The 251,797-nt window shown below is 44.0% G+C and overlaps 2 protein-coding genes and 1 non-coding gene across 6 annotated transcripts; 2 read left to right on the forward strand and 1 right to left on the reverse strand.

Moving 5' to 3' along the window:
* Positions 1-17,832: 17,832 nt before the first annotated feature.
* On the reverse strand, positions 17,833-51,637 carry Exd2 (exonuclease 3'-5' domain containing 2). Its single transcript, XM_075947746.1, has 9 exons — positions 51,459-51,637; positions 46,251-46,675; positions 36,001-36,257; positions 32,135-32,261; positions 25,282-25,613; positions 24,084-24,190; positions 23,746-23,881; positions 21,705-22,061; positions 17,833-19,149 (listed from the first exon to the last, which is right to left on the reverse strand). Exons 2-9 carry the CDS (start codon positions 46,647-46,649, stop codon positions 18,933-18,935), a joined length of 1,932 nt encoding a protein of 643 aa, XP_075803861.1. The 5' UTR covers positions 46,650-46,675; positions 51,459-51,637; the 3' UTR covers positions 17,833-18,932.
* Positions 51,638-74,080: 22,443 nt separating this feature from the next.
* Positions 74,081-183,708, forward strand: Dcaf5 (DDB1 and CUL4 associated factor 5). 4 transcript variants are annotated; one of them, XR_012907780.1, is made up of 10 exons: positions 74,081-74,421; positions 105,491-105,634; positions 110,143-110,179; positions 111,054-111,193; positions 112,997-113,126; positions 134,994-135,207; positions 152,320-152,386; positions 171,525-171,652; positions 178,916-181,610; positions 181,649-183,708. XR_012907780.1 is itself a non-coding variant. In XM_075948821.1 (9 exons), exons 1-9 carry the CDS (start codon positions 74,208-74,210, stop codon positions 180,668-180,670), a joined length of 2,829 nt encoding a protein of 942 aa, XP_075804936.1. In that variant the 5' UTR covers positions 74,081-74,207; the 3' UTR covers positions 180,671-183,708. The 4 variants fall into 4 exon arrangements, 2 of the variants coding, with proteins under 2 accessions (XP_075804936.1, XP_075804937.1); XR_012907781.1 differs by having other exon boundaries at positions 74,132-74,242; XM_075948821.1 differs by having other exon boundaries at positions 178,916-183,708.
* LOC142835415 (small Cajal body-specific RNA 3) lies at positions 124,488-124,627 on the forward strand. Its single transcript, XR_012907845.1, has one exon.
* Positions 183,709-251,797: the final 68,089 nt, after the last annotated feature.

Consider the following 251,797-nt stretch of genomic DNA (forward strand, 5'->3'; position numbering starts at 1 on the left):
GTAGGAGTTGGCGCTGGGCCAGGTCAAACTGACATCAGATTAGTGAGGTTCTAATGGCACCAGAGGGACACACAGTGAGGAGGAGGAGTGCCAGCGGTGGTGGCGCACGCCTTTAACCCCAGCACTCAGAAGGCAGAGGCAGGTGGATCTCTGGGAGTTTAAGGCCAGCCTGGTCGACAGAGTGTGTTTCAGGATTCTCAAGGCTACATAGAGGAACTCTCTCAAAAACAAAACAAATGAAAAACCTAGAAAGAGGAGATGGAATCGGGCAGAGTTTCTACTAGTCTCAGAACCTCAGAACTCGCGGGACAAAACTGTTATTACTGACTCCATCCCTAAGAGAAGCCTCTCCACCTCCAGTGCCACCACAGAGGAGCAATGCCTTGTGAGCAACCTCCGTGGGCACTTCCCTGAGCATGGACGTAATGATCTCACTTGACATAAAGGTTGGCTCGTGTCCCCTTCAGCCACGGTTGCCCTGCACAGGCAGGGGACTAGGAGCTGCCGTCTCGGAGGCAGCTTCTAATCTTCCATTTTCAAATCCCAAATGGCTCAGAACAGAGCTGAGCACTCCCCGGGAGTTCCATGCTGGTGTTAGGAGTAGATCCTCGTCTAGCAGAAGCATAGGGTTGAAGTAACCATGAAAGACCTGCATGCTCCTAACAGTCCCTGAACTCTGAAAACCCCAAGAGTAATCCTGCTGCCCCGAGGTGTTTTGAGGTTTTCAGGTGATGCACGGGACCAGGACTCTGTCTGTGCTCTGCAGCGCTCCCACACCCTGAGCTGAGCTAATCATCACATGGGCAGATGAGGAGCCAGCTCTCGGGAGGCCTGCAAGGGCCACATCCAGAGACCAGTGCCAGGCTGTCTATGCCCGGACCTTACCCACCCCAGCCTGTTTCCTCCTGGGTAGAAGGAGGGGTATGAAGAGAGGGGCTCCTCTGCCACGTCTGCAGATCCCTTCCCAGGTTCTAGTACCTTAAGCATCTTCTACCATTTGGCATTCCTCTCAGGCACAGTGCGCCTCTTCTATAGGTATCAAAGCCACTACTCAGAGGGAGCTAAGGAAAATGTCACCAGTTCTGGGTTCACAGAGCCTCCCCAGCACTCTCTGAGTATCTGGGTGGGGACTGGGGAGAGTGGGCAGCAGAGGGGGTTCAGATCAGCATAGGCCCTTGCTACTTGGAGCAGGCCAGGTAAATTCAGAGCTGACTGTTACCTATTAGGAGGTGGCTTGGGTCCATTGTCAGCCTCAGTCTTCTCAACTGTACAGTGAGGGCACTGAGTGCTTGTGCATTGGTGGGGGAGATGGGATGAAATAACACATGAGATAGATAGGGTCACCTCAGGGCTCCAGGGGTCCATCCCTATGGGCATGCTGTGGCTGCCTGGGGGAGTGGAGCCTGAAAAGGCAACCCCTAAAGCCAGCCCAAAGCACATGCAAAAGGGGCTTGCCACCGCTGCCAAAAACAGACCCCAGAACAGCTTCACAGCCACCCCTGACATTAGCAAGGACAGAGTGCCCTGCTTCTCCCAGAGCTTCTGCTAGCTGGAGACAACGGAAGGGAGAAGTATAGAGCAGGATCCCAGCCTCCCTGTGACCATTGCCGTTGAGACCCAGGCCTTCTCCCCACTGCATTAGAAGCCCAGAGGGGTTCTAATGAACTCCTAGAGAGAAACCCTGTTTTAAACCTTCCCTTCTCCCATACCTGTCTGCTCTGAGCAGGGAGGAAGGCTGGAAGCACAAACAGACCAGATGTAAGCACATGACACACAGTGCTGACACCAAGTCTCAGAATCCTATCTATCCCTTGGGAAGGCTTTATCATCCCCCCCAATAGTGAGGAGACCCATGCCTGCAAAGGTCAGCAGCCACCCACTGGAACACTTGTTACCCACTGCCTCTAGCCATGCTCAGCATACCAATTGTTGATGTTGGATGCCCTTTTGTATGCTGTGAATATGTCTTATTATCATTGTTTAATAAAGAAGCTGGGGGTAAAAGCTGATTTGGCCAATAGCCAGGTAGAATAGAGCCAGGTGGGAAATGCAAGCAAAGATAAAGGGAGAAAGAAGGCAGTGTGGGGAGATGCCAGCAGCCACAGGGGAATCAAGATGTGAGGTAACAAGCCACGGGCCTTGTGGCAAAATATAGAATAATAGAAATGGGTTAATTTAAGTTGTAAGAGCTAGCTAATAATAAGTCTAAGCTAATAGGATAAGCCGTTTATAATTACTATTATGCCTTAGAGTGGTTATTTGGGAACTGGTGGGTGGGAGAGGAAACTCCAGTTACAAATTGTAACTAAGAAAAAGGTGAATTCTGAACTTATGGAGACCCCTGCAGATGGGGGAACCCAGCTCTTTGAAAGGCTCTTCCAGTCTTACAAGTCCTCTACCTCCTGTTTGTCCTGAAGCAATGACTTTTACTAGTTTCCACCATTGGAGTGTAAACTTCATGAGAACAGGGTCAATTAGCCTCTTGTGTGCTCTTGCTCCCCCCCCCACCTCGTGTGTGTGTGTGTGTGTGTGTGTGTGTGTGTGTGTGTGTGTGTGTGTAGAGCAGGCTTTCTTTTGGCCCACAACCAGCTCCCAAATCATGACACGGAAGCTTATTAGTTATGAAAGCTACCTTATGCTTCTCCCACTAGCTCTTATAATTTATTTTAACCTATCTCTCTTCATCCATGCTTTGCCTCGGAACTTTTTCCCTTTCTTTCTGTATGTCCTACTTTCACTGCTTCACCTGTGTCTGTCTGTCTGTCTGTCTGGCCTCCTCTTTCTCCCTCATTCTCTCTTCTCTCCTCTTCTCCTCCTATGTATTCTCTCTGCCCACTAGTCCCACCCATCCCTCCTCTGCCTAGCTACTGGCCACTCAGCTTTTTATTAGACCAGTCAGATGCCTCAGGCAGACAAAGTGAAACAACAACACATCTTTACATAATTAAATCAAATGCTGCATAAACAAATGTAACACACCTTTACATGGTTAAAGTAATAATCCACAGCATAAACAAACGTGACAATCTTTGCCTAGTTAAAGTAATATTCCACAATGCGTGTGTACCTGTGGCATGTGCACATACACGCTTGCCTGCACATACTTGAGTGTGCCATGGTGCGCATGTGGAGATCAAAGGACAGCTTTTTGAGAGTGTGTTCCCTCCTACCTGGTTTGAAGCAGGGTCTCAAGGTTTTGCTGCTGAGCTGCACACTCCAGGCCAGATGACCTTGAGCTTCTCCGTCTCTGCCTCCCATCTCTCTGTAGAAGTGCTGGGATTACGTGTCCCACTTTTTGACATGGATTCCAGGTTCCTGAGCTTGTTCAGCAAGTACTTTTACCATCTGAGTTTTCCCCTTGGCCCCTCGTGGATTCCTTTTGTTTATTCTTTTATTTTTCACACGTATTAATTTGGCAGGGGGTGGGCACAGTACATGTCATGGTGCACAAGTGAAAGCTCACTGTGTGAGTTCTAAGATTGGAGATCAGGTTGGTAGGTTCGGTAGCAACTGTCTATACTCACTGAGCCACCTTGCCTCATAGATTCTTACGTGTGTTTATCACCACTTGTTCAGTGCTTATGGGAATGGCACACAAAACATGCTCTTCAAACATTTGTCAATGGGAAAAAAATGGAGCAAGAAAAGGCGTGGATCTCTAATGCATGTACCTCCCTGAGACAAACACTTGAGAGATGAGTACAGAACCAGGGAAAGGGGGTAACTTGTAGGGGCAGGGGCAGGTAGTGAGCCCCCTACCTGTTCCTCTTGGAGCAGCTGGATCTGACCTCTAACCATAGTTAGAGGTTAAACGCTGCTGTCCTAAGATGACGAGATAAGAGAACTTTTAGGGTTCTGAAAATTGATACCGGGCTAGTGGGGTATTGCTATGACAGACCTGACCATGTTGTTTTGGGAAGGTTCTGGAAGAACTCTGGAACTTTGGGCTAGAAAATTCATTGAGTGTTGAGAGCTCAGTTATCTGTGTGATCTTAGAAGATAATGTTGAGAGGAAAGCAGATGATGGAAACCTGGCTTGTGAGTATCAGAGGGAGGCAAAGACTCCATCAGACCATTTGTGTGAAGAATCTGTGGTTCTGGTCAGCAGGAGAAGAATCGGCTGTGATTAACAAGAGACCAGCACCACTAAAATAAAACTTTTGAGCCGGGCAGTGGTGGCGCACACCTTTAATTCCAGCACTCAGGAGGCAGAGACAGGTGGATCTCTCTGAGTTCAAGCTAGTCTAGTCTACAAAGTGCGGTCCAGGACTGGCTCCAGAGCTACTGAGAAGTCCTGTCTTGAGCCACCCCACCCCTACCCCCAGAGAAAGAAAAGTGTTTCCTAAGGGTCAGGACACAGAAACTGGGGTCCAGAGGCTACAAGGTTGCACTTCCTGCTGCAAATTTGGTAGTCACCCTGGTGGTTTTGAAGGCATGAAGGGGTTGTAGAGAGGAGTTGAGGCTTTGCACCATCAAGAGAGCCCAGGAGAAGCTATTGGTGAACGTGAAGCCCAGCTGCATTAGAAGACCCCAGCATTTTGGAGATGCCAAGAACAGCAGCAGCTGTGGAGTTGAGCCACCTGAGCCTAGAAGACGAGCTATATGTGCTGCAGAAGGCAGAGCTGGAGAAGTGACCCAACCCCCTCGGAAGAGCCCAGCAGATTACGAGTGGATCCCAGACATTGGACACCGAGCTATTTACACCACTGGAGTAAGGTTTTGCTTTGTTCAGACTGTGACTGTGCCCTGGTTCTTCCCTCTTGAAGTGAGAAAATATTTAACTTATTTTTTTTTAAATGTGTAGCCCAGGCTGGCCTCGAACTCGTGATCCTCCTGCCTCTGCCTCCTTCAGCAAATCCTACCGGAGTGCACCACCACAACCGGCTATTTTTTTTATTTTATAGGAGTCCACAATTGAGAAACTGAATTTTAAAAAGAGATTTTGGGTTTTAAAAGAGACTTTGGACTTTTACAGAGACCGAATGTTTAAAGTGCTAGAGTGGAACTTTTAAGTGTGTAATGTTTTACACTTGTGATATTTATTAATCTGAGATCTTGGGGATGAACGAAAAAGACAAAAAGTTATGTCTTAAAAAGTATTGTGTGTCAAGTTGACATGGGTCGGTTGTGCTGGTTAATTTTATGTAAAATTGACACAGGCTAGTCATCTGAAAGGAGGGAACTCCAACTGAGACAACGCCTCAGTAAGATCCAAGTGTAGGCAAGCCTGTAGGGTACTTTCCTAATTAGTGATTGACCTGGGTGGACCCAGCCCATTGTGGTCCTCGGACTGGTGGTCCTGGGGTCTATAAGAAAGCAGACTGAGCCGGGTAGTGGTGGCGCACGCCTTTAATCCCAGCACTCGGGAGGCAGAGGCAGGAGGATCTCTGTGAGTTCGAGACCAGCCTGGTCTACAAGAGCTAGTTCCAGGACAGGCTCCAAAACCACAGAGAAACCCTGTCTCGAAAAACCAAAAAAAAAAAAAAGGAAAGCAGACTGAGCAAGCCATGAGGAGCAAGCCAGTAAGCAACACCCCTCCATGGTCTCTGCATCAGCTCTTGCCTCCAGGTTCCTGCCCTGTTTGAGTTCCTGTCCTGACTTCCTTTGATGATGAGCAGTGGTAGGGAAGTGTAAGCCAAATAAACCTTTCCTCCCCATGTTGCTTTGGCCATGGTGTTTCATCGTAGCAATAGTAACCCTAAGACAGGGCCTAACCAGCTAGAGGAGGAATGACCTCCATTCTGGTGGGCAGCTGATGGAACCATGCATTGATTGTGAAATGAGCCAGCTGTTGCATTGGGGCTAAGACTGCTGCAGAGGCGTCGAGCTAATTAGAAAAGTGTCAGATTCCTTTATTAACAGCAAACAATGCATTTTTAAAAGAAAAGCACTAATGAAGCCAGTGGTCAGAAGAACTGGTCCTGTAGACAAAGACCTTCTCAAGGCCCCCAACCTCCCTAACTCTACCACCTTCTCCACTGCCCCCTACAGGGCTGAGTGGCCAAGGTTCTCAAAGGAGACCACATGGCCCACCTGGACACCAGGCCAGGAGCTTTCCTAGTACACTGTGAGTTCCTGGTACGGTGCTGAACGTCTCAATATGTTCTAAATATCTGGGCTTAGTAAGCAAATGAGCGAATAAATGAATGAATAAACGAATAGGGGCGGTCTGGCCATTCACATGCCACCATATTCTGTCTCATAAAAATTTTAAGCAGCCTTCCGAGATAGTGCATCAGTGTTCATTTTCCGGTCGGGTTGGTGTTGCTAGACTCTCCCTTTCTCTCTTGGGTACTCAACCATGCCACGCCCCTCTAGGTACTGAAGAATACAAAAGTGAGTAAAATTTGTTTCTGGCCTTTGAGGGGTCCTAGAATTAACAGCAGAAAAAAAAATACAAGACAACAAGGATCTCTAAAGTGCATCAGGGCACCGCTACCATTCTGAGACAGCAGACTCACCGTGTGTGGGAGCGCTGGGATGGTGGATGTGGGTGAAAGGACAGTGGTGGCAATGCGGTGGGCATGGGACAATCTTCTGTGCCCTAATAAATCTGTACTTGTTCAGAAAAGCCAAAATCTTCTAACGGAGTGAGATGCTCAGACATAGAGTTTCGTGAGCAGCTGCCGACTACTGGTGGAGAAGCACAGCAGCACTGTGACCTTCCCAGCAATGTGTCCAGTCTGCATGAGGGCAGTGACTGGCAAGGGCACAGGAGAAGAGTAGACTCAATGGCTTTGGTCATGGGTTGGGGGTAAGAGAAAGGATTTCAGAACATCATATATTTCCTGCCTGGTGGAGAAGTACTTTGGCTAAGGAATCATGAACTGAAATGAGTCCCCCAGAGGAGGTCTGAGAGGTATGTTCGGTTGAACTTGAGCTCTCTGGGTGCTATCTAGACCTCAGGAAGAACCAGCAATCAGTAGGGTAGAGGTGAATGAGCAGAAGCCCAGGAGGCAAACTCAGCACTGAATGACTATTACATACCCAGCACCCAGGCATGAGGGGAGGCCGAGCACATCACAAGTTAGGGCTTCTGGATCCCTGAATGAAGATGAAGAACTGTCGTTTTTTCCCCCAAGTCTGCCAGATGTCCTGATTGATGGCTCTGGATGCAGGTTCTTAGGAACGCTTATTTCTTTATCAGGGCTCTCATCACCTGGAACAGGAGAATGGGCCCCTAGCCCTAGGGCTTGCAAACTTTGGCTCAGGGTCAAAAAGATCTGGCCTGAGACCAAAGAGAATGCAAGATAAAGAGGTGCACCCTCCAGGTCCTGCATTCCTTTAGCCCAATGGCATCTACAATCAATGCCTCCCCTTTCTTTGTGAAGCTGGGAAGTAGAATCTGTGGTTGGTATATATTTTTGAGCGCTCAGTCCAGTCATGATCACCAAGGTATTCTGAAGTATAATTTCTATCCCCTTACTGGGCACAATAATTGAAAAGGAAGATATGCTATTGCAGGAGGTGTGTAACACAGGCACACACTGCCTAGAAATTCACCATTCACGGAAATTGAGGGGTTTACGGCCATGTTTACAGCTGGACACGTCCTCTCCCACTGAAGCCACTTTCAAGGCCATCAAAAGGCTCATCAATCTGGCTTGGACACTGAAATTGCTCTCAGCGTCGGGAGCTGATGCCATAGCACAAAGACTTTTAGAAGGCATCTTGTCATTTTATCAGTAAATCGCGCGAGTTTCCTCAGTTCCACGGTGGTAAACAGCTGGGGCTTCTGGCATGGAGCTCAGCGGTGGCATTGTCAGGTACCTCTCTTCATGCCTTCTCTTCTCCCTTGGCATCTCTGCCTGTGCCATTCACGGCTGTCCTTTTAGTCCAGATTGGCACTTCTTCCACAACAAGAAAATACCTGCCTCTGCTTCCCACTCCCATGGGCCTCTGCTTGGCCCCTGATCTCAGCCTGGAGTCCAGCAGGACACAGATCTAACACTCCCTTCAGATTGTGACTGCTGACTCAGTCCCCTCCAAGTGCCTGTGTATGTAGCCGTGTGTGTGTGTGTGTGTGTGTGTGTGTGTGTGTGTGTGTGTAGGAATGTATGTGGTCTGTTTTTCAACTAGAATTGGACTTTATACTTTCCCTTAAATTACTGACTTCTTTCCTGTAATTACCAATTTTTAGTGGCACATAATTGTCCACTGGAGAAAAAATTTAAATCTGTATCTAATTATTTGTTTTTCCTTCCATTTATTTGTTTGTTTGTTTGTTTATTTAGGTTTTTCGAGACAGGGTTTCTCTGTAGCTTTGGAGCCTGTCCTGGAACTAGCTCTTGTAGACCAGGCTGGCCTCGAACTCACAGAGATCTGCCTCACTCTGCCTCCCAAGTGCTGGGATTAAAGGCATGCGCCACCAACGCCCAGCACTTGTTTTTCCTTCTATCTCTGAATCATATATCTTTATCGTACAATGGCCACTATCTAAAAATGAAGGGGGCTGTAGCAATAGACCCAGGTTCAAATCCCAGCACCTACAACCATCCATGATATGTATTCAAACATAAAATACATTTTAAAAATCTTTAAAGGAAAGTATTTGTTTTAAGTGCACTTGGAATGCCTTTCTAAGACTAGCATTTTAAGATTTTGTTTACTTAATATTTAAACCATTTCCTGTCCTGGAAAGAATTATTAGTACTAAACTGGAATGTGATTTTTTTTTCTCTCTCTCTCCTCTCTCTTTGCCCTAGCTGTCCTGGAACTAGCTCTTATACACCAGGCTGGCCTCGAACTCATAGAGATCCACCTGCCTCTCCCTCCCCATTGCTGGGATTAAAAGGCATGCACCACCACTATCCAGCCTCCCCCAACATATTTCTTTAAAAAAATATATTTATTTATTTATTATATATACAATATTCTGTCTATGTATATGCCTGCAGGCCAGAAGAGGGCACCAGACCTCATTACAGATGGTTGTGAGCCACCATGTGGTTGCTGGGAATTGAACTCAGGACCTTTGGAAGAGCAGGCAATGCTCTTAACCTCTGAGCCATCTCTCCAGCCCCCTCCCCCAACATCTTAAATGTACACATATATCTGAATGATTTATAACACCTACTTGATCAAGAATCTGGAACCTGGGGCGGGAAGATGGCTCAGTGGTTAAAGTGCTTGCCATGTATTCAAGAGGAGCAGATTTCAGAGTTCTGATCCCACATAAATGCCAGATGGGGTATGACAGCTTGCCTGAAATCCCTGCCTTGGAAGAAGGGGATGGGATCCCTGGAGCAAGCTGACTAGCGAAGTCAGGAGATGAGGTCTGGATTGGAGCAATCCTGCCTCAAAGAACAACTGAGGAAGATTCCCAGTATCAACCTTGGACCTCCACATGCGTGTGCACAGATATGCATGTGAACCTGCATTGTGCGTGTGCCTACACATATGTGAACACACATATATACCAAACACACATATACATGAAAAGAAGGCAAAAATGAGAAAAAATGAACCTGCAATGGTTCAGGTTCTACTGGACTTAGAAAGACGACACTGGAGACAATCCACTCAAGAAATTGAGATGTTCAAGGATGGCTCTGGGGAGGGAACGTGGTAACAGGAACGGCAGCAAGTCTTTCACTGCACATCCTTTTGTGCCTTTTGTTTTGTTTTTTGCCACTATCTCTCTACCTAAAACAATTTTTGTTTGTTTGTTTGAGACAGGGTTTCTCTGTGTAGCTTTGGCTGTCCTAGAACTCAATTCTGTAGACCATGTTGGCCTTGAATTCACAGAGATCCACCTGCTTCTGTGTCCTGAGTGCTGGGATTAAAGGTGTGGGCCACCTCTGGCCGGCAACCTAAAACAATTTTTAAAATGAGACTAAGTTTCTTCTTTCCCTTTCCTCCACTGTAGGCCTTTGCACAGCTCAGTTCCTGGAAAACAGGAGCCCAGCCCCATCACTGCTGGACCACTATTGACCTCCACTCTCCAGCTGGGCTGGCCTGGAGGAGTTCAATGGATACACACTGCTACTGGCCACTTGGGTGCAGGCACTTGGCACAGGGGCTCTGCTGAGGCGCTCCAGCAAGGGGCTGCTTTTCTAGAGCTCCAGCAAGCAGCTGGACCAATCAGCGTCAGCAAAGGAGGAGCACATCCAGTCCACTGTTACCTCTCAAAGGCAGACTGCCCTTTTTTGGTTTGTTTTCTGATGCTGCAACAAGAAGACAGAAGTATAAAAGAAAAGAGATAATAGAGCTAGGGACGAATGGGGAGGAAGCGTCACAAACGGTCCTATTTTTTCCTGGCCTCACCCCATACTGCTTGCCTCCACCTGACAGAGCCAACCTGCTGCATCTCAGGCCACGTCCTATGCCTGTTTCTTCTGCCCCTGGGCCAGCTCCCCATCAGTTCTAATGACCTTGAGCCCTCACCCAGCCTCCTCCTTCTGTCTCTTTCTCTGACTATAGCCTTAGACGGGCACTGGCCATCACTTTTCTGTCCCTTATCTTTCTCTGCCCTACTCTGGTTTCTTTAATTCCTCATATTGCGCTGGCATATGGCCAAGAAACAGCTACCATCACTGAGGTCTGTTTCCCAGTCTGGAGCTGTCACTGGCCCACGGCTGAGACTGCTCAAGGTGAGTAATTCTGCCCTAACTATATCCCTAGCACCAATTTTAACTATAGTGAAAAATGTCAGCTTCCCTCCATGAATTACTTCTGATTAGGAATCTAGGGAACACCTTAAGCTATTTCTATGTCTTGTCAGTGGCCTTCAAGACACGGCCTAGCTTATACTCAATCTGCAGTATCCTGGTAGTGATGGAGAGCTGAAAAAAACCTCCCCTCACTGGTCCCGGGCCTCTTCTGCCTCACCAACTGCACACAAGCCCCAAAGGGCCAAGGCTCTCCCCCAGGAGGCTGTGGGAATGGGGGCAAGAGGACAAAAGGCCATGACAATCAGACAAGCGGCGGCAGATGGAGAGGAGTATGTGGCAGGGCAGACACAGACCACAGTGATGGAAAAAGAGAACACAGAAAAAAACAGCTCCAGGGGAAGACAAAGTGGAGAGCAAAAGCCAATAAAAGTGTAACAAACACTAAAGCCAGACAAGCCTGGGGAGAAGCCATCCAGAGAGGCTGGCCAGCATCAGTGGAGTCAGGTCAAAGAGGAGAGCAGAAGGCTTTGGAGTGGCGCTGGAGGCAAGAGCATTGGCGCAACATAAATCTCTTGGGAAGGGTCACTCACCTTCCAAGCTGCTGTGCTTACTGGCTACAGCAAGCGGAATCTATTTAAAACAGACCAGGCCTTTCGCCTCATTCCATCTCCCTGCCCAGAAAAGGCTGCGGCCAAAGGCAGAGGGAACCAGTCCAGCACGCAGCACAGGCTGAGTGGGAAGCACCCACCCTATCTCCAGTGACCCCTTCTTTCATCCCACTGTCACCCCCTAAGCCACCAGGCCACTCCACTGTTAGCATATTGAGCACGGTCTCAAAGCCTCCAAAACTTTCTCCAAGCTTGTCAGAAGGCAGATGCTGCCCAGATGTGAGGGACATGGTAAGGGTTCACTCAGGGGAGCTGTCCCAGAGGGATGTTTGAGAGGACGGAGGGATTCAGGTGGTTACACAGAGGAGAGCTGGAAACAGCAAGGATAAAATGGCTCAGGAAGCCAAACGGGTCCAGAGGGAAGACAGCAGAGGTGCCACTCCCTTCCCTGGACTGTGTGAGTTTTGGAAGTGTTAACCTGGAGAGCTGACCCCTAGCCACCTGGAAGTGCAAGGGAAAGCTAGGAGGTGGCCATGGAACGCTATACTTGCTTCTTTCCCTCCTGAAGGGGGTGGGAAGAGAGCACTCTCCCCTGGCCTGGCTCTCGGGCCATGAGTGGGAACACTACTCAATGCGACTATGTGAGGTTTACGTGCTTAAACTTTGCTGTACAAATCAAAGTCCTCTTGTCAGAGAAATTGGCTTTTCAAAGTAAGTTTTAGGTCAACCCTATGTTCAAAGAGAAGGATGGCTTGGGAAGGTGAATAGTTATCCCAGCTTGTGTTTGTAAATTTCAAGTCAGGATGTCCGATTTTAAAGGCTGGGAGGAGGATTCTGTCTAGAGATTCACCTGTACCTTGCTTTTAGGTGGCAGCTAAGCACCGCTTAGCAAAAATGCAAGGAGATACTTCAGGAGATACTGCTAAAGAATTCTGAATCTTTAGTGGAAATTTCCAAACATACAGAACAAAGAGGAGCTGGAGAGATGGTTCAGTGGTTAAGAGCATTGACTGTTCTTCCAGAGGTCCTGGGTTTGATTCCCAACACCCCCATATGGTGGCTCACAACCTTTTGAAAGTCCCAGTCCAAGGGTTCGGAAGCTCTCTTCTACCCTCTGCAGATGCCAGGCACACACATGACACACCGACATAAGTGCAGGCTAAACACCCGTACACATACAAAAAAAATTCTAGGTGCACATAACACCTATTTTTTAAAATCAAACTTCATGAAGCTTTGTGTATTCCCTAAATGTGGAGAAATGCCTAGATTCTGAATACCAGATCTTCAGCAGTTCTGACCTGGTTTTACTGCTTTAGAGTAGTTTGCTCAGCCTAGGACATACATAGCCTTCCCATCCCTAAAAGTGTATAACATAAAGACAGCTGAAACTCCAGCCTTCCTGCCCCTTTTTAAAAGCCAGACTAGGGATTGAACCCAGGGTCCCCAGCATGCTAGGCAAGTTCTCTGTCCCTGAGCTATGCTTCCAGTCCTTATTAATATATTTAGATTCTTTTAAGACAGGGTCTTGCTAGTGGCACTTGGCTGGCCTGGAACTTGCTTTGTGGACTAGGATGGCCCTGATTCACATGGATCCTCCTGCCTCAGCCTTCCAAATGCTGGGACTACAGACAAAGGCCATAGCAGGTTTAATTCTAGCTCTTGACAGTTATATGGGCACATACACCTGACAAAATTCATCACGCTGTATTCTTCATATGTATGTTTCTGCTACAGGAGAACTACACTGCACCTCAAAATGGCACTACCAGACCTCAGGTCTGTGTACAGATGAACCCAAACATCATTAGTTTGAGGTGTGCTGGGTGGTTCTGGGAAAGCTGCTGATTTGAGAGAACAATGCTCTTTGGGCTTTTGCAAAACTTGCTCCCTGGAACCCGCCACCACAGCATGTGCTTTTGGTTAAGCATTCCACAGCTGAAACGCAACTCCATGCTGAAATGCCGTGGGGATGAGGCAAAATCTTGGCCAAGGTCAAACTCTGCCGATGGCTGGAGAGGGGGGCGGCAGCCAAGTGCTCTGCACTTGTATAACATTTTACAAAGAATAGCTCACCCCAAGTCATCGTCTGTTCCTTTTCGGAGCCAACTTTGATCCTGCTCATTTTATCCAAGAGCTTGGAGGAAGCCATATGTTCTACAACTCGGGTTTACAGACCTCCAGGGCCAAACACTGCTATCTTGATTTGAGAGACACAGCCAGATGAAGGCTTTCACTGGCTCTATGGAATATAACAGAATATGTTAGCATTTTAGATGCAATAAGAAGAGACCCTCCATAGAAGAGGGCAGGAAAATGCACTTGAGCCTCCTTTTTGGTCAGTTGGTCACTTTTTTTCTGGAACAACAAAATGACTCTACTTTGGTAGAAACTCAAGGCTTGTGTCTTTCTAGGAGATTGTGAAAAGAGTTTCAAAGTGTGAATATTGGTACAAATCTGTGCTGCACAAAGAAAAGCCAACATACTCTTTGGAACTGAATCGAGCACAGGGATGGCTTAGGAAATGTGCTTTCTGCCAGGTCAGAAGGAATGGCATTCACAGAGGACTCTTTACATGGCAATAATGCAAACATCACCTGTCTACACGTCTGTCTAGCTGGTGTCAAAGGATGAGCAAAGGTGAGTAGGACGAAGTCACTGGCAAGCCAGGGTTATAGAAAACCCACAGCCCCCGTGAGCTGCTCACATCTAGGGCTCATGGATGGACAACATGTTAACACCGTGGATGCCTCATGAGTTCTCAACAACAACAACAACAAAATCAGAGACTATTTTTACTTATTGATTTAATGTCTTCCTTTAAAAGTGCCCAGTCTGGCTAGGTATAGTGACACACACCTTTAACCCCAACACTCAGGAGGCAGATCTCTGAGTCTAAGGCCAACCTAATCTGCATAGGGAGTTCCAGGCGAGTCAGTGCCAGTCAGTGAAACCCGCCCTTACCCCAAAGTGGTGGGGTGGACTACAGGATACCTAGACTCAGAGGATGCTCACTTGGCACATTAACCTATATTTCAGCCCTTTTTACTATGTTCACATTTTTTATTATTGTAGTTTTGTTGTGCTGTTTTTTGTTTTAAACTTTCAAAATGTTTATGTGTACCAGTGTTTTATCTACATGTATGTCTGTGTAACACTTGTGGTGCCATCTGTCTCTGGTCCCCAGACACCATGAGGAAGGCAGGTCTTCTCACCATGCCCTCTCTGCCACGATATTCTGCCTCACTGTGGGCCAAAAGCAAGGGTGATATTTAGAGAAAGGCAGAACGCCACCCTCTCAGAAAGAGAGAGGAATTCCAGGATTAATAACAAGGAGAGGGAAAGGAAAGCAGATGCTCTAGGTTGGTCTGGAGGACACAAGATTAACTACCACCCATCAAAATACAGAGTGGCCTTGCAGGCAACATATACACTAGCAAAGCCACAGCCAAGGAAGCATAGACTAAGTTATACAGGAAATCAGATCTTAATTATCTCCAAAACAATGATCCATTTGGTCTACTTGCCCATAGCGTTGAGGGACCACCAATCAGAGATGGCCACAGACAAAGTGAACAAGGAAATATGATCAATGCATTTCCCACCATCTCAAATGACGCCCTGACCTCGGAACAAGTCGCTACTGCATCTCCTTGTAGCACTCCGCAGGGCACTGGTCATATGCCAGCATGCACCATCGCTGTGCTCCAGGACCAGAATGGGTACAAAGTCAAGCATAGCAGAACTTGGCAAATTCCAGAAGAGTAAGCTAGATTACAAAATAAAAGTTTGTTCTTATTATATTTTTTATATATTATTTTATATATAATTGTGTTAGTCGTAACAAGAATCACCCTCTTTCTATCCTCCTTTGCCCATTTCTCAAAAAAAAAAAAAGCAAACTGATTCTGACTTTTTTAAAGGTCTGAAAATGACCACTATATATATTTTGAAAAACAAAAGACCAGGGGTGGGCGAGGATTCATTTCAAATACATCACAAAGAGTAACGTATCACAATTAGTATTATAATAATTAGCAAACTAACAAATCTTTAGGGAGAAAATGTCTCCCCAGTTCCACTTCCCCACTCCTATTTTGGGGAGGGGGGGTCCCTTAACAAAGCATGAGAATGCACAGTGGGTAAAGGCACTTACCATCAAGCCTGTTGACCTGAGTTTGATCCCAGGAAGTCACACGGTGGAAGCAGAGAACCTATTTCTGAAGTTGTCCTTTGACCTCTTATGCATCCACCCTGGCACACATGAACCCATACACATACAAACCCCCATACACAAAAATGTAAAATGCATTTTAATGATACCTAAAAATGAGACCTAATGATGAAAAATAAAGGATAAGTGAATGACTAAACACCCAGAGATAAGGTCAATCAAGAATTCAACCATTAAAGAGGCCAAATAAGAAGCTAAAGCAAAGCGCTCTCTGCCCGCTGGGTTTCTAAGAGCTGAGAATGGGGGATTAAGATGGCTTTATTTCAACAAAACACTTGTCATCTGATCTAGCCGTGACACAGGTAAGAATAAGTACTAACTTACGGCTGCACTCTTAAGTGGCAGCAAATCCCTGAATGTGTGTGCTTCTTTTACTTTAAAATGACAAGTTATTACACATGGATCTATTTTCAAAAAGAATCTGTCCATAACATTATTTTAAAATAAATTTAATTGAAAAAAATTACATTTAAAGAAATTTAAATAAACTATTTCCAAAACACACTGACTACAGAGGTAGAGAGGGAACATGGTAATGAAGAATGGGAGACAAGAGGAAACAGAGAGATAGCCGGGCAGTAGTGGCGCATGTACTCAGGAGGCAGAGGCAGGAGGATCTCTGTGAGTTCAAGGCCAGTCTAATCTACGGAGCAAGTCCCAGGATAGCTAGGGCTCATACACAGAGAAACCCTGTCTCCAACCTCCCCCCCCCAAAAAAAAGATAAATAAAATAAAAAGAAGGAAGAAGCAAAGAAGAGGTCCCAATGGCCAGGGCATGAGGGACCATTACAACTTACAGAACTCAATGTTCAGGACACTTGAATTCCCTTAATGTGCACTCTACTCCTAAGCTGACGCTAATTAGGGCTCACTGCCACAGTGACACCCCCAATCCAGTTTCTAGGGTTCTGTCCTAAAAAAGTGACCAAGGACAGAGTATGAAAGTTCACCTCCATATAACAGGGGCCGTAAGGCTGAAGGAAGGAGAGCTGCCAGAAACATGTCAACATCGATTTTCTTTGGTTTTCTATTGTTTTGTTCTGTTCTGAGACAAGGGCACATGTAACTCAAGTTGGCCTTAAACTCACTATGTAGCTGAGGATAAGCCTAAGCTTCTGCTGTTCCTGCCTCCACTTCCAAATGGCTGGGATTACAGGCATTAGCCAACACAGTTGTGTAGAAATTTAATTTCAAAGATAGAGTAAATTACTTGTGATATCATTCCAGTGATGCATACAAACACACACATATTAATTTTGTTTAAATATTATAGATATACTTTGTTGTGGTGTTGTTTGGGGGGTTGGTTTTTTGAGACAGGGTTTCTTTGTGTAGCCCTGGCTATCCTGGAACTCACTCTGTAAATCAGGCTGGCCTTGCAACTTACAGAGATCCTCCCTGCCTCTGCCTCCCAGTGCTGGGTTCAAAGGTGTGTGTCACCACCACCTGGCTGGATGAAAATTCTTAACCAAATTATCAAAGCTTAGCTCTGCTCTCGACAGAAGAAAGATGGATGACTGTTACTCTTTCTTCAAGTTCTCCTCTAAAGCATGTACTCATTGTGTAGTCAAGGCTAGCCTTAAATTCAACATCCCCCTGCTTCTTCCTCCTGCATACAGAGAGCTACCACTCCTGGCCTCATGTACTTTATATCAGATTTACCCTGAAATTTCTCATTTAAGATGACAACTTTTGCTGGGTGGTGGTGGCTCCCAGCACTCAGGAGGCAGAGACAGGTGGATCTCTGAGTTTCAGGACAGCCAGGGCACAACAGAGAAACAATGGGTAAAGGAGCTGAGCAGAAGGCACAGACTGGCTCTCTGCTCTGTACGCTGCTAGTGTTCTTCACTGGACCTCGCTGGAGACCCCGCTGCAGAACCAGCTCTTACAAAGCTATGGAAGTGACTCAAAAGTTGCTACAAATATGTGAAAACACAAGTCACAAGTTATATTCAGTGACCACGTATAAATGTGTATTTCTCAAGAATGGTTATAAAAACAATACTAGGCACTAGCGCCATCTAGTGGGAAATCTGGCAACTACCGTGACTAAGAAGCAAGCTGTTCTGAGTTCCCTCAGTCAGGCTTTCTGATAATCTGCTAAATTAAACATAGATTCCCCAAAGGAGCTGGTACTGTTTGTTTGTAAGAATGTCTAGTCTTGATTCCAGAAACGCCTGTGAGAGGAAAAGTGGGAAGGTAGAGCAGAGGGCCAAGAGTGCAGCACACATGCGTTTGTGGACTGCAGTGCGAGTGGTATCCATGTGCAAGGTCACACTACTGCCATGAGGCAGGGACTCTGCAGAATAAACAGCAAGTCCCCACAAACTTACTATTTTATAACGTCAGGAAGAAAAGTCGCACATTTACAATCACTGAGCCTTGTGCTGTGAAGTTGTTTTATTTATCAATGACAGATCAGTTATAATCAACTTGGGTACAATTCCAAAATAGAACTCTTGTTGGATTCTGGCCATAAAATTCTGTTCAAGCTTGTTAAGATGTTATAAAATAAGAAAGTTTCCCTAATAGTTTAGAAAAAATACTAATTGCTAATAAATTGATTTCATACTCAAAGTAGTAGTCTGTAACATTTTGAAAGATGAAACATTACCCTTTTTAAATTCCTAATGTTATCAGTTATCTCAGTGTGCCAGGCTCCAGGGGAGGTGAAGTCCTCACACTGTAACCTGGTCAAATGGCTCTGGGAGTGGATTGAGTGCTAAGGATCTCAAATGCAATGGAACGTGAACACTGAAGGGAGTGGGCACTGACTCAGAAGCAAGTCAGGAGATGTGCAACAAGCAGACATCCTGAGGAGGAGAGGGAGGCTGAACGCTGTATCTAAGAAAGGTGTATACTTGTCTGCCCCACCCAGCTGAAAACCCATTTTCAGAAAAGGACTTCCCCTGTGATAGGGAAGAAGCAAGCTGGGCTTTGGTCCTGTATACACAAGCAGGAACATTTTCAAGCATGTAAAATAAACCCAAGTGATACAGTTGGGGTGGACCCCAAACAACTGAATATAGAAAGCAGGAAAGATCAAAACCATGAGGTTGAACTGGGAATATGAGCCTGACTCTGGTTCTTCAACTCCCTGCCCCATAGGATGCAATGCAGTGGACAGGCGAGAGAGGCACAAACATCTTCCCAGGGCCCAACAATTTACTCCAGAGAGCAGTCTTCATTTTCCCTCTTAACAGGAAAAGCAGAGTGGAGAGTGAAAATAAAGGCCAAGCTTCCCTTGCACACAAAAACAGGAGAGAAAGGAGGAGAAAGAATAGACTCCTCAATTAAAATTCCAAACCAAAGACTCCCCTTAAAACTACAGCCTTGCTCCATCAGAAGTACCTGGGGTTAGTGTAGCTTAGCATTCTGAGCCAGCCACCAGGGCTTCCACCAATAACATTAAGCAGGAGGAGGTAATTTTGACCTTGGCTCCAGCTCCCATCTGTCCTGACCTGCAGGAAGCAGCAATCATGACAGCTTGATGGGAATGCCATCCCCATACTTTCGGAGCAGCTTCTGATGGTTATGGTCCACTGACCACTGCTGGGGCAGGTGCTTAGGCTGCATGGAGTCCAGGAAGTGCTGACGCCAGCGGCTCTCCAGCTGCATGAGGGAGCGCAGCCCACCCTCAGTGTGACACTGCACCACCTTCAGTCCATGAGGAATGTAGCTTTCATTGTATATCCTGTCAAAACATGAAGTTGCAGAGGGTCTCAGCTAAACAAGCATTGGGCAGTAGCACTGGCAGATAAGAGAAAAACGAACCCCAAAGGACATAGTGTTTTAATGTTTTTAAATATCTTTTTTCTCACCTCTTAATACTTAGCATATAAGGCACACACTGAAGGCATTTCGGGTTTTGAATTACACTGACAGGAAGGCCTCACATAAGCAACCCGATAGGGAAACCTGGCTGGCGATGGGTGAGGAATATTGATCTTGTATTTGCTGGACCAAGGCTACTCAGGGAATAGCTTACTTCTCTGTAAGGCATTGATGATTTCTTCTAAGCCATACTCAGTATTAAAATAAGGTGTTAAATCAGTCTACATAACCTGGCTTCTCAGAACACTTCCAAACCTGGGTTAAAATTCAAGGTGGTCTACTTCTTTAGTGCTTTCTTCCTCACCAAAAAAACAGACCACATTGGCACGAGTGTTTCAGTCACAGGGAGATGCTCCTCTGGCTGCTTGGCTGTGCCAACGGTGTACTGCAGAAGATGAACCCCTGCCTAGTTCCCAGCTAGACAGGAAATCAGAAAAACTGCTGAAACTATGTGAACAGAGCTTCCCTCCATCTCCTTCAAGGGGGTAAAAACACCTTTCTCAGAAAAGCACCTTGCTCCCAAGCCTCTTTCCTATCAATATTTCTATTTCCAGTCCTTCATCCAAGCCCCCACCAGTTTAGCAACTTGGACTCTCCCAATGTTTGCAGCTGTTTTATTATTTGCCTCATCAGCTTCCCACTTCTTTTTTCTATTTTGCTTGCTTACTTGTTTGTTTGTTTTTTGAGACGAGGTGTCTCTGTGTAGTCCTGGACGCCCTGGAGCTCAATATGTAAACCAGGCTGGCCTTGAACTCACACAGATTCCCCCCACCACCACCACCCTCGGCATCTGAGTACTACAAAGCCCAGCCCCATACATTTTTAATCTGTCTTCAAAACAGCCTGTTCTCAATCTCAATCCATCATCTGACTCAATGACCTGCTTATTAGAAAAGTCTAATAAATCTAATAAGAGTCTTCTTAGAAAAGGCATGGTGGTGCACGTCTTGAATCCCAGGACTTGGGAGGCAAAGGCAGGAATATCTCTTTGAGTTTAAGGCCAGAGTGAGTTCCAGGACACCAGAACAGCCAGAGCTACCCAAAGAAACCCTGTTCTGAGGGGGGCGGGGGACAAAAAACCAAAACGAAACCTCTGAACAATAAAAAATAAATAAACCGGGCAGCAGGGACAGACACCTTTAATCCCAGCACTTGGGAGGCAGAGGTAGTTGGATCTCCAGAACAACCAGGACTGTTACACAGAGAAATCCTGTCTTGAAAAACCAAAATCAAATATGTGTGTGTGTGTGTGTGTTATATGGTATAAGTAAGAAGTCATTAAGTATGTATGAGGAATAAAAGGCAACTGATGTAGTTTCTGAGTGTGGTGAAGCAGGCTTCAGTGAATCTCTAATATTTGTTCAGGAAAATTTTTACAGTATCTCTGAGCTGTGGAAGATCAGTAGGATAAGTGAAATAAATACTTTCTGAATAAAGAAATAAATATTTGCTACTATAAAGTTTTTACATTTTTAATTATTGAAAACAAAATACTGTAGGCAATCAGCCTCATTATCAGTTTTATAGACCTCTAATCCTATAGAAAATAATAATTGCATAGTAACCCACACTGCTTCTTGTTGGAGCCATGTACACGTTCATGCCTCGGGATTAGAAACTTCTTGTTTAGAAACACTAAGTTATGCTGTGCTAATTCAACTATGTACTCATAGGGAAGGAGAGGAGAAGAGAAAGGAAGGAAGAAAAAAAGATTAAACAGGACAGCAGTTTGCTCAAAATTCCATCCAGTGGGTCCAGACACTACATGCAGTAAGAAATTAAGAAATGTGAATGAATGCACTAGCTGAGAATCTCCTGGGTCTAGGTATGAAGTGAGAGACACAAAATCACATATACTCTACTTCATGGCAATTCAGAGATCTCAGGGTATTCACTGGCTATTACTTTCATCTTATGTGCTGACTTTAGATTTACCTCTACAGAAGAATGTGCAAGACCCAACTACACTTGACCTTATAGAGTCAACAACAGATACCTCACAATTGGCAATCTCTCAAAAAAGAGTCAGATCTTATTTAAATGTGTGTGTGTGTGTGTGTGTGTGTGTGTGTGTGTGTGTGTGTGTGTGCACCATGGAACATGAGTGGAGGTCAGAGGACAACTTTTGGGAATTGGTTCCCTCAATCCACATACAGGTCCTAGGGATCCAAGTAAAGCTGTCAGGGTTGGCAGCAAGCACCTTAACCTTCTGAGCCATATCAGCATCTCTCATGAAAAGGAAATTCTCAGATTGTTTGATTCTACCCTATGGTATCTTAAACAAATGGATACTAGATGAATAAGCATGTGGCTAAGCAATGGAACCGTGACGAGCATTTTCATGAAGGCTGCTGTCACCGGGTCATCCCTTATCCTTTCTCTGAACAGAACAATAAGGTGAACAGTAAGCTGTACCTGGTCTTCAGGCTGGCAGCCTTTTGAAGCATCTCCTCCGTAACAACATCTGTGTTATAAAACTTCCTGAGTGTGTGCAGCAGCTCTTCTTTCCGATACGCAGGCAGGCTCTCGGCATTGAGCAGGGCTCTGGCTCCGGAACGCACCTGCCTAAGCTCTAGATCTTCCAGCACGCGTAAGCCGTCCTCTGAGCCAATGGGAGCCTGGAACTCCTTGGCCAGCTGTTGCTTCAGATGGTTGTCATAGTAGTTGGAGATGGCATGACAGGAGGTGCAGAGTAACAGCACATCATGGGAGTTGTGGTCCTTCATCTCAAGGGGGAAATGCTTGCGGTACTCATGTGGGATGATGTTCTTCCTGGAACAAGCCCACCGCAGAGCAGTGCTCATTAGCTTATGCTACAGAGACATACGGAGCCAGCAGGTGAGCCACTCAGAGCCTGACCTGGGCCTGCACATGACGGGGAAGACTTCTTTTTTTTCTTTTTTTTTGGTTTTTCGAGACAGGGTTTTACTGTGGCTTTGGAGCCTGTCCTGGAACTAGCTCTGTAGACCAGGCTGGTCTTAAACTCACAGAGATCCGCCTGCCTCTGCCTCCCGAGTGCTGGGATTAAAGGCGTGCACCACAGGAAGGCAGTACTACCTGTGTCACTCTCAGGCCCACCTGCCTGCCTTATCTATCTCTGCTTTCAGAGTCCTCTCTCCTTGAAGTAAGGACAGACTCCCTGATGTCAGGCTTCAGTGGCAGAGGCTAGTAACAACCACTGCGGTCCTAGAAAGGAGAGTCTAAGAGAAATAAAATATTATCATAACTTTTGATAACTTACAATAACTCTCAAAAAGTCTGGTGGGCTGGGCAAACCAACTTCCTTTATCTGAGAACTCCCTCACTCTGACATTAGTTCCTGGCTCACCAAGATCTGTCATCATTTTCTAAGTAGAATAAAGTTCTCAGGAAAAACTCTCAGTGGCAACAGTTGTCCCCTTTGCAGAGAAAGGAATGAGCAAAGTGAATTACTAAAGGACAGCACGGTGGCACATGCCCTTGACTCCAGCACTTGGAAGGCTAAGTCAGGGGGACAACCACATTCAAGGCTATACAAAAATATTCTGTCTCAGTCAGGAGGCAGAGGCAGCCTTTGAGTTCAAGGCCAGCCTTGTCTGCAGAAGGAATTCGGGGACAGCCAGGGCTACACAGAGAAGTCCTGTCACAGAGAAAGAGAGTGGTGGGGGGGAGAGAAAGAAAGAAAAAGAGAGGGAAATATTTTGTTTCAAAATGAGGAAAAAGTGATGACTGAAATAGATTAAGGTGAAAAAAAGAAACAACAACAACAAAACATACCAGGAATGGTAAGAAGAAGAGAGGGAATGGGGGAGCAAGGAGGGAGGGAAGTTGGAGGAAAGAAAAAGAAGAGAATTACTGCACAGGGGCCACGGAGAAAGCCCAAGCACAGGTACTCGAGCCCAGCAGTCAGCTTCATGCTCATTAGGGAACCCTAATATGAAAGAACAGTCTTGGGAAACTCTATAAACAAAACTAAGGCTCAGAAACTTGAGAGCTTCAGGCAGGGATACAGGGATACTTCAAGGTCTCCCTTAAAGGGACAGAGGTCATTAGAAATGGCCAGGCAGAATGATGAAACTGTTAGGAAAGCTGGGACATTTGTAGAGCTAAGTCTCTCTGTGTGGTGGTTTGAAAGAAAATGGCCCCCAAAGGGATACTACAAAGAGGTAGTACCCTACGAAAGGTGTGGCCTATTGGAGGAAGTGTGTCACTGTGGGGGTGGGCCTTGAGTTAGCCCATGCTCAGGCTACACCCAGTCAGACAGTTCACTTCCAGTTGCCTACAAGGCAAGATTTAGGAGGTTAGGCTACTTCTCCAGCACCATGCCTGCCTGAGCACCACCAAATAGCAACGATGAAAATAATGTACTAAACCTCTGAAAATGTAAGCCACCCCAATTAAATGTTTTCCTTTATAAGACACTGCATGTGATTCCCCAGGCAATTCCATGGGTTAATTAGTCTAACACTATACTCACCGGATGTAGGTATCTGTCTTGCCACATACAACACACAGGTTCTCTTTAATCAACAAGTAATAATCCGCTGGGGATTCAGGTCTTCCTGAGGGTTCAAATTGTAGCCTGACCACAAAAGGTTCTTTACTCACCAGCTCTTAGGAAAAAGAAAACACATCAGTGCTGGGCTGTCCCCACCTCTGCTACCAGGAAGCACTCTTTAACTGTTATTTGTTATGTGCTAGCGGAGAACTCTGGGTTATGACTCCCTAGTCCCACACATCTCCATTCACTCTCTTCCACACTCCACTCACGTCAAGACCCTAGGTATAAATAAATATGGCAGATGAGTCTCATACCTCCAATGCCTTTGTCCAGGTACCACTGAGCTTTTCTCCGGTCACAGGTGCAAAGGGGCTGTCCATCAGGGGCTTGAAGAAAGCAGTTATCATAGAGAGGGGATTTTCTGCAGGGAAAAGAAATCTCGCACTGAAAGCTGTTGGTCACGTTACCCAAGACCTTCCCACACTCACTTCTGAGTGATTCAAACTATTCTCAACACCATAATAAAACATACCACATATAGGAAAACAAACAGGTGGGAAGCCACAGTCAATCCTCAATAGGCAATGGCTAGGGAGCAGAGCTACAAATGAACTCTTAATGCCTCTGGTTTTACACTTATGGACTGAGACACTGGGAAGTAATTTGGGAGTTGTTCACAGAGCTCTGCTGTGAATGAAAACAGGAACAGAGCACCAATAAACTGCCAAATCACTGAATTAAACAGTAAATTAAAACTGTAAAAGTTCAAGATAAAGTAATGAGGGCCATGTGGGTTGATTTCTGGCTCACATGCAACGCTTCCTTCAATTTAATCTTCTAATTCCTAAAGGTGTCATGCTCTAGGGATGCACTTTTGCTCAAAATCACTTACAACTCATCCTCCTCAAGAGGGTCAGTCATACAGGAGATTCTCACTAGCTACAAAATACAGTCGGTGTAGGCTGGAAACATGCTAAATGAACAAGAAACCTGAAGCATTTCTCCTGGTAAGGATGAGGACTTTATATTATTCATGTTCATAGCATTCTTAAACAACAGATAACAATTATATCCCCTTCAACTATTTCATTATCACTGTTTATTCTGGGGAGAGGTGCACACATTGTGCACTAGGAGATTAGTGGACAACTTTGCGAGTTATCTCTCTCCTTCTCATGTGGGTCCTAAAGACTGAACGCAGGTCATTAGGGTGGGCAGCAAGTGTCTATACCTGGCAGCCATATCTATAGCTCTATACCTCTTTTATAGGTAAAGTTTCAGGCCTAAGGTTGCACCAAGGTCAGTGACAAAGCTGAGGTAAATTCTCTTCATTTCTATTTCAATTGACAAAGTAAAAAAAAAAAGTGAAAGAAGGGGAAAGAAAAAATACACAAATGAAGAGAAGTATAGTCCAAACGTCACTAAAATCAGGGAAAGGTCCAGTAACCCTGGAGAGCCTCTGCTGCGGGACTCAGGGTAAAGCTCTTCATCAGCAGGGAACATATGCATTACCTGGCAGAATAGCCCACCCCCAGGGGCTTTCTTTTGTGTTTCCTGGGGTCTCTCCCTTGGTTGTTGCCTGATATTATTCCGTCAGGCTTAGCCTTCCTATTTCTTGGCTTCTGTTGAGATTCCAGTGCTTCCGCATTAATCTCTTCACACAGTCGTCCAAGTCCCTTGCTTCGGAATGGGATGTCTACCATAGCCCTGTATTTTTCCAAGACTTTCCGCCAGCTGATTTGGTCATTGTCTTCCTCCTCATAGGGATTTCTAGAGAAAGGGTATCCAAGAAGATGGAGAAAGAGAGCCACTGAAATCTGTGCATCCCTGGCAGCATAAGTTACCTAAAGAGAAAAGCCAGAGGTCAGCAGGATGTGGAAGACAAATGGAGAGAACCCTCACAGTCAGTCACAAGTGCCTTGGAAACACCACTCAGGGTAGCACTTGCTCAGTCAGTATAAACCCCTCGATTCACCCCCAATTTTCTCTCAGGTATTTTGCCTTTAATCCCAGCACTTGGGAAACTGAGTCAGGAGGACTGCCTCGGGGTTAAGGCTGTGTGAGCTACAATGTGAGGCTCTATCTCTAATACAGAACCAAACAAAACTAAAAGTCTACTATGGCAGTTGAATAGATAGTTCAGTAGGTAAAGTGCTTGCCTTTACATGAAGATATGAGTATGATTCCAGAAATCACATAAAAGCTTGGTATGGTGACATTTGCCTGTAATCCCAGAATTGGAAAAACAGAGATGGACAAATTCCTGGATCTCCTAAACCTGTCTAGGATCAGTGGTATGCCCATCTTTGTCCTTTTTGAGACAGAATCTAGCTATATAGGTTGGAATGGCCTGACGTTAGAGACACTCCTGACTTGAGTTCCCAAAAAGAATATTCGAGATATGTGATATCATGCCTGGCATTTTAAACAGGTGAATTTTATTATACAGAAATTGATCTTAATAAAACCATTTTTCACTTGCCACCACTAAAAAGAAAAAAAAAGCCAAATTTGGTGACACATACCTTTAATCCCAGCAGAGACAAGCAGATCTCTGTCAGTTTGAGACTAGCCTGGTCTACACACATTTCCAGGTCAGCTAGAACTACACAGTAAGACCTTGTCTGAAATATCAGCCAGTGTATCTCTCCAGCCTCATGATTTAAACTATTATTTAAACTTATTATTTTGAGGCAGGAAGAGGTAGTTTCTCGGCCCTGTTGTAAGGATAAGTTGATATGTAATTAATTAATTAATTAATTTTGAGACAGGATTTCTCTGTGTAGTCTTGGCTATCTTGGAACTTGTTCTCTAGACTAGATTGGTCTCTAACTCACAGAGATCCACCTGCTTCTGCCTCCCAAGTGCTGGGATTAAAGCTATCCAGCTTTATTTACTTATTTTTATTTTATTTTATCTTATGAGTATTTGCCCGAATGTGTGTATGTGTGACTGGTGTCTGTGGAGTTACTGCAGCCTAGATTAGAGTTATAGGTGGTTGTGAGTCACTCACTATGTTTAGAGCTGGGAATAGAACCTGGGTCCTCTGGAAGAGCAGCAGTACCCTTAACTACTGAGCCGTCTCTCCATCCCCGATTCTCTGAAATCTTAACCGTTATGCTTACAGTTAGAAAAAACAGCATTGTTAAATATTTTGCTACATTTGTTTATATGTATGTACAACATGTGCCACAGTGTGTGTGTGTGTGTGTGTGTGTGTGTGTGTGTGTGTAGAGGTCAGAGGACAACTTGCCGGAGTCAATTCTCTCCTTCTATCCAATGGATCCCAGGGGTTGAACTAAAGTTTTCAGGCTTAGCAAGCACTGTTATCCACTGAGCCATGTTGCTGTCCCCAGCTAAGAACTATTAACTCTCAAAAAAGAAGAATTATTAACTAACAATAACTTTTAAAAAGTCTCAGTTTCCATAGCAAAGAGAATCATAAAGTTGGCCTCATATATGGTAACAATTAACTTTCCCCACTAACTTTTAATTTTCAAAGTTTTCCAGTCACAGAAAGGCCAAGAGAATATGAGAATTGCTATTCATAACTGTTAGTAAGTGCTTTACTAACATACACTCATTTTTATGTATTTTGAGGCAGGGTCTCACTATGTAACTTGCTATGTAAACCAGTGTGGCCTCAAACTCACAAAGATCAATCTACCTCTGTCTCCTGAGTTCTAGAATTAAAGGTATGTACCATCACAGCTGACTTTTATTCTTTACAATATAAATATCACACTTTTTTGCTAGATGCCTATTAAAGTTAAGTTATCTTTATGAAGATACTTCATCTTCGGCCACTGAGAGGGGATCAGTGGGTACAAGTGCTTGCTGCCCAGCCTAACCACCCAAGTTCAAACCCAAGGACCCACAAGGAAGGAAAGAACTGATTCCCTCAAGTAGTCCTCTGACCTCCACAAGCACACTTTACTATCCAGAAACACACACAATAAATACAAATGTAATTTTAAAAAAAGATATATCACCTCTAAATATGTGAGCATGTATATTGCCTAAGACCAGGAAATTCTCCTGCATAATCCTAACACTAAGAATAACACAAGAATATTAGAGGTATTTAGCTCTACTGTCTCCAATGGTCCTAATGATATTAGTCTTTTATAAATTAAGATTCCTGATTCAGTATCTAATCAACCATCATAAATAGAGCTGAGGTTATAGCTTAGTAGACTGCTTGCCTAGTACACAGAAGGCCCTGGATTCAATTCTCTGTGCCAGAAAAAAATTATAGTAGAATCACACATGTTGACACCACAACCAATAAACTATTTTTTACATGATAGCTTTCATGAGTTATAAGCCATGAGCCATAGAATTTACTCAGGTATCTAGTTCAATTATTTTAGCATCCTGACAGAGCTAAGCAATTATAAACAAGAATCCATTTCAGGACCAATACACAAAGAAACTATTCCTCACTGAAACAACCTATTTTGGATGTTTCATGGAAATGGAAACACATACTTTATAATTTCTCTGGCTGGCTTTTCTCATTTAGTATAATCCATAGTCTCATATTCATTTACATTCATTCTCTCTCTGTTTCCTGAGACAGGTCTCTTTGTAGACCAGCTTGGCCTCAAATTGCAGTGAGCCTCTTGCCTCAGCATCTTGATAGAGACAGGAGACAGACAAACCCCTAAATGAGTCAGACACAGACAAAGAACCTCCAGATGAGAAAGCTTCTCGGCTACTATGACATGGGTGCACAACTCAAAACAATCCCTGACAGACCTCCAAAATCAGGCTTGTTCCCTGGACAATGCACAGCAAGTTAGGTATTCATACTTAGCAAGTTTTCCCTAACTGGTCCCCACTTTTCTTCCCAATTTACAAGCCAACTGAAATTACCTTCTTTGCTTTCAGTTCAGAACAGCAATTCCCTTCTTACACCCCACTCCATGACTACCAAGAGTTTCTTTTGCTTTCATTAAATAAATCCCCTATCTTTTGTTCACTCCTAATTGTCTATGTAGCTCAATCTTCTTGACCTGGAAACAAGAAGCAGACAGGAAAGAAAAATTTCCAACAGTTACAGTTGTGAGCCACCATGCCCAGCTTCAATGTGACATGATACTGTCAATATTTATCCACGTTAAAGCTGGGAAGTTGGCACCTGTCTGAAATGCCAGCACTTGGGAGACCAAAGCAAGAGGATCACAAGTTTATAGCATTCATCCTTTTTATCTGTTGAATATTATACTATTGGTACCTATACCACATTTATTCACTCATCAGCTGATGGATATATCTCATCAGATTTTTTGTTTTGTTTTGTGTTTTTGAGACAGGATTTCTGTAGCCCTTACTGTCCCAGAACTCATTCTGTAGACCAGGTTGGTCTTGAACTCAGGGACCAGCCTGCCTCTGCTAGGATCAAAGGAGTACACCACCACACAGAGATTTTTTTTTTTTTTTTGGTTTTTCGAGACAAGGTTTCTCTGTAGCTTTGGAACCTGTCCCGGAACTAGCTCTTGTAGACCAGGCTGGCCTCGAACTCCCAGAGATCCGCCTGCCTCTGCCTGGGATTAAAGGCGTGCGCCACCACCACCCGGCCTGAGATTTTTTTTTAAATCAGCTTTTATGTCTTTTTTGTTTGGTTTTTGGGTGGTACCAGAAACTAAGTCCAGGCCCTGAGCATGTCATGAAATCCACATGCTTTACTCTTACGTCTCATTTTTTAATATGGATGACAACCAAAGTTCTAAACATCTGGAAAAAAACATGAAAGCCAAGGACCAAAACAAGCATTTATGAGAAAGAATTTTGAGGAAAAGGAGGTGATGCAGGAAATGGAAGAAATCCTCACTACTCTAAGTCGGGATAGTATTTGTGTGAAGATATGTCTCTGTCTTACCTCACCTTCCTAAGGCACCTTCTGATTGGTTTAATAAAAAGCTGGACAGCCAATAGCTAGGCAGGAGAAGATAAGTGGGACTTCTGGGGAAAAAATTTAGAGGTGGAAGAGATTCATCAGCCAGACTCAGAAAAAGCTGGACATACAGTACTAAGGAGAGGTAAACAAGCCACATGGCAAAATGTAGATTAATGTAAATGGGTTAATTAATATAAATGAATCTACTTAGAATAAGCCTAAACTAAGGCCAAGCTTTCATAATTAATAAGAAGTCTCTGTGTCATTATTTGGGAGCTGGTGGTCCAAAGAAAAACCCAATACATTTGCCCCAATACAAAGATATTGCATCCATTAAATAGAAACAAAAAGCTATTTTAATAGTGTGTACTCAGGGCTGAAGAGGTAGGCTATAGGTAAAAGTGTTAGCTGTGCCAGCCTGGCTACCTGAGCTCCAACCTCAGAACCAGATGCAGTAGCATGAATCTAGCACACCTACCCCAAGATGGAGACAGACAAGATAGCACAAGACTCTGTCTCAAAAGGATCAATTTGTGGGATCCAATCATCACCATCAAAAAAAAAAAAAAGGTTCTAAAAACAATAAAGGAGAGTAGGAAATTTTCAAAGAAAATAATCTGAGTATTCTTTCCTGGAAGATAGGAGAATGCATACAGAAAGGGTCCACTAACTCCTACCACCATGAGTGAGTCATCAAGGATTTCAAACAAGAAATGACAAAGAAGAGCTTTCAGAAAGAGCAGTCACACATTCGAATGTTAGCAGTGAGAACACAAGTAGCAGGCCCTTCAGAGTTCTGAAGAAAATGGCTTCTGCCCTAAACTGCTAATAGCTAAACCACTGGCTAAGAGAGGGAAATCACTTATTCTTTCAGACATGCAGGGTAAGAAAAGGAAAAGACATAGGATTTAAACACCGCAGGATCTACTATAGAAGTGAGGTAGAGAAGCCACAAGCTCAGCCTGTGGTGGGCAGTGTGTCTGGAGAGCCAACATTCCTGACCACAACAGGGCAGCAGAGGATTGTAGGAGGACAGCAAAGGGCCACAACAGAAGACCGTAGGGGGACAGCAGTGGGCGGTAGGGACAGAACCACAGGAAACAGGACAAGTGTTCATAGTTACTCAATCCGGGACAGCCAAGAGAGCCACAATTCTGCTAAACAGGCTGGAGTTAATTCAATAGTGTAAAGAACATTAAACAAACAAAAATACAAACATTATATCTTGGGAAAACAAAGTATTGTCCCTGATGAAAAGACTATCTATTTATATTGGGGATATTGGGTATGGAATAAATTCTTGTTTAGGACCCAGGAAGTGAAAGAGCCCTAAGCAATAACTTTTGTATAAGAAGTCAAAACATGGTCGGGCGGTGGTGGTGCTTTAATCCCAGCACTCAGGAGGCAGAGGCAGGTGGATTTCTGTGAGTTCAAGGCCAGGCTGGTCTATAGAGTGAGTTCCAGGATAGCCAAGGCTATGCAGAGAAACCCTGTTTTGAAAATTCAAGAAAAAGCCGGGGCGGTGGTGGCACATGCCTTTAATCCCAGCACTCAGGAGGCAGAAGCAGGCAGGTCTCTGTGAGTTCAAGGCCAACCTGGTCTACAAGAGCTAGTTCCAGAATAGGCTCCAAAGCTACAGAGAAACCCAGTCTCAAAACCAAAAAAAAAAAACAAAACAAAAAAAAAAAAAGAAGAAGAAAGAAAGAAAAGAAAAGAAAAAGAAGTTGTCTGTGGTAGTTTGAATGCAAATGGCCCCCATAATCTCATAGAGAGAGGCATCTTCCTTTGTTGGAGGAAGTATGTCACAGTAGGGGTGGATTTTGAGGTTTCCTATGTTTGGGGTACTGCCCAATGTCTCAGTCAACTTCCTGCTACATGTAAGAAGTAGGACTCTCAGCTACTACTCCAGGACGGTGTCTGCCTGCATGCTGCCATGCTCCCCATCATGATAATAATGGACTGACCCTCTGAAACTGTGAGTCACCCTGACTAAATGTTTTCCTTTATAAAAGAGTTGTCATGGTCATTGTGTCTCTTCACAACAATGAAACCTTAACTAAAACAAAGTCAAAACATACTATGCACAAATAAGAAAGAATGACACATGTATGTAATCTAAAAGTATAATGGTAACTACCAAAAGGAAAATTAAAGTGGTCCCCTCTAAGAAGGAAGAGCAAAAGAAGGAATGGGGTGAGACAGGCAGAGAACTGCTTACTGTTTCTTATGGTGAGAGGTATAGCACTTTAATATTTATGCATTTGTATTTTTACGGAAAAAAAACTATATTTTCTGAAGTGCCCAGCACACTCAAAACTAAAATACAATAGGACTCTTGAGTGTTTTATTTAAGCAGCATGAACATTACTACCTTGAGGATCATCTGACAGTCAGTCTACTTTAAGGCCTCTCTACGTAATGCTCACATTGAAAGTTAGAATCAACTACTCCGATAAAAAGTACCTGGTCTTCAGTAAGATTCTCAGCATCCCAGTTGCTGCAACGAAGTAGAAGGGACTTGTCAAGTGGAAAGTTCAAAACAGTCTCAGCAAGTGACTTCAGGCTAAGCCCATTACAGAGTATATTGCTTCTACAAGAAATAAATAAAAGCATATATAAAAAATGGGCAAATGGCATGAATAGAAAAAATTTTTAAATGACCAATAAACAGAGGACAAATAAGCAAAAGAAATGAAAGAAAGTGGTGATTTGCTATCAGATTCACAATGTTTTTTTTTTTAAACAAGTATATCTAGTATCAATAAATTTGTGAACTGGACATCTTTATGATCATTATAATAACAGTTTAATAGGAAATAACTATCAAAAACTCAAATACAAAAATTCTCTGATGTAGCATTTCCTTTTCTGGTAGTTTAGCCAAAGGACAAAGATTCTTAAGTGGATGGATCCTCACTGCAGCACTATTTGTGGCAAGAATTGTAAACAGACTAAGAGTCCTTCAGTGGTACTCATGCCTTACTTTTTATATATGAATAAATATGACAAAGCTATTGTCATCTAGGAGGTAAAGACATAAAAACCAATAATTGTTTCTGCTCTTCAAAACTTTCAGATTAAAACTGCTGCAGGGGGCTGGAGAAATGGCTCAGAGGTTAAGAGCACTTGCTGGTCTTGCAAAACCCAGATTTGGTTCCCAGCACCTATGCAGCAACTCATAACCATCTGTAACTCCAGTTCCAGGGAATTTAACACCTTTTCTGGCCTCTTCAGAAACGGTACACATGTGGAGTATTATATATACATGCTAGGGAAACACTGAACACATAAACAAATAAATCATTTGTAAAAATTGCTGTGGGCTAACAAAAAGGATTCCATTGTTGATCTTCTAAAATCAGAGACTAACCAAGAGATACATGTAGAATTAAGAAAACATCAGTGGGCCAGTAAGACGGTGCAGGGGTAAAGGCACCTCCCACCAAACCTGACAATTGAGTTTAATCACCAATCCACAAGGTATAAGGAAATAATGGACTCACGTAAGTTGTCCTCTAACCTCCACACGTGTACCTCGGAAGGGAGAGACTCCCTCCCACTCACACACACACAAATAAATACAATTTTAAGTAAATAGAATGAAATTCACATACACAGAAAACACCAAGAGAGCAAGTGTGGTGGGACATGTTTGTAACTCTAGGACTTGAGAAGTGGAGGCAAAAGATCAGGGGCTCAAGATCATCTTCAGTTTCATGGAGGTCCTGACCAGCAGGACTACTTGAGACCTTATTTATTACTTCATTTGAAATGTTTAAATCTTTGGGCATGTATATGTATGGTACATGTTTGTGCACATTCATGTTAATGTAGGTGTACACGTGCCACAGTATGCATTTGGAGGTCAGAGGTAACCTTGAATACCTGTCCTTATCTTCTCTCTGCTGTTCACAACTGTATCTGCCAGGCTAGTTGACTCAGGAGCTTCCTGGGATTCTGTCTCCACCTCTCACATCATACAGGGGCTCTGGGATTTAGATACGCACTACCTCACGGACTTTATGTGGCTCTGGGGATTCAAACTTAGGTCTTCACACTTTCATGGCAAACACTTTTACCCACTAAGTCATCTTCCCAGACCATGAGACCGTATCTTTTTTTTTTTTAAATACATACTTTTAATCCAACATATGGAAAGCAGAGGCAAGAGGATCTCTGTGAGTTTGAGGCCAGGGTGGTCTATAAAATAAGTTCCAAGCAAGTAAGAGCACATAGTTGAGAACCTGTCAAAAAAAAAAAAAGTCCTAATGGACACACCTTTTTTTAAAAAAGCAAAAATTAGGCAAGAGATATAGTTTCAGGTTAGTTCACACAGCACTTTTCTAGCATGGAGCCCTGGGATCAAGTCCCGTCAGCACTAAAAACAACAACAACGTGAAGGACTGCTTGCCTAGCATGCAAAAGGCCCTGGATTCAATCCCTGATAACAAAATGGTAACAATGAAAATCAGTACATGAAAACAGACAGCATGTGACAATGGTCCAGAGTGAGCATCTGGAAATCACAGAGCAGCAGGCTGGCAGGCAAAGGCCCCTGTCGGTGTAACAGCATAGTTCTATCACCACTGTGATGAGGAAGAACCGGAAGCCATCCCTTACCAAATAAGCAGTCAACAGTCACATCTCATTGCCCGAGACCGAGAACACAAAAAGGCCAGGCACACTTGAATAAAATAAACAGCTCTTGGGCTGGAGAGATGACTCAGAGGTTAAGAGCACTGGCTGCTCTTCCAAAGGTCCTGAGTTCAATTCCCAGCAACCACATGGTGGCTCACAACCATCTGTAATGAGGTCTGGTGCCCTCTTCTGGCCTGCAGACATACAGACAGATAGAATATTGTATACATAATAAATAAATATTTTTAAAAAGTTTCATTCTTGTTCTGAAGAAAATACTCAGTAAGTAAAATGCTTACCATGTAACATAAGGACCTGACTTTGATCTCCCAGACCCCATGTAAGGCTGGGTGTGGCAGAATGCACCTGTAATCCTGGTGCCAGTAGGCAGAGAGAGAGGCTTGTTGGCCAGTCAGTCTAGTCAAATCTGTTATCTCTAGACTGAGTGAGAGACTCTGTCTCAAAAAATAAAGTGAAGGCTGGGCAGTGGTGGTACACGCCTTTAATCTCAGCACTCAGGAGGCAAAAGATAGGCATGTAGGACTCTGTGAGTTCTATCTAGTCATGGCTAAAAAATGTGATAAAGAACAATTGAAGAAAACACTCCACAGTGACCTCAGCCTCCACACATGCACACATATATGTGTATCCAAACACACATTCTTATTTCTAACCACAAATTGTATATTATCATTTCATGATAATATTCACCTTTGGCCTAATTCTCTTTTGGGGTGTTTTTGAGACAGGTGCTCATGACCTAGCCCATGCTGGCATCAAACTCATACTCTCCTGCCTCATCTCAGAGAATTCAATGTACTTTCAATTTACATACATTCATTTTAAGTGTCTCCAAATGCACAGAGAGTATAAATGAGGACTGTGGTTTCTGGAGAGATGGCTCAACAGTTAAGAGCATTTGATTCTCTTGCAGAGGACCCAGGTTCAGTTCCCAGCTCCCACATAGTGGCTCACACCCCTCTGAAACTCCACTTCCAGGGGATCTCATGCCTTCTTCAGGCCTCCACAGACACAAACATATAGGCAGGAAAAACACTCATACACATAAAAATATAAATAAAGAAATAAAATTTAAGTAAGTAGATAATGGATGAGGACTATGCATGTACCTGAGGAATTAAGTGTGACCTCGAAAGATGGAATGAAACAGTTTCCATAGAAGAAAAGGCTAAGAAGAGAAGTCTCTCTCTCCAAGTCAAAGGCAAGACTGACCATTATGTGGGCCTAAGGCTGGTTTGCAAATGCAAGTGCTGACCACAAGTCAGGTTTACCACAGGAGTGGTGAAGACTTGGGAAGTTAAACTGAGTACATAAATCAAAAAGGGAACAACTCAGAACTCTGAAGTCGGGTCATTTCTGAAGAAAAGCCACAAATACAGACTCTTATGCTTAGTTTTCTGGATATAAAACAGACTTCACACGGGAAAAAAATAAACTCTAAAGCTCCAACTTAGCCAGTGGGCTACTGGTTCATAACCACTTCTTCACAAGTGATTAGAGGTTTATCAAAAAAGTAATTTTAGCCAACCGAACTTTTCTCAGGCATTGGTATATCTCCTCAAGAGTTCAATATGCATTTTCAAAGCCTTTAGTATCGGTCCCCAGTAACTACAACATGTACAATTTTTGCCCCACCATCACAGGCATCCTGACATGCATACAAACCATACCCCTGCTTCATGGCTAGGTAGCGGAGGTCCAGACACCCCCTTACAATGAGGCCATAATCCTGCAGAAGCTTGTTGGCATCTTCTGAGCATCCCACTCCTACTTTCAAGATGGTGCCATCTGCCAGGATGTCCAAGAGCGTTCTTGGTAGTGTTTTGCCTCCACAGATCAGCCGAGGCAAGCGAAGCAAGGCACAGAAGCCACTCGGGAAAGCCATCTGTAGGAGTGACAAAGGACTAGCTTTGCCTTCCAAAGTCACCTGGGAAAAAACAAAACAGAGCACAGTTCACATCCTTGCACAGCAGCATGACAAAAGGAGACTGACTAAAAAAACCAACCTAAGAAATATGTTCTTAGCTTCCCAAAGGAAGCAGCAGAATGGATTTGAGGTTAAATGCAAGGAGAAGCTGTTCTAACAGATGAGGCCTTATAAAGCAGCAGTCTGAATAAGCGTCACAGGGTCAGCTCCAGTCCATAAATAGTGACCAACTTACTCAGGAGCTCTGGGGCCCACACTGTCAGTCAGAGGAAACATGCTGGGCTCCAAAGGCTAAGAAAAAGGCTAAGGGCAGAGTACTAAATGGCACCACACCTGAGTGCTCTATTGCACATGTCCTCATTTGCCTTAAAAGACAAGTCTCAAAAGGAAGTAGAGGCCAGGCAAGGGGTGCTTGCTTTTAATCCCAGCATGGGATATGGGGTAATCTATGAGTTTGAGGCCAGCCTGATCTGCATATTGAGCTAAACCACCCAAAGCTATATATTGAGAACCTTTTTCAAAAACATAACATAATGCAGAGCACAGCTCTGCCGGCATAATAGATCCTGGTGGGACAAAGTCACAAACGGAGTTTTATCAAAGAAAGAAACAAAGCACACATACTGAACATAAGGAAGGACTACTATATCTTAAGAGAAGAAAATAACTATGCATATTATCTATATACTTACAACAATGTTAAATCTTCTGGGGGTATGACCCCCAAAGAAAAGTCTGAGAAAATGTTGTCTCTAAAAATACATACAGACAACACTTGTTCCTGTTTTCAAGGGTTTGGAAAGAATTCCAAAAGCAATCCACAAAACAGACAAACACCCAATAAATTCCTTCTCACTTTTTAGGAAAAGAAACTTTCAGCCCATAAGTAAAACAGCTTACCAAACATGATGGGATAATGGCAAGTCTGACAGTAACACTCAAGTTTCCCAGTGTCTACAACAGTAATTCTGAAGGGACAGTGATCTTGCCCTCATGGGAAATTTAAGTCTGGTGAAATCTTTGATCATTACAATACAAGAAAGGAGTATGTAGGCATCTAGCAGGCAGGAGGCAGACACTGCTGCGCATCCAACATCACAAGACACCCAACAGTACACATCTCACAACAGCTACTCACAACATAGAACCATCTGCCAATCATGTCAGCAGTGGGGAGGCTGAGGAGCCCTGCCTGCTAGTCATGTGTGAGGCTCACAACACTACCTACAGTTACAGCTGGCACCGTCCTGGCCTAAAGGACTTGGAACCTTTCAGGAAGAGGGGACATATAGACCAAACTCTCACACACAGAAAGTGACATGGTAAAAACAAAGGTATTATCAAACACAGTGTCACAAGTACTGGGAAAAAATATTTCATACTTGAGGCAATCAAGATTACCAAGAGAAAATAGTCAGTATCATCAAGAATTGCTACTAAAAACAAAATGTCTTTGCTCTTAAATTCTACCTTATGGTTCAGCACAGCCATGATTTAACTCACCAAAACCTTAGACTTTCTTCTTAGGCACTGCTTCACCAATTGGAGCTACTCACATATCCTCAGAAGAAAGTTGGTTGCATGTGTGGTGAAACACACCTTTGATCCCAGCACATGGGAGGTATAGGCAGGTGGATCTCTAGGAGTATGAGGACTACGTGATCTACATAGCAAGTTCTAAGTCAACTGGGGCTACATAATGAAAACCTATTGTCTCCCTGTCTGTCTCTCTTTCTCATACACACACCACAAAGAAGAAAATAAATTAAAATAAAATTTTAAAATGATAAAAAATTGTTCTCATATCTGATAGCTTTCTTTTAAAAAAAAAAGATTTATTTACTTGTTATATATACAGTGTTCTGCCTGCATGTATCCCTGCAGGTCATAAAAGGGCACCAGATCTCACTACAGATAGTTGTGAGCCACCATGTGGTTGCTGGGAACTGAACTCAGAACCTCTGGAAGAGCAGTCAGTACTCTTATCTGCTGAGCCATCCCAGCCCCCTCTGTTAGCTTTCTTACTCCTAAACTGAATCTAGACTCAGCGCACCTTCAGAGTTATGGAAAAATCGATTACTTGCAAAGAATCAATAAAATAGTGATGATTATCTTCAATAGCAACAATGGAAATCAGAAGACAATGAAAATGACAAAGTTAAAATTCTACACTCAGAGAAAATTTGTTTTGTTTTGAGACAGGGTTTCTCTGTGTTAAGAGTCCTGGCTGTCCTGGAACTCACTTTGTAGACCAAGCTGGCCTCAAACTCACAGAGATTTGCCTGTGTCTGCCTCCTGAGTGCTGGGATTAAAGGTGTGTGCCACTACCACCTGGCAAGAGGAAATATTTTTACAAGACTGAAAGAAAAAAAGATATTTTCAGAACAGTGGGTATCTTTTTAACAATGAATACTAGAAATAACTTCTAAAAAAATGGCATAAGGCTTAGGCATAGTGTGTATGACTGTCATCCCAATACTCAGGAGGTTGAGGCAAGAGAACTGCTACAAGTTCCAGACCAACCTTAACAATGAAGTACCAGGCTAGTCATGACTATAAACAACATTCTGTCTCAAAAGAGTCAACCAACACAAAAAAGCAAGAATAAGTTTAAGAGTCAGGAATAGACAGATGTGACTCAGTGTTTAAGAGCACTTACTGCTCCTGCACAGACTCAAGCTGTGTTACCAGCACCCAAATGGGACTGCTCACAACTGCCTGTAACTCTAGTTCCAGGGACTCCAATGCCCTCTTCAGGCTGCTGCACCTGCACACACACACATACACATAAAATAATATAAATTTCAGGGCTAGAGGGATGGCTCTCTCAGTGATTAAGAGCACTGACTGCTCTTCCAGAGGTCCTGAGTTCGAGTTCAATTCCCAGCAACCACATGGTACCTACAACCATCTGTAATGGAATCTGAAGCCCACTCTCACAAGCAAGCAGGCAGAGCACTCATACCTAAAAAAATTATGCAAATAAATTAAATTTTAAAAATATATAATATAAATTTATTTTTTTAAAAGAATGAGGAATATATAATCCTAATACTCAGAAGTTGAAATTGGGGATATAGGGTTTTGGGCTTGGATAGACTACCCAGTGAAACCCAGTCTGAAAAACAAAAAACAGTTAATAGGAGCTAGGGAGATGGCACAAGAGGTAAAAATATTAGCCTGTTGTGGGATAATCTTTTTGTACACTGTAAAAATGTGTCTTTGCCAAGGCACCTTCTGATTGGTTTAATAAAAAGCTGAGTGGCCAATAGCCAGGAAGGAGAGACTAGACAGGACTTTCTGGAAGACAGAGGAACTCAGGGTTAGAATTTAGGCTCAAGGGAGATACAGAGGGAGTCAAACACACAGAATGGAGGAGAGGTAAAGAATCACATGGCAGAACACAGATTATTAGAAACAGGTTAATTGTGGGAGCTCACAGAGTGGGTCTGTTCCACCTTGACTGGAGGTCAGAGAGTTCAGGCCTATTCTGGCTCCTTCAAGGCTACTGACAAGAGGTTTGACTTAAGGTGTGGCTACTAACAAAGATATCTTGACCTGGGTGTGGTTACTTGGTGTTTTGGGTATTAAGATGGCCCACAAAGGTGAACCCAGTCCACCTACACCAAAGTTCAGAGTTTAAACCTATTCCTGCTCCTTCAAGGAGATGACAGGAGATTTGACCCAGGGAGTGGCTGCCTACACTATACACGATACTTGGTCTAAGGTATGGTCACTGAATGTCCTGCATAAATAAACAGAATACTTAACTCAGGGTATGTTTCAGGTACTGAAGAGGCAATTGCTCTGTTTATTCTTTGTGTAATGAACACAATCTTTTTCTTTCTTCCCCCCGTTTTTGGATTGGGGTATATAAGCATATGGAAAATAAATGTGGGTGAATTCAGTATTCACTGATTGCCCTCTCAATTCTAGTCTGTGTCTGTCTTTTTCATTCATATCTCCGTTCTGTCTACCTGGCATTTCTAATCCATATGCCCCTACCCTGGAACTTGCAAACCCCGTCGAGGCTGGACCCTGACAGTTAATTTAAGTTATAAGAGCTAGCTGGGAACGAGTCTAAGCTAAAGGCCAAGTTTTCATAATAATAAGTCTCCATGTCATTATTTAGGGGCTGGCAGTCCAAAGAAAATCTGATGAGAAAGCCCAACTACATTTAACATTCAACATGGAGGCCCAGCCCATATATCCAAATGCAGGGGTCTGATAAAGCTATGAAAAGTTCCAGACACGGAGCCCACTGACCATGGCGACAGAGTCAAGGCTCCTTTAATAGGCCCTGCTATGCAGCAGAGCACTTGAATGACAGGCTACCAACAGGAAACCAGTTAGAAAAGTCTGCCACAGGGCAGGTCCAGACACTTCTTTCCAGAGCTGGAGCAGATAGACGGGCTCTAGGCTGGTAGCCCATAGGCATGAGGCTTGGCTCTCTTCAACCCAAAAGGGGCGGAGCCAGCTGCCAGATCCAAGTGTTAAGAGATCCACAGCGGGTAGCATAGCTATTGTCTAGTCATTTAAGGTTTGATTCATGTGGTCAGAGAAATGCTGCAGACACAAAAAAAGTCAGGTCCAGACTAAGAAAATCTCTGAATAAGTACAGTATGCTTGAAAATGTGCTTAGGTGCTAAAGAAAGAAAAGAAAATGGAGCTGGGCAGTGGTGGCACATACCTTTAATCACAGCACTCCGAAGGCAGAGACACGTAGATCTCTGTGGGTTTGAGGCCAGCTTGGTCTACAGAGCGAGTTCCAGGACAGACTCCAAAGCTACAGGAAAGCCTCTCTCAAAACAAACAAACAAAAGAAAGAAAAAAGAAAAAAAAGAAAAGAGAAAAAAAGAAAATGGGTATAGACAGTTATAGAAAAATATTTTGAAAATAATAAAGTCTTTAAAGAAAGAGTAAAGTAATATAAAAGAATAAGCCATGTTAAGAATGAGAAATACACAGGGCATCTGGATCCTGTAGGGTGCTTTGTTGACTTTGATTTTTTTTAAGTGTTAATGTGCAAAAAAACAACAGCTTCTGAGAGAGATATTAGATTGTGGGAAAAAATGCTGAATTAAACAAGTCTATATATTTTAAGGATGTCTTAACTTTATAAAGGAAGTCAGAAAATGTGTTGTGTTGGGGAAGAGACTATGCCTTTGTTTCCACAGGAAATAAAAAGCTACGGGTTTCTTCAAAATTAATAAAGATCAGATCTGACCCTGGCAGACTTCCTGAAAATCTTGACTACAGACATGAAGGTAGAAACCAAGAAAAACTGTAAGACAGGTGACATATAGGCTAATCCCTTTACATGGGAACAGCTTTGAGATCAGATCAGACATAATAAACATTGTTGGTTACAGAGTCCTCATGACTTATTATTACCTGGATGGAGATTTACATTACAGTTTAGTTACACTGTCACACTGCACTTACAAAGTTGATACATGCTCAAACAAAAAACAGAAAATCATCTTTAGCTGACTTGTGCACACCACACATTCCACACTTATGTTAATGCAGATATGTATGCTACCTTTAAAAGTTTGAGTGTTGCCGGGCGATGGTGGCGCACGCCTTTAATCCCAGCACTCGGGAGGCAGAGGCAGGCGGATCTCTGTGAGTTCGAGACCAGCCTGGTCTACAGAGCTAGTTCCAGGACAGGCTCCAAAGCCACAGGGAAACCCTGTCTCGAAAAACCAAAAAAAAAAAAAAAAAAAAGTTTGAGTGTTTTCAGAAAAAAAAAAAAAAAGATAGCAATGAAGACAACTAGCCCAGGTGATCCAGCTGCTCGGAATCCCTCTGTTGCAGTTTCCCCAAAATCTGCATCCAGAACAACTTCAAAGCAGCTAGCTGAGATGGTCCAGTCTCACAGACTACTTCAACCAGGACTTCAGATAAGCTCTGAAATTTCCCATCACATAGAGACTAAACAAAGAATAATACAGCTAGCTCTCCCAGGATTTGACCATTATCCCATTTTCTTAGGGTCCAAAGATGACGTAGTCCCCAGATAATAGGAAGTAATTTTAAGAACACAATGCCCACTTGGGAGGCAGAGGTAGACAGATCTCTTGTGAGTTCGTGGCCAGTCTGATCCAGAGCTAGTTCTAGGATAGCCAAGGCTACATAAAGAGACCTGTCTTGAAAAACCAAAAATCAGCTGTAGGGAGATAAGGCCTACAAGGCCGAGAGATGAGCCAACCTGCAGCCTGCTTGAGAGCCTAACAACAGTTGCTGTCAGAGGTCCTGATCATGCCTAGCCAATGAAGGGTGACCACACAATGTCAATGGATCAGAATGCAGGCTGGGTGCTGAGAGGAAGGTATATAAGGCTCTCCCCACTGCTGAATAAAGGAGTCTGCTGTTTGCCTTTTACCTGACTCCCAGTGTCTGTGTTTTTGTTTTTTTAAATATTTATTTATTGTTCCAGGACAGGCTCCAAATCCACAGAGAAACCCTGTCTCGAAAAACCAAAAAAAAAAAAAATTTATTTATTATGTATACAATATTCTGTGTGTATGCCTGCTGGCCAGAAGAGGGCACCAGACCTCATTACAGATGGTTATGAGCCACCATGTGGTTGCTGGGAATTGAACTCAGGACCTTTGGAAGAGCAGGCAATGCTCTTAACCTCTGAGCCATCTCTCCAGCCCCAGTGTCTGTGTTTTTGACACGTCTTCTCACCCTCTCCCCGAGTGAGCCTTTAGGACCCAGCAACAAACAACAACAACAAAAGGAACATGATGCCCACATTCCCATGACTTGGGGAGGATGGCTTTTAGTCATTCAGTGGGTTACGGATGTTTGTCATCATTTAGGGGGGTTGGTTGCAAGTTGTTACTGATCACATTCATGGAAAAAACTAAGGAGAGGAGGTTAGATTCAGGGATCTCTTTTCAAAAAGAAAATAGGGGGATGTGGGAATAACAGAATAAAAGGGTAGATTATTGAATCTACTTTTAAACTAAAAAACAACTATTAATCTCAAATATTTTACATTGGTATGGATTTTCCTATACTGATACAAATTTAAGGTTGTTTTTGTTATAACATACTATAAAATATTGTGAACCTATTTGGTTCATTTAAAATTGTAATGTAAAGTTCTAGTCTTTGAAAGCTATTACTATAAACTGTTTAGAATAATTAATAAATACAGGTTAATAGTCATCTATAACAACCATACTTGTAGTCATGTTAGGTATGTTTTCAAGGTCAAATAGAGATATATTTTGGATAGAAAGGCAGTCTTCAAACACTTCAAAGACCTACTGAACAAGGCATTTAAGATGTTTTAATAGCATAAGGCTTTTTATTACAGTGAGGTAAGTCTGCTCCTGGCAGCACCAATCTACTTTAGAGAAGATGATGGGCATCAAAGAACCTCCATATAGAGTTTGCTTTGTGTGTGGCAAAGCCAGCCATTGGGGAACTGTCCTTGCTTCCCTTGACTGCTGACAATATGCTCTCCAAATTGGACAAGCAGGACACAAAAGACCAAATTTTGCCAAGACAAGATAGGACAGTTCTTCAAAACTCCTGATTCACATAAAAGTCTGTCAGGTATTCTAGGCCTGTAAGTCAAAGATGGATGTCCCAGGGTTGCAGAAGAACCTTGGGTGACGATCCAGATAGCCAGCTCTCCCTGTCATGTCTATAGTTTTGGAAGTTGTTTGCTCTGCATTTCCTGTTTGTTCAGGTAATATTTTATCCTTCTCAGGTCTCTGATGTAATCAAAGACTAGACAGTTATACTTTTTTTATTACCAAATTCAGAAAAGAAACTTACAAAAGAGGTGTAAAGTATATAAGGTTGCAAGACATAATAGATTAGCTGTTTATCTAAGAAAATGTTTTAAGATCTAAAATGATTTTTTTTTACGTTGGTAATACAAGCTATGATAGAAAGTGGTTTAGGTATAAAACTTTGATAGGATGGATAGACAATAGTTTCTTCAAATTTGCCAAATACAAATGGACTGGACATTGTGAATGTAATTCTTACCTGATAATTGTTCTACTGAATATAGCTTTACTGCGTTAGGGTTAATACCTTTCCTTTTTATTTAGACAAAAAGAGGGAAATGTTGTGAGACAATCTTTTTGTACACAATGAAGGCAAGGTACCTTCTAATTGGTTTAATAAAAGAGCCCTATGGCCGATAGACAGGCAGGAGAGAACAGGCAGGATTGTTGGCTAGAGAGAAGAACTCAGGATTAGAATCTAGGTGCACAGGAGATGTCAGCAAGACATGGAGGGAGTTGGACATACAGAATTGAGGAGAGACAGAACTTACATTAATAGAAAACAGAAATTATAAGAGCTAATTGGGAATAAGTCTAAGCTAAAGGCCAAGCTTTCATAATAAGTCTCCATGTCATTATTTAGGGGCTGGCAGTCCAAAGAAATTCAACGAGAAAGTCCAATTACACATGCAATCTTAACAACCTGAGTTTAATCACTGGAACCCATGGAAAAAGCCAATGCAGTACTACACATCTGCAATCTCAGCACTCCCATAGAGAGATAAGAGGCAGAGCTGGAGAATCACCTGGAAATTCTCAGGGCAATTCTTTTGTTATATTGACTGTTTTCTCTTTATAATCTTGGCCTCAAGTATGAAATATCCCTCCTCCCAGTAGAGTCCTCTGTATGCTGTGCTGGGTTATACCCAGGACTTTACACACTAGACAAATGTTCTACTAACTGAGCTCTAGCCCTAGCTCCTCAGACATTTCTTTGAGGATTGTTTTTCTTGAGTTTGTGTTTTTGTCATTTGCATATGCATATGTGTATGTGTGTGAGTGCATATGTGCCATGGAATACATGTGAAGGTTAGAGTACAACTTTGGGGATATGGAAGGCATGGCCCTGGCCTAAAATACTTAGAATTTTGGCAGGAAGAGAGGACATACAAACCAAGCTCATATACATAGAAAATGACATGGAAAATATCAAAGGTATTTATCAAACACAGAGGACATAGTAGCTCACACACACCCATAAATAATCTTTTTAAAAAGTATTAACAAGCCAGTGGGGTAGTGTACATCTTTGATTCTAGTACTTAGGAGGTAAAGGTAAGAGAAGCAAAAGCTCAAGGTTATTCTCAGTTACACAAGTTCAAGGTCTGATGGGGAAACTATCAACTGATAGTTTTAAGCAAACACATCGAGTTAGAGTGTGGCCACCTAGAGCCCAGGTAGAAAAACCTGGGGATGCAGGTGCGCGCTCTCTCTACTGGATTTTGGAATTTCCATTCTTATAGTGTAAGTTTCCCCTCTTTAACCATTAAAGTATTCCTGTTACTCTTGAGCTAGCCTGGTTACTTATCATACTGACCTAATTCGCGACAATTGGCACCCACCTGTCTCAAAAAACAAACTGAAAACAAAAACTAAAATAGGTAGGTAGTTGAAATGGCAGGTTTTGCTTTTGTTTGTTTGCTTGTTTGAAGACAGGGTCTTAATTTATAACCCAGGATGACCTCAAATTCACAGTACAGCCCAGGATAGCCTCGAACTTGCTGTGGCCCCCCTTCCCTTGGTCTCCCAGGGTACTGAGGTTACAGTCGTGCACCAGCACACCTACCTAGCAGCTGGTATTGAATGAGCACTTGCTGTATATTAAACTGCACTGAAGCCTTTATAGGGATTATCTACTTGATTACTCAGAAGTCACTGGAAGTAGGTGCTCATACATTCCTATTACAAAACACAAACAGATTTGGAAAAGCTAATTATCTTGTCCAGTCTGGAAAATAAGCAGTGAAAGTGAAACTCATGCAGGCCCACCTGACTCCAGAATAACAAATTTAAGGTCACCCCTATCCTGAGAGCATCAGCATCATCTGCTAAGTATACTCACAAGAAAGTCAAGAACAAAGTACTTCTCCTTTCAGCTCATTCTATTCTTGACCATCCATGTCCTGAACTGGGAAAGCTAATGAGATTCTTTTTCAGTCACTGCCTTTTAACTTACCCACTCACAGTCGATACCAAGTACTGGAAAATCTGCCAACTCTCTTCGAAGGAAGGGCTGGATTTGATTCCACTCTGCCTCCTGAGATACTGTCACCACCTCTGCCTGGAGTATCCTCTCTTCCCATGAGGTTCTGGGCATTCTCAGGCCCCCAAAGGGTAGCTGGGCAGCTTCTGGAGGGGGCCACTCCCTCCTACCAAGCACTTGCTGCTGCTGCTGCTGCTGCGGTTGCTGCTGCTGCTGCTGCTGCTGCTGTGGTTGCTGCTGCTGCTGCTGCTGCTGTGCCACTCTGCTTGTCTTTCTCCACCTGCGCTGGATGCCTTTCCACAGTACGAATCCCCCCATGGCCACACCCAGAAGGGTGGTCACTGTCAAAGCCACTAAATTCTGTCTAGACATCTTCAACCTTTCACTAATCCCACAACCTGCAAAACAAATGTCAAAAATATGCTTACATATAAAATACAAACTTAAGTACAAACAAGTTTCCCCCCAAAGTTTAAATCTCTGTACCCACAAACTGAAAAAACTGATACAAATTTTGATACAGAACAGTTAGTATTGTGATTTTTCCATTTTTATACTTTTATTTTTTGAGATAGGGTCTCATGTAGCCCAGACTTACTTAAACTTATATAACTAGGGATGACCTTGAAATCCAGATCCTCCTTTAAGCGCTGAAATTATGAGTGTGTACCACCAGAGCTGGCTCTTCTTTATACTTGTTTATCCCTTTCTATTTCCACCCTTGCTTCCACAAATTCACCTGTGCTCTGCCAATTGCTTTAGACTCTCTTACTTATACAAAATGGAATCAAGAGTAAAGGCTGGCAAGACTGCTCATCGGGTAAAGGCACTTGTTGGCAAGACTGATGACCTAAGTCTAATTCCTCAGACCTACATAGTGAAAGGGGAACTGACTTCCAAAAGTCTTCCCTCTCTCTGTCTCTGACATACACACACAAGAAAGAAAGAAAGAAAGAAAGAAAGAAAGAAAGAAAGAAAGAAAGAAGGGAGGGAGGGAGGGAGGGAGGGAGGGAGGGAGGGAGGGAGGGAGGGAGGGAGGGAGGGAAGGAAGGAAGAAATCCTTAAGGAGAGGACAGATACTCCTTAAGTTTGTAATTATGACAGAAGCAGGGCCAAGTTCATAACATTCTCATTAAAAAGAAAATCCAGAGCCAAGGACTTAAATTAAGACTGGTTCAGAATTGGGGAACTCTGTTAAAGTAGCATCACCATGGAAGCGATATACAGAGTCCATGTGCTTCTAACACAGAAAACATGTAGAGCTTCTGGGGAAGACCAGTGGCTGGAATCAAAATAAAACTCCAACGAAGGACAGGAAAAATAGAAGCTGGGCATGACAGCACACACCTGTTATCCCAGAAATATTAAGAAGGAGACAGAACAGCAAGTTTGAAGCTAGCCTGAGTTACCTACCAAATTCCAGACCAGCTTGATTTATAGAGAGAGATTCTGTCTCAATACATACATACACACACACATACATAGTTGCTAAGGGTGTTGTGGAATATTATTTTAAGATGTGTTATATTTGTTTATGTTGTGAAACATTTGTTTAATGATGCAAAGGTGTGTTGCCTTCTTTTATGTTGCATTTGTTTAACTCTATGAAGCTGTGTTACTTAGCCTGCCTAAAATACCTGATTGGTCTAATAAAGAGCTGACCAATATCTAGGCACGAGAATGGATAGGCAGGGCTTGCAGGCAGAGAGAATAAATAAGAGGAGAAATCTAGGAAGAGAGGATCGATGAGGAGTGAGAAAAAGAAGAGGAAGACATCAGGGGCCAGCCACCCAGCTACACAGCAAGCTACACAGTAAGAAGTAAAGAAAGGTATATAGAATAGAAAAAGATAAAAGCCCTGAGGCAAAAAATAGATGGGATAATTTTGTTTTGTTTTGTTTGGTTGGTTGGTTGGTTGGTTTTTATTTTGAAACAGGGTTTCTCTGTGTAACAGCCCTAGCTGTCCTAGAACTAGCTCTTGTAGACCAGGCTGGCCTTCAATTCACAGAGATCCGCCTAAGAGATTCGCCTACCTCTGCCTCCTGAGTGCTGAAATTAAAGGCATGCACCACCAACGCCCAGCTAGATGGGATAATTTAAGTTAAGAAAATCTGACTAGAAATAAACCAAGCTAAGGCTGGACATTCATAAGAAAGAATACGCCTCTGTGTATTTATTTGGGATCTGGGTGGTGGTCTCCCCAAAAGTATTAAGAGCAAAAAGGAAAAATACCAATTACATAAAGGAGCTGGGATCCCCCAGATTACCTTTCCAAATCCCAAATGACCTAAGGACTCCTCTAAGACCCCATCTTCCACAGGGCACACCATCTCCCAATAGTGCTACACTGGGGTTTACTCTTTCATCACGTGAAACTTTGGGAGAGGCCACATCCAAACTTCAGTAGCTGTTTTCTATAAACATGAATTCAATGTAAACCAAACTTTTTAAAAACCTTTTTTGATAGGCTGGAGAGATGGTTCAGAGGGTAAGAGCACTGGCTGCTCTTCCACAGGTCCCGAGTTCAATTCCCAGCAACCACATGGTGGCTCACAACCATTTGTAATGAAACCTGGTGCCTTCCTTGCCAGCAGTACATTGTATGCTTAATAAATAAATCTTTTATATATATATATATAACCTTCTTTGAAAATAAATTGGCTACCAAGACATCCCCAAAAGACCCAGAAGAGCTGGAGAAAATATATGCAAGCCACATATCTGCTAAAGGCATGCATTTAGAATATAAACTCTTACAACTCAATAATAAAAAGACAAATTAACTAATTAAAAACATGATTAAGACTATGAATAGAGATATGAAAGACAATTGAGCAATGGCCAAATAGGACATAAAAAGCTCCCCAATATCATTAGCCATCAGGAAAAATGCAAATCAAAACCACAATGACTAATGGATCTCAAAAAGGCAGATAATAAAAACTGGCAATATTGTGGAGAAGTGAGAAACTCTCACACTGTCAGTGGGAATGCCAAACGGCACGGCTGCTTTGGAAAACAGCCTGGCGGGTCCTCGACAGTTAAGCATAAAGACACCACAGGCCTCACATTTCCACTACAACCACACAGAAGGGAAATGAACACATGCACAGAAAGTGCAGAGCAGCACTGTCTGTAACAACCCAAAGTGGATAGAAGTCAAAAGCCTCTTAACTGACACACACATAAAACAGCTTACTACAGGTTGAGTTGAGCTATTCTACCAAAAAGGTATGTTGCAGTTCTACCCTCAGAACCTATGCCTATGCCCTTGTTAGGAAATAGGGCCTTTCAACATTATCAAGAGGAAGTCACAGCAGGTGTCGTGCATGCCTTTAATCCCAGCACTTGGGAGGCAAAAGCAGGTAGATTTCTGTGAGTTCCAGGACAGCCAAAGCTGGAGAAACCCTGTCTCAAAAAGATAAAATGAGGTTATACTGGTGTACGGTGGCCCTTAATCTAGTGTGACTGGTATCCTACAGGAAAAAGAAAAAAAAAGACAGAGGGAGACCAAATGTGAGAGACACATGGGAAAGAAGCCAGAAGATGGAGGTGGGCACTAAAGCCATGCAAATCAAAGAAAGTCAAGGATCTTGATCACTAGTAGCTAAAAAGCAAGGAAGGATTCTCATCCTCAGCTTCCCACCATGGAGACAGTAAAATCCTCCTTAATCCTTAATTATGGACCTCTCTTCTCCTGAACTGTAAAACTAATTTCCATTATTTTAAGCCCTCCCGTTTGTGTGCTCTGTTACTGTAGTCTGAGGGTCAGAGAGATGCTCAGTGGTTAAGTGCACTTGTTGCTCTTTCAGATGATCTGAGTTTGACTTCCAGCATCCATAGCAGGTGGTTTACCCCCATAAATCCAACTCCAGGGGATTCAATACCCTCTTCTGGTTTTGCAGGCATGTGGATACAATACATACACACACACACACACACACACATACACACACACACACACACACACACACACACGCACGCACGCACGCACGCACAGAGTGTTTTTATGGGATTCCTGAGTATCCAAACAAGTAGGTCGCTGACTCTTTTGTCTTCTCTTGGTCTTTTTCTTCTGTTTGTCTTGTCCAACTTCGTTTTGATGGTTTCGTTTTATCTTATTTTATCTTGTTATATTATATTATTATCCCTTAGAAGCCTGTTTGTTTTTCAATGAGTGACAGCAAGGGAGTGGATCAGGATGGGAATGGAGGTGGGGAGAAATTGGGAGGGACAGAGGGAGTTGAAACCATAATCAGGATATATTATGTGAGGAAAAGAAAATCTATTTTCAGTTAAATAAGTAAATAGCACTAGCTGCTTCTCCGGAGAACCTAAATTTGGCTCCTAGCACTCCCATCAGGCAGCTCAAACCGTCTGAAACTTCAGCTCCAGAAGATCAACGCTTAAGGCAGAATGCACTCACACAGATACACACAAACAAAAATAAATCTTGACAGGCGTGGTAGAACATGCTTTTAATCCTAGCAGAGGCCAACAGATGAGAGTTCCAGGCTAGCCAGGGCTACACAGCGAAACCCTGTCACCACCCACCCACCACCCACTCCAAAAAGTTAATAAAAACAAGAACAATTTTTGTGTTTCCAAGGAGGTGTTATATAAGGGAATTTGCGTCCAATCATATATCAAAAGCTTATAAAAGCTTGGGCTGTCTGAATTTTAATGAACAGATGTCAATTTTGAATAAATAAGGCTTAAAGTTCTAGTTTGATCTATCCCGCGGAATGCCGGCAAACGGCCCGGCAGCGACGTGCGCCGGCAGGTACCCGGGTGGGGCGCGTCCCCAACGCCGGGAGGAACGGCGGTGGGGGCTGCTTTTTAACTGACTGGGTCAGGAAGCCTCGAAGGGTGGATGGAGGCTCCTGACGAGAAGCCGGGCGGATGGAAAGGGGCGGCCCGGGGAAGGCTTAGGGACCAATGGCGGGGTGAGTCCTCCCCGAACCCGAGGGCTCAACCGCCCACACCGAGTGAAGGAGCAGGAGGCCGCGCCTCAGGGCGGGGAGAGGGGCAGGACCAACAACGCCCTGGGACCTCGGAGCCCAACAGTCGCCCACGCGCAAAGTGCCGCCTCCAGCATCACGAGCCTTTCGCGCCACACTGGAATCCCCTCTCCCGGCACAGGGTCCCAGAGGAGACTTGGCCAACCCGAGTCTCGCTTACCTGCGGCCTCCAGCCTCGCCCGAACACCTGCGGCACCTCACGCTGACAGCCTGGAACCCCCGAGGCGGCCTGGCCGCGCCCACCCGGATGCTTAAATGCCGTAGCCACTTCCGGCCGAGTAGCCGGCCAGGAGGATGTAATCCCCCTCCATGGCGTGTGCCTATGGGCCGCGCCATTTTGTACGGAAGCCTGTAGGGCCGCCGTTTCCGCCCCAGGTTCTCTGTTAGAGGACAGGTTCCAGTTGCAAAGATTTAATTTCTTTAGAAAAGTGGTGCCTTTCTGAGATGGTGCTTTTGTCTTTTGGTTTTGAAGGAAGAAGCCTACTGAATTTTCACGAATTCAATATAAGACGTAATTTTTCTCATTTACCTTGGGTACTGTTTTTCTACTACATTAATTTTCTTATATTCGGGCTGGGAAATAAGAAAGCTGTTTAAGGAATATGCTCTTCATTAAAATTATATATTATCTTATGGCCATTAATAATTTATACCATCTCTTTTTTTTTCTTTAATGTGGTTTGCTTCCATGCATACCTGTCCACCATATGCGTTCCTAAAGAGTCCAGAAGAGGGTGTTGAATCTATCCCCCAGAACTGGAGTTATAGAAGGTTGTGAGCCACTGTGTGGGGGCTGGTAATCCAACCTGGGTCATCTGGAAGAGCAGCCAGTGCTCATAACTGCTAAGCCATCTCTCCTGTCCCATCCCTTATAACCTTGTTTAGAACAACCACAATATTGTCTGTATATGAAGCCATTCTTGTAGGATTGATGGTTTTTTTTTGGGGGGGGGTCTTGTGTACCATACTCTGGCCTCCAATTCTCAATATGTAACCTTGAATTCTTGACCCTCCAGCTTCCACGTCCCAAGTGCTAGTCCAGGCAGGCATGTGCTACCGCACCCTGTTTATGCAGTGGTGGGAATGAAACCCAGGCCATGGTGGTGAATTTGAGGCCAGCCTGAGTTATAGGAGATCATATCTCAAGGAGGAAGAATTGCTTCTATAAACTTTAATGTTTTCTGTCCACTAAAGAAGCTGTGGAGCTAATTGGAAACATGCACACACAAAATGCTAGAAGTGAGAAAGAATATCTTCTTTTGAAGATGGGAATTTTGGAAAAATGTCTATAATAATCTTAGACTTCACAAAGTTCTTAGACTGGTGGTGATACTCTCACCCACCACACAAAGGCACAACTCACTGACCAACCATGGGCTGAATCCGCACTCCTTTTGTTCTTGAGGAAATCACTCAGGGAAGGAGCCGGAGATGTGTGAGTAAGGACACAAGAATATCCAAGGCTCTGCATGAGGTGATGTGACACCTGTCTATAATCCCAGCACTTGGGAGGAGTAGGCGTGTAAGCACTGCAGCTCAGATGGAAGGGATCCTGGCAGTCGGGAGCCAAGGAATACCACAGGTCATAGTAAGCACAGCAGCTTACAGCCCTGCTCCAGGGAATGGTTTTCCTAATGTAACAGCTCTACTCCAGCAGGGGAGGGTTTCCCCGGGGAAGTTCTTCTCGGGTCCTGGAGTGTAACAACTCTGCCAGTGAAATGGTATAGCCCTGCTCCGCTCTGCTCTGCTCTGCTCTGGCAAAAGTTGTTACTTCTCTCCTCCGAAGCTCCTGCTCCATTCCAGGGAAGGAAGGTCTCACCAAACCTCATTCAAGAGTTTTATTGGGAGGAAAGAATCCAGGAAAGTGGCTGCCTCTGCCAGAGTAGAAAAGGCAGCAACAAGGGGCTGGAGAGATGGCTCAGAGGTTAAGAGCACTGACTGTTCTTCCAGAGGTCCTGAGTTCAATTCCCAGCAACCACATAACCATCTGTAATGATATCTGGTGCCCTCTTCTGGCCTACAGGTATATATGGAGGCCAAATGTTGTATATATACTATAAATAAATCTTTTAAAAGAACGAAAATAGAAAAGGCAGCAAAAAACTGAACAAGTGCAGGGCTTATAGGGCCTCTTAGAGGTGGAGTTTTTCCAGGGAGAAGATTTTTAGGGTGGGAATTGGTCAGTTTTCAGTCCCTTGAGCTCAGATAGGTTAGATCTTGGTAGCTTTTCTAAAAACTTCAGGGATTGGTTGGTTTTCTGCTAGTTGGTCAGGGCAGATTTGAGTCTGGTTTCCAGACCAAAGTGTGTTTCTTTCATTGGCCTTTTTTAGCCTTTTGACTTTAATTTCAGGGCCAAGGCATATTTCTTTCACTGGCTTTGATTTTAGGGCCAAAGTGTGTTTCTTTGGCACTGGTTTCAGGGTCAGGGTGTGTTTTTTTGGTTCTGGGTTCAGGGATAAAGTATTTTTTTCACTGACTTGGGTCTCAGAGTCAGGGTGGGTTTCTTTCACTGGTTCTGGTTTCAGGGCCGGTGAGGGTGGGGGTGTGATGATGATACGTCTTTGACTGACCCTTTTACCCGACAAAGAAGACACCTGAAGATCAGCAGTTCAAGGCCATTTGCTGTACTAATAGTGAATTTGAGACCAGTTTGGCCTATTACAGACTTTGTTTTAAAAAGATAAGTAGTGGGGCTAGAGAGATGGCTCAGCCGTTAAGAACACCAGCTGTTCTTCCAAAGGACCTGGTTCAATTCCTAGTACCCACATGGCAGCTCACAACTGTCTGTAACTCCAGTTCCAGGGGATCCCATGGCCTTTCTGATCTCCTTGAGCACCAGATATACATGTGGTTCACAGACATACATGAAGACAAACAACTATATGCATAATGTAATAAATAAAAGGAAAATATTTTTTGAAAAAAGGGAAGGAGGTAGAAAGCGTAAGAAAGGAAGGAAGACAGACTCAGCGAAGAATCAGCAAGTCTAAACTTCTTGGGAGGAGAGTGTGTCTATAGAAGAGAGATATTAGGGAAAAGAGAAAAGTTTAAGGTGTTTGGTCTGCCAGAGACAAAGTTCAGTAAAGTCTCAGTCATTCTGTACTGATTTTGTCCCAGTGGAATCTTTGGAGGAGTTTAAATAGATACAGAATTCTGAATCCAGCTTTGCAAGAAAACAATACAAGGCCATTTCTAGATCTGCTGGAGCTATAGGGTGAAGAGAAGACAGATGACATGTAAGTCACAGAAGAAACACACAGCAAGGGACTCAGCTGAAGGTGCTTGATTGAAGCAGGGTGTCAGGTTACAAGTCAGCTGCCTGTAATAAGCAGGAAGACCAGGATTCAGCCATCCTCGGGTATATGTGAGAGACCCTGTCTAAAGCGCGCACACACATACACACACACACAGATAGAGAGGGAGGATAAGGAAGAGGAAGAAGGGAGGAAGGGAGGGAGGGAGAAAGGGAGAAGGGAAAACCACGCACAATTCCATTTCTTTCTGAAACAATTGTTAACGCTCCTTAAAGGACAAGCGGGGTACATACCCATAATCCCAGCCCTGGGGAGGCTGAAGCAGGAGTTTTAAAAAGAGCTACTCTGGTTTATATATCAAGTTCCAGACCAGCCAGTACGACCCTATCCCAACCATGCCCCACAAAGTGCATTAAACACATAAAGCTTCAAGGTAGGGGTCTGGAGAGATGACTCAGTAGTTAGGAGCATTTGTTACTCCTACAGAGGATCCTGGTTCAATTTTTAGCATTCACATGGGAGTTCATAAACATGAAACTCTAGTGCCAACAATCTTTTCTGACCAGCAAGCTCCAGCCCGGTGAATTTCTTGTCTCAGCCACACCCAGTGTAGGCCAGTGATGGATATTTGAATTCAAGTCTTCCCGTTTTCAAGTCAAGTACTCTTTACCCCCGAGACACCTCTTCAGCCCAGGGGTCATTGTCAAGGGGAAGCTGCAGCTAAACGAGTACTTAAAAGTAGAAAACTCCTCTTCCCCTCCCTCCATTTATCGGGTTCTATGGGACCTATACTTTTCTTTGTGCTGTTGAAAAGTTATGAAGCCTTACGGGTTACTGGAAAACTGAGGTAAATACAAATAGTTATTTTCAGACAGTCAAATAAGTTCCAATGATGTTCCTCTCCCCACTGTGCAATAGACCAGTTTTGTACCAACAAAGGAAATTGATTTCCTATCTGGGGCTGTAGTGGCCCAGTAGAATCCTTGCTTCCCTCAAATGATGCCCTAGCTGCAATCACCATGGTGCCAAAAGGAAGTGGGGGATTGATGGGGGAGGGGAAAGGAAATGAAAAGGGAAGACGAGGAAAACTTATTTCAGCAATGCTGAATGGTTTATATATTTGTCTGGCCTATGCATGTTCCTTTGAACTCACTGTAACATTATCTCCGGGTTCTCTCGTTCATTAGTGAGTTAAATAAAAATCGTTGAGCCATATTCATCTCATGTATGCATGAGAGTCATGATTTTACCCTTTAAAATTTCTTCTCTCTTTAATAAGAACAATTTAAATATTCACTTTTGGTAGAGTTTATTTATTTTCTAACTACAAGTAGGACTTTTTATTTATCACTCTAAAAATCTGAATTTTAGGGCTGGAGAGATGACTCAGTGGTTGCTCCTCCAGCACCCACACTCATGTGCACATACCCACACACACATATATATAAAACTTAAAAATAAATCTTTTAAAAATAATAAATATCAAAATCTGAATTTTAAACAGATTCTTGGACTAGTGTTACAGCTCATTTAACTTCAGCACCTGGGACTGGAGAGCTAACTCAGTGGCTGAGAGCCCTGGCTGTTCTGCAGATGGTCCAGATTCACTGCCCAGCACCCACGCTCCTCTCAGATCTCCTAACTCCAGCTTCTGGGATTTCAACGCCCTCTTCTGCCCCCTGCTGGTACAGCATGCATGCGCATATGTGCTTGCGGACAGAACACTCAGACACATAAGATGAAAATAAATAAACCTTAGAAATACCTGAAGCTTTAGCACCATCCCATCACCGGCAGCTTTTCCAGAACTACCTGGAGTTTTCTCCATTCAAACCTGAGCATCTTTCGCAATTACTGTCTAGTAACAACAGTGAGGACACATCTGGCAAACCTCTTCTGTCTTCCCCAGTGCTGTCCTCAGGCAGTTCATTAGCTACTTCTCTGAAGTCGTTTGCGCCCCTGGGATCATGATTTCCATCATCTTCTGGATCTGGCAGATCTGCTGTTGCTGGAGGGGGTCTCAAGTATACGGCGTTGTTTGTTTTTAGTTAAAAGCAACACATAACAGATGAAGTAAAAAAACGTCAATTGTCTTGACATCCACAAGAGAGTCAATTATGGGCTGCTAATTTCTGATCATGGAATACATTTTGCCTAGGCAGCACATTTAAGATTCATGCCACCGAAGCCAATCAGATGGTTTGTGTCCTGAACATGCTCAGGAATTAGCTCTAATTTTCTTTTTCTATTTCTAAAAAAGTTTTATTTGGCCAGGCAGTAGTGGCCCACATCTTTAGTCCCAGCATTCATGAGGCAGAGGCAGGCACATCTCTGAGTTCCAGGCCAGTCTACAAGAGCAAGTTCCAGGATGGCCAGGGTTACACAGAGAAACTTTGTCTTGAGAAAAACAAACAAACAAAAAAAGAGTTGTTTTTGTATATGGGTGTTTTTTTCTGCATTTATATCTGCACACCAAAAAAGGGCATCCAATAGTTGTGAGCCACTATGTGGGTGCTGAGAATTGAACTCAGGACTTTGGAAGAGCAGCCAGTGCTCTTAACTGCTGAACCATCTCTCCAGGTCCAGCTTGAATTTTCTAAGTGCAGCTTCACTATTCCGTACCTCCGGGAGGCTTACCCCAAACACACAATCTCTGAAGCCATCAGATTGAATTTTGGTGTTTTTCATCCTTGGGATTAGTGTTTTGTTCTTTCTTTTTCTTCAGTATTTCTAATATCAAACACAGCCGGCACTTTCATAGCACGCCAGTCTTTCTGGGGTTGAGGAACCTTACTTAAGAGTACACATTCTAAGGCTGTTAGTGGCATAAAACAGATAGATCAATGTAAAAGAATTGAGGACTCAGAAAAAAAGTAACAAAGCTCACACTAAGACACACACACAAACACCCACCCACACATACAAAGAGAGCTCACTATCATTTGGGTCAAGAATGCCTCCTAAAAAGCCCATTTATTGAATGTTCCATCCTCAACCTGGTGCCAAGGTAGAACCTGCAAGAGGTGGGGTCATCCTTCTGAAAGGGATATCGAGAATTCCACCTCTTCCACCCTCCATTCTGAGCTGTAAAACAGACTTATTAGGACACACGTTCTCTGTCATGAGCGACCACCTCACAAAGACACAAAGGCAGTGGATACGGTAGCCTGAGATTCTGTTACCATAAATTAAAAGAGACTTTTCTGTTTATTTTTATTTTGTTTTATTTTATTTATTTATTTATTTTTGGTTTTTCGAGACAGGGTTTCTCTGTGGCTTTGGAGCCTGTCCCAGAACTAGCTCTGTAGACCAGGCTGGTCTCGAACTCACAGAGATCCGCCTGCCTCTGCCTCCCGAGTGCTGGGATTAAAGGTGTGCGGCACCATCGCCTGGCCTTCTGTTTATTTTTAATATGAAAATCACTTTATTGTAATGAAATCACAAATGTAAATGTCACACAACCAGACAAACAGAGCCATTTAAATAAACACTTGCCCTGACCTGAACTCAGTGAATGTCTATAAAGTTCTAAAGGCCGCTCTAAAGCCAAGGAACTTCACTTAGGGTTTTACACTTTCCCTGTCAATTACACGTCTGTGAACTTATCCAACACACACACACACACTTACAGAGAGAGAGAGAGAGAGAGAGACAGAGAGAGAGACAGAGAGAGAGAGAGAGACAGAGAGAGACAGAGAGACAGAGAGAGAGAGACAGAGACAAAGAGACAGAGAGAGAAAGAGAGACAGAGAGAGAGGACAGAGTTAAAGCTAGAAACAATTAGGTTTACATTCTCTTTCACAACTCCCGTCTTTTACCTGCATTGTCCTTCATCACCTAATGGTAGCCCTCCTGGCTCTCTTTTCCAAATCCTGTGTTAGCACACATTAGTTTACACACACATAATATAATGTTAGTTTACACATATAGGTATACATTATAAGCTAAGATTCACACATGAAAGAGAACATGTGCTTTTTCTCCTTTTGGAGATGAGGGGACCTCACTTTAAAAGTACACATTCGGGCTGGAGAGATGGCTCAGCAGTTAAGAGCATTGCCTGCTCTTCCAAAGGTCCTGAGTTCAATTCCCTGCAACCACATGGTGGCTCACAGCCATCTGTAATGAGGTCTGGTGTCCTCTTCTGACCTGCAGGCATACACACAGACAGAATATTGTATACATAATAAATAAATAAATATTTAAAAAAAAGTACACATTCTAAGCCTGGTATAGAACAAGTAGACCAATGTAATAGAATTGAGAACTCAGAATTAAACTGACAAAGCTCCAATGATCTAGTTTTTAACAAAGGAGGCAAAAACATGCAATTGGAAAAGGATAGCTCTATTCAACAAACAATACTGGTGAAACTGGATCTCCACCTGAAAAATAATGAAATTAAATTAATATCTCTTACCTTGTATAAAAGTCAACTTGAAATGAATAAAAAACCTTAATTAAAAACCTAAAATGTTACAGGAAGGTGGTGGCACACACCTTTAAACCCAGCACTCAGGAGGCAGAGGCAGGCAGATTTCGGTAATTTCAAGGCCAGCCTGGTCTACGAAGTGAGTTCCAGGGCAGCCAGGACTGTTACATAGAGAAATCCTGTCTCAAACAAAACAAAACAAAAAACAAAAACAAACTAAAACAAAACCAAAAAACCCTGAAATGTTGAAGGTTCTAAATGAAAGTGGGAATACACTTCAAGACATGGGGGCAGGCAAGAACCTTTTGAACAGAACTCCAACAGCAGAGGAACTAGCCCCAAGTATCAGCAGGGGGACTATCTGAATATAAAGTCTCTTCACAGCAAAGGAAACAGCCCACAGGATAGGAGGACATCTTTACCAGCTAGACCACAGATGAGAGGCTACTACCAAGAATTTATTAAAAAAAAAAACTGTAGAGGGCTGGAGAGATGGCTCAGAGGTTAAGAGCACTGATTGCTCTTCCAGAGGTCCTGAGTTCAATTCCCAGCAACCACATGGTGGCTCACAACCATCTATAATGAGATCTGGTGTCCTCTTCTGGCATACAAACATACATGGAAGGAATGTTGTATACATAATAAATAAATAAATCTTTAAAAAAAACTGTAGAAATTAAATACCAATAAAATAAAACTGCTAAATAACAAATGTGTTAATAAATTAAATGGGTTAAAAAAAACTCACTACCAGTCAGTGGTGGTACATGTAATAGATGAATTTAAAATGCTGCAGGATCTCCAGTGGCTGCAGCGGCAGAAACGCTGCAGGTCTCCTAGCATTGGCAGTGGGCAGCAGGTCCTGAAAGCAGCCAGTTCCAGGCAGGGATGGTGCAGTTTCCTGAGTGACTGCATCAGGCCATGATGAGACTCGGGCAGATGGGCACACCAAGAGACCATGCCGCAGGTCTCCCAAGGCAGCTGGTCCTGGGCAGGGAACCATGTGGTGGGTGAGAAATAGACAGATTAGGCACACCACGCAGAGTGAGGTTGGATATTTATTCAGTGGGCAGTGGGTTATGGAGGGAAAAAGAAGGGGAGAAGAGGAGAGGGGAGAGAGAGAGAGAGAAAGGGAGAGAGAAAGGGAGAGACAGAGCTCCCTCTTAGAGATGGAGACAGAAAAGGAAGAGTCAGGTTGAAAGCAGGAAGGAAGATCTGCCTGCCTCAGTGGATAGGGGAGGGAGTGGTCAAGCTTGTCTCTTAAAGAGACAGGACAGACCATTACATTCCCATCTCTTTTTTTTTTTTATAATAAAAAGGCAGGAGGTTAGGAACTACAGGTTAAAGGAATTGGGGCAGCAGATTCTCAAAACTTCTTCCTGCTTATCTGTGGGCATCGTCTTTGGGGGGAAGCTGAGAAAGCTGGGTGCTGGTCACATCCTGGTGTAGCTGGTCTGTTTGTTCCTGTCTGGCATTTGTGGTATGGGAATGTCTGATGTCTTTTACACCTGTTTAAGGTATTGGCAGAACAGAGGACAAAGTTAAGTTTAGGGGAAAAAATTTAGGACCAAGGAATTGACAGGGGTGTATCTGAACTGTTTAAGGAGGATCCTTCAATTCGGCTCCCTAGAACTCACAAGAATTCTTTGGGTTTGTGGAAACAGAAGTTTTAGACATATACACTGTATAAACAGCAGCATATTTATGTCAGACATTTTTGCACAATGAAAAGTATTTTTAAGACTATGGAAGGCAGCATGAGAGAGAAATTTGATAAACTATATCTGTCGTCACACCTTTATAACTACACAAAGAACCCTGTCTTGAAAAAAAAAACCAACAAAACAAAAAAAAAAGAGCAGTAATGTGTTCTTAACCACTGAGCCGTTTCTCCAACCTTCACCTATTTCTTGATTTCTTACAATTAGTACCTCTTTTCTTTATGTTCCCTTTTTAGTTCTCCTCTGTTGTATCTTCAGCAACTCTTTCTCTCTGTACTGGGATTAAACCCAGGGCCTTGCAGCCACTAGTAAGCACTCTACCACTGGGGTGTAACCACAACCCTGTATTCTAAATTGAGATTTCAAGTCGACTTACTCATAACTGTGGGGGTCTCTGCAAGTCTACTGTTGCCAGGGAAATGACCAGGGTGAGGTAAAAAGGAAAACTTGGTTGAGTGTGCCTGGCCTTGATCAAACTTCTAGAGTCTAAAACCAGGTGCTTTATTTTAGACATATTTTAAGATGTATTCACTTTTAATTTTTTATGTGTATCGATGTTTTGCCTGTATGTATATCTGTGTAAGGATGCCAGATTTCCTGGAACTAGAGTTACAAACAGTTGTGAGCTGCCATGTGGGTGCTGGGAATTGAACCCAGGTTCTCTGGAAGAGCAGCCAGTGCTCTCAACTACTGGGCATCTCCCCAGCCCTCTATTTTAGACATATTTAAGTATAGTATAATTTTGGAAAAAAGTTTTCTGGTAACAACCATCCCAATCTCATGTGCACAATAAAACTTAAGGTGTGACTACTCTTTTTGCAAAGTACATGTGACCATGAAGATGGGTTCTACAGCTTTAAGGACCTAGGATCTGATCAAGATATCATAGAGGCCAGCAGGCTATAGAGTACATGTGACATCTCTCCTAAGGAGGGGGTCTATTGACTGTAAAACAAAGCTGAATATAAAGGTGTGGTGTTTTTAACTAAGTCTCTATCATTAACTAAATCTCTATCTATTTTATCAATAAAGACTCAAGAGCCAGATGCTGGTATGAAAACCTGCTAGCTAATGAGGCAGAGAAAGCACCCCAGATGCTTCTTCCTCCACCATCACAGAAAGAGAGCCTTCTCCTACAGTCTGAAACAAATTCCTCCAACCGATGACCCTTCCTTCTACTTCCTATTACATCCTGTTTTTTTTTCTTGTTAACTGGTTGTTTACTCTACCTCTTGATCTATGTTGATTTTATTTAACCATATTTACAATATTCAAGCAGAAAGTTGTGAGATTAAAGGTGTGCACTATGGCTGAGCCACACCACAGCTAACTGAAACAGGTTATTTTCAGTAAATAATACAATCTCAGGGTTCACAGTGTGATCAAATATCCGGAAACAGTCTAGGGAGGAAGAGTCTGAGATAAACATTCTGGGGGATTTGGGTAAGGGTTAGCTCTGTAGATAGCAAAGCTCACCAGGTTATTAACAACATCCACTCGCAGCTTCCGGGTGAGAAAACAGGTATCCATTTTTTCCATTAAGGGAATAATCCTGTATGATTAACTTTCCTGGTTTCTCATGCCTTCTATACACTCCCTTACACTCAAATGAGGTATTGAGTAACTTATCAATAGGAAATGTACTAGACTAGCATCACAGACAACTGCTTACCTTTAGTCAACTGTGTTGTTTATAAAAACTGTGTTGTTTATAAAAACAAGTAATTTGGAGCAACATTTGATTTTTAATAATAGTTTCTACAACTGTAGGTTGGAGGTGGCTTCATTTAAACACACTGAAGAGTTGAAGAAATGAAACATTCATGTGATTAAGCATTCAGTTTATGTCAAAGAAAACAAAAACTTTTATGAAAGGCCTAAGAGAAACTCTGATTTTTTACTCTATAATTTTTTGTGAAAACTCAAACACAAAATTTACTTATGCAATTATCAGAATAGAAAAGTTAACTTCACAGTCATGCTAAATCTCTTTAGTGAAAAATAGGGCACTTATAGGTGGAGTTTCTCTGTGTTCCAGCAGCCAGTCCTAAATAACTACACAGACACTTAAAATTTTATAAATGTTCAGCTGATAGCTCAGGCTTATTACTAATTGTTTTTTTTTTGAGACAGGGGTGTTTTTTTTTGGTTTTTCGAGACAAACCTCTACAGAGGGTTTCTCTGTAGCTTTGGAGCCTGTCTTGGAACTAGCTATTGTACACCAGGCTGGCCTCAAACTCACCAAAATCTGCCTCCCTCTGCCTTCCGAGTGCTAGGATTAAAGGCATATGTGCCATCACCACCCAGCTCACTTTACACCTCTTTTGTGAGTTTCTTTTCTGAATTTGGTAACAAAGATAACTATAACTATATAGTCTTCAACTCCATCAGAGACACAAGAATAATATAATATTACCTAAGTAAACAGGAAGTGCACAACAAACAACTTCCAAAACTAGAGAAATAATAGAAACAGCTGACTGCCTGGACAGTCATCCAAGGTTCCTCTGAAATATTGGACCATCTATCTTTGGCCTATGGGCCTAGAATATCTGACAGAATTTTCTGTAAAGCAAGAATTTTGAAGGAGTGTTATGCCATGCCTTGTCTTGGCAAAGTTTGGCAGTTGCTTTCTTTTGCATCCTGCTGGTCCAGTTTGGATAGTATACTCTCACCAAATGAGACAAGGGCAGTTTTTTTCCCCCAAATGGCTAGCTTTTGCCATAAAGAAAACAAACTACATATAAAGGTTCTTTGATATCCATCATCTTCTTTTGAAGTAAATTGGTGCTGTCAGGAGCAGATGTGTCTCACTATCATGAGAAGCCTTAGATTGCTAAACAAATTAAATGTCATATTCTGTAGGTCTTTGAAGTGTTTGAAGATCATCTAAATATTTCTGCTTAATCTTGAAAATATACCTAATATGATTACAAGTTTGATTACTATACATGACTATTAACCTATTTCTTTTTTTAAATTTATTTATTTATTAAAGATTTCGGTCTCTTCCCCGCCACCGCCTCCCATTTCCCTCCCCCTCCCCCAGTTAGGTCCCCCCCTCATCAGCCCGAAGAGCAACCAGGGTTCCCTGCCCTGTGGGAAGTCCAAGGAACCCCCACCTCCATCCAGGTCTAGTAAGTTGAGCATCCAAACTGCCTAGGCTCCCACAAAGCCAGTATGTGCAGTAGGATCAGAAACCCATTGCCATTGTTCTTGAGTTCTCAGTAGTCCTCATTGTCTGCTATATTCAGAGAGTCCAGTTTTATCCCAGGCTTTTTCAGCCCCAGGCCAGCTGGCCTTGGTAAGTTCCCAATAGAACATCCCCATTGTCTCAGTGTGTGGGTGCACCCCTTGCAGTCCTGAGTTCCTTGCTCGTGCTCTCTCTCCATCTGCTCCTGATTTGGACCTTGAGATTTCTGTCCGGTGCTCCAATGTGGGTCTCTGTCTCTGTCTCTGTCTCCTTTCATCGCCTGATGAAGGTTAATATTCAGGAGGATGCCTATATGTTTGTCTTTGGATTCACCTTCTTATTTAGCTTCTCTAGGATAGCGAATTATAAGCTCAATGTCCTTTATTTATGGCTAGAAACCAAATATGAGTGAGTACATCCCATGTTCCTCTTTTTATTATTAACCTATTTCTTAATTATACATTACAGTTTTTAAAAAGCTGCATAAGCACAATACCCAAAAAAGTAGAAACATATATACAGTATAACAAAACTAACTTTACAATTGTATCAATAAATCAAAATCCATACCAATGTAAAATATTTTATATTAATAGTTGCTTTTTGGATTAAAATGAATTCAATAATCTACCCTTTTTTCTTGTCATTTTTATATCATATTCCCCCTTTTTTCCTTTAGAAAGAGATTTTTTATTTTTTTGTTATTTTTATTTATTTGTCTCAGCAGTTACCTGCACACACACACACACACACACACACACACACACACACACACTTTAAAAAGAGGAAATCCAACTCCCATATCATAATTAGGATCAATTGCCCCAGTAGCCAAGGATTTTCTCCTTGTTCAGAGCCTGAGAAGCCCAAACTGGCTAGGTAGCATCTCAATTCAAGGGAACTGTTGTGTTTCAAGGCGGCAGAGCCTGTCCTGGAACTAGCTCTTGTAGACCAGGCTGGCCTAGAACTCACAGAGATCCGCCTCCTGAGTATTGGGATTAAGGGCTTGTGCCACTTAATTTTTTAATTTAACTCCTCTGTTTAGCTTTTTTCCTGGTTGTGACTAATAACAACTTGTAACCAACCCCTTTTAAATGATGACAAGTGCACAACGAATCTTTTGGGCATGTGGTGCTGTTTTTCTAGGGTGCTTCCTGTTGTCTAGGGGTACTGGCACCTTTGAGGGATCCTGAGAAAAAATAGGGTAAGTCTTGGCTGAAGTATTTTGCAAGGTTGGACCATCTCAGCAGCCCTGAAGCTGTTTTAGATACAGAACTCTGAAGAAACTGTAGAAGAGGCATTTGGAGATGCTGGATCCTCTGGGTCATCCATTTTCAGTGGTATCTGGTCTCCTTGTTTTGAAAACACATTAACTTCTAAAGTAACATACATTTTTGTGTGACTACAAGTATAGACTGTGTGTTGTACACAAGTTAGCCAAAGATGATTTTTTGTTTTATGTTTGATCAGGTAAAATATGTTTTGTATTTTTTCTAGGTTTATTTATTTCTATCTGTAGTCAAGATTTTCAGAGGGTCTTCCCCAGTCAAACCTGATCCATATCAATCTGAAACGAATCCATTGCCTCTAATTTCCTGTGGGAAATAAAAGCATACTCTTAAAGCAACACACCTTTTGGCTTCTTTTTTGAAGTTGAGATATTTTAGAAATTTATGGGTTGTTTTAATCTAGTACCTTCCACAATCCAATGTGTCTTAGTAGCTATTGCTAGCTCATCAGCTGTCAAAAAATTCAAAGACAACACAGTAGCATATCGGATCCAGACTCTCTGTGTATTTCCTATCTTTCCATGGCTTATTATCTTTTATTACCGTTATGCCCAATTCACGGACTTCCCCCAGAACCAACTAGGAGACCGAGTTCTGTATGTAAAAGCAAAGAGCCTTTATTCTTTTTTTAAAATTTTTTATTGATTTGTATTGAGCTCTACATTTTTTCTCTGCTCCCTTCCCTACCTCTCCCCGCCCCTTCAGCCCTCCTCCAAGGTTCTCTTGCTCCCAATTTACTCAGGAGATCTTGTCTTTTTCTACTTTTCCAAGAGCCCTTATTCTTACACAAGTTTGCAAACTTGGACTCGTCGTGTGTTCAACGTATTGGAGTGATTGGAGAGCCCCAAGCTCAGTTAGGGTTGGGTTTTTATAGTAGCACAGGTGAAGGTGAAGGATTTCTAAGGTTCAGGACCCCTGATTGGCTGACATTTATCTAGGGGTGTCCTGGTGAAGAGCAATGGGTGTGTGCTGGCAGGTGCTTCTATCTACAATGGTTGGAAAGTTAGGAATTTCCTTTGGATGGTCTGTTCCTGGGTGGTGCCAGGTGTTCACTTAAGATAAACTCCCGAGGGCTGGATAGATGGCTCAGTGGTTAAGAGCATTGCCTGCTCTTCCAAAGGTCCTGAGTTCAATTCCCAGCAACCACATGGTGGCTCACAACCATCTGTAATGAGATCTGGTGCCCTCTTCTGGCCTGCAGGCACACACACAGACAGAACATTGTATACATAATAAATAAATAAATATTAAAAAAAAAAGATAAACTCTCGAGACTCAGGCCTCTATTGAGCTTATCATGACTAGGTCCTACAATTACTTTATTCCTTTTTAAGGACCTTCTTATTTTCAAATTTTTAAAATCTATGACTGTATGTATCCTGTTGCTTTTCTTCGAAGTCTATGCATATTTTAAAAACACTGTAACATGTTTAGAGTTTTTTTCCCATCTAGATCTGTCTTTACTGAGTATTTGTATTGTTCTTTGATCACATGAGATGAATCTTAAACTGCTGTGTCAGCCACCAGCACTGCTCAGTTTAGTGAATGGCACTAACACATGGTGGCTGGCTCCGTGCTATAGGCAGCTGCCAGGTGATGTGTCTCTATACTGCGGGCAGCACGAGAGATACAAGACGAGGAAGGCGTGTTTGACTCCATTTTTGTATCTTTAACCTTTTTAAAGCTTTCTCAGGTCTTATCTAGATGTAGGTGCTAGACATTTGGGTGCCATGTGTAGATAGAGTTTCTCTGTGTCCTAGCAGCTGCTCCCAAATAACCACTAGGAGACTTACTATTAATGATAAATGTTTGGCTGATGGCTCAGGCTTGTTACTACCTCTTACATTTTAAATTAACCCATATTTCTTATCTAAGATTGGCTACATGGCTTGGTACCTTTTCTCAGTATGGTAAGTTCATTTCCTTCTCTCTGTGTCTCCTTGCTACTCCCCAGACTCCTCCTCCTTTTTCCCAGAATTCTCTCAGTCTGCTTCTCTCTCCTAACCTTATCCTGCTCAGCAGCCAGCTTCTTTATTAGACCAATCACAATGACATATATCCACACAGTATAAAGGAATCTTCCCCAGGCACTGATTGACAGTGAAGCTTGGAATTAAGGGTATTATTAGGTCAATTCAGAGTTAAGATCCAGTGATGACCAAATCTCTTCACAAACTTCCAGTGCCAATGAAAATGGCTTTTCTCTTCTCACAGAGGCACTGAAACTATCCCCAGCACTGAATGAGGGAAATTCCCAGTTTTATAAAATTCTTAAATTCATGCCAGGCAGTGGCCATACACGCCTTTAATCCTAGTACTCAGGGAGCAGAGGTAGGCAGATCTCTGTGATTGCAAGACTAGCATCATCTACAGAGTAAGTTCCAGGACAGACAGGTCTACCATGCAGAGAAACCCTATCTCAAAAAACAACAAAACAAAAAACATTTAAATTCAAGGTAAAGCATAGGTTACAGTGCATCTGTGGAGAAGCAGCAGGAAGGAGGTAGGACAGGTAGATGAGAGTGGGGAAACATGTTTTATCTGTGGAATTCATTCATTTGTCCCTATGCATCATTGTCCATAATCTGCTGGAATGATGGTAATGGATTAATCCATGAACTGATTGATGCCTATGGCTTCAATGCCAGTGCTAGAGAGAGACAGCACCTTGAATGACTTGGATTCTTATAATAAAATTTATAACTGTCCGGAACATAAATTGTTCCATATATGTTGCTACTTCTCCACAGGCAGAACACAAGGATCTAGGAATTCAGGATTAAAGATGGAAATGAATTGTTTCTAAATAGCCACTTCTAATTCTGAGATGTGCAATTCCATTTCTGCAGCTTTGAGTCCTTCAGCTTTGTAGTTCTTAGTTCCCAACAGGGAAATACTCCTGCCTTGAAACACCACAGTTCCCTTGAATAAGAAATTGAGACGCTACCTAGCCAGTTTGGGCTTGTCAGGCCCTGAACAAGAAGAAAATCCTTGGCCACTGGGGCAATTGATCCTAATTATGATATGGGAATTGGATTTCTTCTTTTTCGTGTGTGTGTGTGTGTGTGTGTGTGTGTGCGCACGCGCGCAGACAACTGCTGAGACAAGATGAGGGCCTTGGATCCCCTGGAGCTAGATGTACAAGTGGTTGTGAGCTGCCCAACAAGGGTGCTAGAAACAGAACTTGGGAGTCTCTGAAGGAACAGCAGGAGTTCTAGTTTGACCTTTCTGATTTCAAGTCCCTGACTATGGATAATATTCTTCTCCAACACAGAAAGGGCCCAAGCCACCTCACCCTCTAATATATTAATCTCACAGTAGAGTGGGAAGGGCACATTCACAGGGTGTATGAGTCATTTGAATGTGAAAGACGTTTCTCTTCTCCATCCATCTCTGTGTGTGAGTTTGTGTATGTGTGTAATTTTGAAGTTTTTTTTTTTAAAGACAGTGTCTCACATAGGTCTTGATCTTCTGATCATCTTCTGTCTGTCTGCCCCTGGGAATGTTCAGATTACAGTAGTTTTTAAATCTAAAAAAAATAATAATTCAGCTTTGCTATTCACTACATAGATGAACCTTCTTATCCCTATTTTGTCTGAATGGTTTTGAGCCATTTTGGTGTCTTGTCATAACAGTTTTCTTTTTTTTGTTGTTTTTTTAAAGGTTTATTTATTTATTATGTATACAGTGTTCTGCCTACACGCCAGAAGAAGGCACCAGAACCCACTATATATGGTTGTGAGTCAATATGTGGTTGTTGGGAACTGAACTCAGGACCTCTGAAAGTTAGTGCTCTTAACCTCTGAGATGGCTCTCCAGCCAGAGACATAATGTTGTTTTGTTTTTATTTTTCGAGACAGGGCTTCTCTGTAGTTTTGGCACCTGTTCTGGAACTAGCTCTTGTAGACGAGGCAGGCTTCGAACTCACAGAGATTAGCCTGCCTTTGCCTCCTGAGTGCTGGGATGAAAGGTGTGCGCCACCACTGCCCCACGACATAACAGTTTTATAGCAACAATGGAACCTGGTGCTCCCTGAGTAGTATTTTTGGGGTACCAAGAAGTGGTGTTACCTTTTGTAGGAATATAAATCTTACATAGTAGGATTTTTCTTTCTTTCGTAGAAGATTTTATTTTTTAACTATGTGTGTTTGTATGTGGGTACGTAGGTGCACATGATGTTAGTGCCCTCAGAGCCCAGAAGAGGGGGCAGGATTTACAGAAGGTTGAGGACCATTCAATAGAGGTTCTGTGAACAGAACTTGAGTCCTCTGCAAGAACCGTGTGTGCTCTTAACCTCTGAGCCACCTCTTTAGCTCCCTCCCTTCCGCCCCAGCAAGATCTTTACAATAACAATGGTTCTTAACCTGTGAGTCCTGACCCATTTGGGAGTTGCATGCCAGATATGTATATTCCAATTCACAACAGCAGCAAAATGACAGTTATGAAATAGGAATGCAATGAAATAACATTATGGTTGGGGGTCATGGCAACATGAGGCACTGCATTAAAGGGTGGCAGCATGGAGGAAGGTTGAGAACCCCTGCTCTACAGTCATCTACAAGAAGGGATTGGTTTCACCCAGGGATATGTGGGTGTCTCTTGTCAGGGTGTTAAGACAGTTGTCAGAATCGATAAATAACTCATGCTTTCACAAAAAGTCAAGCATTAGCAGTCAGCTGGCTTTGTCAATGATAATAAGGCGGCTGTTAGTTGTGCACTACTTTGCAGATACTAAGAAACAATATTTTTAAATTCTGTTCCAATGTAGGCTTGGCGTTTTGACAAGTGAGAAAACAACTGCTTTTCAAAAGCTGTTCCAAAGGATATTTTGAAAAATGATATTCAGAAGTATTTCCATTATGGTATGTTTTCTGTTTTATTTTTTTATTTTTTAAAAAAAATGCTAGGGTCTCTGTGTGGTCCTGGCTGGTCTGAAATTGACTATGCAGAGTCCACTGGCCCTGAGCTTGTGGCAATCTTCCTCTCTCAGCTTCTGTAGCTCTGGGATTATAGTTGAAGTCATTTTTCTTTTCGATAAGTGTGTCATCAGCCATGTTGACTCACATCTGTAATCCTGCAATCTATGACACTTCGAGGTCAGCCTGGGTTTCACAGTGACACTCTGTCTCAAGACAAAACCCCAAACTCAAAACAATATATATACCATTATTTTTAAAAGCTCACATACACCTGCATGAAAATAGCCTCATGTAGCCTTGGGGAACAGTAATCTTTCAACGACTCCATTTAGAGCTGAGCTGTGGCTTTGCATGCTTGAGGCCTTAGGGTGAATCTCCAGCACCAGAGCAGGATACGGTGGCTTACTCAGTACTCTCCAAAGATCAGTGTGTCAAAGGCTTTGAGGTTGTAGAAACACTGAGAAGTGGGCCCTAAGGAAGGTACAGTGGCTACTTTCTTTTGCCCCAGTCAGGGTATCTCTGCATAGCCCTCATGTCCTGGAACTTTCTCTGTAGACCAGGCTGACCTCGAACTCAGATCTGTTTCTACCTCCTCAGTCCTGGGATTAAAGGTATGCACCATTATGTCCTGGTGACTAAATATGCATTCCTGAACGATTTAAAAAATTGTTTACATAACACGGGTGTGGGGGTGGGGTGCACATGCATACCGGTGGAGGTCAGAGGACAATTTAGTGGAGTCAGTTTCTCCTTTCAACTTTATGTGGCTTTGAGGTTTGAACTCCAGTTGTCAAGCTTTCAACCATCAGGAATCGAGTGCCTTACCCACTGCAACAGCTCACCAGCCCAGCATTTTACAGATTTATTTTTTAAGATTTATTTTTAGCCAGGCACAGTGTTGCACACCTTTAATCCCAAAATTCAGGAGGCAGAGGCAGAGGCAGACAGATCTCTGAATTCAAGGCCAGCCTGGTTGGTCTACAGAGTGAGTTCCAGGATAGCCAGGCCTACACAGAAAAACCCTGTCTCAAAAGCAACAACAAAGAGATTTATTTTTATGTCACATGTAGAAGTGCTTTGTCTGCATGCATTGCCCATACACCACATGTTGCATTACCCGTGGAAGCCAGAAGAGGGCCCTCAAGTTCCTTGAAACTGGAGTTACGGCTGGTTGCCAGCAGCCATGTGGGTGTTGAGAATTGGTCATGGGTCCTCTGCAAGAGCAGCCAGTGCTCTGAACTGCTGAGCCATCTCTCCAGCTCCCAACATTCTTAATATAGGCAAATAACATGGTGCTTCACCTCCTGATGTCAATTATTATAGATAGAGTTAACTTGGCAAATAAAAATTATAGCTTACCCCAGTGAGTTTGAATTTTGAACGAACAATGATTGATTACTTAAAAAGTGTATTGCCAATAGTTCATGGGCATACTAACACTAAAACCCAACTCACCTGAAAATCGTACTGAACTGAATGAATGCCTTTTATTTTCTCTGGCAACCCTATTTATAGAGATGGGAATAATCCAGAGAAGCTGAGGGTATAGTTCAGGGTGGAGCGCTTGCCTAGCATGCACTGAATCCTAGATTCAATAAAATCTCCCCAGAAGAGCAGTAGGCTGTTAAGACTGGGTGGTCCTACAGCATTGCTCTAGTTGGTCACTGAATAGTTAAGAGAACTTTCCAGCAAAGCCCTAGAACTGAGCTAGCTTGTGACCAGATCCTGAATTATTTTTAGGTTGAGGTTTTTCCAGGGACTGGGGGAAAAGAGTCATATTTAAAGTAGCGGATTAGAGTATGTACTTAAGAGGGGAAAGAAGGTGTACCTTACATATTGATGGGGTAAAGGCTACTTCAGACACATCATCATGATGCCTCTCTCCCCTACCCTAAGCAAAAAATGGCAGGAAAGAATGACGGTTATTAATTCAAAGGAGCCAAAAGGCCCTTTTTAAATGTGCAATTGAGTATGCCAAGCAAAGGAACTGAGATGGGAAATAACTTTGCAATGAATGGATAGAACTTTGCTATTGTTCTGAGTTAGTCTCCTCGAACAGCCCAGGCTGACCTTGAACTCCTGATTCTCCTACCTCCACTTCCCAAATCCTTGGATTACGTCCACACACCGCTGTGTGCACAGGGTAAAACCGTTTTTGTTTTTCGAAGCAGGGTTTCTCTGTGTAGCCTTAGCTGCCCTGTAGACCAGGTTGACCTTGAACTCAGAGAGATCTGCTGCCTCTGCTTCCTAAGCACTGAGAAAGCCAAGTGTCACGACAGTCCAGCAGGATAAAACTTTTAAAAACAAAGCATCACGTGGTGCACGCCTGGTCTACAAGAGCTATTCCAGGGCAGTCTCCAAAGCTACACAGAGAAACCCTGTCTTGAAAAACCATTAAAAAAGAAGCATCACATATTTTCCTAAAGGAGCATATTCCATTAGAGGTCTCATTTTTTAATTTGGTGACTTTTTAGTCAGTTTAGAATGTTATAATACGGCCGGGCGGTGGTGATGCACGCCTTTAATCCCAGCACTAGGGAGGCTGAGGCAGGCGGATCTCTGTGAGTTCGAGACCAGCCTGGTCTACAAGAGCTAGCTCCAGGACAGGCTCCAAAACCACAGAGAAACCCTGTCTTAAAAAAAAAAAAGAATGTTATAATACGGACTTTCAAATGAACTATTTGCAAAAACACATTATTTTGCTTAGGTGAACTTCTTCCATGTCCATCCCATCTTTATCTTAAGAATTTCTTTAGTACATTTTTCATCAATGGTTATATTCAACCACTCCTGTGCCATCTCTGGTCCAGAGGATGTAATTTCTGCTAAATAGAAAGGGCAAAACCAACACCTGCCTATTTCAGGAATTAATTACCACTAATGACAGAGGATAGTTTCTTGGAAAAGCACTGCATTGAAAAGGAGACTTTCAGCTGTACCTGGTAAAATTCCAGTGCATTTACCCGGTTTCCTTACTGAGGTCATCTTGGGGACTCCTGCACTACGGAAAGGCAGCTCCTTCTGGCCCCGTATTGTGGCTGCTGGCTAACAGCTGTGCATCCTCAGAACTCCACACTCAAGATCTTTGGCCTCACCACTACCAATGAAATAAGATACAGCTATGTTCCTATAATGTTTCTTGTGGCTTGCAAATGCATCTGGAACCAATGGACAGAGGACTTTCTCAATTTAATTTTGGCAATTTTCTTTTCACTTTCTTCGGGGGTGGTGGTGGAGGGGATTGTTAGTGCTAGAGGTTGAACCCAGGTCTTGAAGCAGGCTAAAAGCATGTGCTCTCTACACAGGACAGACTCAGTCCCTTTTAACCCCTTTCTCTTTTCACCTCCGTATACCAAGTGTCCTATAAGACTGAACAATTCTGCCTTTTTTTTTTAACCGCTGGGCTGGGGGTGGGGGAGGTAAATTAGAGAACTGAATTGGGGACTAGAGGGGTAGCGATAAATTTTTGGAGGGGGGCAGGTGCACTGACAAAAAAAACCCAGAGAACCTTCTTCCAGACGTCCAGTTCAATCCCGGGTTCCGGCGCCCCAAGAGGCGGCGAGCAGCGCTGGGCGAGCCGCTGCCCCTCTGGGGGAGGAAGCAGGGGGGGAGCCCGCAGGCCGGCTGCCACTCTGATTGTTACGCGTGTCCAACTTCACAGAGTGCGGCGCGCCGGGGTGCACCCCGGGGCCGCCGTCCAGCGCCAACCGCGGTTCGGTTCGGGCAAGCGGCCGCGGCAAGCCTCCGCCCGCAGTCTCCCGGCAGCCGTCCGCGGGGGAGGGGCAGCTGGCGCCCGCGTTCTCCGGCCCAGCGGCCGGCGGAAGGGCCCCGCACCGCGGAAGCGCGACCGCAGCTGGGGATCAGCTGCTGGAGGAGGCGGAGAGGCGGAGCCTCGGGGGGAAGGGGAGGGAGGGAGGGACGCGACCGTGAGGAAGCCGCGAACGCCGCCGACCGTCTGCACACCTCGCTCCGTCTGCCATGGCTGGTTAAAGAAGCCACGGGCTCGCCGCGCGCTCGGGGAGGGACGGGGAGGGGAGCGGCGGCCGGGCGTGCGGCCGAGGGAGGGGCGGCGGCGCGAGCGGCGGCGGCGGCGGTTCCAGCATGAAGAGGAGAGCTGGCCTGGGGGGCAGCATGAGGTCAGTGGTGGGCTTCTTGTCCCAGCGGGGCTTGCATGGGGACCCCCTGCTCACTCAGGACTTTCAGAGGAGACGCCTGCGGGGCTGCAGAAACCTCTACAAGAAGGACCTCCTCGGCCACTTCGGCTGTGTCAATGCCATTGAATTCTCCAACAATGGAGGCCAGTGGCTGGTCTCAGGTAAATCAACCCCCTTCCTTCCCCTCCCTGCGCCTCCCGGTCCCCTTGCCAGCTGCCCCTCGCCTTTCCCCGCCACCCTCCTGCTGCCCCGAGTCCCCACCCCCGCCCTTCTCAACCCCTCTCCAGCGGTGGGAAGATTTGGTGTGAAATTAATACCATTGCAGGGGGAAGGGAGGGAGTGGGGGGGAGGGAGTGGAAGGAGAGGATGTCTCCTATAAAAAAAAAAAAAGAAGACCAAAATGGTTGACAGGTCCTTAATGCGCTTTATCCCAAGTGCAAAGTGGTCCCTCCAGATGCCGGCCCCGCAAGTGCGGGTCGGGGAGGGGGGCGAGGTTACGGCTTGACTAAGTTGGATGGCAAACTCTTCCTCGGCGTAGTTTAAAAGGTGCGGGGGGCACGGGGTGGGGGCTCGCAGAGGGGAGAGGCCGAGGCGCGCCGGAGGCCAAGGGGAAGCTCGAGCCCGGGTCCTCAGTGTCTTGGAAGAAAAAGGGGGCCTCGGAGCCGGAGGCCGGTGGTGACAGGGAGGGACCCCGAGGGGCCAGCGGGGTCGCGGCGGGTGGTGACGGGCAGGCAGCTGAGAGGCGTCCCCTCCCCCGGGCTCTCGGAAGGGCCCAGTCCCGGCTCCCTTCACGCTGTGATAGCCTCTTCCGCGTCTTGTTTTTATTATGGTTCCGAGAGTAGCGAGGGGAGGGGACACCACCAGCCTGAACTTGGCTGTGCTGCTCCAGAGGCAGGGGTTCGGGACGACCCCAGAGGGACTTGCTGGCGGGAGGCGGGCCCCGGCACCCCCTTCGGCCCGCGGCTCCTGTGGCGGGGTTGTTCTCCCTCCACCCCTCTCCGGTTTAGCTGGGCCTACTTGCCTCCAGCCCCCCTCCCCCCGCTGGGGTGGGGAAAGTGGTGCAATCGAGGCCGGGGCTCCGGCCGGGCGGTGTAGGCCTTACTCTCCTGGGGCTCCTAGCGACAGGCAGCTGAATCGATAGCCTATTGCTCCCGGGGAGGCCCGGCCCGAGCGGCCGCGGTGGCGGCGCCTGCGTACGCCGCGGTCTGGGTCGCCGGCCGCCGCCCGCTCCTCCCTGGGGTCGCGGCCCCGAGCGAGGGCGGGTGGGGTTGGGCTCTCGCCGGGGAAGGGGCGGCTCCCAGAACCCCAACTGTGTTGCGGAGGGCCTAGACCAGAACGGGCGTTCCCGCTCGCCTCCTTCCTCCGCTCCTTTTCTACCTCGGGAGGGTTGCGGGGGGGAGGCCATCGCTAGACGTGGCGCCTAACTTCACCCAGGTGGATCCCCGAATGGCTTTCCAATTTGCCTCAGTGGACCAGCTCTCCAGAAACTTCAGCGATTAAGGCAAAGCATCTGTCTTTGCAAGTAATAGGCGGAAGTGACACCATGAGTATGGTCCAGTTAGTGGGTAGCAGAGATAAGAGGTCTGTGACTGTTTCACGGTAAACCGGGGATTTCTCCAGAATTGAGCCCTCCTTTCACACCAGATCATGTTCTCCTTGTATAGAGTTTGGACCCTAGATGGCACCCCACTCCACACCCAAGAAACCTGATATACCACTTCAAGGCAGACCCTGCATTAAAAAGCTTCCTTGCACACAGTACACCGTAGGATTTTTTAAAAATAAATTTCAAGTACAAAAAATGGAGAAAGACCCCCTTCTTTAAAGGCTGTTTCTGTGGTAGTAATACAACTCTCTCCTGAGACTAATGTATTAACGACCAAGGCTCCTAGACAGTTAGTTTACCTAAGGAATGAGGGACTCAGGATACTCTTACAAATGAGCTAATTAATCCTAACCGATCACACATAGCCCCAGTTTAACACACTTTAAATATAAATTTGAAATATGATTATACATACCATTAAGTTATCCTAGTCAAAGTTGGCACATTTTACATTTGTTTTTTTGTTTAGTGTTTTGGGACAGGGATTCAATCTGTAAAGCAGGCTGGCTTCAAACTCAGCTCTGCTTGCCTCTGCCTTCTGAGTACTGGGATTAAAGGTGTGCTTAACCACTGTCCTGTGTATTTTACACTTAAATCTTAGCCAAAAGGCAGAGAAATAGAGAAATAATAGTTAATGCATTTTAGAAAGCACCAGTCGGGTCACTGAGCAGTGTGTACTTCCAGCATTATTTTGTGATCCTTACCTTGAGCATCTTTGTTTTCGTTTTGGAGACTGGGTCTTGCTATGTATCCCATGCCTTTCTCTATATCCTCTATATTGTAGTTGAATCCCATTATCTCTAGTATTTTAAATTTTTGTTTGAGAGTGAGTCTATGTAGTTCAGGAGGGTCTGAACTCCACAACACCACCTAGGATGACTTTGAATTCCTAAACCTGCTACCTTTACCTCCCAGGTGGTGAGCTTATATTGCTTTATTTTTTTTAATCTTTAGGAGGCAGGGTCTCACACTTCTCCCAGGTTATTGTGGAACTCACACTGAAGTTCTGACTGGCCCCAGGTGCCTCAGCCTCCAGAGTGCTGGGATTGTAGGTGTGAGCCATATGCCAGGCTCTTCCCTTCAGTATATACTGTAGAAAAGGACGGCTTTTCTGCATAGGGGCAGGCTCTGGTTATAGGTATTGGATTCCTTTTCTAGTCCTGAGTTCATTGCTATCCATCCATCAGTACTTCCTGGGTTCCAGCCCACCTGCCCTCCCCAACACTCTTCCTATCCCTGTTCTTCCTGTTTTGTGTGCACACGTGTGTTTGTGTTTTAATCTACTCCTGCCCTTGCTCTTAGTCCTTCCAGCAGTCAGTTTGACTCAGATTTCTTCCCAGAGCACAAAGTTTTGTTAAAAGCAATTCACCTTCCGTTATTTGTACACAGTTCGTGTTAACACAGAGTTCTTCCTGCTTGCTTTCGACAAGAAAGCCCCCTTGGGGATTCATAATAACACCGTAACTTTTTAAAGCTAATTAAAAAATGTTTTCCCTTGAGAGGTCCCTCAGTGATCTTCTCATGTTTAAATCTATTTGAAGTGCTATATTTTCATGCTTTTTTCCTTTGCTTTATTAATACAAAGGTCTTATAGCCCAGGCTAGTATAGAACTCAGTATGTAGCTGAGGATGACTCAGTGAACTACTTGGTCCTCTTGCTTCCTCCTCACAGGTGCTGAGATTACAAGCATGAGAACCCCTCCCCTTTGTATTTTTTTCCCACCCATCGCTGTCCCTTATTAACAATTATCACCTGAGAGGGTAATCACACACTAGTGCAAGACGAGTGCGTCTATTCCCAGTCACAGTAGTATAGCGGAATAGCAGACGCTAGGCTTGTTATTAAAGTTGTTTGGTGTGTTTTGTTGTTTTTGTGTCTTGTTTGGGTTGCTGAAAGCCCCTGGAGAATGGCACTACCTCTGTCAGACTGCCTCCAGTTGCTTTCATTTGCTAATAGTTGGGGCAGGCCCACATTTATTTCAACAATAAATATACAGGATTTGATAGAATTAATAAGACCCAGGACAAAAATATCTGTGTAATTCCTGTGACCATATAAAGTGTTATTGTTTAAGGATACATCCTGTCCTATCAGCTGTCTTCCAGGGTACAGTGAGGCTTGCAGGTAGTAAATGTAGTGGCGAGGAAATCAGGACAAAAAATGGTGTTCTGTTATGACGGCAAGGGAGAGAAAGTTTGATGTTTTGAATTATTTGACACTTTATTTTTTTATCTTTAAAATTCTTATTTGTCTTATGTATATAGTTGGTTTGTCTGCATTTGTCTATGTGCTGTATCTATGTCTAGTGCCTTCAGAGCTCATTGGATTGGAGTTACTGATGGTTGTGAGCCACCATGTGGTACTGGAAATTGAACCCAGATCCCCTGGAAGAGCAGCCAGTGCTCTTAACTCATGAGACATCTCTCCAGTCTTATTTGACACTTTTAGGTTGGGAAAACTGGCTATGGTGACTCACACTTGAAATTCTATCTGCTTGGGAGGTTAAAGCAGAAGACTGGAAGTGACCAGTGTGGGTGTAATTTAGCAAGAGCCAGTATTTAAAAAATGCTTAGTTTGTTCCTCTATAGAGTTTTCAAGGCTCTCTGTTCAGTTCGCACAGTCTGGGATATGCATATCCTTGAACTTCTGGTCCTCCTCTCTCCATCTCCCCAGTGCTAGGATTACAGATGTGTGCTTCAACCATGACTGGTCTTAAGGAAAATTAGGATATTTTCATCAAAAAAGTTACTTTTGTTATTTATTATTGACCAAACAAAACAAGCAAACAAACAAAAAACTAGTATCGCTGTGACACCTACCATGGAAACAAGTGTGGTATTGTGGAATGATATGTTTAAAATCATTGCTAGGCTGCTTAAACCTTAGTTAGGTTACCAAGCCTCTCTGTAGTTTTCCTGGTCTGTACAATGGGAATACACTACCTGAAGGGTTATTGTGAGATTTACATTAAGTAAAGTATATGTTGGGGGCTGAACAGAATATAGACATCTCATAATAAAAGCTGTTGGTGCTTATGTGGTGTTGCCCATAGTTGATGATAGACCTGTGCGAGTTGGGCAGACAGAATAGTTATGTGACTTTTTGTTGTTGCCACGCTGAGTACTCCAGGCAAGTGCTCTCCCACTGAGCCATATCCTTAGCCTTTAGTAGATTTTTTTGTTTTCTGAGACAAGGTCTTATCATGTAGCCTTGGCTGACCTTGAACTCACTAGGTCTGGCTGTCCTTTAGCTCTGGATCCATTCCCATCTGCCTCCTGAGTACCACCATGCCTGTCAGCCCTTAAGTATTTTTGAGATATCTCACTCTCAGGCTGGTCTTAAACTCTGTATTTTTGTGTTGGCTCAAAGTGCTGGGATTGTAAGTGTGACTAGTTTTATGACTTTGTGAAATAAAGAGGCAATGTGATATGGAAAATACCTGGGAGAGGGTGACATATGATTTGATGTTAGCAGTCTTAACAGTCACAGATTATGTGAATTTAGGTAAATTCCTTCATTTTTCATAAAATAAGGGTAATAGATTGCTCCAAGTACAGGATAGGTGGTAGGGAAAGGTCAGTGAAATTACTGTGCACAAAAGTGCTGAGGCTACGGATGTAGTTTAGTTAACACACGGCTTGCCTAGCAGGCACATAGCCCTGGGCTCCATCACCAGTACCACGTAAACCTGGCGCTGGATAAAGCTGTCAGGGTGGCTCTTGCTTGTAATCCTAGTACTTGAGAAGTAGAGGCAGGAGGGTCAGAAATTCAAGGTCATCCTTGACTACTGACTAGACTGAGGCCAGACTAGGTTCGCGTTTCCAAAATCTAAAGCAAGCCTGTAGAAGGGCACACAATAAAAACAGGAGAACACTGAAGGCAGTGAAGAATGTACATCGTGGAGCTGGGAATGTAGTGCAGTGGGAAACCACTTGCCGAGCAGGCATGAGACCCCAAATTCAAGCCTCACAACTCCAGATAAATAAACTACCCCAAAGTGCTCCTCCATAGCTAAAAGGTTAAATCCAGGATATCCCCTCTGTATATATAGTACTCTAAGCTTATTAATATCTTTAGCATTGCTTGCAAGAAACTTTCATTTCTTGAATAATAATAATACAATATATATTATATATGTATGAAACTAATAAAGCACAAAGAGCTTGTACAGCTGCTTTTTTGTTGTTGTTTTGTTTTTCAAGATAGGGTTTATCTGTGGCTTTGGAGCCTATCCTGGAACTCACTCTGTAGACCAGACTGGCCTCGAACTCACAGATATTCCTGCCTCTGCCTCCCGAGAGCTGGGATTAAAGGTGTGTGCCGCCACCACCCAGCTAAACTAGACTTTTAGGTTTACACAGCTGGAGTGATGGCTTGGTGGTTAAAAGCACTGAGTGCTCTAGGAGAGATTCCTTTACTTAATCTATTGCATTTACATGGACCTCCAGCATGGATGATAGGAATCCATAGTGATGAAGAGAGGCTGAGATTCTTCACTCTTGCTAACTTAGTTGCCTTTGACAAGTCCTTTGTCCTCTGTGTCTCTCTCCTCATTCGGGTCACGAGGTCAGCAGTGTCTCACAGGTTATGAAGACTGAATGAGTTGACACAAGGGACTTCATCCTGGCTCTTGTCTAGAGTTCCTCTTGCTGCTACAGTTGCTGTGTCATTTGAACCTCACAAATGAACAGAAATAAAGATGTGCTCAAGTAGGGTCAAGCTCTCTAAGTGGGTCACTTGCCAGTGTAGTCTATCTGTAGTTTCATTGCCCTGAACATAGTTGTTTTTATTTAATTGGTGCCCCATAAGGGGACGTTTTGCAGGGTAGAGCTAGGCATTCTCTCCTGCTGAGTTTCCAGTGTTAAAGCTGAGCGTGCCAGAAGAGGGCACCAGATCTGATTATGGATGGCTTTTAGCCACCATGTGGTTGCTGGAAATTGAATTCATGACCTCTGGAAGAAGAGTCAATGCTCCGGCCCCATAATTTGTACTTTCAAAGTTACTTTGTGAGAGCATGTGCATATCTGTCTGCTCTCTCTCTCTCTCTCTCTCTCTCTCTCTCTCTCTCTCTCTCTCTCTCTCTCTCTCTCGTACATGTGTGTGCATGTGTGTGTACGTGTGTACGCACACACGTAGGAATAATTCTTCCAAAATATGTGTCAGGGTCAGAGGGCAATTTTTGTAGACTTGGTTCTCTATTTCCTCCTCTATGGTTTCCAGGGATTGAACTCAGGTCTTCAGGTTGTGCAGCAAAGTACATTTACACACTGAGCCATCTCCATAGCCCACTTTGTTACTTATTGCTATAACAGACTCTGTGTTGCACAAGTTCTAATTGATCTTAATAATAAAAACCCGGAGCCAGATATTGGGGGGCAAATGTTGAAAGATCTGAGAGAGAAAGGAACAAGCCACGCTCTTACCTTGCTAACTCCTCAGCCCAAAAGGGCCGAACTACTGTATCCTCCCACCTTAAATTCCTCTCTCCGCCCATTCATAACACTTCATGTCAATCTGTACAGACCTCCAGATCTCTATGGTTAACTAGTGGCTAGCTCTGCCCTCTGATCTTGAGGCAAACTTTATATTTCCCCCTTTTTTGTCTAAAATAAAGATTATAAGAAAAACTATATACAATAAGTATAATAGCTATATACAGTATATGCAGGCAATAAATACATCAACAATGTCTAGTCCTTTAGCAATTGACAAATTCAGGAAAAATACTCCATATCCATCTATCTTGATGAGTCCAAAAGGTTGTACCTAATTTACTTTCTATTTTAACTTGCATTACCAAAACTATCTTTTAATGTCTCTCCACCATACACACACACATCTTTAGTGAATTTCTTTTTGAATCTGGTAACAAGGAAAACTATAACTATAAAGTCTTCAACTCCTTCAGAGATCCAAGAGGGTAATAATATTACCTGAGTAAGCAGGAAGTTCAAGCGACTCCCCAAAAATGTGAGATGTAACAAACAGCTGGCTGCCTGGACAGTCCCCCAAGATTCCTCTGCAACGCTAGAGCGATCCAGTTAGTTGTATTTATAAACTAAAATCTCTTGCTTTTGGGATGTTTGTTGTTAACTTCTCCCTCAAAAATTATTGCAAGCTCTTTGCCAATAATTTGTCAATTTCATCATTAGTAAAAGATACTATAATTTCTGCTGGGTCTATATTTGCTAATTGATGAAGTCTCAGTTTTCCCTTAGAATCAACTCAGAGACTTTTTCCATATAAGATTTTATGTTTTTACTCTATTTAGATGGTGAAAAGATCCATTCTAAGATAGTTTCTTTCCTCTGCTTTAATATTCCTGTAGGAGAATGCTTAGAGGGTAAAATAACCAAAATGTAATCAACCTTTGGATCCACACAATCCACATGTGCATTCTGTAATTTCTTTTCCATCAAAGCCAATTCTTTCTCAGCTTCAGCTGATAATTCTCTTGGACTATTTAAGTCCTTTCCACCATCTAAGGTTTTGAACAAATTACTCAGTTCATCAGGTTTTACCTCAATAGTGGGCTGTAGATAGGAATTACTCCTAGTATCTTTGAAAGTCGTTAAGAGTCTGTAATTGATCTCACCTAATTTACACCTTTTGGGGTCTAATTTTTGTAGACCTATTTTATATCCTAAATACTTAATAGAATCTCTTTTAGACATAAAGCAAAGAAAAACAGCCTACAGTTCATAACTCCAGAGAACGTAGGCAACAAAAAGGACCTTAAGAGAGACATACATGGATCTAATCTACATGGGAAGTAGAAAAAGACAAGATATCCTGAGTAAATTGGAAGTGTGGGTATCATGGGAGAGGTAGAAAAGGAGGAGGGAGGAAGGGAAAGAAACAGAGAAAAATATAGGTCAATAAAAATAATAAAACAATAAAAAATAAACTGAAAGAAAATCAAAAAATTAATAGAATCTCTTCTTTGTGGTTTTTTTCAGGAGAAATTTATAATCCCAACAAGACAAAATTTTCTTTTTCAAACATTTGTTATAAAGTAACTACATTTGAATCAGCTAGTAAAAGGTTGTCCATGTAAGCTAAACTATAGTTTGAGGAAATTACTACATATCATTTCTTATGGCTGATGTAGAAAATATTGTCACAGAGTGGGGGCTATTTAACCTGTGGGAGAACCTTCTATTGATATCTCTTAACAGGCTGAGAATTATTATAAGTAGGCACTGTGAAGGTGAATTTTTCTGTCTTTATCTTATAAAGGTATAGTGTAGAAAGTGTCTTAAATCAGTAACTTTAACAGGTCAACCTTTAGGCGATAGAGAAGGGCAAAGAAATTCCAGGTTGTAGAGAGCCCATTGGCTGAATCACCTTTTTAACAGCACTTAGATCTGTTACCATTCTCCAATTTCCAGATTTCTTTTTAATAATAAATACAGGAAAATTCCAAGGGCTGGTTGATTCTTCAATATGCTGAGCATTTAGCTGCTTCTATACCAGCTGTTCTAAAGCCTGCAGTTGCTCTGTTGTTAAAGGCCATTGCTTACTTATTCAGGTTTGTCTGTCAACCATTTTACAGGTAGTGCTGTTGGTGCTATTGAAACAGCAGCAGCTGTTGTGCCCTGTTCTTGTACAACCTGAATGGTTGGTGACTGTTCTTTATAATATCTTGTAATATTTTCCCCAGAAATATTTGTTAATTTATGGTTATTTTCTAAGATTTGTGGAATGTTAATCTGAGTATTCCATTGCTGTAACAAATCATGTCCCCATAAATTTATTGCTATGTTAGCCACATATGGCTTTAATTTTCCTCTGTCCCTTTGGCCCTATACATTTGATCCATCTCACACTCTATTTTATCTGAGATAATGTTTCAGTCCCTAAAAGCTGAACATTTACCTCCTAAAGAGGAGGTCATTTAACTTTTTTTTCTTTTTGCATCTTTCTCTTTTTTTTGACTTTTTAAATTGATTTTTATTGAGCTCTACATTTTTCTCTGCTTCCCTCCCTACCTCTCCCCTCCCCCTTTCAATCCTTCCCCAAACTCCCCATGCTCCCAATTTACTCAGAACATCTTTGTCTTTTTCTACTTTCTACTTCCTGTGTAGATTAGATCTATGTAAGTCTCTCTTGGTGTCCTCATTGTTGTCTAAGTTCTCTGGGATTGTGGTTTGTAGGCTGGTTTTCTTTACTTTATGTTTAAAAACCACCTATGAGTGAGTACATGTGATAATTGTCTTTCTGTGTCTGGGTTACCTCACTCAAAATAATGTTTTCTAGCTCCATTCATTTTCCTGCAAAATTTAAGATGTCATTATTTTTTTCTATATGTAGTACTCCATTGTGTAAATGTCTCACATTTTCCTTATCCATTCTTCGGTCAAGGGGCATTTAGGTTGTTTCCAGGTTCTGGCTATGACAAATGGCCATTTAACTCTTGCACAACCTTGGGAATATCTATCATTTGGCAGTTGTTCCTGTAAAGATGACTAAATAAATTAAAGTTGGTTGTTTGAAAACCTTAGGCTGGTCCTCTCTAACCTTATAATGCAATTCGTTTTTTTTTTAAAGTTATAAACTGATTGGCCTAGTAGCTCAAACTTCTTATTAATGCTTCTAACTTATATTAACCCATTATTCTTGTCTGTGCTAGCCATGTGGCTCGGTACCTTATTCAGTGAGGCAGTCACATTTTGCTTCTTCTGTGGTGGGATCACAGTTGTGTCCTCTTCCCAGAATTCTCCTGTTCTTATTGACTTGCCTCAAATTCTTGTCTGGTTGTCCTGCCTATACTTCCTACCTGGCTACTGGCCAATCAGCATTTATTTAAAATATAATTCGCAGAATATAGACCACTGTTCCACACTACTCACCCCCCCCCTCTTTTTTTTTTAAACAAAGGAAAATATCCATAGTTTTTTGGTATGTGGGCAAAGTTTTCCAGGCTACTTCCTGCTGGTTGGGGGTACTGATAATCTTATGGGGACCTAAAGAAAATTTAGAATTATGATCAAGTCCTGAATAGAGTATCCTGTGAGTCTTGATCGTCTCAGGCAGCAGTCTTGAATCTGTTCTGGATGTAGAACTCAGACATTTGGGCCATCTGTTCCAACCACAGATTTCTCAGGTGGTCTTTCTTGATCAAACCTGATTTTTTTAAAAACATAGAATGAATCCATAGTGTCTCATTTTCTGTGGAAACAAAAGCAAAACCTCTTCTCCAAAGTAGCATATCTTTTGACTTAATTTTGAAGTCAAGGTATTTTCAAAATACCTATCTTAGATTAATTCAGCAGCATTTATAAACAAATGTATTTTTGCATCTGTTGCTCCTTCCTCAGCATTCAAACAATTCAAAGAGAACGTAATAACATATAGTATTCAGACTCTCTGTATTTTTCATCTTTATGTGGCATTATTTTAAACTCTATTACTTTTATTTTTACTTTTTGGCTTTTTGAGACACAGTTTCTGTGTATCTGGTCACTCTGTAGACCAGGCTGTCCTTGAACTCACAGAGATTTGCTTGTCTCTGCCTCCCAAGTGCTGGGATTAAAGGTGTATGCCACCACACTTTGAACTCGCAGAGGTCTGTCTGCCTTTGTCTCCCTAGTGTTGGGATTAAAGATGTGTACCACCATACCCAACTACTATCTTTCTTTCTTTTCTATTTTAAGGACTTTAACCTTTTTCTTTTCTCTCTCAAACCTTTATTTTTTTTATTTTCGAGACAGGGTTTCTCTGTAGTTTTTGGTGCCTGTCCTGGAACTAGCTCTTGTAGATCAGGCTGGCCTCGAACTCATAGAGATCCACCTGCCTCTCTCTCCCGAGTGCTGGGATTAAAGGTGTGTGCCACCACCACCTGGCTATCTCTCAAACCTTTTTAACACATTGTAAACCATTAAGAGGTTTTCTTCATCTTTGAATCTCTCTTTACTATGTATCATTCTTTTTCTGACCACATGAGTTTTTAATTTGCTAGGCAATAAGGCTAGGATTAAAGCCGTGGCTTTGACGGCTGGATCTAGCCCATTCCCTAGCTTTCTGAGATTCCAGCCTCATAGCAGAGGTACCATGTTTATTGCCACAACTTTATCCTGTCTCAAGGTCTCTGCCAGCAAGCAAGCTGCAGCAGTGTGCTCACAAACCACACTCAAATGCTCTGTAGCTGGACCTCCTGCCTGAAAGAGTCAGAGTTTGCGCTGTCAGGACGGCCCAGAAAGCTGGCATTTTAAAATGGTGCAGCTTTTTTCCTGCTATGGGTGAAAACCAAAAAGCATCCAGTCAGCTTTTCATCAACACCATTTAAATGTTTTGTGGCAGGGCCTCAAAAGGGCTGGCTGCAAAGTTTTTGCAGCTAAAGCTGAGTCAGGAAGCCTCTCTTTAATGAGATGCATTTGCCTCTAGCAAACGAGCTCACCTGAGAAAATGCTGCTATTAAGAAGCCATGCAACTCTATTCGTTTTTTATCTAGAATTACTTCCCAAACTCTGTCAGACTTTATGTGGATGCAGGTGTATACACGCTGGGCACCATTTGTTGTCTGAAGTTTTTGTCCTGCCCGGTTCCAGCAATAGTTAAGTCCCAAACAAATCACACAGAGGTCTACATTAGTTATAAACTGATTGGCCTAGTAGCTCAGACTTCTTATTAATGCTTATAACTTATAATAACCCATTATTCTTGTCTATGCTAGCCACGTGGCTTGGTACCTTATTCAGTGAAACAGTCACATCTTGCTTCTTCTGTGGTGGGGTCACAACTGCACAATAAGTTTTTCTAAGGCCTGTATCGTGGCACTCAAATCAACATCATTTTTAGAGATAAATGAATTATTAAACCAACAATAAATACTATCAAAATGATAATTAGCATGTCAATCCCAATTAAATTGATTATCCCTTCATTTAATTGTTTCAGTTTTAAACCATCCATTGTGTGATCATAGAGACCTAACTTTCTCCATCATAGTAGTTTTTCCATTTTTTAATATGGGGAAAAAAAACCTCTCCTTTTTAAAAAAAAAAAAACTTAATCCCTCCTGTAAGAATTCCTAATTGTCTCATCAAATCTGCTCACAGTGGAGCGTGAGGCTGCCGCTGCATAGTACCTGTGAGCTGAGAACACAGGAAGCAATCTGGCTGAGGACACTGCAGCTGCTAGCTTACAGCCGTGAGCTCAGAGTGTGTGGCAGTTACAGCAACAGTAGATGCCTGAGTGGGTGTCAAGGCAGCCACCTAGTGTGACAGCAGCTCGACGAAGGGGTTCAGGAGAGAGGGAGTCTGCTGTCCGGAAAACTCACATGGGATTGTACAGAAACAGCACTTGTGGCCGGAGTTGTTTGAAGGCAGAGCCAGCCAACCGGTCTAGGGTGGTAACTCCTGTGGTGTTTGGAACCCAGGTACTTCTGGAGTTTGGGTGGCAACTGGAGACTGTTGTAGAGGGGCTACAACAGGAAAATACCAAACTCTCAGATGCTTAAAGAAAACCTAGCTGTCAGTGTGGTGACTCCCGCGGGAGCCCCCACATGTGCCAGTAGCTTCAAAGCCACAGGCATGTGGCTTTTTCATGAATTTGTGTCATAAGTTTGGGTGTCAATTGTTGCACAAGGTCTCGTTGGTCTTAATAATAAAAACCCAGAGCCAAATACCAGGGCAAATGCTGAAAGATATGAGAAAGGAGTAAGCCACAGCCAGCTCTTACCTTGCTAACTCCTCACAACTGAAAAGGGCCAAACTACTGTCTCCTCCCACTTTATATTCCTCTCTCTGCTCATCCCAGCCATGTCATTTCATGTGTGTCTGTATAGACCTCCAGACCTCTATGGTAACTAGCGGCTAGCTGTGTCCTCTGATCTTCAGGCAAGCTTTATTAGGGCACAAACAAGATATCACCACAGCTCTGACAAGAACTGAAATGTGGATATTTGGCAGCTTTGGTTTAGTCTCAAGAGTACTGCAGGTGAGTAGTGACTAGTGGGGTCTGTATTGAGTTGATCTTAGAATTGTTCAAAAATAAAAAGCTTTATGGTGTTTATTTTTCCTTTGCAAAGAGTTTTTTTTTAAAGATTTATTTATTTATTGTGTATACAGTATTCTGCCTACATTCATGCTTGCAGGCCAGAAGAGGACACCAGATCTCATTACAGATGGTTGTAAGCCACCATGTGGTTGCTGAGAATTGAACTCAGAACTTTTAGATGAGCAGGCAGTGCTCTTAACCACTGAGCCATCTCTCCAGCCCTGCAAAGAGTTTTGTAAAAATATAGGCAGGTACAAAAACGAAATCATACACTACTCAGAAGGTGTGCATGGAGCATCTGATATAATCAGAAAAACTTATAGAACTCAAGTTATAGAAGAGTTGGGACTGGAAAGACCAATGGCTTGTGGTCTGGAAATACTTACATTTGCAACAGCTACTACCTTAAATACCCTTCCATGGATCCTTGCTACTTAACCACTGAAAAAACTGTTTGCAGTGTCTAGCTCTGTTCTAATTGCTTTTGTTCTTTTGACTGTCAACGATTCTATACTTGTATGATCCAATAAGACATTCACAATAGTTACCTGAATGTGACAGTTATAAGATAATCCTCCCATCCATTTATTTGTATTTTGTTTTGAGACAGAGTATCACTTTGTAGCCTAGGCTGGTCTTGAACTCACAAATAGCCAGTTGCTTTTGCCTTGAGTCCTGGGACTAAAGCTGTATGTGCATATGTGAATGTGCGCACTTAGGAGTCATGGCATGCATGTGGAAGTCAGAGAACAGCTCTTAGAAGTCATTTCTTTCCTATCACCTTGAAGGATCTGGGGACTGAGCTCAGGTCATCAGGTCTTTGTGCAAGTGTTTCTACTTGCTGGACCATCTTGCTCACACTCACTTAGTTCTTTGTGTGTTGGGGGTGGAAGCATATGTCTCATGCATGCTAGGCAAGCATTCCTTCATTGAGCCCTACCTCCAGCTTCCATTTATAGGAAGTTTAATTTAAAGAAAAAGTAATTCTGGGGGCTGGCTGGCAAGATGGCCCAGTGGTTAATAGCACTGACTGCTCCTTCAGAGGACTGGAGTTCAGTTCCTCGCACCCATATCAGGCAGCTTCCAACTGCCCATAACTTCACTTCAGGGGGAATCTGACATTCCCTCTGCCAGCTCCTGCACAAATGTGGCATACAAATGCATAAACACACTTAAATAAGAATAAGGGGAAAAAAGGAAAAGTAATTTTTCTTACCTTGGATGACTATTGTTAATATCTGGAACATATTTTTAACCTGTTTGTTATCTGTATGTACTTTTTTCTTTCTTTTTTTCTCACTGGAGTCTCATATAGCCCTGGCTAGTCTCAGACTATACTTATAGCTAAGGTTGCTCCTGATCCTCCTGTCTCCATTTCCTGAGTGCTGAGAGAGGATCGTGTAGTGATTTGAATGAGAATAGTTCCCATAGGCTCGTCATATATTTGAATACTTGGTTCCCAGTTAGTAGAACTGTTTGGGAACAATGAGACACCTCCTTTTTGGAAGAGATATGTCACTGGGGTAGGCCTTGAGGTTTCAGTGATTTTCAGTCTTCTCTCTGCCTTGTGGTTGTGGATTAAGAGGTGAACTCTCCTGTTGCTTTGCTCTGCCATCATGGACTTGAGCTCTCTGAAACTGTAAGACAGATTAAATGCTTTCTTTTATAAATTGCCCTGGTTATGGTGTTTTATCAAAGCAGTGGAAAATAACTTAAGTCATTGTGCTTACAGGTGGGCAGCACCGTGCCTAGTAAACCCTTCATTTGGGGGCAGGGTCTCATTATGTAGCCAAGGCTGGTCTCTGTTCTTTCATGTCAGCCTCCCTGGTGCGCATCTATAGGTGTGTGCCACCATGCCAGCTCTATTTTTAAGGTTTTATTTATTTATTTAATTTTAGATGCAGTTTTATGAAGCTTAGGCTGGCCTTGAGTTCACTATCTAGCCTAGAGCAGGGTCTTGAATTCCTGATCTTCTGTTTCTATTTCTGAGTATTGGGATTATAGGTATATATCACCATACCCAGATTATGTGTATGTTTTAAAAATAAAATTGGGATGAGGTCATCTTTAGCGTTTAGTCACATTTTCTAATTAAAGTGAATATTTTCTTCGTGTGTTATTGACTATTCTGGAGAACATTTTCCTTTTAACTTAGCACTGTTGCCATTGGACTGAATATGGTTTTGTTAAAGTGGGCTATTCTGTGCACTCTAACAGCCTTTACTCAGTATATCCCTTTGGTAACTGTAGTTCTCAGTTATAACAATGAAAAAATGTCTGTAGATTTGTCCAGTGCCTATGGGAGACAAGAATCACTTGGGTTTAAAAAAAAAAATTGCCGTAAAACAAAATTCTCAAACTTTTGATCTCAAGACTTTTTTTAAACATTGAAATCATTGAAAATCTCAGAAAAACTAGTTTATCCCCTTTATGATTTATTGCATTAGAAATAAAAATATGAGAAAGCTTAAATACTCACTTAAAACAATAATAAATGTGTAAGTGGGGGAGAGAGTGTGTGTGTTTGTTTCTATTTCTGTTTATTTATATTGGAGATAAGGTCTTAGTGTATAACTTAGACCAGTCCCAAATGTAGTTTCTAGTTCCATGGGCTGGTCTTGAACTCAGGGTTGTCCCACTTAGCCTCTTGAGTGCCTTGCCATTACCTGATCTTAAAGATAATTTTGCTTTGTTTTGTCTTTTTTTAAAAAAAATTTTTAAAAATTTATTTTATGCATATGAGCACTCTATCTGCATGTACGTCCTACATGCCAGAAGAGGGCATCAGATCCCACTATAAATGGTTGTGAGCCACCACATGGTTGTTGGGAATTGAACTCAGGACTTCTGGTAGAGAGGCCAATGCTATTAACCTCTGAGCTATCTCTCCAGACCATGTTCTCCCTTTTGAGACAAGTTTCTCTGTGTAGTCCTGGCTGTCCTGGAACTCTCTCTGTAGACCTGGCTGGCCTAAACTCAGAAATCCACCTGTTTCTGCCTCCCAAATGCTGGGACTAAAGGTGTGTGTTACCACACACAGGTCTCTCTCCCTCTCCCTCCCCCTCTCTCTCTCTCCTCCCTCCCTTCCTTCCTTCCTTCCTTCCTTCCTTCCTTCCTTCCTTCCTTATTTCTTTTTTTCTTTGTCAGACTCTCAGGTTTCTCAATCTGGCCTTGAAATCACTTTGTATCCTAGGATGACCTTAAACTTTTGATCTCCTGCTTCTACCTCCTGAGTGTTGGCATTGCAGAGACGTGTCCCATGCCATGGTTAATCTGGGAACTACATCTACGGCTTGATGTACCAGTTGAGCCACACTTTGTAAACAGAGACCGAAAAATCACACAGAAACTGTATTAATTATGACATTGTTTGGCCGATGGCTCAGGCATATTCCTAGCTAGCTCTTACATGTTAAATTAATCCATTTCTGTTTACCTATGAGGCTGTGGTTTACTGTAGGTAATGTTCTGGCATCTTTCTCCTTCAGTGACTACATAGTGTCTCTGACTCACTCTATATATCTCTGTTCAGATTTCCCACCTGTCTTTACTCTGCTAAGCCACTGGCCTAAACAGCTTTATTCATCATCCAATAAAAGCAATATATATACAGAAAGACATCCCACATCATTTAAACTTTCAAACATACTATTTATTTATTTATTTATTTATTTATTTATTTATTTATTTATTGTGTGTGTGTGTGTGTGTGTGTGTGTGTGTGTGTGTGTGTGTGCAGAATGTTAGAGTACAATTTATAGGACCTGATTCTTCCCTCCCATGGTCAGGTTTAGCAGTTGGTGCCTTTACCAACTGAGCCATTTCACTAGCCCCTTAAGCTAAAAAACGTTAAATCACTTTGTTAGTATTGCCACAAGTTTCATCAAAAATACATGAATAACTGTTGAATTCCCTGGCAGATACAAGTTTTTGGAAATTCTTTTTACTTTAGAAGTTGAATTTTATCATAGGAGATATACTGCTAATTATTTTCCTTGAGATCACAGGCCACAGGCTTATCTTGTTCATTTTTGAGAAAATATTGCTAAATCCCTGAGTCTTAAACTATAATTAGTCTGTTTTAGTAAAAGTTAGTAAAAATGGAAAAGATATCTAGCTCAGCTTATGATGAGCAAATCATTGTTCTTCTGTGAGCTTATGTTTTATTGAGTACTTTGAGTTTCATCATACGGTGTTAGGGAGTATTCTGTGGTTGAAATTTGTTTTAATTACTGTTTTATCAAGGACATGCTAAATATAGATGACATTTTTAGTTTTGTTTTCCTACAAGTGATTAGCAGTTATGAATATACTAATGAGGGGCCTGAGAGATGACTCTGGTCAAGAGCACTTCCTGTTCTTTCAGAGGACCAGGGATTTGTTCCTAGCACCGCTTACTGACTTACTGCCATCTATAGCTCTAGTTCCAAGGGAACTGACATGTATCTTCTGACCTGAAGACACCAGGCCACACACACATACACCTTCAGGCAAAAGACTCATCCACATAAAGTAAACAAGCATAAAATATTATAAAGAATATGCTGACCAGCACAACTTGTGTGATTGCTCTAATCGGCACTAAGCCATCATTAGTTTTGGAATATCAGTACAATGTCAACACACCTAAAAAAATGACTGATGAGATGACCCAGTGGCTAAAGGGGCTCACTATACAAACCTGATACCTGCAGTTTGATCCCTGGAACCCACAGTGGGTAGAAAAAACCCTAATCCCAAAAGCTTTCCTCTGGCCTTGTGGTGGTTTGAACTAGGATGCCTTCGTAGGCTCATATATGGTTAAATGCTTGGTGCCTGTTGATGGATGGTGTAAAAAGGATTCGGAGGATTTGTTGAAAGAGGTGTGCCAATAGGAGTGAGCTTTGAGGTGTCAAACGCCTACACCTGCTCTCAGCTACTGATTCAGCTCCACACCTATCTGTCTGCCTCCATGATCCCCACCATGATGCTCATAAACTCACCATGTGAAACTGTAGCCAGCTCCAAATTAAATGATTTCTTTTATAAGTTACTTTGGTCATGGTGTCTCTTCACAGCAATAGAACAGTAACTAAGACAGAAGATGTTGCCAGGGAGTGGTCCCTGTTGCTGTGACAGGCCTGACCGCATTGCTTGCTGGTGGAATGTAGGCTTTGGTTTAGGAAAGTGGTTGAACGCCCTAAATGTTGGGATTAAAGAGTCACCCTTGTATGAGCATGGAGGACAGTAGTCCTGAGAGCAGTGTGGACCAGGAAGACCCAGCTAAAGATTTCATAGCAGAATAATATTAGCAGCTATGCTGGAGACTGTTCCTGTGATGTTTTGGCCAAGAATATGGCTGCTTTTTGCCTTTGTCCTATAAATCTACCAGATGTTAAGTTGAAGACTTTTGGACTAACGCCATTGGCAGAGATTTCAAGACAACCTAGTATGCATTGTGCCATGTGGTTATTAAAAATCACTCTTGTACATATTGCAATGGAAAGGAACAAGTGGGGCAAAAAATTCTGAATGTACAGTCTAGGAGAAAAAGCGCCAGAAAGTGTAATGTTGGAGCCAAGTCCTGTGTTCAAGGAAATGAGAAGTTTAAAGAAAGGCCTATTAACTAAATGAAATAAAGAGAGTAGTGCCCTCAGGGCAAGACCCAACCCAACTAAGCTTCCAAGTTGTGAAATGCCTAAGGAATCATGTCCAAAAGCAAAGGAAAGTTATGAACAAAGGAAAGCACCAACAAAAATCTATGCTAATTATTTCATGTAGGGGGCCAGATTCCATATCAAGCAAGCCGTAGAACTTGGCATCCTCGACTAAGGTAGTTCTGGCTTTAAAGCCAAGAATGCTGGAGTTAAGGAGTTGTGGAATCTTCCTCCAAAGTCCAGGAAAGCTGCTGAGACCAAATTTGTGGTAGGGGTATCCCTACATGGAGGCCCAGAGAGACCATTGAGTGAAGCTGTGAAAGTGAAGCCTGGGTTTCCTTGGAGACCCCAAGATGTTGAAGATGCCAGAGCCATGAGGTACCTGCCAGGGAGAGCTGCAGACACGGAGTGGAACCAGACCAAAAGAGAGAAGTATGTAAACAAAGCTGAAAGGAGTGGGAGATTTGAAGAACTGGCTAATAAGCCCTTTGACATCAGAAATAGAGTTACAGGATTTAGAGTTTGACTTGGTAGGTTTCAGTCTTGTTTTGGTCCTTTATTTCCTCCTTCGCCCTCTTTCCTTCCTTGTGGAATGGTAATGCATAATCAGTGCCACTGTTTGTTAGAAGTATGTACTTTACTTTTTGATTTTTCTCAGGGGTTATAGAAGGGAATTTCACATTATTTATTGGTGATATTAATAGTGCAAATTTCAAACCAAGCTGTACTTCCATTTTTTTTTTCTTGACAGAGTCTCAATTTGTAACCCCCAACTGGCCAGCAACACAGTATTGTAGATCAGGCTGGCCTTGAACTCAAGAGATCCAACTGTCTCTGCCTCTGGTGTGCTGGGATTAAAGACATGCACTACACTCTAGTCTTGAGTTCCACTTTTGGGGAACAAAAGGGTCCTTGTTTTAAGATAGTTGCATCGTTAATTCTATCATAACCTTTATAGGGTCACCATTGTTCTTTTTCAGGGCTTCCATAGCCTTAACATTTAACACACCTACTTCTGACTTGACCAGTTCTGTTTTTATTTTCCACAACAACCTCTTTCTCTTTTTGTGCAGTTGGAGTCTTATTTTCTTGAATGTTTGAAATACCTTCACCTTGTGTTTTAGCAGTTGTCATCTGTGTGTGTGCTGAGATAAATCTTTAATATTGGCTTCCCGAAAAACTGTATAGGTATCTGAAGCTGGGCTCCTGTGGCTTTGTGATGACAAGAGGCTATTCTTAGATTTCTGCGTAATGCTTCTTGTAATCCTTGGAATCTGCCGAAGACCCAGCTGGGACATAGCCTTTTGTTCATCGCTGACTGGTTCAGTCATTGACTTGGGCTGCCGCCACCACCTGGGCGTGTGTGTGTGTGTGTGTGTGTGTGTGTGTGTGTGTGTGTGTGTGTGTGTGTGTGTGTAGCAGGTGTGATGTAGCCCTCGAGCTCTGCTACTGATGACTGTTGGATTCTGTGCAGACCCTGTTTCAGCCTGAGGCTGTGGCAACTGTAGCAGAGGTGGTTTCTGTGGATTCACTAAGTATTTTGTGTAGAGAACATGGATCCAAGATGGCAGCAGAAAGAGTAATACCTTAGCTGATGCTTTTTTTTTTAATTTTCATTTTTTAATGCTATGGATAGGGCTCAGGTCCTCCTTCTGGCAAGCATTCTACTGATAGGACCATCTCCCTAGCCTTTCAAAGTTTATTCCCTTAAAAACAGTGTTTAAAAGGATTTTTTCCCCCCAAAGACAGGATTTCTCTGTGTAGCAGTCATGGCTGTCCTGGAACTCACTTTGTAGACCAGGCTGTACTCAAATTCACAGAGATCACCTGCCTCTGCCTCCTAAGTGCTGGGATTAAAGGCGTGCACCACCACTGCCACCACATACACACACGCACACGCACAACTTAAAAGGAAATCTTATATTACTATAATGTCTGTGGGTTTTGTTAGGTAGTCTTTTTTTTTTAATAACATCTGAAAACTACAAAATTAATTTCTCCACTGCCTAGAATCATCCAGTGGTGTTTAGAAAGAGCAGAAACATGTTGGACTTCAATTCCCCTCTTCCTCTAATTGGTGGTAGCTTAACCTCTTTTGTATCAGTTTCTTTATGGGTAAAATGGGGCCACTGGAGAAAATGATCTCCCAGCTACCTTTCCAACCCTGTCCTGTGACTGGTGTAAGGAGACTACTTTAAAATGAGAATAACTTTGCTCTCTTACCTAGTTGGGGGTATGAAATAAAATTAGATAAAAAGGTTTATCTTTCAAAAGAAAAGTACTAGCAGGGCACTAGCAGAAGTTAGTACCTGTAGATGCTATTCCACCTCCGACTTAGTCTGTAGCTTAGGAATGCCTTGAAGTTTTTATCTTCCTGCCTCAGCCTCCAGAGTAGTTTTAATTACAGGACTGCTGCAAGGCCTGATTCTGCTTCTGGCAGCTTCTGCAGTAAGGTGCAGAGTCCATATGTAACCTTTATCTCTTCAGACCTTCCAGTGCTTGGCATTTGATTTTCCTTATCCATACTCTCCCTTTAAGACATGAACTCCAGCTTTGTGCCTTGGCAGATCACCCAACCTTGCTTACCCATTGGCAGAACGCAGCCATCATTGAGCCTACAAATGCTTGAGCAGGTGGTGTAGCTCAGCTAGTAGAGTGTTTGCCTAACGTTCGGGAACCCTGGTTCCTAGCACCACACAATACCTGATAGTGTCTTGTCTGCTGCCTGTAATGGAAGCAAGAGGATCAGGAGTTCAAGGTCTTTTTAGCTACATGGAAATTTGGGGGCCAAGCTGAATCCCATAAGACTGTCTTTAAAAAGTACTCAACCTGGCCATTTAATCTGGTCGGTTTCAGTAACTCTTCATTGCCTGCTCCCTACTCAATAGGCTGGATTGGTGTAGAGTAAGGAGCATTTTCTGGAGCCAGATTACCTGGGTACAGATCATTATTTTTTTCAAGGGTCACCTGTAGACCAGGTTGGTCTTGCATTCCTGATCCTCCTGCCTCTACTTGCTTGGAGCTAGGATTACAGGACCTGGCATGTGCCACCACACCCAACTAATATTCTTTTTAATTATTTTTTTAAGTTGAGAATCTCACATCATGCACCCATATTGCAATCACGTTCCCAGTCTTCCCATGTTTACCCCCTTATGACCCTCCCCTTTCACCAAAAAAGACAAATCCATTTTGTGTTATCCATATATTCACTGGAGAATGACCTAATTCCTAGTGGCCAGTCCCCAAGGGAGGATGGATGAGTCTTTCTCTGTCTGCATCTGTGTTGTAAGCCATGAGCTGAGGAGAGCCATGCAGTGGCTGGAACTAAGCATGACTAGTTCTCCTGCATCCACTGCCTTGCTTCTGTGTGGTTGCCACATTGCAGTTGCCAGTGAGGGGTGGGACCAGCTCTCCCTATGCTCACAGACAGTAACGTGGCTTCAGGTATCAGCCCTGCCCATGCAGATGTCCATGTGGTAACATGGGCCACATACATCAACAAGGCCCTTGGCTGTATCAGGAGCACTGTCCGACTCATGCCCCTCTGTGGCTACACAGACCGCAAACCTCAGCTGGTCTCAGGTGGTTACACGTGCCACTCAAATCAACATGGCTCCCCGAGGCAGCAAAACCTGAGGATATCACAAAGGCATTGGGCAGTGCACAGGCTGCATGTGTCCATATGAACCTCAGGCTTCAAAGTAGCCTGGACCACAGACAACAACACAACCTCCTGTGGTGTCTTGGACCATGGTGGTCCTTTGAGGAGGTCCAATCCAGAAAGTGAACCTTTCCTCATCTCAGGCCTACACTTTTGCTCAGATCCAGGGCCATCTCGAGGCTGCCTGGGCGGCAGGTTTCAGGGATTGAGTCTGTACATCATCCTGCTAACCCCTTCTGGTCAATGACAGCATGTGGACCTCAGCCCTCTCATCTGTCACCACCATCATGTCTCCAGTTCCTCCTGTCTCCCTAGTGCATTCCTACTTTGTTTTGGTTTTAGTTTTTCAGGACCGGGTTTCTTGGGCACTTCTGGTATTTTTGTTTTTAAAATGAGTCTGTGATTCATAGTCTGATATTTTCTAAAAACATTTGAAAGACAAGGATAAATTCATGGATGATAGTTATTATCATTATTATTGAGACAGAGTCTCTCTATATAGTCCTTGGCTGTTCAAGAGCTCACTATGTAGACCAGGCTGGCCTCAAACTCTTGAAATCCACCTCCCTCTGCCTCTCAAGTGCTGGGATTAAAGGCATGCACTACCATGCCTGGCTTGGTTTAAAATTGTGTGTATATGGTGCTTATGCATGTGTATATGTACACCTGCATACAATACCCACAGAGACCAAAAGACAGTGTCATAGCCCCTAGAGTTATATAAGGTTGTGAGCCACCTGAAGTAGTTGCTGGAAACCTAACCTAGGTTCTCTGGAAGAGAGGCCAGTGCTTTTAACTACTGAGCCATCACTCCAGCCCTCATTTTGGCTTTTTGAAACAGGGTGTTACTCTGTACTGAAGTTGGCTTGGTACTCAGTATTCATATCCCAAACTGGCCTCAAACTCATGGTACTCCTCCTACCTCAGCCTCCTGAATGTTGGGAATACATCATTATTGAACAATGGTTTTAACCAGACTAGTTGCTGGGTGTTTAAATGATTTTCAGTCTTGCTTCCTCAAACATTGCCCAGAGTCTCGGGAAACTCCCACAGTCTTGCCCTGTGCTCCTGTAATTTTTTGAGGAAACTCAAAGCAAATTGTTTCCTTCTGTGCTCAGCTGTTCTGGACTGTAAAGTAAGAATGCCAGCCGACTGCTTTTGTAATAGCGTGGTATAGGTTTGCATAGTTTGCTGATTAGTGCTCAGGACCCTCTGGGAAAGGGAGCTCGTCTGTAACTTCAGAACTTCTGTATTGTTGTTGTTGTTTACTATATTATTATGTAATGATTTTAGTGCAAAGGGAAATGAACCCAAATGTTCAGCAGCTGCGCGTTCTTCCAGTTCTCAGAGAAGCTGAAGTTAAGCCCTGTCTGAGGAAACCCGGCCTTCATTACAGCTTTGCTCGGGGGTAGAGGACTTTGTGGCATGTGGAGGCCCAGGGGCGGATCCCTAGTGCCACCCTGAGTCTGCTTGTCCTTTGTGTGGCACTAAAGGCCTCGCCTTCTGTGAGGGACCTTTGTGTTTCCTCAGGCACTCACAGACGACCCTGAGTGGAGTGATGAGGAGACGAAGAAAGGGCAGACACCCATGTGGGACAGTTGGGATCCAGTGGGCTGTGCTCACTCTTGTGGAGCAATGCCAGCCTTGCAGGAGAAGAGTGTAAGCACAGCACTGCTGGAGCACAGTGGGGAGTTGTTAGCTAGTCTGGGTAGAGGTTCTCTGCAGGGGAGCAGTCATCCAGGAAAAAGCTACAGTTGCTAAGACTTTTGTTTAATTATTTTTATGTATATGAGCATGTTGCTTGCATGCATGTCTGCGTACCACCTACATGCTTGTCAGCATTAGCAATGGACCAGAAAAAAGACAAAGGCTTTGCCATTCCTCTGAGCCTCCCTGGGGAAACACTGGGATCTTTCACATGGCGGTGTCCACGTCAGACAGTCCACATTCACTCAGTACTTTGTCTACTCGGTCCACATTCTCTCCTGCTTTCCTTGGCTCCCCATACTAAGCCTAGTTTTACTAAGGCTGAATCTATAAAGCAGCCACATGCCAGGCTCATGATACCGTAAGTGATCATATATTTTACTTGGATGGTTTTGTTGTTGTTGTTTTCCAGACATTCTTTCTACCTTTAAATTTGACTAGATGGGGCTGGAGAGATGGCTCAGTGGTTAAGAGCACTGGCTGCTCTTCCAGAGGTTCTGAGTTCAATTCCCAGCAACTACATGGTAGCTCACAACTATCTATAATGGGATCTGATGCCCTCTTGTGACATAAAGGTATGCATACAGATAGAGTGCTCATACACATTAAATAAATAAATAAATAAATAATCTTTTACATTTGACTGATGAGGAAGCTGGAGAGATTATGCAAGCACATAAGTACCAGAGTTCAGATTCCCCAGTATCCACAGAAAGCCAGTTCTGGAAACATTTGTAGTAACCCCAGTGCTGTAGGTAGAGAGTTTCAGAGGGACAGAGAGAGATCCTGGGAGCTTGCAGCTAAAACAGAGCTGCTGGTTCAATGAGAGACCATGCCTTTTTTTAAAAAAAAAAAAAGAGAGAGAGAGAGAGAATGAGAGAGAGGAAAGGTTGAGTGCTGTAGAGGAAGACACCTGATGACCTCAGACCCCAACACATTCATACATGTGTAAGCAAGCATATTCTCACGTGAGTGAACACATAACCCATACACACAAAAGTTTAAAAAATAGATAAAATCTAGTGAAGGGTAAGGATGTAGCTTTTAGTGGTAGAGCGCTTGGCCTAGTATGTGGGAGGCTCTGGGTTCAGTCCCCAGCACCACACACATAAAGGTGTTGGGACTGAAGAAGAAATAAAATTGGCTAGGTAAAGGGGCTGTGGTGATATTCATCCATCATCCCAGCAAGGGGATAGGAGTTGATGGCCAGCCCTGGCTACATGAAAGCCCCTCTAAAAACAAAGCAGTAGGATTTGATGAGGGAGTCGGGCAGGAGAGTGCTAGCGTAGGCAGGACTGCTCTGACTCAGTGCTGCTTCAGTGCAGGCCTCAGTTTCTTTGCCACTTGTGGTTCAAAGTGTGGTCTCTGCATGGGATTCCTAACACCTTGCCTAAGGAAGAAGAAGGGGGTGAGGTGGAAAGTGTGGGTGAGGGGTGGGACTTCCCAGCTCTGCCACTGTGATCTACCTCAGTGACTTCCATGGAGTTTGCTGCCAATCATCATGCTCAGTGTTAAGGTCACTGCTGCTAACCCCAGGCACTCGACAGGCAGCCATGCATCCCAGCAACTCAGTACTTGGTACAATGAACTCTTCCTGCAGATGCCCACAGTGGTTAATGATGATGCTGTTCGGATGGTGACACAGCCCAGACTTTTAAGTACAAAGGTGACACACTTTGTTTTCAACTTAACAATTTTTTTTCTTTTAAAATATTGTAAACATATATTGTGTGTGTGAGTGCCATAGCATAGGTGTGGAAGACAATTTTCAGTAGTCCTTGTGGGTCCCCAGGATTGAACTCAGGTTTGGAGCCCAGAGTCTTCCTGCTGAACCGTCTCACACTTCCTGAATGCTCTTGTGTGTGTGTGTGTGTGTGTGTGTGTGTGTGTGTGTGTGTGTCTGTCTGTCTGTCTGTCTGTCTGTCTGTGTGTTTGTGGCCTGTTTGTTTATTTTGAGAAAGGGACTCTCTTTGTAGCCTTGCCTAGCCTGGAATTAAGTGTGTAGCACAGACTGGCCTCGAACTTCCATAGGTGCTCACCCCTGCCTCCTAAGTGCTGGGGCTAAAGTTTAAAGTTATGTGCCACCACTCCCTGCCTGTCTCTTCCCACCCCCACATGCTCTAATTTGATTCCTGGCCAATGTTTTTTTTAATCGGTAAGAAGGTTAGTAAGAGGTGTCGTCCATTGCTATATTTCTTTGCCATAAATATTCTAGCCCACTGCATGAGTCCTTGTTTTCCTTTTCTATTGTGAAGTTTAAAAAGCCCAGAATATTTTATTTTAGAAGTGTGTGTGTGTGTGTTTACGTGTACATGTATGTAGAGGGCATAAGCAGGTGTCAGATCGCTTTAGTTAGAATTAGAGGCATTTGTCAGCCGTCTAGTGTGGGTGCTGGGACTAGAACTAAAGTCATCTTTAAGAGCAGTCTTAGCCTCCGAGCCATCTTTCTCACCTTATCTTTAGGAATTTTTTTTCTTCAATACAGGGTTTCTTCATGTAGCCCTTGATGTCTGGAGACCAGGCTGGTCTCAAACTCAGAGATCCACCTGCCTCTGCCTCCCGAGTGCTGGAATTAAAGGCATGTGCCACCACTGCCCGGCTCCAGCAGAAGTTTTTAATAATACAAAAAAGTAGAATAATGTAGTATTCCCAGCTACAATTTTCTGCATTTTCTTTAAAAAAAATATTTTTAAAAAAATCCAGGCATATGCCTTATCACCTCTTGGTATAATATATTTCTTACTGATAAAGACTTTTTGAAAAAAATATAACCGCAGCACCATTATTCCTATAAGGCATAATAATTCCTTATTTAAATATGAGGAACTATATATACCAATCAGATTTGACAAAACGTTGATAACTTGTTAGATTTACTTTTAATCACATTTGTTTGTTTTTCTTTTATTGAAAAGAGATTCTTTTCTCATACAATATATCCTGATTATAGTTTTCCCTCCCTCTGCTCCTCCCATTTCCTTCCCTCCCCCTCCCCCTTCTGTTTCTCATTTAAAAAGAACAGGCTTCTAAGAGATAACAACTAAACATGATAAAATATAATATAATGCAGCAAAAACTATCATATGAAAGTTGGACACATCAGCTCTGTAGAAGGAAAAGAGTCCAAGGGCAGGCACAAGAGTCAGAGACCCAATCATTCTCACAGTAATCTACACGCAGAAGATGGGTGCAGACCCATGCAGGCCCTGTGCTTGCAGCTTCAGTCTCTACGAGCACATATGCTCTTTACTTAGATGATTTGAAGGAAGTTGTTCCTGTGTCCTCCATTTCTTCTGATTCTTAAAATCTGTGAGGGATTCCCTGAGCTTTGAGGGAAGGAATTTGATGGAGACTTCCTATTTAGAAACACTCTCTGCATACTGTCTGGCTGTGGGTCTCTGCATCTGTTCCTATATGCTGCTGGAAGAAGACTCTCCGATGAGTGGATAAAGCACGTATCTATGAGTATAGCAGAATATCAGTAGGAGTCATTTTATTGATACTTGGTTTGTTTTGCCCTAGGTCTCTGGGATAGCTAATCTACATACATACATACATACATACATACAGTAGTACCTGATTATTTTCATTTTCCTGGTAATGGGTTGCCTATTTTCCCTTTACTAATTTTTTTTGATGAAGTATTTGTCATTCTAAAGTCAGATTGATTTTTTTTTATTCTTTTAAGTGAGAGTTTATTTAGATTCAAAGTTCATGGAAGGGAAGCCAAGAGTGCAGGAGCTTGTATCTGTCATATGACATTCGCAGCCAGGAGAGCAGTGAATGTGTTCCGTGCCCACTTCAGATACTCAGATTATTTCTCATCCGCTGGTTCTAGGGATCCCTTACAATTTGAGTAATTTATCAGATATGTCTGTAATTTTTTTCTTCTCTGTGACTTGTTTTGTTCTCTTAACAATTTTGTTCTTTTCCATTTTTACCATATTGAAAAGAAGCATCCCAAATACAGCCTAAGAGTTATAGTGGGCACTGTAACAACTTCCGTAAAGTCACCTATGCATGGCTGTGAGGTACATGCAAAAATGTGCATGTGTAATTACGTTCAGGGTTTACTTTAAAAAAGATTTTTATTTTAATTTTGTGTATGTATATGCCTTCGTACACGAGTACATTGCCACGGGAGGCCACAGGAGGGTGGTGGACCTTACAGGCGATCCTGAGCCACCTGATGTGAGTGCTGAGCCCTGAACCCTGTTTCTCTGTAAGAGCAGTTCCTGCTCTTAATTGCTTGGCCTTCTCTCCATCCCTAGCACTTTTTTTTGAAACTGATATTTTTATTTGTATTTTTAATTTTCTATTTAATTTATTATTTTTTATATATATCTTATTTTTATTATTTCTTTTTTAGTTTTTCTTTGGTGGGGAAACTACAAGGGTAAGGAGCAGATGAGGAGGAACTGGGAGATTGGTGAGATTGGGGTACATAATGTGAAATTCCCAAAGAATCAATAAAGAAAAAGAATAAAAAATCTACATCCTTTTCTCCAGCCATTACTTACAGAAGTTGTCCTAAGTAAGGGTGACTAAGGTATCAGCCACCAGCCTTTCCCTTGTCCTTCCATGTCCCTTCACCCAATAACTAAGTACTGAAAACTTAGCTCTGTCAGAGATGGGTCATACTGAGCTGAACTCATTCTGTAGACCCCATCCCTAGCGCTTTTGCTTCACTCAAAACTGCCAAAACTCCTGCTATTGTGTAACTTTAAAATAGAAATGACACGGGGGCTGGAGAGATGGCTCAGAGGTTAAGAGCACTGGCTGTTCTTCCAGAGGACCTGAGTTCAATTCCCAGCAACCACAGGGTGGCTCACAACCATCTGTAATGGGATTTGATGCCCTCTTCTGGTCTGCAGGTGTTCATACAGAGCACTCATACATAAAATAGAAGTAAATAAATGAATTTAAAAAAAGAAATGACACAAATGGGTAATGAGTCACATACCTTTACACCCAGTTTTTACCCTTAGCTAAGACCTTTGGATATCTTTGCATTGGCATAACGCTCTGTGGCATGACCTTTTATAGGTATGCTTTAAGTGGTGCTAAGTACATAATTAACACGGTGTAGCTTCACTAGCTCAGCTATTCCATTCATTGTAGATTTTAATCTCTCCATCTATACGAGATTAAAGAGGTTCAGAGATATGATTTGCTTTTCTTGTAACTTAATTGGGGGGGGGGCGTGGTGAAGTTGTTATAAAAGTCAAACAGGAAGTGTGGGAGATATGGCATTGCAGTTGTGAGCATTGGGTTCTCTTCCAGAGGATTCAAATTCAGTTCTCATAACCCATGTCAGGCAGTTCACAACTGTGTTACTCCAGTTCCAGGGGATCCAACACTTCTAGCTTCTGTAGGAAGCTGCACTCCTGTGCACATAACTACATGCAGATATATAAGCACCTACACATACTTAAAAAACTCAAATAGGGTGCTGGAGAGATGACTCAGTGGTTAAGAGCACTGGCTGCTCTTCCAGAGGTCCTGAGTTCAATTCCCAGCAACAACCATTCGTAATGAGATCTGGTGCCCTCTTCTGACCTTATAGGCATCATGCAGGCAGAACAGTGTTTACATAATAAATATAATCTTTTTAAAAAAAATCAAATAGGAATGGGTATAATAAATAGTTTAGTGGTGAACACTTGAGACTTGATATTACACAGGGCTTTGTGTTCAGGCTCCAGTACACATAACAGTTTGTGTGTGTGTGTACATTTGTGTATATACCTAGTGAGAAATGTAATCTAAACTTCTCTTGTTTCCTAGCAGTAATCTTTGCTAATAGTTTGTTCCTCCTTCTACACACTTGTTAACACATCTACAAGTATATAGAACAAGTATATTCGCATTCTCTAGGAGCTAGCTTATACAGTATGGCATTGCTTTTGCAATTCAGACACTGAGAATTGCACAGAGGTAAGAGTCGGGCTCCCATGAAAACTAGGTTACATCAACCTCCTATTAGGACCAAGCAGGCCCTTAGTTGTCTGTATACTATCCTATAGTCGCTAAGTCCACTTCATAGATTGCTTTGTAAACTTTTATGCTAGAAATGCTATAAGAGTTTTTTGGTTGCAAAGCTGTAGAAACCAGCTCAGGTTCTATTGGCTATTCCCCTCTCCCTTCCCAAAAGACTTTACTAGAAAGATTCCAGGTAATAAACAAATATTTAAACACTAGATTTCTAGAAAGACAAGAGGAACAAAAGGTATTGGGTAGGGAGTGTGTTCTCAATGTCAGTGCTTATTCATAATTTCTGTATTATCTGTTTGAGTCAAAACTTGGAAAAGGATAGGAATATAGTGGTAGAGCACTTGCCTAGTGTGCACAAGGCTCTGGGTTCTCTCTCTATCACCACTAAAATAAAGCAGTCAATCAGACAGCAAAAATAAAACTCAAACAATTCCTGGGAGAATATGGGCAGTTTAGAGTTCATGTACCTCACAGATAAGAATTTTGGATTTGTGTGCCTTCTCAGAATCTTCTATAGTGGGGAGGCGTAGATTCAGAAAGGATGGGAGTTGAGGTGGCAAATTCAAGTGTTAGCCTTGCAATATCAGTGGTTTTAACCCTAGATTCTTGGTCCTTGCTAAAGGAGGAGATGATCGCCGAGTTCTGCTGTGGCACATGGAACAAGCTATCCATTCCAGGGTCAGTCCCATACAGCTGAAGGGAGAGCACCATTCCAACATTTTCTGCCTGGCTTTCAACAGTGGCAACACCAAAGTCTTCTCTGGAGGTAAGAAGAGAGACTCTACCTTGGGAAATTAGTTGAAATAATGGTCAGATAACATATTTTTCTTCCTAAATCTTACTGAGTTGTAGAATTACTGCCTTTCCATAGTTGGTTTGAACATGTGAATTAAGGTTCCATCCTCCTTCTCCCTGCCCTCCATCCCTCCTTCCCTCCCTTCCTTGGTCCTTTCTTCGGCAGAACAGTCTTCATACAGAATACAGGAAGAAATAACCTTAAGTATATGATTCACTGATTCGTGCTTTATGTTCTGTTTTATCTCTTCTGGGATTTTACTTTTTGTTGCTTCTATATTTATTTATTTTTAATTATTGCACATGTAGGTATGTGTACTCCTTCCATTTTTCACATAGCTTCCGGAAATCGAACTTGTGTTACCAGGCTTGTGCTTCATGCAAGCTTTTCTTTTTCTTTTTTCTTTTTTCTTCTGCATAGCCCTGATTGTCCTGGAACTCACTCTGTAGACAAGGTTGGCCTCAAACTCACAAAGATCTCTTGAGTGCTGGCATTAAAGGCATGTGCCACCACTGCCCGACCTTCTTTTACCTCTTGACCCATCTTTCCAGCTATAAATTTTCATCTAAAAAAAGATTTGACCATGATTTTGTTTTGTGAGACAAGGTCTGAGAAAGCCGAGGCTGAGCGTGACATTGTACTCTCAGACCGTGCCTGTCTCCTGGGTGATGGGATTATAGGCACTTCCTGCCTTCCTTGCTTTCTCTGTGCTGTTGCTGTTGGTTGGTGACAAAAAGTCTCAAATAGCTCAGGTTGACCTTGAACTTCTACTTCATGGGACTGTAGGTCAGTAACATTAGGCTTAATTAAAAAAAAAAAAGCTTTTTTTTTTTTATTGCATTTACTTATTTGAGGAGCATGCCACAGCAAGTGTGTGGAGGTCAGAGGACACTTTGCTAAAGTTGTTCTCTTCTTCCACCATATGGGAATCAAAAACTGGCTCAGCAGGCTTAATTTATATTTATTTTTTAATTTATATTTATTATATATGTATTATTTTATTATTATATAAGATTATATTTTATTTATATATAATTATATATTTAAAAAAAATACATACTCTTTGTGTGTGTGATTCTGCATGGGTGTACGTGCATGTGTAGAGGCCAAAGGAGAACGTAGGCTCCTTCAAAGCGGAAGCTGTGAGTGTTTGGGGGATGCTTAGCTTGTAATGCAAGTTGCTGGGATTTGAGCTTCAGTTCTCATGACTGTATAACAAGCGCTCTTAACCACCAAGCTATCATTTTATCCCTCACTATTTCATTTTTAAAGATACTTATGGTTGCGACTCAGTTTGATGTCCTGACCTATAAATGATTCTTGTTTGAAAGGTAGTTGTTAGGGTACAGTTGGAGTGACTGATAGACAACTTGGTGATGGCTGTCTGACTACAGAATTTCTAGCCCTGACCTCTTCGTTAACAGCAGATTTTCCTGCTGGATATCTTCCATGTTTCATAAGCATTTTAAATGCACTCAGCTGGTAGACCACTTACCTGCCTAGGATATACAAGATTGTAAGTCACCCTCAGCATGGCCAAAATAAGGGGTGGAGGGACAACAACTTTAAAAATCACAGTAAAAGAAACTGCCGAACACGTACTTTCAACTTGTCAGAAATGCCATTTTGTATAAGGTTCATCTGTTGCATTGATTGATTTTGTTTTGTGGTAAGTAGCCCAAGCTGGCTTTAAGCATATGAGAATCTCTGCCTTAGCCTGCTGAGTACCAGAAATCTAGGCATATGCCACCATTCCTGGTTGCGGGTTCATCTTAATAGTGGCCTTGAATTCACTGTGTAGACAGGGTGGCCTTGAACTCCTGTCCTTCAAATCCCGCCTTCTCAATTCTGGGACTACAGTTGAGCACTATGCTTAACTCACCTTCCCAATGATCTTGAATTTATCCTCCAGCCTGCCTTTTTGGGTTTCTTTTTGTTCTTGTTTTCATGTTTTGTTTTGTTTTTAGCCCGTCAGATCTCTCATTCTTCAAGTAATTGCTTACACAAGTTTTCATTCATTTCTGTGTTTAGAATGACTTCTTAATTTATTGTGTGTGCACAGTATGTGAGGGCACATTGTGTGTACAGAGGTAAAAGGGCAACTTTGTGAAGTTGCTCTTGCCCTTGTACCTTTATGTGCGTCCAGGGATCAACCACACAGGTCACCATACTTGTGTGGCAGATCTGTTGCCCCAGCCATCTCTCCCTGGCCATAAATTTTCATTAAAAAATATTTGATGCATGCCTTTCATCCAAGTACTCAGGATGCAGAGGCAGGTAGATCTTTGAATTTGAGAACAGCCTGGTTTTCAGAGCAAGTTCCAGGACAGCCCAGGCTAAACAGAAAAACCCTGTCTTCAAAACAAACCAAAATTGGCTGTGTTTTCCTTTGACTCTCTAATACTCACAGGATAAGGTCTGACCCAGCTGACCTGTCCAGCCTCGTTCCCCTTGCCGACTATACTATTTGGTGTCTTGGGTCACACATTGGGCTGCTTTATTTGACCCTGTTTCTCCCCACCTTTTAAAATTTCCTGAGGCAGGGTCTCACTATAGCCCAAGCTGACCTAGCCTGGCTTACCACTCACTGAGTAGCCCAGACTGGCCTTGGACGTAAGGAAGTCTTCCTGCCCCTGCTTCCTCAGTAATGGGTTTGTAAGTCTGAGCCACACATCCAGTTTATCCTTAAACTAGAAGGAGTTTAGAGTTGCCTGAATGTCTTTGATTTCTGATTCTCCCGTATGCTTTCTCTCTGAACATGGAAGGGGATAATTGTCCCTAAAACTAAAAGTCCCATCTCCCCATAGCTCACCCTCCTCCTCCTACTAGTTTATGTAACTGGACACAGTTCTTTCCTTTTTTTTTCTTTTCTTTCTTTGATTTTTTTTTTTTTTGAGGCAGAGGGTTGGTTTTTTGAGACAAGGCTTCACTATGTAACTCTGGCTGTCTTAGAACACACTTTGTAGACACAGAGATCTGTCTGCCTCTGCCTCCTGAGTGCTGGGATTAAAAAGGTGCACACCACCACCACCCAGCCAGACTCTATTTTTTTGGTCTGGGGGAGGGGTTTGAAGCAGGCTTTCTCTATAGCTTTGGAGCCTGTCCTGGAACTAGTGCTTGTACTTGTAGACCAGGCTGGCCTTGAACTCCGAGGGATCTGCCTGAGCCTCCCGAGTGCTGGGATTAAAGGTGTGCACCACTGCCTGGCAAGACTTTGAATTCGTAAAGGACTGGACAGAATCTTATTCTCTTGTCCCTAGTGACCCACTATTTTGGGCACTTGGAAGTTATTAGTGTGAGTTTACTTATGTCATTAGTATGTACCCACTGGAGAATTTATAGCCAGCACTTTGAAAGTTGAGATGACTTAGACCACATCCTTACTGCTATTTTTGCTGTCTATTTTAGATGGCTTTGGGCTGTGCATCTGAGAGTGGGATATGTCTTTCGTCCTACACAAGGTTGCTTTAATTGTTTTTGGCTTTATAAACTATTTGAAGACATATCATGAATAGTGTTTTAGATTTTTAGAATAAGAATATAGAGAGCATTGTGGAAGAAAGCTCTACCATCACTTAGGATCACAGTCACCAGATTTTAATGCTATGAAGGATTAGGTAGAAACAACAAACATTTATTGGAGGCCTATCAAGTTCAGCCTGATTCTGAGTGCTTTTATAGTCTCATATCCTTGTAATAGCCCAGTAAAGTAGGTGGTTATATTATCCCTGTGTTCTTGTGGACTGCAGAAGCCTAGAGTTGTTAAGAGATTGTATTCTAAGTTTTAGCAGCTGATGGTTGCTTTGCCCCGGGGTGGGTGGTTTAGTGTGGATGAGTGAAATGATTGTCCACTCTTCCTGAATGGCTAATGGTTTATTTTGGTCTGATCCCCTGAATAATGTATTCTAAAAAAGTTACCAGGTTTTACTTGCTTTTTTAAACAAACAAAACAAAAACTCGGTAAAGACCGTTCTGCCCTTAATGGTTTTTTAGAGAAAACATGTGACTTGTGAGGCAGTTTCTCACTTATCCTAGGCGCCCTGAGCCTCCTCATTCTCCCCCCACCCCCCATGTGTTGGGATTACAAGCAGGTATACTATACCTGACCTCCTAAATGGTCTTGATATTTTTTCTAACTTAACATTCCTATTTTGTATTATTTTGTATTTTGAGTGTGTTGATACTTTGTGTGTTTGTGCGTGCATGCATGCATGAGAGAGAAAGAGTAAGCGCATGCATGCGTGCACATATGTGCACCAGCTCAATACACATGCCATGGCACATATGTAGGACGACTTTCAGGAGTTAGTTTTTCTCCTTCAGCCATGGGTTCTAGGGAATCAAACTTAGGAAATAAGTTTTCAAGACAAGAGCTTCCACCTGCTGATGCCGTTCATTAAAACTTTAAAATCCCACATTGTCATGTGGAAGGGACCACGTTGCAGGAATTATGAAATATCTGTCTTTTTCCTTTGTAGGAAATGATGAGCAAGTTATCCTCCATGATGTTGAAAGGTAAATAGATTATTGGTGTGATAATGACTGACCATTTTTTAGATGAACAGAGGCAAATATCTCCTTAGACGTGGATTTTAGTTTTTGAAGAAAATATGGAACCAATATTAGTTTTCTGAAAAAAGAAAATGATTTCTACAATAGTTTGAGGAAATTTCATATTTAAAAAAAGAAAAAGATTTGCAGAGTTGGCATATAAGTACAAGAGATAAGAGGGAAAGATTTTTCTCCTTTATGATATTTATTTATTTGATATTTATTACTTATACACAATAAAAATCAAATGTTGATAGTAGTTAGTATTTATTGAGTTCTTACTATCATGTTCCAGGCCCTGTTAAGGGATTTTTCTGCATTGACACATTTAACCATCACATTCATTTGTGAGGGATACTGCTGTGATATCCATGACAGGAGGGCGCAGAGGCCCAGAGATAGGCACTGGGTTCTGGCTAGCTCAGAGCTGTGCTGTTTATCACCATGCAAGTCTGCTGAGAGCTCTCTACCTCTGCTGTTACCAGGTCTGGCTGCCTTTAAACCTCCCCTCTGTGTTGGGAAATCTTGTACCACTTTCACCTCTCCATACAAGTAGATGAGTTTGTAACAAATAGAAACATGAGCTATGCTTAGTATGAAAATTATGAAATTTATAAAGGTAATAATACCTTTAAATGTATACATAGATATTTTATGGACATACTTTATACATTTTTTTTTCATTTGAGCTTTGAACTAATTAGCTAATTCAATATCTTGTTGGTTTACTCTGGGAATGAGAGAAACTGAATCCTAGCTAGGTACCTTAGGGCTGGGAGTCTGCGCCTTGTCTGTGTGTGTGTGTTTGTGTCAATTGCTTCTCTGTTCTGTTTCTCAGCAGTGAGACCCTGGATGTGTTTGCTCATGAAGATGCAGTGTATGGCTTGTCAGTGAGCCCAGTGAATGACAACATTTTTGCCAGCTCTTCAGATGATGGCCGGGTTCTCATTTGGGACATCAGGGAGTCTCCCCATGGAGGTAGGCCACTGTGTAAGGAGTTGTTGGGTTATGCTCAACAGTGTAATAGCAAGTTAATCAGTGTGTGAGTTACAGCTAAGGAAAAGAAATCTGAGACTCTGATAGGTAGCCCAGGTATGTGACACTGGAGGGCCCATCTTGCCCCAGGTAGTCAGAAGTAGACCACATTTACCAAACATTCTACAGCTGCCTGTGACTGTACAGACCCTGCCTCTTGGCACTCAGTGGTCCCAGAATATGTGATGCTTCATTGTGGGGGTAGCTGCCAAAGACTCCTCTTGTGTGGTGCTGGTCCACACTTTGTAGATTGTTTGCAGAGAAGAGGGACACTGTGTACTTCTTGTTTCAAGACCACACAGACCCTCACCTTAATTCCATGTGGGTAAGTGTTGGCAAGTGCACTCTGTCTCTAGGACAGCGAACTCCTCCTCCACTTTACAGTTACTGACTGAAGGACTTGTTTTATAGACTCTGAGGTTCTTCAGGAAATGTATCTTCTTAGCTTATTTCCTGCAGAGGGATTTCTCTTACTGTTTCTTCTAATTCTACCACCCTGCCCACTTTTGTCCTTAGTTTGATTCAGTAATGAACCCACAGTGTCTGTCTTACCTTCTCTGGCAGGCAGGACCAAGGTCTGTATTTGCTCATATATCAGACCTTTACAGGTTCAGGATGACAAAGAAGCCTGTCCTTGGTGAGCAAAGCTGGTCATAACAGACAGTATCTGTTACTGCATTTCTGTGTGCTTGTACGTACACTAATCCCTTTTCTGCATGCTCTATTCCTGAGGTGGCTGAGTACTTCCCCTGCCCAAGGCCCTGAACATGACTTATTTGGAAACCATAGATAATGTTTGTCTTTGTTTGATTGTAATACATCTTAGAGGAGTATGTTATTCCATGTAGCAAGGTGATTCTTTCCTCACCAGGAACTGTAATTTATGCAAAGAGTCCAGAGTTCCAGGTCAAGTTGATTAGGAATTGACTGGATTCAAAGGCAGCTCAAGTGTTAAACTTTAAAACAAAAACGTATTGTGGGTATATAAATCAGGCTGGCTTTGACCTCACAATTCTTCTCCCTCAGTTACAGAAAAGGCGCACTAAGCTTTTTTTTTCCCCCCTTGAGGCAGGGTTTTTCCTGTCTAACAGCTGCCTGTTCTAGAACTAGCTTTGTAGACCAGGAACTCATAGACATCCCCCTGCCTCTGCCTCCCAGGTGCTGGAATTAAAGGTATGTGCCACCATCGCCTGGCTCAGGCTTTTTTTGGATACCGGGAGTCAAACACAGTTCTGTCCATTTAGGGAGCATTGTGAACCAGAAGGGGAACTGCACTGTTACTTTGCTTTGTCTCAATCTTTTACTGTTTCACTTTGTCTTCATTAAATCTATTTGTTTATAAAACTTTCAATTTTATAAATATTAAAGGTATAATAACTTTGCCAGGAGTTGTGAAATTTTCTAGCAGAATTCATCTTTCCTTTTGTAAACAGCACACTTTTTCCTTTGAAACACTAGGGTCTGAGTATTACAGTTTAAAGTGTAAACAGCACACTTTTTCCTTTGAAACACTAGGGTCTGAGTATTACAGTTTAAAGTGTAAACAGCACACTTTTTCCTTTGAAACACTAGGGTCTGAGTATTACAGTTTAAAGTTTGGCTATGTGCATTTAATTGGTATTGGAGGCTTAGGGAGATGTGGAGGTGCTCGTGAGGTGTTCACTACACAGGAGTGGCACCATCTTTCATTGACTCCTGCTCAACTGCCTGCCCTCATAGAGTGGTGTCTCGTTTCTGTCTTCACAGAGCCCTTCTGCCTGGCTAATTATCCATCAGCCTTTCACAGTGTCATGTTTAACCCCGTGGAGCCCAGGTTATTGGCCACAGCCAATTCAAAGGAAGGCGTGGGACTATGGGACATTAGAAAACCTCAGAGGTAAGCCCCAGTTGAAGAAGTACTTCAGCCTTTGCCTTCCTCATTTCTCAGGGAGTGGAATCAGCCAGCAAGTGTTGCAAGAACTTGTGGTAGCAGCTAAGCTCAATTGAGGATCTTTTTATTTTTTATTTTTTTTCTTTCTATTTTTTTCTGTCTTGATTTTCAAGACAGGTTTTTTTTTTTGTTTTTTTTTTTTCTCCACGTTACCCTAGTTGTCCTGAAAAACTCTACGTAGATCAGGTTGGCCTCGAACTTACAGAGATCCATTTGCCTCTGCCTGGGGTTAAAGGTATGGGCATCTCTCTTAACCTGTCCTGCTTTTATAAAGTCAACAGCAGATGAGAGATCCACTCTTCTTCTTGTGGAGTCAGAAGTTGTGGTCTGAACCCTAGACAGAGTAGTTACAGAGCAATTGTATGAAGGGGTAAACACCTCCCTTTAGTGCTTCCGGACTTGCACAGGAGCTCTTCTGGGTGCGGGTGGAGTTTCCATGTTCATTGACACAGAGCTAGGTAGGTTTTTTTTAACTTTTTTTTTCTTTTAAGATTTAAGATTCATTTATTATGTATGCAGTGTTCTGCCTGCACACCAGAAGAGAGCATCAGATCTCATTATAGATGGATGTGAGCCACTGTGTGGTTCCTGGGAATTGGACTCATGACCTTTGGAAAACCAGCTTCTTTTTAAGATGGCTCTTAACCCCTGAGCCATCGCTCCAGCCCCTGAACTAGAGTTTCTTAATTTCAGGCCACAGGGTGTCCCTCAGTACGCTTTAGTAGAACTGTAAACTCCTAAAATTATATGGAAATTCTATGTTATCTATTCATGTGATGTAGTTTTTGAGAAGGAAATTGGTTCGCCTTTTTCATTCCCTTAACAGGACTAGAGATAACAACAAAAAGTTAATGGCTGATACCATGGGGCTTTGGGGAGCTAGCTTGTTTCTTCTGTTTTTTATATTAAAAAAAAGTACATTGGCCCAGTCCTAACTTGATCATCTAAAGTGCTAACTGGGGAATGTCAGGAATTATTAAAAGTGGTAGGGATATAAGATGTAGGATGTTCTTTCATGTTCCTTAAGTCCTGTGATGGAGGCAGGGCCTTTTGGCACTTGTACATAGTCTTTAAGTTATACAGGTATTATAGGTCAATAGTTGTTCATGTTTGTTGTACATACACAGTCAGATCAGTTAGGTTCTTTAGACACATAGAAATTGTATTCTGTTTAGAAGGTAATCTTCAACCATTTCAAGGATCTATAGATTATGGCAATTAAATAACCTAGGGTTCTGCTGTCATGAGACACAATTGCTCCTGACAGCACTAATCTACTCCCGAGAGAATGTTGAGCACCAAAGACACTCCACTCAGAGTTTGTTTTCTTGGCACAATTGGCCTTTGGGCAAGGAACTGCCCATACCTCAACCACTGACAAAGTACATAGTATCCAGAGATGGATAAGCAGGACACAAGGAAAAAGAACTGTCAAATTTTGCCAAGACAAGGTAAGACAGTTCTGAAAAGTTTACTGCCTCTAAAAATGGTCTGTCAGTTATGCTAGGCCTTCCTTAGACAAAGTTGGTTGCTTCAGCATTGCTAATGAGACTTTAGGTAATTGCTCAGGTAGCTAATTGTCTCTGTCATATATTGCTCTCTTTGGAAGCACTTGATTGTACTTTCTGCCTGCTCAAGTAATATCTCCCTTCTCAGGCCTTCGATGGGGTTGAAGATTAGATAGTTATAGTTACTGTCCTCTTATGATCTAGCCAAGCCATTTCCTATACAAGACTAGACTCCTTAGGATAGAATGTTTATTAAAACATTTAGCATACATTCCTTGCTTAATATTGTTTATGCTGGTTGTAATTCTAATCTTATACTTGATATTTGTTCCTAGTGTATATAGTTTTGTATTGGGTTTCGAACTCTCTTACTTAAACACTAGGGGGAGGTGCTGCGGGAACACATTCTGTCTCTTCAGCCAATAGCCTTTAAGATACCAGCCCACTTGGGTGTGATCTCTTATACTATTTATGCCTATGTAAAGTGTGTGTCCGGCCTCTTTTCCAGCTGGGGGATTTGGTTGCTGTTCCCTGTTCCAACAGATGATTGTGATCTGTGAGTCTACCCCTAAATAAATAACCCTCTATTATTTTCAATTCTGAGCTAGTGTGGGATTTTTTTTAAGCGTCCGTCTTCTTATAAAAGGCAGTTAATGTCTCCGGAGATCCTATGTGTAGGTAATTGCTCACTCCGTGAAGCAATGTTGCAGAGTGCCATAAAGAATAAGCAAGGTTCTCCTTATTTAATGAACCCTCAGTGAAGCAGGCAGTTAAGTACAGAAGATTATCTTCCTTGATTTCCAGTACCGACTGATTCTCTTCACAGAGCAGTTCAGGGAGTTGGAACTACTGTAGTGGAGGAGTGTCCCTCATATTGAGCAGGGTTCCCTGAGGCTCCACGTGGCTGAGGAGATTGCTTTTGCACTCTCCATCACACAGTCCCTCACCCCTCCTGCTTTTCTAGTGCACAATAGTGGCAGACCCTTCATGTGCCTTTGTGCTATGTGCCTAAGGAGGGCACTGTCCAAAAAGAAGACAGGCTCTTTAGGTTCTTAGGTTTAGTTAGTTCTGTCATCGCATGGTGTTTCTGAACAATGGTTCTAGCTCATCCGTGCTACAAAAGGCAGAATATGAATTGCCTATGCCTGCCTCTTCCCAGCCTACTTTCTGCTCCACTTAGAGTTGCAATGACTAGCTATTGCAGAAGTTGATTTTCTTTACCATGTAGGTCCAGATGATCAAACTCAGGTTGACAGGCCTGGTGGCATGCCTTTAACCACTGAACCACCTGGAGGTAGGGTGTGGTATTTTAAGTTTCCCTCTTTCTCTTTCCTTCCCTCCTTCCTTTCTTTGTTTTTGGTTTGTTTTTTGAGACTGCATTTCATATAGCCCCTCCCTGTGTGCTCCTGAATCTCTTTGCCTCTACTTCTGAAGCACTAGGATTGGTGTGCACCATCAGTTTCTGTTCTCTTTTTCCCTCTTTCTTTCCCTTCCTTCCTTCCTTCCTTCCTTCCTTCCTTCCTTCCTTCCTTCCTTCCTTCCTTCCTTTCTTTTGGTTTTTTGAGACAGAGTTTCCCTGTGTAACAGTCCTAGCTGTCCTGGAACTAGCTCTTGTAGACCAGGCTGGCCTCGAACTCACAGAGATTCACCTGCTTCTGCCTCCTAAGTGCTGGGATTAAAGGTGTGCACCACCACCATCTGGACTCCCTTTTCTTTCATTGGGAGCTTGCTTACTGTAAAGCCAGGATGCCGAACTTAAGAAAAGATGCTATTACTACTACTACTACTACTACTACTACTACTACTACTCCTTTTCCTATTGCTGTTATTGCAGGGAGTGTATGTATACCATGGCATGTGCATGGGGGGGGGGGTAGGACAACTGTCAGGAGTCAGTCTGTCTTTCTGCCTTGGGATCTGGGGATTGAACAGGACATCAAGCTTGCATTGTAAGAGTTTTTACCTCTTGCCTCCTTGAGCTTTGAACTTTGATTTTTTTGTCTTTACCTCAGAGTGATTACAAATGTGTGTCACCATGCCTAAGGAAGGTGTTTTTGATTTTTAAAAAAAAATCAAATTTCTACCATTACCACCAAAGGCTACAGTGACTTTGAAACTACTAACTGTAATAGTGGCTGTGTGTTTCTCCAGACCTGTGTCAGCAAGTTGATGCTAGTCTTCTGGAGGAAAATGATATTTATTGTTTTTATTTCTTTAGTTATGGCTGGAATTTTGTGTTTTCTCTTATAACCTATAGTTTTTTTTAAAGCCCATATTAAAGAAAATCATCTAATAAGGCCAGTGGCAGTCTAGCCTGATCCTGTTTTTGGCATCAATGGAGCACAGTCCCATGGGAACAAGGTCTTTGCCTTGCTATTTCAACCCTTCTAATGTTGTACAAGGCTTTGTTGGTGCCAGGTAAAGGGGCATGGCGTACTCTGAGAGGCCTTCTTAATTTCACATACCCTGAAATTAGGGATTCAATTACAGCTCTTCTCTGTTTGAATTCCCTTAGTACAAGTTGGTGTAAAGGAGAGGGAGGGAGGCTGTCAGTCTTTTTCTTATAGGATAAATTATGCTGAGTTGCAGTTGATAATTTGTTTCTTGAATACAACTCCCTAGAAACCCCAGCCCAGATCTTCGGATAGTTTGGAGTCCCTCAGGAGGACAAGCTTTAAGCAGGATAGAGCTATTTCAGAGATATTTATAGAAAGAAGTTTTAGGAGTCTTGTAAACCCCTTATAATTGCTAATAAAATTATATGTAGTAGTCTTAGAGAGTAAATGAACTATTTTTTTTCTCTAGCACAAAAAGATTTTACTTGGTGTTGTGGCACACACCTTTAATCTCAACACTTGGGAGTCAGAGGCAGGTGGATCTCTGAGTTGGAGGCCTGTGGTGTTCCAGGCCAGCCAGGGCTATATAATGAGACCCTGGTTTTGTTTGTGTGTTTTTTGTTGTTGTTGTTGTTTTAAAGAAAGAAAAAGAAAGCTTTTATTGAGATCTCAGCCCAGAAAGGACAAGTTGTTTACCCTTAGGAGTCTAGGTTTGGTCTGCTGTGGTTCTGTACTAGGTCTTTATTGTAAATTATTTCCTGTGGGTGAATTCAGGATCTACTCTGACTGGCTGGCTATTGGACTCCTAGAGATAGTCTCCATAAGAGCCATGAGGATTCCCTCCTGAATATCTGTCCTTCTTAGCCCAGCGTATGGATATTAAGTTGTTGAGTTTTTGTTTTGTTTTGTTTTTTTGCCTTCTCCTAAACCAGACTGCTCTACTTTAACCTGAAGCATCTGTCCTTCTTAGCCCAGCGTATGGATATTAAGTTGTTGAGTTTTTGTTTTGTTTTTTTGCCTTCTCCTAAACCAGACTGCTCTACTTTAACCTGAAGCCTGTAGGTGTATGGGCACAGTCATTCTGTTCCACCACTGCCCTGAAATAAACCCATGAGAGGGCTGGTTGGCAGGATAAAATGTTAGTGGTAGACAGGACTTGAGTTAGCATCTGGTCCAACCTAAGAGAACCTAAGGGGGGCCGGGCGGTGATGGCTCACGCCTTTAATTCCACCACTCGGGAGGCAGAGGCAGGTGAATCTCTGTGAGTTCGAGGCCAGCCTGGTCTACAGAGCTAGTTCTAGGACAGGCTCCAAAGCTACAGAAAAAAAATCCTGTCTCGAAAAACAAAAACAAAAAATTGAGGGGGGGGAGAGAACCTAAGAGGAGAGAGAGAGAGAGAGAGAGAGAGAGAGAGAGAGAGAGAGAGAGAGAGAGAGGGGAGGGGAGGGGAGGGGAGGGGAGGGGAGGGGAGGGAAGGGGAGGGGAGGGGGGGAGGAGGGGAGGGGAGGGGAGGGGAGGTGGGGAGGGGAGGGGAGGGGAGGGGAGGGGAGAGGAGAGGAGGGGAGAGGAGAGGAGAGGAGAGGAGAACCTAAGAGAAGAGGCCACAGAGCTTGAGTGCTGCCAATGCACTCAGTCTGGAGCCTTCAGACTGAGTGTAGATCTAGGCCAGTGCTTCTCAACCTGTGGGTCCAAGACCTCCAAAAGACCGTTAGAAAACAGATAATTACATTACGATTCATAACGGTGGCAAAATTACAGTTATGAAGTAGCAATGAAAATAATTTTATGGTTGGGGGTCACCACAGACAGTATACCTTAGGAGCCATGTGACCCTGAGCTGACCTCCGTCACCTTTCATTACCAGGGATAGTGACAGTTATGTGAGTTGTTGGCCCCTCTCTCTCCCTCTCCCCTTCCCCCACCCCCACTTCCACCCCGGGATTTCTGTGTAGCCCTGGCTGTCTTGAACTACTTTGTAGACCAGGCTGGCCTCAAAGTCACAGAGATCCACCTGCCTCTGTCTCTGAGTGCTAGGGTCAAAGGCAGGCACCATCTTCCAGCTGTGTAATTACCATCTTCTTATAAGATAGGTTCTTTTTGTTTTCTGGGTTTTTTTTTTGTTTTTTTTTTTTTGGTTTTTGGTTTTGATTTGGTTATTTGTTTGGTTTCTTGAGATAGCGTTTCTTTGTGCAGTGCTGGCTGTCCTCAAATTTGCTCTGAATACCAGTCTGGCCTCAAATTTATAGAGATTCACTCTGCCTCCTGAGTGCTGGGATTAAAGTGTGTGCTACTGCTGCCACTACCTGGCTTGTTTTCTGTGGTTATTGTTTTCAGACAGGGTTGTACAGTCCAGGCAGGCCTCAACTTTGCTACCTCTCTGAGGATGACCTTGAACTCCTAGGTCTGCCTTCGTCTCTTTACAGGCTTGTGCCACCACTTGTGACTATAGTCTAAGTTTGGTTTTATGTTTGTTTTTGGTATTATCCATATATATATATATATACACACACGAATGTTTTATATATGTATATATGCACATATGTGCTTCTCTTTAAAAAAAGTCAAAATATTTTATATATCATTGAACCTTTCTGTACTAAGAGCCAAAACTGAGTTAAAGGTTCTTCTTTAAACTTCTTGGTGTAGTCAGGGTCCCACCACTTCTTCTTCTTCTTTTTTTTTTTTAAGATCTATTTATTAGAATCAAGGAAGACCGCAGTCTCATTCAGAGGTTGCATTTGTTGGGAGAAGCTTCATGCACTTTGGCCAAAAGTCCCAGGCCCTGTGCTTTTTGCCTTTTCTAGAAAAGGCAAAGCCATCTTAATTCTCTTTTTGTTAAATATTATCTAGAATTCTATTGCCTTTTACAATTTTATTAGTCTGGAATTCAGCTTTCATGTTATAAGTTCAAGGCTCAGCCTCTCATACACACACAGACAAACTTGGCTCTGTCTTTAGGATTTTTACCCTCTGACTGGGCCCATGGCTGCATGCTCCATTTCTTTTGTATTTTCCCTTATTTTTGTGAGCCCTCCAACAAATTATCTTCCTTCTGCCACACAAAAGATCTATTTATTTATTTGTTAATTTATTTTCTTTTATGTGTATGGATGTTTTGCCTGCATGTATGTCTGTGCACTATGTGTGTGCAATGCCTGCAGAAGAGGGCATCAAATCCACTGGAACTGTAGTTAAATACAATTGTTAGCTGCCTTGTAGGTGCTGAGAATAGAACCCAGGTCCTCTAGAAGAACAAGCAAAGCTCTTAACCACTGAGCCCAGTTCCACCACTTCTTGAAGGCTTAATATTAATCTTAAATCCTCAGATTACTTGCCTGATCCTAAATTGGAAAGTTCAGCTTTAGGCGTTTGGGCAGTGATGACTGGACCTTAGGGAGGGGAAACTTGTGTAATTGACTAAAGGAGAGAACTTCACACCTACGAGTATATTTTACACAGTCAAACAAGATGTCGTTGGTTCCATTTTGATATTTCTGACCTGTTTCCAGAACCTCCCGCCTTTGTCGGTGCCAACATCTCACTTACGTCATGCATACTGTTGCAGCAGCCTCGGGCTAGTTTCAGAACTGCGGTCCTCTGCTGTCTAGAGAATGGAGAGAGAGAGCAAAGCTTCCTCATGCTCTGCCTGTGGTAGTGGTCTCCTCACCCACCATCTCTTCCCTTCAGTCTTTTTAGATTCTGTCAGGAACTGTGGGTTTTATGCCAAGTAGCTTTGACAAGGATAATGAGAAAGTGGTTCTTTCTCATCTCACTTAATAATAAAACTAGGCAAACCAGGAATTCCTTTTAAGATTTACCTTAGTAGATGATATTTTAGGCATTGTATAAATGACCTGTGAAAAAATGAGCAGTGAAAAAGTACAGATTCCTACTTGTGAGTTAGTTTTTGTCAGACTGACACAAAGCTAGACTTAGCTGGGAAGAAGGCATCTCAGTTACAGAACCTCCTCCATCAGACTGGCATGTGAGCAGTTTTCTTGGTTGTTGGTAGATGTGGAAGGTCCCAGCCTGCTGGGGTGTAGAACCCTGTGCAGGGAAGAGGTGTAAGAAGGGGATTCTGAAACAACTCAGTAAGCAGCAGCCCTGGTTTCCTTGTGGATGGGTCTGTGAGCCAAGTAAACCCTCTCCTCCCCAGGCTGCTTTCGCCCGTGTTGTATCACAGCAGCAGGAGCAAGCATGGCCACCACTGTCAGAGAAAATTGCCCGGAGGACCTGGTTTGGCTCTTGGGATGTCTGCTCTTTGAGACCTGTGCCAATCCTACTTCAATAGAGACCGAAATAAATGCATCTCCTTGCCTTCTGGGCCAGCCGAGAAATGTCTGTCATACTGCATTTGAAGGTTCCTCATATAAAATGTTAAAACCTGGTATCCAACATCAAAACCTTTGGTATTTGCTTCAACTTGAAAGAATGAGACTCTCCTGATCCCTCTTTCCTTATCAAAGTAGACAAAGTATTTGAAACAGGGTCTTACTATGTTGCTCTGGCTGTCCTGGAATTCACAATATTGACCAGAGAGCTGCCTGCCTCTGCTTCTGCTTCCCAGGTGCTGGAATTAAAGGCGTGTACCACTTTGTTCAACCAAGTGGATAGATTTCTTAAATAAGCAGTTGGACACTCTGGCCCCTCGGGCTCTTGAGTCCACATACACATCTACATACTCACACTTGCATATTTAATTCTTTTCAGAAGTACTTCAAAAGCAATGTTCCTAAAAGAAAATGTTACTAAGGTGTTGGGGACCAGCCCCAGCAAAAAAAAAACAACAAAACAAAAACATTTCTTACCTGCGTAGAGGTGTGGGAAAAATAAAGACACAATTCACAGAAATCAGGAGGGAGTTTCAGGGATTATTCAAATCCCCAAATCACCCATGTTTATTTTTCAAACAGCTTTTATATCAACATAAACTGAGGGGGAAGGTAACTTCCCCCTCATTAGCATTCTGTTTCCTTGGTAGTGGGGAATGACTTAAGTCATGGCTTACCTATGTCCATTTGGTCAAGTAGGTTGAAAACACCTCTCCCCCAAATGACCTCATAGTTATAATGGAAGGAGCAGAATTACATTAGCATGTCCTGGCACCTGTTGGGATTGCTTTACTTCAAAAGAGCCAGGCGATCCCCTCCTGTGTGGAAGGTGCAAATTATGCCTCTAAGTCGCTCAGATTCTCTGACCACCAGACAGTGTGGAATATGGGCCTGCATATTTCGGCCCCTACACTTTTGTTTTGTTTTGTTTGTTTGTGTTCAAGACGGTCTTACTGTGTAGCTTTTGTTTTCAAGACTGGGTCTCACTGTGCTCTGACTGTTCTGGAACTCACTATGTAGCCTCGAACTTACAGAGATCCACCAACCTCTGTCTCCCAAGCGTGGGATCAAAAGTGTACACCACTGTGCCTAGCTTGACACATGCTCTTGATTCTAGCATTTGAGAAGCAAAGACAGGTGGATCTCAGAGTTTGAGGCCAGTCTGGTCACAGAGTGATTTCCAGGATAGCCAGAGCTACACAGAGAAAGCCTGTTAAACAAAGACAGCATTACATCTGTGAAAAGGTAGATAGGTACTATATGTGTAAGGTATATATTGACTAAGAATTCATATATAGACTGTATAAAGAACTATGAATCTGTAAAAAATAGAAGTTCATTTTTAAGTAATTATACTTTTTATTATTTTTTGAGTGCATATGGGTATTTTGCCTACATTCTGTAATGTATTTTGCTTGTATTCTGTAAGCAGTGTGTGTGTGTGTGTGTGTGTCTAGTGCCCAAGAGGGTCAGAAGGACTCCCTGAAACTGGAGTTACAGACATGTGGGTGCTGGGAATCTAAGCCAGGTCCTCTGGAAGGGCAGATAGTACTCTTAACAACTGAGCCATCTCTCCAAGTTCCATTCTTTAAAATCAGCAGAAATGCTTTATCAAATAAGATAATCAAACAGACAATAAGCATTTGAAAGTTTAAGGTTTCTGTCTCACAACTGCAACCTAGTACTTGAGAGCTTGAGAGATAGAACAAGAGGATCAGGAGTTAAAGATCATCTTCACCTGAATGGCAGGTTCACGGCCAGCCTGAGTTAATGAGACTATTTAAAAGGAAGGAAGAAAAGTTAAAGTTAAATCTTTGCAGCTCCCTTACTTACAAGGTAACTGAAAAATGCTCAGAATGATTACAGTGGGAAAAGATTGATAGTGTTGGCAAAGCTGTTAAAGTTAGGATGCTATCATAATTTGGACAGATCTGAATAGGTACAACTGTCAGAGAAAACTTTGTAAATGTCTGCTGAGGCTAAACATAGGACCCAGCAACCTTACTCTTAGCTCTACCTAAGGGATATGATTATTATGTGTCTCCGCTGAAGATAAATACAAGAGTATTCCCAGCTGCTTTATCCATAGTAGCCAAAAGTTGGAACAAGCTGAAATATCCACTGAAGGAAAGTGATAAGCAAAGTGTATGGTAGCCATATAAAAAAATGGACAAACCATGAAAGGAACAGACTGTTGATCCACACACTGATGTGGATGAGCCTCATGGTTATAATCTTGAGTGAAAGAAGACAAGTCAGCCACAAAGGAGCCTGTCCCCTATGATTCCATTTGTGTGGTGTTTACAGACAGGCAGATTATAGGTGTCAGAGTAGTGGTTACTCTAGGGTAGGATTTTTTTTTAATTTTTTTCCTTTATTTTATTTAAAGAAAAAGTATCTTTTATTTACATATCAATCCCAGTTCCTACTCTCTCCCCTCCTCCCATTCCCTCCATCTTACCCTCCATCCCACTCCCATCCACATTGCTTTGAGGAAGGACCAAGCCCCTCCCTCTGACTATATCGACACCGAGCAAGGTATCCCTCCAAAGAGAAAGGATTCTAAAAAACCAGTACATGCAGTGGGGATAAATCCTTGCCCCACAGCCAGTGACCCTGCAGTCTACCCAGCCATACAACTGTCACCCATACTCTGAGGACCTAGTTTGGTCCTATGCTGATTTCTTCTCTATCTGACCAGAATTGGTGAGGTCCCATTAGCTCAGGTAAGCTGTTTCAGTGGATAGGCATCCTCATTGTGGTCTTGACCTCTTTGATCCCACTCTTCAGTTGGACTTTGGGTCCTCAGCCTCTGCTTTCATCGGTTACTGGATGAAGGTTCTATAGTGACATTTAAGATCGATATCAATCTGACTATCTGGGATCTAGGGTAGGATATTGAGTCTAAAGTCACCTCTTGATCTGGCTGTGGTTCATTGGTGTATGTATACTTAGGAAATAATGCATTTAGCATTATTAATGCATAGTACTATGTTATATTAATTGTCATGTATAGGTGTATGGTACAGAGGATCAAACCCCAGGGCTTCACACTCAATAAACATTCTACCCATGAGGTACATTCCTATCTTACGTTGTATTGTAAAATAAGTTTGACAAAAATGAATCCAAAATGGAAGCTGCAAAACCAAGCATGTAGACAAAGGAGAAAATGTCTTTTGTCTGCAGAAAGCAGTGGTCCTACATGAACATGGAGGTCTCTGTCTGACTTAGAAGAGCTGGCTAAGTCTGATCGTTCACCTCCATACAGCTCTTTAAACCGTCACTCTTAAATATTGTTTGTTTTCTTTATATTTTGTTCAGTATCTGCTTATTAAATGTACTTATATTATAAGAGCAAACAAAAAGGAAACCAAGTGAAGTTACTCCTCCAAAATGAAAAGAAAAGGAAAATTAATGAAAGGCTCCTTTTGCTTTTGCTTCTATGGTATTTACCTTATTCCCTGTGAGTCTAGTGCTTTTAACAACCTCATTAACTCTGTAGAGAGAGATCTGACTTGAAGGGACAGAGAGAACAGAATCAGATGACATGGTAGGAAACTGCAGCAGAAAACCAGGAGTGTTATCAGATCAGAGGCACCTCCACCCTTGCCTGTCCCTCTCTTCCCTATCCCTTCTCTCTTCCTTTTTTGTATTTTCTTTGTATTTTGAGACAAGGTCTCACTGTGGAGCCTGAATTAGCCTTAATTTTTGGCAGTCCTCCTGATGCATCGGTCTTCCAAGTGCTAGGGTTACAAGCGTGAGCCACCGTACCTGGCTGGGCTTTCCTGCTCTCCCACTCACCTTTACCATACAAGTGTTCCACCCTGCTTTCTCCCCCAGCACTATATTCCATCCTTTGCTTTCTTACAGTCTTTTTCTGGGTGAAATCCTAGAGTCCTGTCTTTACCCATCTTCTGATTACGCCTGGAAGCTCTCGATTACAAGACCCTTTCTTCATCTCACAGCCACTCCCTTCTTTCTATCAGTGCTGCCCGCACTGGCTCTTGGCCTGTTGTGTTTAGTGCAGATCCTTAAACATCATTTTTTGCCATTCTCTTATACCTTGCGTGGGTTATCTTTGTTCATATAAACATGCCCAGAACCTATATTGTGTAGGATGCTATAAAATATAAATATTTTTGAATGAATAATCTATTTCACAAGATAAACAAACGCTGCCTAAGAGCAGTTTGCCCTTCTCAGTGCAGTCTGTATTCCACATACAAACACAGGATAATTTGTCCTTTTTTCTTTTGTAAAAATTTTGTCTTCTAGGTATGTTTATTTGTCTGCATGTGTGTCATATACATACCTAGTGCCTGTAGAGACCATAAATGGGCATCAGATCCCTGGAACTGGAGTGTGTGTGGATTCTGGAAATCAAACTCGGGTCCTCCGTAAAAGCAGCCAGTGCTCTTACCCACTGAGCCATCTCTGCAACCCTGGAGAGGGATTTCTTTATTCACAGTCTCTGTAGAGCATGTAAGGCCTGCTACATTCATGTTGCATGAGCCAGTCACTTCTTTTGCTGCCGTTGGTTACTAAGTGACTGTTATCTTCAGTGAAACCAGTTTCTATCTTTGCTGTCCTTTCCAGGGTGCAAGGATTGCTTCCCAGAAAGAGGCACATTAGCTTGCTCCATAGTTCTTGTGCTTTTCTGTGAACTTGAAAGAACAGGACCATGTTCTAGTCATCCTTAATCTCTAGTGTGTAGCATTGAATGGATGCATCCCTAGTTTGTTTTCAATGTTTTTTGTTTTTGTTTTTGTTTTTTTTTTTAGGGATGGGGTGGGATCAGAATTAGTCTAATCGTCTGTCTCAGCCTCTCCAGCCTAGCAGTCTGTATGTTCAAAGTGTAATAACAGGAACCAGAGCTCTGTATCTAAGGACTAAGTCCTCAGGGCGGGTGCAAACATTCTTGTTGGGCTTTGACTGTTACTGGCAGGGGACAGAAGACCAGGTATTCTAATAAAATTGCTTTCTAGCTTTAGGTCACAAGGTGGCGCTGTGAAACCAGTTTTGCTCATTGGTTGGATTCCAGGCTCACATGCTCTCCTGACCTCGTGTTAGTCAAACATCAGGATCACCTGGTTACTGGTTAAAGCACTCTTTAATGAAATTTGTTCACAGAGCTTGAATTGTTGGTCTAGAGCAGTGGTTCTCAACCTTCTAATGCTGCCACCCTTCAATACAGTCTATGTTGTAGTGACCTCAACCATAAAATTATTTTCATTGCTATTTCATAACTGTTATTTTGCTACTGTTATGAATTGTAATGTAAACATTTTTAGAGATAGAGGTTTGCCAAAGGGGTGGCGACCCACAGTTTGAGAACCACTGGTCTAGAGAGTCCTGTGAGCTTCTGGTTTTAAGTAAATACTCCATAAGCAATTTTAGCATCTGGCTTTTCTCCAACAGTGGAAGGTGTCTTTGGTTACCTAGAGAGATCCATGTTGAATAGTCTATATAGCAAATTCCAGAACAGGCAGGATTACATAGAGAAATCCTGTCTCAATTTAAAAAAAAATACACATATACGTCTCAAATTTTTAAAAATATATACATACATACATGAACACGCACACACACACACACATTCATATAGTCTGCCATATGGACTAAATATTCCACTTGATTATGCAAAGATATCTGTCAGAAATATAATTAACTCCTTCAGTAAAATTAAATTTCTAGATATTCAAAATATGAACTCAAACTCTTGGTGAATAATGTTCAGGGGATAATAAATTTGTTCAGTCACAGTTGTTCAGGTCTATTTTCCTTGGGGGTGGGGAGGCTCATCCTTGAGGCTAAGGGTCAGACTGTTTTGGAAAAACAAAAGCAGCATCTTGTGGTCAGAAGCTTGATGTTTGAGTCTAGGAACACGAGGCCCGTTTGGGAAGCATAGTGGGGTGAGGGGAGTGTATCATCAGTCGTTCCTGTGGAACAGTAGAGACAGAGGCAAAGGAAGAGAAGAGGAGGAATGAGAGGCTTAATTAAGAGTTTATCGGGTTACTAAACACAATTAAGTGGACATTATACCTATTTCTAGTGTCTTCTAGGATTCTTTGTATTCTATATGTTGAATTATAGAAATTACAAAATATTTCAGGTTCCATATAGGTCATCCTAAAGCAGAAACTCATATGGAGAAATTTCCTCCCTGTGATCTACATGAACCAGCTCTGAGTTAGAATAGTACAGCCTTGACCCAAACATCAGCGTACTGGGGAAATGGGTGCCGTGTGCACTGGAAATCGTGTTGGCATCATCAGGCAGCATCAGATGAGTTACTTAGCCATGGATTTATGGTAATGGATTTCGGACTTTGTGAGGTCTACACTTGGAAGCTTCTTTGGTTCCCCATTGTGGTTTTGAATGAGAATGTTCCCCCTCCCCCATAGACTCATAGATTTGAATGCTTGGTCACCAGGGAGTCGCAATATTTGAAAAGATTACGAGGTGTGGGGGCTGGAGAGATGGCTCAGAGATTAAGAGCATTGCCTACTCTTCCAAAGGTCCTGAGTTCAATTTCTAGCAACCACATGGTGGCTCACAACCATCTGTAATGGGGTCTGGTGCCCTCTTCTGGCCTGCAGACATACACACAGACAGAATACTATATACATAATAAATAAATAAATATTTTTTTTAAAAAAAAGATTACGAGGTGTGGCCTTGTTGGAGGATGGGTCACTGGAGGTGGGCTTTGAAGTTTTCAAAAGCCCAAGCTAGGCTCTCTTTCTTCCTGCTGCCTATGGATCCAGATATAGAACTCTCAACTGCTTCTCCAGTATCCTGGCTGCCTGCAGTGCCTTCATGCTCTCCACCTTGCTCCCTGCCATGATGACAATGGACTAAACCTCTGAACTGTAAGCCAGCCCCAATTAAATGCTTTTTTTATAAGGGTTGCCATGGCCATGATGTCTCTTCACAATAGAGCACTAAGATACTTAATACTGAGCTAGATATGATATTTCTAATCACTTTTCTTATTTCTTCCAAGACCTTGGCCAAGTATTTTTATCCTGCTAGAGCAATGAAGAGGTCCAGCTGAGTGTTTTCTTAACAACTAGCAAACTAAGTACAGAAGTCTACAGTAGTCTGGGCTATTAGGGTCTGGTCCGCTTCACATCCTGCCTTAAGTCTAAGGTCTTTTGCACACTGACCCTTATATCACCTCCTACTGTGATCTTGTTGCATTGTATAGCAAGTCACTGGCTGAAAATATTTTAGAAATAACCTTTTATTCTTCCTTTAGGGATGTTTTTACTTGACTCATTCTAACGTGTTGGCCAGTGCTTCCAGGTGCCACTCACATTTGGGTGTGCAGCAGCAGCCAGTTGTTGAACAGTAAAGACAGTGGCAGCTTTGTTTTGATCTGGGCAGTGGAGATGTACCCCTTTAATCCTAGCACTGATGGGGAGGGGCAGACGCAGACAAATTTCTGTGAGTTTGAGGCCAGCCTGGTCTACACAGTGAGTTTCACGACACCCAGGGCTATAGAGAGAGACTTTGTTTTGAGAGAGAGAGAGAGAGAGAGAGAGAGAGAGAGAGAATGGATTTCTGAGAGCAAGTCAGAACAGAGGCATTCTTATAATGGTGGTGCATACCTTGAATTCCAGCACTCCAATAGGCAGAGGCAGGTGTATCTATGTAACTGGAGGTTTCTCTTCCCCCTGCCAATTCACAAATAACCACTCTGAGGTTTGATATTAATTACAAACTGTTTGGCCTATTAGCTCAGGTGTTATTAACCTGTTCTTAGAATTTTAATTAACTAATTTCTGTTGTATATTTTGCACGAGGCTTGTGGTTACCTCACATCTCCTCTGGTGGCTGCTACTGTCTGCTTGACTCCACCTTCTTTTCCCTGTCCTTTTGCTTGGATTTCCCACCTAGCTATAAACTGCCCTGCCAAAGCAGCTTCTTTATTAATAAATAAAGCACATTCACAGCATGCAGAAGGAAATCCCACATCATATCTACGTGAATTCAACACCAGCCTGGTCTACAAAGTGAGTTCCAGAACAGCCAGGGCTACACAGAGAAAATCCTGTGTCAAAAAATAAAAAAAGAAAAGAAAATCACTCAGTCCTCATAGAGCAATGAAAATTTTCTTTTTCGGGAAATATGCTAAGGATGGAGGCTAGAGTAGAAATGGACATTGCAGGTATTGTTGGTGGAGTGGTACTGTGGTGTCAAAAAGAATTTTCTGGGAAAAGACAGGAGGCTTTAGATTTTTCCATATTGTTTTGTTTGCATTTCATTGAGACTCTGGTCATCTCTCCTCATCTTGCTCACCCTTATTCCAAAATGGAATCATGATTCTGAGAAGTCTGCATTAAAACAAACCCAACATTTGTTTATTTTTTGAGAATTTCATATGTGTATAGGATATATTTTATGTCTTGATCATATTCAGCCCTCCATTTGTCCTCTCTGATTTCCCTCCCACTGTCGAGATGGTTCAGTGGATAAAATCACTTGCCACAAAGCCTGCTGATCTGCGTTCAATCCCCAGGACCCATATAGTACAAGGAGAACCAATTCCACATGCAAGTACCAGTATATATGCGTATACTCAGAAGAAAGAGAAAATTTAATCATAAATATTTAAACGACCATTTGGCAACATACCCATTTAGCAAGCAATAGTAATAATATGTTCCTCCCTAGAGCCTTGGCCTTCCTGGCCATGGTCCTTTGACCAAGTTTACAGTACCAGGGATGGATTCTCTCTTCTGAATGCAGGCCTCAAATTCAGTAGGAGTGTGGTTGGCCACTCCCATAACAGGCCGCTATTGCACAGTGGGCACATCTTGCTTGGAAGAATGGTATTGTAGCATAACCTGCAGGGTCTCCTGCTGGATAAGATACTTGGATGGTTTTTCCACTCCTGTAGCCTGCCCGTCTTTCAGCGCTATGAAAGCTAGCCAGCAAAGAGGGAGCTTCCACTTCCGTTTAAGCTTGATCAGTCTGTGCTGCAACCAAAGTGTAGTCCTCAGCAGTAGGACCTTACATCTAGTTCTGACAGGCAACCAAGAGCAATGATGGTTTAAAAATTTTATCGGGGGCAGTAGTGGCACACACTTTAATCCCAGCACTTGGGAGGCAGATGCAAGTGGATCTCTGTGAGTTCAAGACCAGCCTGATCTACAAAGCAAGTTCCAGGACAACCAGAGCTGTTACACAGAGAAACCCTGTCTTTAAAATTTTTTTTAAATTATTATATTTACATATGTATATGTGTGTGAGTGCACACATGCCACAGTGCAAATGTTGCAGAGGGCAGCTTCTAGAAGTTGATTTTTTCTTCTACCATGTGAGTCTGGGCATGGATATGGAATTGTCAGGTTTGGTGGCGAGTACCTTACCTGCTGAACTATCTCTCTAGCTCTCCGTATAGCTCTTAAAAATGTCCTTGGTTTTAGTTAACTTTCCCCCTCAACACTTCCTTTCCTCTACCCCCTCATCCTCACTAAACTTTCGTACCCGGTAACCATCCCCAATACTCATATCACTTATGTTCTACTACTACTACCCCCACCATGACTACCCCACCCCACTCTGCTGGCCTAGGTCCCTCCTGCCCCTGACCATGAGCCCTTTAGCTTACTGGCCTCTACAGCATTGCAAGTTAAACACACATCTAAAAATTCAAAGCTAGACTGGGCGATGGTGACTCAAGCCTTTAATCCCAGCACTCAAGAGGTAGAGGCAGTCGGATCTTCTTGAGTTTGAGGCCAGCCTGCTCTCCAGAGTGAGTTCTAGGACAGCCTCCAAAACTACACAAAGAAACCCTGTCTCAAGAAACCAAACCAATCAACTAACCAAACAAACAAACAAACAAAAATTCAAAGCTAGGATGTATGTGATAGAGAACATATGGGGGCCTGGGTTACTACACTCAGAATAATATTTTCCAGTTCCATATAGTTTCTTGCAAATTTCATAATTTTGGTTTCTTTCACAGCTGAATAAAATTCCACTGTATATAGGTACAACATTTTTGTTGTCCGTCCAGACTGACTCGGTTTCCCAGTTACTGTGAATAGAGCAGCAGTGAGCATGGATGTGCGCATCTCTCTGTAGTAGAGTCTTTGGGTATGTGCCCAAGAGTGACGTAGCTGGATCATACGGAAACCTACATTTTAAAAAGTTGTAGATCACCTTTAATCCCAGCACTGTAGCGGCAGAGGCAGGCAGATCTCTGTGAGTTCAAGGCCAGCCAGGTCTATATAGTGAGCTTCAGGTCAGCCAGGACTATGTAAAGAGACTCTGTTTCAAAAAAACAAACAAAATTTTTTTCCAATAAAAAAGTTGTAGATATCCTCCCTCTAGCCCCTACTGTGGTCTTGGCGTATAACCCATGCTAACCTTCACCTTGTGTCTCCTGAATGTTGGAATTCTAGGTGTATGCTGTTATCCCTGGTGTCTGTCTCTCTCTCTCTCTCTCTCTCTCTCTCTCTCTCTCGCTCTCGCTCTCGCTCTCGCTCTCGCTCTCGCTCTGTGTGTGTGTGTGTATTACACTTGGAACTATGAACCATAGAATCTTTTAAACTTTTTTTTATTTAATTTTTAAGAGTGTGTGCAGGAGGGTTGCACTGGAAACCAGCAGAGGGCATTAGGTCCCCTAGAACAGAAGTTACAGGTAGTTAATGAGTCCCCCAGCCTGTGTGGTGGGAACCAAACTCATGTCCTCTGAAAGAGCAGTGCATGCTCTTAACCACTGAGGCAGCACCCTAGCCCTGAGCTGTAGAATCTTGACAATACTGGATCCTGACTATGAAGGAAAGCTGCCTTTAAGCCTTTTCTCCTGGCAAAATAGATGATTCCTTATTCTCTCAGGGAGTGGTCAGCTGCATTCTCCATTTCTGCTGAGAATAGCTGTTTATAAGACTCACTTCCTGGAGTTATTATTCCATCCTTCTGGAAGGAATCTCATTTTGTTCTCTATGAACCAGGTGTTTAGGTGCCCTCTTTGTGTGAAAGAGGAATATTCCTACCCAGAAGTACAGGAAGGAGAAAAGTCACTGGAGCCTCAGACACCTGCACTGTAACCAAATTGCAAATGGCCGGTCAAGGAGCTTGGGTTGGAATGGGATAGACCCACAGGCCAGTGCTGGCCTGACTAGAAGGGACAGAGAAAATTGCTGTTGACTGATGGAAGGGGTTTGGCAGAGGCCCCGGCTTCCTGTCGGGGATTTGAGCTCATGCAAACCTTGCTGTTGAGCGGGTGGGGCTGGCCAAGCTTGTTTCTGGTGAGTCTTGTTTCACCCCCACCCACCCTCAGTTCCACAGATGCTGGTTTATTGCAAGCTCCATGCTGACTGTAGACTGAAAGCCTCTCATTGTTTTTGAGCTCATGTTTAGATAACTGCACATGCCTGTGGTGGCCAGGGCACCCTGAAAAGGAAGTGCCTGGGCTCCAACAGCCCAGCCCTTCTTTCTCTGTATGAGTGAGTGAGTGTAGCTTGTATTCAGGACATTATAAGGCCATTTATGTCTTTGCAGGATTTATTACTTGAGGGATTCTAGGCTTCTCCTCAGTACTTGGAATTTTGGGATGTTTTTTTGTCTTTTCTTCCTTCCATCCATTCTACCCAGAAGGATTACAGGCTATTTTAACCAGGCCTTCTTTCTATACACAGCTGGGATACCACAGCATTCTTCCCCTTGGTGAGAAGATTGCTTTGGGAGGGTGAGGTAGGCATGACTGTGGCGGGGTTAGCAGGTTGTTTTTATGACCATGGTAGGGTTAGCAGCCACCCCTGCACTGATGTTTTCAGGGCAGCTCTTCCTTAGATCATCTTCTTTGTCCTCTTTTTCATCACTCTCCTGTCCCAAAAAGCTTCCACTTGGGTGCTCAGTAAGCCATAGAGCACTTACTGCTTTTGCAGAGGACCCAGGTTAGATTCCCAGCATCCCCTCGGTGGCTCACAGCCATCTGTAACTCCAGTTCAGTGGGGCTGATGCTTTCTTAGGACCTCCATGGGCACCAGGTACACATACTTATTTGCAGGTAAAATATACACAATACATAAAGTAAATTACTATAATTTTTTTAAAAATCTGAATCTGGGCTAGGTATGTGGTTCATTTCCTAGCGTGCATGCAGCGCTAGGTTCAGTCCTCAGCACCACACATGAACGTGCTGTGGTGGCACTCACCCGACAAGTCGGTCAGGACCTGCCGTCAACAGTCGTTTATCATTTAGAAACATAGGGGTTTCCTTTAGGTTTTTTTGTTGTTTGTTTGTTTGTTTTGTTTAATGTACATTGGTGTTTTGCCTGCGTGTATGTCTGTATGAGGTTGTCAGATCCCCTGGAATTGGAGTCACAGACAGCTGTGATTTCCCATGTTGCTGCTGGGGCTTGAACCTGGGTCCTCTGGAAGAGCAGCCAGTGCTCACCAGCCCCCATCTCCTCCCCAACCTGCCAAAAAAAAAAACCCAAACTTGTTTTAACTCCGTGTGTGTGCGAGAGTGACATGTGCCACTGTGTGTGACACATACATGTGCCATTGTGTGTGTGAGAGTGTGATGCACGTGCCATTGTGTGTATGAGTGGCACATGTGCCATTGTGTATGTTCTGCTGAAGCAAGTTCTCCCTCTACCACATGCGTCCTGGAAACTGAGCTCGGGTAGCAGGCATCTTACTGATTCATCTTTTAACAAATTGAAAAGAAAAATAAATACTTCTTATGCTTGTGCAATCATTGAAAATTACCCAGAGGAACACTGATGATTCTTGTGCTTCTAATACAAAAGAGAAATATATTGTTTAAGAATCTATTATTAGCTAATCTCAGTACTCAGGAGACAGAAGCAGGTGGATCTCTGAGTTCAAGACCAGCCTGGACTACAGAGTGAGTTCTAGGATATCCAAGGCTACACAAAGAAACCCTGTCTTGAACCACACACCCTCCAAAAGAAAATCCATTATTGGACAGTTGGGGTGGACATGACTCCCTTCTCTGTTTGGGCATGGTTAAGCAAAATAACTAATGATTTTAATGTGTCCTTTTTTTTAAGATGTGTTAATACTTTTTCTATTAATTTTTTTTATATTTATTTGTGTGTGTGTGTGTGTATGTGTGTGTAAGTCAAAGGATAACTTTCAGGTGTCTGTTATCTTCCCACCATGTGGGCCCCAAGGTCAGAATTGAAGTTCAAAGGCTTGGCAGCAAGTGCCCTTACCTACTGAGCCATTTTGCCTTTGGTAATCTTTTCTTATAAAATTATTCAAAATTTAACTTTGGAGATTTAAAAGGGAGGCTGACATTTTAAATAACTTATTTTAATGTAACCAAGAAGTCATTCTTTTTTTCTTTTTCTTTTTTTCCAAGGAACCATTCTTTTTGTTGTTTTATTTTTTGATACAGGTTTGATACAGCCTCTGAGTGCTGGGATTAATGGCATGTGTCACCACCACTCAGCTTCAAGGAGCCATTCTTAACATAACTACTATATTTTAATAGAAGATACTCTTGAATTTAAATGCCCTTTGTTGAAATTCTGATATAAGCCTTACAGGATAGCCTGGACACATGTAAAGAAGCTAATTCAGTGTGTTTTACAGGCTTTTATCCTATCTGCTTCAGACTTGATCCTTGTGCTTTTTGCCTTCCAGTTCTCTCCTGCGCTATGGTGGCAACCTATCTCTCCAAAGTGCCATGAGTGTGCGATTCAACAGCAATGGGACCCAACTCCTGGCCCTGCGGCGGCGCCTGCCCCCTGTCCTTTATGACATCCACTCCCGCCTGCCAGTGTTCCAGTTTGACAATCAAGGTTACTTCAACTCATGCACTATGAAGAGCTGCTGTTTTGCAGGGGATCGTGACCAGGTGGGTGCCTTGGCCGTCTACATCCCCATGTCTTACTGTATTGCTCTCAGTTTCTCTTTTGTACCACATGAAGTAGAACTGTTGATATATATTTTTTCTTTTTTTTATTTTAAACTTTTTTCATTTTACATATCAACTCCAGTTTCCCCTCTCTCCCCTCCTCCTGCTTCTCCTTCCCACCCTTTCCATTCCACTTCTCAGAGGGGGTAAGGCCTCCTCCCTTGGGGAGACAACAAAGTCTGGCATACCAAGTTGAGGCAGGACCAAGTCCCTCCCCCTTGTATCAGGCTATGGGAATGGGCTCCAAAAAGCCAGTTCATGTACCCAGGATAAGTCCTGGTTCCACTGCCAGCTACCCCCTCTCCAGCAGATCACCCACATTCAGAAGTCCCGTGCAGGTTCCCCAGCTGTTGTCAGTTCAGAGTCTGTGAGCTCCCACTAGCTCTGGTTCAAGATGGCCGAGTTGGGAGAGGTATGGAGAGCGAAAGCAATGAGATATCTTGATATAGGGAGCCATTGTGGGGTTAGGGAGAAACCTGGTGCTGGGGAACTTCCCAGGAATCCACAAGGATTACCCCAGCTAAGACTTCTAGCAGTTGTGGAGAGAATGCCTGAACTGGCCTTCCCCTGTAATCAGATTCGTGACCACCCTAACTGTCATAGCACCTACACCCAGTAACCGATGAAAGCAGACGCAGCCATCCACAGTCACACACAGGGCTGAGCTCCTGGATGGAGTTCATATGAACAAGGGGGGGAGGGTCAAGATTATATAAATATATATTTTTAAATGTATTTTGCATGCATGTACGTCTGTAAGGGTATTGGATTTCATGGAACTAGAATTACAGACAGTTGTGAGCTGCCGTGTGAGTGCTGGGGAATTGAACCTGGGTCCTCTGGAAAAGTAATCAGTGCTCCCAACCGCTGAACCATCTCTTCAGCCCCTGATTCTGATATTTTTGTCTAATAGTGACTGTCTTCATTCAGGATGCCAGGGGTCCAGTCATTCAAGGCACATCCTGTAAACCAAGGCTAGCTACATGATTCTAAGCAACCAGCTCTGCCACATTTGTGGATGGATCTTGAATTTTAAGAGTGTGCCATTCTGAAAGGAAAGGAGCTCGTGGCACAGTAACCTGCCAGTGGAAGGCATTCCCGTAACAAGTGCCGTCCCAGAGCCATGTATCTTGAATGGCTTCTTGAATGGTGTCATTTTCTGAAATGAAAAGGCCTCAGCAGCCTTGTTTGAGAAAGAACCAGCATTCTAATTAGGATTGACCAGTCCTAGCTCTGTGTTCTAGTCTTTTCTGAGTTGCTGGGACTAGAGATACTGATGATTTAATGGAGACAGTTTAGGGGTAGGAGAGATGGCCTAGGGGTTAAGAGGAGTATTTGCTGTTTGCCCAACACCCACATCAGGCAGCTCATAACCACCCAGCTCCAGTGGGTCCTATGCCTTATTCTCACTTCGGAGAGCACCCACACACATGCATCATGCATAAAAACATAAATGGACACATAAATAAGTTTAAAAGTGGCAGTTTAATAATGGACTTGGCACACTTATATCTATCTGAGCCATAGAAATTGTGAAGTAGTTGTCAGTCATCACTTGGACTGGCCTCAGTAATTGAGCTGAGTAAAGACATATAAAGAATCTATTGCTGGTAATTCTTCAGCAATACAGCTTTTTCTTTTCAAGGATAATGAATCTTATTGTTGCCTTACATCCAGATAGGGGGAAAAAGAAATGCTAGTCTCTATTAATGCTGTGGACCCATCAGCTATGTCAAATTTTGACATTAAATTTGACAGAGGCAGTTGGGTGTGGTGGCACACACCGTTACTACCAGTAATCGAGAGGCAGAGGTAGATGAATCTCTGTGGGTTTGAAGTCAGCTGTTTATCTACGTAGTGTGTTCCACACCCACCAGGTCTACACAGTGAGACTGTCCCAAATTAATTAATCAATTAACTAAAGTCTCCCTCATCTCTTAAGAAATATTTGTTTGGCTCCAAAACCACAGAGAAACCCTGTCTCGAAAAACCAAAAAAAAAAAGAAAGAAAGAAAGAAATATTTGTTTGTTTGCTTTTGGAAAGAGGCTTAAAAGAAAGAATTCTTTGAGACTCTCCAAAGACCCTGGTTTTATTTTTTGTTTTTGTTTTTGTTGTTTTGTTTTTCAAGGCAGGGTTTCTCAGTGCAGCCCGGCTGTCCTGGAACTCACTCTGTAGACAAGGCTGGCCTTAGTCAAGCTCACAGAAATCTGCCTGCTTCTGCCTCCCGAGTGCTGGGATTAAAGGCATGCATCACTGCCCCCCTCCTCCACTCCGGCTAAAATAGACACCTTTTTTTAAAAATTTTTTTAGATTTTATTTATTTATTATGTATACAACATTCCTTCCATGTATGCCAGCAGGCCAGAAGAAGGCACCAGATCTCATTATAGATGGCTGTGAGCCACCATGTGATTGCTGGGAATGGAACTCAGGACCTCTGGAGGAGCAATCAGTGCTCTTAATCTCTGAGCCATCTCTCCAGCCCCCTAAAATAGACACCTTTTATAGGTAGAGAATAGATACCCAAATTTAGGGTTTATTCTCAGTTTGAATCCTAGGGCCTACTAATTTAAAATCCTCATTGAGCACCACTAGATGGCCTCAGTTAGATAAGGGTTGTCTCCTAGGGAAGGCTACAGAACCTAAATGATTTTGTTTTTTATTTGCCTGGGGGTATTATAGACTTAAAAAAAATTGCGTGTGTGTGTGTGTGTGTGTGTGTGTGTGTGTGTGTGTGTGAGTATATGGGCACCATTTGCATGTTTGAGCCTACAAAGGCTAGAAGAGGGCTTTGGATTCTCTGGAACTAGAGTTAATGGGTAGGAACCAAACCCCGGTCCTTTGAGAAAAGTAGTAAATGCTCTTGACCACTGAGCCATGTCTCCAGCTCTCCACTTGGTGGTTTTTTTTTTTTTTTTTTTTTTTTTTTTTTTTTTTTTTGAGGTGGGCTTTTATATAGCTCGGACTGGCCTAGAACTCCCCATGTAGCTGAAAAACCTTACACTTGCTAATCCTCGTTCCTCATTTCCTGAGCACATGCTGAGGTTATAGGTGTAAGTCACCAAGCATAATTGATGCTGTTCTTGGGGCTGAACCCAGGCTTCATGCATGCTAGAGAAGTTTCTATGAGCCACACCTTGAGACATAAGTTTTCTCTTGAGTGCAAAGAAAAGTCATGTTCTAGAGATGAAGTGATCAGATTCAGCTTTCTGTTATATAGAATGGCTGATTTGGTTTGTGTTACTGTGGAAATGCCAACTTGGCCTCCTCTTCCCTTTTTCCTTTGTTCATTGTTTTTGTTAATCTTTTTCCATCATCTTTTAACCTATTATGCATGTAATTCTTTTCTCATTGACGAATATGAACATGTAGTAAATGTAATAGCTTCTTACTGCCAAGAAAATAGGCTGAAGGAAAGATGAAATAGGTTAAAAAAAAATGTAGATGTTGCGTTTTCTTCAGACTACATCAGCGTCCGAAGCCTGTCTTTATGGTATCCTTAAAACACCCACATCAAAGGCCTCTGCCGCAATGTAGAGCAGTGTAGAGCATGTAAGACCATGGTCTCAATCTTAGCACTATGAGTATTTGGTCTGATGAGTCTTGGCTATGATGGTTTGTTCTGTGCTTTGTGAGATGGGTAGCAGCATCCCTGGCCTCTCCTCAATGGATGTCAATAATGTCATCCTTATTTGTCTTCCTAAGAGACAAAAAAATGGCCAGACACTGCCGAATGCCCCTTTAAAGGGGAACGTGTTCCCTGATTGGGAAACTATGATCTGGTAGATCGTAAATATTCAGCATGTACAGAGACACTTGGGTGGGTTTGCCAGAGCAGAGCCATGTAAAGTGTTTTCAACGTAAGACTGGGTTTTGCCTTGTAGATTAATATATAGTGATAAAAAGCGTTGAGTGCCTTTTGATTTTTCTCTATTCAGATTTGACATAATTATGACTTTTATTCTAGTGGGAATTTATATAGAGACATTATAGTGTCTTTGATAAATTGCATTGCATTTTGATTACAGTAAATGGTTTTTCTAGCATGAACAGGTTATAAAAGTTATTGACTCTGGCTTTTAATAAGTCTTCAGCCTACTTATATCTCCCTTGCAGATTATCAGAGACGTCTGACCCAGTGGATTAGGAAATAGATTTGTGTTTGATATCTGCTCACTCCTTAGGGACTAAGAACATAGCTAACCCATCACTGTCTTGTCTCCAAGCCCTAGAATGTAGTAAGAGCACAATAAATGCTTGCCAAAGTGACTCTTGAGTACTTTGATCAATATGTGGTATTTAGCGCTCTGGACAGAAAGCTTCAACAACTGTAAATCAGGATTGATAGTCATTTCTCCTGGTCAAATTTTAAAGGCCTTGATTTGAACGAATCCAGTGAAAAGTCGTCAACTAAGCTTATAGTTTTAAGTGTACAAACAGTTTTAAGTGCCAAACAGACTTACTGTCCTAGTCTTGGAACATGTCTCTCAAAGGTGATTCATAGGCTCTGGCTTCCACAGTCAGGGCTTACTCAGCAGCAGCCAGTTCACTGCAATCTGTACAACTGGGAGTTGTTTTTTTTTTTTTCTCTAGTCCAGACAGGATCTTTTTTGCTGTTTTTAAGTTGTTTGGGACAGGGTCTCAATATATTGGCCTCAAACTTGCAATCATGTCTCAGCCTTCTAAGTGGGTAGGATTGTAGGCATTTGCCACTGCATCCATACTTATGTTGACATCATTCCTATGTCTATACTCTGAAAACTCCTACAGCCTGGGGCACTGTGCTGTGCACTCTTCATTTAGTCATAGGCTGGGTAATCATCCCAGGGAGGAATTTGAGAATTTCCATAATAGGAATGGATGAACATGGATGATCCCATCCATCTGAGACAGGCGATTAGTCAGGCCCCATGAATGGATCCAGATATTGTGCCAGAAGGCCTGAACTTATCTTTATTTTTTACCATCCTGGGTTCACTGAGTAGTCCATTTGCCTCAAAATGAAATTAATATTTTGAAAAATTAGACTCATGAAATAAAGTATGAAATGATGCTGAGCCCATTTTGTGTCTTTTAAGTTCTAACCACGGAGCTTTCAGAGATCATTCTGAACCAACTCTTCCCTTTGAGAAAGCTAAGGTTCAGAAAGGTAAGGTGCCCAAATCGCCACATGTGTGCCTACAACTAACATTTGTGCTATGGTTGAGTGAAGTAAGACAAACTGTAAATATTAGTGTCTGGAGTATACATTAAGAAGCAGTGGAAGCTAGCTAAGTGGAAAGCCTATGTTCTGTCAAAGTAGGATAGCATCCACTGTTTGGTCCATCACTGCTATGGCAGCCTGTGTTGCCAAAACAAGGTGATTTTCTTTAGAAACACTGGAGTTGATACCTCATTGTAGTGATAGAGCAAATCTGTGTATTATCTGTGTTCTGATGTGGGCCACCATGAGATCTCTGTGCCATACTCCACAGTAAATTTTATCTCATGTTTGGCTTCATGGTCTGTCTGATTAATGGGTGAATGAAAACATTTCCTAGCTTTATACCTTTTAAAATTAATAAAACAGATGTTTGGTGAACATTTATTATGCTCCAGTAAATGTTATGGTGGGCCAGTTAACATGACCTTGCATGGTTTGAATTTCATTCCAAGCTTTCTATATAGTCTGACTTCCCTGCTTTAGGCTACAAATGCATGGTTTGTTTATCTGTGGTATACTTGAAATATCCAAATTTAATAATATTCACTGCTAGATTAGGTTACAGTAGCATTTAGTTTGCTGGATATCAATAGAAGCAAAACCCTAAGAAAAGAAAAGATATGAGCTTTTTTTTTTTTTGGACACAGTCTCACTATATTGTAGCAGGCTTTCTTTTGGTCACTAACCAACTTCCATATCATGACACGAAGGCTTATGATTAGTTGTGAATGTTTGACCTTATGTTTATCCCACTAGCTCTTATAACGTAATTTAACCTGTTTCTCTTCATCTACATACCGCCTTGGAGCTTTTTATCTTTCATTCTGTATGTCCTACTCCTTGTCTGGCTGACTGGTGGCTGCCTGATTGACTGGCCCTAGGTGTGTCTCTTTCTTTCTCTCTCATTCTCTCTCCTCTCTGTCAAGCCTAGGTTCCTCCTCCTATTTATTCTCTCTACCCAGCAGTCCCACCTATTTCTTTATATTGGCTGTTCAGCTTTTTTTATTAGACCAATCAGATGCCTTCGGCAGGCAAAGCAACACATCTTTACATCGCTAAACAAATGCAGCATAAACAAATGTAACAAGTCTTTACATAGTTAAATAAACTTATCAACACTACGTTGTGACCATGAACTTTTGGCCTAAAATGATCCCCCAGTCTCAGCATCCTCCCTTGAGCAGCACAGGTTATCTATAAGCACAGGCTGACCGCCCCATTTTTGGACTTGATTTTCAGCAAGTACACCTAGTCTTAGGGTCTAGTGAGTGACCTTGCAGCTAAACAGCATCCTCCTCTAGGAGTTGCCTGAGCTCAGAAGTTGTCTCTTCTTCACAAGTCCTTACATTTTGTTGTTTCCTTCCTGAAGCTGGACTGGCTACATTCTGTTCTAAGCTCTGTAGTCCCATGTGTATCCAGGGTTAAAAGAATGTTCGTACTCCACCTGCTGGCTCTGCTGGCGCACACTCAGGCAGAACTTGCCTTTTATCGCTTTCTTTTGAACAGTTCTTTAAATGACACTTGTCCTAGCCTGAGTCCAGCTTTCCTGCTAACAGCTTGGGTACCTGGAAATGGACATGCTGATTATTTAAAAACTTCTTAGTCTCAATTAATGGCTAAGCCAGCTTGTCTCTATCTTGCTGAAAGAGGAATGGGGAATATAGGCAAGTATTCTGAAAAGGCTGAGCAACAGGGGGACAGAGCATTGGGATCTCTTTCTTGTGGATTTGACAGTTGGCAAGGACACCCAAAATCATGGCAATGAAATTGTTTGCCCTCTTCTTCCAAAGAGTTGTCTTTGTACCCCATGAGCCCAACAAAATGACCACAAATTTGTGAACTGACTTCAGACATAACGTCACTGCTCACCCTCTCTCTGTTGGTGTAGTGCGTGTAGGATGGATGGCAAGGATGTCTGTGTAAGAACTCAGCAGACTGGAGACCGCCCTGTAAACTGTAGCTCTACTTTCTATGACTCTGTCCCCCGCTCCTCCCAGCACACACACTCATTTGACCCTACATGTGATATGTTCTTCTTCATAGGACTTTTTCTACAGGAAAATTTAACTCTTAGGTTCCATCCTTTGCTTTGTGTGATTTGGCTAATTTTTTCTACTTCCTTGCTTCCTGTTTTTTCTCTTGTATTTGACTTCACATAGTAACCTCTAGGTAGCATTGGTTTCATCCTCCTTGAAAGTAAGGCCAAGAGTCATTTGTAATGGCTGGCAGTGTAGGACTAACCCAGGATTAAAGTCACTTCCTTTCCTGTGATTGTTGCCTTTTCTCAGTCATGTTGCCTCCTGTGTTGCTAAGATCCAGTGATCTTCATGGGCCAATGAGGAAGAACTGCAGAGCGTATGGTCAATGAATTCCCTGTATGTACTATTTAGGGAGTGAATTTTTAAAGGAATTTTTGTTTTTATGTGTGTGTCCGTGTGCCATAGCACTTCTGTGGAGGACAGCCTCCAAGTGTTGTTTCCTCACCTTCCCTCCTTGTTTGAGATGGGGTCTCCTCTTCTGTGTAAGTGTGAAATGGGAGGCCCCCGTGCCCTTCCTTTTCCTCTAGGGGCATACCCAGAATAGAGGTGACTCTTATGTGGGGTCTGGGCATCTGCAAGCATGGCAAGTGCTTTCCCCCTCTGGACCATCTCCCCAGCCACTTGGGAGTATATTTTTTATTTGTTTTATTGTTTTGTTTTCTTGAGACATGGTCTTACTGTGAGGCTCTGGCAGACCTGGAACTGGATACATAGACTAGGCTGGCCTCGAACTCATGGGGATCCATTTACCTCTATCAGAGACATGTGCAACCATGTTCTGTGAGTGAATATTTTAGAGGATTTTGTTTTAACCAGTTGCAGACCTGTAGTCCTAGCTGCCACAGAGGCTGGGGCAGGAGGATTCTACCATCCCCAAATAAAAAGTTAAAGGAGGGCTAGGAAGGGATGTAGCTCAATGATAGCATGCTTGTCTTTCATATGTGAGGTCTTAAGATTTGACCCTCAGTACCAAGGTGGGGAGGTAGATTGAAGAGAACTTGCTTATTAAATCAGCTGTTTTGAATTCTTTTAAACCTTGGGCCATTTTGAAAATCTGAGAGCCATGAACACTGTCAGAAAGTGCATATTGACGGGCTATAGTGGAACATGCCTTGAATCCCAGCTCTTGACAGAGTACTGACCTCTGAGTTTGAGGCCAACCTGGTCTACAGAGTTCCAGGATAGTCAAGGGTACACAGAACACACACACACTGCCCACCCACCCACCCCCCGCCGCCAAAGTACATATAACCACATAATAATATATGCAGATAATAATAAGGGTTTCCCGGACCTCTGGGATCTGGGTGCTCAGCTATTACCAACCTTGAACAAAGAGGTTCATCCTGCAGTCCATTTGCTGATTCAGTTAAGAACTTAGAAATCAGGGAAAGCCCTCTAGAAGTGGTCTAATTAATAACTGTTTGGCTGAAAAAGAACACACGGTAATCTGGATTTGTTCTTAGGTTAGGAATAAGTGGAATTGCTGCGGTCTGGTAACACGACCTAACAGTTCTCCTTGAAGGAGAACTTAGCTAGGAGTATGGACAGACACTAATGAAGCAGGACAGGTATACTGCTCCTGCTCTGCCTGCCAGTCTCCTTCAACATATGGCTCAGTCAATCAATAGCTTTGCCTCTTTTTCCAGCTTCCTCAAGCTTTGAAGAAAAGGGAGATTCATCTTCTTGAGAATGTTTAGAGCCTGCCTTGAATAATGAATATCGTTGGGCTAGAGTGAGAGAGAGAATCCAGTCCCCGGCTGTCAGAACTGTGGCTAGTGAGGAAGACTGGGTACTGATGCCATTTGACTAATTCTGCTTCTGCCCAAACCTGGATTTCCAAAATAAATTTATACAAATTCTTGTCTTCAAATAAGGCAAGCTTTTTCTGGCTTATAGCAGCAGCTGCTGATCAGACAGTACTCTTTATAAAAGTTTTCTTCCCTACTGATTATTTGAATATTATCAGCTGCTGTTATGGAATATTTCTTTATTAACATATTTTTCCTACTTAGACCTCATAAAGTTTGGTTATTAATAAACCAAAGAATTCCAGGAGTTTAATAGAGCTGAAATGGCAAGTGATCCAAAACAACAAAAATAACATAATTTCACATGTGAAGCTATTATTATCATTATTATTATTATTATTACTATTATTGGTTTTTTGAGACAAGGTTTCTCAGTAGCTGTGAAACCAGTTCTGGAACTCACTCTGTAAACCAGACTGACCTCAATCAAACTCTCAGAGATCCACCTGCCACTGCCTCCTCCTCCCAAGTGCTGGGATTAAAGGTGTGCATCACCACCACCCAGCCCAAACTATTATTCTTAGGGTATGAATATGCATATATGTCCCTCTTTGGGGTGTGAATATGCATATGCACTCATCCCCTGGGTATACATACATGTGTGCTCTCATCCCCTGCGTGTGCATGTGCGTGTGCTCTCATCCCCTGCGTGTGCATGTGAGTGTGCTCTCATCCTCTGTGTGTGCATCTGCGTATGCTCTCATCCTCTGCGTGTGCGTGTGCGTATGCTCTCTCATCCCCTGCGTGTGCATGTGCTCTCATCCCCTGGGTGTGCATGTGCATATGCTCTCATCCCCTGGGTGTGCATGTGCGTATGCTCTCATCCCCTACGTGTGCGTGTGCGTATGCTCTCTCATCCCCTGCGTGTGCATGTGCATGTGCTCTCGTCCTCTGCGTGTGATGGGCTTATGCTCTCATCCTCTGCGTGTGCGTATGCTCTCATCCCCTGGGTGTGCATGTGCGTATGCTCTCATCCCCTGGGTGTGCATGTGCATGTGCTCTCATCCTCTGCGTGTGCATGTGCATATGCTCTCATCCCCTGCGTGTGCATGTGCATGTGCTCTCATCCTCTGCGTGTGATGGGCTTATGCTCTCATCCCCTGCGTGTGCATGTGCATGTGCTCTCGTCCTCTGCGTGTGATGGGCTTATGCTCTCATCCTCTGCGTGTGCGTATGCTCTCATCCCCTGGGTGTGCATGTGCGTATGCTCTCATCCCCTGCGTGTGCATGTGCATGTGCTCTCATCCTCTGCGTGTGATGGGCTTATGCTCTCATCCTCTGCGTGTGCATGTGTGTATGCTCTTGTCCTCTGCATGTACATATGTGTATGTTTTCATTAAGAGCCAATGCAATTCTATTTGTCTTATTACCAACTAAGTCTCTCACTTGCCCATTTCCAGAGAAATTTCCTTTAATGCTTTAGATAATATTTGTGTCAGGTACTAGTATAAATAAATTGTATAATCACATTGTGTAAATTGTATTTACACAAGTAGCGAACCCTTCTCTAGAAATGATCTCTAATGGAGTGTGCCACAAGTTGTGCTATCTTATTTTTTCCCCTGTTAACAAAGGTCAGGGAAACTAAAGAGCTATGTTTAATTAAATAAAAATAGTTATTTCTCTTCTATTATGGATCCTGGCAAAAGAGCCATCTGGTTTTTCTAGCCTAGTCAATACAGTTAATTAGACAGACATGCCATTTACTGGAGAATAATTAATCAATTATTGTGGAAGGAGTCTTTGGAGAGAACTCTAAATTGATCAACACACAATGAGTAGTAATTGATATATTTCCTTCAGTAGATGGTGAGGAATATTGAAAGCTATGCAGACATGCATAACACACACACACACACACATTTTGTGTGTGCTTGTCCATCCATCCATCCATCCATCCATCCATCCATCCATCCATCCATCCATGTAGCTGTCAAGAGAACAACAAGAGATTTTCCTCTTACTAAAAGGCCTGTTGAGACCTTTTTGAGTGTTAACTGGACAGTGTCTAGTGCTTGACTTGTCTCTTGATTTTTTTTTCCTTTGAATTTGGATAGATTATTTTTTGTTGGCAACGATATTTCTAAAATCATATAAAACTTACAGTGTAGCTACTAGTAATTTGTCTGTACTCCAGATAGTACTGTGAAATCATGTTTTCTGTAGTAGGTCTAATTTAGATCTTTATTTGAACTTTAAGTTACTAAATTGTGTGTGTGTGTGCATTTGTCTTGGGTGATTCCTGATTGAGCTTCTAAGATAGTAAAAGTACCTTGCAAATAGAAAGAAATTTCTAGAGAAAGTTGTTATTTAAGAGATAAAGAGGGCACTGGAAGGATGGTGTTTAGTTACTTGTCTGTTGCTGTGCTGAAACACTATAACTAGGGCAACTTCTAAAAGAAATGAATTTGGCTTACAGTTTCGCATGGTTAGGGTTCATAATGGTGTTATGAAAGAACAGCTGAGAGCTCACATCTTGATCCACGGTAGTGATGCGGGGGGTGGGGGGAAACAAGCAAACCCACACGTCCTTCTAAAAGGCCACACCTCTTTGGGTTTTTTTTTAAGGTTTATTTATTATTTATACAGTGCCTACATGTAAGCCTGTATGTGTGAAGAGGGCACCATGTGATTGCTGGGAATTGAACTCAGGATCTCTGGAAGAGCAGGCAGTGCTGTGTAGTATGGAAGTGCGGGCTGCTTTTCATACCGCCCAGTTCCCAGCTGCCCGGCTAGCTTATGCCTGAAATAACCACATAGAGATCTGTATTAATTAAATTGCTGCCTGGCCCATTAGCTCTAGTCTCTTACTGGCTAACTCTCACATCTTGATTCAACCCATTTTCTAATAATCTGTATCTCACCACGAGTTGTGGCTTACTGGGAAAGATTCAGCATGTCTGACCCGGCAGCTTCATGGTGGGCGGCTCTCTGCCTGCCTTCTTCCTCCCAGAATTCTGTTCTGTCTACTCCACCCATCTAAGGGCTGCCCTATCAAAAGGCCAAGGCAGCTTCTTTATTCAACCAATGAAAGCAACACATAGAAAGAAGATCCTCCTATACCAGTGCTGTTAACTGCTGAGCCAGTCCAGGGCCACACTTCTTAGTCCTTTCTAAATAGTTCTACCAGTTGGAGACCAAGTATTCAAGAATATGAGCCTATGGGGACTGTTCTTGTTTAAACCATCACAAATGACTCAATGGTTAAGAGTACTTGTTGCTCTTTCTGAGGACCCAGGTTCGAGTCCCAACACCCATATGGTGGCTCACAACCATCTGCAGCTCCAGTTCAGGGGATTTGATGCATGTACATGGTACACATTTGTACACATAAAATACATTTTTAAATTTTTTTTAAAAGAAAGATGAAAAAGTAGGGGCTGGAGAAATGGCTCAGTGCTTAAAAGCACAGCTTGTTCTTCCTGAAGACCTGAGTTCAATTCCCAGCATCAACATCAGGCAGCTCATAACCACCTGTAACTAACTACAGCTCTAGGGAGACTCCTCTGGCCTCTCCATGTACCTGTACTCACAAATACACATAATTTAAAATTTTTTTTTAATCTAAAAGAGAGAGATGAAGAAATGGGCAAGAGTTGTTAGAGCAAATATTGGGTTTTATCACAGCAAAAGAGTGCTACCCAGTGACTGTTTCTATACATGTTAATGAGTTGACAGAGTATCGGGACAAATAAGCCTGTACCACTGCCTGTGGGGTAATCTTTTTGTCAAGCTGTTTCTGGTGTTCTTCTGATGTGTTGTGAAGGAGTGGTTGTTGGACCTCCTCTGCTTGATCATGGTAGTACTCTCTGTACTGGCAGAGGATTGGGTTAAACTCCACTGTACTCTTAGTGAACATTGAAATGAATCAGCGCATGGCCAGTTGGTGACATAGCTTACCAAGCTTGCCAACCTTTGATCCACATGGTAGAAAGAGAACCAACTCCCAAAAGTTGTCCTCTGAGTTTCACATGTCTTCCATGATACAGGTAGACACATGCACAGCGCGCACACACACTTAAATAAAGAACCAAACATCACTGTGGGAAAATCCCACAGATTACTGTGAAGTTTACAAAGAGGGTTGAGGCAGAAGATCTGATAGTTCTAAGCCTGTCTTGGCTAATAGTGAGATATTGTCTCAAACAGAGGTAGGGAAGGAGGGAGGGAGAGAAACAGCAGATGAAGAGAGGAGGAGGTGAGAAAGAGGCAGAGGATGGTCAAGAGGAAAGGGAGAGGCTAAATAAAGTCAGAAGATCAGGGGTGCAAGGCCAGCCTGGGCTGTATGAGATGCTTTCTTAAAATTTAACCAAACCAAAATAATTTTTAAAAGCCCAATTGAAATTAGGTATCAAGATAAAGGGAGGCTATTAGAGCTGGGAAGATAACTGGGTTGTTAAAGTGCTTGTATGTAAATATGAGGACCCAATTCCAACAACCCCACCCGACCCCCAGCACGCTCTAGAACCCATGTGAAAAACTGGATCATGGTGGCCCAGTCTTCAGTCCCAGCAGTATGGAAAAAGAGATAGCAAGAGAAAGAGAAATTATGCCTGTTTTCACTACTTAAGAATTTGCTTTATTATTTAGTCCAAATGATTATTATAGTTTAGTCCAAATGATTATTATAGTTCATGAATATTAATGAGATTATACACTGTAGCTTTCTCTTGGTAGTGACTGGCATTAGAGCTCTTCTGCCTTTGTTTCTTGTTCAGCTTCCATTGTACCCCAAAGCAGAATGCTCTTAAGAGAGCCCACCAGGACTTGGTGCCTTGAGCAACAACTAACCATTTGCCAGGCTTCAAGCATCCCAGTCCTAGGAGGCAACCCTAGGAAAGGACATTCTTTCTGTAGCAATATTAAATGCCTCCCTGCTCCAGGCCCACTTGAAATAATCTCCTGCACAGCTTTGAAAAAAAGCAGGGCCCAATGACAAAGGCCTGTGAGACGTGTTCAGGGCCAGCGTGGGCAAAGCTAGCAAGACCAGTCTCCAGACAGTGTTTTTAAAAAGCTGGGAAAGGGTTGAGTGGTAGAGTGCACACTCAGCGTGTGTGGAGCCCCAGGTTCACTGGCTACCTAATTCGTTCTGCTTTTTATTTATTTGCTTTGTGACAGGATCTTATTATGTAGCTCAGGCTGATCTGGAACTCTTATGTCTAGGATCTTCCTCATTCAGCTCTTTGCCTCAGAGCCTTCTGAACACTTAGATTACTGGTTTGAGACATTACACACAGTTTGCTAATTTATATTTTGAAATATCCCAGAATTCTCTGCCCTTTTCTGGAATAGTCTTCTCCCAGATATGCACATAATTTGCTCCTTCGTTTCCTTCAGAGCATTGCTCACAATGCCATTTTATCAGAGAGGCTTCTGTGAGCACCGTACATAAAACGGAAACCAGTTACCCCACCACTCCCTAGCTTCTCTACCCAGATGACTCGCTTTTCTTCTAGTGTTTACCCACCCTGGGAACATCATGGATGTGTTTCTTGTTCCTAGCTTTGTTCCCCTTTTCCATGTTATATAAGATGATAGTTCCAAGAGGGTAGGGACAAGGTCTCTCTTGGCCAGTTTTGTATTTCCTTCCCTGGAACAGTGCTCAGCACATAGTAGACACTCAATAAATATTTGTTTAAAGAATAAAAGAATGAACTCATTTTTATTTCAGACTCTCCCAGTTAACAGTATCCCAGGCAGCCAACTGTTAATGTTGGCAGGAGTCCAACAGACAACCACTAAATGACATAAATAATTCCTCAGGGCATCTTGTAATTCTAGTGTTGGTGAGCATTTACTTAGTCTGACTAGATGTCAGTGGGTCGCGACCACTCCCCCCACCCCCAGAAATTATCCCAAGCAGTTCTGTCCTGGTAGATGGCAGAGAGGTTTTAAGGCTATCAGGACTTGCCTTATCCCCAAAAGCATTTAAAGCATTCCAAGCATTTTCTGTGTGTTTGAGGAGTTACCATATTAAAGCTTAACAGGCCTAACTCTGTGGGAGCATTTTCTTCCTTCTAAGGTTGTCTTCTGAGTCAGCGTTCTGTCTGGGTGGTTCCTTTAACATTCCCAGGCTCTGCCCCAGTGAGTACTAAGCAAGTAGCAAAATACCGATGCTTCAGTAAAGTAAGATCTCCAATAAGCAAAGCTTTGCAGTACCTTTTTAGTATGCATTTTTGTTGTTGTTGTTGTTGTTTATTTAGTTTGGGAAAGGAAGAAAGCAGGAATTCAATATCAGGTTTACAGTGTCTTTTAATCAGAACATGGAGCAATGAGATGTTGACTGTGAGTTTTATTCTATGCATATGTATATACATGCATGTAATTCTTAGGTGATTCTGTTCGTGATTCTTTTGTGTTCTGGATCCCCCCTCTGTCTTATAGTAGTTCAGTTTTCAGGTGTAACTCACTCTTTGGAAATGCAGTAAGCAGGAGCAGAGCAGAGAGTGTGAGGGGAGGAAGAGACCTCCATGCCCACCAGCAGTTTGAGTCTGCATGAGGGGGAAGCTGTAAAGCACAATCCTCAGCATCCAGGTTCTTCTGTCAGCACAGGAAGCTGCACTGCTCACGAGCCTGCTCTCCTTAGTCTTCGGTTGATGGCTGAAAGCCTTGGCAAAGAGATGTGGAGCCTGGCAGTCGGCAGTCAGGCAGAAGGTAGCCCAAGGGATAGGGAGCTACACCAGTTGAACCCACAGGCTATAGGAGAACCATCTCTGTGTCTTTGGCCATCATGACTTTCTCTGAAGCTAACCTAGCGCTCACACTGATCTTGTCTCGACTCTTACTATGGTTTTTAAAAAAATCATTTACTAGCCTTCAAAAATCTTGAAGAATGTAAGTGAAAGGCGAAGGTAGGACATTTACAGTGAAGCTATGCTTTCCTCAAGAGTCAGGGCACCGAGGGGAAAGTACTGATTTAGCACCTTCATCTGCTAAATGAGAGGAGAGAGCCAGGTTGGTCGTTCTCCAAGAATGAGTGGTGGAACCCAGATGAGACCCTAATGTTCCTAATCTATCACCTAAGTGGCTGATAAATGACTGTGTAAGCTTGCTTGACTAGGAAACTTAAAGATGACATGTTATACTTGAATTGAAATTTTTCCTTGCAGTTAGGAAGTTGGAATTCAGTAACCCAGTAATTTCACAAGATTAACAGAAAAGATTTACTCACTACATGCTAACCCAGATCAGCTGGTTTGCAAGCTACTCTGTTGCTTACAAAGGCATGTAAAGTGACACCTGGATTCTCAGGGACTTACATTAAATAGGCAGTGTTGTAAAACATGTAGGTTACAAGTTGCTAGGTTCCATTAAGAAAATACAGGCTTGACAGGATCAGTGGGAGCACTAGGCTAGCTTCAAAGAAAGTCATGAGGGCCAAAGATGCACCCAATATGTTTTTATGAGTCTGATTAGTTAGTTAGATCTAGCCATCATGACCCTTTTCAGACTAGGCAATTGGAAATCACTACATAAAAACAATGTCATGTCCTTGGCACTAAGTCATGTCTGGGTTTAGGACAGCTTGCTGCTCTAGGATGTCAGGGGAATACAGTGACATTTAGGATGCTTGACCTCATGTTAATGATCTCTATGAAGATCCTGAGTTTTTTTTTCTCTACCTTGTGATTTGTAAATATTTGTACTAGGCTGTTTGCTTTGTGACTCCTTTAATATATAACAGTTTATATTGTTTTTTAAAAGTGTGTGTGGAGAGAAAGAGAGAGAGAGAGGAGAGACAGAGGGAAACAGTGAAATAGTAACAGGGACACAATGCATATGACCTGTCTTGCCCTCCACTGTAAGATCTAAGGATCAAACTCAGGTTATCAGGCTTACACAGCAATTGCTTTTGCCTGTTTTAAATAAAATTTCTCTTTACAGAATGATGTAGGTATATCACAAGGCTATATAGTATGTGTTGTATTATATATGTAATTGAATAGTTATCTCTCCAGTTATAAAATAGTATATACAGTGTCTCTCTTGTCCCAACAGTATATCCTCTCAGGCTCTGATGACTTCAACCTGTACATGTGGAAGATTCCTGCAGATCCAGAAGCAGGTGAGTCTGTCCCCCTGTGGATGTGCCACTCTGCTTGGCTCTCTCGGACTGTGGTGTGCAGTTCCCTGAGAGAATATATCACAAGAGATAAATATACTTCTTTAAAAAACATTGTTTTAGATTTTTATTTCATTTTACGTGTACAGATGTTTTGCCTGTTATGAATGTATATGTATATGTGTGTCTGGTGTCCCCAAGTATAAAGTCCTTTGGGACTGGAGTTATAGGTGATTATGAGCCACCACGTGGGTGCTGGGAACCCAACCTGGGTCCTTTGCAAAAGGAACAAGTGCTCTTGACTGTTCAGCCTTCTCTCCAATCCCCAATACTTCTTTCTTTGAATATAAACAGTTTATCAGAAAATGTCCAAGGGAATTATTAAAATAAAGATTAGAAGAAGTCAGGTCATTTATTTATACATGGTCAAATCTGGCATAAGTCATGCTTAGATATTTTTTCCTAAGAACCTTCTTTATTTTTTTTTAGAAATTTATTTTACATTTACTTATTGAGTGTGTGTGTGTGTGTCTGTGTGTGCGCGCGCGCACATTCATGAATGCACATTAGCCATGACACACGTGTGGAGGTTAGAGGACAATTTGCCAGAGTCAGTTTTCCTTCCAGCATGTGGGGCCAGGGATTGAACTCAGATTGTCAGTTTGACACCAGGAGGCTGGAGTCTCTACCTTTTCCCCTTAGAGATGGACCGCATCTCTAATCCCAGAACCTTTCTTTCATTCACTCTTTTTCCCCCACTTTGGTTTTTTTGTTTGTTTTGTTTTGTTTTTGTTTTTGCATCAGGATTTCTCTGTGTAGCCCTGGCTATATTCTGAAACTAGCGCTGTAGACCAGGCAGGCCTCGAACTCACAGAGATCCACCTGCCTGTGCCTCCCGAGTGCTGGGGTTAAAGGTGTGTGCCACCACACCCAGATTTTATTCACTCTTTATGGGTGATATTGGAGGTAGTTCCTAGAAATAAGGTTTCACTATATACTCCAGACTAGCCTGAAATTCAGAATCCTCAATCTCCAGATTGCTTAGAGTCTGTATGTGCCACCACACCCTACTTCTAAAAATCCTTCCTTAGACCTTAGGAATTTCCTTTATATCCTGTTTCAAAGAATTTCCTCAGAACACTTAAAATCTTTTATTATTTTAAATTGTGTATGTATGTCTGTGTGTCTGTCTGTCTGACTGTAGGTATGTGCACATGAGTATCAGTACCCCTGGAGACTTGATCCCGTGGAGCTGGGAACATGGGGCTGGGAAATGAGCTCTAGACCTCCTCAAGAATAGGAAGTGTTCTTAACTTCTGAACCATTTCTCCATCACATATCCTGCTTGCTATTTTATGCATGATTGCTTCATTGGTGGTGTTTACTAAAGAAGGGCTTCCTTGATGGTGAGGTGTATTTCTTAAGGTTTGGTACTCTAGGCACCCAGTACTTGCCTAGATGTATTCTGACGAAAGCCTATAGTTTTCCCTAAATTTGGATCTAAGTCATCTTGAGTTTTCAACATAAGCAAATCTTTTTTAAAACAATTTATTTTATGTGCATTGCTGTTTTGCCATGTGTGTCCGCTCCCATGGACGCACATGTCTGGAGTTACAGACAGTTGTGAGCTGCCATGTGGGTGCTGGGAATTGAACCCAAGTCCTCTGGAAGAGCAGTCAGTGCAGCAGGAGTTACCTCAGCCATCTCTCCAGCCGCTCACCTCATTTTTTAATAAGATTTATTCATCTTATTGTATTGTGTTTACCTCCATATTTGTCTGGTCTGTGTACCATATGCATGCTTGATGTACATGGAGGTCAGAAGAGAGGGCATCAGTCTCCTTGGAACTGGAGTTACAGATGATATCAGTGCTGAGAATCAAACCTTGTCCTCTGCAAGAGCAACGAATGTTCTTAACTGTTGAGTGATCTCTCCAGCCCCTCAAACTTCATTTCGAGTTCATTCAATAATGGCATTCTCACCTATTTAATGTTACCTACGGCCATAAAAATGACTTGTTTTTATCTTGAGGACAGCTCAACTCAACCATCTGCTATAGGTGATACATGGGTAGCATCAAACTTGAAAATGGTCATCAGAAAAATAGCAGAGAACTCTGCCAAGTGTATGACAAGAAATATGTCTGGTGCTCAAAAGTTAAGAGACTTTTTTGGCTTTGACTGTTGCTGAATGAATAACACCACTACCAAACCTTTAAAATGGGGGTCAGCCGGGTGGTGGTATTGCTCACTTTTAATCCCAGCTCTTGGTAGTCAGAGACAGCCGGATCTCTGTGAGTTTGAGGCCATCTTGGTCTACAAAGCAAGAACCAGAACAGTCAGCGAAGCTAACAGAGAAACCCTGTCTCAAAAAATTGAAAAATAAAAATAAAATGGGGATCAGGGTAAGGTGAATCCAATTGCTGTGGTCTAATTACCAAAAAAGTTATAAAGCACTTCCCTTCTGGAATGTGGAAGTGCAGAGAAGCAGCTTCACTCTCAGGCGCAACCAGATGTGCAGCTGTCTGCCCAAGTAGGGAGAGCTGGAGTTTCCCACCCTCACAGATCACACATTGATTAGCTGAGAAATAACCTTTGGGTTTAGTTGGATCTTTTACCTGGACTTGCAGTGTTTTTAATTATTAAATCATTTTAACTTTTAAAGTAGAAAGTAAATTACCCTCTCCCCTTTCTGGAACTATTCTCTTCAATCTTTTCACACTTATATAAAGAAAAATGGGAATTAGCAACAGAATGGGAGATTTTGTTTGTGTTTTTTGTTTTGTTTTTGTTTAATTTGGTTTGAGGTATCTTCCAAGTCTTCTGTGTAGTCTGCCAGGGCTATAATACCAGAATAGCACAAACCTGATAGATTAAAAGATAGAAATTTTAAAGCCAGGCATTGTGGTGCATTCCTTTAATCCCAGTATTCAGGAGGCAGAGTTCAAGGCCAGCCTTGTCTGCATAGCGAGTTCCAAAACAGCCAGGGTTATATAAAAAGACCATCTCTCAGGAAAAAAAAAATTCTATAAATTTATTCCCTCATATTTCTGAAAGTTAGAGGGTCAAGGTACCACCAGTAGATTGTGTTTCTCTCTTTGACTTGAAGATGGTCTTCTTTCTCTGTCCCCACTTTTCCCTGCACCCTGATTTCCCTTCCTCTTCTTGCAAGGTAGCTCTCAATTCCCTTTCAGGATGATCTTCAGAGATAGCTTATTTTGTAGTTCCTCAAGAAGTGAGGTTGGTTCTTGCTGCACTGATTTCTCTGTTGAGTTTGTTCTGTCTCTGGGTGTCAGTTAATCCAGTCAGTGGATTCCACAGATGTAGTCAGACTTGGTCAAAGGGGGGAAAAAATCATTGCCTCATTGATTTTAAAGTGTGCTACATGGTGATTGGGAAAGCAGACCCAGGGCCAGGTGCACACCTTTAATCCCAGTACTGGGAGACAGAGGCAGGTGGATCCCTGTGATTTCCAGGTGGACCAGTATTAAATAGTGAGACCTCATCTTAAAAATAAGTAACAGCAAACCAGAAAGTAAAGCAATTTCATATAAGCTGTAGGAGGCCCCAAACCTCACATCCACTTACATTATACTTGAGTTGTCCAGAAGCCCATCATTTCCACACTGGCTATTGCTGGACTCAGTGTCAGGTTTCTCTGTTTGCAAGGGCAGGGCCATGTGGTTTCCCTCAGTAGCTGGTAGTTGTGGGCTTTGCTTTCTCTGTATGCCTCTCCAGCATTACATCATCAGTCACAGAAAGTCAGTTCCTTTAATCATCATCTTGTTCTGCATCAAATGAAAGTACCTTTTGCAGTTATTTTTAGTAATCTTGACTCATTTGGGAATCCAGCCTTGCTGCCATTACTCCAACAGAACCCATCAACATTCTCTAGTCTTCTGTGTGACTTTCCTTTTCTTTCTGGGTAGTCTTCTTCTTTTTCTCTACTTCTGCTATTGTTGTAATTAAATTATTTTTGTTAAAGTCATACATGTATGTAATTTTTCCCTTCTTTTTTTTTCCGAGACAAGGTTTCTCTATAGCTTTGGAGCCTATCCTGGAACTAGCTGTTGTAAGGAGAGGGGCCCGCTTGTTTGTCCCAGCCACCCGGCTAGCTTAGTCCTGAAATAACCACACAAAAATTGTATTAATTAAATCACTGTTTGGCCCATTAGCTCCAGTTTGTTATTGGCTAACTCCCACATCTTTATTTAATCTTTATTTAACCCATTCCTACCAATCTATGTATCACCATGAGGTTGTGGCCTGCCAGAAAAGCTTCAGCATGTCTATCTCCGGCCGCTGATCCCTGGTGTCTCTCTCCTACTCTGCCTTTCTTCCTCCAGGATTCAGTTCTGTCTTCTCCGCCTGCCTAACTAAGTTCTGCCCTATCAGGCCAAAGCAGTTTCTTTATTCATTAACCAATGAAAGCAAACAGAAGTACCTCCTACACCATTTCCTCTTTTCTGTTTAAACAAAAAGGAAAGCTTTAACTTTAACATAGTAAAATTACACATAACAAAACAGGTATCAAATAAGAATTACAGTTACAATACTTACATTTACTTTATCTTTTATCATAACTAAGGAGAACTATAACTATACCTATAAATTCTTCAACTCCATCAAAGACCTCAGAAGGATATAATATTACCTAAATAAACAGGAAGTGCATTGTAAGCAACTTCCAAAATTCTAGAATTGACAGACATCTCACTGACTGTACAATCACCCAAAGTTCTTCTGTACCTTTGGGGCATCCATCTTCAGCCTATAGGCCCATAGTGTCCAGCAGATTTTTTCGTGAAGCAGGAAATTTCAAAGACAGTTCTGCCTATATTGGCAATTTGCCAATCACTTTCTTCTGTATCCTGCAGAATGTCTTGCAGACTCTTTCATGAAGCAGGAACCCTAAAGAATCATTCCATCTTTAGGAAATTTCAGCAGTCATTTCTCTGTGGGTTCTGTGTTTCAAGTTTTTACAGCATACCATGAAGCAGTCCAGACAAGAGAAGTTTCTTGCCCAAATGGCTAACCAACTCCATAAGGAGTCTCTTCAATGCCCATTATCCTCTTGAAGTAGCTTGGTACTGCAAAGAGCAGATGTGTCTCATTGTCATGAAAAGTCCTAAGTTATTAAAACATTTTAAATGCCGTACTCTGAAGATCCCTGAAAGATTTGAAGAATACCTAACTGAAATATATCTTTATATAGCTAGAAAATCTAACTAACAATGACTATAAGTTTGACTATTATAGATGATTACCTGTTAACCTATATTTCTTAATTATACATTATATGGTTTTAAATTATTTATTTATTATGCATACAATATTCTGTATGTATTCTGTCTACATGTATGCCTGCAGGCCAGAAGAGGGCACCAGACCTCATTACAGATGGTTGTGAGCCACCATGTGGTTACTGGGAATTGAACTCAGGACCTCCGACAGAGCAGGCAATGAATGCTCTTAATGGCTGAATCATCTCTCCAGCTCCTATACATTACATTTTTAAATGAGCTACACAATCACAATACCTTAACCAAGATCAGAAATTTATACACATATAACAAAATTGACCTTAAATTTGTATCAATAAACCAAGATCCATACCAATGCAAATTATTCATATGTTTATCATATCCCCCTTTAAATGTAAATAAACAGTTATAAACAATATTTGGGAATATGGGTATAGTACTTTCCATACTTCTTCCTGCTGGTTGGGGGTACTGTTAATTACATCTTTCATGGTGTATATGTGCTAGGTTCATCTCAGTCAACAGTTGGGTGAAGTAATTTTTTGAGGGTGTTCATGGCAACCTTTCAGGGGGGCATGGTCTATCGTACCATATTGGTGTAGAAGCAATCCTCAGGTTCTTATCTTCTGTGAAAACAAAAGAAGAACCTCTTTTCCCAGGCTACATGTCCTTAGACCCAAATTCTGAAGTCAAGATACCTTTACCATATACATGCTGGTTTAGCTTAGCAATCCATAACTCCTTCACAGTCAAAGAAATTCAAAGATAACACAATAATATACAGAATCCAGACTCTGCGAATTTTCCATTTTTACGTGGCTTATTTTTCTTTATTCCTTTTAATCTGATTATCTGTACTCTGTCTCTTTAAAGACTTTACCCTTTTTTTAAAGCATTAACTTTATTTTATGACTCTCTATACTTTTTTTCTTCTCTCTCCCAAGCCTACATACTTTTATCCAACACTATGACCCATTTTGAGGTCTTTTATGTCTGAATATGTCCTATTGTGAATCTGTAATTCTTTATTGTCCAGGATCACTTCTTAAAATGCTAAGCACTTCTTAAAAACTTAAGTTACGCCATTAGTAGGGGTAATATGGTACCACCACCTTTTGCCTACCCAGTCTAAAACTTAAGCTGTGCTTAAGTTTATATTTAAAAATGATAAATATTGTAGTTCCTGCTCGCTCTGCATAGTCCAGCATGGCAGAGCTGCTTGTGCCTCTGAGCTGTGCACACTCCTCCCCACTTTCAGGCACACAGGGAGTCCACATTGCTATCAAGCAAGCTGTTGCACTTTACTCACAAACCCCATCCAAATGCTGTCTCCCACAAGAGCCATTGGTGACACTAGCAGCATAGCCCAGAAAGCCGGCATTTTAAAACCGTCACTTTTTTCCTACTGTGGCTGCTGAGTCAGGATATATTTGTGTGTGTGTGTGTGTGTGTGTGTGTGTGTGTGTGTGTGTGTGTGTGTATTGTCTAGAATTTCTTTTTAAGCCCTCTCAGGTTTTATGCGAAGTTAGTTGACCACACTGGAGTGTCGATTGTTTCAAGGAGAGCCCCCCCCCTCATTCATCCTGGCCACCCTGCTAGCTTAGCCACAAAATAACCACAAGAAATTGTATTGATTAAGTCACTGTTTGGCCCATTAGCTCTAGTTTCTTATTGGCTAACTCCTATGTCTTTATTTAACCCATTTCTACCAATCTATGTATCACCATGAATTCATTGCCTACCAGAAAAGTTTCAGCACGTCTACCTCCAGCTGCAGATCCATGGCGTCTCTCTCCTACTCTGCCTTTCTTCCTCTAGCACTCAGTTCTGTCTTCTCTGCCTGCTTAAGTTCTGCCCTATCAGGCCAAAGCAGTGTCTTTATTCATTAACCAATGAAAGCAAACAGAAGTACCTCCTATACCAACTAGCTCTTGAAGTCTAGGCTGGTCTTGAACTCACAGAGATCCACCTGCCTCTGTCTCCCGAATGCTGGGATTAAAGGCATGCGCCACCACCGCCCAGTAGTGTGTAATTTTTAAATCAGATAATTATTTAAAATTTGAAGACTTCTCTGCTTTGCCTGATAATAGCTTATAGTTTATTTGTTTGTTTAATTTTTTTGTTTTGGGGGGAGCTTGGGTTTTTGTTGTTGTTTTGGAGATTTTGTGAATACAGGGTTTCTCTGTGTAGCCCTGACTGTCTTGGAACTGGCTGTGTAGCCTCGAACTCAGATCTGACTGCCTATAGAGTGGTGAGATTAAGGCATGTGCCACCACACCCATTTTATTTATTTTTAAGACAAGATGTCACTGTGTAGTACTGGATAGCCTAGAACTCGTTATGTATCTTAGTTCTATATGGAAGCTATTTGAGGGACAGTTAAAAAATGACTGTGAAGGCCAGAAAGATGGTTCAGCTGATGGAGATACTTGTGTACAGCCCTAACAGCCTGAGTTCAATCCCTCAAACCCACAAGCTGACAACAGAAGTTAAAGAGTTGTCTTCTGATCTCTCTACCCAGAGTACTATGGCAAGAGTAAGCCACACCCATTCACACACACACACACACACACACACACACACACACACAAGAATTTAGATTTAATATGAATATAAGAGCCATAGATCTCCAGGGCTTTTTTAAACTCCAACTTATGCCCCCAGAGTGGAAACCTTTTCAGACCACTGTCAGTTGACAACTCCTAGGCCTCAGCTAAAGTGGGGTGTGCAGTTCCTGGCAGGTGGGCTCTGGAGAAGTATATGATGATGTAACTTCTCTCTCTGCATGTTCCCAGCCTTCAAACAGATTTCATTAATACTTTGTATTGCCAGGTGGTGGTGGTTCAAGCCTTTAATCCTAGCACTTGAGAAGCAGAGGCATTCAGCACTCTGAATTTGAGGCCAGCCTGATCTACAGAGCTAGTTCCAGGACAGCTAGGACTAAACAGACAAACTCTTGTCTTGAAGAAAAAAGAAAAAGAAAAAAAAAGAAAGAAGTGCTTGACATTTCTTTTGTATACATAATAGCTATACTTTTTAAAGAATATATTTATTATATCTGTGCATAAACATACGTGTACACATCTGCTTTCAAGCACACATGCCCATGTGCCTGGGGCACATGTGGAGGTCAGAGGACAACCTTTGGGAGTTTATTCTCTCCCACCATATGGTTCTTGAGAATTGAACTCAGGTTGGACAACTGAGCAGCAAATCCCTTTGCTCGCTGAGCCATCCTTCTGGTCCTCTTAAGTTTTAATTGCTAGCTATTAATTCATAGTTGTTTTTTTTTAAAAAAAATATCCAGCAAGTTTTAGCAAAGCAAGCCACCTTGAGTTTTTGTTTTGACTGTGTCAATGAGAAATGACCTAATCCATCCGACAGCCTTTCTAAATTAACTGTTTGGTTCTGGACTGTGGACAAGCATGGCTTCCCTCTCTGGTTGTATTTGTTGAATATAAGACACTAAGACGAGCTAGTAAGGGAAGCTGACTAATTATTATGAACCTTAATGGCACAATTACTGCATGACTCTCAATGACAAGCAGTCAACATTAACTGGATGCCTGCTGTGTGCTTCACAGCGAATACCAAATGCTGAGAGTCCTGAGTGAGTCAAAGTCAAGGGCATTTATTTAATGTTATATAAATTCTAAAGAAATTAAATTTTTTAATGCAAATAATTCCGACATAATGATTTGGCTGGTATTCATGTAAGACTTCAGACTGGGCTGAGGAGAGTGTTTCTATTTGTAAGACGTATGCCCTGTAAACTTGTACCTAGCAGGGTTAGGTCACTGTCTTTAGTTGATAGGATTTGTTTCCAAGATCCTCGAAAGTCACAGGAAGGAATAGAACTGAGGGTTTTGCCATGGTAAAGAAAATGCCTGTGTGAGTGTTCACACCTCTCAGATGGGATGGGAAGGCACCTGTTGTGTGTGTGATCCTGAAAATAAGATCAACTGACTGGACGTTACATATGCAGCCAGCAAAGGAGCTTGGGCCCGGAATCCAGTCCTGCCACACTTGAAGAGCTGGGTAAGGCAGGTCTCAAAAACAGGAATTAACTAAGGTCATTTCTTTTGTAAAATGTATCCACTCTTGTTGCCATATTGTAATGATTTAATAACCCTGGAAGCTCTCTGAAAAGTGTGTAGAAGTAGAAGACATGGGCTGCCCTGGATATGGTCTTCAGCACCCATGTGGTAGAAGGAGAGAACCATCCTGCAAGTCTGCAAGCTGTTCTCTGGCAGCCACACGTATGCTGTGATGTGTGCATATCCACACATAGAAGCACACACAGAAATAATTTTTTTTTTAAAGATAGAGTTCTGTGATGTAGCCCTGGCTAATGTAGAACTCACTCTGTAAACTATGCTGGCCTTGAACTCTAAGATCTACCTGCCTCTGCCTCCTGACTGTTAATAATATTAATTAAAAAATATGTTGTACTACTGTTGCTAGGAACATTATGAGCACTGTAGATACAAAGCATTTTCTTTCTAGTAGCTTAGATATGGAAGTGATAGCGTTGGCAAGGTAGTGGGAGAGATGGGTTACTCTTTAAATATTTGTGTTTTCTCTTTCTTCTACCTTGTGTAAGCTTTAAGGTTTTCACAGATAGAGGAGCTTTCCCTGGGATATGACTCTGCTTTAATACCATACTACATATGTTTATTTTTCTTCTCTTTCTCTGCCTCGTGTGTGTATGTCTGTCTCTCTTTTCTCTCTCTCTTTGTGTGTGTTAGAACCTAGAGCTTGTTGCATGCTAGGCAAGTGCCCTACCACTGAGCTATATATTATATATTTCTAGCCCTGACCTTATTATTTATAGACAAAGATGTAATGCAGATGGAATGATAGTCCTGTTTTTAAATTCCTAATCCATTCATCTTATAGTTGGGGACTCTAGGAAAGCACTCTAACCCTTCCAAGCTCTTTCTTCCTATGTGAAATTAAGAATGATGACTTCTTCCTTCTTGGTATTAATATGAGAGAGAGAGTACTCAGTGATTGTTCTTCCTCATTTAAAATGTTTCCTCTCTTTCTGAACACTCCTTTAAAAAAAACAGGATGAAACATTGTCTTTGTATCCTCATGAATGACTGACCCAGTGGTTCTTATGTGAAGACTGCTGGAGTCATGAGTCCTCAAAAGGGTTCCCTTTTTGACAGACTTTTCCTGGATGGAAGGGAAAGCCATGCATTTTCACCATCAAGTCACTTCATCCACCCAAATGCAGTAGGCTAGCAACAACTGTAAGGTGTATTTGTCAGCCTGCATGTATGTGTAGACAGTATCTCTTACTTCTTTCTGTATTTAACTTTACTTTGTGTGTGTTTGCATATACACAAAGTTCAGAGGACAACCTACAGGAATTGGATCCCTCCTTCCACTGTGGATCCCAGGGATCAAACTGCTCATCAGCTTAGGAATTGCCTCTTCCTTCTGAGCGATGTCACTGGCCCTCTTGCTTTTCCTAAACATAATTTGCTCTCAGTGAGTTAAGCTTGGGCATCTGGTTTGTGCCTTCCTTGTAAGTGGAAAAACAGCTGTTTTCAGTTGGTCACACGTAGTTGGTTGCAGACGCATGTGAAGTACATGTGAAGGAAGAGCTCGGTATAATTGTCTCTTTGTATAATTAAACATTGCTGCCCATGGAGTGCTGGAGCTCTGCTGACAGCACTGTTGTCCCCATCTGGCTTCTCTCATCTCTTAAGTGGTTACATGTTCCCCAAGAGACAGCCACTGCTCGCTCTGTCTTGTCAGTATCCTTGATTGTGTTCCTCTGCGATTTGAAACTTAAAGCCTGCAACTGTTGGTTCAGGCCTTTTGAAAATGTCAGGATTTCTAAGACTTCTCTTCTAAGTATGCCAGGAAGACATTATTGCAAAGTTGTTCAGATAGATCATTAAAAGATAAATACTTTTATTTTCTTTTGCAGTGCTGGGGGAGGTTAACCCAGGGCCTTGAATGCACTAAGCAAATGCTCTACTGTGGAGCCACACTCCCAGTCAATAAATACGTTCTTGATATAAGAATCTGTGATGATCCGGGTGGTGGTGGTGCACTTCTTTAATCCCAGCACTTGGAAGGCAGAGACAGGTGGATCTCTGTAAGTTTGAGGCCAACCTGGCCTACAAAGTGAGTTCCAGGACAGAGAAACCCTGTCTCAGAAAACCAAAAGAAAGGAAGGAAGGGATGGGCAATAAGGTGTTATCTGCATGTGCATATACTCAACTTAAACATGATTCTGGTTAGGTATCTTAGGACTGCTGTGGGATATTTGTACACTGTGAGATGTGTCCTTCTCAAGGTGCCTTCTGATTAGTTTAATAAAGAGCTAACTGGCTGATAGCTAGGCCTGAGGGGATACGCGGAATTTCCAGGGAGAGAGAAGAAAAGGAGGAGGAATCTAGGCATGCAGATTTCACCAGAGTCTGAAGAGGTCGGACATATTGTACAGAACGGATGTAACTGAGCTTCATGGCAGAATGTAGATTAATAGAGACAGGTTAAGTTAAAAGAGCTAGCTGGAAAAAAAGTCTAAGCTAAGGCAAGCTTTCATAATAAGTGTCCGGGTTATTATTTGTGGACTGGCAGTCCAAAGATAGTCAAACAGGAAAACTTGCTACACAAAGACATGAGGATTCTAAGGTCCATAAAAAGATAGTTATTAAGAGAAGTATGAATAGACTTCAGGAGCTTGGTAAGATTTTCAAGGAACTGACAGTTTAAAGCATCATGAAGGATATATAGGTGGGAGTTTAACTGATTTTTTGTTGGCTCTTACTGCAGTAAAAATGTTATAAAAGAAACATTCTGCTGGGTGGTGGTGGCACAAGCCTTTAATCCTAGCACTCAGGAGGCAAAGACAATGAGTTTGAGGCCAGCCTGGTCTGCAGAGTGAGTTCCAGGACAGCCAAGGCTACACAGAGAAACCCTATCTCAAAAAAAGAAAAAGAAACATCCAAAATTAGCATCCGGAGCATAGAGGCAAAGAACCATTTAGATAAATCCATATGCTAGGTAATTAAGCCTACAAGTGAAGTTGTTTTTTGTTTTGTTTTTTTTCCCTTATATTCTACAGTCTAATATATTCATGTTTCAATTTGTTAATCAAATATTTATTGAAAACATGCTGCTAGGCAGTGTTCTAGAGACTGGGGAGACAGCAGAGCCAGAGTTCTGCCATCACAGAGTTCACTCTAAGTGAAGGAAATTCAGACAAAGAGCGGTAGGCATGAATAACACCACATGTCTTATTGAATGATGGAAAACAGTGGAGCAGAATAAGACTTGTAGGAATGGCATTGGTGGGCTTGGGGAATCAAGAGATGCATTATTTGATTGGATGTTCAGTAGAGGCTTCATTGAGAAGGTCACATTTGAGTAGAAACCTCAGAAGGTAAGAGAGATAGCCATGTATGAGTCTTGGAGAAGGACATTTGAGGGAGCCTGCAGAAAGGTCTTGGAGCAGGATTGGGCAATGTGCATTTGACACACATGGAAGCTAATGGGTTGAGGCAGAGCAAGGATGTTGAAGGAGTTATACAATGGGTGATGAGGTCCACTGTAAGTGGAATAAAGGAGAATGGTTATTCAGCTGTGTGAATTTATTGAATAACTGAGGAACGATTAAAACATGAAGAGCATGGGCTAGAGAGATGGCTCAGTGGTTTAGAGCACTGGCTGCTCTTCCAGAGGTCCTGAGTTCAATTCCCAGAACACACATGATGGCTCACAACCATCTGTAATGACATCTGTGGCCCTCTTCTGGCCTGCAGACATACATGCAGGCAGAGCACTGTATACATAATAAATAAATAAATCTTGAGTAAAGTAAACAAAAAAAGAAAAAGAACTACCATATATTTAAAAAAAAAAACATGATGAGCAGAGGAACTACCTGATACAACCTATTTTATTTTAAGAGGATTGCTCTGGTTGCTGAGTTGATGGTAGGTAGTAGGAGTGGGGCTGTCAGGAAGAGGAAAATGGGGATACATGCGAGAAGTTAGTGGTGGCTTGAACCAAGGTCCTAACAGTAGATGAGAGGTACATGTAGAAAATAAAACCATTAGGATTTCTTGAATAGAAAATAAAAGATCAAGAATGAATAACCATGGCCAGGCATGGTGGTATATGCCCACAATCTCTGCAGGTTGCTGAGGCAAAAGGAGTCATGGCCAGCCAGACTGTATAGCAAAAGCCTGTGCTGGGAGGAAAGAGGGGGAGGATAAGAAAGAGAGAAGGGGAAAAAAAGAAGGAAAAAGAAAAGAAGGGAAATCAATAGTCTTGGGGGAAACAACACAGGGGAGGTAAGCTGTGTTGAATCACACATGTCAAATAGATTGGGTGGCAAACTGGATTAACCATTGGATTCTTTGGTAAATATCACATGCTCTCATGTGCTAAAGTTTCCTAAGCCCAAGAAGGTCATTTCAGTGGTATTTTTTTTTTTCATATCCCTGTGTCATTTGAATTGCTAGTTACCTGATACTTCTTCTAAAATGTTGAATTGCTAGTTACCTGATACTACTTCTAAAATGTTGTATTACATATTGTGAATTTGCTCGTAACTATGCTTTGCAGATTGTTAAGGTTCTTCTGCGACTGTTTCAAACATTTCCTATACAATAATCTTTCTGCTTGAGTGTAGAATTGCATACTACTAACAGTTCTTCACTGGTTTGCATGACAGTCTGTCAAGCTCATCTTCCATTCCTGACTCTATCTTAGTATCGTGGGTATGTCAGCGTCTAAGTCTGCAGAATCCAACTTCTTTTTCTTTGTGAAGGCCTGTGTATTTGCTTGGAAATACATTATTATTATTATTATTATTATTATTATTATTATTATTATTATTATTATTATTATTATTATTATCTGCCTTAATTATTTTGGTTTGTCATGGCCTCAAGCTCAGAATCTTCCTGCATCAGCCTCTGGGACCTGGGATAACAGGTGTGCACCGTCACACTCAAGCTGCCTTCTTCATTTCCTTGTTGTCCTCCTCCAGTCATCTGGGGTCTGTCCCTTAGTACTGCTTTAATACTTTTGTCCTCCTCATCTTAGTGTTGATTTAATTGGTTTTCCTTCCTCTTCTCACAACAGTGTCTGGTCTGGAAAGGGGGGAAAATGCAAAGATTCCAACAAGAAAATCAGCAATGGTATTTTATTAAGGTTGCATTTTCTATTGGTTTTGGTAGAAAATACAAGTTTTGTGTGTTATGATCACTGAATACTACTTCCCTGCACGATTAATTAGGTGCTACTAGACAAAGGCATCAGCACACCTTGACCACATTACATTAGCTTTTAAGTTGAAAGCATAGTTATTCTCAGTGACTCTGAAGCCAATGACAAGTGAGAGTAACGTCTAACTATCGAGAGGCCTAAGGAAGTAAAGCCCTGACTGGATGTCATGAAAAGAGAGTAAGTACAGAAGAGGACAGAAATTAGGACTTTAATGTTTAGTCCTTGTCTTCTCTGTTGGGAACATTTGGCCCAATTTGGAGGGGAAAACAAAAGCCATTCTGGCCTTTTTCTTTTTCCTTCCTTCTTCCTGGCATTTCTAGGGACTGAATTGGGCAAATGCTCTACAACATAGCTACATCCCCAGCCCTAGCTACCTATATTCTATACAGAGATCACTAAATTGCCTAGAGTGGTCCTGGCTTTGTAATCCAGTGGCTGAGATTCTAGGTTGTTTGGTTATTACAGACAAGGTTTTATTATTTCTGACGGGCCTGGAACTCACCGTGTAGTTCAAACTGTGTCCGTCCTTGAGCCCAAGCCTCCCGAGTGCCATGGACCCCACACACCCACTCCCAGGGCATGTTAGAAAGGCCTTTAGATTCTGAGTCAGTGTTTTCTCTGAGTTACTTGGATCCCAGTGTCCTCTAAGGTAGTGAGAGTACTTGTATTTATGGACTTCTGTGAGAAGATCCACTATTAACCCTCACACACACACACGTATGCACTGTACAATAGTAGAAGTCAGGACAACCTCTGGTGTCACTCTTTCCCTTGCTTGAGACAAGGTGTTTTTGGTTTTGGGGTTGTTTTGGGGTTTTTTTTTTTTTTGCGTTTTTTGTGTTTTTGTTTTTGTTGTTGTTTTGTTTTGTTTTGTTTTGTTTTTTTGGCCATTTTGTATATCAGGTTCTAGAGACCTGAGCTCAGGACTTATATTTGTGAGTAAGCACTTTACCATCTCCCCAGGTCTACTTTGACCTTTAAAAATAAAAATTGTTTATTTTATGTGCATGGGTGTTTTGCATGTGTGTGGTGCCCACAGAGCAAGAAGGTGGCCTTGAATCCTCTAGAACTGGGTGGCTGTGAGCTGCCATGTGCATGCTAGGAACTGAACCCAGGTACTCTACAAGAGTGGCAAGTATTCTTAACCACTGAGCTTCCTCAGTAGTCTCCATCTTTGGCTTTTGAAAGAAACCTACAAACAAGTGCCATCATGTTTGGCAAAGTTAGCGAGAGCAGATGGCCCCAAGAAATGACTGTCCTACGGAACTGTGGAGAAGTAATGGCTCAGAAAGACCCATCCTTTTCCCTGGGCATGTTCATTTGTTTACACAGTTTACTAGCCATTTATGTACTCATTATTAGCAATTAGGTCATAACTCAACAAATCATTTACATACACTGTGCAGTTAATCTGAATTCGGTCATTTGAAACCCAAGAACCAGAATGCAGAGCAGGGCGTCTTAGCTTTTCCCGTTGCAACCCTTCATCTGGGTGTGTCGGCACATGCAATAGGCATACGGCTCCAACAGTAACTTACAATAAATGATAAAAACTGTTTTAAATCGATTATTTGATATCCATACAATTTTAGCATTTAGTATAAAAAAGAAAGCAAATTTGCATCCTCATAAACCTACTGCACTGCTGGAGACTGCTCAGCCCTTGGGCTTGCTGGGCAGTGCCCCACCACTAAGCCACCTCCCCAGTGTGCTTGTCTATTTTTATGTAAGGAATTATTCCATCTTGGCTGAGTTTTTGATACTGCAGACATAGAGCATCTTCAACATTGTCCAGAGCTGATACTTTGATTATGTGATCATCAATGCTGAGCGTGCTGCCTCACATCAGTAGGCAGTACGGAGTGATGGTATATTTAGGGCTGTTGGAAAAATTGTGGAGCATTCTGACATAAATGCAAACAAAACTCATTTTAACAATTTTTTTATGAAACTCAAGTTAGCAACTAAAACAGCAAGGTTTGGAATTGAACATTTTAGCACAACGTAGTCCAAAGATGTGTTATGCTAATTTGACACTTCTGTGCTGAGGAAAGCTCTGTGACTGAGAGCCCATCCACTGCTATGGTTCTGGGAACACGGCCTTGCTTGTCCTAACAAATGGCAGAAATGCTTCCTGTACCTGTTTTACCATCAGAACCTTGGCTCTGTTGGGAAAAAAAAAATCAGATTTGTTGGATTCCAGGTTGGAAAGGAAAGAGAGGGGAAAAAACACAGTAGGACTAAACAAAATATTAACACTAGCTTTAATCCAGTTTCTTTACTACTGACCACCCCAATTTGGGGGTAGGGACAAGAATATGTTTAAAAAGTAGAAATCAGAGTACCATGGCCTATATACTCCTTGACAATCAGCCTTCCTTACAACAGAAGCCATTGCTGGTTAGTTTCAACCTCAGCCTAGAAGTTCCTGGGTAGAGGGCTGCAGGGAGGATTGCTAGATGAGGCTGGCCTGTGGGCATGTCTCTGGAAGATTGTTTTATTTATTCTGAATTTTTTTTTTTGAGACAGGGTCTCACTTTGTAGTCTTGGTGTCCTGCAACTCACTATGTAAATCAAGCTGGCCTTGAACTCATAGAGATCCACTGCCTCTGTCTTGTGAGTGCTGGGGTTAAGGTATGCTCCCACAACCAGAAGATTATTTGGACAGCCTTAATTGATGTGACGTGGGTAGCACCATGTGGGCCCTGGACTGTATATGAATAGACAGCTAGCTGAATACCAAGCATGTCTACATTCCTTCTCCACTCTTGACTATGGATGTGGTATGGCCAGCTGTCTCAGGTCCTGCTCTAAAACGTGCCCCTAGTAATGAACTATAATGTGGAATTGTTAGCCAAAACAAACCCTTTCTTCCCTAAGTTGCATTTTATTGAGATGTTTTATCACAGCAGCAGAAGGAAAGGTTGCTCCTAAGGGACGCTGTGAGCCCTGTGTCTAGATAGCTGCTGACCACCTTAGGTTCCTCTCCCTAGGCCCAAGCCATCTTTGCCTTCTCCCTCCTACGCTCAGATACTTGACCTTGTGACACAATGTGTTAGGCTAACTCTTGCCCACGGAGCACAGTTCAGACACACCTGTATCCCACCAGATCAGCTCCCTTTATCCATGAGGCAAATGAGGAACTTTGCCAGGAGGCCAAATGCAGAAAAATTCCTAGAAAAAGATGACCTAGGGGGGAAGGCACATTGTTCTAGTTATTGTTCCTTCCCTGAGATACTGGGAAACATTTGGAATGAGTGTTGCTCAAAGTATTGCTGGGAGCAGAATGGGGTACATAGAACAGAAACAGTACTTAATAGTCTTTTGTCTCCGTGGTAGAGACACAAAGAAAGTATCCATTGATCAGATAACACTGGCTTGTGTCTGGATGCCTCACTCTGCCTTATTAGCTTTGTGTGTACTCAGCTGTGGGTGACCGCGCAGAAGCAGCTTCGTTCAGAATGTAGTGCAGGTGTTTGGTGTGGTTGTAATTGTGTGTAACTGTAAATGTAATATCACCATTGCCAATCTATATTGAGCCTCTGAGTTTCTCCCAAGTTCATTAACGACAGTATCTTTACTGTGCTAACACATTCCAGGCCCTTCTCATTCTCCAAAGAAGGATGCCTACAAGCTGTTCCTTAAGATATAGCTTTCAAACCTGGCATGGTGGTGACACACACCTTTAACCCCAGCACTCGGGAGGCAGAGGCAGGTGGATCTCTGAGTTTGAGGCCAGCTGATCTACAGAGCAAGTTCCAGGACAGCCAGGACTACACAGAGAAACCCTGTCTCCAAAAAACCAAACCAAACAAACAAAAAGATAAAGCTTTCTATAAGTGAACTGTTGGCTGAACTGTACATGTTGTTTCTAAGGCCTACTCTGTAGTTCAGCGTTTTTTGTTTTTAATTACATTACTTATTTACTTCGGGCAAAGACAACTCCTTCCATGGTTGTGAGGCTCTAGGACTGATCTCAGGTTGAGTCTGGCAGCAAGTGCTTTTACCCATGAAGCTATCTCACTGGTCCTACTTCCAACTCTTAATACTTGCTTATTATGAACGTGATTCAGATTTCCTTTGTCTTCAGTTCTCTTTGCTATCCAAGGACAAAAAAAAAGTGTTCTTTGCATTGTTAACCTCTTTTCCTTCCTCTAATACCATCTTAGTATAAACTGAGAGTTTAACAGATCAAACATGCCTTGTGTATTTAAACCGTCACATGATTCTGGTTTTGTATGTTCCTGGCTTAGCTGCCTAACTTGTCCCAAACTTTCAATCTCATTTTGCTCTATTGCATTTTCTAAAATGATTAGAAAATTTGGATTAGAACTTGGAGACCAAAAACTTGAAGTTTTAAGTGGCTTTGGGTCATTATAGTGGAATTGCTGTGGGTGGTCGTGGGCATTGCTTACAAGCTAAATAAAGGCTCTTGGTAAGAGCACATGTGCTGGGAGGTGTTCCATCCCTCTTTCCATGGCAACTTTATCTGTGAGATTATGCACACTGCTGTCATATAGTTGGTAAAAAAAAATCTCAGCTCCTATTCTGAGTTGTTTATGTGTCATTGCTGGGGCCTGTTTTATCATGTGATTTTGTTAACTTCTGTCTTTCCAGGTGGCATTGGCAGAGTGGTCAATGGAGCCTTCATGGTGCTGAAAGGGCATCGGTCCATTGTTAACCAGGTCCGGTTTAACCCCCACACATACATGATCTGCTCTTCTGGTGTAGAAAAGATTATCAAGGTGAGCACTTTCCCCTTCTGTCCTTTGTAGGGAAATGTTTGTAGTTCATAACTGGAAAAAACTGGAACAATGTATAGAGGGATTTATATCTAAATATATGAGCATTTATCAAAACTCAGTGAGTGCCAAGCATGGTGGTAATGTCTCTAAGCCTGACACTTAGAGCTGAGGTTAGGAGATCTGTCTCCTCTGCCTCCTGAGTGCTGGGATCAAAGGCGTGCGCCACTATGCCCTACTTGTTTGTTTTTTTTTAAGTAATTTTTTAATGACTTCCTTTCAGACCCATTGTAACATGTTTATTAGTAAATCAATGTACTTAATAAATCTGTGTTTTATATGTGTTTATTTTTAATCAGAAATGTACATTTGTTTGGGTATGGTGGCACATGTCTGTAATCAAGTATAAACATTTGATATGTAAAGGCAGGAAGACCAGAAGTTCAAGGGTTATTTTGAGAAGACCAATATACAGTTCTCAGTCTAGATTTGATGGCCGCAAACCAAACTTTCAAGCTCCTGGCCCAATGTCCCCTGACTTCCCTTTGACTTTGAACTATATCTCCAGATCCACCTCTAGAACTAGTCACCAGGCTTTGAAGGGTGGAGTGTATTCTGCACACTGTTTTGCGTGTTGTGCTGTAGTAGCTTCTGATCTTGGCTGGTGAGTTCTGCTCTCCACTCTCATGTGATCTGGAGAACCATCATCTCTCCTATTACCCAGCATGCTCTGTCCCCATCTGGCACAGGTTTAGCCAAGTAGTTGTCAGAATCATGGTTAAGTTGTCTTAGGATGGATTTTAAAAAACAAAATCAAAAACCTGCATGTGGTTTTGATTGAGGCAAATTAAATATGAATACTAACCTTATCTTCTGAACAAACTCGCCTTGGCTAAAGAGTATTTGTGTAGCTACCACAAAGGGAAGCAGCCTAACCTGTTTCCACAGAAAGGGAACCTACTTTGGTCACTCATAGTCTAGGTAGTAGCAACCTTTTTCCATATCTGAGGAAATAAAGGTTGAGGGAAAAATGAGAATTCACACACACACACACACACACACACGCTGCCAGTATTAGGAATTATACCAAGGCTTGGCTTTACCACTGAGCTCTGTCTGTCCCTGGCCTGAAAATGAGAAATTCTTTAGGAACTGTGGTAATATGACTTTTAAATAGGCAGAGGTTATGCTTCCCGCAATAGTTAAAATTCCTTAGTTTTTAAAATGACAAATTAAACCTGAGAAAAATTTCAGAGGAAAAGCAAAAGTGTATTTATGATGATTTAGCATTATTATTGTTTGAGGATATCATGCATGCATATAATGTATTTTGATCAAATCCACTCCCTATTCTCCTGTTCATCCCCTATTCCCCCACCACTATCCCCTCCCAACTCTATGTGCTTTGTGTTTTTTAGCCCACTTAATCCGCTATCGGTGTGTGTATGGGGTTAGGGCCTTCTGGGTGTGTGGAGCCTCCTGTGTTTGCTATCTCTGAAGAAAAGTGAACTCCTTCCAGTGGCCATTAGTTGCTAATAGCACCTCAGCAAGGGGTGGGACTTAGTGACCACCTTCCCTTCCATGTTAGAGGTTCTTTGTGGTTTGAAAATGCCTGTGTGAGCTCATATGTGCAGCTGTCCTGCTGTATCCAGAAAGTGGTTTTGTTGTAGCCAGCCACCGTCTGCAGTGGGAAGAGAGAATGTAGATGCACCATCTGGGATGGAGTACTCTGCAGTCCCTTATGTTTGCAGATGTTGACATTTAAGTTACAGATTACTGTTGGAGTCGTGTGGCTAATGTGTGGAAAGCCAGGCTGGAACCTTACCCACTCCATTCACCGTGCTAGTGGGAAGAGACTGGACGGCTGACTGCACCATCTCAGTTGTCCTTCACTTGGACAGTCACTGAAATAGCCCTGCCCCTCACATTACTTTCCCTTCTCATTTGGCCTATGATTAATAGGTTGGCACTGTAACATGCCCTTTCTAGGCCCGTTGACGTCATTCTCTACAGAGAGCTCTCCACTTAGGCATCTCCTTTAGAAGAGAAATTCCTGTTTGGCATGTGCTCAGATGCTTCTGTGCTGAGTCTCCCCAGATATTGTTTAGTCAACTGAAGTCTTAACTCTAAAGGTCATAGGTTGGAAACTGGCCAAGTTCTCAAGAAAGAGGAGAAAATGTTTGCTCTGTGAGGTTATCCAGACTGAACTGTGGAACTCACTGCTCCCAGGTTCCCATAGGAACGGAGAGACACAGTTGGCCATTTAAAACCTTAAGTGTGCACAGTGAGAGAGAAACACAAGGAGGTTCTCGGCTTCAGTTTCTCACAGATGTTTCCCCATTTGCCGTATGGCTGGAAATAGAATGAAAAGCATTACAGGTTGGGTTTGGTGATGCACACTCAAGAGGCTGAGGCAGGAAGATAGCATGTTCACAGGTCATTCTGAGCTACACAGTGTGGCTTTGTCTCAAAAAAAGAAAAAGAAAAAAGAAACTCAGGAGAGGCAGAGGGGAGAATAAGGTTGAAAGTAAGTGCTAGCCCTTCTCTCTGTTAGGATTACTGCCCTTGCCTGAGCTTCCATTCTCCTGAAAGGCCCCTAATTCGCAGTGTCTGTGTGTCTCCTATTGTAATTGAGGGTGTGGCACACCTTTGTCTTGGGATCTACGGGCCTGACAGTTACTGTTTAATGAAAAGTGACTTTGCTGCTTGCATTGGCTCCAGAAACATCATCCACCATGAAATCTGATTTTCTCTGTCTACTCTCCTCCCTGTCCACATCCTTTACTGCCATCTTTCCTACTTGGAAAAGAGCCCTCTTTGACAGAGCCAGCCTCTTCACACCCAGAAAAGGTCCTCTGTTTGCCTGAATGCCCACACTTATCAAAAGAAGGGGTTTGTTTTATAGCTAAGTGGGGGGGGGCAAATTCTTTTTTTCCCCACTCAAAGCTCTGCTCTATATTATGATATAGCTACTGTGTGCTGTTCATGGTGGGCCCTATGGGAAGCATAAAGATAAGGGTCATACTAGTCCCCCTAGGAATTGATGCACCCAGGGGAGAGAAACAAAGATAAAGGGGTTCCCAAGAAATGGAGACAAAACACTGGAGAGGGGGGATTTTTCTCACTTGGGATAATCTCAATAGAGGTTACTGTTTGCACCATCTTTGCAGCCCTTACAGTTTAAAGACTGAAGACATGAATCCAGTGCCAGGGATCCATACGCTAGAAGGAAAGACCAGCTCCTGCACTGCAGGTTGTCTTCTGACCTCAGTACATGCACTGTGATTCACACTTACACACAAACCTGTGATAAATAAATGGGGGGGGGGGGGGACCAGTGCTCTGTGCCAAGCATTGTGCTTATAAAGAAATGTTCAGAAATAGGAAAGCATATGACTGTTGAAAAAGTGATCTTGGGTAGCCAAAGGCAGAGAACAAGGAGAGGACTAGTACCATTCTGGATGGCCCTAGAAGGTCCTGGCAGCCACATTGCAGTGTCTGCAAGCCCCACAAAACAGATAGGACCTTAATCTATGTACAGGTGATCATGGGTGGTTCAGTAGATGGTCAAATTCAAAGGACTTACACAGAGAAGAGGACTTAGAGCAGCTACTTCAGCACATCCCAGTCACTCAGCTCAAACATTTGGTATTCCATAAGAATTGAATTTTATCCTTTTTTGCAGCAACTTGAAAAAACTGTGCTTGTCAAGAAAACTACTCAGACCTCAAAGAGGCACACCTAACCACACTTAATAAGTAATGGGGTCTCCTCCCCCTCTCAGAGTTGTCATTTATTAAGAGATAGTTGCAGTATAGATTTAAGTACAGTCGCTAAGGTCTAGAGCAGGTGCTTACAATGACCACACACCCAAGATGCAGGTTTCCCAAATAAATCTAGCAAGTTATTTTTCCCGTGATTTGCTTTTTAAAAAATTATATGTATGAGTGTTTTGTCTGCATGTATGTATGTATACCACATGTGCACAGATGCCTGTGGAGTCTGAAGTGCATCAGATGCCCCTGGAATTGGAGTTACAGGTGGTTGTGAGCTGCCACCTGGGTGTTGGGAACTGAATCTGGGTTTCTTTAGAAGAGCAGCCAGTGTTCTTTAACCACTGGGCCATTTCTCCAGCCCCAGCATTGCTTTACTTTTGAATCGTTGACTTTGAGGTAACAAAATGGACAGTTTCATAAATGATTGAAAAGGTTCTGAACCAGGATAATGGGGAGTCGGTGATTCTGATGCCCAGCTAAAGCATTTTGGTCTTAAAGTTTTCTGGTTGTGGGATTTGGCCACCAAATTAAAGAGAAAGCATCACGCTGATTAGTGCTTGACCATAGCTTATGTCATTTCATCACTCAGATCTGTGGTTGAGAAATGGAGGCTTTCCAGGGTAAGACGTTTGCTTAGGACTGTGGGAAATGGTGAGACGTGGGCTTCTGCTGCTCTGTACTGCTCTCAGACACACACTGACTTCTAAGAGGCCGTTTTGTTTCGCTCTGAATCTTAGGACTACGTTAGGGCCCATCTAATTCACTGCTTAGATGAAGGAGCCAAGCCTAGGAGTCCATACTCCAAGTCTTCTTTTGATCCAATCTTGTTCCATTGCCCAAGCTTCAGAAGTACACAGTTCAACTCAGCTTGTCACATTCCAGACCCCAAATAAAACTGACCTTTAATGCTGTGATTTTCATTCCTGAAGAGAAAATGTGGGGGCTGGGAGATCAGAACTTTAAAGCTGGCTTGTCAGAGGGCTTGAGAGATGGCTTAGTGGTTGAGAACACTTGCTATTCTTGCAGAGGACCTGGGTTCAATTTCCAGCACCCACATGGTAGCCCCTGACTGTCTATAACTCCAGTTTCAGGGAATCTAACTACCTCTTTTGGCTCCAAGGCAGACAAAACACCCATATATGTAAAATAAAATTTTAATTGTAAAAAGTGGCTTGTGAAGTAGTTAGACCATTTCTGTTAGCAGAATCTGGAGTTCTATGAAGGAGATTTGTTTTCATATTAGGAAGATAGCAAATAATGTTTTGTCATTTTTAAACTGAGAAAATGAATCACTTGCCCAGAATTAAGAATGAGACCCAACAAGCATCCTAACCTTTTGAACCCTTCAGCTCGCTTCCTAGGACACCGAACTCTGAGTTCTCAGAGATCTGTTGGCAGAGGTGTCCATCTGTATGCAGCTAGAGCCTTGTGCTGCCTGCGTGCTCTCCAGTCATTGCCTGTCACAAAGAATTTGAGTGTCCCTCAGAGAAAGGTCTTTGTTTTCTGCTTCTTACTTTATGCTTATTATATGCTAGCGTTTACTAACCCTGCCTCACCTCTACTGATCCTTTGAGTCACAGTCTCTGGGGTCAGAGTCAGCCTGTTCTGGAGGTGTCTCTTGGGCACACTGCTTCCAAGTTCCTGAGTGGGAGTTTGAAGCTCGAGAGGACAGGACACTTGAGTTGTAGACGGGAACAAGACTAAGGAGAACACATCTGGGCTGGGGAGGCTGAGAAGCAGCTGGCCTGTGAACTGAAAGGAGCCTCTTGTGAACTGGAAATCTTCTAAAGAGACCACCTCTCAGGGATCAGTAGGCCTTGGGACATTTCCGGAGGTGAATTTTTTCTTCCTGAGCTTTGAGGAAACGAATGGAGGAAGTTGGGAGTTCTCTTGAGTAAGATGCTATCTAAAGACAAAACACCAACCTGTCAGGCAAGAAAATGACTGGAATGCCTGCCAAGAGATGCTCTGGCTATGGGCTGGTGTAGCTGAATTGCTCTGCACTGCTCAGGGGACCAGCAGCGTTAGGTTAAGTTAGTTGCTCTTGTTTACAGTGACAACTTCATTACCTTGAACTTGATTTTGCATAACTCAACACAATGGTAAAGCTCAGTTTTTGAGTCAAAAATACCTGAGTTAAAAACTCTAGTTTTACTAGATAGTGGTGGCACACGCCTTTAATCCTAGCATGCAGGAGGCAGAGGCAGGCAGATCTCTGAGTTTGAGGCCAGCCTGATCTACAGAGCCGAGTTCCAGGGTATCTAAAACTGTACAGAGAAACCCTGTCTCAAAAGAACAAAACCAGAAAACAACCTCTAATTTTGCTTCTTTGTAGCTGTGGGTGTAGTCCTGGACAACCTGGTAAGGGATGGGGATGCAGTCACCCCTCCAGGGACAGTGTGCTTTGCCTTTTCTTGCTAAGCAAGCAAACGACACCCTGGTTAAGAGAACCCCGTTTCCCAGGTAACTGATGCTTGCATGTCTGAGAGAGGGAAATGCAGTGGAGGCAGTTGTCTATTCTTATCAAGCCCCAGTGAGTAATTCTCATTGGTTAAAATTAGAATATTACTGTTTGAAAGAAGTGGAACGATGGGCTGAAATCTTTTTAGGGTGTTTACTTTTTAGACAAGGTCTTACAATGTAGCCCTGGCAGGCCTGGAACTTAACTCTATAGACCAGGTTGGCCTTGAATTCACAGAGATCTGTCTGCCTCTGCCTCCCAAGTGCACCACCATGCCTGGCAAGGCATATTTTCAAATCGACTACCTAATATTCAAAGCATCTTCCACCCCTACTTTGAGATTAAGGTTATAATCCTATGTACTGACAGAAAACATAAGAGGAAAGAGACAATATATGGGTATCCTCCACCTAAAGACATCCTTAGGTCTCTGAATACTGTCTAGTTCTATGCTCTAAACAGCTTTTGCCTACTCCTAAAAGCCTCAGTTTTGATATACATTTATTTTATAAGAGTCAGTTTACTAAATAAAGAGCTTTTGTTTTGCGTAGGAGTCAGTGGCTATTTGTTTTGTTTTGTTTTTTTAAATATTTATTTATTTATTTATTATGTATACAATACTCTGTTGGCGTGTATGCCTGAAGGCCAGAAGTGGGCATCAGACCTCATTACAGATGGTTGTGAGCCACCATGTGGTTGCTGGGAATTGAACTCAGGACCTTTGGAAGAGCAGGCAACACTCTTAACCGCTGAGCCATCTCTCCAGCCCCCTGTTTTGTTTTGTTTTGAGACAAATTCTGGCTATGTATCAGTTGATGAGGCCTTGTGATCCCCCTGTCTCAGCCTTCCAAGCGCTAGTATTACAGAAGTGTGCCATTGTACCTGGAAAGAAAATATTTTTAAAGTTGTTTGGGGACTTTAATATGACAGCGTCTGGGAGAAGCTCAGCTTTAGTGGTCTTTATCATGGCCAGCTGTAGAACACTTCCCATTCAATCCTGGTTGCCTTTGTTTTTCATCTTCTGTGTAGATCTGGAGTCCATACAAGCAGCCAGGATGTACAGGAGACCTGGACGGTCGGATTGAAGATGATTCCCGCAGCCTCTACACCCATGAAGAGTATATCAGCCTTGTATTGAACAGCGGAAGTGGTCTGTCCCACGACTATGCTAACCAGTCGGTCCAAGAAGACCCCCGGATGATGGCTTTCTTTGACTCTTTGGTGCGCCGCGAGATCGAGGGCTGGAGCTCTGACTCAGATAGTGACCTCAGCGAGAGCACCATCCTTCAGCTGCATGCAGGGGTCAGTGAGCGCTCGGGCTACACTGACTCAGAGTCCTCAGCCTCACTGCCCCGCTCCCCACCTCCCACAGTAGACGAGTCTGCCGACAATGCCTTCCACCTGGGGCCCCTGCGAGTCACCACCGCAAATGCCGCAGTGTCAACCCCAGCAACGCCGACGTGTGAGGATGCAGCATCTCGCCAGCAGCGCCTATCTGCTCTGCGTCGCTACCAGGACAAGCGCCTCCTGGCCCTGTCCAATGAGTCTGATTCTGAAGAGAATGCCTGTGAGGCTGAACTGGACACAGATCTCTTCCCTCGGCCGAGGTCGCCCAGCCCCGAGGATGGATCCAGCAGCTCCAGCAGCTCCAGTAGCTCGGAGGAAGAAGAGGAACTGAACCAACGCCGAGCCACCACTCGGCAGCGAAATGCCATGCGGAGGCGGCAAAAGACAGCCAGGGAAGAGCGGCCCAACGCTCCAGTCAAGCCCACCAACACCTACATTGGTGAGGACAATTACGACTACCCCCAGATCAAGGTGGATGACCTCTCCTCCTCCCCAAACTCCTCCCCTGAGCGGAGTGCTTCCAATCTGGATATCCAACCAAGCCGGGCCCCACCAACTGCCAATATGGAATCAGTAGAGCGAAAGATTTATAAAGCTTACAAGTGGCTCCGCTACTCCTACATCTCTTACTCGAATAACAAAGATGGAGAAACTTCCTTAGTGACAGAGGAGGCAGATGAAGGGAGAGCAGGAACCAGCCCCAAAGACAACCCAACCCCTTCTTCCAGTAAGGAAGCCTGCCCAACCCAGAGAGACCAGGACCTGCCCCCTGAAGGCTGCAACAAAGATGCTTGTAAAGAAGGGACTTCCACCAGGAATCCCAGCAGTGGTGCAAGCCATGAGCACAGCAGCCATCCTTGGGCAGAGGTGCCAGAGAGCACCTCTCAGGACACTAACAGTAGCAGCCCTCTAGAACACTCTTTTGAAACCAAGAAGCTCAATGGAAAGGCCCTGAGCAAGGCCCTGAGCAGCCGGACTGAGGAGCCACCCTCTCCTGTCCCCAAAGCATCTGGTTCCACTCTGAACAGTGCGTCTGGCAACTGTCCCAGGACCCAGTCTGATGATAGTGAGGAAAGGAGCCTTGAAACCCTATGTGCCAACCACAACAATGGACGCTTGCACCCCCGACCCCCTCACCCCCACAACAATGGGCAGAACTCTGGGGAGCTGGAGACAGTGGTCTACTCTTCCCCAGGACACCCAGACACTGACCATGATAACCCATCCCTGACAGGGACTCTTCTACACAAAGATTGTTGTGGGTCTGAAATGGCCTGTGAGACCCCCAGTGCTGGAATGAGAGAAGACCCCACTGACCCCTCAGCCATGGACAGCAGCAAGGGTGTTCATGACCACAGTGGCCTCAAAAGGCATCGAATTGAATTGGAAGACACAGATTCAGAGAATTCCTCTTCAGAGAAGAAATTAAAAACATGATAAAAACAAAGGGAAAACAAAAGCTACAAAAAGTAGTCTTGCAAAATAATTTTTTCTTGTTTAGTGAACACAGAGGAAAGGAAAAAGTATTAAAGGCACATAAAACCGGGGCCTGAACGTGTCTGCTGCTGCTCCTTCTGTTCACCATTCTCCAGGGGGTTTTCTCTAGTGAGATGTGAGCATAGCATTCCTCTGAGGCTCTGTGACAGTGGTCCTGTCTTGGGACATTTAGCTTGTTGTGTGTATGTACCCACTGGCACATGTGGGCTTGATGTCTTATGAGGCCTTTCTTTCAACTGTCTGTCAGCAAAGCCCTGTGGGTCTGTAGCTTTTGCCATTTCGCCTGTTCATTGTTCACATGACATAGGTGTTCTGGTCTTAAATGAAGAGTGTCCTCTAGATCAGATCGTGCTGCAGTGAGTTGTAGATTTATGCTAGCAGAAAGGAGAGGCCTGCCTTCAGCTCATTGGCTGTGCTGAAGAGGAAAACATGGCTCCTCTTTAAATGCCCCATGTTTTCTCCAGCTAACACATCATTGAGCATTTACTGTGACTCTTGAGTGGAACATTGTTCCTGTTAAGAAGAGGTTAACACTTGAGCTCAGATCCTGATAGTGCCGCTGTTTTCAGAAGGGGCAGAGTTACACTCTGTGCTGTGAGATCCTTACAGCAGCTAGTGAACAACACATTTTAACCATCTAGTGCTGGCTCCTAAGAAGCACTCGAGGCCAGCAGGTGCTAATGGAGTCCAGGCATCCTGAAAGAAGAAAGGACCCCTCAGGAGAGCTTTTTACCCAAACTAATAAACTGACTGGTAGAGGGATACTAATGAGTTGTAGTGAAGAGTGGAATGCGGTACTGTATCCAGTGCCAGTCGGTCAGGCAGAATGTGGTACTGTATCCAGTGCCAGCCCGTCAGTTAGAATGTGGTACTGTATCCAGTGCCAGTTTGTCAAGCAGAATGCGGTACCGTATCCAGTGCCAGTCCGTCAGTCAGAATGTGGTACCGTATCCAGTGCCAGTCCATCAGTCAGAATGTGGTACTGTATCCAGTGCCAGTCCATCAGGCAGAATGTGGTACTGTATCCAGTGCCAATCTGTCAGGCAGAATGTGGTACTGTATTCAGTGCCAGTCCGTCAGGCAGAATGTGGTACTGTATCCAGTGCCAGTCCATGAGGCAGAGCGTGGTACTGTATCTAGTGCCAGTCCATGAGGCAGAGCGTGGTACTGTATCCAGTGCCAGTCCATGAGGCAGAGTGTGGTACTGTATCCAGTGCCAATCTGTCAGGCAGAATTAGCAGGCCTGTCACCCTCCCTCAGGCTTGGAGTTGTCAGAGGCTGTGAGTTCCACCTGAACTTTGCAGAGTAGTTGGCATCTGTTAGGAGGCAGGGAGTGTCGAGAAACAACTCTCTCTGGTCAGTGTCTTGGCTCCCTGAAAACATTTTGTTCTGTTGAAGTAGGTAACAGTGGAGAGAAGAAAATATCAACTTTTCAGTGTATAGTGGTGTTGGTAGTCCCTGAGTTGTCAGTGAAGGGTTGTGAAAGACAGGAAGACCTAAGGCTGCCCAGATGTCCTGCTGGTGTAGATGTTGAAGCAGGAGGAAGAGAGAACAGTGGAACTTTGCATACAAAGGTGCTAGACAACTGGAGCCTGGCTGGAGCTGGCCTAGGGAGGACTTAGCACAAGGCATCTCTGGCCTCACTGGACCTGACCTGCTGGGATGGAGCCGAGAGAAGACCAGCTGCGGAAGCTGAAGGATGGACGACGTTCAGTGCCAGGAGCCAGGGTTCTTATGAAAGGAAGGCGGTTGGTAAGAGCCAGGAGGATAAACCGTTTTGCTGAGCTTTGTGGAAGGAAGATGTGCCTAGTGTCTGGTGATGCGGCTGAGGTATGAGAGCACGGTTTGGGAAGGAGAGGAATGCGTTTGAGTAGTGTGGGGTGCATACAGTCAGCAGCTGGACTCTTCCTGGGTAGTGGGACAGCGATTCTGTAACCAACGTTAGAATTACTTTAGATTTGTAATTAAAATGGTTCTATGATTTATCTTTTGACTATTCATAGATAATTGTAAATTCTGGTTTTATAAGCCCAAGTCATTTTACATTTGCTTTTCCAAAATTATTAAATTGGAATTTTTAATCCTTTATATACAAAAGAGTTATAAGCACTCAGTGTGTGTCTCTCTTCCCCTTAGTCAGCATGCCTTGTTCTTGTATTCCATTTTACCTTAATCTAATCAGATAGATCCACACTCCACATTCTTCCTGGAGGAAAAAGAAAGCAAAATTAGCTATTGATAGTTTCCAAGTGCCAAGGGTGGGCTTTCATGGGGACTCCAAACCATTCAAAAGTCAGAGTTCACTTAGTCCATAGTGTAGACTCCGAGAAAGGTCACCCTTTGAGGGATGCACTCCATCCTTAGGAGGGACTTTCTGCCCCGTAGGGTAGGTTGGGTTGTCAAGAGATGGGTCCTGCAATAACCACCAAAGTAAGAGAAAGAGCGATGCTTCTGTTAGCCATTCCACACTCTTTTCCAGTGATCCTGTGTTGTATGGTCCTGGTACTAGAAGCCTGGATGGGAATCACTTCTAAGATCCCTTTGCTAGGCCCATTGTAGAATCCAGGCCTCCCATGTTGAAAACTTATTCAGTCCCCAAATTGTTCCTTGATGGGTGTTTTTCCTAGCAGGAGAGGGCACTGATCAGGCTAAGAACTCCTGGAAGTGCCTCTTAAGGATTTTTTTTTCCTGCATCCTGTACATAATGTTTTAAGCAGCAGGTCCAGGTACGTGAAACTGTTTCTCTTCCCTTTATTTCCCACCTGGCTTTGTAAATGATTCTCAACCGATAAATGAGTTCATTAAGTCGTTGGCTTGAGGCAAAAGAAGTTTGCAGTTGTGCTGATTTAATAGGAGTCTCGTGTTGTCTGTCAAGGTGCCTTCCTCTGCTGAAGCCTTACCTCCTTAAAGCCCTGCCTCTTCTCACCCAGCAACGCTGACTCTTCTCTGTGTATATGCAAATAAACCTATTAATCACTTCTCCCAGGCTTCCTCCTCTCTTCCTGGGAAGACTCGGTTGCTTAGACACCCTCTTCCTTTATTTCTTTGCTGTTTTAATTTCTGCCCTGTTAGAAACTTGAATTAGAGTCACACTGAAGACTAGAAGACAAAGCTCATGTCTAACAGTGGTCATATCACTTCTAGATATTGGGACAGAGGTCACATCTGACAATAAAAGGAAGGGGGAGGTGCTGTGTCCACTTGGTCAGGACAGTGAGCTCCTGGAACTGACATTTTACACTGTAGTGAGTAGCATGGCCACCCCCTCTGTTTCCTGATGCTTCCAGATAAGGTGATGCTTTTCATGACTTTTTAGGTACATTGCAAACTTGTTTCTTTAAAATGAGAACAGAGTGAAAAACAGTAAACGTGTCATTTTATAAAGCTATAGGAGTCTGTGTTTAGCTGAAACATTCCTGCCAACCAAGATACTTGTCAGAAAAACACTCCAAAGGAAGCCTGTTCTTTCCTTACAGCCTGAGTACAACTGTGGTGCACTGGGGTAGGGGCTGGAGGTGTCACCAAGGTGTGCAGTGACACTCCTGAGTCCTGGACTTGTCCCTAGTGACAGGATAATGGCCTTATTTTTTGTTGGTTGATTTAATGGGGGGGGGGGTAGTTTTGGTGTTGAGTTTTTATTTATTGTGTTTTACTTCAAAAAAAATCAAGGCTGGCAATAGTGATGCACACTCTTAATCCCAGCACTCAGGAGGCAGAGGCAGGCGGATCTCTGAGTTCGAGGCCAGCCTGGTCTACAAGAGCTAGTTCCAGGCAGGCTTTAAAACTTCAGCAAAACCCTGTCTCAAACAAAAACAAAACAACAACAACAAAAAAAAAACAGTCTCATAGTAAAGCCCAGGCTAGTTTCAAACTGTGACATTTCTCCTGCCTCAGCCTCCTGAGTTCTAAGTTTCAAATACAAGCAACCATTCCCTGCTTGTGCTGATTTTAGGACAGGGTTTCACTAGCTAGAGCGCTGGGATTACAGATGGACATACATACACTCCATCGCACCCAGCTCTAGGTCTTCAGCAAGCTGCATGACTCTCTGATGGGGTTATTCCAGTCAGAATGTTTATTTGTCCTTGGGCATCCATACCAGAATGAAATAACATGAGTTTGAATAAACAAAGTAACTTTCATTGTCTTTTAAGATCCTGTGCTTCTGACAGTATAATGAAAATCTGCCCCCTCTGGACTCTAGTTGTATTTCATTGCTAGTTGGTAAGATGCTTCTTGGGATTGAAACTTAGAGGCAGATATGGATCAGGGAATAGGCCTGTGCTGTATGCAAGCAGGAGGAGTCGGTTCCGTTCACAATATGTAGAAGGGTTCTGTGGAATTTATCCTACTGTGAGGAAGAAGGTTATCTAGCATTTCAAATGGCCTAAGTTGGGAAATGACTCCTTTCTGAGCTCATGGGCTATTCCAGCAGAACTTTATCTGCCTGTCACTACTCTACCAAAGCTAGGGAAAGACTCACACTAAGATACCCAAGATGTCTACAAGAGTACTTGGATAGGAGAAAAGTTGTATTGTCTACGGAAGTTGAAATCTGGAGGTTTAGAAGACTTGAAAGACTGCAATGGAAGAAAAGGAACCTTAAGTAGGACCAACAGCTTTCTGGATCCATATAGCTGCTATTCAATACACTAGTTAGGGGAGGAGGCTCAATGGTATAGTACTTGCCTGCTATGCCTCAAACCCTGGACTTGATATCCATGTCTGAAAAATAGAACAAACACCAACCAAAACCCTCAGGGATAATCCCAAATTTATCACCGAAGTCAGTAGAAATATAGAAAAATTCTCCTAGAATCCATAAATACTATGGCAAGAGGAGCGGGGAGAATATGATATCGCATCGTTACACGTGGTGAGTGTGGTGGTGATTGACAGGATTCCACACAGTAGCGTACTTCTGTTTGACTGTTCCAGACTGGCTAGTGACTATTGAAGGCTTGCACCTACCTTTTTGTTTCACCTACCCTTATTAAGATTTATTTTTATTAATTATGTATGTGGGTGTATGCATGTACTTGCAAATGCCCACTAAGGCAGAGGCATCAGATCCCCCTAGAAGCTGAGTTTACAGGTGTTGTGAGCCACCTAATGTGTTAGAAACCAAACTTGGGTCCTCTGCTAGACGCATATTCACTGTAGCTGCCTGAGTCATCTCTCTAACCCCACCTTATCCTCCCAGTGTGTCCCGACATTTGTAGGTGCTCCAAGACCCCACCTGAAATAACTCCAGCCAATTTCCTTTCTTCCTAAGAGACCTGTGAGTGGAAAGAGCACTGAGCTCACACAGGAAGTACATCCTATGTTGGTTCTGAGTGAAGAACATGAGTCAGGCAACTCGCCATACTCCTGGGAACTGTCAGATAGATGCCTCAACCCTGAAATGTGACTCCTCCTATCCCAGAGCCTTGGGCCAGAGGGCTTTCTAGATTCTACTCAAACATTATCAGTTTTTGAGACATCTCTGTAATGCCCACCAGAGCTTCTTGGTGAGCCTGCTCAAGCTCCTCTGTGTGTGAAAGAGAAAGCAAACCAACATAGGCTCTCTTTGTATGTGTGTTTATAGAATAATGTGATGTACAGTAAGACACATACCTGAGAATGACATGATTCAGAGAGAACACAAGAACCTAACTGTCGTTGGCACATCTCCTGTTTTGTTCTTGTGCTAGTTGTCAGGACATTCATGTGCACACCACTGGAAGGCTTTTTGGATAGCGGCCCACTAAGCAATAATGGGTAGTCAACATCCTTAAGAGAAAGAATGACTGTTTATCAGCAAGACTTGGAAACCACAGTAAAAGAGATTGACCCCATTCCTATGGACCAAATGAAACTTGCTTTTGGAGCCTTTGGCACAACCTCCAAGACATCTGAGTTGGGGAGCCAGCCCTAAGAGTGTGAATGTTAAAAGCCAGGCATAGCTAACAGAGACTTCATAGATCTTTGCTCTCGACAAGCTTGCAAAGGTTGGGATAAGGAGTGGCAAGTTTTATTAAGCTAAAATCTTAATGTGATACTGGAGAAGACCTGGGCCATAAGAGAAGAGCTGAGCTGAGCTGGGATAGCAATACTTGCTGCACTTCTGAGGTCAAGTTCTTAGACCAGGTGCTGAGCCAACCCTAAGAGAACGTGGAAAGGGACAGTCATGGAAAAGTGTTGCATGTGCCAAGGAAGAGTTAACCAGTTTTCCATGCAGGGTTGATTGAGGTGTGTGTGTGTGTGTGTGTGTGTGTGTGTGTGTGTGTGTGTGTGTGATCTTAGTATCTCATCCAAGAAGAAGCTAAACCATAAAAAACAACAAAGACGTCTGACTAGACCAAGGAAGGAAAGGTGAAGTTCACTGCCTGCCTCAGTAGTCAAGGAGCTGTATTAGTGATGCAGGGGCATGGTTGTGGTTCTTGGAGAGGGCAGAGAAATGCGAGAGGGGTTTTGCATTGCTGGTGGAAAAGAGGCAATGGAATTACACTTAAATTACACTTTACTTGAATCTTCAATGGTTTCAAGTAAAGCACATCTGCCTGAAGAGAGGCCAGAACACAGAGTACCATGGGGCAGACAAGGCACAGAGGAGTCAGACCAAAAGAAGCACTTTTGAGCCGACACTACAGGAGAGGGGAAAGGGCCCTCCCTCATCAGCCGCTTCTGTTCCTTTATAAAGGTGGAAAGTAAATTCTAGTTTGTGGGGATCACTAAAGCTAGTGTTTCCATCAGAGATCTCAACTGCCTGCTTTCTGAATATGGTTCCTGGGTCCTTGCTTCTGCATGAAGTTCCATTTGGCCCGACTCTTACCAAGTGACTGGCGCTTGATCACAACGTACAGCAATAGTAAAGGATTGCAGACAGGCACATGGAGGCAGGTTGAGTTGGGTGGAGCCTTTGGCAAGAGAAGAGTGGACTGAGTTTGGACCACCCTCGCCCTGCACCCAGGAGTTTGCACCTCTGACTACATTTTCCGCTGTTTGGCCGCAAGAGAAAAAGCCGTCAACATGCCAGGGGACTAGGAAAGAAGGGTAAAAGGAGCTAGAGAATAGGAGCCTGACTGCTTAGGTTTAAAATACAAATGGGTTTAAGAATAAGAAGACCCTTCAAATTCAAGAAAGAGCTTAATAGCTATGTGTAGTGGTGCATGGCTTTAGTCCCAGCACTTTGAAGGCAGAGGCAGATTTCTGACCCAACCTGTACAACAAGTTCCAGGACAGCCGGACTACATAGGATGACCCTGAAGGAAAAGAAAAAGAAAGAAAGAAAGAAAGAAAGAAAGAAAGAAAGAAAGAAAGAAAGAAAGAAAGAAAGAAAGAAAGGAAAGAAAGAAAAGAAAAGAAAAGAAAAGGAAAGGTACCCTGAGGCAAGGAATCACAATCCTCCCAGTCACAAGCCCAACCATTATTATCTTCTTGAATGATGGTGGTTCTCCTTAAGCTAACTGGGATACACAGTTGTAGCTCATGTCTCTCTATGGTTTAGGGGTTGGTTTGTTTGTTTTGTGGTACAAAGGGTTGAACCCACTCAAGTTGGTTGGCACAAAAGGTGGACAGTTGGTCTCAACTCTTCCTGATTCCACTCATGATTTTCTGTGGGAGCAAGAGTTGGCTGGCACAAAGGTCAGTACCCGATCAACATTCCCCACACTAGAGCCTGCCATGGAGAGACCTAATGGAAACAGCACAGATCGAGTCCCTACTGCTGCAGTGGGATGATGCTTGTGTTCCTCAGAAGGTTGGTTAAGTCTAGTCAGCATCGACTGACTCTCCGCCTGGCTTCAGGTCCAGTAGGCAAACATTTCATAAGACCAGGAGATAAATTCCTCCTGAACACTGCACTTACACCTCTCTACCCTCCAGATACACGTGAAAGGAATCCAGAGGAAGGTAAGTTCTTGGATTCTACTTGGAATAAAGGAAGGGCCGATGCTTGTGACACAGTGGCAAGTGTGACTCTAGGCTCTTCCAGGTCTACATAATGAGACCCTGTCTCAAATAATACCATCCATCCCACACACACAAAGCCAGTAGGGCAGTGATGGTGCACAACTTTAATTCTCCAACACTTGGGAAGCAGAGGTAGGCAGATCTCCAAGTTCGAGATCAGCCTGGTCTACAGAGTGAATTACAGGACAGCAAGGACTACCCAGAGAAATCCTGTCTCTAAACAAAACAGAAGCTACACTACATTTTTGTTTATAATAACCAGCTCATCTGTCCTTGTTGGAATTGTCATCATTACCATTAACGAGTTATAGATCATAGAATTTCCTGTAGGCCTGGGTCCAGGCATTGGCCAACAGAAGGGGATCAAGTCTCTACTCAGGCTCTAGGCTTCCCAACTTCAAAGTCTAGAAGATCTAGATTCTAGAAGGCAATGCCAAACTCCACACAACCTCTCTACATGATAGCTTGACTGCCATGGGTCATACAATCCTTAGTAAGTGGAATAGCCAGTCCAGAAAGGGGCATTCGTAGCTCTCTGGTTATTTGTTTTGACCTCCTCTTTCTCTCAGAACATGCACATCGCCATTCCGTCTCCCTTCCCCCACTCTCCCAGTCCCAACAGTAGCTAGCCAAGGTTATGGAGCAATCAGGTGGAGGGAAAACCTGAGCCAACACACACACACCTTGGGTACCTATAGAGTTACAGGTACATTCTTCCTGTCAGTCCTTATTGGGAATCAAGGCACAGGAGTGGTTGAGCAAGTTTCTCAGACCTCTCCTGCTTTTCAGTTCTGACCCCTCCAGGGAACAAATATCACAGCCCCCACTCAGTGGAATCGCAGGAAGAAGCCGAGAAGGAACTTGATTGCCAGGTCCAGGTCTTGCCCTCCACACCATTCTGCATCACTTCCTGCCCCTTGCTGGGCATTGATTTCCTGCTGTTGCTGCACCTAAGTTCCAGAAGAAAGGGAAGAAGATACTGAAGTAGAAGTTCTGGGGAACTCTCTGAAGCTGCCTTTTCTCAAGCTTCATTCTCAGCACGTATGTAAGCACATATGCAAACGAAGCCCGGTGTTGCAAAACCAGGGTTTCCTTTTCCTAAACACTTCTGAGTAAAGCGAGCCACGGAAGCATCTAGAAAACCAGAAGCTTTGACGGGTGAAATGGCAGCAGCTTGGGGGAGCCCTAGGCACCAGTAGCAGCTACTTTCCATCCTGGCTGCCAGCAGGCCTCCAGTGACATTGCTGGTGACGTGCTGGTACTTACTGACTGCTCATTTAGGGCTGTGGTCTGTCAGGCAGGGTTATTGCTTTCGCTTTAAAAGGAGCCTATTATGAGAAAAGCAAACTCATGAAGCCAAAATGAGGACAAAGCGATTCACATTACATATGAATGATTCTTTGCCAAAAACTTCAGCAGACACCCCACTGCCTCTTCAGAGGCACCATGGGGTGGAGAGATGCACAGCAGCTCTTGAGTGGGATCTTAAAGGAACCCAGATGGTGTGAGCCCATATGGCCCATGTTTGCCCAAATAACCAACACCCCAGACATTCTCAAGAGAATTCACTACATAGGATTTGTATCTCTGGGACGTCATCAGACTTCATAGGTTAAAATTTCCATCAAGCCAGGCAGTGGTGGCACATGCCTTTAATCCCAACACTCAGGAGGCAGAAGCAGGAGGATCTCTGTGAGTTTGAGGCCAGGCTGGTCTGCAAGAGCTAGTTCCAGGACAGCTAAGGCTGTTACACAGAGAAACCGTGTCTCAAAAAACAAACAAACAAAAATTCCCATCGAATCATTTCAACTCTTTCCCCTTTCTTGAGCATCCAGGTGCCAGCAAGGGTCTCCAGAATCACTCCTTCCTAGGACTTCTCTCCCCAGTTACAAACCACAGACATCATGTTATGGGTCATTGCTCCCCAAGAACACAAGCATCTTCTTGGGGGAGTAGTTTCCCTTGAAAACTAAGCCATGGGGTATAAAGAATGGCCCCACTTAAAAGGGCCAGGGAGTTTAAGGGGAATTAGTGAGGCGGGAAGTAGAAAATGGCCCTGAGCCAGCGAGATGGCTCAGCCAGTTGAGGTGCTTCCATACAAGCCTGATATGAGCTCCATCCCTGGAACCCACATAAAGGTGAAGGAGAGAGCCAACTCCATAGAGTTGACCTTTGACCTCAACACATATACTGGGGCACATGTGCCCCTCCTCACCTCTGCACACACAATACAAAATAAAAGATGGAGCTAGCAACTGTCCCTCTGTAGCTGGATGTACCTCATCACGGAGACCCCAAGGTTTGCAGATCTGCCTGCACAGGAAGTGTGTCCTAGCTCCTGTTTCTGGCTGGGAAATCCGTGATAATAGTCCCGTCTTCCTGTGGTCCTAGACTTGTTGCCCACCAGAAGGGGAAAGACTGCTCACAATCCTGAACCTCAAAGGAGGTGACCACACATTCTCTGAGATAGCATTCCACTCCTGGACATGTGTTCTAGGTGTTCCCACCTCGTTGTGAAATACTACTTGGATGTCCACTGCAGCTCTCTGAGCAGTAGCAGACAGCTGGGCCCACAGGTTTTCACCCTCATAGGGGTTAGATATGCGCAATGTGGCAGCAACCCATTCCCAGAGGCTGTGCAGCTGCTGGCAGGAACAACCGGATGTGCTCATGGTGACATGGGTCATCCTGTCAACACAGTGCTAGTGGAAGGAATAACACAGAATAATAGCTATGTATAGCAATGGATATAAATGAAAATTGCTTGTGCAGGGCCAGGCATGGCGGCATGCATTTTTAGTTCTAGCACTCCAGAGGCAGAGGCAGGTTCGTATCTACTGAGTTCAAGGCCAGTCTGGCCTCTATAACAAATTTTAGGCCAACAAAGGGTACATAGTGTGACCCTGTCTTGGAAAAACAAAAGGATGAAGAAAAATGCATGTACACAGAGGGAGAATGCACATTTTCCATGCCATATAAAATAAAGGGCATTTGTACCACACACTAGGACTAAGACCCAAGGGAAGGCAGATGGAGTTGGTCACAGAAAAGGGGACCTCACAACCACACAAAGATGTTGCTAGCAGTGGACGACTCAACTGATGATAACCTGACACAATGGGTTATTATGCAACCAAAAAAAAAGCTCAGAACTGGGTATGGTGTCGCTCCACTAAAATCCTGGTGCTCGTGGGGTAGACGCAGGATTAGGTGTTTAGAGCCAGTCTCAGCTACCTAGTGAGTTCAGGTCCAGCCCGAGCTACATGAGACCACTTCAGAAAGGGGTGGTAAGGAGGGCAGAGGGGAGAAGATTTTAAAAATATGAACCTTTAAAGTGGACTTTAAAAATATGCTAAGTGCCAGAAGTCAGTTGCAGAGACCACGTGCCGTACGATTCTGCAGGTTACCTAAAAGTGACCTGAGGCCAATGGGAGCTGATGCTAGGGGACTAGAATGTACTGTAGCAACAGTGCAGCTGATCAAAGGCACTACAGAATATTGAACTGTGTCCTTTGTATGGTTAGATTTTAGGACACAGAAACTATCTCATAAAAAATGTTTAAAAGGAAAACTGAAAGGGGGAGGAAAAGCACCAGTGAATTGGTTGGCCTTGGCTCCTTCCTCTTTGCGCTTCTGGTTTCAAACAGGAACTGGGTGAGGTTCACCTACCTTGACCCTGCCTAGGGGCCATTGCACCCCAGTAGTGCATAGTTGCCTCTGGCCCTTCAGGCTTGGGAAAACCAGTGGCTAAGAGTCCCTAGAGGGAACTCAGAACCACAGCGGGTCCTGAACACTTCAGAAAAGGGACATCAGTGGTAGCTGGAAGAAGACGTGTGTTTTCTTCTTGCTGGGACCGGTATGGGTCGAGCAATGTTAGAGCTCTCGGTGACTCAGTTTCTTTCTAGGAGGTGGGTGTGAAATCCCAGGAGCAATCTGGATAGGAAATTTAAGAAATACATGGGAAAACTCCTAGCACTGACCTGTCCTCTAGATAGAACCTGCTGGGTGTTTGCTGAATCCCAAACCTAACATGCCTTTCAAACAAGCAGCCAAAAATAGAATACAATCTTGAGTTGAGGGAAGTTGATAGAAGGGTTAAGGTAGAAGTAAATACACAATCTTAGTTGACGTCCTGTGTGCCAGGGAGTGTTGAGTGCCGAGAAACAAAGACGAACAAAACGATTCTGAGTCAGCTGTCCTGGGAACAGGAGACTGGAACCCAGCAGAAGCACAGTGGCCAGCCAGGAAATGAAGCGTCTCACTGACAGTTTCCAGAACTGTCCAGCCCAAAAAACTGTTCATCCTTCTCAATGTACAGACAGAGATAGAGACAAGAAAAATCTCCCACAGATCCCTGACCACCCTTCCTGTGGAAACAGAGTGGGTGTGTCCCATGAGCCAACAGGGTGCAGCTGTGGTCATTGGGAAGCGATGACCGAAGCCAGTCTCCCAGCAGGAGCCTTTGAAGCCTGAATAAATTCTTGGTTCAAAAAGATACTGGTGGTGGCACGTGACAAAAAATGGCTGAGGTGTCCATTGACCTATCAAAGCGAGCCTGGTCACCAGGTTCTCCCTGCATCCCATGGTCCCTACCTGTTACAGGGGATGGAGGGCATATCCCGTCCCCTACCCTAAATGTTTCCAGCCCAGGAACTGGGCTGCCCTACTCCCAGATGCCCTTCCCTATATAATCCAGCCATTTGCTCCGCAGATTCTATGGCTCTCCCATCTACCCTTTACCTTCCTGATCTCTTGGTCTGGCTCTTCCCTCTCCTCTTCCCCCTGGCCTCACGTGGCCTGGCTCGGGGTCATGTGCACGCTGGACTCTCCCAGTGGCCTTTGTCTCTGGCTATGCCCTCCCTTTTGCTTGCAGTGAGCCTTCCCCTCCACCACACCGAGGATGACTCGTGTCCTTTCCTTTTTCTTTCCTTTTCTCATTTACAAATGCCATGAAGGAATGATGGAGCATCATTGCCTGCCAGTACTGCTGAAAAGTTCCAGAAGGTAGTGGCCCATACATTTTGGGGGGCTCTAGTCCTTCCTGTGCAGTTCTCTAGGCTCTGCCCCTACGATTTGCTGGCTTCCTCTGAGCTGTTGAGGTAGCTGTCCCCATCGTTCAGGACAACACACTGCTTTGTTCTGGAGACAAGACAGAAAGACTTTCCGAAGTCCATAGTGGAGTCAGAGGGTGGCTCTGCCTGGACCACTCCAGCCAGGACAAGCCTCCAGCTCCCAAGGCTAGGAGGACAAGGGACAGAACTGATAGGAGATGGTGAGAACCCTCCTGGAGACCATGATTTGCCATCCGGAAGGAAACAAATCGATGCCAAGAGCACAGGCCCTAGGGTTTCCCACGGGGTCATAAATCTTGTTTCCAGGTGAGATTGGTGCCAAAGGCCTCCCAAAGTTCAACATCTGGTTTATGATAAATCCAAGACCAGCTGTCCCCAGTCTCCTCAGTGACAGTGCAGTCAGCTGCCTTGGAAGCAGTAATGTCACCTGAAGGCCTTGACACCACCCCATCACAAGGGAGACTGAGCTAGAGCAGCGACAAGGGGTAGCTACATGATCTCTGTAACCAGCACATGGTAAGAGCAGTACAGGGATGAGCCCATTAATTCCAGAATGGGCCTCAGGGAGCCTGAGGTGGGCTGGTCCCGGCCCCCGTATTTTCAGATTTGTCATTTCCTGAGAGGCTCCGGCTTCCCCTCTGCTCTCACCTCCCGCTTTAGCTATTCCCAGGCTAAAATGGACAAACCAGGACTGATAACTGAGTTAGGGCAGTTTCCTCCCTGGCCCTGCCCTCCTCATAATCTCATTTCCAAGGGATGAGGGATGGCAGTGTCCAGGCTCAGGAAGAAATCTGTTCCCTCATGTCCGCTAGGCTTATTAATTGGAGAGGACTGGCTGAGCTTGTACAGAACCCTATTAGGAACAGATTTCCTCTGGTTCCCACAGACCAACCCTGGAGAATTCTCCAGGCCTCGGTATACAGGGAAACTCAGCTTCCATCAATTTCCATATAAGTGAGTTAACTTTTTCTTCTTAATTTATTTTATGTGTATGGGTGTTTGGCCTGCGTGTTTATCTGTGCGCATGCGCATGCAGTACTGGTGGAAATTGGAAGAGGGCATCGGATCTCCTGGAACTGGAGTTACAGGTGGTTGTGAGCCACCGCGTGGGTGCTGGGAATTAAATCCAGAACCTCTGGAAGGACAGTCAGTGCTCTTACCACTGCACCTTATTCCAGGGTCCTCAAGTCTTTATTAGGATAGTTGCTGCCAGTGACCGAGTGCCTACTGCATCAGACATACTGCCGAGGACCTTAGCATCTCCGCTGGCGTGCTCCGGACTAAGTAGGACGAGACTGTCACTCTTGGCTGAGGGTCCCTTTTGCCACAAGAACCTCCCTCTATTTGAATGGATGTATATCCTTGGGCAGAACTTTGGGCAGCATCTTAGTTAGGGTTTCTATTACCTTGAAGAGACACCATGACCGCAGCTGCTCTTGTAAGGAAAAGCATTTAATTGTGGTGGCTCACTTACAGTTCAGAGGTTCAGTCCATTATCATCATGTCAGGGAGTGTGGAGACATGCAGGCAGACATGGTGCTGGCTACATCTTGATAAGAAGGCAACAGGAAGTGGACTGCATTATCCTGAGCCTAGGCAACCTCAAAGCCCACCCCCACAATGGCAAACTTCCTCCAACAAGGTCAAAACTACTCCAAGACAGTCACACCTCCTAATAGTGCCACTCCCTATAAGCTTATAGGGGGCAGTTACATTCAAACTACCACAGGCAGCTTGTTTGTGGGGGGCTATTTGTCTGATTTTTGAGTCAGTCTCATTGTGTATATCAGGCTGGCCTTGAACTCATGATCCTGCCTTTATCTTTCAAATGCTGATGGCTAGTTCTGTCAACTCTTCAAGGGCAGTTATGTTTCTAGGGAAATATAATGCCCAAGTGTGGAGTGGCTCCCCAGGAGCTGCCTAACACCAAAGTCTACCCTGGTGCCCCAAGCTGTGGCCTACATTAGCTTCCTGGACAGGCCTCTTCTCTCTGAGTGCTTCCAAGGGACAGGCCAGACAGTGCTCAGCCTCTGCTCCTGCCACCTGTTCTCTGAGCCTAGAGTCAGGTCAGAGCCCTGGGTGCTGAGGTGGCACGATCGTCGACTCCCTTCTTCATGCGCTCCAGGGCTCCCTCTCCTGAGCTGGCTGCTGCGCCTCGTCCACCTGGCTGGCTTAGTCAGCACTATGCTGGACCGTGCCTCTCTCTCCATCCAGAGGCCCTCTTCCTCAACCTGTTCGCTCTGTGAGGCCGCCGGATGGATGCTCGGTAGGGTCACTCGTTTAGTTTTGTCTGCTCATGCCGTGAGAATGTGAGAGCTCCGTGAACAGGGCCGTGAATCTCTTTCTCCTTCACAGTCCTGGGAACAGGGAGCATTTAATCCATGCCTGCTGAGTGAACAGATGATGAAAATACTTGTTGCAACATTTTCTCTATGTAGCTTTTATTTGTTTTGGTTTTTTCTTCTACCCAAGAGTTAAATGTATTTCTTCCTGCTTTCTTTCTTTCCTTCTCTTCTTCCTCCTAGCCTCCTCCTTTTTTCTTTTAAAATAGAGCCTCTTATAGCCCAGGCTGGCCTCCAACTCTCTACATAGCAGAGGATAACCTTGAGCTTCTAATCTTCCTGCCTCCACCTCTGGAGTGCTGAGATTACAGGTGTGCACCATTTATGCCTGTTAAAGCTTCATGAATGCCAGGTAAGTACTTTGCCCTAATTTCTATATTATCTTTCTGTACATGAGGGTTCCACATTCTTTAATTGAGCCTATTGAAGACTGAAAAAGCCAGTGCCTCTCCGCTGAACTTTGCGTCATCTTTCCTTGCCTTTATTCCTTGAACAACACAGTATAACAGCTCTATGTAATGTGACCTTGTGTTAGTCTGGTATGGCTAATCATGGCTAACCATAATCTTGATGGGACTTGAGGGATACCTAAGAGATGGGTGAAGTATACTTCACGGTGTGTCTATGAGGGCATTCCCTAAAATGATTAAGCAAAGGAGGTCCTTGCCAGGTGGTGGTGGCACATGCTGTTAATCCCAGCATTCGGGAGGCAGGGGCTGGCAGATCTCTGACTTCAAGCCCAGCCTGGTCTACAGAGCAAGTTCCAGGACAGCCAGAGCTGCACAGAGAAACCCTGCTCAAAAACAAGACAAAGCAAGGAAGACCCATCCTGTGGGGTGCTCCATTGAATAGGGTGGAACAAAAGAGGCGAGCATGTTTCTCCCTGCTTCCTGGCTATGGTGGATGAACTGCTCTGTCCCCCTTGCCCTTCCACCATGATGCTCTCTCTTGGCCCAGGCCCCGGAGCAATGTGGCCAGTTGGCCATGCCGTAACCTCTGAAGCTGGTAGCCAACATGAACCTATCCTTCTTGGGTATTTTGTCGCTGTGGTAAAGGAGACTAATCTATAGCTGTCACACATGATCTAGAGAGTAAAGTATGCAGGAACACATGCATAGATTATATGGAAGAACAGCACCATTGCACAGCTGCAGGTCTGGTGTGCTAGGAAACGTTAGAACAATCCCCGGAGAACACTTAGAAAGAGCTATAAATAGAATTTGGAAAATTATTATTTTGAGCAAACTAAGTGCTGATTTATTAAGGAAACCTGAGAACTCAAGAATGGGAGGGGCTCTGAAGGAGGAATATCTTGAATTATGTTCATGACTAATTCTAATAGGTTGTGCTCAGAACCTATTAATTCTCTGTTTAATTTTTTACTCCGGCTTTCTTTCTACCTAAGCATGATTGTTTTAAAGTTTTATCTAGCCAGGTGAGGCGGTGCACGCCTGTAACTTCAGCACTCAAGAGGCAAGATTGTTGTGAATTCAGGCTAGCCAGGACTACCTAGTGAGAACTCATCGCAAAAACATGAAAGAAAAAGAACAAAAAAGCATGTTCTACCGAAAAAGAAAAGAAAACCCACACAACAATAGGATTTTTAAGGATTTTTGTTGTTTTGGGGGGTGATTTTTTTTTTCTGGTTTTTGAGGCAGGGTTTCTCTGTAGCTTTGAATCCTGTCCTGGAACTAGCTCTTGTAGACCAGGCTGGCCTTGAACTCACAGAGATCCACCTGCCTCTGCCTCCTGAGTGCTGGGATTAAAGGTGCGAGCCACCACCGCCTGGCCAGGATTTTATTTTTTTTTTTAAATACTGTACGGTCACAGCCTTATCAACAGAAGAAAAAATATGGTGTATTCAATGGAGTGTACTGTTTAACATCATAACTGTTTTAGTGGCTCATTCTGGCTCATTCCAAGAGATAAATGAAAACATCCCACCTTAATTGTTATGAATTTCCCCTTTTACATTGATTTACATTTATTATTTATTTCATGGGGAAGGGCACACACACCACACGAAGTACATGGATGTCAGAGGACAGCTGTAGGAGTTAGTCCCCTTTCGGCCATGTAGGTCCTGGGCATCAAACACAGGCTGCAAGGTTTAGCAGCAGGTGCCCGCTGGGCAATCTTACAGCCCCTCCTCTTACATTTGTCTGTTTTGAGGCTGGTCTCACTATGCCGCCCCTGCTGGTCGACCAGGCTAGCCTGGAACTCCTAGAGAAAGGCCTGCATCACCACACCCAGCCTTGCATTTTGAATCGTTTCTGTCATCTGTTATTAACCACTGTTTATTTGATGCACACGGATTTGTGGGTGCTTACGGGCTGCTTTTTATTGAACACTTAAGGTAGAAATAGATCCAGAGCGAGACCCTTCCATTCTCAGACCTGCTGGTGAAAATCTGCTTCCTATTGACGCGTAGACTGAGAACACAGGCGAAACAGCAATGGTCTCGGAACACCGCCAGCCCTCTGCAGGGAGAGGAAAGAAACAAAATGCTACCCCAGCCTGTGCTGGAGGGAACTATATGCCTGAACCCTCCATCGGGGCGCTAGGACTATCGTTCAGCTGTAGAGGGAAAGCAGCCTCCTCAAAGCTTCAGGACACACAGCATAGTTCCCATAGTTCAGGAGACAGAAGATTCGCCCGGACTCCCTGCATTGTGACTCTTCCCACTAAAGTTCCCGCTTCAGCAAAAGGTACGTTTTATTTGCTTGCTGTTTGTTTTGTTTTTCGAGACAGGGCTTCTCTGCGTAGCCCTGGCTGTCCTGGAACTCACTCCGTAGACCAGGACCAGGCTGGCCTTGAAGTCAGAGACCCGCCTAGCTCTGCCTCCCGAGTGCTGGATTTAAAGACGTAAACTGTTTAGGTGGACGCTCCATTTAGGCCCCACCTCTTTCTCTCTCCGGACCTTGCCTTCAGAAAGCCCACCGATTGGCGGTGGCTCCTCCCCCTGAGATGCTCGGGACCACGCCTACAGGGTATTTAAGACCTGGTCCCTGGTCCTGCCACGTGATTTCTCTCCTGCTTTCTCCCTGAGAATCACGGGAGATGCTTTGCTTAGATTAAACCTGGTTTTATTAATTCGGCTGTATTTGGTTTATTGCATAGGCAGAGACACTCACAACCAGGGATTCCAAAAGTACTTCTCAGACACCACCGCCCAGCAAAGCCACATTCCTTACTTTGGGGTTAAAGAACAAGGAGATACTTAGGAGAAAGGATGGGTTTTGTTTTGCTTTTGCGAAACAAAAAAACCCAGTATTTTAATGTTTTTCCTTTCTTGTTTGAGACAGGATCTTGGCTATAAAGCCCTGACTGGGCTGCAATTCCCTATGTAGATCAGCTTGGCCTTGAACTGTGGCAATCTTCCTGCTTCAGTCTCTGAAATGCTCAAAAGGAGTTGCAACCTACGTGCAATTACGTGCACTGATTTTCAGTGCATTCCAGTGGAAATTCCAGTGGCTTTTACATCACACACCTGTGGAACCGTACTCCAACCCCAACACGTCAAACACTCCTGCCACCTCAAGGCACTCCCTGTGTCCTTTCTTGTCCCTACAGGAAACTGTGCGCTGCTCCAATGCCCAGTGCCAGCAGCTCTTCAGCCTTTCTCTGACAATGTGTGCAGAGGCTCCAGATGGCCTGGGACTGGAGTTATAGATGGTTGTGAGCCTGTAAGACTTTAAGACAATTCTAAAGCCATTTTTGAATCCTCTCAGCCTCTGTGCCATAGTGCTTCCCCTCCTCCCCTGGGAACCAAGGACCTAACAGCTACACTCGCACGTACTCAGTTCCTGAACAATTACCCATATACGTATGCTTTGGTTCGGTCCCCGGGGAAACGGGGTCAAAATGACCTCTTACCTCATCTGATCTGGCAACAGCTCTCCAGTCAATTATTGGTAATAGCCCTTTCAAATAAGCCAATCAGAATAGTCAAAGAACAACCCCCCTTGCTTCTGTGGCCCCTTTAAAAGTAGACTGTACCCGCTATTCGGGGTCTCTCGGCTTCCCGAATGCTGGGGGGCCCTGTCATGACAGAATTAATAGAATCCTCATGCTTTTGCATCGGCTGTGGTGTGTGAGATGGTCTCTGGGGGCGACTCCTTCTCGGTGTTTGGACGCTAGGGTCCAACAAGCCACCCTGTGGATGCCGGGAATTGAAGCCAGGTCCTCCGGAAGAGCAGTCAGTGATCTTAACCACTGAGCTGTCTCTCCAGCCCCTATGCCCTTCATTCTTATCCTGAGGGACCCCCACCATGTGTGCAGCGGATGAATTCGGAAGGGCAGATACAAAAGTCTCAATGGCTTCCAGGCACTGCCGAGGATAATGAATAACAGCACCAGCAGAGGTTCCCTGGTGCAAACGCTTAGCACTTTACCAGGCGTGCGTATGCAGCCTGCCCTAAACACTCGCAGTTAAACGATCCTCGGAATGATGGAATAATTGTAATACCCAGTGTACTTGTTGGAACTGTAGGATCTTATCTTTTAAGATTTCACTTGAGATTGTTGAGAATTTCATACACAAGTACTATATTTCTCTCTGTTTTCCCCCTTCTATGTTTCTGTAATGTTTAAGTTGTCAATTATAATAATAATAAATTACTTTTAGGGGAGTGTGTGTGTGTGTGTGTGTAGATTGGACCTAGGGCCTTGCACTGCTAAGCATGTGCTCTGAGTCCTTTAGAATGCTTTAATCAAATTCATCCACTCCCCTGGTTTCACTTGGCTGTGTTTTTCCTGTGCTGGGGATCTGTGCTAGGGCCTTGAACATGCTAGACAGGCGTTGAGCTCCTGGTGTGCACCTGCAGCCCTATTGTCCCAGTCTTTCATGTATGATGACTATGACCCTCCCTATAAACCCACACGACCAGCACAGCCACAGTCTGAGCATCTCCGTCACCCAGAGGGCTGGCTCCCAGACAGATCCCTGTGAGAGTAAGGGCAGCCTGGGCTACAGAGCTACTTTCAGGCCAGCCAGGGCTACATAGAGAGAACCTATCTTGAACCCCTCAGAACCCCTCATTCCCACACTCTTCTCTCTCAGCTACCTGTTTTCAGCTGGTCTTGAACTCACAACCCTCCTGCCTTAGGCTGCTGAGTCTTGAGATTACAGGCATGTGCTTCTTCACTATATCCCTTTCCAGTCTGTTCACCTTTTGTTTCTAATCTGTGCCTTTTGGGCTGTGTGGGATGACAGTAAAATACTGACAAAAGGGGATAGAGAGATGGCTCAGTGGTTAAGAACACTGACTACTCTTCCAGAAGACCTGGGTTCAATTCCCAGCACTCACATGGCAGCTCACAACTGTCTGTAATTCCTGTTCCAGGGGATCTGACACCTGCACACAGACATACATGCAAGGAAAACCACTAATGTACATTAAAAATATATATATATATACATATATATATATATATTGATCCAGGCCAGGTAAAACGCGTTTTTAATCCCAGGACTCAAGAGGCAGGGGCAAGTAGATCTCTGTGAGTTCAAGGCCAGCTTGATCTACAAAACAAGTTACAGGACAGCCATTGCTATTACACAGAGAAACCCGATCTCAAAAACCAAAATATAAAAACTATATATGTGTATGTGTGTGTGCTATGTCTATATGTGTGTGTATGCTATATCTATATATACATATATACCTTTTATTTTGACAAGAAGTGGGGAAGACATATTGTTTTCCCCTTTTCTCGGTCTCCAGGGGGAAGTAATAGGTAGTATGTTGTAGTGAGCCTTTACCAGGTTAGAAAGTCCCCTTCTATAATAGTTTGCTGAGCGACTTTTAAATTTTGTCAAGTCGTCCTTTTATATAGTTCTAATGATAAGGCCATACAGTTTTTAAGACTTGCACTACTGGGTAAGTTCTAATGACTGACCCTCCATGCTGAACCAGGTTTTCCTGCCTCACATCAGCCCGATTCAGTGCTGCCTCATGGCCTCATTTCCCTTTCTCTCCATTGCTGGATTTGATTAGCGAAAATACCGTTGAGTATCCTGTGTCTGTGTTCATTGCAGACTCATTTGTCCTTGTAATCTTATAATCGTCTGATTTGGGTATTCACGTAAGGCTTGGCTTTAAAATGAGCTAACACATGCCACTTCCCATCCGTTTTCTGAAGGACTTTGATCCTATTACTTTCTCAAGTTTAAGTGGAGTTTACTACTGAAGCCAGCTGGACCTGGGACTTCCTTGAGGGAAGAGTATTTTTTTTTAATTGATTTAACTTTTTTTTTTTTTGAGACAGGGTAGCACTGGCTGTCCTGAAGCTTACTCACTCTGTAGACCAGGCTGGCCTCAAACTCACAGAGATCCACCTGCCTCTGCTTCCCGAGTACTGGATTAAAAGTGTGGGCCACCACTGCCTAGCCATTGCTCCCCCGACCTTTTTTTAAACTGAAATAAACTTCACATGACACCAAAGCCATCATTTTAACCATTTGAGAGTTGTTTTTTGTTTGTTTTGCTAGGCTCACAGTGTTGTTACCATTTTCTCATTCCAGAATATTCCCTCCCTCCAGGAGGAATCTCTTTACCTTTCCAGCCCCCAGTTAACCATTCTGCCAATGTGGAAACCACACAGGGTATGGGCTTTTGAGTCTGGTCTACTTCACTTAGCATAGTTATGCAAGGCCCATGTACCGCGCATGGATACCTCATTCCCTTTACTGCTGACTAATAGGCCTTCTGTAACATGATAGTAGATTTCTCCACCAACGCAGTAAGCCATAACAAGCCAAAGTGAAGAAGTAAAAGAACAGGTATATTTGAACAAATCAACTCCCGGGTGAGCCCTCCAGTCCCAGAGATGGGGACAGGATAAATCTCGCAACCGAATTAAAGCAGGGAGCTTATATACCTTGTAGGCTAGGGGTGATGATGTGTTCTCCACAAACTGGGCTTGTGCCCAAGGATGGCCAAAAGCTGACTGCTTAAGATGGAGCTTTGAGTGACAGACAACTTCAGGTAAGGAGCTGCTGCAGCCGCCAAGAATGCAGAACTGGGTTTTTTGGTGCCTTTTCTTTGCTGGAGATTCTGAGAGGATCAAGCAGGAGTGGCTATTATTTCAGTGGGTGACACCCCACATGTTGCTTCTCTGTTCATCATGCACATTTATATATAACTTTTTGTGTGATTTCAGTTCTTTTGGATATAAACCAAGAAGTGGAATAAATTCACTCCTTCTACTGTGTGGGTCCTGGAATTGAACTCAGGTTTCAGGATTTAGTGGCAAGCACTCTTACCCGATGAGCCACCTTGCAGGTTCTTTCCTCTGTTGAGCTGACCACAGCAGATGATAATCACTTGACCACATCTGTATGAATTTCCTTCTGTCTTATTGTTTTGAAATAGGGTCTCCCTGTGCAGCTCTAGCTGTCCTGGGGCTCACTCTGTAGACCAGGCTGGCCTTGAACTCACAGAGATCTGCCTGCCTCTGCCTCCTGAGTGCTGGGATTAAAGGCAGGCACCACCACCTGGCTATATGTGCTTTGTGTATGCAGATGCCTAGTAAAGAGTCAAGAAGAAGATGGTGGAGCCCCTGGAACTGGGTTGCAGGTGCTTAAAGGTGAGCCATCTCTCCATCCAACCCCAAGTATTATTTTTCTTCTCTTCTTCTTCCTCCTTCTCCTCGTCTTTTTGTTATTTTGAGTTATCTTTATATATTCCTGGCTGTCCCAGAACTCACTATGTAGAAAAGGCTGCCTTCAAACTCACAGAGATCTGCCTGCCTCTGCCCCTCCCAAATGCTAGGATTAAAGGTGTGTGCTACCAGGCTAGAGAGATGGTTCAGGGGTTAAGAGCACTTCCTGCTTTTCCAAAGAACCCAGGTTCGATTCCCAGCACCCACATGGCAGTTTACAACTGTTTGTAACTTCTGTTTCAGGGAATCTAACACCTTCACACATACATACTTGCAGACAAAATACTATACAAATAGATAAATTATTTTTTTATATTTATTTATTAATTATACAATGTTCTGTGTGTATACCTGCAGGCCAGAAGAGGGCACCAGACCCCATTACAGATGGTTGTGAGCCACCATGTGGTTGCTGGGAATTGAACTCAGGACCTTTGGAAGAGCAGGCAATGCTCTTAACCTCTGAGCCATCTCTCCAGCCCCAGATAAATTATTTTTTAAAAAGCCGGGCAGTGGTGGTGCATACCTTTAATCCTAGCACTTGGGAGGTAGAGGCAGACAAATCTCTGTGAGTTCAGGCCAGCCTGATCTACAGAGCTAGTCCCAGAACTGCCAGGGCTACACAAAGAACCCTGTCTCAAAAAAATAAAAAATAAACAAAAAAAGTATAATTGGGATATAATAAATTACATTTGTTTAGAATGCACAGTTTGATACTAAGTTCTGACATATGTATCCAGTCTTGGAAATTATCATTGCAATCCAGCTTTGTTTTATTAGTGTTTTATTTGTTTTATTAGTGTTTGTCTGGTACACGTCTTATCCATTGTTTTACTTTAAGCCTACTCAGTTCTACAAAATTTGTTTGTTTGTGTGTGTGTGCATGCGTGAGTGTGCATGTGCCTTTGTCAGTGTATGCACATGTGTGTGGGCACACACGCCTATCTGCTGGTGCAGAGGCCAGGCCAGGACATCAGCCATCCTCTTCTTTGCGCCAGGGTCTCTCCTTGAACCTGGGGTTCGTGCTTTCTCACTAGGTGAAAGCCTGCCACCCTCCTGTCTTTGCATCTTTGGAGCCGGGGTTCCAAGTGTGTGCAGAACACCCAGCAGATTCCCAATCCTCTTCTCTTCATCCTCCCCACTCCCAGCACTGGGATTCCAGGCCTGGGTCACCACACCTGGCTAAAAAAAAAAATTAGTTTTAAAGATCTGGGGAAATAGTAAGTTATATGCAGGCCTGCTGCAGAGGCATTCCTTCAACATGTGTTTCTCTACAGCCTTGGGTCTTTTGCCTTCCTTTTTGGAAAGTATTTCTACCGGGCATGACATTCAAGTTTTTTCCCTTCAACACTCTGAAAAATATCATTCCATTCTCTTTTGGCTCGCATAATTTCCACAAGAAATCTGCTTTAGTTCTTAGGTTTCTTTCTATTATCTCTTTTAAAGATATTTTTGGCTGTTTTTGAAATTTTCTTTTTATTGTTATTTTTGTGATTTTTTTTAAAAATGTGTTCTGGTTCTCCATCACTTCTAGCTCAGTTACACGCATAATTGTCCTCTTGCTAGTGTCCTGCAGGTCTCCTGGTTTCTATCTTAGAGTTTTCTTCCTTTTTTCTTACTGTATTAGTTATTTTGTTGTTGTTGTTATTGCCACTGCTGCAGCAATAAAATGCCTGAAAATAAAGGCAAAGGAAGGAAGGAAGGAAGGAAGGAAGGAAGGAAGGAAGGAAGGAAGGAAGGAAGGAAAGAAGGAAGCGTTTGTGGTCATGGCTGCAGTGTACATCCATCAAGCAAGGGGATGTATACAGTGGCAAGAAGCAGGTGGTCACACTGTGTTCTCAGTCAGGAAGCAAGAGGAGACTGAATTCTAGCACTCAGCTTACTTCTTACTTTTTATTCAGTCTGGAACCACAGTCCACAGAATGGTGCTCCCCGCATCCAGGGTGCACCGTCTCCCCTCAGCTAAGCCTTTCTGGAATCACCCTTACGTCACCCATCATGTCACACACACGACAATTCTACACACAGGCAAGATGACAATGGACATTAACCATCACAACTCCATCCCTTGTCAACGTCACACCCGAATGCATCACTAACTCGCAATGCCCCGTGCCTCGGCTTCTCAAGTCTCAGGTTTATCCCATAATGTAAAATGCATGTAGTCTATCTTTACAAGTTCCCAAAATTTCAACATTCCCAGCACTGTTCAAGACTCCAAAGTCCCATGTCTTAACTGTGGTTCCCTGGGGGTGAGGAGTGGGGAGTCACAGCTCTGCAGTGGTGGCGCACACCTTTAGTCCCAGCACCTGCAGAGGCAGGCAGAGCTCTGAGTTCCAGGCCAGCCTGATCTACACGAGTTCCGGGATAGCCAGGGCTACACAGAGAAAACCTGTCTCAAAAAACAAACAAAAAGTGACATACAATATACAACGACGTACATAGAATAAAGCATCTGTGTAGTGTGATGTTTTAATTCTGAAGATAAAGCTTGTTTTGAATCAGAGGGTGGAACTAGCCACTAGCTGACCAAGGTTAACCATAGAGGTTTTGGAGGACTGAGGAAGCAGTAAGACAGGGCTTAGAGAGGATCCCGGGCTTTTTGGAGGAAGGAACAGAAGAGGTAGGAAGTCACTGGTGACCACTCCCCTGCTTCTCTGATCTTTCAGGCTCTTATCCCAATACCTGACTCCCAATCTATTTTTTGTTTTGTTCTGTTTTTCCAGACAGGGTTTCCCAGTAGCTATGGGGCCAGTCCTGGGACTTGCTCTGTAGACCAGGATGGCCTTGAACTCACAGAGATTCACCTGCCTCTGCTTCTGCCCCCCCAAGTGCTGGGATTAAAGGCATGAGCCACCACCGCCCAGCTGACTCCCAAGTTTTTATTGATAAAGAATAACTAGATAAACGCATCACATCTATATTAGGCAGGGTTCTCTAGAGGAACAAAGCAGATAGGATAGATATAGATATAAATATAAATATAGATATTATGAAGGGGGTCTCACAAGAAATACACAACAGGGACTGGGAAATTCAACAATGGCTTTCTACATGCGTGGAGAGCCTAGTAGCTCTCAGTTCATAATATATGCCTCAGCAGTTCTAATTCATGCTGTAAACCTTAAAGATTCCTTGAGTGTTGTTGACTTCAGTTCATTTTGGAAGACCATAGATGCCGGAGTCTGAAGTCGGCAAAGGACAGCAACAGGGGAGATACACGCACCAGCAAGAAGTGAAGGCCAGCAGGCAAGCAGCACTGCTTTTCCCTTAGACCTCTGCATTTGGGCCACCTTGGGTGCATGTCACTCACTCTGAGCTCAGTCTTCTTCCCTGGGTTAATGTTTTCTGGAACTGTCTTCACAGGCCCACCCAGTGGCATGCCTCTTAGTTGATTTCTGATCCTGTCAAGTTGTTTATCCATTATAAATCAAAATTCCAAAAGTGTAGAACAGGAGGCTGGCAAGGAAAGATTAGACCAAAGCAAGCCTGAAACCCACCATGAAAACACAAGATCCTGGAGCTCCATGTTTGGCATCTGGGCTTGTGATGGAGTCTAGGTTACAAATGACTACCTAAGTCAGTGTTTGACTGCTGTAAAGAGACACCATGACCACAGGCAACTCTTAAAAAGAAAGGCATTTAATTAGGGTTGGCTTAAGGTTCAGGGGGTTATTCCATCACAGTCATTTTGGGGAAACATGGTTGCACTCAGGCAGACAATGTGCTGGAGAGGTAGCTGAGAGATCAGTAGGCAGCAGGAAGAGAAAGACACTGGACCTGGCTTGAGCATCTGAAACCGCAAAGCCCACCTCCAGTGACATACTTACTCCAACAAGGCCACACCTCCTAATATTTCCACTCCCTGGTGACCAACCATTCAAATCTATGAGCCTATGGAGGCCGTTTCTTATTCAAACCACCATGATGACCCTGGACAGCCCTGTCTCACCACCTGCCTTAGTTACTTCCTATTGTGACCCACCGTGACCAAGGCAACTTGAAAAAGAAAGCATTTATCCAGGTATGGTGGTGCATGCCTTTAATCCCAGAACTCTGCAGGTAGAGGCAGGCAAAGATCTGTGAGTTTGAGGCCAGCCTGGTCTACAGAATGAGTTCCAGGACAGCCAGGACTCCTCAGAGATACCCTGTCTTAAAAAACCAACCAACCAACCAACAAACAAACAAACAAAAAACAAGCAATCCGCCACAAAAACAAAAACATTTAATTTGGAGGCTCACGGTTCAAGAGGATTAGAATCTATGACTTTATACCAGGGAGCAAGGCAGCAGGCAGGCATAACGCTGGAGTAGTAGCTGAGAGCTTACAGCTTGAACTAACTACAAGGAAGAGAGAGCTACCTGGGAATGCCATGAGCTTTTGAAACCTTAAAGTCCACCCATCTCTAGTGACAGATCTCCTCCAGCAAGGGCGTACCTCCTCTTCCTTCCCAAACAATTCCACCAACTGGGGACCAACTATCAAACACACAAACCTATGGGGGCCATTCTCTTTCAAACCACCCCATCAGCTCTGCTGCCTGCCCAGCACATGTGACTTGTCTCTTGGGCCAGCTTCACTCTGTGCTTGTAGCTTTGCTTAGCAACAGACATCTGCAAAATCCTGGGTTCTCCATTAAAACTTCACCCTCCCAGCTTCATGCAATGGACTGTGGTGGGAGTGGTGTGTGTGTGTGTGTGTGTGTGTGTGTGTGTGTGTGTGTGTGCGCACGTGCCAGAACTGGATGGGACTTTAATGCAGTAATTCTTTACGCTGTCTGGCCTCAGCTGCTCTCTGGAACCTTGGCACAAGCCTCTACAATCCCCCATTCTTGCCTCTTTCATGCCTATAAAAGCAATACCACATGGATGAAGCAACATCTGTGTGACTCTAAGGACACATTTCTGCAGACGGTGTTTCCATTCAGAGAAGCCTTCAGGGGCATTCTCAGCTTTTAGACTTGTATTGCTATAAGACCCCTCTTGTATTGCTGCTCATGTGCAGAACACGAAGTTTGTCTTTAACAAACAGGGCTGCCTCATCTGCAACTGGAAATCCACTCGTTCCCTCTCCTCACCCAACTGTACGTCTTTCGCATCTTTCTGCTTTGCTTTCCTCCCCTCTCCTCGCTGTGGACTTGGGACGAGGAGCGAGCAGTAACCATGCCACAGCCCGAATGCCGCCTTGTATGGAAATTTCCTCCACCAAGCAAATTCGTCTATTACTTTTAAATTCAGCCTCACTCAGGTTCTCAGGACATGTGTAAAAATGCAGCCAGATGGTTTTCAATATATAAATTTCAGAATGTATCACAAATGACCTCTAGCCTGGTTCTCGATAGAGTCCTCCCTGAAGCCTCACGAGCCCGGCCTCCGCTGTCTGCTTTTCTCTCTGCTGTGTCCACATGGTGTGAATCACATCCAGTGCAAATCTTTTTACTTTTCAGTTTGGGCATTTTGTATCTGAAAGACCAGCGTCAGGAGACTGTTGAGCATGTTTGTAAAGGACCTCTTATGTATTTAATCTCCTAATCCTATCATTTCTGAGTATGTTTTTATGGTCTCATTTCCCCCTCTTTGTTCACCTTTTCCTGCCTTATAATGCAAACTTTTAAATTTGGTTAGAGATAGTGTGAATTTTATATTGTCAAGCGCTGGATTATGTTGTCTCCTTTGCAGCACAAGAGACTCTTTTTCTCGGGCAACTAAATCGCACACAGATAAAATCAATCTCTTCCAGGCTTGACTGCAAGCTCTTCTAGGGATGAACTTGGAGTCTTTATTCTGGGACTCACTCGGATACACCTTACAGACATACACCATGGGGGCATGGCTGTAATTCTAGCACACGGGAGGCTGGGTCATGAGGGTCATGAGCCAGGGCAGCATACCAAGACTGTTAAAATATATGTTATCACTACGGGCTGATTCTAAAATGTATAGAGAAATACAAAGGAAAGCCGAAATCATTGGGGGGGGGGGGCATAGGGCTTACACGAGGCAAACCTAGGCTAATCAGATGACGAGTTGGCAAAAAAATTAATTGAAAATGATATCCACCTAAAAACTAAAATACTAAAGTTTCTAGAAGAAAACATAGAAGGAGATCTGTATGAGTTAGACACAGACAAAGATTTCTGAGGTAGAGCCCAAATACCAATGAGTGCTAACATTCCCCCCACCTCGGAAGTCAGGTCGTGGCCTACCTGTGGCCCCAAGACCTGCAGCACCGGGAGGTTCTAGAGCTCCTTCAGCCGTACTTGAGCTGCGTAAGCTCCTAGGCCCCTCGACATTCTTCACAGTCAGAGAGCGTGGGCGAGGTGGGGGCGAGGGTCTATACCACACAGCCTTTTGCAGAAGTTACCCAACTTTTCCCTCAAACCAGCCATGGTGAAGCATAGCTCTAATCCCAGCATTTGGGAGGTGGAGCCAGGAGGATCAGAAGTTCAAGATCATCTATAACAAGTTCAACATCCTTTAATCCCAGCACTTGGGAGGCAGAGGCAGGGGGATCTCTGTGACTTCTACAGAGCTAGTTCTAGGACAGCCAGGGATACACAATGAAACCCTGTCTTAAAAACAAACAAACAAACAAACAAACAAACAAACAAACCAAAAAAAAAAAAAACAAAACCCAACCCAAACAAACAAACCCAAAAAGAAACAGACAAAACAAGTTCAGCATTAGCCTGGGCTACGTAAGTCTCTGTCTCAAAAAAAAAAAAAAATCTGATAAGTAAAATATGCAACACAATTGTCATCATTGTCATCTTAGCACTCAGAAAAATGAAGCAGAAGGATCATGATGAGTTCAAGTTTAGTTAGGGCTACATAGAAAGACCATGCTCAAATAGCTTGGCACCCCCAAAATGACTGTCCTTTGTGCCTTGAGAGAAGAAAGATTTTTACAAGGTTTATTTATTTGATTTTCTGTGTGTGCCTACCCCTCTGTATGTGCGCCATGAGTACTGAGCTGTCCAAGGAGGCCGGAAGAACTGGCCGTACAGTTTGTGAGCCAGCAATTGCGGGTGTTAGGAATTGAACTTGGGTCCTCTGGAAGAGTGGTGAGTGCTCTTAGCCGCTGAGCCACCTCTCTAGCCCCAAAAGTTTTTTAAAGAATGTCTAGTATATATCTGAACTGACTTTATATGCACTGTGCATGTCCTCTTGTAAGGAGCATTGTGTACTGGTAAGAATAGGTGTGGGGAGGGAAATCGGAATATCCAAGCGTGTGTCTGAATGTGTGAAAGAATTCACCAGCTGAGTGTGTACAGTGCGGGTGTCGTGTGGGATGGAGACCGAGCTGACTACACACTGGTGAATCATAGCAGGAGGGAGCCCTTCCAGCCACGGGCCGGCCGCACACACGGGGACCAAGCAGGGCAGTGCAGAGGCGGGTGTGGAGGGAGAGCCCCTCTTTGTCCATCCCCCCCAATTGTCATCTGCAAGCCTGAAGAGCCTGGGAGACTCTACTTGGCCCAGGGAGCATCTAGTTACAATGCAGCCCCCCTGACAACCGGCAGCAGAGACAAGGAGTGCTTCTGGGAACAGCGGGAGCCAGCGAGCGGGGGCAGTTCCTTTGCTGCTATATTTACAGGTCTGGATTTAGCAAAGGACCTTGAGAAGAGGACTGAGCTGTTTTCAACAACTTTATCCCCCAGGCAACCTTGTGCAGGGAGGTTTTTACAGGAGTTGGGAGATACTAAGTATTGCCTTGCCAGTCGTGCGCGCCAGAGAAGGACCCAGGTTTTTTAGTTCTTCGGTTAAGGTCTTTTTTGACCGTGTTCAAAGAGCATGGCAGGCCGGGCGGTGGTGGCGCACGCCTTTAATCCCAGCACTCGGGAGGCAGAGGCAGGTGGATCTCTGTGAGTTCGAGACCAGCCTGGTCTACAGAGCTAGTTCCAGGACAGGCTCCAAAGCCACAGAGAAACTCTGTCTCGAAAAACAAAAAAAAAAAAAACAAACAAACAAAGAGCATGGCACCCGCAAAGGGACTGCGCTGGTACTACCCGGCTGTGAGACCGGGCAAAGGAGCTCCTGTGGTTTGAACGCAGAATGTTCCCGTGGGCTCATGTATTTGCATACTTGGTTCCCGGCTGTTGTGGGAGGTTGTGGAAACATTGATCTATCAGGCCTAGCTGGCTGACATCAGCCACTGGGAATGGGTCTCTCAGTTCCAGCCTTCATTTCCTGGTTGACAATACAGGAGAAGCAGTACTCACCCCAGCCAGGGCTATAGCCACGGTGTCTTCCCCATCAGGATACACTAGATACCCTCCGAGTCAAAATAAAGCCCTCCACATTTAGGTAGCTTTTATCAGATATTTCGTCACAAGGATGACAAAAATAATTAATACAGGTGCCAATAAATAAACAGTAAAGTTAAAAAATAAAAATAAGAGAGGCGGTGGTGGCGCACGCCTTTAATTTCAGCACTCCGGAGGCAGACGGATATCTGAGTTTGAGGCCAGCCTGGTCTACAGAATGAGTTCCAGGACAGCCAGGGCTACACAGTGAAACCTTGCCTCAAAAAACCATAAACAAACAAACAAAAGTTTTAAGGTTGGTGAACTGGCTCAGCAGATAAAGGCGTTTGCTGCCAAACCTAATGACCCAATTTCAATCCCTGGGCCCTACATGGTAGCAAGAGAGAAATGAGCCCTGCCAGTTGTTCTCTGACCTCCACATGTGTACCATGGCATGTGTTTGCCCACACAAATACACGCATATACACAACATACCTAAATCAATAAAAAAAATTTTAAATGTATTTTTTTTGAGGCAGGGTTTCCTTTATGTAGCCTTGGTTGTCTTGGAAATTGCTACGTAGACACTCAGAGATCTGCCTGCCTCTGCCTCGTGAGTGTGAAGATTAAAGATGAATGCCACCATGGCCAGGAAAAAAAACTAAGTGCAGTGTCCCTTGATATGCTGTGCCCCCATGACTCTGTCCCTGTGGCCTCAGCTAAGTGTGTATGGGCACTGCCATGTCAAACCTGTCTGCCAGGAAGTAGCTGCTCCCACAGTAGCGAAGACCATGGAGGCAGGTGACATTCCACATGTCATTGACTCCGGGAATGGGGAAAGGGGTGACCTTATAGAATTGGCTGCAGCTTGAGGGACTGGGCAGAATCCTAGAAGTGGAGGGATCCCTGGGGTCTCGCAGGAGCAGCTAGAGTACATGGGGACTTAGTGACTCAGGACTGTAGCTACTGACCAAAAGAAATACTTTCAAGAGTGAAACAATCCTGGTGTGTTTCGGCTCCATGTCAGCCTTGCCCAGAGAGACTTGCATCTTTTTCTTTTTTATTTTTTTATTTTCGAGACAGGGTTTCTCTGTAGTTTTTTGGTGCCTGTCCTGGAACTAGCTCTCGTAGACCAGGCTGGCCTCGAACTCACAGAGATCAGCCTGCCTCTGCTTCCCGAGTGCTGGGATTAAAGGCGTGCGCTACCACTGCCCGGCCTTGCATCTTCACTGTTCTTAGAGGTGGATATGAGGACTTTCTTCCCCTGCCCTTCCTCTTCCCCTCCCTCCTTCATCATGCTCAGCATCAAAGGGGTGACCATAGAGAGGAGAAAGATAACATCCAGCTCCCGGTGGGAGCACCTGGCCTCCCTTCCTGGGAGACATCATTCAGGAAGCTAGAAAATCTGTCTGCGTCCCAGGCTGCCATCTTGGTCAATGGGCAGTTGGTTCATGTTCTGGGGAAATTGGATTTCATTTTATGGTTTCCCAGTCTTGTTAATAAAAGAATTCAGAAGCAGACTTGGAAGGATGCTTGAGGACAGCTTTATTAGAGTTTAAGGGAAAAGCAACAGAGCAGGCAGGCTGTAAATCTTGGCAGCTGCCTGGAGGAGGGAGATAGAAAAGAGGAAAGGTCACACTTTCCAAGTTACAGCTCAAGCAGGTAGCTGGCATGTTCAGCAGTGGAGGGCTGCAAGCAGCTGCAGAATCAGGAGGAGGGTGTCTTCAGAAGGGTAGAGTTCCAAAGCATGGGCAGAAATTAAAAAAAAAAAGATAAAGAAAAAAGGGCCAGGCATGGGGGCATAGGCCTTTAATCCCAGCACTCAGGAGGCAGAAACAGGCGGATCCCTGAATTGAAGGCCAGTCTGATCTGCAGGATGAGTCCCAGGATAGCCAGAACCACATAGGGAAACTCCGTTTCAGAAAGCAAAAACAAAACAACAACAAACCAGTAAAGCAGGAGAAGGAGGGAAGTACACTGAGTTGGAACTCATAAGATGCCTAGACTCAGCAGCACTGTAAGGCAAACACTCTGCTAGCAGCTGTGTGAGGGGAGGACTCTGGGAGGTGCGAATGCATTATCTCCTTAAGGGGATAATTATTCCTCTCATCTCCTCAGCAGATCTTCAGTGAGTCGGCTTCTGTGCCTACCACGGTACAAAAGCGTGCATGTGAAGTCACGGAACAACTTAGAGGAGTTGGTGATCTCCTTCTACCCTGGGGTCCAGGGAACTGAACTCAGGCTATCAGTGTCTTCACCCACTGAGTGGTTTTGCCATCTTACTCGGATTGAGTCTCTAGAGAGGAGACAATAGTATGTAGAGTTCTAATCTTTAGGACCAATCAGAGAGTCATGACTCTCTCTTCCCAGGGCCATTCTTGTGATCAGAAGGAAACGGTGTTCAGGAAAACAGGAGGTGGGGACCAAAGCTGACCTTAAGAGAGAGGTTGTCCTTAATGGCCCCCAAGGCGGCTAGTGTCTGCCTAACTACCTAACTCCTGCATTCTAGAATGGATCTACCATACTCACAGGAAGCTCTACCATAGCCCATCCTCAGTAAGTCAAGTAAAAGAGCCTAGTCAGTAGTGAAAAGGAGAAAAAGGAGAAAAAGGGGGAAAGGGAGACTTTTTTTCAATGTGGTTACATTGGGAAAAAAGGACAATAGGAGGCACATGCAACTCCAAGTCTATCTCCAAGATACTGGCATAAGGGTAAGATTTAAATAGATAGGCTGGGCGGTGGTGGCACACACTTTTAATCCCAACACTCGGGAGGCAGAGGCAGGCGGATCTCTGTGAGTTCGAGGCCAACCTGATCTACACGAGCTAGTTTTAGGACAGGTTCCAAAGCTACTGAGAAACCCTGTCTCAAAAAACAAAACAAAACAACAACCAAAAAAAAAAACCCAAAAAACAAAGATTTAAAGGCGAAGGCAAGAAGGCCAGGTATGGTGGCACATGTCTTTAATCCTAGCACTCAGGAGGCAGAGGCAGACAGGTCTCTGCAAGTTTAAGGCCAGCCTGGTCTACTTAGAGAGTTCTAGGACAGCCAGAGATACATAACAGAGATACCTTGTCCTGAAAAAAAAATAGAGAACAAGAGAAGGCAAGTAACATGTGTGACTCAGCAGTCTGGTGGAGATGTGGTCCTCACCCCGTTGTTTCAGCTCAGAGTCTTTTTATAAGGTCACCTGACAAGTTTTAACATCAACCTTCTCTTCAGGAATATGCTCCTGAGAGAATTTGGTTGGGGGGGGTATCTTTTGTTTCAATAGTCTGATAAACAAAGGCGGGGACACAAGGCAGCTGGATACAGAAGGATGCAAAGGGGACCATTTGCTTCTCCTCCATACAGGACAGACCCGAACCATCCATCTTTTTCAGCAACTTTTTACACCCAAGCCCTGGACAGTGAGGTTGTTTTGTTTCTTCTCCTGCAAAGCTGATTGGTTGTTGTGGGTTTTTTTTAAATTATTTTTTTAATTATTTATTTATTGCTGTTGCTGTTGGGTTTTTTTTTTTAAGTTTTTGTTTTGAGACTGATTCTTACTATGTAAATGAGCTTTAAACTCACAGAGATCTGCCTGTCTCTGCCTCCTGAGTTCTGGAATTAAAGATAGCCACCACCACACCTGGCATGGTTGATAGTTTTTTCCAATTTTTTCCCTCTGCCTGGAACATTCTTTCAGATTCCAAACTTTACTGAGGGAGATCAGTTCATCTCCTAGTTGGAGAGAATATTTTCAGTGTTACACAAAGAAACATGAGAAGGGAATATAAGTGACCTGGCAAGGTGAGCTCTTTTTGCTAAAAAGGAGATGTCAGGACCCAAACAGGGTGAGCGAGCACACCAAGGTGGACAGTCCACTTTGCTTTAGTTCTGACGTGGTGACTGTATCTCAGTTCATTGGTGGGGCCTACACCTTGCAACATGACACAGGTTAGGCTAAGTCCTCATCTGTGCAAAGGGGGAAAGTGTACAAGAGTCAAGTCCTGGGAATGTCCAGGTGCTGAGCCAATAGACACATACACGAGTTTCAGGATGGGGCGGGGTATGGAATATTGGCCTTTGGAGGGCTATCCTCTATTAATAGAAAAAAAAAGCTCTTTCTTACATCCTGAATCAAACAGCTGAGGCTGAGTCTTTCAAAGGGCTGAGGTCCTTCATCCAGATCAAATTCCACAGCCCCGGGCTCAGCTTTCCTTCTGTCCGGTTTGGAGCTCTTTCATGATCTTGGGAATCTGGGGTTTTTCCTAGTTTGTTTGAGTTAAACTGTGTGTCTTCAAGTAGTTTCTGTAACATTTCTGTGTGTGTGTGTGTGTGAGAGAGAGAGAGAGAGAGAGATCGCCATCTGGAATGGAAATTTCCAACTATTCAGATAAGATCAGCCGCTCCTCTAAATGGTCAATGAGCCCATCTCTCATCAGAGCACAAATCCCTGACAGATCCATCAATATCACAGATTAAGCATAGACAGTCACCTCCTTTATTTTTTCAAACAAGCATCTGAGTTAGATTAGCATGGATACAACAGAAATTCTGTAGGCCCAGAATAGCAAATTAAAGAAGCAGAGGAAAGAAGTCTATGGTCTCAACCCAGGAAAGAGGACACTTTGAGGAGTATCCACCTTCTGGAAGGGATTGATAACATGGTGGGGATCTCAATAAATCATGTGTGTACGTGTGTGCATGCATGTGTGTGTGTGTGTGTGTGTGTGTGTGTGTGTCTATTTAGCCCTAGGTACTAAACTCAGGGCCTTGTGCATACTAGGCAAACACTGTATCACTGAGACACACCCGCTGTCTTTGGTCTTGCTGAGACAGTCTTGCTATGTAGTCCCATTGGCCTACACTCTGTAGTCCAGGTTTCCTTCAACATGCTGTCATCTTGCTTCCAGCTTCTGAATGCTTGCATTACAGACATGTGCCAACATACTAATACATACGTGTGTGTGGACATGCATGTGTGTGAGGCCAGATGTTAAGGTCGAATGTCTTCCTCAATCATTCTCCACCTTATTTTTTGAGACAGGGTCTCGAGCTAGGCTGGCTAGCCAGCAAGTCCCAGGAACCCACCTGTCTCTGCCCCCTACAGTGCTGGCATCACAGGAACATGCTGCCATGTTTGTTCTACATGAGTGCAGAGGATCCTGACTCAGGTCCTCACACTCATAGCAAAGACTTTACCAGCTAAGCTATTGCCTCAGCCCCACAATAAACATTCTGAACAACTGGACGAAAGCCCTTGTCTAGAGGCTTCGGCACCTAATGTTGAAGGCTGTTAAGAGAGTTCAGTAAGAGAATATCTAATGTCTTGGCACATGGTGGGACTTCAGAAAAGGTAAATATTATGATATCCTTGTCTATGAAGGTAAAGACCTACAAAATTGGCTTCCCTTCATTAAGCTCTCACCTACCTCCTGGACAGTGGTCCTGGCCTGAGATGACGGCGAGTAGTGGGCGTGACTTCCTGCTACCTCCCGAGAGTATAGGTCAGCCCTTCCCACCAGAATGGCCCCAGTAGCTGAGTTTTTGACCTGAGCCCATGCCTGAAGATAAATTGATTAAAGAGATCCCACTATTGGAGCTGGAGAGATGGCTTAGAGGTTGGGAGTGCTGATTGCTCTTCCAGAGGTCCTGAGTTCAATTCCCAGCAACCACATGGTGGCTCACAACCATCTATAGTGAGATCTGGCGCCCTCCTCTGGCATGCGGGCATACATGGAGGCAGAATGTTGTATACATAATAAATAAATAAATCTTTTAAAAAAGAGAGAGAGACCCCACTATTTCCAGCGCTTGGAGTCTGGCCTGGGCATTTCCAGGTTTTTGACCTCTTAGCCAAAGAATTGAACATAAGGGTTCACACAGATTTGCAAAAGATGCAAGATAATTTTATTTGGAGCAAAGTGTAGTGCAGATGCAAGAGGACTCCACTGTCAAGAGTGACAGCAGGCCCCGTGGGTGAGAATGCTCGAGCGTCCTTGACTACAGCCTGGGGTCTAAGGGGAGAAGGGGCTGGTTTTGAAGGGCTGTAGTTTGGGTGATTCCCTACTTTGATTGATAAGTTAGATTACATAATCATTCCTCTACTGCAAATATTCCTTCCCACAATGCATCTGACTTTAATTATATACACACCCAAGTTATACATAGGCATAAGATGGCAACTAAGGGGTTCTCCCTGAAAGGTTACTAGAGGACACAGCTTTGTTTTCTGTGCACGCACCCAGAAGTAGCTCAGGCAGGGTTGGCCCTTCTGTTCTTCAGACCTGGATACATGGGGAATAGGCTTGATTAGAAACTGTCGACATTTGATTGTTACCAGGGAAACCCGTACTGTTGCTCAGAGGTGGGAAGATGTGCGTTCCCATGCAGGTGGGGAGTCAGAATCTCTGCGGGTTTCAGGCACATCGACTGAAGCTGTGTGTATGTGTGTGTGTGTATAGTATGTGCAGCGGAAGGAACAAGGCTCCCGAGTGCATCATTATCAGAAGTACAGGGAACGTGCATAGCCAAAGACAAATGGGGTTCCAGGGTACCAAGCTGTCTGCTATGCTTGCCTGTTTTACCACCACTTCTTGACTGGTCCTGTCCTGTATGGAGTCCCTGGTCATATTACTGCTAGGATCTCCCTCTGATCTCTGCTTGGTTCCATCGTCTCGGCGATCTCTGTCAAATGAATTCGAACAAGACACAGAGTATGGTATAGAAAACAGGTGGAGTTTATTACAAAATAATAGACCCTCTGGAGGGTGATGAAAGACAATGGCCAAAGTGCCCACTGTGGAGGAAAATACTCTCGGGGTTGTGCTGACCTACGTTTTTTGATAAGCTTTATACTGTTTCTTGAAGTTTCTGGGATAGTTTCCTGCAGTGTATTTCCTGCCCAGATGATGGACAGGCTCATTTGAACTAACTTTATTTTTGACAGTACTGAAGATTGAGCTAAGGCCCCACACATGCTAGACAAGTGCTCTACCACTGAACTACAGCCTCAGCCGGTTTAGGCTGGCGTTTCCCAGAAGGACAATGGTATGTCTCTACTGTTCTCCACAAGCCTTCTGCTATGTCTTGTAATTACAAGGTAACCTTGTAATCAACCCGTAACTCATCTTCCAGTCTTCCTGTAATTCCAAGGTATGACTCATAAACCAGGCAATGGTGGCACACGCCTTTAGTCCCAGCACTCGGGAGGCAGAGGCAGCTGGATCTCTGTGAGTTCAAGGCCAGCCTGGTCTACAGAGTGAGTTCCAGAACAGCCAGGGCTGTTACACAGAGAAACCCTGTCTCGAAAAACAAAAAGGAAAGAACTTTCACTCCATCTTTTTCATGGGTCCTCAGAGTCTGGCTGTTCCAGTCTCTAGGTTTCCAGGCTGCTGACTGGAGGGTGGGGGGGTTGCAGTCTCAGTGACCCTCAAGCCTACTAACCAATCTGAGGATCCCATTCCCCATGGACCCTTGTGCTGCTGAGAGTCTTTCTCTGGAAGTCGCGTACTTTGAGAGATTTGTGGGGAAGAACATGTACTTAATAAGCAATAATTGATTTATTTTCTGCATCTTAATTAATTGAAAGGAATCAGCTGCCAGAGCCTCCAGTCAGCATGGGGTAAGATAATTTTAGCCCAAAGCAAGGAAACAGAACTCCGGAGCCAGGTTGTGCAGCTTTTGCTGGGTGGATGCATTGGGGACTCCTCCCCCATTCCTAACCCCAGTATTTGAAAGCTCTAAAGAAGGAAGCCCTGCCCAGAAGAATCTTCCAACAACAGCAGTATCATCAAATGGGGCCCAAGCATGGCCCTAAAGTGAGATCTGAGGCGGTTTCCAGGGGCAAGCCCATAAACTACAATCTCAGGAAGCTGGCTGGCAATGGGGAGGGAAGAGGACCTGGCACAGCTTACAACAGGAGAGTGTTTACATGTGGTGTGTGAGCATGTGTGTGTGCATGCATGCATGTGTGTTACAACAATTTATCGGTTGTTGGAAAGAGGTCCCATCATCGAGGGATTTTCAGCTATGGACCATAAAAATAATAATATTGATAAATATCTGTTGTATGTCAGGCACCATATTTAACTTAAATCTGTCTGTTAATGGGTGTCATCCCCCACCTTACAAATGAGGAAACTGAGTCTTTCCTGCCTTAAACTTTCTCAAGATTAAGCTGCCAGTAGGTCAAAGGCCAAACTCCTCTGCCTCCCGGGGCCAGTCTACAATCAACAAAAGATTGCCTCTCCTGGGTGTGAGTCAGTGGCTTGGAATCCAGCTTCCACTCCACTGCCTGGAATCTTCTGGGAACTTTTTAAACCAGCCAGGCCTGACTCGTACTCCCAGGGATTTTAATTTAGGGGTACAAGGAGCTCTCAAAGCTCCAAAGGTGGTTTTAACAAGCAACCCAGGTTGAGCACCCCTGGCTGAGTGGGGACCGTTCCCCAGGTCCGCCAAGCTCATTTGTGTCTCCTGCTCTGACCATCCTTAGGAGCAGACGAAGATGCCTAGAGTTATAGTTCAGTCTCTGATCTGTGCCTGGGTCTGGCCCGGAATCAAACCAGAGAACAGGAAAAAATAACCAGCAAAAATAACTGAACAATGGCAGTGGTGATGGTCAGAACAGTAACTTGACAGTTCATTGGCTGTGATGTTTCGGGTCCTCTGTGGTTCATCTCACTTGTTCCTCACACACGCAACAGAGATGCTCAACACGGAGGCACAGTCATACCAAGGGGGCAGTCAGGGCCACTCAGCAAGACTACGTAACCTGTGCTTGGGAGCACTGGCTTCTCTGTCCTCCCAGGTCACCCCAACTTTGTAGCTCTTGGATCACCTCAGGACTTGTCCTCCACTCACAGGCCTCGCAGAATGCTTCTCTGCCCCCAAGAAGTGGATAGTCATGGTGGGCCGAACAGGGTCTTGCTCAACCTGGATCTCATGCAAGCTCTGTGGGGGCAATCAGGCCCGAGCAGGCAGAATGAGAGGCCTGTGAGGGAGACTCCCCCTTAACCGTTACTTCCACTCAGCAGACTCACGGGTTCCACAGTGCACCAGGCCCGAGTGCAGGACTTGACGCTAGGGCCTGCTTAGAGAGATGCCCGGTTCAGGCTAGACACACCTTTCTTCATGGTCAGCCACCTCATTTGCGAACCTCATTTTCTCACCTGTGACACCTCAACTCGCAAGACGGCTGGGAAGACTGAACTAGTCCAGACACAGCCTGGGCTAGAGCGTTCCTGGCACAGAGTGGACACCCGGCGCCACAGACACCCCCTTATCCTTCACGCCGGCGCCCGGGCTGGCTGTGAAGTACTTCCCAGCGCTGGCTTCCACGGGGGTGGAAACTCTGAGACAGTGATGTCTCTTTGTATTTCCTCAGCAACCAGCAGGGCTCTGGAGCTGCTGCCCAGACCCAACCGTTCACAGTTGGCAGCCTGCAGGAGTGACTCACCCCTCCCAGGAAGATGCCCGGATCGATCTAGCAACCCTCAGGTCGGTACTTGCTGGAGCACACAGTAAGTGCTGGTTTCCAACCGAGGCTGCCCGGCAGAGCTGGGGAAAGGATGGGGAACAAGAGAGGGCTTTTTTTTTGGTTGTGAGCCTAGCCTTTAACGGCTGAGCCATCCCTCCAGGCCGGGGGCTTTAAAGTTCTAATGCTCAGGATGCCTACCCAGCCCAAAGGAAACAGGGTCTGGCACCGGCAGACTTTGCAGTCTTTGTTTACAGACTCAGGTGCAGGGTGCATGGGGCTCTGGGCATGGGCACTCAGGGAGACTGCCTTCTTTCTTTTGTTTCCCTGGTAAACTTTACGAATCTCTACGGACAGGAATCCAAAGTGGGACACGCACAGGCTCAGCTGACTGACACCCTCAGGGGGTGGATGAGAGCATGTGCCTGGCCCTGCCCAGAGAAGGAGGGGACTTTGCTAAGTGTGGGGGGGGGCACACTCTGAAGGGATAGGGAAGGTGTCATCAGAGGCTTTCTGGAGTACCCAGTTGCCTGGTACACCCCTTGGGGCAAGCTCTTTGGGTAGGCTTTCATGACCTGGCTAGAGAGTATGGGGGCACACACTCATTCCCACAGTCCCCTGTTCCCTGTCTGGTAGGGCTGCTGAGCCTCTTGCGTAGATGTGACAGTCTGTTGAGGCTCCAATAGCAAGCAAGATGTCACAGGCTGGAGCCTTAGCACAGAAATTTCTTTCTCATATTTCGAAGGCAGAAAAGTCTGAGATCAAGATGCCTACAGGCCCACCTTTTAGTCTAAATTCTGCTTACCTCAGACAGCTGTCTTCTTGCTGTGCATCCAGTCCCTCTTCTGTGGCAGGGAGAGAGGAGTAGAGAGAAGGGGAGAGGAGAAATGGGGAGAAAGGAGCACACGCTTGCTCTCCTGTATCTTCATTTACTCTATTGGACGAGGGCCCCACCATTACAACCTCATTTAGGAAGACTAGAATTCAGCAAGCATCCCCAAGCTCTTTAACCCCAGAGTTGGAGGTCAGGGCAGGAGAGTCAAGGTCAATCTCAGGAGAGAATGGGATGTTAGGGACACACAAGGAGCTGCCAGTTAGTTGAGGGATTATGCTGAAACAGGGACCAGAGGAAATGAGCAAAATAGACTAGCCAGGCAGATGTATAGGGGAAGGAGAGGCTAGCTGGGTACATTCTAGCAGAGGCTTCAGAGCTGCAGGGGACTGGGGGATGCTGTGCTGGTCAGGCATGGGGTACCCAGGACAGGAGGAAGTGGGAGCAGATGTAGCAATGGCAGGCTTCTGCCCGAATTTTTCACTAGCCTGAAGTGCCATCGGCACCTCTTTTCTTCTTTCTCTTCTTTTTCTTCCTGTTTTTTTTAAACACTTAACTAAGATGAGCATAGTCATGCACGCCTTTAATCCCAGCACTCAGGAGGCAGAGAAGCAGGCTGATTTCTGTGAGTTCCAGGCCAGCCTGGTCTACATAGAGAGTTCTGGAAGTGTCAGAGCTGCATAGTGAGACCCCGTCTTAAAACACACACACACACGCACATACACACACACGTGCACACACACACACGTGCGTACACACACATACACACACGTGCACACACACACACGTGCGTACACACACACATACACACACACGTGCACACACACATACACACACGTGCACACACACACGTGCACACACACATACACACACGTGCACACACACACGTGCACACACACATACACACACGTGCGCATACACGTGTGTACACACACATACACACACGTGCACACACACATACACACACGTGCACACACATACACACACGTGCACACACACATACACACACGTGCACACACACGTGTGTACACACACACATACACACACACATACACACACACGGGCACACACACACACACGTGCACACACACAAGTGCACACACACACACACACACACGTGCGCACGCACCCCTGTCGTCACAGCCTGAGCCTGCGCTCAGAGACTAACTTGCAGAGCAGTTCTTTCTACCACGTGGGTCCCAGGGACGGGACTCGGGTCTCCCCGGTCCTGGCAGCAGGCACCCCTATCTGCTGAGCCATCTTACCAGCGCTCTTGTTTTGTTTTTGGAGACAGTATTTTTCACTCTGTAACTTTGGTTGGCTGGAACTCAAGTCAGTAGACCAGGCTGGCCTTGAATCTGAGGCACTCTCCCTGCCTATGCTTTCTGGGAAATGCCTTTATGTTTGCTTTTTTTTTTTTTTTTGAGACAGTGTCACACTTAACCCAGAAGGATGTACCAGAGAATGACCCTAAATTCCTGATCTTCCTGCCTCTGAGTGCTGCGGTTACAGGAGTGTGCCACCAAAGCCAGTCTAACCAGCACTGTTTTTAGAAGCTGGGTTTTTAAAATAATGGGAAACAGAAACTAAAGAAAGAAGATTCTGCATAAAGAGTCTCCCCTTGACAGACAGCTAAATGTGTAACTGAGGTCAAGGCCACGGGAAGGCTGCCAGAGAGAGGCATGCTGGGGGTTTTTGAGAGTGATGGAGCCTTTTTTGGATCTTGATGAGCTCAACTAGGGGAGCGAGGGTGCCAGACACCAACACTCACCAAAGCCACCCCGAGTCAATGGCGTCAGAGTTTATTGTCTCATCCTCGAGGTTAATAAGGAAGCGTAGTCAGATTTTTATTTGGGCCACCAGCTCACAAATAATGACATGGAGATTTATTATTAATTATGAAAACTTGGCCTCAGCGTAGGTTTTTTTCCCCCCCAACTAACTCTGATAACTCAAATCAGCCTGTTTCTATTAATTTATGTTCTGCCTCTCCTATGTGCTGCAAGTCCGACTTCTTCCCTTCAGAGTCTAGGTGGTGTCTCTCCGCCTCTCTTTTTCCCAGAGTTCTCTTTCTCCAGGAAGTCCCACCTATTGTCTCCTGCCCAGCTATTGGTCATTCAGCTCTGCATTAAACCAATCACAGTGACACATCTTCACACAGCGTAAACAAATATTACAGAACAAGGAAAAGCGAGCATAGATTTATTAAGGAGAAGGAAAGGAAAACTCTTGAGAATGAGAGGTGTTCCAAGAGAGGGAAATCCTACTGCCCTTCCCAGTGGTCATTCTTGCATCCTACGGCAGGAAATGGATGGAGTCTGAGGTAATCTTCGTTGGAACTGGCTTTAATTATGTGTGTGTGTGTGTGTGTGTGTGTAAAACAGGATCTCTGGTACTTGATGAAGCCATGAAAGGGTCTATATGCTCCCTCAACCCACCCACTGTAATGACTGTGCATTGCTACCTTAGTCAGTGTAGTGGGCCTGTGCGCTGTGTGGCTAGCGCAGGACCTACCATGAGCCCCGCCCTGACTGCCTAAGGGGAGCTAACTGTTGCCTCAGAAGCTGGAGCAGCTGTGGCCCAAGGTGAGCAATGCACTCAGGCCTCCGCTAAGCTCAGATGATGCAGCAGTTGCTGGACCCACTGGCCACAGCTCAGGTCTGATGACATCCGGAGTGACTAAGGGAGCCTGAGCAGGGAGAAGCTCTTCCTGTTTCTCAGAGTACCTGGAGGACAGGGCCTCCTCCATGTGGGACAAAAAGGAGAGGCTCCACTCCAGCCAGAGAGACGGCGGTTCCTTGCAGGGGTTTCTGTGACCACCATGGCCAGCAGAGTAACAATCCAAGGGAAGCAAGAAAGTAGTTTGGTTCAGCACGACTAAGTAGCCTGTGTTGGTTCAAACCTTGAGAGTTGGACCCTGGGTGGTTTGTTTTAGGCTTATTTCAGCACAGCACGGTTTGGCGAAAACTTTCCTGGTGATAAACCACTCAGTCCTGTGTGCACAATAAAGCTGAAGACATGGCTACATCCGAACTCTTTGTAAAGTACATGTGACGTCTTCCATTAAGATGGGGTCTGTAGATAGACAAGCTCATGATAAGGGTCTTGGGGGAGGATCCAGTGTGGCCTCAGAGGCACAAAGAGTGCAAAAGTCACCAGGCTATTAACCATGTTCTCTCCCAAACTTTTGGGCAGAAAACATGATGTACATCTCTCCCTTTGAAGAGACAACCCTGTGTGTTTAACATTCCTGGTTTTCCTAACGCTTATCTGTAAACACAAGAACCGCCACGCCTCCCACAGTCCCTGGCCCAGCAGCCACTGACTCACCAGCTTCCCAGCCCTGCTTCGTAGCTACAGTCAGGTGCAGAGCTTCACAGAATGCACTGGTGGCCTGTCTGTACATGCAAGTTTAAGAGCACCAGCTACACCACTGACTCTCAGATGATGCATTTTGGAATCACCTGCAGAACTTTAAAAAGCACAGTCATAGCAAGGCCAAGGGGCTCACACCCTTACTCCCAGCATGCTGTGAGTTTGAGGACAACTGGTCTCCTCAGTGAGTTCCAGGCTAGTGTGGATTTCAGAATGAGATGCTGTCTCAACAAAACAAAACAAAACAAAACAAACAACAACTGTAATAAGCCAGGCACAGTGTATAACACCTACAATCCTAGCCCTTGAGAGGATTGCTACCGGTTCAAGTTCAGCTTGGTCTACATAGCAAGCTCCAGGCTAGCCAGGAATACTATGGACTTAGACTTTATCTCAAGTCTCCCTCTACCCCCAGAATCATACAGCACTGACACACTGACGCCTTGCTATCCCACACTTTTCAGATATCCCAGTTTACTAGGCTGTGCAGCAGCAGCTCATGTCACAGGTGGTTCTACAGGCTTTTTTAACCACCGACTTTGGGAACCACTGACATCTATTCATTGATTTCTAATACACCTCCAGGCAGATTCAGTAGCCTTAAGATGTAAAAAAGAACTTGCCATTATGAGGTTTCGTTGCTGTTGTTTTTGTGCTTAGGCTTATGACTTCCTGGCTACTGGATGGCTGGCCTAGCTCTGGAACCATACACTCACATGATGGGAGTCAGAGGTCAGGAAGAGAGCACGGGTCAAATGTGATACAAGACAGCATGTTTTGTGACTTCTCTCTTTTCATCTAGAAGGAAAATACTCTCAGAATCTCTTCAGGAGAGGTCTCTTGGCCTCTCACTGAGCACATACCGGTTACCCTAAGCAGCAACCTATTCTGAAAGAGTGAATTTTGACTTTCCCAGTTTCCCTAGTGGGAAACCAAAGATGGAGAAGGAGACTAAAAGAATCCTGACTCAGGAGACAGAGGCAGACAGATCTCTGAGTTCGAGGTTAGCCTGGTCTACAAAACAAGTTCCAGGGCCAACCTGGTCTACAGAGTGAATTCCAGGACAGCCAAGCCTACACTCTGTCTCGAAAAACCAATAGATAGCTCTCTAGATAGACAGGCAGACAGACAGACAGACAGATAGATAGACAAACAGATAGGTTAAATTAAAAAGGCACTGCCCAATATGTCTGTATAAAAATCTCTTAATATAGAAATATTACTTTTGGAAATTTGTCCCTGGAATATAAAAATGTACAAATTCCAAGCTGCTCATAAAAATTGGAAACAATTGAGAAGAAAACTTGATACAACTCAAATGTCTAATGACCTGGGATTAGTTAGATGATATAGGTAACAAATAGTGGAATACTATACAACCATAAAAATCACAATGCTGGCTGGGTGGTGGTGGCGCAGACCTTTAATCCCAGTGCTCAGGGATGCAGAGGCAGGTGAATCCCTATGAGTTCAAGGCCAGCCTGGCCTACAGAGCAAGTTCCAGGACAGCCAGCACTGTTACACAGAAAAACCTTGTCTCAAAAAACAAAACAAAAAAAGCAAACAAAAAACAAAATAAACAAAAATAACAGTGCCGAATAGTATGGAATGACATGAGAGGTGAGGGAAGAAGGGTAGGGGGCAAGGCAGTCGCAATCACATCTTCATTGTTGAAAGCACATTTACGCCAAAAACTAAACCCAAACAGAGAGACTAGAATGAGATGGGGGTAGAGCACCAAGCCAGCTAGCTTTACACCTAAGAGTTTTCCCTATGGCAATACGCTTGATTGAATCAGGGAGAAAAGATACAGTCACTGGAGAAGGACCCGGTTCCCCTTCTCCCACCTGCTCCTCATCCACTTCCACACCCGACCCCAGGCCACACAGGAAGGCTTTCTCATCTCTGGGTGTGCACAGAGGCTTCTGGGACCCAGCCTGCTCCGCCAAGTTCATGTTTCAGTGGAAACTCTTACTGTTTCCATTGTCTGACTTGAGAGTCTTCTAATGACTGCACTTAATTGCGTGTGGCTTGAGTGTAATTTGGACAGAGCCTCTGGCCTGGCCGGGTTTTCTTCACCTTTGCTTTGTGCTAGAAGCCAAGACAGAAAGGTTTAGAAGAAGGGCAGAAGGTGGGTTCTGAAGTCCACCTCCGAACGGCAGCCATTCTGCTAGAGCAAAGGTCAGGCTCCGGCTGGCCATGAGACCAATCAGTGAGAAATATTGCTTGTTGCCACAGCTGTGTGGGATCCGAAATGAGGCCAATAACAGCCTGTACCCCAGTGCTGAGCGTCGCTCCCACCAGCACAGGTTATTCCTCCCAACTATGATGAATGCTTTTTAGTGTTAGACAAGTCTCAGTTTGTAGCTCAGATGGGCTTGGAACTCATGGCCCTCCTCTCTCGGGCTCCTGAGAGCTAGGATTACAGGCATGTGCTGCCACACTGGATTGACAGGCAGTGTGGTTCTTTCTGTACCAGGAGCTGAGCAAAGCTGGAAGCATCCCCCCACCCCCGTTTTTGTTTAGTTTTGTTTTCCGACACATGATTTCTCTGTGTAGCCCTGACCATCCTGGAACTCACTTTGTAGACCAGGCTGGCCTTGAACTCAGAGATCTGCCTGCCTCTACTTCCTGAGTGTTGGACTAAAGGCATGCCCCAACACCACCTGGTAGAAAGGCTCTCTTTGCAGGGACTTAAGTTGGGGTGCCGAAGGGGACAGACAACCAAAGGAACCAGCAGCTGGACAAAGCAACGCCAGAGGTGACAGGTATGAGGGGAAGTAGTCCTGGGTAAGATGAGATGGTGTGAGAGGGCCCGAGTGTAGACCTGGATCTGGGGGTGGGCACTTGAGGGCCCGAGTGTAGACCTGGATCTGGGGGTGGACACTTGAGGGCCCGAGTGTAGACCTGGATCTGGGGGTGGGCACTTGAGGGCCTGAGTGTAGACCTGGATCTGGGGGTGGACACTTGAGGGCCCGAGTGTAGACCTGGATCTGGGGGTGGACACTTGAGGGCCCGAGTGTAGACCTGGATCTGGGGGTGGACACTTGAGGGCCCCAGTGTAGACCTGGATCTGGGGGTGGGCACTTGAGGGCCCGAGTGTAGACCTGGATCTGGGGGTGGACACTTGAGGGCCCGAGTGTAGACCTGGATCTGGGGGTGGACACTTGAGGGCCCGAGTGTAGACCTGGATCTGGGGGTGGACACTTGAGGGCCCGAGTGTAGACCTGGATCTAGGGGTGGACACTTGAGGGCCCGAGTGTAGACCTGGATCTGGGGGTGGGCACTTGAGGGCCCCAGTGTAGACCTGGATCTGGGGGTGGACACTTGAGGGCCCGAGTGTAGACCTGGATCTGGGGGTGGGCACTTGAGGGCCCGAGTGTAGACCTGGATCTGGGGGTGGACACTTGAGGGCCCGAGTGTAGCTCTGGATCTAGGGGTGGGCACTTGGAGGCCATGATAGTGAAACCAAGACCTGCCTAAACATCTCCCGAGGCTAACATGCGTTTTGAGTATCCTCAAGGCTCCCAGGTGGCTTAGTCCCCAGAGTGGCAGGATTGTGAGGTGGTAGATTCTCTGAGAGGTGGGGCCTTGTGGGAGGCCCCTGGGTCACTTTCCTAAAGCCCTTCAGTGTAGTTCTGTGGAGAAGCTGGCTATAAAAGGAATAACCTGACCCCTCCTACTCTCTGTGTGTCATGGTTCCAGATGTGACCACTTGCTCATAGTGTGCTCTGTCTTGAGGGGATGTCACAGGCTGAGCTCCAGATGCTGAGATAAGTAAATCTCTTTTCTACACAAGTAGTCTACCTCAGGCACTTCATTATAGCAACAGGAAACTAACATACCATCCTATCATGACCATCTAGGGTAATACGGTTCCAGATCGGAAACAGCCGCAGGAAGACTTGTATGGGGATGAATTTGCCATTTTTAGTAAAAACAGAAAGACTGGAAGGCTCAAATTTCACAAAGCTGAGGCAAGAGAATCATCATGGGTTCAAGGCCACCCTGGGCCACATAGTAAGTTCCAGGATAGCCTGGGCTACAGAATAGAACTCTGTTTCAAATTTTTAAAAAGCATAAAATTCTTAGAGTAAAATAAAATTATTATATATAAAGATGAGGTCCTAGGTTCAATTCTCAGCACTATATAAAAAAGGGGTCAGGGACAGGCAGTGGTGGCACAGGACTTGAATCACAGAACTTAGGTGGTAAAGGCAGGCAGATCTTTGAGTTTGAAGCCAGCCTAGACTACAGAGTGAGTTCCAGGACATCCAGAGCTACACAGAGAAACCCTGTCTTGAAAACAAAATAAAAAAAAAATGGGGAGGGGAGACACTGGGAAGACAGCTCAGCTGGTAAGTGCTGTGGAACAATGATCTTGAACCCTGTAAAAATTTGTCTGTTGTATTGGTTTAATAAAATGCTGATTGGCCAGTAGCCAGGCAGGAAATATAGGCAGGGTGACTATGCAGGAAGTAGAGGCAGGGCAACAAGAACAGGAGAATTCTGGGAAGAGGAAAGGAGTCAGTCTTCAATTGACACAGAGGAAGCAAGATGAGAACATCTTACTGATAAAAGGTACCAAGCCACAGGGATTTTAGGCATTAGTGAGCAAGTTAAGGAGACCATTGGGGGAACTGTGATCGCTTCAGATTTCAAAGTGGCAGGGAGTTGGGTGTGTTGGGAAGAGTCTCAAATGAGTCTTTTTTTAATATTTATTTATTTATTATATATACAATGTTCTGTCTGTATGCCTGCAGGCCAGAAGAGGGTGCCAGACCTCGTTACAGATGGTTGTGAGCCACCATGTGGTTGCTGGGAATTGAACTCAGGACCTTTGGAAGAGCAGGCAATGCTCTTAACCACTGAGCCATCTCTCCAGCCCCCTCAAATGAGTCTTTTAAAGAACTGGGCCTAGGCTGGGGAAGCTCAGCTACCAGCTCCAGGATGCCAGGCCTTGTCATCCTCTTGGTTTCATAGTTCTCTTTCAAAGAATAATATCATTTTACCTAGTTTGTGGTGAAAGTTTAATATTAGGGTATAATGCCATGCTCTGAGCTCAATGGAGAATCTATTCTTATCTTCCATGGCAAAGGGTAAAAGGAAACCCACCTGATCAGACCTTCCCATAGACCTCTGGGACACAGCTGGATCTTGTAGAATATTATTTTAAGATGTGTTACACTTGTTTATGCTGTGGAACATTTATTTAATGATGCAAAGATGTGTTGCATTTTTTATGTTGCATTGTTTAACTCTGTGAAGCTGTGTTACTATGCCTATCTAAAACATGTAATTGGTCTGATAAATAGCTGAACAGCCTATAGAAAGGCAGGAGAAAGGATGGGTGGGCTGGCAGGCAGAGAGAATAAATAGAAGAAGAAAGAGAGAGAGAAAAGATCAAGGAGCAAGAAAAGGAGAGGAAGACATGAGGGGCCAGTCATCCAGCTACACAACTAGCAATGGAGTAAGAAAGAAATATAGAAAGTATATAGACTAGAGAAAGATAAAAGGGGGAAAGGATAGATGGGATAAATTAAGTAAAGAAAAGCTGGCTAGCTGGGCAATGGTGGCACACACCTTTAATCCCAGCACTAGGGAGGCAGAGGCAGGCAGATCTCCGAGTTTGAGGCCAGCCTGGTCTACAGAGTGAGTTCCAGGACAGCCAGGGCTACACAGAGAAACCCTGTTTCTAAAAACAAAAAACAAAACAAAACAAACAAAGGAAGAAAGAAAAAGGAAAGCTGACTAGAAATAAGCCAAGCAAAGGCCAGGCATCCATAAAGAAAAGTAAGATTAAGTCTCCATGAGTGTATTTATTTGGGAGTTGGGTGGCGGGGCCCCAAAGAGCAAAGAGCAACGAAAAACAACTACAGCTGGAGGTCAATAGTTCCTCACCGGAGCAGACACACAATCCCTATTATGCGCAGGGCAGGGATTAAAGCTCTGTCTTTCCACACTCGTCATTTTGTTTCGTGTAAACCCTGAGGCAGTAATTTGCGGCTGTTGAAAGATGCTCTCCTGACAGCCACTGACGTCCAGTTTCTATTTGTAACAAGATGCGACAACATCACCTTCCCCACCGGCCCCCGTCAACTGGACTGCTGGGCACTAGAGGGTGACTTCTTACCCCATTGTGATCTGGCCCCTTAGTGCCGAGAGTGCAGAAGAAACATTTAGGAAAGCCAGCATTCAGAGCTCTGGCATCTCACCTAGCCCTTGCCTGGGTAGCAATAAAAATAAAACTGACCTGTGAGGGTCTTTGTTTGTGTTTTGTAGGTAAAGATGGCAAGGCTAGCAGAAAATCATGACTGAATCTTCAACAGGGAAAGAGAAACTGGAAGAGGGGGGTTAGAAAAAGGAAAGGTGGAGGGGAAACTGGGGGAGGAGAGAGAGAGAGAGAGAGAGAGAGAGAGAGGAGAGAGAGAGAGAGAGAGAGAGAGAGAGACAGCCAGTCTACAGAAGAACACCTTTCCTGATTCCTACTGGCCTGGGTTTGTCTGACATGAACTCTAGTTGGGATTTTCTTCTACTGCTGGTCCTGGTAGCCTACTGAGAAGAACAACTTCTTGGAACTCAGACAGGAAGTGAGTGGTGAAGGCTCTCTAGCTGGTACGTAAGGATGGCAAGTAGAGTCTAGGAGTTTGAGACCCGGGCAGGGGGCGCGGGGGAGGGGGCAACATTTCAAGACCCTGTACAATGTGAGACAAAGCGCACAGAATAACCTTTAGGTAGCGATCAGTACTTTCGCATGTGGTCTTTTCCAGAGCCAATCCAGAGAGCTGGGCACCTGAACACCTGCCCCACCAACTGTGAAGGAGAGGGCAAGCACCTGCAAAGGTCAAAGGTCTTATCCTTGAAACTCCAGCTCTTTCAAGTTCACACTCAAAGAGGAGCGTGGCTATGCTAGGGCTTGGTCCTGACCCATGAGAGCTTTAACTCGACAGTCAATGAGCTAACCCGACAGTTCCAGAAAGTGAGTTCTACTCCACATACTCGTTATGAGAAACAGATGACTCCTTGCTCGGAGATGGTAAACACCCCCAGAACCCCATGGCTGTCCCTCCTTTGCTCCAAAGCAAGCACTTCCTGGGCTTCTGCTTTCATGCCCAGCTGAGGTGGCAGGGTGCGGGGAGGGGATGCTAGAACCAAGGACCTGGATGGGAACGTCATCAAGCCTCTGGGCCAGCTGTAGCCACAGGCTTGGGGGCTGCTTTCATAATGACATCTGAATATCCAAAAGAGCACTTCAGTATAGTACCAGTGCAGCCACTGGGCTGACTTCAAGGAGGACAGTGGCGGCAACAGGACACCAACATTAACAGCGTAAGTGTCAGAGATGAGGGTCTGTGCTCAGAGCTTTAAGGACATAAGCCCACAAAACTCTGATGTGAAAACTGAGGAAACTGAGGTCTAGCGAATCACATCCCTGTGGAATGAGGAAGCCAGGAGTGGGACCCAGGCTGTCTGACCTCATCCCTCCGTGCACATAGACCGACTCTCAGAGCTGCGGATGAATGATGAATACAGTCTTTCAGACACTCGCTGCAGATGTGAGGGTCTGTCTGCCATCAGGGACAAGCAGGACATATAGGGCATTTACAGTCTTTCGTGGTGTCACCACAGTGAGGCGTCGTGTTCAGGGAGGCCACGGACTTGCTGGAGGACATTTGGCAAGCTGAGTAAGTCACCCATTTTGGCACAATGAGGCGCACTCTCTATAAGCTTGCACAAGTTTGGTCATCTTGAGTGGTTTTTAGCTGGCCATGAAGGCAGTTGTTGGAAAGCTTTTCTGGGGTGGTAAGGAATTTCTTCCCAGCCTGAACCTCGATCTACCTCCTGCTTGTCACTGGTTCCTATGGCTCCAGGTTAAACCCAATGAGAAAACACCCTCCACCAGCCCATTCTCTCCTGGCAAGCCTTGGTGTCTGCTGGCTGACCCAGGCAGACTAGAAGCAGCTAGTTAGGAAAGACACAGATATGATTCTGAATCCTCATCCAATTTACTCTAAAATTAGAGAGGAAAAGCTGGTGGGTAGTGGCACACACCTTTAATCCCAGCACCTGGGAGACAGGAGCAGGTGGATCTGTGTGAGTTTGAGGCCAGCCTGGTCTACAGAGCCAGTTCCAGGACAGCTAGGACTGTTACACAGAGAAACACTACCTCATAGAACCAAAAAAAAGGGGGGGGCAGGTGGGCAGATAGAGACAGAGAAACAGAGAGACCGGGTGTGTGGGTCTATTTTGACTTCTCCAGCAGTCTCTTGAGTGCAAAACTACACAGATGCTCTCTGACCCTGGCTGTGCCCTCAGGTCTTTGGATCAACGATCACCCTCTTTCCTTTTCCCTCCATGGCTGCCCCTCCGTCAGCTCAGGAACATTCTCTCCCTTTGACAGAGCAGGTGGCAGGTGGGAATTTCAGGCCAGCAGCAAACCCCACTGTGATTTACCTACCCAGCGTCCATCTGTGCAGTTTACCCAGCACTCAATACACGGGATTGCATTTGGTTTATGCTTGAAGTAGCCTTGTGTCATGGTTAATTTTGCCTGTCGGCTGTACAGGGGTATAGATAGGTGTCTAGTTGTTGAAGGCTGGAGTAGAACGGAAAGCTTCAGTATCCCCACGGTAGAGAGGTCTTTCCTTCCTGACAACTTGACATCAGCTTCTCAACTTTTCCTGGGTCTTGGGCCTGCAGGTCTTTGGTCTGGGACTGCACTATTGGTTCTCCAGGTCTCAGCTCCTGCTTGACTTCTCCAGCTGACCTGGGGACTTTCCAGCTTTATAACTACATGTTCCTTTTAGGAGCACACACACACACACACACTCACCTCTTGCAGCATTCCCTATTTACAGATGAAAATATGTTGCCCAGTGACTCTCCCATGGATCTGCTCTGGAAGATGTTCTATCATGTGTCATGGTCAGAGTTGGTGGTGGAGCAAGGACTCAAGCAAGCTTAGTTATGCAGTTTCACACTGGGGCCCCCACTATACTCCTTCCTCAACCACAGGCTCTTCCTAGAGAACCTCAGCCTGAATTGGGGGCTACTCCTAGACTTAGGGTCAGCCCCTGTCCCAGAGGAGCCAGAGAAGACTGGATTTTTTTTCCCCCTTTGGGTTCAAGACCTTCCCTGGGATCTGGATCAAACTTGCTTTACTGACATGGATCGGGGGTCCCTTACCCTGCCCTCCTACAGCATGGCCTGGGATCTCTCACCCTTCCTCTCCTTCCTCCCCATGTCTGAGTCTGCTCAGCTCACCTGGGCAGGCCAACGCTCCCTTGTCAGCTTTCCTCCTCTGTCAACCCCGTTTATGATGCCGCTTTTCCCAGGGAACTGGGCCAACAGATGTTCACAGGTGACTGGAACAGACTGGTCCTGCTGTCACTTCTCCCTTACACAGCTGAAAGCAATTGAAAGCATCTCAGAACCCACTTTCTTCCAGTTTGTGGTCAGTCCCTTTGGACAGAAGGCTCTGCTCTGTCAGTGCCTCTCTTTGTGCTCCAGTTTGCACGGGGCCTGATCCGCACCTGCCCTGAGGTTTGTTTCCAAAACAAGGGAGGGATCAGTGCTCTGAGGGCCTGCGCTTTTGATCTGCTGTGGCTCCCAGAAACTCTTTGGAGGAGGAACGAGTTATCTGTGTCTCAACAGGAACTGGGTTCTGCTGGGTCAGTGTCTGGATTTTTACATGGTGGAAAGAAAGCCTGAAAGAAACGGGCAGGAGTATTCAGCAACCAAGTCTAGATATCATAATGTACACACAGCTTGTATTTACAGGTAAATCTGGCACCTTGACTATGAGGGTCCCAACAATTTTGGCATACCACATGCCGGTTACAAAATTATATGTATCCACTGATTTCCATTCCTGGCATTTGAAAACACTTCAGCACACACTGTCAGCAATGCTCTTTCTCATTTCAAGCATAGAAGACCTAGGGCAGAGGAAGGACAGCTCAGGAGGGCAGCCATGATGGGGCTGGGAGGGCCTCAGAGACCTGGACAACCTCCTCAAGGTCTCCCCTAAGGCAGCCCTCAAAAAGACCATAACAGGGTCTGAAGCTGTGCCCAGATGGAGCTGCTGGGATTGTGGAAGTCTTCCCAACACAGAGGGACTTGGGGAAGAAAGTATGTGGGAGTGTGTCAGGTGGGCATGACGTAATGTTCCCAGAGTACTTGGGGCCTCTGGTTAAAGGACCATTTATCCCCGAGTTATTAGCTCACCTAGTATTTGTGTCTGTGCCAACAGCTGTGACAATGGCACCCACAAAGGCTGACCTGTGACTGCTGTTGCCTAATGTACATAGTGAAGGCTGGAGGCGGACGTGAGTTGATGAGGTTTGTCTTTGATCCAAACATGTTTCAGCTGGCTGAGGTCTGCAAGAAAGCCCAGATGGGCTAAGGCAGAGTTAATGTCTTCTGGGCCCCAGCAAGGGTGGCACCTCAAGCTTAGCTTGAGTACATACAAGGAAAGGCTTCAGGTGTTCATCATCTTCATTCCCCCCTCTCTTCCTCCTTCTTTCCCTCCCTCCCTTCCTGACAGGGTCTCTCTATGTTGCCCATTCAGTCCTGCAACTCATAAGTAGACTAGGCTGGCCTTCAACTTGCAGTCCTTCTGCCTCAGACTCTTAAATGCTGGGATTATAAAGCATGTCCCCCTACCTCATTTTAACATCCTTTTAAGTGATGCCGGGCTCAGGGTGATACCCCAATCGATATATGAGGGCCAGCCACAGGAAGTGGCTCGTAGTGCTAGGCAGAGGTCCTCCCTACCATGGCAAGCAGAGAGGCAGGGTGCTGACTCCCGTGTGGCTGTGCCACGCAAGCCAGGGCTGCCCTTCTCCATCTGGAGTCATCTCGATTCCCACCTAGCACTGCTTGGCCTTAGATTGGCCTTAGATGTAGGAAGCTTGAGTTTACCCAGAAGCTGGGGCTTCCATTTGGGACATGTCCTCTGTCTTGTTTACGACCCATTGAGAAGCTGTTAGAAGCCTCCCTCTTCTGTGAGGAACAGAGAGCCTGGCTGGTGGCGTTCAGTTCTCGTCTGAACTTATTTATTTATTTACTTACTTACTTATTTATTATGTATACAATATGCATAATAAATTGTATTTATCATGTATACAATATTCTGTCTGTTGTATGCCTGCAGGTCAGAAGAGGGCACCAGATCCCATTACAGATGGTTGTGAACCACCATGTGGTTGCTGGGAATTGAACTCAAGACCTTTGGAAGAGCAGGCAGTGCTCTTAACCACTGAGCCATCTCTCCAGCTCCCACCAGTCATGAATTCTTGCATGTGCTTCCAGAATGCTTGTTCCGTTATCACGTCCTGTCAGACATGGGACTAGGATGTACGGTTTGGAGTTAGACTTTGGTCACCTCTCTCTGTGGTCTTGCTTCTTTCAGAAAAATGGACTTTAATCATTGTGTTTGGCCATCCAAGAAGGGAGCCAGGCTCTCAAGCAGGACACAGCCTCTCTGAACACACAGCACTGAACAAAGGCTCAGGAGCAGAGGAAGGAAGAGGTAACAGTCTACACCTCAGCATCTGCGTGCCCACAGGCAACCCTGCCTTCTCCAGAGAAGCTGGGCCTTTCCCCTTTGTCAAAATAGGACAATGTGGGGAGCACGGGATTCCTGACTGGAGGTGAGCAGAAACAAGTGGAGGTGACCATGTGTCACTTCAGAGATGAGGTCTTCACTTGCTCTCTCTTGGGTCCCTCAGCACCAAATCTCAAGGACAATCACTTCACTTACAGACAGCCTGGGTAGCAAGGAACAAGCCATTTCAGGGGACCTTTGGGACAGCACACCCTTCAGGCTTCAGTCTGAAGTCACCAAAGAGACCCTGAGCCACCGCTTTGGGCTCCCCGGCTCTTAGGTCTCCTCAGCAGCAGTGCCCTGGTTTTCCTTTGAGGCTGCCAGCTTCGCAGTACTTTCTCATGGAGTGATGGGCATGAGCTATTGGCTTACACAGGGAACGGCTGCTTTGCCGCAGGCAAATGAGACACCAACAGGTAGTAAAACTTGAATGCAAGGACTCACGATAAACCAAGAGTGATGGCACACATCTGGAATCTTGGAGGTGGAGACTGGAGGATTCGAGAATCAAGATGATGCTCAGATACATATAGAGCTGGAGGCCAGCCTGGGTTGTATGACATCATGTCTCAAGAGAGAGAGAGAGAGAGAGAGAGAGAGAGAGAGAGAGAGAGAGAGAGAGAGATGGTGGGCTGGAGAGATGGCTAAGGCTTAGAGCACTTGCCGCTAGGACTCTGGTTCAGTTCTCAGCACCCACATGGTGGCTCTCAACCGTACTTAACTCCAGTTCCAGGGATTCTGATGCCCAGAACTTTATTTTTCCTTTCTTAGATCTTATCCTTCCCCTCGGTTCACATGAGATACCTGACTGCTCCAGGCCAATCCTTACTGCAGGGGATCTCAGGGGGCGGTAGCTCCCCATTTGTTCTTTATTCTGATTGGGTGTCATGATCATTTCTAAATAAATTATTATGCCTGATTGGCCAGGCCTGTGAGGGGTGGGGTCAACTCTATCTGAAGCACAGGGGCGGTGCTTTCCCAGAGGAATTTAGAGGAACAGTTGCTGGGAGCAGGAAATGGTTGCCAAGCAGCCAAACAACAGACACTTATTCGTAAAACTACACCAGTTCCGTTCTGTGCTCCTCTCACTACGGGCTACACAAAGACACACAGACAGAGACAGACAGACAGACGGGGCCATCCTTGAGACAAGAATGTCAAGAAAGCCCACTTTATTGTGCCGAGGCACAGCTTATATAGGGCTCTGGCCACGTCCCAGCTCTTGGGATCTTTCAGCTGCAGCCCCACCAGCCTGCCATCAGGGTCTTCTGTTCTGAGCAGAAGAAAACAAGTTGTTTACAAGAAACTCGGGGTCTGGTGGTCTGCAGTCCCCAACATATCCCCTCTTTCTATATAATTAACCCTGGCATGGGCGTGGCACAAATGTAATAGCAATAAGTTGGAAAGTGCCCTAGTGAACACGCTCATGAGTAAACGCTGGAGCCGGCTACAATATAGTCACAGCAGCCGTCTGGCTGATGGCAGTTCTGGAGCGGCCACCAGAGCTGCAGTGATCTATCTCAGGATGGTTCCACCAGGCTAGGCACCGACTGGGCCGGAGTGACCTGCCTCCCACTGCTGCTGGGAGGCATGCTTGCCATTCAAACCACAAACTCCTGGGCTCGCAGAGCCAGGAACCACAGCTGCATTCACAGCAGTTGGCTGCTTCCCTCACAAAGCTCTGCTCCAGACACCGCCTCTCCACTCTTGAGGACTCCAGGAAGCAGGCCCATGCTTGGGAATTGTGGAAGGGACCCAAGCTCTCCACCTGCATGCCTGCAAGCTGCTCATCACGCCCACAATGGCAGACAGGCTCCCGAGCCCTACTTAAACAATAATTTAGGGAATTTGGGCATAGCTCTCTCTCCAGACTACTTCCTGCTGTTTGGGGTGCTGTATCTTTGTGGGTATTCACAGCAACATTTCAGGGGGTCTTGGTCCATCAAACCGTTCCAGTCTGGAATGACTCCCCCAGGTTCTCATCTTCTGTGGAAACAAAAACAGAACCTCTTTTCCAAAGCAACATATCCTTAGACCCATATTTTAAAGTCAAGATACCTTTCTTAGCAGTTCCCAGAATCAAATGTCTGTCTTCAGCCAACCAACCAAAAGACAACACAATAATTTACATAATCCAAATTCTCTGTGCACATTCCATCCTTCCGTGGCTTATAATCTGGCTGTTTATACTCTGTCTCTTTAAAGATTTACTCAAACACGCATAACACACATACCCATCTTTAATCCACCCTCACCATTCCCGAGGGCGATCTCGCTGAGGGCCGCCATTTGTAAAACTACACCAGTTCCGTTCTGTGCTCTACTCACTACGCACTATGGGAACTAGGCTGGAAATTTGAAAGCACAAAGACACACAGACAGATGGGGCCACAGGGACATCATTGAGACAAGAGTGCCAAGAATGTCCACTTTATTGTGCTCAGGGGCAGCTTATATAGGGCTCTGGCCATGTCCCAGCTCTCGGGATCTTTCAGCTGTAGCCCCACCAGCCTGCCATCAGGGTCCCATGCTCAGAGCAGCCTGTAAACAAGTTGTTTACAAGAAATTCAGGGTCTGGTGGTCTGCAGTCCCCAACACTTATTGTCCCTGCATTTTAACTGTGTGTCTTCTGTGTGTCTTAGTGCTCTCCCTCAAGTCATCTGGCTTCCTGGCTGCTTGTAGAATGAATGCTCTTGTTTCTTCCTCTTATTTAGGAATTAGATGCCACCCTTCAACAAGAATTCCCTTCAACGCTCTATTAAATTTGCTGTGTCTGTGTGTGTGTGTGTGTGTGTGTGTGTGTGTGTGTGTGTGTGTGAGAGAGAGAGAGAGAGAGAGAGAGAGAGAGAGAGAGAGAGAGAGAATGGGTGTGCACCAGTGCCACAGGAGGACGCTGACTTCCTGCTCTATCATCCTTGCCTCAATTCTTTTTTTAAATATTTATTATTTAGACAATATTCTGTCTGTGTGTATGTCTGCAGGCCAGAAGAGGGCACCAGACTTCATTACAGATGGTTGTGAGCCACCATGTGGCTGCTGGGAATTGAACTCAGGACCTTTGGAAGAGCAGGCAGTGCTCTTAACCTCTGAGCCATCTCTCCAGCCCCTGCCTCAATCCTTTGAGACAGGGTCTCTTCCTGAACCTGGAACTAGGACTGGCAAATGGCAAGCCCCGATGGTCCTCCTGTCATCTCCGCCCCTCATTGCTGGGGTCACAGGCACACCAGGCACATACACTGCCATGAGTACTAAAGGGCAAAACCTAGCGAGTTTGTACCTAGTTTTCCATTTGCACATATCAAAAGGATATTTTAAAAAATGAACACGGCACAGTGTGGGCGGGTGAGAAGAAAAATTGAACATGGCAGCTCACATGTGTGATCCCGGCACTGAAGAAACTGAAGCAGGAGGATTGCTGTGAGTTTAAAGCTAACCAGAACCACAGGCCTTTTTTAAAGAGATTTTAAAAATAATTCATTATTTTTTAAATTTTATTTGCGTTGGTGTTTTGCCTGTATGTATGTCTGTGTGAGGGTCTTAGATCCTAGGGTGACAGGCAGTTGTGAGCTGCCATATGGGTGCTAGGGATTGAAGCCCGATCCTCTGGAAGTGTAGTCAATGCTCTTAACCACCGAAGCCATCTTTCCAGCCCCTGAGCCACAGGTTTTTTGTTTTTTTACTTGGGGATTTGAACTCAGTCCCTCAGGTCTGTGCAGCAAGTGCTCTTAAACACTGAGCCATCTCTCTGGTTGGAACCTCACCTTTAAGAAAGAAGTGCCTTCTCTCCCATCCTTTTTTCTAGGTTCCCTCCTGCCTTTTTCTCTCCTGCTTGAGACAAGTTCTTAGTTATTTTATCAGCCTCTCTCACTGAAATGCAAATTCCACAGTACAGTAACTTCTGTCCATTCTGCTCCCTGCTAGAACCCAGAACAGTGTCCAACACCTGGTAGGTACTCTAAGCAATGGCTGAATGAGGATCCCCGGATGGGTGTGCAGGACTGTATTTGTGAGGTAGCTGAGATGAGCGCCAGGCTCCTGCTGTTACAGATGGGGCCCTGAAAACTAAGGATCTCCTCAAGTTATTTTAAACGCTAATTGCTGAGTGTTAATGGGGAAACAGCAGAGGGGAACTTCATACATTAGAGTGTGCTCCCACCAAGAGAAGGTTGGAAGACACCCTATGCAGCAATTCAAGCTGAGAAAGTGGCAGGAGGCTTGAGTCATCCCCTGGCTGTTGGTAACACAGACATCCTAGGCACTACGGATACACCTGCCCTAGGCCAGCCAGATTTAAATCACATGGAGAACAGTAATTTAGAATGTGGCTCATTCGAGTCATACTGGCTTTATAATGTCTTTTAAATAGTATTTATTTCTATTTTATTGTTAACACTAAAGGGGAAAACCCTAGAGTTTGTACCCATTTTATGTCTGTGCTTTTTTTTTTTTTTTTGGTTTTTTGAGACAGGATTTCTCTGTGGCTTTGGAGCCTGTCCTGGAACTAGCTCTGTAGACCAGGCTGGTCTCGAACTCACAGAGATTCGCCTGCCTCTGCCTCCCGAGTGCTGGGATTAAAGGCCTATGCCACCATCACCCAGTTCTGTTTGTGCATATTTTAAAAATAGGGCGTGGCAGCTCATGCTTATAATCCCTGCAGGAGGATTGTTGCGAGTTTGAGGCTAGACTGTGCCACAGTCTGGCTTGGGCTACTGAATGAAACTTTGTTTCACAAAAAGGAGAGGAAAGGGAAACGGGAAGAATGGAAAGAGAAGGGAGAAGAAGGGAAAAGAATAGAGAGAAAAAGAAAAGGGGAAAGAAAAAGAAAAAAAATAGAAGAGGACCAGCAAGAGGGAGAGTGAGAAACCGAATGAGTGGTGACCTATGCAAGACTGTTACAGTGTTAACGTTACTTTGTATGCTAACCAAAGCAGCCAATGCAAACATTAAGACAAAAACTAATGGGCTGGGAACATTTGTATCCTTTATAAAGAAACTTACTTACTACTCAAGGTGGCCAAACACTTCCTGTAGAGTCAAACCCTTGTCCTTGACACACAAGGGAGGAGTCTGAGGATTTCAAGAAAAGGGTCAGAAGCCTAAAGATCACCCGGCCAGTCCAGCCTCTCAGGCTGCTTCTGAGTAAAGCCTGGGTTTACTCAGTGGATCCCAGGGCTCTACTCCTGACCTTATCCTGCCTTCCACCGTTGGAGAACCAGCCCCTCCCGGCAAGCAATGGCCTCATCTCCCGGAAGTGACCTGGTCTGCCTCTGGGGCTGAGAGCAAGCGCTCCTGCCTCAGCCTCCCCCAGCCTCAGGAATCTGCCTGCCAGCGCCCAGGTTGGGGGATGAGGGGGTGTTACTCACCAGGAATTCCCAGCTGTACTTTGGGTGTTTGCCTGTCGGTATTTGTTGGGAACTAGAGCCTAGAGATATCTGGGAGGTCTCCCCAGCTTTTCTTAGCAGGCCCAGGCAAGGCAGCTGTCAAGCATGGCTATCTTTGTTCTCAGAGCTGACCTCAGAGTAGGTGCTGGAGCTAGAGATAACTGAAGGGCCCTCCCAGCGGTTAAGCCCAGGAAGTTGGGAGAGAGACGGGAGCATGCTCACTGAGGAAAAGAGGGTAGCAGAAAGTCGGTTGTTCTGTCTGGAGATCAAGGAGCTGGGCAGTGTGAGAAGCAAAGAAACTCTTTTGCTTGCCTTAGGCCAGTCTTTTTTTTTTTTTTTTTAGAGATCCTTTAAGGGCAATGTGCCCACTGTCCCCCACACTCTGCAGTCTGCGGCGGGAGCGAGGAATGGCTCTCAGGAAACCGTCCCAATTAAGCAGAAGATGAGGGCTCGGAGCTGTTGTCTGGGGCACTTAAGGGACACAACCAGTGTCTCCAGCACCTCCTTCCCAAGGAATTACAAACTGCTTGACCAGGACAAAGGACCGGCTTCTAAGGGCGTAGCTCAGGTCTGATAGGGAAACTGAGGCAGAGATATGGAATTTTACTAAAGTCCCGTTTCCTACAGCAAATACCTCCTAGGAACACAGGAGGTGGAAAACATGGAGAAGGGCTTAAATGAAGCAGAGAAAGATGTGGCAGCTGTAAGGGCTGTGCTGTGAGAGTTTCAGAGACCAGGAGTTTGGTTTTGGGTTTGAGGACAAAGCTAGCTTCCGCCTTTCTTTCTGACCCAGAAACCCAAGAATCCAAAGTGTTGTCACTTGCTTTCACTCGCTGTGATAAGCACGGGGATCAAAAAACAGGTTTGGGACAGAAGCGTTTAATTAATCTTACACCTCCAGGTATCAGTTTATCAAGAAAGGAAATCAGGGCAGGAACCCGGAGGCCAGAACTGAAGCAGAGACCACAGAAGATTATTGCTTGCGAGCTTGCTCTCCCTAGCTTTGTCTCAGTTGTCTTTTTTCTTTCTTCCTTTTAAAAAAGATTTGTTTGTTTGTTTGTTTAATGTGCTCTGGTGTTGACTGCTGTGTGACTATGGGGGTCTGATAAAGGAAACGCCTCCATAGCATCAAGAAATCCAGCACAGAAAACAGCTGACCCAGAATTAAACCATTTGAAATGCATGGCACACACTGTGTAATTGTTGTGTGAGGGTGTTGGATCCCCTGGAACTGAAGTTACAGTTGTAAGCCGCCATGTGGGTGCTGGGAGTTGAACCTGGGTCCTCTGAAAGAGCAGAGAGCACCCTTAGCTGCTGAGCCATCACCCCAGCCCCTCAGCTAGCTTTTTTATACAGCCCACACCCCCTGGCCAGGGATGATGCTCCCCACAGAGGGCTGGACCCTCACACACCGATTAGCAATCAAGAAAATGCCCCACAGAGATAGTCACAAACCACCTGATTGATGTGCTCTCCATTGAGACTCTTCGGATAACTCTGGGTTGTGTCAAGTTGACAGCTGAGACTAACTAGGAGATGCATTGGGTTTTCCCTATCTTCTAGCTTCCTGGGCCTTAAAGTAGAATATCCTTTATTCAAAGGATTTAGGACTAGATGTGTTTCAGATTTCAGGGTCCCCACCCATGATTTGGGAATGTTTGCATACACATAATGTGGTATTCTCAGGAATGGAGTTGAAAGGCTTAATACAAAATTAATTTTATTTGCAAATACACAGCCTAATGGTATTTTTACACAATATCTTCAGTATGTCTGCATGTTGGCGGCAATGCAGCGCACGAGTGGCGGTGTGGAATTTTCCACTTGTGTGCTGGCGCTCTAAGAGTTTGGATTCAGGGAGCATTTCACATTTTGAACTTCACCGGGCATGGTGATGCAAGCCTGGAATCCTGGCACCTGGGGGCTGGAGAGATGGCTCAGAGGTTAAGCCATCTAGAGGACCTGGGTTCAATTACCAGCACCCACATGGCAGCTTATGGCCATCTGTAAACTCCAGTCCCAGGAGGGATCCGAGGCCTTTTTCTGCCTCCTCAGACACCAGGTGCACATGTGGTGCACAGAATTACGTGCAGACAAAACGCCAATACACGTAACAGTCAATTAAAATTTAAAAATGATTGCCAGCACTTGGAATGTGAAGGCAAAGAGGACCAGAGTTCAGTGTCATCTTTAGCTATGTAGAGTTCGAGACCAGCCTGGGCCCTTAAAAAATAAAAAAAATAAAAATAAAAGTAAGTAAAAATAGCCAAACAAGCAAAGTTTGGAGGTTCAGATTGAGAATTTGTGCTTGTTCTGTGTTCAAATGACATCTGTGCCTCTGGTGCTCTTAGGAAAGATTCGTAAGGAATCCATTACCCTCACCCTGTGAGGGAGGAACCCAGGACACAAAGAGGGAAATCCCTAGACTGCTGGACTAGGGCTCTTACAGTGAAAAAAGGTTTCCAGTATCTTTTTTTTTTTCTTTTTTGGAGAAGGGAGGTCTGAGACAGGGTTTCTCTATGTGTCTTGCTGTGTAGACCAGGCTGGCCTTGAACTCCTCTCCACCTGCCTCTGCTGGGAGTAAAGGTGTGGGCCACCACCATCTGACAGCTTACAGTAGCTCACAGAACCTATTTGTCTGTGTTGTACAGGGCTCTGCAGGGCCAACACCTCCTAATGGGACAAGGAGAAGGAATGCTTATTGCAGACACCTGCTTTCCACCAGGCCCTGGGCTGACATTCTGTCCTTGTGTCACTTCAAGTCAGGCCAAGGGCCAGGGCTGTAGCTCAGGGGAAGAGTGCTTGCCTAACATGCACGAAGGAAAAACACGGATTGGAGTTGCTTCGACAAACAGGAGTCCAGTCCATTTCCTCTCAGGTTGTGCCTGCCTGTAACTAGCTACCTGGCATGGAGTGGGTGTGTGCTGGGCATTACCCAGAATTCTCAGGCATTTCCACCGTCCCTTCTTTCCCAGGGAGCTTTGTTCCTCTAGGTAGAGCGAGGCTCTCTCAACAAAGGGGCACCTGTGGCTCCCGGTGACTCACCGAAGCAGCTGTCCTGAGCGTGGGTAATGGAGGAGGCTGCCGCGACGTGGGAGGTGGAGCGATCTTTCTTGAGCTGGTCCACAGCAAAAAGGCTCGCCTAGTGGAGAAGCCAGTTCAGCGTTCTCTTCTTTGCCACCCCACGAGCAAATTTCTTGAGTTTCAGTCCCCACACACTAGTGTGTTTGATGGCAAGAACTCTTCCCACACCCCTGTTTCTTTGTTTTTGTAGCCAGAGTCATCCAAAGGATGCAGAGAGACAGTAATGGCCGAGCCTCTGGGAGGGGTTGGTGTGGTTCCTCAGGTTACTCATCCCCTTTGCCCTTCACTAGCCCGTTTCTCCTCACTCAGTTTCTCTGCACACAGAACTCCAGGGAGTGATGGGGCTTGAACCCAGGGCTTCAAACAAGCTATGCATACCTTCACCGCCGAGCTAACTACACCTCCAGTTCTCCTGTTCTATCTTGTTTGCTTTGCGTCACAGTCTCACGTGATCAGTGGGGCTCCATCTCCACTGTGGTTAGACTATGGGTATGTGCCACTGTGCCCACCTAGAGATAAATAAATAAATAATATATATGTATATATATACATATATATTTTTTAATTTTTTTCTTTTAAATGTTTATTTGAAATATCAGCTGAGGAGTGAAGGAACTTTAATCCCAGCACTCAGGAGTCACAAGTCGTGTGGCTTTTTGTGAGTTCAAGGTCAGCCTGGTCTACATTCTAAGTTCTAGGCTGGCTAGTGTTCTATATTAAGATCTTGTCTTAAAAACAAAGCAAAACAAAACATTTCCCTCACAAACCCAAACCAGCTGGGCAGCGGTGGCGCACACCTTTAACCCCAGCACTTGGGAGACAGAGGCAGATAGATCTCTGTGAGTTCGAGGTCAACCTGGTCTACAGAGCTAGTTCCTGGACAGCCAGGACTGTTACACAGAGAAACCCTGTCTCAAAAAACAAAACAGAAAAACCAAAACAAGAAGTAAAACCAAAATAAATTGAAATGTCATGTAATATAGTCTTTACTCACCTTCTCATTTCTATTCAAGCCAAACAAAACATCTTTCACTCAGAGTCAAAAAGTCCCCCCAAAACAATCATCTGCTGAATTGTCCCTAAACATGTACTGTGTGTTTTAAGAGAGACGAGGTCACATCTATCTTGCTGGCATGCTCCACTACTCTCATTTTTGCTTCATTGACATTTATTTATCTATTTATTTATTTATTTTGACAGGGTTTTTCTGTGTAACCGCCCTAGCTGTTCTGGAACTTACTGTGTAAACCAGGCTGGCCTCGAACTCACAAAGATCCCCTAGCCTCTGCCTCCAAAGGGCTGTGATTAAAGGTGTGAACCACATGCCCGGCTTTACGTCTTATTTTTATATTTGAAACAGCAGTTGTTGTGATGCTAAATCAAGCCTTGAACTCAAAATCTTGTCTTTGTCTCCCAATCGTTGGGATTATAGATCTGGGTTGTCACACCCAGCTTCTTCACTGTGTGTGTGTGTTATAAGCCAAAGGTTGACATCAGGCATTTTCCTCACGCCACACCTTACTTTTTGAGACAAGGTCACTTACTGAATTTGAAGTCTGCCCATCCAGTTAGAATGGCTGGTTCAAGAGTACCTGGATTCCTCCTGCTCTGTCTTCCACAGGCATGTGCCACTGTGCCCAGCTTTTATGTGGATACTGAGGATCAAGTCCTCTTCCTTACACAGCAAGCACTTTAGTGAATGAAACATCTTCACCAGCTGTTGTGGAATATGACTTTAACTATGTAAAGATGTGTTACATTTGTTTATGCTGCATTGTTTAAGGATGTAAAGATGCGTTACTTTGCCTGCCTAAGGCACCTGATTGGTCTAACAAAAAGTGGAATGGCCAATACCTAGGCGATGGAGGGATGGGTGGGGCTGGCAGGCAGAGAGAATAAGTAGGAAGTGGAGTCTAGGCTTGTGAGAGAAGGGAGGATGAGGGAGAAAGAGAGGAAGCAGGAAAGTAGGGCATAAAGAAAGAAAGGTAAAAGGCCCTGAGGCAAAACAAAGATGAAGAGAAAGAGCTTACAATAAGTTCTAAGAGCGAGTGGGACGAGCATAAGATAAGGCCAGATATTCATAACTAGTAAGAGTCTTGGTGTCATGATTTGGGAGCTGGTTTGTGGCCCAAAGAAAAGCCTGCTCCATCCAGCCCCTGTCCTCATTCTTTACCTCCAGCACAGTGCCAGGCAGAGATAAGTACCTGGTGAGCGGATGAATGAACGGATGAGAGTAAATGATTGACATTTGGGGAATTAGTGAAATATGCATGCAAGTGGCAAAGAGAGGACGAATCACTACTAGAACCTACGGTGGCAGGAACAGGTAGGTGTTCATTCAGATGGTCAACAGCACACGAAAAGACTCACCAAAAAAGAACCCACTGTTCACCCACCATAATGACTTTTTCTTTTTAAACAATACCAGGTGGTAGGAGGGATGGGGAGCAACTGAAATCCTCATCTCCTGCTGCTAGAGAGTAAGTTGTTACAGCCAATTTGAAACACTGTTTGACAATATTTACTACAGCGAAGCATATGCCAACCCTGTGACCTGGCAGTTACACTGAGGTATACATTCAGGAGAAATGAATGCATGTGTTCATCAAACACACACCCAAACGCGTTCATGGTGGCTTTTGTCATGGTGGTTCCAACCAGCAAGCAGTGAAGATGCCTGTGGAGAGGATAAAGGAGCGGTTACTGAGGATACGCTCCTATAATGGAAAAATACACCACACACACACACACACACACACACACACACACACACACACACACACCAACCACAGGGCTGGGGATACAACTCGTTTGATAGAATGTAGCCTAGCACTTAGAAGGCCCTGGGTTCAGTTCCCCGTAGTGCATATGTCAGGCATGGTAAAAAGTTCAGGGTCATCCTCAACTATATTGGAAATTAGAGACCAGCCTGGGCTACATGAGATACTATCTCAAAACAAGAAGATAACACAGCTAGGTCAGGCACGGTGGGGTGAATGTCTTTATTCTCAGCTCTGGGAATGCTTTGTATCTTCACTTGGCTAACAGGGATGTAGATGCATGGATCGATACACTTGATTAACGTACTTTATATAATGAGTTATGCTCTGATCTAAAAGGTGGATGTGACAAATACCCAGACAGAGCAGAAGCAGAGAGCTTGGAGCTTCCCTGTACCATGGAAGTACAGGGGGGATAGGTTTTCAAGGTGAGGGAAATGGGTCACATCAGATACCAGAAAAGCTTGGGCACAAGGCCTAAAACTATGGTGTCTGGATCTCACATCTGAAAGTGCATTTGTCTGGGCTTTCAGCGGAGTGGCCATAGCTGTGAGTTTAAGAAGCACTAAGTAGTGGATGAATTAAGGTTGTGAACACAGAAGAAAGAGTGGCAATGGAGCGGAGCGGCGGCAGTCAAAGGAAGATTTCTTTAAAATCGAAACTTGAGTTATTTGTAGTCTGAAAGACGATCCAGTTTGGAGGAGAGGGCTGAAAACATAAGGGAGAAAAAGACTGAGGGATGGCAGGAAGTTCTTGGGATAGAACCATGGGGTTTCAAGGTTACCAGCTTAAGAATGTGTTGTTACAGCCAGGTTGTGGTGGTACACTCTGGAGGCAGAGGCAGGTGGATCTCTGTGACTTTGAGGTCAGCCTGGTCTGCAAAGTGAGTTCCAGGACAGCCAGAGCTACATAGAGAAACCCTGTCTTGAAAAACAAAAAACAAACAAACAAAAACAAACCCCTAAAAAAACTAGGGTTGGAAGTCATTAGATCAAGGGCTAGAAAGATGGCTCAGTGGTTAAGAGCACTGACTGCTATTCCAGAGGACCTGGGTTCAATTCCCAGAACCCACATGCAGCTAAAACTATCTCTAACTTCGGTTCTAGGGGACCTGACACCCTCACTCAGACATACATGCAGGCAAAATACCAATGCATATAAAATAAAAATAAATTACAAAAAAATAAGAGAAAGTCACCAGATTGAAAACATGCATGCATTAGGTATCACATGACTTGGACAAGCTTCCGCCTCCCTCTGGGCTTTGGTTTCTTTTCTGTTAAATGGAACTTAAATACTTGTTACAGGCAAACCCCCTGGTCTGTGCCATTATCCCGAGAAACACCTCTCCTCTGCACAGCCAAACTCCTTTGCCTTCCAGCCTGTCCCCAGGTATTGCATCTGTGCACATCTTTCCCATGACAGCCTGGATTTCTGCAACTGGCCTTGCAGTGTGCAGCCAGCACAGTGGGGCTCCTCTACAGCCTCATTTCCCTTGTAGCTCCAGTCTAGCTGCCTTGAGATGGTAGGCATCCAGCTATATGCCATGGCGTCTCCTGCCCCTTGATGTCACCTCCCTGGTCCCTCCCCCTGGAATAATCTCCCACGTTCATCTGACTCTCAGTCCTTAAAGCTTACTCAATTTCCACCTGGAGCCCTCTTCCCCATGGGGTTCAGTGCTCCCCGGGGTTCTGCAGAACCATGTCAGACCTCCCCACTCCTGTCTCATTAGGTCACATCTCCGGTTCCCAGTCTCTGGTGGGCTGTATGGGGAAGGAAGTGTGGATATTTTCATCTTTATTATACCCGTGATGTCTAGCATATTCCCCGACACACGGAAGGTATCCAGAAAAAATTTATTGAGTGAATGAACAGATAGAGCACCATCGTTGCCCTTTATGGTCGGCTTAGAGCCACAGTTTAGAAGTGCTTATGAAATAGTTCATAAATCTGCTGTCTTTAGCTTAGAAACAGTTGTTTCCTTGCCCAGGGGCTTAGAGAGGACCCAGTGCTGATGATAACCCTGGCATGAGCATGCGTGACTGACTAGCGACTTGAGGACCAACACTGCTATCTGCTTATGCCAGCATCATGTGTCCTCTGCCAACCAGAGGCAGGGTTTCTCTCTCTCTCTCTCTGACCATTGTGGGCTCTCAAGTACTCTAATTCAGAGCTCTTCTTGTCAGTAAACATCTCTGAGTGATTTGTTAGACTACACCAGCTTCTAGATTAACCAGCTGGCCTACAAACACAGCTTGGCCTCCATTTTTACAAGTTAGAATCTTGGATTGAACTAACCACAGAAAAAAAAAAGCATCCCAAGGGTGGGATGGCTGGTGATGTCAGGATTTCCTCAACAGCATAAGCAGTCACGTGACATTTCTATTCGGGAATGATTTAAAGTGTACAGTGGATGTATGTAGGTGACACATCAATCTTGTGCCATTAAGTACATGTGAGATTTAAGTTTGCAGATTTTGGTATCTGCAGTGGTCCTGGGAATCAGCTCCCCTGAATATTAAGGGATGACTGTATAAATGAAGGATGCAAGAAGGACCTATCGGTTGTCCACATCAGAGTGCACAGCCAAACCGCTGGCTTATTTGCTACTGCTTTTCAAACTCAGCATCCCTCGAGAGACCACCAGGAAGTCGGCAGCCTCTTCCCAGGATGCAACGCTACTGGACCAACACATTTCCATCCTCCTTTACTGAGCCCAGAGAGTAGTGCAAGGCACCAAATATAGTTGGTTGTTGCAATGTTTCTTCCTCCTCCAAGGACAGTAAGGTTTTGTCAGGCACTAGGTCAGATACTGAATGGGCCTGTAGAGTCCGTGTCCTGCTCAGCTTTTTGAGTCTCCGTTTCCACATCTGTCAGGTATCTGTATCTGGAAGAATTCATGGTATAGGCAGATCATTTCATGGCCCTTCCTAATTTCGAGGAAGGTGTAGGGAAGCTGGAGGAGTTGATAGGACAGGAGGCCTTCAGAAGGTAGCTTCAGTCCACCCGGGCATACCTGCCTGATGCCTGGAAGCCGGGCAACCGTAGCTGCCACCCATGAAGCCCGTAGCTGGTCACTGCCCTGAGCCCTCGAGAAGTACCCAAAAGGACCCTTGGAGGGGTGGGGACGCTCAGTGGCCTGAGAACCATTGGCTGGTCATAAACCTGCAGGGATCAGCCTGGTCCCAAGGGGCGGGGCGGGCGGGGTGGTGGAATCAGGAAATTCCTTTATACTGTAGGCCCTCCCCGCCTTTCCAGAGTACCTACTT

This window comes from Microtus pennsylvanicus, chromosome 14, assembly GCF_037038515.1.
Source record: "Microtus pennsylvanicus isolate mMicPen1 chromosome 14, mMicPen1.hap1, whole genome shotgun sequence".
In the NCBI taxonomy this organism is placed as follows: Eukaryota; Metazoa; Chordata; class Mammalia; order Rodentia; family Cricetidae; genus Microtus; species Microtus pennsylvanicus.

Bases quoted from the DNA above. Each gene is read 5' to 3' on its own strand.
- Dcaf5 (XM_075948821.1), top strand. From the start codon at position 74,208: ATGAAGAGGAGAGCTGGCCTGGGGGGCAGCATGAGGTCAGTGGTGGGC. The intron at 110,180-111,053 runs GTAAATAGATTA...TCTGTTTCTCAG, and splicing joins ATCCTCCATGATGTTGAAAG to CAGTGAGACCCTGGATGTGT. The intron at 135,208-152,319 runs GTGGGTGCCTTG...TTGTCCCAACAG, and splicing joins TTGCAGGGGATCGTGACCAG to TATATCCTCTCAGGCTCTGA.
- Exd2 (XM_075947746.1), bottom strand. From the start codon at position 46,649: ATGTCTAGACAGAATTTAGTGGCTTTGACAGTGACCACCCTTCTGGGT. The intron at 32,262-36,000 runs GTATGGTTTGTA...TATTTCTTGTAG, and splicing joins TACCTAGCCATGAAGCAGGG to AAGCAATATACTCTGTAATG. The intron at 25,614-32,134 runs GTACTTTTTATC...TTTTCTCTTTAG, and splicing joins AGAATCTTACTGAAGACCAG to GTAACTTATGCTGCCAGGGA.